Source organism: Solanum dulcamara, chromosome 7, assembly GCF_947179165.1.
Source record: "Solanum dulcamara chromosome 7, daSolDulc1.2, whole genome shotgun sequence".
Lineage (NCBI taxonomy): Eukaryota > Viridiplantae > Streptophyta > Magnoliopsida > Solanales > Solanaceae > Solanum > Solanum dulcamara.
In genome coordinates, this window is record NC_077243.1 from 6577954 (window position 1) to 6861311 (window position 283358).

General features: G+C 33.5%; 25 protein-coding genes and 5 non-coding genes across 40 annotated transcripts; 17 read left to right on the top strand and 13 right to left on the bottom strand.

The window, feature by feature from the left end:
• Window positions 1–7287: 7287 nt before the first annotated feature.
• On the top strand, window positions 7288–7349 carry LOC129898085 (small nucleolar RNA Z267). Its single transcript, XR_008769002.1, has one exon. It is a non-coding gene; the product is annotated as a small nucleolar RNA Z267 (small nucleolar RNA).
• Window positions 7350–7409: 60 nt separating this feature from the next.
• LOC129898088 (small nucleolar RNA R44/J54/Z268 family) lies at window positions 7410–7499 on the top strand. Its single transcript, XR_008769005.1, has one exon. It is a non-coding gene; the product is annotated as a small nucleolar RNA R44/J54/Z268 family (small nucleolar RNA).
• A 175-nt stretch (window positions 7500–7674) lies between these two features.
• Window positions 7675–7759, top strand: LOC129898089 (small nucleolar RNA R44/J54/Z268 family). The gene has a single exon (XR_008769006.1). It is a non-coding gene; the product is annotated as a small nucleolar RNA R44/J54/Z268 family (small nucleolar RNA).
• Window positions 7760–8021: 262 nt separating this feature from the next.
• Window positions 8022–8115, top strand: LOC129898093 (small nucleolar RNA SNORD70). The gene has a single exon (XR_008769010.1). It is a non-coding gene; the product is annotated as a small nucleolar RNA SNORD70 (small nucleolar RNA).
• Window positions 8116–17873: 9758 nt separating this feature from the next.
• LOC129896835 (thioredoxin-like 1-2, chloroplastic) lies at window positions 17874–19529 on the bottom strand. The gene is made up of 4 exons (XM_055972815.1): window positions 18953–19529; window positions 18640–18822; window positions 18391–18555; window positions 17874–18299 (listed from the first exon to the last, which is right to left on the bottom strand). The coding sequence occupies exons 1-4, from the start codon at window positions 19115–19117 to the stop codon at window positions 18069–18071; spliced, it is 744 nt and encodes a 247-aa protein (XP_055828790.1). The 5' UTR covers window positions 19118–19529; the 3' UTR covers window positions 17874–18068.
• Window positions 19530–34204: 14675 nt separating this feature from the next.
• On the top strand, window positions 34205–34278 carry TRNAI-AAU (transfer RNA isoleucine (anticodon AAU)). Its single transcript has one exon. It is a non-coding gene; the product is annotated as a tRNA-Ile (tRNA).
• Window positions 34279–35990: 1712 nt separating this feature from the next.
• Window positions 35991–39390, top strand: LOC129895663 (2-hydroxy-palmitic acid dioxygenase mpo1). The gene is made up of 4 exons (XM_055971396.1): window positions 35991–36519; window positions 38825–38887; window positions 38970–39041; window positions 39136–39390. The coding sequence occupies exons 1-4, from the start codon at window positions 36181–36183 to the stop codon at window positions 39250–39252; spliced, it is 591 nt and encodes a 196-aa protein (XP_055827371.1). The 5' UTR covers window positions 35991–36180; the 3' UTR covers window positions 39253–39390.
• Window positions 39391–47432: 8042 nt separating this feature from the next.
• On the top strand, window positions 47433–49475 carry LOC129896731 (NAC domain-containing protein 100). Its single transcript, XM_055972691.1, has 3 exons — window positions 47433–48038; window positions 48208–48485; window positions 48573–49475. Exons 1-3 carry the CDS (start codon window positions 47837–47839, stop codon window positions 49095–49097), a joined length of 1005 nt encoding a protein of 334 aa, XP_055828666.1. The 5' UTR covers window positions 47433–47836; the 3' UTR covers window positions 49098–49475.
• An 11292-nt stretch (window positions 49476–60767) lies between these two features.
• Window positions 60768–79152, top strand: LOC129893956 (uncharacterized). Its single transcript, XM_055969410.1, has 20 exons — window positions 60768–61065; window positions 61161–61230; window positions 63726–63768; window positions 65866–65943; window positions 66110–66194; window positions 66385–66467; window positions 66816–66873; window positions 67009–67118; window positions 68058–68116; window positions 68272–68368; window positions 69343–69378; window positions 71248–71384; window positions 73401–73471; window positions 73574–73627; window positions 74813–74955; window positions 75752–75892; window positions 76764–76988; window positions 77741–77800; window positions 78293–78613; window positions 78706–79152. The coding sequence occupies exons 1-20, from the start codon at window positions 60903–60905 to the stop codon at window positions 78820–78822; spliced, it is 2151 nt and encodes a 716-aa protein (XP_055825385.1). The 5' UTR covers window positions 60768–60902; the 3' UTR covers window positions 78823–79152.
• A 640-nt stretch (window positions 79153–79792) lies between these two features.
• On the bottom strand, window positions 79793–82613 carry LOC129895666 (galactoside 2-alpha-L-fucosyltransferase-like). Its single transcript, XM_055971399.1, has 2 exons — window positions 81969–82613; window positions 79793–81409 (listed from the first exon to the last, which is right to left on the bottom strand). Exons 1-2 carry the CDS (start codon window positions 82210–82212, stop codon window positions 79962–79964), a joined length of 1692 nt encoding a protein of 563 aa, XP_055827374.1. The 5' UTR covers window positions 82213–82613; the 3' UTR covers window positions 79793–79961.
• Window positions 82614–85420: 2807 nt separating this feature from the next.
• On the top strand, window positions 85421–92200 carry LOC129893953 (ribulose-phosphate 3-epimerase, chloroplastic). Of its 2 annotated transcripts, XR_008767599.1 has the most exons (10): window positions 85421–85861; window positions 87148–87262; window positions 87530–87670; window positions 87762–87875; window positions 89357–89435; window positions 90767–90876; window positions 90947–91003; window positions 91430–91499; window positions 91594–91699; window positions 92011–92200. XR_008767599.1 is itself a non-coding variant. In XM_055969408.1 (9 exons), exons 1-9 carry the CDS (start codon window positions 85740–85742, stop codon window positions 91641–91643), a joined length of 858 nt encoding a protein of 285 aa, XP_055825383.1. In that variant the 5' UTR covers window positions 85421–85739; the 3' UTR covers window positions 91644–91970. The 2 variants fall into 2 exon arrangements, 1 of the variants encoding a protein (XP_055825383.1); XM_055969408.1 differs by lacking the exon at window positions 92011–92200 and having other exon boundaries at window positions 91594–91970.
• Window positions 92201–92397: 197 nt separating this feature from the next.
• Window positions 92398–102546, bottom strand: LOC129893952 (vacuolar fusion protein MON1 homolog). Of its 2 annotated transcripts, none has more exons than XM_055969407.1 (15): window positions 102391–102546; window positions 101723–102241; window positions 101046–101125; window positions 100834–100905; window positions 100657–100696; window positions 100169–100270; window positions 99860–99981; window positions 97342–97474; window positions 97130–97221; window positions 95707–95788; window positions 95277–95341; window positions 94776–95078; window positions 94598–94689; window positions 93576–93640; window positions 92398–92758 (listed from the first exon to the last, which is right to left on the bottom strand). In XM_055969407.1, the coding sequence occupies exons 2-15, from the start codon at window positions 102230–102232 to the stop codon at window positions 92663–92665; spliced, it is 1854 nt and encodes a 617-aa protein (XP_055825382.1). In that variant the 5' UTR covers window positions 102233–102241; window positions 102391–102546; the 3' UTR covers window positions 92398–92662. The 2 variants fall into 2 exon arrangements, with proteins under 2 accessions (XP_055825382.1, XP_055825381.1); XM_055969406.1 differs by having other exon boundaries at window positions 102346–102546.
• Window positions 102547–103985: 1439 nt separating this feature from the next.
• On the bottom strand, window positions 103986–105626 carry LOC129896188 (putative pentatricopeptide repeat-containing protein At1g74400). The gene has a single exon (XM_055972030.1). It carries the CDS (start codon window positions 105447–105449, stop codon window positions 104169–104171), a length of 1281 nt encoding a protein of 426 aa, XP_055828005.1. The 5' UTR covers window positions 105450–105626; the 3' UTR covers window positions 103986–104168.
• Window positions 105627–106184: 558 nt separating this feature from the next.
• LOC129893966 (pentatricopeptide repeat-containing protein At1g05750, chloroplastic-like) lies at window positions 106185–107525 on the top strand. The gene has a single exon (XM_055969428.1). The coding sequence runs from the start codon at window positions 106185–106187 to the stop codon at window positions 107523–107525; it is 1341 nt and encodes a 446-aa protein (XP_055825403.1).
• Window positions 107526–108260: 735 nt separating this feature from the next.
• LOC129896187 (protein NEN1) lies at window positions 108261–113854 on the top strand. Its single transcript, XM_055972028.1, has 7 exons — window positions 108261–108345; window positions 109089–109441; window positions 109580–109737; window positions 110629–110675; window positions 111191–111254; window positions 112283–112914; window positions 113347–113854. The coding sequence occupies exons 2-7, from the start codon at window positions 109162–109164 to the stop codon at window positions 113579–113581; spliced, it is 1416 nt and encodes a 471-aa protein (XP_055828003.1). The 5' UTR covers window positions 108261–108345; window positions 109089–109161; the 3' UTR covers window positions 113582–113854.
• Window positions 113855–116284: 2430 nt separating this feature from the next.
• LOC129893772 (two-component response regulator-like APRR1) lies at window positions 116285–123083 on the top strand. The gene is made up of 6 exons (XM_055969158.1): window positions 116285–117371; window positions 118176–118337; window positions 118427–118560; window positions 118868–119038; window positions 120393–120489; window positions 121562–123083. The coding sequence occupies exons 1-6, from the start codon at window positions 117236–117238 to the stop codon at window positions 122521–122523; spliced, it is 1662 nt and encodes a 553-aa protein (XP_055825133.1). The 5' UTR covers window positions 116285–117235; the 3' UTR covers window positions 122524–123083.
• A 729-nt stretch (window positions 123084–123812) lies between these two features.
• Window positions 123813–127713, bottom strand: LOC129893773 (vesicle transport v-SNARE 13-like). Its single transcript, XM_055969159.1, has 6 exons — window positions 127569–127713; window positions 127219–127340; window positions 125824–125882; window positions 125550–125738; window positions 124457–124627; window positions 123813–124211 (listed from the first exon to the last, which is right to left on the bottom strand). The coding sequence occupies exons 2-6, from the start codon at window positions 127310–127312 to the stop codon at window positions 124059–124061; spliced, it is 666 nt and encodes a 221-aa protein (XP_055825134.1). The 5' UTR covers window positions 127313–127340; window positions 127569–127713; the 3' UTR covers window positions 123813–124058.
• A 4059-nt stretch (window positions 127714–131772) lies between these two features.
• On the bottom strand, window positions 131773–133536 carry LOC129896778 (probable xyloglucan galactosyltransferase GT11). Its single transcript, XM_055972744.1, has one exon. It carries the CDS (start codon window positions 133534–133536, stop codon window positions 131773–131775), a length of 1764 nt encoding a protein of 587 aa, XP_055828719.1.
• A 2334-nt stretch (window positions 133537–135870) lies between these two features.
• LOC129894041 (probable xyloglucan 6-xylosyltransferase 5) lies at window positions 135871–140139 on the top strand. Its single transcript, XM_055969535.1, has 2 exons — window positions 135871–137553; window positions 139678–140139. Exon 1 carries the CDS (start codon window positions 136163–136165, stop codon window positions 137516–137518), a length of 1356 nt encoding a protein of 451 aa, XP_055825510.1. The 5' UTR covers window positions 135871–136162; the 3' UTR covers window positions 137519–137553; window positions 139678–140139.
• A 981-nt stretch (window positions 140140–141120) lies between these two features.
• On the bottom strand, window positions 141121–142350 carry LOC129894042 (uncharacterized). Its single transcript, XM_055969536.1, has 2 exons — window positions 141497–142350; window positions 141121–141402 (listed from the first exon to the last, which is right to left on the bottom strand). Exons 1-2 carry the CDS (start codon window positions 142136–142138, stop codon window positions 141319–141321), a joined length of 726 nt encoding a protein of 241 aa, XP_055825511.1. The 5' UTR covers window positions 142139–142350; the 3' UTR covers window positions 141121–141318.
• Window positions 142351–152052: 9702 nt separating this feature from the next.
• On the top strand, window positions 152053–161223 carry LOC129894067 (uncharacterized). 2 transcript variants are annotated; one of them, XM_055969576.1, is made up of 18 exons: window positions 152053–152304; window positions 152408–152515; window positions 154142–154224; window positions 154382–154466; window positions 154556–154642; window positions 155046–155107; window positions 155260–155441; window positions 155547–155607; window positions 155966–156143; window positions 157336–157374; window positions 157469–157530; window positions 157646–157682; window positions 158214–158263; window positions 158841–158910; window positions 159476–159548; window positions 159983–160059; window positions 160146–160214; window positions 160757–161223. In XM_055969576.1, exons 1-18 carry the CDS (start codon window positions 152236–152238, stop codon window positions 160814–160816), a joined length of 1452 nt encoding a protein of 483 aa, XP_055825551.1. In that variant the 5' UTR covers window positions 152053–152235; the 3' UTR covers window positions 160817–161223. The 2 variants fall into 2 exon arrangements, 1 of the variants encoding a protein (XP_055825551.1); XR_008767612.1 differs by lacking the exon at window positions 159476–159548 and having other exon boundaries at window positions 160757–160819.
• Window positions 161224–162038: 815 nt separating this feature from the next.
• On the top strand, window positions 162039–164804 carry LOC129894066 (probable receptor-like protein kinase At5g61350). The gene has a single exon (XM_055969575.1). It carries the CDS (start codon window positions 162128–162130, stop codon window positions 164684–164686), a length of 2559 nt encoding a protein of 852 aa, XP_055825550.1. The 5' UTR covers window positions 162039–162127; the 3' UTR covers window positions 164687–164804.
• A 489-nt stretch (window positions 164805–165293) lies between these two features.
• On the bottom strand, window positions 165294–169816 carry LOC129895611 (serine/threonine protein kinase OSK1-like). 3 transcript variants are annotated; one of them, XM_055971342.1, is made up of 11 exons: window positions 169668–169816; window positions 169050–169248; window positions 168683–168867; window positions 168365–168547; window positions 168143–168274; window positions 167857–168042; window positions 167309–167398; window positions 166898–166981; window positions 166056–166178; window positions 165752–165982; window positions 165294–165524 (listed from the first exon to the last, which is right to left on the bottom strand). In XM_055971342.1, the coding sequence occupies exons 2-11, from the start codon at window positions 169231–169233 to the stop codon at window positions 165408–165410; spliced, it is 1515 nt and encodes a 504-aa protein (XP_055827317.1). In that variant the 5' UTR covers window positions 169234–169248; window positions 169668–169816; the 3' UTR covers window positions 165294–165407. The 3 variants fall into 3 exon arrangements, with proteins under 3 accessions (XP_055827317.1, XP_055827319.1, XP_055827318.1); XM_055971344.1 differs by having other exon boundaries at window positions 169050–169237; window positions 169668–169805; XM_055971343.1 differs by having other exon boundaries at window positions 169050–169259; window positions 169668–169805.
• Window positions 169817–181426: 11610 nt separating this feature from the next.
• Window positions 181427–182787, top strand: LOC129895461 (uncharacterized). The gene has a single exon (XM_055971184.1). It carries the CDS (start codon window positions 181463–181465, stop codon window positions 182468–182470), a length of 1008 nt encoding a protein of 335 aa, XP_055827159.1. The 5' UTR covers window positions 181427–181462; the 3' UTR covers window positions 182471–182787.
• Window positions 182788–196641: 13854 nt separating this feature from the next.
• On the bottom strand, window positions 196642–211579 carry LOC129894937 (formin-like protein 20). Of its 6 annotated transcripts, none has more exons than XR_008767704.1 (18): window positions 211083–211579; window positions 209877–210583; window positions 209572–209793; window positions 207022–209480; window positions 206820–206946; window positions 206504–206575; window positions 205331–205429; window positions 205161–205202; window positions 203577–203657; window positions 203459–203509; window positions 203302–203386; window positions 202027–202121; window positions 199717–199788; window positions 199523–199639; window positions 198753–198821; window positions 198588–198654; window positions 197281–197542; window positions 196642–197104 (listed from the first exon to the last, which is right to left on the bottom strand). XR_008767704.1 is itself a non-coding variant. In XM_055970531.1 (17 exons), the coding sequence occupies exons 1-17, from the start codon at window positions 211153–211155 to the stop codon at window positions 197391–197393; spliced, it is 4587 nt and encodes a 1528-aa protein (XP_055826506.1). In that variant the 5' UTR covers window positions 211156–211579; the 3' UTR covers window positions 196642–197390. The 6 variants fall into 6 exon arrangements, 3 of the variants coding, with proteins under 3 accessions (XP_055826506.1, XP_055826505.1, XP_055826508.1); XR_008767702.1 differs by having other exon boundaries at window positions 196642–197203; XR_008767703.1 differs by having other exon boundaries at window positions 196642–197217.
• A 12668-nt stretch (window positions 211580–224247) lies between these two features.
• Window positions 224248–230934, bottom strand: LOC129894306 (protein IMPAIRED IN BABA-INDUCED STERILITY 1). The gene is made up of 9 exons (XM_055969931.1): window positions 230208–230934; window positions 228409–228693; window positions 227834–228151; window positions 227245–227472; window positions 226697–226794; window positions 226238–226328; window positions 225608–226135; window positions 225118–225247; window positions 224248–224715 (listed from the first exon to the last, which is right to left on the bottom strand). Exons 1-9 carry the CDS (start codon window positions 230592–230594, stop codon window positions 224696–224698), a joined length of 2085 nt encoding a protein of 694 aa, XP_055825906.1. The 5' UTR covers window positions 230595–230934; the 3' UTR covers window positions 224248–224695.
• A 13440-nt stretch (window positions 230935–244374) lies between these two features.
• Window positions 244375–246593, bottom strand: LOC129894468 (eukaryotic translation initiation factor 5A-5). Its single transcript, XM_055970176.1, has 5 exons — window positions 246275–246593; window positions 245340–245462; window positions 245187–245243; window positions 245017–245091; window positions 244375–244688 (listed from the first exon to the last, which is right to left on the bottom strand). Exons 1-5 carry the CDS (start codon window positions 246395–246397, stop codon window positions 244587–244589), a joined length of 480 nt encoding a protein of 159 aa, XP_055826151.1. The 5' UTR covers window positions 246398–246593; the 3' UTR covers window positions 244375–244586.
• A 1651-nt stretch (window positions 246594–248244) lies between these two features.
• On the bottom strand, window positions 248245–251269 carry LOC129893802 (uncharacterized protein At5g01610-like). Its single transcript, XM_055969201.1, has 3 exons — window positions 250641–251269; window positions 249705–249759; window positions 248245–248946 (listed from the first exon to the last, which is right to left on the bottom strand). The coding sequence occupies exons 1-3, from the start codon at window positions 250740–250742 to the stop codon at window positions 248570–248572; spliced, it is 534 nt and encodes a 177-aa protein (XP_055825176.1). The 5' UTR covers window positions 250743–251269; the 3' UTR covers window positions 248245–248569.
• Window positions 251270–251964: 695 nt separating this feature from the next.
• LOC129893801 (carbamoyl-phosphate synthase small chain, chloroplastic-like) lies at window positions 251965–261489 on the bottom strand. The gene is made up of 11 exons (XM_055969200.1): window positions 261426–261489; window positions 260685–260932; window positions 256677–256809; window positions 255664–255752; window positions 255516–255576; window positions 255076–255143; window positions 254847–254975; window positions 254404–254513; window positions 253970–254317; window positions 253105–253270; window positions 251965–252314 (listed from the first exon to the last, which is right to left on the bottom strand). Exons 2-11 carry the CDS (start codon window positions 260824–260826, stop codon window positions 252271–252273), a joined length of 1290 nt encoding a protein of 429 aa, XP_055825175.1. The 5' UTR covers window positions 260827–260932; window positions 261426–261489; the 3' UTR covers window positions 251965–252270.
• A 3510-nt stretch (window positions 261490–264999) lies between these two features.
• Window positions 265000–266740, top strand: LOC129896107 (uncharacterized). The gene has a single exon (XM_055971932.1). The coding sequence runs from the start codon at window positions 265000–265002 to the stop codon at window positions 266473–266475; it is 1476 nt and encodes a 491-aa protein (XP_055827907.1). The 3' UTR covers window positions 266476–266740.
• Window positions 266741–283358: the final 16618 nt, after the last annotated feature.

Genomic DNA, 283358 nt, shown 5'->3' on the forward strand with positions numbered 1-283358 from the left:
TCCGGGTGTGATGGCACTCATCTCAATCCACCGAGACAAGTCATCCTAAAACTCAACGAAAAGTAAATGCGAAAGTAATTGAGATTAAAAAAAAAGTTTAACTTAGTCAAAAATAAATAAATAATCTCAAAAATCCCCCAAGACTGGTTGTCACGTATACAAGCCACTAATAAATTACCGAAGTACGAAAAAAAATACAGTCATAATGTCTTTGTCTTTAGAGTAGAACTAAAACATAATAAAAGAGTAAGAGGTGTCTGCTAGATAGATGTAACAGCTACCTCAACACTCGAAATGATAGCCTCGGATGTAATAGCAAAACAGTAGGAGATCAAGTAGGTCCGGGCTCACCACCTACACAAGTGTGGAAGCAAGGGGTGAGTACCAAACAACACGGTACTCAGCAAGTGGATAACTAAAACTAAGAAAAGCTCAATAAATATAAGTACTCATATCCTCCCAATCGAACTTCCTTAACTACAATCAGCATAAAATCAGCTCAACTCTCCACTTGTACAATAATAACAGTAATACAGTCCACGAATACTCATCAATAGTCTCATCAATGAATCATATCAAGTCAAGTTTAGCATATACCGAGCAATAAAGGGGTAAACACGACTTCACAAATATCAACAAAATGCGATGTAATGCAATGAGATGATGCATGTCTATCCTATCGGTACACATCCGCTGAATCACAATTCGGAACCCATGGGGGACATTTCTGTCAATGTAACCTGTCACGGAACGTGTGGCCCGTCCCCTCAACATATATGTCTTGCCACGGAGCGTGTGGCCCGACCCCTTTTATTTTATAATACTTGCCACAGAGCGTGTGGCCCGACCCCTTTGTTTCATAATACCTGCCACTGAGCGTGTGGCCTGACCCCTTTGTTTCATATCATTTTCAGTCTCAACACAATATGTCAGAACCAATGCAATCAATTCATGTTCATATAATTCACGATAATAACATGACAACAACAATAATTTTTTCTATCTCACATCAACATAGTCATTTCATATGTCCAAAATAAACCCATAATCACAACATATCAATTCCACCAAAACATGTCATTAGATCACCATTGTATACCCATCATCTCCATTTTTAATGCCAATCATACAGTTAATAACCTAGTTCAATTCTCATCACTCCCATTACACATAACACGGAAAATTGAGGCTTAAAAAATTCACTTGCCTTAATTAATCAAGCAGTCACTCCAGGACTTAAGCCTTCCCTTTTCGTTGGGCCTCCAAATCAACGTAATCTAGTCAAATAAATAATCACAATAAGATTTTTAAAACTAACAACACCCTTATTACCATATGTCTAGCCTAGATCCAAAAACTCACACAAATCTATAATTACGTTCCTAATCTTGATGCTACTTAACATGTCAATTCCCATATTTTCTGAATTTCAAGCCTAGGGTTAGGTTTTAATTTGCCCAATATCATAAATTTAATGAAATTCATAAAATATAATATACCTAATATTTAATTATCTATCTCAATATATCAAAATTCGGGAACTAACTCATTCTATGTCATTGAAGTCAAATCTGAAATTTTCTTTCCGATTATGTTCACTCGTGATAAAATAAATTTACATGTCAAATTTCAGCTAAAACGGATCGTTATTCGATCCCCAAATCGAGATTTTATATGAAGAAACCTAGGGTCATATTTTCTTATTTCAACATTATTTCTCCACCAATATACCCTAAAAATATGTTCATAATCACATGAAAATTTAATGGAAAGGATGAGAATAATTACCTTGACGCTTTGGAATGAAAATTCCTATTTTCTCTTCTCCTTTATTTTTTCTTTTCCCCTTTCTTTTCTTTCTTCCTCCGTATTTTTTTTCTTCCCATTTCTATTCCTCGTCTTCTCGTCACGTTACATATGATGGCATTAAGCCATCAGATTATGTATCTATATATAATTATTTTTGTTTTTTTCTTTTATTATTTCTTTTCTTTTTTCAAATTGATTATGTATTAAAATTTACAAATTCTACTAACTTATTTTAATAAATATAAGAAAAATGGTATAGGGTATTAAATAAATTAACATTTTAGCCCATCAGTTAAATTAAATCTCTAAAATTATTTCTCAATTAATTAACCAAAGTTATCGAATAGTCCAAATAACCCATTAAAATTTTACGGGAAGGATCTCATATGAAAGGAGGATGACTCATTCTCAAAATGACCTAATGGGTCATTAGAGATAAAGACGAAACAAGTTGAGAGGGAACCCGATGAGCAGTACTTTTGCCGTTTTCCGTCCTGCCCTGTCTACCTATATACTAACCTCCTCTTTAGGCAACGCAACTTGTGAGAGGTGTTAACTTTCTTTTTTTTCTTTCAGTTAACAACTTCTAAAGTAGTACTTACTAGTGTGTGTATATATAATTAAAAAAATTAGTTTTTGACAGAAAATTTTCGACTTAGTTTGATACCAAAGGTTTTGTCCTTTAAAATAATGTCTAAACATAACTTATGGGTATTTTGGAAAAACTCTAAATATTAATAATTAAACTCCTTTCCCTCTCTCTCGGTGTTCGATTTCATAAATAGACAAATCACCGCCCAAATGGCCACTGTTATGGTGACATTTTATGCATGCAACTCCATACTTCTAGAAGATATATTAAATTTTTTAGACCTTAAAATTAATACATTGTGGAACCACCTGAAATTGTTCAAGTTTACATTAATCTCTAATATATCATTAACCAAGAATCAATTTGTCAAAGTATCATAAAAAATGTACTTCATATGATACTTAGACATAATGGGAGATTCTTTGATTAAAAAATAGATTACTATACCTGCCTTTCGTAATACTTATATAAAATTCACTGACTTTTCTCAGTAAAAAAAAAAATTTAATGAATTTTATGCAATAAAACAAAAGTTGAGTAACAATTAGGAAGTTAATCATATCCCTAATTAGTAGGGTTATTGGAGCGAATTCCAAAAGAGTTCATTGGAGCTAACAGGGGTGGAACTAGGTAGGATCAGGGTTCATTGAATCTCTTTCGATGAAAAATTATATTATTCATATATGATTACAATTATTTTTATTTTATTTTACTTTTTTGATGTCTTGCTTTTTCTTATTTTTGAACCATTTAATTAAAAAAAATTTGATTTCACCACACAGCCTAGCTCTCATCTAATTTATTTTGTTCATTTTATAATTCTAGATAATTTCTTTTGTTGTGGATCTATTGCGATTTTGGAATAGGTTGTGATATGGTGGTGCATATATTATGAGATATATATAGTTTGAATATCAAATCTGAGAAAGAGGCTGCAGAAATATAAGAAAAATTGCAAAATCGCCGCCCTTTCAAACATCACACCCTTGAGCATTTTACTTTATAAAAATAAAATATTAGAGTAAAGATTTGCATAAATCCTATTTTTCTAGACCAATTCATGGGATTATGTGTTCTCTCTCATTCATAATTGGCACTTCTTCTTGCTTAAGTGTATAGTATTTTGTTTTATAATAATGATGCCAATTCTCTGTCTATGCCTTTACAAACGTCCGCAGAATTATAATTTGAAGTTTACAAATTCTAACAATACATTAGCTTATTTTAGGTATTATTGAGTTTTATAACTAAATATCCAATAAATTTTCTAATACAATATATCACAGCTGCACAGAGATAAAATTTAAACTTTTTTAAGAAGTCATATAAATAAAGAGCATACAAGCAGAGTGAAAAGTCATTTAAAGTTCCCTCCTCATAGTCATATATAGGGTGTATCATGCCTATTAGAGGCATCGATATATATATGCAGAGATAACGTTTTCTTTTGGTAAAAAGTAGTGAGCTTTAGCCTTTAAGGACAACTAACAAACCTTCAACAATAGCTTAATCTTTTTTTACCAAGTGGTTGACGGTTTCATGTATACTTTACACCTATTTGATTATTCCGTGGGCGCTTCTCTACTTTAATTTGGACGGCCATGTTGTGTTCCTTTTCTTTTACTTTAATTTAAACCAGTATTGAAAAAGGTGCAAAGTAATATTAACCGAAATAAATAGGGAAGCAAAATGCATGGAAGCAAGGAAAAAAAAATAGAAAAAAGAGAAACAAGAGTAGATAATAAGAGAGGTAAAAGGAAAATTAAATGGCAGAAACTTGTTTTATACTTGAGCTAAAGAGATTATTTAATGGTGAAAGTAGGAGTTTATTTTCTGCTCACATTATTTATTATGTGTATTACTTTCTTTAATGTCCCAATTTATGTGTTTAAACTTTTTAAGTTCTGACCATGTTTTTGAACATAATATTTTTAAGCTTGTCAAAATAAAATTTAAATATGTAAAAATTACTTCTAAAAAATAGTTGAAAACTACATTATTCACAGAAATTAAAACTACATTATTGCGAAGGAATTTGGTTATTATGAAATCGCCAATGTATTACTCAATTTCTACTCTTGTATTAGGTTCTCCCGGGTCAATTTTATTATTTTTTATTTTTCATTCGATGTTCGATGTCCACATTAAAACTCTTTTTAAATTTGAATCGCGCGGTAAATACATAGAAAGAGGACCCCAGCAAAAAGAGCAGGAAAATAATACTGTCTCACTAGTCGACAACATAACATACTCATGCAGTGACAAATCTCAAATTATCTCTTGTTCGAATTTCCATTTTGGGTCAGCACCCGTTTCCATGTACAACCCCAAGGATGGAACGCCTGCACTTCACAGCAAACAAATATTGAAAAATTGGCTAAGAAACGGGACTTAACCCAATCAACTTGTCCTACAACAACCATTTTGTCAAAAAAGGATGGAGCAAGAACACCGACTACTCTATTCAGCGTTTCACTGAACACTAGATCAATGAAAAGTCCATACAAAATTTGCTCGATCAATTTTTATCGAGTTTTAATTTGTTTATTTGATATTTTATCATTTTCTGTAAGTACTTGATGAAAACTTTTTTCACTTTATTATTATTATTATTATATAACATATTATGTGAAAAAAATATTTTTTAAATAAATATTTTTAAAAAGTTTCTCATGAGGTTATTTGAACTAAATACTAGCCCAATTTTAATATGAGTTGAATTGAGCACATCAAAATACACGAATTAAAAGGGATCAATACCTATATACCGGTTAGGCGGATCATGTTTAAATGGGCTGATTTTATTGCCCCTACCCACGAGTTTTTAAACTCTATCATAAATCTAACATCTCGATCTTTGGTCCATCATTATAATAATTTTAAGTTAATATTATACAATAATAATTAACTTCAAAATCAAATATTTACGTAATTAATTTCATCTTGAATTAGTAAATGATCAAGTAATATAAATAAATTTTTTTAGTAATATGTCCATTCAATATAGAACGAAGGTAGTAAGAAACTTAGGTGAACTCATAACCAACAATATGAATCTTCACCCAAATAGATTACTTTAGAAGAGTGGAAACAATATCCAAGGCACAAAACACTTGGGCTCATGGGTTTTGTAAGGGTAATTTTCGCATATAGCCACTCAAAAATATCTTAATTATGTTTCATAGTTATAGTTTGCTAATTACAATTCGTACCTATAGTTATAGCAACGTTTGTATAATTCGCGCAACTTTTGTATATATTTGTATAATTCGCTATACAATTCGCAGTTTTTTTTATAACATTTGTATATTTCGCTATACAATTCAATTCGCGTACAACGTTTGTATAAATCACGCGAATTATACAAAACTCAAAATATATTCCCGCACAACGTTTGTATAATCGCATACAACATTTGTATAATCGCGCGACTTATACAAAATTCAAACTGTGATTATAGCTACATGTTTGCCGCGAGCTGTAATTAATTCAAATTATAGCTATGTTAGCTAATTAACTAATAGATTTGTTTATCCGCGCAATTTTCCCTTTTCTAAGCCCACTGACTGGTAGCCTGAACAATGAACGTCGTGGGCCTAACCAACAAAAACATGATCTGGCCCATTTATATGGGCCTTGAGTAGCGATTTGGGTCAAAACTCTGAAGAGTTCTCCCACGTTATACTACATGAATTATATGGCACCACCATCCATTACCGTTGTTACTATCTGCTATTTCTTTTTGTGGATACAAGTAAATAAATAATTTTATATATTAATAAATTTTGATAAAGATAAACCATGAAATATTCAAATATTGAGAAAAAATAACAGTTACAATTATTTCATATTCAAATTTAAGCACAACAATTCATATGAGTTTTTAAATTCACACATTTTAATCTTTAAAACAAAAAACAATTGTCAAGTTTCTTATTCAATTTTTAAATATATAATACACACTCACATATTTTTCGAAGTTAATAAATTGAATGTAAAAATTATCTAATGTATTGCTAGTAGTAACGAACTTGATTATGTATCTAAAAAAGATTGGCAAGTCCTTTAACTTGACTGAGAAGAATTGAAGTCGTTTCTTTAATGCTCAAAGACCTCGAATTGAATTTTAAATGAATTAAGAAATCTGCTTACTAAAACAAATGTATAATTAGATAAAAATAAATTCATGTCTTTTAACATAGAGAAAACTTCACAAGGTTAGAGTAGATTCAAAATCCTTGATACAATTTAAGTTTTATTTACTCTAATGAGATTATAAGATAATTACATTTAAGAAAAGCAAAATAACTTTACAAGAAAATAAAAAAGAAAGTAATGAGAAACAAATAACAGACAGAAGAAGAAAAAGAATAAAGATGAGGAACTAAATAGAAAAGAAAACTAAACTTGTAGGGGTACCTGTGCAAATTCAAATGCATTCTTTCTCGCTTAAACCCTAGTTTCGAGCCGTCTAGAGTATTTCATCCATGTATATATAAACACACTACATATCTTTCTTCCTCACACAGCTTAAACCCTAGCAGTCACACTTGTTCTTTACAGCTAGAAGATCTTAATTGATTAAGGCTTTTAGGTATTCTATATCCCCAGTGAAGTTCCCTTTGTTTGATTTTTTTATTTTTCTTGTTGTTGCTATTGAGATATTTTGTTTTTGGGTTATCAATTCATCCACTTGTTAGTAGAGTTAAGCGCAAGTGACGATCTTCAATTCACCATACTCCCTAGTGGAGGAAGATGAAATTTTGTTTACAATGGAAATCAGAATCTCTGATGCGTTTTATTCTCTTTTCGTTTTGTTTATTCAGTTGATTTATATTTTTTTGACCTCATACGTTAGATCTGGAGATTATCACTTCTTTGCCTCTGCCTATGATGGCGTTAAATATACTTTGATTATTTAGTGTGAAAAAAACTTAAAAGCTGAGGCTAGAGGTTTTATTCTTTTTTATTCCCTTCCCAAAATGGGGTAAATCTTGTATTATGTTGATTTGCAAGTGATGATAAAACAGACAGGGACATCAGAACTTCATTATAGGGGAAAAGATGACTAGTCTAATGGGAATCTCTCTGATGCAATTCAATTAACATTAAATATCTTTCTTCATTGTTGGGAGGTAAATCTGGAGTGAAAACTCTTATAGTTTTATGCTTATGATTTTGTAATGAGGATTGAGCATTCTTCAAGTACAACCTTCCCATAAATTCCTTATTTTCCAACTTTTAATTTATCAAGACTTTATTCACTATTGGTATGTGCAAGTGATGATAAAACAGACAGGGACATCAGAACTCAATAGGGTTATGATGATTTGTCGATGGGAATCTCTCTGATGCACCACTCCATTTTATTTTTACAAATCTATCTTTGCAGATATACTTTTTAGTTTAAGTAATATAAACTTGGAATTAATGTTTTTATAAGTCCAATTTGTATCATATTTGCCAGTGATGTTACTAAAAGACTTGTGATTCTTCATGATCATGTCAACGAATCATCGCAGCTGAGGCCAATATACATAGTTTTTTGGTTTCTTGTTGAGATTTATAATGTGCTCCTTTTTCTATGTTTCATTTTGAACTGCTGTTTTGATTTGCATTTGGATTGTTTGCCAATGATGTATTCATATTTGCACGTATTATCAGAAATAAGGATGATGATCTGCAATTGTCACTACCTCTGAGGCAAACAATCAATCCCAACTTATTATTCTCTCTCAGAATTGCAATTTTGGGTTCTGTGTTTCAAATTATATATACTACTCATTTTGGAAGACAACTCATTCCTACTCCTGCTTAATGAGTTCCATTTTATAAGTATTTTTTTTCATCTAAACATAATTAGTCCTAATATCAAAAGACACTCTAGTATTATGCAAGTATTTGAAAAATGTAACGGTAGCGAACTTATTGTCATGATTCGCCAATTGATTGAAAAGAGGAAGAATCTAAAATTCCAATTGATCGAAAAGAGGAAGAATCTAAAATTTTGGGGAGGTTAATAAAAATTTCTAGAATGTCCAAGTATATCAAGATACTTCTAGGACCCAAGGATTAGGAATTGCTGATGGACTGTTGAATCATTAAATTACTGTAATCAAAATTTAAGGCTGTACGAAATATAGTAGTACCAACTTTACTCTTTTAAAACCACAAATATAGTACAATCTATAATTTTTGTCATGTAGTATTGATTAAAATTAATATGGGATGGTTATGCAAGCAATTGAAAAATGTAACGGGAGCGAACTTATTGTCATAACCCGTCACTTAATCGAAAGTATCCAAAATTAGATCAATAGAATGTCTAAGTATATCAAGACACTTCTAGGACCTAAGGAGTAGGAATTTCTGATGGACTGTTCAATCATTAAATAGTTGTAATCAAAATTTAAGGCTATATGTAATAAAGTAGTACCGACGTTACTCCTACAAAACTACTAATATAGTACAATCTATATATTTTGTCATGTTGTATGACACATTTAGAAAATGTTGATCAAAATTAATATGGGATGGAGAAAATGTTTAATATTTGGGTAATATTAAAAAAATGTATATATCTTACTTTCTTTTTACTAAATAAAAAATATTTTCTTTACTAACTTTTATCATCTCAATATTTTCTAGAATGTAAAATCACCACAATATAAGTGAAGAATTTTTTCTTACAATGAATAGGAAGAATATGAGGAAGTAAATTGAGTAATTAAAAGAAAGAATTATTTTCTAGAGATCACAAAAGTTACAAAGCATGAAGAGGTAAAATAGTGAATGAAATAATGTGATAGATGTTAGAATGGTTTCGAGTAAAATAAAGGCAGAACACATAGGCCATTTAATTTGGTTGAATTTTTCTCTCAGGCATCTTAACTATTCTTCTTAACTATTAAACCTCTGAACTATATATAATTTGTACATTTTAAATATTTATGACTGAAATGCCACAATTTTTTTTTCTAAATAACGTGTGTAATCCAGCTTTTCCACATGGAACTTGCAACTAATCAAAAAACACCTCCTTTACACATCAACTTATTTTAGATAAAAATTCAAAATATATGTCATATTCATCAAACACACTTTTGGACTTGATTTAATTAGTGATAGTGTAAGGAGAAATCCTAAAAATGGATCCTATTTTCAGTGATTCTACTGATGTTTAAGCTCTTTAGAACTAAAATACTCAAAATTCAAAGTGATTTTGGATGTTTGTCGAACGTATCACGAAGTTTGCATAAGATTTTAGAGTTCAATCACTATTTTAGAGTTTGATCTACTGAGGTAAGTTTATATCCTAAATTTCTATGTCATTTTTATTGTTTTAACATGATATATAATGCATTTTAGTATTTTATTAATGTGATTGTATATTATTAAAATCTGGAAAAAAAATTAGAGTTTTTTTATTCATAAAGTAACTCTTGATTGTCAGGAAATCTTATGGATTGCATTATTATAACTCGTTTTCATTACGGTGGTGATTTTAAACAAGTTTGTTGCTGAAAAGTTTAAGCATGAGATTATATGTCAACCATTCATAAGATTGTGAAAAATTCAACAATTGGTGAGAAAATAATTTAAGTTGTATGTTGGAAGACTTGTCTGTCATAGGGCAAAAATGAAAGTTATTAAGAACTACTTAGGTGATTGGAAGATGAAATTTTCAAGATTGTGTGATTATGCAGACATGATTAAACATACTAATCCTGACAGTTCATATTGAGTAAAGATAGATAAAGAGTCTCAGCCAAGAAAAAATTTGTTTGTTTACTTTTATGTTTGTTTTGATACATTGAAGAGAGGTTAGTTGGAAGGGTGCATAAAAATTATTGATTTTGATGGATGCTTTCTGAAAGGCGCTTGCAAAATTGAATTGTTAGATATTGTTGGTAGGAATGGAAATCAACATATGTTTTCAATCAGTGGCGGAACCAGGAATTTTATGAAGGAGGTTCAATATTTTATTACCTAAAATCAGAAAAAAAATGTGCTTATTCGGATTCAAACCCGCGAGTTGAGACAATCTAAGACAAAATATTGAACTCTCTTTGCCACTAAGCTAGTCCCTTGGCTTATGTTTAGGGGGTTCAATGTTAAATATATAGTCATAAATTAAAAAAATTATTTTATATATACAGTATAATTTTTTAACGAAGGAAGTCCTGGATACCACGTGGGTCCGCCCCTGTTTTCAATTGCATGGGTTATTGTTGATATAGAGACAAAACACATTTGTAGTTTTTTCCTCAGCAAATTGATACAAGATTTGAACTTAGGATTTGGGCATGGACTGACTGTAATGTCAGATATGCAGAAGGTTAGACAACTTCTATATTGTAATTTGATCTTCTATTTTTCATATTTTTTTTGCTGTTAATATCTTTTAAGTTTTATTGTTTTATAACTTTGTTTAAATAGGGCCTTGAAGAAGTTTTGGGTGAGTTGCTATCAGATTGTGAGCAAAGAAGGTGTGCTAGTCATATCTAGTCCAATTGGTATCAAAACTGGAGAGGTGAAGAAAGAAGAAACCAATTCTGAAGGTGTGCAAAGTCAAGTTTTGAAGTGAAATTTCAAAATGAGATGGATAAATTCAACAAACTAGGTAAGAATATTTGTGAGGACTTGTTACATTATGAAAAAATAACTTGGTGCAGGGCATATTTTAAGGAGCATTATAAGTGTGATATTGTTGAAAACAATATGTGTGAGACATTTAATTCTTTGATACTAGTTGCTAGACATACGACTATCATAACTATATTAGAGGAGATTAGGCATAAGATAATAGATAGAAATATTGCAAGGAGGCAATTTGCTGATACTTGAATCTCAGATATGTCTCTTATGGCTAGATTAGTACTTGAAGAGAACAAAGATATTGCTAGATTTTTTGAGGTTAGATTCAATTGTGATATTGGATATGAAATCAAAGATAGTAAATATAGTCATATTGTTGATATAAGGAGGAAGACATGTACATGTAGAACATGGCAATTGAGAGGCATACCATGTCAACATACAGTGCTTGCATATCAACACAAAAGCATAGAACCTCAACATGAAGTGGTATATTGGAATAGGAAAGAGACATTCTTGAAGAGTTATGACTACTTTCTTCAATCAATACCTATCTTGAAAATGTGGACTAGCACTGGTGGTATAGTGATTGAGCCTCTTGAACCAAAAGTCATTCTGATAAGCTACAAAAGTATGAAAAACTATCCAAGAAAGGAGTAAAAATAACTTGCTCAAAGTGTCATCAAGTAGGCCAAAAAAAAATTGTCAACTCATGATAAGTTACTTGAATTCACTATAATTAGCTTCACTTATTTACAGTAAATGATTAATATTACTCTATTGATATGCTGGGATGGGATAATCAAGCTCAAGCCAACCATCAGTATTCAGTAGCCAACCATCAAGCTTAAGCCAGCCACCAGTGTTCAGTAGTCAACCAGTAATGTTTAGACAACCATCAAGCTCAAGCCAACAAGACAGTTCTATATGTTTTGATACTTCAAGTGTTAGAAGAGAGCAACAGTCTAGTAGAGGCATTGGTAGAGGCATTAGTATAGGCACTGGTAGAGGCACTATCAGTGGCATTGCTAGAGGTACTAGTAGAAGAAGAGGATGTGTATCAACACGAAGATAAAAGAGGGCAAAGACCGTAGAATTTGGCATCTACACTAATGCAAATAAGAATCAGACCTTTAATGTAAGTGTCTACATATTTTTATTTATTTCTTACTCTACTATATAAAGCTCATTTTAGTACATTTATATGCAGCCTGATACTTCAAGTGAAAGAGTTATCACATTAGGAGCAAATAAGAATGCATCTCCAATAAATATTGATATTAGTTATAAGCCTCGAAAACTGAAGTGGAATGGTGGAGATGCTGTCACAACTTCACAATTGCAACGTATAAGTCAATCAAGGAAAAATCAATGTGCAACATCTACTAAACCTACGGATGCTTATTTTCAGCACTAACTTTATTTTTTGAATGTGTAATCGACAGCAAAAACATGTATTGACTGCTTTGAATGTCTTTTTATGTATTTTAAGTACATTAAGTGGTTTGCCTTGATGATTAATTGTCATGAATTGGTATGTTTCTTTGGAGCTCATTAGAGCAAATTAATGGTATAATTGATTAGTTATGTTTGTGTTGTCATTATACTAATTGCAAATGAAAGTTAGTGAGCATTTATAATCGTGCTTTACTTCATTTTGTGTAGAAGTGAATTGTGTTTAAGAAAATAAAAGAGATACAAATAAATTGTCTTTATTCCTTCAATCCCTTCAACCAAAATCAGTACAACAAAAAATAAATGAAGGCAGTTACAATATAAAAGACAAAAGCATCAATATTTCCCTCAGAGAGTAGACTACAATCCAACATACATACCGTAACATAAACACATTCGATCACTTCTGAACATAGATGCAAATAGCTAAGATCACCTCTACAACAATAAACATCATTCGATATTTTCTTGATCAATTCTTCTCTACTTCATATGTTTTGACTCGATTCAACAAACATCATATCACCCTTTTAACTTGACCCGACATTTCATCATCATATCATCGAAAATATCCACATCCACCCCGTGACTACAAAAAAATTAAATCAAATTACAGAAAAATAAAATTTTAATATATTGGACAAAAAAAATTAATTACCTTCGAAATTTTACAACAAAGGAACCTACGTCCAGTGTTGGATTGCGTCCATTATGTCTTCATTTCCACAATCACCCCACAGTGACACTTACATTTGCATATGAAGAATAAGGAATCGATGAACAAGACATCTTTGACATTGACTTGATGAGCACCACCATGGAATGGAAGAAGAGGAAAAAAATGATTGAAAGTACGTGAGTAGTTGTAAGGAAGAAGAGAAAGAAAAGAGAAGGAAAAGAAAGGAGAAGAGAAATAAGAAAAAGAGAGGAAAAATTAGGGTTAAAAAGAGGAAGTAGACTGTTGCAATATCTAAATGATTCCACATCAGAATTTCTTCATCCCCTCACACGCTCTTAAAACGTGTTAAACATTTTATGCCATGTCAGTCATAAATGTTAAAAATGTACAAATTATGTATGGCTCATGGGTTTAATAGAAAGGAAGAATAGTTGACGTACCTGAGAGGAAATTCAACCAAGTTAAATGGCCTATTTATGTGTTCTGCCTAAAATAAATGCTATATCATGCCATGAAATCGGAATAAGATTTAGAGCCTGTTTGGATGGATTTATTTTAAGAAACTTATAACTTAAAAATTAAGTTAAAAATAATAAGTAGATGTAGTTCAACTTATTTTTTGTGACTTATAAGTTGTTTTCAATTTATAAGTTGTTTAAAATAAGTCTATTCAAACAAACTCAATTATTTATTGAAGCTTATTTTAAGCACAAAATAACTTTAAATTGATCAACCAAAGATTTAAAAAAGCAGAAAACAACTTATAAATAACTTATAAACCAATTCAAACAGGCTCTTATGCTATCCAACACAAAAACCTATCAGAGGGCTATCGACTTGACATTGTTCCATTAGTCCATTTAGTAGTTCTTCCCCCAATTAACAATAGGGAAATTTTTATATATGACAAAACTTTTAAGCATAATTACTCCATATAGGTATAGTTTCTCTAATTACTTATAATGACAAACATAAATTTGTCATTATACAAATGTTGTAGCGAATTGTGCAAAAGTTTAGCGAATTATACAATCGCTATACCTACGAATTATTTGCTTACTGAAATATACAAATACTGGTATACATATGTATTTGTATATCTGGCAAGTGGGATTGAGAGAGAGGAGGAGAGAGGCGAGCGAGATCGATAGAGGCGAGCAAGATCGAGAGAGGGGAGAGAGACAAATTGTATATGTATATTTTGTCAAAAAATTGTATATATGTAACTGATATACTTATGTATTTGCATATCTGGCAAGAGAGATTGAGAGAGAGGAGGAGAGAGACAAGCGAGATCGAGAGAGGGAGGAGAGAGGCGAGCGAGATGGGAATTGTATATGTATATCTGTCGAATTTTATATGTATATTTTTCAAAAAAATTATATAATGATAACTGATATACATATATATTTATATATCTGGCAATGAGATTTGTGATACTGCGTAAATAAATAGCCATATTTACTGCAAATCGTAATTATTTTTAAACTATATCTTAAATGCATAATATAATAGTAAGATTTGTCATATCATATAATTTTCCCTTAACACTATCATTGAGTGTCAACTTTGAAAAAGTAATTAGGACATGCTATTACGTGTCAACTTTGAAGAAGAAGTAATTAGGACATGCTATTACGTGTCAAACACAATGATCAAAGTAAGTTTAGCTGGCCTTAGCTCATACACCTACTAAGATAAGACATTAATAATTTTGTTTATGGCTATGATTTTTTCAAGTTATTTAAAGTTTTTGAATTATTATTATGCTAATTTATATGTATGTTGCGTAATATTCGAATACTTTCAAGTTTTACTTTTAAAATATTGAAAAATATATCCTCAGATTTACAAATAAAATCGTACCATCTTTTTAACATTTTGTATTTTACATTTTTTCGCAAAAAATAGTTTAGAGGCAGTCTGGCAGTGACAAATATAGCAAAGTTTTAATAAGTTTAATGGAACTCAATATTACTTATATTTTAAAATATATTTTTTTAAAATTTGAAATTAACAATAAATTCCATAGTTAAAATATCTTAAAACTTGAATGCTTTAAATATAGATGTTGAGTTGGAGAATATTTTTTTTAAAAAAACAAATATGAGGGAATAATGAAACGTAAAGAGTTGAAATTGAATTGTACACATCTCAATCCACAGTGGAAAAACTAGAAGATTCCCCAGGGGGCCCATCCTCGTCAGATCTACGTGTACCCACGTAATGGGAACTCTTTTCTGTCGGGCCCATTTGTTTCCATAAATAACTGCACCATCCATGGGGTCTCCTCACACGCTCCGATTTATGGCTAGTATAGTTTATTTTTTTAATTATATTTTACACGATAATTAAGAAATCATTAATAGATTGATTAATTTTATTATTTTGTTCTTTTGTAATATATACATAAAATATAGAAATAGCTAGTATTAAAAATTATTCACAATTAAAATGTCATATTAATTATAGGGGTAAAATGAAAAAAAATTTAATTAATTTTATCTTGCTTTAATAAATGATCAAACGATTCCAATTATGTATTCGTACTGAAAAATTCACTACAAACCAAAAATATATGAGCTCCTTGTTTTATGAATCATTGAAAATATATATTTCAATTTTTAGTTTAATTCGTCCCTAAGTAGAATTACGGAGAAGATGCACAAGGAATTATTTATTATTATTGCAAAAGAATTCAATATTTGTAATTGTGCACGCTCTAGGATTATGTTATGTCACGGGTTACGCACTTATATCCCAAATGTATAGGACTACAGTGATATTTTGCAATTCTTCAAGAAAAATATTAAAAGTGATATTTAAGGAGGAACCAATGCCATCAGAAGTTATGGAGAACTACATGTTTGAAAATGAAACACAAGGGCGAAAAGATTGCCATCGTTTAACAAATAATAAAAATTTGAAAAGGACATTATTAAGATTTAATAAAAAGGTATGGAGAACTCCATTTTGTTTTTTTATTAAAGTCTCTAACAATCATATTAATTCTAAATCCATACATAGCAATTAGGAACAAATCCAAAAGGGCATAGGCATTACTCATTCCATTTTCTTTTATTAAGTGATTTTTTTTTTAAAAAAAACAATCTAAAAAGAACACCATATATTAATAACGATGGAAGGGATCTTTTAAGAAACCAAAAATGTATTGATTTTTTTTTTCAAAATTATCCATATCTAATACGTAAGTATTGAACAAGTTTTTTAAAACTTTTTTACATTTTTGTATGGATATAATGATATTTTGCTTTTTAGTAAAAGTAATTAACTTTTTTGTGGGCGGACGCACATGGTATTTAGACTAAGAGGCGTTTGGATTGACTTATAAACTGTTTTCAGTTTTTTTTGAGTGTTTGGCTGATCAACTTAAAGTTATTTTGTGCTTAAAATAAGCCCCAATAAATAGTTAAATTTATTTGAATAAACTTATTTTAGACAATTTATAAGTTGAAAACAACTTATAAATAAAAAAAAAATTAATCTGCACCTACCAGCAACATATTTTTCTCAATGCTTTCAAACACCGACGTTTTGTTTCAGGCTAATAATGACATTTGTGACAATTAGAACCCTCTGTCCTCCTAGTACATTTTTTTTAAAAAAAAACTTTTTACGGTATTAAAAATAAATAATTTTTATTTATTATATTAACAACAATCCAGTAGGTTAGGAGTTATTTATTATATTTGAAGGATAATATAATAAATTTATTATTTTTTTAAAAGTATGCTAAGTCAAACATGTATAAGTAAAAATAAATGAAGAGAGTACTACTGATTTACATTTAACACTATCCTGTATCAGCGTTGATGATTTTCTGAATTCAAACTTATTATTTAAGTCTAATCTGATGGCCTTTCTATTTTTTCTTTCGAGATGCTTTAGAATTTGGTTTTAATTTTTTTTTTTAAATAATGTCAAGGTAAATGTTCTCCTTTAATTTTATTTGTTAGCCAAGCTACTACACCTACGAGTTTTGAAATTGGTTCAACATTAAATAAATTTTCTCTAAACAGCTATTAATGAAAAGATAGCCTCTCAAGGGTCCTGTTATTTTCGTTGTTGTATGGATTTTCAAAGATTTATTGAAAATAATCTCAAATTATACAATTTCTAGAGCAATCATGAATATCAGGACATGACTAGTTTGTAGTGTTTTCTCGGAAATTTGCTTGTCAACGAAATTTCGTATGAATTTTTAAAGGTTTATTAAAAATAATCTCAAATTATATATACAATTTCTAGAGCATCTATGAATATCAGGACATGAGCATGGCCTCTCAATGTAAAATTGCGATAACAACAAAGATTATGCCAATATTATGTGATAGAATAAGACGTTGGACTTACAAGAGGGAGGATTCTTGATTCATAAAAATTCTATACTTCAACAACGATTCTGTAAGTTTTATTTTATAGATTCGGTGTGTTTTACTCATCAAAACTTCTTATTTCATTCTATCTTTTCAAACCTTATTTATAATATTACATTAATTTTGATGTTACTGTTGTTATAGACTTACAAGACGAGACTAAGTTTACATGGATGAACTTGTGTAATTCCTGAATTTGTTGTACTGTGGTTATAGTCTCTCAAGGTCTTTTATTTTTGTTCTTACAAATAATTTGTTTGCCAACAATTTTAAAGCATTATAAAGGGATATTGAATGGAACGGTATTCGAAAAGATAGGCACAATGCATTGAATCCTGCATCATAACAACATAATCACTATTTTAAATCAAATTAACAGATTGACCAAATATACAGGGCTTATCCAAAAAAAAAAACCAGCCCTGCTTTAAGGAAAACCCCATTAAACAATAAATATTTACAAATTACAATCTCAAAGCAAATTTGCTCCACCAAAAAAAAGAATTACTCCAATTAATCTTCTATCCAGATCTCCATTTTAAGCCATCATAAACTCAGCACTTTCTTTTAGCCCCAAATTCTTACTATCAGATAGCACAAATTCTTCAAATCCTTTCTTCACTGGATAATCCATTGCAAATTCATCATTTCTTGATAATTGACCTATTGAAGCTAAAGCTAACAACTCAGATTCATCAAGCCCTTTTGCTGGACCAAGACTACACCTTTCAGTTCCATACCTTCCTAATGCATCTTTGAATTTCTTGATCTGCATAATAGTAACAAAATTCACCATAAGAAAAACTAAACTTTTTACTAGTGTATAATATTTGGGGAAAACTAAAATCTTTAAAACTTACAGTTGCATTAGTACAGCTGAAGCTACAAAGTTTGCCTTCTGCACCTCTGTAAAACCTGAAGAAAGGTAAAACATGTATCCGAAGAGTATGACACATGGATTTGAGTTCTTCATAGTTTACTTTGAGAAAAATGGCATCTGGGTTTGAATCAGCCAGTTGACATATCTGCAAAAATTTAGAAAAAAGGTGAGATTTTTTAAGCAAATGGAGAAAAGAAAGCCATTTTTGGTAAACAAAAACATAACATACCTTAGGATGTAAAGTCCTGCAACCTCCACAACCAGGGGAATAAAAGTCAATTATAACTAGTCTGTCACCAGCATTTAACAACGAATCAGCCAGTTCTTTTGCTGACTGGATTTCTAACATGTTGGGTTTAAGGGTCTTGTCCCACCATCTTAACGCTTTGCTTACACAAATTGATGCTTGTGCCTAAAATCAAGAACACCAAAAAGAATAATTAATCTTTGGACTCAAGAAAGGCTAAGAAAAACACAAAAAAAATTCAGTCTTTGAACTCAAAAAAGCTCAAGAAAAACAAAAAAAAGAGAGTTTTACATACATTGATTGAGATGGGTTTTGGAGATTTAACATTCCAATTGTTAAAACCAATCTGATTCGATACATCCAAAGATTTGCCCAGAAATTTTTTAGGTGTCAAATCTGTAACTTGCAGAGACCCAATGGAAGAATGAACAGAAAAACAAGTTTTCAATGAACAAGCCATTTTTTGTTCTCCTAAAAATCTGAGGACTAATCAAGAATATAGCATCCAACAAACAAATTCCCACCAAACCCACCTACCCTTTTGGACCAAGAACCAGTTTCTTCTAATAGAACAAGAATGCAAGAACAAAGAGTTCAACTTTTTCAAAAAAAAAAGTGTTCTTTTTGTGGTTGGGAAGGATGAAGGGCAAAAATTGTTTGAGGGTTTTGTGTATTCCGTGAAACTTAAAGAAGAAAAGAATGGTGGGGAAAAAGAATTATTAAAGGTCAAAAAAAAGTGAAAAGAGAAAAAGATGGATTAGGTGGGGTCAGTAAACTGTGAGGTTTATCCATAAAAAAAAATTCCCTTTTTTCTTTTTTTCCCTAATTTTTTCCTAAATTTCTGGTTTTTGATATATTAATTGATAATGCAGGCTGCTATGTGTCTCGATCTAATTTGGATTATCGAGAGGATTAAGGATTATTTTATAATCTTGCTTGCGTGGATTGCGTTGGCATTTCTTTTTGCCTTTTGTCATATTTTGAATAATTGTTTTTTTATGAGAAACAAAATCCAAAAAATGGGCATCTGTATGATCTGGTTAAATTGCTATATTATCGATTTTAGCAAATTTGGCATTTTATCTTTATCCATTGCGTTTTCACCGCGTAGCCTGACTATGTCCTCTGCATATTTTTGGATAAAACCCCACCAATTCAGTATCTACAACTGAATCATACGTATTATGTGGATGCTCATAATTCCATTAAAAATACTATTCAGATACCGATACCTAGTAGACGTTTGGTTAACGTTTCATTGTAAAATTATTATTTTTAAAATGAAAAGCAATATTTAAAAGTAAAATTCAATTCCAAAAAAATAAAATAAATTAAAATATACACATATAATAAAATAAATTAAAATATACACATGCCTATTGTATACTAATGTGTTCTTAATCCTCTGCTTCTTTTAATTTGATCGTTTTAAATTTTAAAGTTAGCGAATTTACTCACGCTTTCTACTGTCAAAAGTAACAAAGTTGAATACTAAGAATCAAATGCATACATATACTCATTTATCACTTAATCAATGATTGTATGAAATGTGTTTACCACTTTAACTGTTAGCTCCAATATCTTAATAGTATCGCTTTTTCTCTAAATTCACAAATTAATTATTCGTTTCATATGACAAACTGCTTAAAAGTAAATGTTGAAGAAGGATGCATTACATTAGTGAATAGTATAAAATCAAAAGAATGCATAAATCCTCTATTCCTTTTATACAAAATTCAATAAATAGAAAGATAGAATATGAATCATTTTCAACTTATAAAAAAAAAGAAGAAAAAAACACATAAAGGAATGAAAATTAATCCGGAGACAAACTTGGATCGTCTTCTTTATTTGTAATATGATGATATATTTCGATAGATGATGATCTATAACAATGACAAACTCCTCTCCTGCCACAAAAAGGTATGCAATTATGATGTCGCACGTATTCACAATCTTAATCTCTTTCCGCTTTAGCTTTAAAATAAAAAAGATATGTATATAAATATGTTAGTCATTTTAGCCATGACCTATGAGAAAAATAGAAAGATAGTGCAAGAGAGAATTACAAACCTATTGCAATAATAAAAAGTGTCATGGTATAAATCAACTTCATGGTTGCTTTTTTCATAGCTAAAATGCTTATGTTCACTATTGTACAAATTTTTACACACTTTTATGTATTGTCTAGATAATAATCTCATTTATGAGAAACTACCGTTATATTATGAGAAATTTGCTTTTTTTACGATTCCAAATTAATGTAACTCCCTTTTGAATTTGAGGCTTTACATAGTGGAGTAAAGTTTTATCTCAAATTCTTTCACAAAAATTTAACATATCATGAATTGTTTTTTATGAATATTTATTTATTTCTCATATTAATATCCTTTAGCAAGGAACAACTGTTGGAGTACTTGTGAAATTCAATAATAGATTAGAATATGATTAAATCTCTAATCGAAAGTAAAGGTCAAAAACATGGCCTTTTAGTTTTGGCCTAAAATACTAAAGAAATCCCCATTTTATTATGTTGGGAAAGAAAAACAAGCTAAAGTTACGAAATTAATTTCATCAGCTTGAAGTTCAAATTGGAATTCGTCTGCTTTGTGGAGCAAAAGGGGAATTTCCCCCCCCCCCCCCTTTTTCACAAGAAGTAATATTACCATTAATAAAAAAAGAAAATAAATAAAAAAGGAGAAAACTTATAAAGAAAGAAAGAAAAAAAGAGAGAAAAGATAAAGATGAAAATGGAGGATAAAGAAAAGAATAATAAAGAAAAAGGAAAAAGGGAATAGAAATAAAAACACCATATATTATTATTAATACATCTTTTTTTTTTGTTGAGATCATGAAAAATGAAATGGAAATTAGAAAACACACCATTCACAAATAAAATTCTTATTACCTCTCATTATTCATTACCCTTGAACACGAGGTATTAGAAAATAATAAACATGAGTGTAGATATATATAAACCCCACAGGTGAGTTTAGTCACAAAATATATAAATAGTATTTCAAAATTCATTAAGCGTTAAATAATGTTTGTTCCTCTTGACGTACATTATTTTAGCATATTATATTTTACAGTCGATTTTTTGTTTGTTCGATTTAAATAATGTGAAGAAAAGAAAAGAAAAGAGGTAGCTTCAATATATATATGTGGTATGTATTAAAATGTCACCAACGTGCTAAATTTGTGTTCCACTAGAATTGAGTGTGGACATAATTTTAGGCAGAGGAAATTATGTCTGTTTTGAGCTTAGAATCGTCCTTATTGTAATTTAATGAAAAATTAACTAGACCAAAATGTAATCAAATTATTTCATTAACAGTTGACAAATTCTTGTATGAGTCTAAATTAGACCAAATTTCACTTTTAAGTATTCAGATTTTGACTGGTTCAACAATGAATAGGTCGTAAGGGGTTAGTCCTAATTAAAATGACTTGACAAAGTATTTTGAGCTATAAGATGCAAGCTCATAGGTTGATTCTAAACCATCCATAGCTTCTTGAAATAATCTCACTCAATTCTTTAACTAGAAATAAAATTAGTGAATAGTTCGGCCAAATAGTTGAGTACATTTTTAAGAGTCATTTAGTATGCGGACTAAATTATCTTGAGTTAATAGTCTTGAAATTTATCTCACTTGAAAATGGAATGAAATAACCCCAAATTGGATGAAATAAGATGGAATATAATATCTCATAATTAAGATTTATACTAGTTTGGTAGATGGTATAAATTTACTCGGTATCATTTGTCTAATTTGATTGAACTATGACCAGCTGCTACTTAATTAACCCATATTTTTTAATCCAAATATAAGTTGAATGGGATATTTGGCGAGTAAACAAATCAAGTTAGCGGCATATGTCAAACAATGTCCATTACAGAAAATTAAAAATTAGTTAGGAACTTCGTTGTTAATTCATAACTAATAAATACTTTTAACAAAGTTGAATATTAAGAATCAATTACATACATACACTCATTTATGACTTAATTATAATATGATTATATTACATGTACTTGCCACTTATATGATATCCAATACCTTGTATACGTAATTCAATAAAATAGTAGAATAGAATATGATTATTTTTCTATCTTTAAAAATAAAAATTAAACAAGAGATAGATTTGGATGAGCTTCTACATTTGTGATATGATACTCTTTATCAGTATCTGGCGGTCCATAACAATCACAAACTTCTCCCCAATCACAAAAAGGAGTGCAACCATCACGCCGCATGTGTTCACAATCTTCATCCTTAGAACATTCATTTGGATAAGCTTCTGCTTTAAAACAAAGAAGATCTGTATATAAATATATTAGTCATTTTAGCCATGATCTATAAGAAAATTAAAGAGATAATTAATGCAAGAGAATTACAAACCTATTGCAATAATAAATAGTGTCATGATATAAATCAACTTCATACTTGCCTTTTCCATACCTAGAATGCTTATTTTTTCCTCTTTTCACTATATAAAATTTTACACACTTTTATATATTGTCTAGAAAATAACCTCATTTATGAGAAATTACCGTTATATTTTGAGGAAAAAACTTGCTAGTCAATGCTCCTTTTACTATTCCAAATTAATGTATTAACTCCCTTTTGAATTTATGAGGCTTTACATAGTGAAGTAACGTTTTATCTTAAATCTTTCACGAAAAATTAGAATATAATTAGTTCTCTAATTATGAGAAAATAGAAGCGGTTGTTACTATCTAGTTCTAGTCTTAAATACTAATCCCCATTTTATTATAGTTTACAATAATTGTTTTATTTTTGTCCGAATTAAGTAGATATGTGGTGTGCATTAAAATAGCATGAACGTGGTAAGTTTGTATTCCACTAGAACTGAGTGTGGCCATAATTTTAGGATGAGAAAATCAATTCATTCAACAAATAGATGAAGAATTTATGTGATAAGGAACTTCACTTTACAGCCTTTAATTAAAATGTTGTTGGTTAATTAAAAAAATAAAAAATAAATAGAGTTTTTGTGGTTTGTGCTTATGAACTTTCCAATGTCATATTTAAAATAAAAAAATAGATATTTTTATCACATATAGTTGAAAAACAACTATTAATTATCTTGAAATATTAATTTTTAAAAGTAAAAATTCAAGATACTATCATCAAATTTCACTTGTAAAAAATAATTTATCCCAAATAAAGATTGTTTTTTCAATTATATAACTGAAAAGTGGTTAGTTCACGCTATCACTATTAAAATGCATGTGTGAAAACGCCCTTCATTTCTGGGTTCCCAGTAAATTTGTTACTGCTAATGTGTGCTTTGAGCTTAGTGTCGTTCTTAATTCAGGTAAAAATATTACATTAATAGTTGATCCAAAATAGATCTTCAATTTGACACAAAGCCACAAAGACAATCAAGTTAGGAGTAAATGTCAAACCATCACTAAAATTAATTACGAAATTTGTTGTTAATTCATCGCAACATAGTTTATAAATAATAAAAATAATAATAAATTTTGCTATTTGATTACAGAATTTTATCCCTCGTTAAATTTTTTTAAAATAGTGGTCACAATTCATGTAGCACATCCAATATCCATATGTGTAGCACGGGTGTTGTGATTTGTCTCTTTCAGAGATATGATACACAGGTAAGAATAAGAAGATGAAGTGAAGAAGATGAAAGGGTAGCTGAAGACTGAAGAGGTTCAGATCACTTCGTACATATCGAAGTGTCTAGAACCTCTCAGATATTTCTCTATGTTGGGGCAAGTTTGGGCTTGGCAAGAGTTGGGCCTATATTTTGGGTTTTCATATTTGGATTTCAGTTTGAGTTGGGCTGACAGAAAAGGTTGTGTGGATAGTAGATGAAGGCCCAATGGTTATATGACTTGTACATAATGTTTATTTTATTTGTGTATTTGTAAATTCAGTATTTATTTTAATTTTTAGGTTGTTAGGAGGTTACAACAGAAATTGGGACACTTGTCCATTCTGTTATAAAATTAGATTCCATACAATGTATATAAATGCTAGAGTAGTTTGTAAAAGAGGTCAGCAGAAAATAGAAGAAAATTTCACAAATTCTTCATTATTTCATCATGGTATCAGAGCAGGTCTGATTTTAATATTCTGCTGTCAATCATTTTTTGTAATTTCATAAACTAATTTACAATGCCTAGAGATAGTTCTTCTTCTGATGAAAGGAATGAAGGATCCACTACAACTAATGTTGTGGATTCATCTCATCCTTACTACATACACCCATCAGATTATCCAGGGATGAATTTGGTGGGTGCTCTCTTTGATGGTAGAAGCTATGGAGGATGGAGAAGGGCTGTCATCATAGCCCTTTCAGCTAAGAACAAGTTAGGATTCATTGATGGATCCCTAACTGTTCCAGCTGTTGATCTTATGCTCCAGAAAGCTTGGGAAAGATGCAACAATATGGTACTCTCTTGGTTGCTGAACTCTTTATCAAAAGAGATTGCTGAAAGTGTGTTGTACTCCCACAGTGCACAGTTACTCTGGTCTGACCTGGAAGATAGATTTGGTCAGGCAAATGGGGCAAAATTATTTCAACTTCAAAAGGAATTAAATGCACTGACACAAGGAAACCTTAGCATTTCTACTTATTTCACAAAAATGAAAAGTCTATGGGATGAACTAGATGCAATGAATACTTTTTCAGCATGTGTATGTGAGTGTAAGTGTGGTGCAAAAGAGAAGACTGTGAAGGCACATCAGGATGAGAGACTCTTGCAATTTTTGATGGGGCTGAATGAGACTTTCATAGGAGTAAGGAGTAATATTTTGTTGTCTTCACCACTTCCTACTATTGGGCAAGCTTACTCTTTGGTAATTCAAGATGAAAAACAAAGAGAAATTCATGCAACCCCTAATTACCCAGGGGAATCATCCTCTTTTATGGCAGCTAACCAACATCCCAGGAGGTTTAATGATCATAAGAATCAAAAACTTGCATATGACACTAAGAAAACCACAGTTTACTGCAACTACTGCAAGAAACCAGGACACACTATTGACAAATGTTACAAGATTCATGGTTTTCCAGCTGATTTCAAATTTACAAAGCAAAGAAGGTTTCAAAATAATATTCAATCTAACAATGCAATCAGTTCAGCAGATGATTCACAACAATCAGGAGGAAACAGTGAGGCAAAGTTTTTGAATCAAGACAATATTTCTCAGCTTTTGCAACTTTTGGAACAAGTGAAAATGAACCAGCAAGCTGCAGGTTCCACTGAAAATGCTGCAAATCTAACTTGTGCTGGTATGACTAAGTTTTTTAACTCCAATGCCTGCATATTCAATGTTGATAATAGATCTTGGATAATAGATAGTGGAGCAACTGAGCATATGACTTTTAACAGAAGTTTGTTCACTAATTTGAAAGCAATTTCTGAGCCTATTGTGGTAAATCTTCCAAATTCTCAAAGGGTCAAAGTAACCTATTCAGGATCTGTCTGCCTTTCCTCTAAATTTATTCTACATGATGTACTCTATATACCCTCTTTCAGGTTTAATCTGCTGTCTGCACATAAATTGTGCAAACAACTCAGAAAATTTCTTCTTTTCACACCTAGTGCCTGTTTTCTTTTGCAGGACCTTTCACTGAGGAACCCTCAGGTGTTTGGTAGAGAACAAGGAGGACTCTACATCTTAAAGCCCAATCAGCCAGCAATTTCTAGTAGCTTTCCTAAGGCTGTTTCTAGTTGCTTGTCTAGTTCTAGTTTTAACTTACCTAAGGATCAGTCCATTTGTATTTCCAATTCAGTGTCTGTGTTTTCTGTTTTTTCTAGTGTTTTTGATCCAAGTGTAAAAGAGAAACTGTGGCATTACAGGCTGGGTCACCTTCCTTTGAGTAATATGAAAAATATTGTTCCAATTTCTCCTTGTTCTAAATTTACTTCGCCTTGTATTATCTGTCCTATGGCTAGACAAACCAGGCAACCTTTTCCTTTAAGCACAATCACATCCAAATCTGCTTTTGACTTGATACACATAGACACTTGGGGACCATACAAAACTCCTACTCATGATGGTTTTAAATATTTTATCACTATTGTAGATGACTTTACAAGAGCTACTTGGACTCATTTGTTAAGCACAAAGTCAAATGCATTTTCAATATTGCAATCCTTTTTAAGCATGGTGGAAAGGCAGTTCCATTCTCATGTAAAGATAATAAGATCAGACAATGCTTTTGAATTAGGAAGTGGCAAAATCCAATCAGATTTTCTATCCTCTAAAGGTATTATACACCAAACCACATGTGTTTCTTCCCCACAACAAAATGGAGTAGTGGAGAGGAAACACAAGCATCTTCTTGAAACCTCCAGGGCTTTACTGTTTCAATCTCACTTACCTATCACCTACTGGGGAGAATGTGTTTTAACAGCCACTTATCTTATCAACAGATTTCCCTCTAAAGTTTTACACTATAAAACACCTTATGAACTTTTATTTAACACAAAGCCATTGTATTCTCATCTAAAGTGTTTTGGTTGCTTGTGTTTTGTGTCTACTCTACCAAATCATAGATCGAAATTTGATCCAAGGGCTCTGCCATGTGTATTTATAGGATACCCCTTCAATAAAAAAGGATACAAGGTGATGAATCTTAAGACTATGCAAATTTCAGTGTCTAGAAATGTTGTTTTTCATGAGGAATTTTATCCTTTCTCCTCTCCTACTCCCCACCATCCTCCAAATCTATTTTATCATGAGAATCCAGAACCTACTTCATCTGATATCTTTATGTCTCCAGATCCTGCTACTACTGCTGATGATTGCAATGTCACTACAGATCTTATATCCCCTCTTACTAATCCTATCACTAGTCCTACCTCTTCTGTTATCTCTCACTCTCCTATTCCTAATTCTACTGAACCTCTCGTTGAAACCATAGTTAGACAGTCCTCTAGGATTCCAAAAACTCCTTCCTATCTCAAGGATTACATATGCAATGCTATCACACACACAGACATGACTTCCAGTAATTTCTTTTGTCCAGTTAATGTTGCATGTTTTTCTTTTAGTCACTTATCTTCTGTTAATCAAGACATGCTTAAATCTATATCTACTATCCAAGAACCTATTAGCTATGCACAGGATTCTTATCATCCTGGTTGGCAAGAAGCTATGAACAAGGAAATTGAAGCTTTACAGTTAAATCATACCTGGGATGTTGTTGTTCTGCCTACCGGAAAGAAAGCCTTACCCTGCAAATGGGTTTACAAGGTCAAACAGCATTCAGATGGGAGCATTGAAAGACTTAAAGCTAGATTGGTGATTAGAGGAGATATTCAACGAGAAGGTGTGGATTATAATGAGACCTTTTCACCTGTGGTAAAATGACGACAATAAGGTGTATTTTGGCTTTGGCAATTAAGAAAAGATGGGGTCTTTTTCAACTAGATGTCAACAATGCCTTCTTACATGGGGATTTGGATGAGGAAGTGTCACGACCCAGCCCTGTAGGCCATGACGGGTGCCCGTACTGGACACACACGTGTACCCCTACCAACTATACATAACCCGTCTCCTGTTTATACTCAAAATACATCAATATGTAAGAAACATACAAGCCGACGAGGCTATAGTAATGTATAGGGTTGTTCCATAACATACATATACGCGAGCCGACAAGGCCGCCACAACACAGGGAACGCTCCAAACCATACGTCATATCGGTACAGCTGCACATACACACATATACGACTCATATACAACCCATATACAACTCATATACAACTCACGTACACCCACAACCCACATACGTACAACCCACATCCGTATCCACAGACCTCTAAGAGTAAGAAATAGTAACATAGGGCGGGATAGGGCCCCCGCCGTACCCGTGAGCAAAATAAGTATATATAATAAGGTTTAGTACCCAAAATCAGGCTCCAGCACGATGGAGCACTTCTGGACCGCTGAGTGGGACTCCTATGCTGGTGGATCCTCAAACTGTGTACCTGTACCTGCGGGCATGAACGCAGCCCCCCGAATAAAGGGGGTCAGTACGATATATGTACTGAGTATGTAAAACATAACATATGTGGAACATATCTGAAACAGAGAAGCAGGGAGTAAAATATCATACAAGGAACCTGTACTTGAATCCTAGGAATCGTAATCATGCATGCTGAAATTATACAATATAGCCGGCCCTTTCAGGGAACCGGTGAAGCATACCTGTAGGACCATCATAGGTCCGGCGCCATCACCACCCTATTCAATCCCATCATCATATATATACATACGTACCCGGCCCTCTAGTGAGGGACTCGGTGAACAATGCAGTGAGATTAAGCACGAATCTGTACCCGGCCCGGGACTCGGAGAAAGATGTGTTACAGTACACACGAGTTGAGTAGTGAGCAACTATATGCAGTTTAAATCATTATCGGGGACTCGACCGTATAAGAAAATTAAGCTATCGCCTGAGAACCCGAGTAGTAGTGTAGTTATCTCGAGTGTCCTTTAAATGCCATTATGGGAAGTATCAGTTGTACTATCGGGGACCCTAGACACGTACTAAAGTAAGACCGAATCGCTTATGGGATCCGAAACACTTGTTATCATATAATCTTTAAGACTTGAGGCATGTACATTTGTTACCTTTTTAACATACAAAGGTTTCCAGGGAAACAGTTCACTACCATAGGAGTTCGATATTCACAAGTACATAAGAAATGCTTAAGAATGGAATCACCCTGGAGCTTGTATCATATTTAACTTACGACTAAGACATGCCAAAAAGGAAAGAAAGAATAAGCTTTACATACCTTTTACGAGTGTTCATAAAACTCCTTTTCTCGTTCGCCTTCTAGACTAGTTCCTTAATTAGTTAGGGAGTTAACGAAAATCGGACAGCACCTCCCCTATAATGTGCCCTATCCGAATTTCCAACCATGTCCCTAATACCTACAGCCAACCAACAACATAACCAGCAGTTCATACACATATAAAACCTAGCAACATTATACAACACACTTCGAAACGACTCGCTCGAAACTACGGTACCAAAATAGGGTCTCTAGTTTCTATTTCGCAAAACCTTTAATTGTATGAAGCGGGGTTCATGTGGCTGCAACCAGCAGCTCCCCCACCCTTTTTAGAACACATTTAGGCCCTGTAATACACACCACACAACCAGCAGCCGCCTCCAAACGCACAACACCTCACTTCGACTATAATTTAACTACGATGACTTTAATTTAGCTTGTTTCTTTCGTTGAGCATTCCTACGATTTTTCTTATACTTTCAGCAGTATACAAGGTACATAATACACTCTACAACAACCCCGTAAAGTCCAAATTTAAAGGAGAAATCTTACCTTATCCAAAATTGGCCAAAACTAGCCAAAATTGTGCCTCGGAACTTCTCTAGCGCGATTTAAACGCCGTGGTTGCTTGCTATCTGTTGAACCTTGATCCCCTTGATTAACTACACGGAGCTACCCTTATACCCCTGCTCTATCTCGCCGAAATTACTCCTCACGCCACCTTGAACTCTTATTAACGCAACTCTTAGATAGCCGCTATCTGAGAAGCTATTTATGCTTAACGTAACTTAGATTGGACAAGTATATATCTTAGGGTCTTATTGAAAAAACATGAAAATTTCTTGGAGAGAACTACTGATTCATCAATAATATATGTGATGAAAATGATTTCCAATACTAAGGCTCACATATATATGTATAAAGGCTACTGGCGGTGGGTTTTACTATAATTAAAGTAGATAAAGAGACAAACTATCTACTAAGCCTACATTTATTCAACAACTCTATTATGCTAGCTTGTTAATTATATATTACAACATAATCACATGGGTGCACGTGGAAAGTGAGAATATATCATCATATGCATGACAGAAGGATAACTTCTACACATACTACAAATGGACATTCTTTTTGGATAACTATTAATTAATATAATTAGAATCTCTCCACATAGATAGAATTCACATGTCTCTATTAAAATATCTAAAATTTATATATATAAAAATAACTTATAAGTGCGGGGTGTAACAGGAAGTCTACATGAAGTTTCCACCAGGTATCTCACCTCCTTCTCCTAACCATGTCTGTTTGCTGAAAAAATCCATTTATGGACTTAAACAGGCTTCCAGACAGTGGTATTCAAAGCTAACCTCTGCTCTCAGTTTCAAAGGATTCAAACATTCTTTAAATGACTATTCTCTGTTTGTAAAGAAGGAAGGTGATTTCATTTCTATTGTTGCGGTTTATGTGGATGACATTATCATGACTGGGAACAATCCAGCCGAATTACATTCCCTTAAGATGTTTCTGGATACGGAGTTCCGGATCAAAGATTTGGGAAATTTGCATTTTTTTCTTGGTATGGAAGTTGTTCGAGAATCTCATGGTCTTGTTCTATCTCAAAGGAAGTTTACTTTTGATCTACTCCACGAGTTTGATTCATTAAATCTTCAACCTGTCTCTGCTCCTTTGGACTCTACCGTCAAGTTACAAGCTCACACAGGCACACCTATCACAGATCCCACACTCTATAGGCATTTATTGGGTAAGTTGAATTACCTTACTCACACCAGGCCTGATTTGTCTTTCACTGTACAGCATTTGAGCCAGTTTATGCAAGATCCTCGTGAACCACATCTTACTGCTGCCTTTCGGGTGTTACGCTATCTTTTGAAGGACCCAGGACTTGGTTTGTACATGACTTCTTCCTCCTGCTACAAACTCCTCGCCTTTTGTGACTCTGATTGGGGTACCTGTCCAGATTCACGCCGATCTGTTAGTGGTTTTTATATTTCGCTTGGTTCTTCACCTATTTCATGGAAATCTAAAAAGCAAGCTTCGATTTCTCTTAGCTCAGCTGAAGCTGAGTATCGTTCCATGCGACGAGTTGTAGCTGAACTTACCTGGTTAGTCCGCCTATTTGACGATCTGTCTGTTCCGCTTTCCTTGCCTATTCCTTTACATTCCGATAGCCTCGCTGCCATCCACATAGCAAAGAACCCTGTTTTTCATGAACGGACGAAGCATGTTGAACTTGACTGTCACTTCGTCCGTCAACAGTATCTTGCTGGTTTGATTTCCCTCTCTTTTGTCAACTCGAACGCACAGCTTGCCGATCTGTTTACCAAATCGCTCACTGGACCGCTTCATCTTCGATTGTTAGACAAGTTGGGTGTCTCCTCCTCCCCTCCAACTTGAGGGGGGGTGTTGTGATTTGTCTCTTTCAGAGATATGATACACAGGTAAGAATAAGAAGATGAAGTGAAGAAGATGAAAGGGTAGCTGAAGACTGAAGAGGTTCAGATCACTTCGTACATATCGAAGTGTCTAGAACCTCTCAGATATTTCTCTATGTTGGGGCAAGTTTGGGCTTGGCAAGAGTTGGGCCTATATTTTGGGTTTTCATATTTGGATTTCAGTTTGAGTTGGGCTGACAGAAAAGGTTGTGTGGATAGTAGATGAAGGCCCAATGGTTATATGACTTGTACATAATGTTTATTTTATTTGTGTATTTGTAAATTCAGTATTTATTTTAATTTTTAGGTTGTTAGGAGGTTACAACAGAAATTGGGACACTTGTCCATTCTGTTATAAAATTAGATTCCATACAATGTATATAAATGCTAGAGTAGTTTGTAAAAGAGGTCAGCAGAAAATAGAAGAAAATTTCACAAATTCTTCATTATTTCATCAGGCGCCATAAAACTTAGTGTACGTAGTAGCTTTGGTTCCCTACTGCTAATAGGGCATGGATAAAGAAGATATATTCTGTGAAGAACAAAGTATGGTGGAGCGCTCAAGGCATAATGTATTGAAAAATATATATACCGTATAAAATTAATTGAGAAGTGGGTAAATTAATTAAAACATTAGATTATTAAAATAACCAAAACAATTATGGTTTAAACGTTATGGGGAGCTAGGTCCATTACATAAATTATGTTAATATTTATTTGTCTTACATAATTATTGGGTCCGCAGAATATCGTTAGGTCTTCGAATCGCCCATGGTTTTGGAACTGCTGGTTTCCCCACGCCTTCTTGTCTCATTGATTCTTCTGCATATCTCGGGATTCGGATTCTTTTACGAGTATTTCCTCCTTCTCATTTTAATTGTCATGATAATATTTTATATAATTTTTTTAAAAAATATTAATTAAGAGTGTTATTTGATTAATATATCTCTTATTAATTTTTAATTTATATATCTATTTATGTGTCTCTTAATTCTAAAATAATTAATACTAAGGGCAAAGTTGGAAAAAAATAATTATTTATCTCTTGATTTTTTAAATTAACAACTATTTTGAGACAACTATTTTTAATAAACATGACAACTAATATGAGACGGAGAGAGTAATATATATATATATATATATATTGCCTACTATAAATTAATACTCTATTTACTGTATTGGGTTTGAAAATGTTGCTGCAGTTTGCACGATAATACAAAAATCTCTGCTACATCTTACCTAGCATTAATTCAGATCAACCAGCGGTGTCCCTTTTTTATTCAATTTATCTACTTGTAATTGAAGCTTCCTATTTTAAAATTCATAGCATATTTTGTTTATATTGTATATCAGGAAAAAGAATCAAAAATATCATTAGTGTATAAAAAAAGGTTCATAAATATTCTCCTATTTAATTATTGATTTAAAAATATCCCCCACCTATTATTATTATTTTTTTTTTTTGGGGGGGGGGGGGGCTCAAGAATAATTTTCAAACTAACACCCTAAACTTGATGACTTTTCTCAATTTTTATAAAGTTACATGGTGTTATGATTGGTCACATACAATTTAAAATCAATTTCACCCACTTTAAAAATTCAAATCCGTTGACCCGTTTTAAACCCACCCACTGTCTAATTTTAACTTCTTAATTCATCTATTTTTTCATCCCATAATTTAATTAAATCTATCATTTGGAAGTTGTATTTACCAGATTATCAAGATGCATAATTAAAATGATTTTAATATATTAATTAGGTTTGTGATGCGTCAATTTGAATGGATTGAACATGTAAATCTATTATTAGGCTATTTTATTCTTCGGCCTCTTTGTAGTTGAGACCCTGGCCCAATATCTTGGCCAGCCTCTATCCAGATAACTGGCTCATAAGTTATGGATATTCAATTGAATTCATTGTTTTTAATTATCTATACGAGCAAAAATGTAATAACATAATATAAGATCAATACCATATTTATTTTGAACTCGTTAGACTCTTGATTCATTACCTTTTCGTCGACACAACAATGTTCAGTTCCATCTCTTCTGTACTGTTCTGAATTATAGTAGGGATCCTATAAGGTCATGTAGAAACATATTAATGTTTCAATTTGTTCTGCCATTTTCACTTCATTAATTACACGTACCATCGATACATAAATATATGTACGAGTAGTCAATATTTTTGAATATCGCAATAAAGAAACCGTCAAAACTCAGATGGGTAGGAAATAAGATGTTGGATTAAATAAATATTTTGTATAACCTATAGGCAAATCGGCCCATTAGCTCAGTTGGTTAGAGCGTCGTGCTAATAACGCGAAGGTCGCAGGTTCGAGACCTGCATGGGCCATTTTTTTAAAGCTTATTCCTGATTTTTTAAGACCCCAAAAGAGAAAAATACGGTGACCAGCGTTTTTCTAACCAAAAAAATATACAGTACCCAGTAACAACCAAATGTTAGAAGTCGATAGATTTATAATACTTTTATCACCAATGAAAGCAAATTGAAATATTTGAAGTAGACATTAACCTAATGATTATACTCCTAATGAAACTTTTTATTTCCTACGAGGTGCTTGGTTCATAGAAATTATGTGGTTATTCTGGTTTGATTTTTGAGATTAAGTTTATTTAATGTTTAGTTGAGTTATCAGTTAAAATCAATATTATTTTTTTACCTTTTCTCATTTAGAAGGTGACATAATATATGCAAATTATAGTCATGATTTTAATTCTTGGATATTTCAATTTTAAGCCAAACAACCTCTTAATTGTGTTGTTCTAGAGGGTCGATCAATGACCGAACATTTTTGTTAGCTGAATTTTGGTGCAACAAGTTTCCATAAATCGAAGCTTTAAGGTTAACTTTAAAGTGAAAAACAATTAAAGAAGGACCTAACTACAAGTCATTGATTGTGACTCATAACTAAACCTTCATAATAGGCTCGTGTATTCAATTTGAAATAGGATCATTTTAGAAAAAAGATGTTTAGGCTCTTTGAGGGGCTTATTTTATCTTTTTAGCAATAATAAGTTGTAATTTTTTTAAAGAAAATAAATAAAAGAAGTTTTATTTGTGAAAAAAGTGAACTTTTCATACAGAAGAAAGAATTATTAAAAGAAGTTTGACATGTCTCAAGTAATATGTGTCATGAAAAATTTAAACAAATTGGTTATGTTATCAATTGAATAAGTATTATTAGAAGAAATCGATTATAATAGAGTTATTAGCAACTCTGTATCTCATATATATATATATATATATATTATCAATAATCTAAGGTCTTCGTTCAATTTTGACTTGCCAATAAAAATTTCCTTCAACTAAAATAAAATAAAAATACTGAGAATGCGTAGTATAAAATGCCTAAACAATGAAGAATTAAATCCCTCATAATCAATGTGAATCATAGGGAGACAGTGACAAAAAATAACAATATTGAGCTCTCTGTGTTTGATAATTAGAATGAGTACAATCTAAATCTCTTAACGAAGATCCATTGGAGGACAAGTTTAGTGCAGTAATCACTGTAATTCCAGCTCTAATAGCATATATTTAAATTGTTACAAGTTAAAAAGCTCGCAGTAGGGCTATGGGATGGACCTTTTGGAGTGTCTTGTGCGGGAATCAACGCGATGATGTCTGATGTGCCCTCAGCCTAATAGCTTCGGACGTAACTTGCATTAAAAAACTCGATAGTTAATAGAATTCTACAATTCAATTAAGTATCACATTTCACTACGTTCTTCATTGATGCGAGAGGCAAGATATTCATTACTGAGAGTCATTGTTGTTTCAAAAGAAGCACATGTCCCCACGCACTCCACGAATGAGGTGCGAGAGGTAGACAGTTGTATTCCTTGATGCTTTATGCGATGGGGGTCATTAGTCGTCTGACGAGCGAGCGCTCAAGATCCAAAAATTTCACCGAATTTATTCATGATCTAATATATATATATATATATTATCATTTATATACCTACAATATAATTTTTCAAAAAAAAAAAAAAGTTCAACTAATTACCAACTTATGTCCATATAGCCACGCGACACCAGTGGAGTCGAGAAAATAAGCCGAACGCGGAGTTGGACCAGCATAGACAATGTCGTAAGGGATTCGCAAATCAACCCCTTCGTATTTGTCAGTTCCCTTTACTTTCCTTTTTATAATCCCCAAAAAATAAGGTCAAATTATTTTAAGCCCAAATTCATCGTAATCCATCAATTACCAAAAGGAGCAAAGAAGGAGAGATGGGAATTTTTGACTTAGAGAAACAGTTCGCATTTTATGGCGCTTACCATAGCAACCCAGTGAATATCTTGATTCACATGGTGTTTGTGTGGCCCATCTTTTTCACCGCTCTTATTCTTTTCGATTTTACGCCCTCACTTTTCAATTTACCTCCGATTAAGCTTTGTGAGCACAGCTCTTTGGTCCTTAATTATGGCTTCTTGTTTGCTTTGGTTTATGCACTGTTTTACGTGTGTTTGGACAAGAAAGCTGGCTCTTTGGCTGCTTTGCTATGTTTAATTTGTTGGGTTTCCAGCGGTATAGTTGCTCGTCAATTGGGGTTCTCTCTCGCCTGGAAGGTAAAGGGTCTTCTCTCCTTTTATCTCTTGCTTTTCTATTTCCTTAAAAGTTGAGTCTTTTTGTTTGTCTCTCCCTTACATCTGGCTGCTCTCTTTACTTTCTACGTCAATTACTGTTGTATTTATGTCATGCTGCCGTAGTTTTGGGATATTGCAAACTATGTTGGAGAACAGTCAGATTTAGAAACAGGCAAAATTTATTAGTTTGACTAACTTCACAGCTAAATTGAATTAGATCAACTAAATGTTTTACAAATAAAATTTACATATTCAAACACTCTAAGGAAAATACTATAAGTTGCAATTTTTATCAGGTCAATTTGATGAAAAAATATATTTTAGAATGTTGGCCAACTTGACGTAGTTTCGACTCTTGAGAAGCGAAAATGATAACTGATTTCATCACACAGATTGAGGACTTGTGAGTTTGTGTGTTTAGATGAGATGGTGAATTGATGAAATGCTTTCAATTGCACTCTTACCTCTTTGTTAGTTCTCCTTGATTGTTCATTCTGCTTATTATCAGCAATTAGAGTCTCAGGACTTCATCTTTTTCTAGCCAACTTTTCAGCCTATTGTCACATCAAGCCATGTTTTGATCTTACCTGCTTCCTTTCTTTGCCGACCATCATACTTAGAATCACAATTCCCCCTTTTGCTTGATCTGTTACTATATTCTTGCACTCCTTTAATCATTCAATCAAGTAAACCTCGATCCGGAATTAATTGGAGGCATCTATGTGAATCGTTTGAATCTACTTTTCTCTAATCAGGTTCATTTCACTCAAAGGTTAAACATGTCGCGTTTCAAGTAAAGTTAGGGGTTTTCTTGTATGTCACACCTGCTCTGCACTGACATGCAATCAGGAACAACTCCTGATTACACCAATTGGACAGGCTAGTTAATGTATGCTGGTACAGGTTATAGGAATTTTGCTGAAGAATTATTACAGGCAATGTCATTTGAGCTGAAGAAAACTTGGGATGCTTGCATGCACTTCTTACCTGCATTTCTAGTACTGACCTATAGCAGTCATTTAGTTGCCTATACCTATATTCTCAACTGGCAAAATAAAGCTAAAGAGGGGAGCTTAAGGTTTTTCTTGTAACGTAGCTAATTTGGACAAAAACTGATGGTCCATTTAAAGATCTAGTCATTTAGCTGTTCACTCACAACTTTCTGGCAAGAGCATTATCATGTAACTACCATGTTGTGCACTGCCCGCATTCCACTCTACACGACACAACATCTCATACACGACACATGACCAACCTATGCCATCAGTCTTTTAACTTTATATTTTTGCTGGTACACTGGGTGTGGATGTTTTTCTCCTCTCTTACCTTGAGTTTAACTATAGACAACTTAACTTTTGGTAATTAATCTTCATAACTAGTTTAGTTTAGATGTCTGGGTCCTCTATATGCGGCGAGGATCTAACTCCTGACTTTCATCAATAGCAGTTCATTGGGTTTGGTCAAACTTGGCTGTCATCTATTTGTTGTTTGAGGCAAAGAACCAATACAGAGTTACCCTGTACCTATGCTTGTGGGAGTTAACAAGTACCTTGGGATTGCAATTGGGGCATTTCAATTACAGAGTTAGCAAGTTCATTTTAATTTTTTTTCCATATGGGTAGTCATTGTTCACTGTTTGTGCCTGTAAACGATTTTTTTTTAACCTTTTCTGTACTATCCCTGTAGATGTTAAAACTTTATTTCATTCTTTGATTGTTAAATCTTTGGTGTAAACCACTGTATTCTCTGTCCTTTGCTATTCATTTCATTCTTTGATTATTAAATCTTTTGTCTAGACCACTATATCTCCCAATGTCTTAATTTATCTTGAAGAAGTTTGATGATAATCCCAAGTTTGAAGTTTCTGTTGGATTTCTGAAGACGACAAAGCATCCGAAGATTTAAGATAACCCTTTTACTTACTGTTATTCCTAATTCTATTTAGGTCATTTTTCCCATGAAAGTATTGAATGTGTAAAGTTTTTTAATCTGCTTATTTTTGTGGACCTGGGCCTGTTTTTCTACAAAACCCACCACTGCCTTGCCCCAATTGCCATTCCAACAGGTACCCAGTGGAATTAGTTGAGGTGCGTGCAAGCTGACCCACACACCATAGTTAATTAAAGAAGAAGAACCAATAACTAATTACTACTTGGACAGTCTCATATGGACTGGACAAAGATGTATAATGCATGATCTGTTTGGTCAGAAATACATTTGAATCTATCTAGTTTTTCTTGAATCAAGTATGTGATGTTGGTACTAACTATGACAAACACTTGACCAGGTTGTTTTAGCAGCTCAATTGTTCTGCTGGACTGGACAGTTCATAGGTCATGGAGTGTTTGAGGTGATTATTTGTAGTAATTTTATGCATGATTCTCAAAGCTTCCATTAATTTGGTCGCATGACATTGTTATCCACTTTTGTAGAAGCGAGCACCTGCCCTACTGGACAATCTTGCACAAGCTTTCCTTATGGCACCATTCTTTGTACTCCTTGAGGTAATTATACCAATTCTATCATCTATGTTAGGATACAAGTATTTTCAGTGGTTTCATTATCTTAATGTTTTCATGACTTATTGGTTCTGCACAGGCCCTCCAATCTCTTTTTGGCTATGAACCATACCCTGGGTTTCATTCAAAAGTGAAAGCAACAGTAGATGCTGAAATCAAAGAATGGCAGGAGAAGAAACAGAAAAAGATATCTTAAATTTGATATGTGAGGCTATTACCTATTCTAATCATTATCTGTAAATGAACGAAGTTTGTTCGAATGTGAACTGCTCATGTAAACGTTAATTTAGTTTTTGTATGCATACTTGATTAAGTCAAAAACTTAGGTTTTATACATCCTTTATGAACTCAACTATTTATCAAAAGGCTCCTTAGCTTGTGGTTTGATGCACCAAGTGGCAAAGAATTCTGGGTTTTGATGTATGATGTGTCTTACCAGTTAAGGACTTTGCTAGATGTGAAGTGGATTGTTTACTAACAACCACATTACATATTTCGTGTAAATCCATGGTAAGCATCACAGACTCAATTACCTTAGAGGTGGTACTTGAATTGTTTCTAATTGCTTCTGTGAGTTAAAATCCTTTTCTTTTCTCTCTTCTAGCGGACTGTTTATTGGTATAGCATCTCATAAGAAATTTGTAAATTAGTTGCAGAATATAATTCTTCTGTATAAATCGTATTTTCTAGTCTCTTAGTGGCAGGTAAACATCAACCTTGGATGAAAAAGAATCTTAAGGTCTTTTCTAACATGAAAAGTATAGTAGGCGTTTGGGCATAGATTTCAAATATATTTTTCACTTTGTATGGAATTTATAAAGATGAAGTTGCGTTTGGTTATATTTTTTGCAAAGGAGAGAAGTGAACACTCAATTCGAAATTCATGGAGGAGTTAAAAAACAGGTATGGAGCATTTCTTCAAATTTGGAATTCAATTCCTAATTGAATCTAAAACTTTTATAAGCAAACATTTGTTAACAAACTTTTGTAATTTTAGGAAGAAAAAAAGAAATAGTTACACAAGAAGAACAAACTTGAAATGACCTTAAAGAGTAAAAATTACATACCATGACGCAAAGTCGATGAAAAAATTGGAGGAAAATAAAAAGAATAAATGACAATGACTAGAAACTTTATTTTTATTTTTCGGCACAAAGAAAATGGTTATACATTACACGCATGAAGCAAGAAAAGGCAAAAAATGGGATCAATCATATGATAACTACCACAAAAAAAATCCTAAAAATGTTTACAAGAATAGAAGTAACAAGTGTAATTAGGGGGCGACATTCTTGTATTTTTGTTTTGTTTCCGACATTAAAGGTTTCGTGTGAAATTTGCATAACCATGATTAATGGGACCTTAATTCAAAATTTATAAACTTAATTGATTTAAATTCATGTTGGGTAAGTTGAAATCTTTAATTAATAATAAAAATATTTCATCCATCTCCATCATATTTCTCTATGCTTTTGTCTAGCCTTTCTAGCTAGTTGTTACTCTTAGCTAATTTAAGATACTTCATTTTCCACCAGTAGATCGCAAGGAAGGTTTTAGCAAATGTAAATTGAAGCAAAATCATCCGAGTTTTGCGGGGATTTGACAGGCTTTGGGAATTTTCAAATAAACTTGTGACATCATTGTTTAATTGATTATTTTGAACCAAATAATTAAATGATGTGGTGCTTACTTTCCGGTTTGGGTTGTCGATGAGGCTTATTACTGCAAAGATTAAAATTTATCTTTTACGTAACACTGACTTTTTCTCATTTTTTTCTTTGTTTATTACTTTATTAATCTTATTTTATATTTTACTATACCTTCTTTCAATAATTCTAATTCGTGTGTATTCTACTTTTCGATCTTTTAGAATTGATGATGAGAAACGATTGTATTTATATAAATAATATAATACACTATAATACGATACATTAGGTGACGATCCTCTAAATGATATTAACTTACACAGTATTATATATTGAAGATTCAAACCCTTTTCTCAGAAAAAGAGCAATATATAATAATCTGTTTAATTAAAAATTGAAAGAACGACTAGCTACTATTCAAAATTAAAGGGCAACGATAGTTCAAATTTTAAACAATAAAATTATTATCCTTAATTTTTTAATAATTCCCGTTTTTTAATATATTAATTACTCCTAGAGCTTTATGATTATCCTCCAGCGCATATTAGTATATTAAGAGACATTTAGTATGATTTAATAAGTAGTAATTAGTATATTAAGAGACTTCTAGATTTTTCATATTAGGACTACAGGAGATTATGAGATCAGAAAGAGCTACTATTTCTGGAAAATTGGGTACATTCCTAATTCCTTATGAGATTATATAATGATTATGATTATAGTATTTATTTATTTTCATCACCACCATCACCACCATCACCACCATCACCACCATCGTCATCATTATTAGTTTCGTTTTATTATATTTTGCTAATTAAGAAGATCTTGATTAATATTTGCACACATCATGTACTAAGGGATAATGTTATTTTTCACAAAATTGGGTATGTTATATCTTCTCCATCAATTAAAAAAATGGAACTATAACGCATCATGTCATGCTGCTACTGATCATTGATACATGTATTATGGCGAATTCAGGATTTGAAGTTTATTGATTTCGACAGTAATTTCAATTTAATATACAATGATAATTGAATTTACAATAACATATTTACAAAAATTTAATAAATTTCTTAATAAAAATATAGATCTACGGAAAAGCCAGTGGATTCCCTTGAACCCATACACTTTGTTCTAGACCCTAATAGTGCCTCGTATATATATCAAAAACCGCAAAAATCCAGTAGCTGCAATCATATGTATTGTTTCCATTAAACACAAAAGAACTTAAGAATCAAAACCTGTGACTAATGAGTAGTAACATGTTAACTAATCCACTATCGAATCCAAAATAAATCACTTAACTCATCGACTATTAGCCTGTTTGGCCAGGCTTCTAAGGGGTAATGAAAAGTGCATACTTATGTTATAGAGTTGAGGTGTTTGGCTAAACTGAATGGTAACAATAATTGATTATCAGAACTCTATAAATATTTTTTTGAAAAACAACTTTTCAAAATAAGCAGATTTCGAAAGCTTTAATCAAATAGACAAATATATGTTGTGTATCAACCAAGGGTGGAGCCACCTTACAGTCAGAAAGGTTCATCCAAACCTCCTTTGGCGAAAAATTATACTGTTTATACATGATTAAAATAAATTTTTATGCATATATAGTAGATGTCGAACCCTTTCGATTAGTTCATATCTCTATTTTTTCAGATTTTGAACCTCCTTACTAAAAATTCTAGCTTCGCCACTGATATCAACATATAATGATAAGCTTCAAATAAAGAAAGAAACCAAATTGTATTTGTAATTAACAGCAAGAAGCAAGTCAGAAAATGTGAGATCATTAATTTCATTTCTCGAGTAAATGATTATTAATTTTTGGGTCAAACCTTTAAAAACTTATGAGCATGAGAAACATGGCAATTTTGCATCCACAGATAGAAAGAAGAAATGGCACATAAGTCCATAAAGATAATAAAAGCTAATTTAAATAATGCATAAGCTAATTGCTGTATGCTTTGGTCCTAAAAATATGATCCTAATGAGCTGACCAAAATCTTTTCATAAATTGATAGTTAGGCAAAGCATGATGAATCAGTCAATCATTATACCATATCTTACAAAATTACTTTAAAGATTTGGAAAGTCTAAACAGTAAATAGTAATAAAGAATTCAAAAGTGACCTATGTATATTACCTAATTTTATTCCTAATTAGTTTTCAATAAGAACCAATATTCTTGTCAGCCAAGCTAGCGGTCTCATTTCTTGGTATGTGTTGGAACAAAAGAAACAGGACTGGCCTAATCTAGAGTTTGGTCAACACTAGAGTTAATTAACTAAATCAGTCTAACCAGAGTTTACTTAATTATCCCCCCCCCCCCTAAATTTTTTACTTGTCATGTTTTACTTTAGATAAGTGTCAAATTTCATGAACTTTTATCAATATTTTAAGATGTATTTTTTCATCATATTAGAAAGGCTGTAACTTAATTATACTCTCTGCATCTCAATTTATGTGACATAGTTTAACTGAACATGTAGTTTAAAAAATATGAGAAGATTTTGTAATGTTTCAAAACTATCCTTAAAAAGAGTAGACATTTGTGAATTTTTTGACAAATAAGAGGGACCGATAAAATTAATATTATTGATATTAACATTAAATATTTGTCATGTAAGAAAATGTATTATTAAAAAAAAAATCATATAAATTAGACTAGAGGGAATAGCTTTTTTTTTGGGTTTAGTTTTCAAATACTATTTAAATTTAAATTTGAAAACATTTTGTTGCTTGGATCAATTGGGAGTAACCAAGTGTGTGTATTTTTGATGATGGTTTTTATTGGCTATATATGACGGCACTAACTATTTTTTCTTCATTGGGCAAAATTTGGTGGCTGATATGAATGTTTGACTATTTAAGCCAATCTGAACGGTTCAATGTTGTTAAAATAAGATTATAGTAGTAATTTAATTCATTAAGAAAAGAAATCTTGGACAGGTGGCCCTCCTATAGTTGGGTTTCTTTCCTTAATAAGAAAGTTCTACTGTTGCTATTTTTTAAGAAAAAGGAAAGGCACTTGTCCTTTTTTCATTTTTTTATTATATAAAAATATGTTTTGGTTCACAATAATTAATTAGGCTTTACTGCAAGAAGTAAGAGATAAGGTGGGAGTCCAATTCTATAAAAGATTTGTAATTTTAGGACTTCTTTTGTCATGAATATATTGTTTAAGGGGTGTATGGAGTGTATATGTTGGAGCTAAATTTAGACGAATGTCAATAAATAAGTTGAATTATCATTTGTTTAAGATTTTACTTGAATCAAAATGGACAGTTAATTTGAGCTAAACAATGTATCGAATAACTTAATCCACCCAACTATAAGAATCACTCTTCATTTATTCTTTTATAGTTTGTTTAATTATTAAACCAAACTAACAATGACTTTTTCTTATTTATGATGACTATATCCAACCAATTACCCCAAACTTAAAAAAAAATATTCATTTTTTTGACTCTTTGTTCAGTTAATTTATTATACGTCAATTTAGGTTACATATGTCGTTCAAATTAGCTCTTAACTTTTAAATGAGCTAACTTGGGGTGCTGTTCAAATTGATCTACCAATGAATATAAGTAATATACATGTCTCGTCTAACTCACTCATATTTGAGTAAATTATATTTACATCGGCTAAATTTAATATTCATATCTCAAATCTGGAGTTACGACAGACATTTCTAGTATCTATTTCCTTCTTGAACAACAGGTTCATAGTAATTAAACACTCTAAGGTTAGATTTTGTGACATTTACAAATATTTCGAAAAGTTTAGAGATACCCTAGTACTATAAACTTAATTCTACAATATTTTAAAGGTGTTTTTCCTTCTCTCCTTTGTTATATGTTTCTTGAATTATATGAGAAATTTCCTTTAAAAATGTAAATTTTTAGTATATGGTTATCATTATTGCTTGTGTATACTATCATATAGTAAATGCACCTCTATTTTCACATTGACAAATTCACACTAAACTTCTTTGTTTAGGTGCAAAAAATCCTACCATTTTTAGGACAACAAAGATGAATAAATTATAAAGTGTTCACCCTATATCATTTTCAATTACCAAACAAAATAAAATGTATTAATTAGTTTGATGTAACAAAATATTTCATGCATTGTCTAAATTAAATTAAATTCATGCGTGTAAAGAATGGCAAACGACAAGTTTACAAGATGAATACAATATTGAAACATTTTTTTCCCTCTAAAGCAAACATTTGATTTATTTTTTTTGAAAAAAAATATTGATTTAGATTTAACTAGTGATTGAATATACTCATATTAATTAAAAATTAGTAACAACAAAGGTCGTTTTGTTATATGCTTTTAACTTTAATGTTTCCAATTTGGGTTCAGAGTGCAAGTTTTAAATTCTTTCCGTTCTCATCAATGATGGTCCAACCAAATCCTAGCTAGAAGAATTAAAAGGAGGTTAACTTTCACCTAAAATATAATTACAAGTAACCGTTTCTAAAAAAAAGTAAGATAAAGTTAATTGCTACAACAAATTAAAGTTCACTAATTATTTTTTATATTGTTAGTATACATATTTACTTTGCAACTAATAAGCATGGCCATTCTCTTGACCATCTATATTTGCAGTTACTAATAAGCATGGATAAAAGTATTGTGCGAAGAGTAGAGCACATTCAAGAAGACTATAATTGATCAACTATATTAAAAAGACATGATGGTCTGTAATAATAAGCTTTTTGTAAGTACACAAAAGACGGTTACAAATCAATGATTGTGGTGGGGATGGCTATGGTCCCTTCCTATCATTAACCACTCGTCTCGTTTTTTAGTTTTGAATATGATTTTTTTTTTTGTTATTAAATGAAATTCTACGCGGCATCAATCCAAATTAATTAGTCGAAATTTTAATACAGATACTAAACAATAAATGAGAAACCACCAATGATTGTTGTGTAATGGATATATAGGGTTCCTCCATTCTTAATCAGATCTCGAATTTGAATTTGGAGTATGAATTTTTTTTTTGTTATAGAACGCTCTCTCCTTTATGACCTCACACGACATAAATTTAAATTAATCAAAATCATAATATGAATATCGGATCGAAAAAAAAAGTGAATAAAGACAGTTGAAGATGAGTCCAAAAGAGCAATCTTTTTAAGTGAACTTCCTACATCCATATTCCAACAGAGGGTCTTCATAATTATAATACCTTTCGGTTTTATGTTTGTATCTTCTCATGGGCCCTAGCCTAGCTCTTTATAAGTTCTTCATTCAATATAAAGTACAACTAATATCTAATCACCTTCTAGGCTTCTACATTTTAGTTGCACAACAGAAATTGCTTTTCATGAGATAACTCCCTCTTAAAGTTCCTTTTTGTAGTGTCAAATTGGGGTACATAACAGAATCTTGTTAAAAGAAACTGTTAATTGAGAAGGAAATTAAGTAACTCACCCGGTATTTACACTTAACTACATTAATTAATTGTTGTTAAGTGATAACTATATATATAACAACACATGTTGTTTATTTATTGAATTAGCGTAAACAATTTGTCAAAAAACCCGATGTACAAAGCATCTTTGCATCTGCGCAAGGTTCAGGAAAAGGTCGCAATCTAAAGAATGTGGCGTAGACAGACTACCCTAAAACAAATATTCCACAACTTGAACTCATGACATATAAGTCCCACGAAGACAATTTTACTGTTGTTTCAAGGTTCCTTTTTAACTTTGTTGAACTAAAAACAGTCTTTTTTTTAACTGAAGTCTCTTATCATTGTGAATTGAAAGTATGAAAGGCCTTTAAGAAGCTTAAGACTTTTTGGACTAATTTTCTGTTTTATAATGTGAGGTTAACGTGTCTAATCAGAAAACTAACAGCATGGAGATTATGCGGAAAACTGGTATGAACTCAAATATTTTTATTCCAAATGAAAACAAATATGGGGTTATAAAGGTAAATTTCACTTGGTTAAATGGGATTTAAGCTAATTTCAGGTAGATGATGTAAACCTTCTCTGTAATCCCTCTTTTTTAGTATTTATTTCATTTAAGGTAGCCCAGTTTCACACGCTCAAAAGTCAAAAAATTTGAATAGAGAAGGTTAATTTAGGAAAATCACTCAAGAATTGTATGAGAAGAATGTAGGAGATGGATAAAATATTGAAAATAATTACCTAATAAAAAAAACTTAAAAAATTACTCTTTTCATTTCAATTTGTTCGTGTGATTTTGATTTAACACGAGTTTAACAATATAAAAAAAAAATAATTAAATTTTGTGATTTTAAACTAAAAATACGTATAATATATTTAAAAAAAGGCAGTCAAATGCACTAAAGCTTCCGCTATGCATAGGGTACGGGAAAGGGTCCGACCACAAGAATCTATTATGGTTTTTAAATATTTTTTAATCTTATATTCTTAAATATGCTATATAATTTTTTTTTTTATAAAAAAAACGAACTAAAAAAGAAAATAAAACAAACAAATGAGATATACCGTTCTGGTATGGAGTTGAAACAACCTATGAAAGCAACAAATTGAAAGGTTCTTCAACTAACACTATTACACAACAGAAATTCCAAATATAAATAAATTATATGTTCCAAAGAAAAACACGACTTTAGTTAAAAATAAGCACTATATGACAAAAGAAATTTTGACAGAATTTACATGCTTTATTTAAGGAGATGAAGTGTATTTAGTCAAATATAAAAAGGGGTGTATAGAGAGGTTTATATGAGAAGGCATAGAAGAAGAAAAAATTAGAGTTTTTATAATAAGAGAAGAAGGACCAAAAACAAAAGTTCCTTAGAGCTCACGTATCTATCCATCTCCCCCAAAGACCAGTATTTATGGCCTTCTTCTGTTTATTTCTCTGCTCTTTTTTCAATCTTTAACATCATTTCCATGGCTTTTCTTTCTAACTTTCTCATTTTTTTCATTAACTTTTCTTCCTGATTCTGAAAGACCAAAGATACCCTTTTTAAGACTTTATTAGTTCTTGAATCTTGATATATTATTCTTTCTTGTTGTTTTTTTAACTGTTTGGCAAGGACCTTTTTAGTCTGATTATTAAAAAGAAATTATAAATTTTACAAAAGGGTGTTTAGGGGTTTAGTTTTTTGATGATGGAGAATTTTTCTGGAACTGTTAAGATTGATGATCAACAGCAGCAGCAGATGGAACTTCCTCCTGGATTTCGCTTTCATCCTACTGATGAAGAGCTAATTACCCATTATTTGTCTAAGAAAGTTGTCGATACGAATTTCTCTGCTATTGCTATTGGAGATGTTGACATGAACAAGGTTGAACCTTGGGAGCTTCCATGTAAGTTTATTTCTCCCTTTTACTCGTCCACTCAATTGGTTAAACTAAAAATAGTTGGTGTATATAACTTATATCTATACTGGGTGAAAAAAAGTAAGTAGTAAATCTGATCGACAATTTGTGTTTTGTTACATGATAGCTATTACTGATTTTCTTATTATGTTTGTAGGGAAGGCAAAAATTGGGGAAAAAGAATGGTACTTTTTTTGTGTGAGAGACAAGAAGTATCCAACTGGTCTAAGGACAAACAGGGCAACTGCTGCAGGTTATTGGAAAGCTACAGGAAAAGACAAGGAGATTTTCAGAGGAAGATCTCTTGTTGGCATGAAGAAAACTTTGGTTTTTTACAAAGGGAGAGCTCCAAGAGGTGAAAAAACAAATTGGGTAACTCATGAATACAGATTAGAAGGTAGATTATCACTTCACAATCTTCCTAAAACAGTAAAGGTACAAACTTTATATATTTGATATCCTCTGTTTTGGTCCCCTATTTGATTTCAAGATTCCTAATTTCTTTTTTCTTGACTATTGCAGAATGATTGGGTGATTTGCAGAGTATTTCAAAAGACAACTGGTGGGAAGAAAATTCACATTTCAGGGCTTGTGAGAGGGAATTCTGATGAAGATGAAATAGGCAATTCTCATTCCCTTTTGCCAACATTGACAGATTCATCGCCGAGTCACGTGCACTGCTTCTCCAATTTTGTTACTGCTCAAAAGAATCAAGACAACATGATCAATTCGTTCAACACTTCTCCTAATTTCCCTGTTCTCTCGAATTCCATCGACATTTTCCAAAGAAATTCTCTTCCAAATACATTCACCTGGAACCAAACTGTCCCTCTTCAACACAATTTTCCTCAGCCAAGTTCATTTCCTACACAAGATCCTGCAACTCTTAGGAATTTGCTTGAGAATTATGGACAGAACATTCAGCATCAGAGTTTCAAAAAGGAGACAGACATAATCAGTGTATCCCAAGAAACAGGTATAAGCACTGATATGAACACTGAAATTACATCAGCTCAACAGGATCTTGATTGCTTCTGGACTTACTGAAATTCTTGGCAGAAAAATAAGCACAAAACACAGAGCTTCAGTAGTAGTAGCTATTATGTTGTGGAATTAATTATATGTATATATTTACTAATCCCCTAAGTTGCATTCAACAGAGTAACCATATTATGTCCCAAAAACTATACTCCTACCACAATTTTATTTTTTGTTTGTTTGTCATTTTACACTTCCCAGTTGTCTCACCGCCGCGATTAGTTATTGTGATATTGAATTTGTAAAAAAAAAAAATTACTAGTACTTTTAACACTGTTAGCCTTTGATTGTGTAAGATCAGGTTGGTTGGCTTACTAATCTTTTATTGTGTTTTTTTTCCCTTAGAAATTACTTTCTGTGTTTATGGATTTTAGGCTTTTCATTGAATTTAATAAACAATGAAAGAACATTTTGTGGGACTCAATTTAAACAATATGCCACGGACCTGTTTCTTCCTCCATAATATGTGTATAATTGTGTCATGATTAGGGGATAATCTCAAAGTGCTTTGGGAATTAGGACCACTTTCAGATGTCAAAACAAATGTATTAACCAAACCACGTGGTGTCTTGTCTGATGTTAATAGTTGCGGGCCTAGTCGTTTTCTTCTCTTTTTTATCTTTTTGACAGAGTATAATAATCATTGTTTATTGTAGGATTTAAACGAACCAAATGTCAAGGGGATTAGTTGTAACGACAACAATGTATATATCAAGTTGAGTTAGAGATACGAAATGAGTAAAACATGCTTCTCGCCACGCATTAAATTAGAAGAAAAAAAAAGGAATAGTTCAATGCGCTAAGCATGACGAAAGTTTTGCCGTTTCTATGTTTCCTTCATGCTTAAGTTATTACGCACAAAGGTGAAATCAAAACTTTAATCTTATGAAATATGAATTATATAACGATGATTTCAAGTGTTACTAAATAGAACTTAATATTTGTACATATTTAATAAACTTCTTAATACAAATATATTATTTGAGCAAAAGTTATTGGGTTCGGCTGAACCTTGAATTTCCCCATGTAAAACAAGGAATTTTAGATTCATGATAGAATCAGATTCAAGAATTGAATTTTATGAGTTATGGATTTTATAATTACAACTTCAAGTACTAACAACTACGTTTTATTAAATGTTTGTACATTTTAGTGAATTTTATAACACAAATATAAAATTTAGGATAAAACATATTGAGTTCGGCTAAATGGTTGAACCCATAAGTTGCCTTTTACCTCCGCCCTTGCTTTCATTGAAGCTAAATTGTAAAAGGAATGGCCAAATTGAAAAGAATAAATAATTTAGTTTATGACAATATGAATAGACTTATTAAAATTTGTCACAAGGATGAGTGAAAACATGTAACTATAAGTTGGTGATTTCATATTCAATTCACAGATAATACCATGGCATATGATCATCAAATGCTGGCAGAAATTTCCTTATCATGTAATTTTAGTGACGTGACATTGTGACTTGCAACATGTCTAATTGGTTAATTATTGTATGTTTCCAATCAAAACTAATAATAATTGTTCAGAGAACAGTTCAAAAATTGAACTTATAGCATATGGTAAGTTCAGTATAGTGTGAAGAACACCATAAATATGAGTAGAAAAATATCTGGTAGTGTTCCTCTATATGTTCTATACTTTGTGCCTATCACAAAAAAAAAATTGCTAGTCACTATCTTTATTCTATTCAGCTAAGATTTGTCAGAATGATATTACTCCATAATTATATCGTGACTTTTATTAATGTTAAGATGTGCATTGATCTTCAGTTTAAACCAAAAAATCTATTCAATTAAAATAAGAAACTTTCCTTAAAATTGTGCCCTATGATATACTTATATATTGCCACACATTTTTAATTATCAAAATATGATATCATACGGAAGGACGCAAATTCGAAAACAGAATAAATAAATAACACCAAATTTAATGTGGGAAAACTCTTCAAATCGAAGGTAACAACCATGGAATCGTCGAGATCCGAATTGCTCCACTATAAAAATAAGATGGTTTCAAATATTCTCCTAAATGGCTACACAACAATTTCCAAGCAAGGAGAAGCAATAGCTACACCAACAAAAGTAATAGGAAGAAAACCACCCAAAACAGAGCTACTGTTCGGAATCTAAACTGGGGTATTGCTAACCTCTAAATCCGATCTCCACCGTTCAAGTCAAACACTGAGATGTTAGGAACACTCAATAAAAATTTTAGCCCAATCCAACGATTAGTGAATCGGCAAACGCAATTTGAAGATTGCTGGTCGAAAAGACAAAATTGTTGCGGGAAACACCATTTTCTTCTCCTTCTCTCTTATGTGCCTAATGTCTCTCAAAGACACTACCAATGAGCAATTGCACAATTCTCTCAAATCATTCTATTTATAGAGTGGTATTTTTTCCTAAAGTCAAAACCAATTCCAAATAAGATTATAATACCAATCTTTTTTCAAATAAAATTGAGAATCAAATTAGGAGAATTATTCCAATTCTTTTACAAATAAGATTAGGCCATGAGCCTTTGGTTAGAACATGGGTAATAGCCCAGCACATCATTCGAGATAATTTAATTAAATTGAAGATTTGACAAATAAAACAATCATTTAAAAGTCAGCAGAAGCACAAACGTAACACAAAAATCAAAGTGCTGAACTTATTTCGTTCAGTGTTTGACTTGCTTATTTATGCATTAAAAAACTATGGTATTCATATATATACAGTGGTATTACCAAAAAAAAAAAACAATGGTAAACATATATATGTATAGGTGTCAAATGAACGAATTAATTTATTTGGGCTAAAATAAATTGAAATGAAATGCATTAAATAGATATAATTTCTTCAATAGTGTGTAAATAAAAAATTCGACAAGTAAAATGGTGAAAGAGTACATTGGACGAGACACTACACCGATACCCTTGTTCATACTCTGATCGAACCCCTTCTTGAAATTACGTATGTTTGATTTGAAATTAAATCACATGCATTCAAAATGTACATTAAAGAAATACTGTTTAATAACCATACGCTATCAAAATTCTGAAACCTAATCTACATTTTGTCTGGCAGCCATTCTATTGGAGAATTCATGTGTAGCCAATTATAACGCTTCTCTATAACATTAATTAATACTTTTATTGTTTTTAATATTAAACGTTATATAACATATTCTCACGTGATCCAACTACAGTACTTTCTAATTTGATACACCTATTAAAAAAAATTAATATGATTATTTTACCAAATAATATTTAGTATTAGATTTAAAAAATGGATTTAGAAAATAATTAATTAATATTAAAAATAAAACATGAAAAAAAGTTAATTATTTTTTTAATATATTAAAACTGACAAATAAAAATAATAATAATATTTTTAAATAATGAACAAATAAAATTGAATTGGATTATTTGGACATTGATGTTCTCATCGACCTTATTAAATGCTAATCATGCATGACCTTCTTACTAGACAAATTAAATTTGTTAGATCCAGGACCCCTTTTTCCGATTTTCACACAACTAAGATTATGAGCATAAAGTTTAAGAACTCTTATTAATTACTGTCTGAAAATTATTTTGCGTGTCCTTAACATTTCTTTTGCAAAACAAAACAAAGAAAACAAAAGAGGAAGTTTTATTATCAGTATATATTAATAATTAATACATAAATATCTTTGAAAAAAATTGTTTTTAAAGATAAAGAGACACACAACTTAAGGTTTAAAATGAAAGTGTGAATCTGGCTCGAAAGAAGAAAATTGACTCTCAAGTATTTACAGACTAAAATTTTATTTTATGTTTTCAATTCAGTAGTCCTAATATAAGCTTTAAGAGTTGTGTCACGGAATGATAAGTATCTTGACCATCAAAGGTTGGGTAAGCAATGACAAATTCAGAATTTTTATTAAGGGCATTTTTAAAATAAAAATATAGTGCATGTCTAAATTTAAATTTAAAATTTCAAGGTGAATTTTAAATCGTTAAATTATTGAGTCAGCCTTTAATCTTGTATTCAGAAGATAGTATAATTTTTTTGACGAGGAGTTTGGGTGAACACTTTAGATCCACCCTTGGTGGTAAGGCTTTAAATATTAGTACTTCATTCTTAATTATTTTATAGCTGATATTCGGGTCATGCGAATTAGATTCGGATTCAGAATTTGAATTTTATGAATTTTTGTAATCATTTCAAATTAATACTTTCTCCGCCCCATTTTAGTTGTCATGGTTTCCTTTTTGAGATTCAAACTATATAAACTTTGACTAATATTTTAAGATATTTTTTTTATCATATTGATATGAAAAAAATTATAACTTATAGTACTTTTCGTATTGTTTTTGAATATCTAACTTTTTAGTTGATAATATTGAGTTAAAGTAATATAATTTAACTTTAAAAAATAGTCAAATTGACTTTCGAAAAGCGCAATATGACAACTAAAATGGAACGGATGAGTATTCCCTCCGTCCCATTTTAGTTGTTAGGTATACTAAAAATAGATGTCTCAAATTAGTTGTCAATTTAAATAATCAAGAAATATTAGTCACTTTTTTTCCAACTCGACCCTTAATAATTAAGTCATTTGGTGAAAAAAATTATTACTACAACTCTACTCTATTACTACAATTTTCAAAAAGGTCATTTTAAAGTTACAAGACTACTTTTTGTTAAATTTTTTGTATTTCTTGTCTATCATTCAACATAGAACACATCAATCTATGATAATTAATGTATAAATTTAACAATCCATTAATAGAGACTAATTTCCATAATGATTGAAGAATATTTATAGTAGGGCGTATTAGTCAAATTGCATTTCTTATTAATTTTTCTTAAGGATGGCACAAACCTTATCCTGACAACTAAAATGGGACAGAGAAAATATATAATAATAATTGAATTCATAACATTTATAGAAATATAAGATAGGTACAAAAGTTATTGAGTTTCTATAAAGCCATAAAATGTGCTTTAGATTCGGGGGTTGGTTTTTCGAAATAGTTACTTATGAGTGATGGCTTAACTATTAATCATTATTATAGAAAGTATCCGATTGTTATACAATAAAGAAAGTATTTTCGTGAGATAATAACTAGCTATTAATTATATGACCATTTAAGAAATGAAGTTCTCGAGTCGCCACTAATACAATAAAATTACCTTTAAATTAATAGAAAATTTACTTTGAAAGCGAGATTTAATTTCTTGTTGAACATCAAAATAGATACCTAAGCAAAAAGAATATGTTTGGACACGAAAGAAGAATGGTTAAGAATTGTCATGATTGAACTTTACAAAAATCTTAAAAGGGAGAAAAGAACAAAAACGAGGGAGGAAAAAAAGGTAAGTGGACAAGTGGAAGACAGTTAAGTGATTCAGGCAAATGGCCAACCTCCCATAATCACTCTTTACCAAACCTTTGACGTGCTATCAACAACGATTGTGGTGGAGTTATTAATTAAAAATTTTGAATTTGAATTTCTTTAAATATAGGGTTGTTTTTGTCGAATTTCCCTTAATACAAAATTGCTTTTATTAAAAAGCATTTTACTTTTTAATGTGATTTTTTTTATGCGAATCAAAATTTATTAATGGAGCACTAGTTAAAGTACCAAAACACCGTGACGTGCTTATTTTGCGTTTTTCTTGCATGCAAATCCTCAATGAGTGAATGAGGTTTTTCCCTAACGGTTTGACACGTCAACACGCGGTCATTTGTCCGTCATTTCCAAATAGGACACGAGGTTCAGGTTTTCCTCTTTGCGTCATCCTTTTTTTTTAAAAAAATAAAATAATAGCAAATAGAAATTCATTGTTTAAAAAAATTGCATATTTTAATTACCTAGAAAATTATAATTTCTTATTTAGTAATGCCCAAAAAATATTGACGAAATACATAGGCATTCCTTAAACTTTTTCAATAATTTCATTTCAACACTCAAACTTTGACATGTTTCAATTGAGCACAACATAAATGTTCCTAATTGACATTTTCAACTCAAATTTTGGAAGAGTTTTTGTGTGTGTTGTCAAGCGCTTATTATGTAGACATCAATCTTTTAAAAATATATCTACCACCTTTAATTATAGACATCAACCTCAGTTAGAATTAATCAGAGGTTTTACGATTTATTGAGACTAATGGGTGACTTATTGAGGCTAATGTGTATCTGAGAACACGCATAAAAACTTTTTCAAAAATTGATTTGAAAGTATCTAATATGAAGACTTTATTTTGTGTTCAAATGCTCAATTTAAGTCTAAATGAAATTTATTAAAAAGTTTTAGAAGTTATCAATGCTGCTATAACTCTTGTCTTTTCGTATAATATTAGGTTTTGGTAAGTGGATTGAGAAATTTTACTTAACTTTGATGTATTATAATTACTCGTGGGAAATCGAATACTAAAACTTAGCACGCCAACAACCACTGGCTTATACTCATATTTAATAAAATTAGCAACGGATTATATTGTTTAGCTACAATAAAATTATTCTTGAAGCTTATCATATAACCCTTTTAAACATAAAGTCGTTTTGCTTGGCTAGAAATATGCATGCAGCATGTATTGTGTGAAACGGGGAAATGGAAAACATTAAAGTCATTTATTGCTCTTGAAAAAAATGTTTTATTTTTCCTCCTTCCCCCTATTCGTTTACTAAATAACTCTTTTCGTCTCTAAATAAGTATTATTTTTGTAAAAAAAATATTATTTTAAAATAAATGTCATCTAAAAATTTAAGATAAAAATCTATATTTTTCATTTATATTATTATAATCCGTCTTCTTATAATAGTGTTCAGTTCTCAAAAAATATTTATTGAATAAAGATAGTTTAATAAATTATATATTTTATTTATTAATTTTTTAATGAACATGATATCTTTTACTAAAATGACAATTATTTTGAGACGAAAGGATTAAATTAGTAGTTCAATCCTATTTTTCCTCTGTCACAGCAAGTATTGATATCATCCCGCGTGCCCTTTACAATTGTTTTTGTTATATAGTCTTTTTATAAATAAAGACAAAAAAGTAGTAACTGATAGTAGGGCATGCAGTTGTCAAATGCAACACTTAGTTATATTTCTTCTAGTGGTAAAATTCTGTCCATGCTGAATTGTGAAAAGCATTTTGGGTCTTTGCATGTTTATTCAACATATTTGTGATTGTTTGCAATATTTTTTTCTCAAAAAATATAATATAATCACAAAAATAAATCTATCTATCATTCTTTCTCTTTTAAGATTTCTCAGTAATTTGAAAGTCGCCAGTGACACATTTCTTAACTTACGATGATGTGGACCTCCTTGAGATATCTATTTGGATATTGTGGATCTTGTTGAATTATTTGATTGTCAAAACGAGTTTGGCCACATCTTGATCTCTTTGTGAATGTTCCATAAATTTTGTGGATTTTTCGAGATTGCTCTTCAAGGAAATATATATATTACCTTTTATATAGACATGCGCAAGGGTTTAGGAGTAGAGTAGCCTCCAAAATCTTAGCTGGAATTGAACTCATCTTGTAGAGTTCCACGAAATTTCAATATCTAGCATGACCATGATAATATTTTATTTGATTTTGGCATGCATACATTTATATCAAAGTTCATAAATGTCGAGCAAAATCTGGGAAGAAATTAAAAGAATTAGGCACTCATTGTAAACAACAAATTTCCGAGCCGAGAAAAATAAATAATCAAGACCGGAAAATTGGAGTAACAAAGTGTAATATTTGATTTCAAAATGTAGTACGTGTTACAATCTCTATGATAATTCTCTGATTCTTCAAATAATAAGGAATATGTTGAACTTGAATTTGATTTAGAGTCAAGGGCTTGAATAGCTTGATCTTGAATCTTCGTCTTCAAATTTGTATTTGAATTATTCGTCATGAACACTTGTATGGTTATGACGAATAACAAATATGAACAAGTAATTGGATCTTGAAATTCTTGATATTTGCCTTGGTTCTTGATCTGGAACTTGAACTTGAATTTGATTACTTGAACTTTGTAACTTTGTAGAGAATTTGGAGCCTTTGATCCACGAGCTCTCTTCTTGATTCTTGTTCTTCAAAAGTCCTCATTTCAGAATAATGAGGACCCATATTTATAGTTGTAGGAAGTGATATGAGAGTGTGATTTGATTGGTTGGGTCATCTTTATAGCCCAAATCAATGAATTTAGATTTTTAATTAAATTCACATTTATTGGACTTAAATAATTGACCCAATTTTATTAATCCAAAATATTTATTTGGACTAATATATCTTGAATTTAATACAAATTGAACCATTTTACAAATTTATATTTAATAAATTGTAAATGATTACACTCATCACGGGTGCTTGCTTCATTAGGAATTTTTTGAACCTCTCCAATTACAGAAATTAAATTCAATGTCATAATGTTGGCAATATGCATGTGAGTAAAGTCAGTTTTATGGTTCAAGTCAATGAAAATGATGAACAAGTTCATTGAATGTTGGCAAAATCTGTTGATATATAGGAGTACTATTTAATTTGGCTCTGGAGCACGTTGGTATAATCCAATTGTACTTGTCGAATAACACCGCAAACATAACTAGGGTTAATATAAAATGACATACTGCTCTTTGATGACCTTTATCATATTAGCACGTGCTCAATGCCGACGGCGGAGCCGCATGAATTAAAAAGAAATTCAAGTATCCAACTAAAAAAAATTCGTAGAAAAATTATACTGCACAAATAATATATTTTTTTTAAAAAAAATATATACAAAATTTTAAATTTCCTTAACATAAGAGAAATACATGTTCAAATCCTAGGTATGATATCTTTGAATAATTTTTGAATTCCTTATTAGAATTTCTGATTTCATCACTTATCGATGATCATAATTAATCTCTAATTGGCAGCTATCTTAATGAACCATTGACGATAACAGCATGGAGGAGCCGGAATCGATCCATGGGGTTTGTCTTATTGCTAAATGGATAATCAATTTTGATAAAATGTGCAATAAATTTTCTAATTTCTTCATTCTTCGTCAAATAAGATACACTATTCTGAGGAGAGAGAGCAAGTGGAGGACTAACACAATCCAAAGTTTAGTTAATATTGGTTGATTGTGGTATTTGATAGATCTAACAACTTTACCATATTTGATTATAACGTAGTTAGTAGAATTATATCTTTTTTTTTATCACTGGTTGTTTGATATTCATATTGAAGTTCGACTAAATTTAAATTCGTATAAAAAAGTTCCACATAATTGGGATATCCATATGAATTACTGGAAGTGTATTAGAACTCGACATCAATGGTGAAAACTCAAGTGAACTGTAGGAAGAAAGCCATGGCTAAGAACTGAAGAAGGAGATAACTCATCAGAATGATGATTTGATTAAAATGAGAATTCATACTGGCCTTTGATCATTAGTGATATATATATATATATATATATATATATATAAGATGACGATATGACAGCTATACTACAATTAACAATCTAATAAACTACTCTGACAAGTAATAAACTAGCTGAATTTGTAACTAACTAACTAATGCTGACGTGGCTAACTAACGGTTAACTAACTATACAAGATAATTAAGCACTATATTAAGTGTGTATTTCAATAAAGTGAACATAGAGACAGATTCAAAATTTAAATATTATGAATTTAAAGAGAATTATTTTTTAGAATGTTTATTCATGTCTTTTTAACTAGCTTGGGATTCACACTTTAGTTGGTATATTAATTTGTTACACCATTTATGTACTTTATTTTAATCGTTCGTTCATGTCAATTTAACATAAACTTTGTTTCATGGTATAAGAGACTTTGGTTCTCTCCCATGGTAGTACTTATCTCCTGCGTGTGCTCCTAAATTAATTTTATACTCTTACTATAAATCCTTGTAGACTATATATGTCAGCTTGACTTTTAATTTACTAGTTTCATAGCTAACGATAACCAATATAATTATTTTTTTATTGGTTATACTTGTTGTTTCAAGTCAATTGCAAAAGCCTTTAGTTACTTCCCCAGACAATATTCAAAAATGAGTTTCGATTCAATAGCTTTGCACAACATAGACAAGTGAAAAAAGTAACAAAGTGACAAAGAGAATAATTAGGATCCCATGAACAAGAAATTTTTTATGTGAAATAAAAAAATAGCGTTACATAGTTTTATGTGAAATAAATCTAAATTAGTCAAACATTAAATATTAACTATCAATAGTAAATTCTATCCGCACCCAATATTTTCACTTAATATATCTAAATACATTATAGTTAAGTAATCTGATAAGGTAAATATGCATGTTAATTAATCAATTCTAAAGGTGTATATGCAAATATATAAAAGTAGACATGCGTAAGAAAAAAAAACGAAACTCAATATAGTATATATATAATTAAAATTTTAATTTAGCCAACAACAGAGAAGTATCAACTAAAATCTTTTAGCGTAAAATAGTTTCGCCCATGCATCTATTAACCTCTTACAAAGATCGGTTACAAGTAAATTTTTACCTTTACCAAATGGTATAAGAAACTACTTATGATAGAGAGTCATATACGTTTTCAGCCCAACTGCTAGGGTGCTTGTTCCCACTTCCAACCAATTGCAATGTAAACATACAAAACCCAAAGCTTCTTTCCTTGGCCTTGTAAAACTTATTAACTAACCAAATATAAATATAAGAATTCTACAATTTTCTAGCTTATATTCTTCCGGTGTTTAATAAAACATCATTATTTATTACTAAGAGCTGTTTGGATTAGCTTATAAGCTAGTTATAAGCTGTTTTCAGCTTTTTGGAGTGTTTAGCTGGCAAACTTAAAGTCATTTTGTGCTTCAAATAAGCCCCCAAAAAATTGAGTTTGTTTGACTTAGCTTATCTAAAACAGCTTATAAGCTGAAAACATCTTATAAACCCAAAAAAATAAGTTGGATTACCCCAACTTATTTTTAGCTTATAATAAACAATTTTCAGCTTATAAGTAGCTTAAAAAAAGCTTATCCAAACAAGCTCTAACACTATGGTGTGTTTGGTAGAGATGGAATTGGTTGGTTAAAATGTTTGAAAAATTATTCTCTAGGAAAACAAGTTCCTCAAAAATGAGAAAAATGATTTTCCTAACAACAATAGAGAAAACAAATTGCATAAGCTAGTGACATTACAAATTTATTGTCTACTCACCATCTATCCAATCCACCCCAGCCTTTCAACCCCAATCCCTTGACCATCTCACCCCCACCATCCCCGAACTAGGAAATCATTATGATGGAAAACATTTTTCTTCAGACCAAACACACATGTATCACTTCAAAGTTTTACTTTTGGATAATAAAAATATACATTAATAAAACAACAGATTAAATAATGTTTTCTTTGTTTCAATGTGTGGCACAATTAGAACTTTGAGATTCAAATTTTTATTGTAAATTCAGACATAAAAGCTTAAAATTTATATATTTAAAAAATATATAAAAAATGCTATAAATTATTAATAATTGATAACTTAAAATATAATAAAAAAGTTTTATAAGTTTTTTTTTTTATTTGACTCATGTAATTGTAAGCGTATAACATGAATTGTAACGGAGGGAGTACTGAGAGTAGTAATTTTTAATGATTTATTCGATAAAACCAGAACTCCAACCACAAAAACGTATATGGAAATAATATACTTGGCCCGGCCCGATAGAATAAAAACGAATCAAACGGATTCCGGCCACTGGCCTAAATCAAACTCCCAAGAAGATTCTCACATTGTCCCCGAAAAAGCAGGGTTCGATCATGGCGACATCCTCCGTTTCTAGGGTTCCGGCGAAACCAGAGGCCACTTTTTCTGTAGTGTCGACGCTCAAGGCCTACTTTATCCCTTTTATACTTTTCTCCGCTTCGCTCTTCTATCAGCTAATCGTAATTCCTCGTGCCTTCCCTCGTTCGCATTATGATGGTGAGTCCACACTCTGATTAATTCATTATAATTCTGTTTCCCAGATGTATTCCACGTTTTTCTCATTTCTTGAATTATTGGCTTGATTTTTGTAGCATTGGGTATCAGAGCGCATAGTTCAATTGAGGAAGTCAATCAGGCATACGAAAAGCTCTCTTCAAAGTGGTACCCCCTTTTCACTGGCATTCTATTGTTAATAATACGAAAAGTTCTTGATTATCTTTTTCTTGTGTGTTCTTGGACATTTTTATAAAACTTGTTAGCGTAGAGTAATATGAAAATTCACTATTATCCTTTGAAACATACAAAATTGTTCTCGTGTGTACAACAACAACAATAACATACTCCCTATAATACCATAAGTGGGGATTGTGGAGGCCAGTATGTACACAAACCTTTTCCTACCTTCTAAGTGTTCTCGTGTGTAATTTTCTTTTATAAACTGTTATTTGGATTCACTTCTCAACAATTATATTGGGACATAATTTTTCGTTAGCCTGTAAATGATTTTCTTAAACTCCGTGCCAAGTCAAACTAGGTCATTCTTTTTTGAAACAGATAGGAGTATGATGTTTCAACACTAGATTATTTTACTACTACAAGATTTCATACTTATCACAACTTTTGGTTAAGTAGCTAGTATATTAAAAATTTTCATTGACACGTAAGTTGTATTTGTATTTTCAGAACCATTTTTGAAATTATACAGATAATGTTGAATAACTTATTGACATACACAACAACAACAACAACAACATACCTAGTGAAATGCCACAAGTGGGTCTGGGGAGGGTAGAGTGTATGTAGACCTAACCATTACCTCGTCGAGGTATAGAGGCTGTTTCCGAAAGACCCTCGGCAACTTATTGATATATAACAAATAAAATTGAGAAAGATATATCTTACTCTAAGGATTTTTCGATATTCATACCCTGAAAGTAGAACATGAACATTTCCTGGTCTAGTTTTTCTGGTAATTGAGTGGTTAGTCCACCTCGTTAAGGGGTGTTCATGTCCCACTTAAGCTTTTAAGGGTGCCACTGGGCTCCAAAACCATACCGTTAGGGTGTGTGGAATTAACCTCATACTTTGTACAATATATTTATCTTGTAGGTGTACTAATTTTTCTGTCATGAAGTTTGTAGATGCTCAGATCTTGTCTGTCTAGAGGTCTCATCACTCCCCTAAGAATACTTTGAAATTCATTAATGGGCCTTGTTAAAGTAGCTGTTCTGTTTGCGTTTGCCTTTGTGTTATAGTTAAACTAGTTCAGGCGGAAATGGTAGTTCAATAACGAGTGTGAATCTTCGCCTTTGCTAATATCTTGTGGATGACACATCACTAATTTTGCTTAGGTCTGCGTACACTCTACCCTCCCCAGACCCCACATGGTGGGATCACACTGGGTTCGTTGTTGTTGTTGTTGTACTCCGTACTATTGCATTTCAGACAATCAGCAACCTTAGCCTCTTTTGCTGATGGGTTCACCATAATCTTTCAAATATTTAACCCCCGCACCCTCTTATGCAGATAGTTCTTGTTTCCAATAATCCTTCTCAAACTCATTCTACTCATCCCCTGATAGATGTCCTTATGTATCCTGAATGTATTCTGCTCAATTAGAAAGTCAGTAATAACACAAAGCTCCACTATGCCACCTCTTTGAAAATTTGAACTAATGGAAAGAGAAATAAGGGTGTGTTTGGTATGGAGGAAAATATTTTCTAGAAAATGTTTTCTAAAATCATATGTGGTTGGTCAAAATATTTGGAAAACATTTTCTTTAGGAAAATAAGTTCCTTAAAAATAAGGAACATGACTTCCCTAATAGAAGCAGGGAAAACAAGCATAAGTGGCATTCCAAGTTTATTGTCTCCTCCCCACCCATCAACCCCACCCCTTCATCATCCCACCTCCGCCACCCCCAACCCCCACTCCTCATTTCATCCCGCCTCCATAGTATTTTGCTAAATAACATATAAATGCACTTGGATTAATATTATAAGCTTCCTTAATAAACACTAGAAAATAAGTAAGAAACCTACTTGGTTTCCAAGAAAATATTTTCTAGAAAATCAGTTTCCGTGGAAAACATTTTCCTTCATACCAAGCACACCCTAAGAGTCACTCTACTGTGCTTATAAATTATCCCTTAAACTAAGCGAAGCATTAAATTTCATAATTCTTGGTTTATATATTGTAACTTGAGAATCCCGTTTCATACTTATAAAAAAATTGTAACTTGACGTGCTTTAGGTTTCTCGCCGGTGGTGGATGGAATAATTGGTCTCCTTATGTGGTTTTGGAAAATTCTCACCTCGTGAACTAGCTTAGTTAGGCTCAAATCTCAATGTCCATTTTCTTATCAATGTGTATTTCACAGAATTTATTTCCATTGTTTGGCCAATAAACTGAAAAGGTCCATCAATGACACAGTATGTTTTTAATATCCCTTTGTTGGATGAGGTTTAGTGGATATGACTCATGGACATTATCTGGATGCTATCGTATGTACAAAATGTGCTTAGAATTTATTTCACTTTCACTTTTCCACTTGCACATCTTTGCTGTCAAATCCAGTATTTAGCATGAAAAAAAATTGATTTGGATTTGTTTGTTTGATTATATATTTGCTGGATATAAAATTGTATTAAATACAGGAATGCAGGTGTTGAAGTTCCTTCTACCATTGATTTTATCAAGGTTAGTTGTCAGCACTTATTTGACATTATTTTGCTATACAGTGAATGGTGCTTTTCAACTTCCTTATCTGAAAACTGAAGCATGATAAAACTAGCATGTGGTTTTAAAAGGAAAAAGGTATCATCTGTATCCCAAAATATTTCCTGGTGACTAATGTCCCTTATTTTTTCTTCTTGATCTTTTGATAGCGGCATAGATGCAAAGGTATTGTGGAAGTTCATCTTATTTTTCAAATCTGCAATTTCTGTTGTCCTTGATCTTATCTAAGATTTTAAAGCAAGGCCCTGATCTTGTTATAGCAATGGCGTCGATGAACATCCAATATTTTCCTTAACCTAAACAAGTACAGGTTAACAGACTGTTTTGTCCTTAGACAATGGTTTTCAAAGCTCAAATTTTGGTTCAATGTCGAATTTCCTTGGCCCCACTAATTGACCAACTTTCTGCTTGTTGTCCTACATAAAATGAAGTTAGAGTGCATGTGGGGATATTTTCATATGTTTACTTTGCAGCTCCAGAATCTCCAAAAGTTGTCATTAAATGGAGCGAACAATAATCAAGGTGGAAAACTTCTGAATGGCAAGAAAATGAATTTTACGAGTCGATTTCCAGTAATCAAGAGGATAACTAATGCAGATATACATTTTTCAAGTAGAAGAAAAATGTTATTAATTAATAGACATTTTTAAGTGCCCTTAACTAACATGTAGCTTTTGCTCCTTCAATCATGGAAACTGTGTGCAATGATTTGATCTAAATACTTTTACAATGGATCAAGGTGTGCACTTCATGCATATCTTTATTCGGCTGTCCCACTAACCATTCATCACTCTAAATTTGTGGTGGAAGTACATTCCTATTTTATTTGATTCCAAGTTTTAATAGAAATATTTTATTGATGAGCTACATCAATTGCACCTATTAAAGAAACTAAAAGGATTATTGAAATAAGTTCAAACGGGAGAAAAAATCTGTTGATAAATGAATTCCAATTTGTTGACTATTCCTAAGAAAATCTTGCTCTATAATCTGGTTTGACCCTGTAGTCCAAATAATCCTGTACCATGACGTATCTGAAATAATAGTGATTAGTGAATAAAAAGACTTATACAAACCATTGATGTAATTCCATCTCTTACAGTCCAAAGATGAAAATCCTTGTAATATTCTGAACCATTCATGAACATCACAGCAAAATTAATTAAAACGTGTGGATTGATTTAAAAACAGGACAGTTAATCATGAAGCATAGTGATGTTGTTTAATGGTTATCAGATAGTTGACCAACATTTAGCTAGCATGAATTCTTAATTTTAAGTCTCTATAGTAGATTCTACAATAAAGATTCTAAATTATATGATGGGTGGCTTAACATGACTAGAAAAAGTGGATGTAGGATAAATGAGGGTACGCTTAACCATTTTGGTGGCAAAGCAATCCTAGTTTAAGGCTTTCTCAAAACAATTCTATGGCTTGAATGAAGGAAAAACTTAGAAAACCTAGTTTATTGGTTTAATTTGAAAAATAAACTTTTTTCTTGATAAGTTAGTTTTTAACAAACCTTGGTATTCTGCTAAATAATATTTGGTACTTCTCAATTTGTCTCATCACTTGCTAATTTAGTCTGCTCTATAACTGTATCTTCATACTGACGTCCTCTCCTTAGTCTTTCACATTTTCTTTTGATTCTAACGCTGTGGTTAGTTTGCTTTTTGAAAAATTATTTTCTTTTACTTGAAAGATTTTCTTTTATCAACCATCCAAATATTGGCAGATTCTTCATCCGCTAGCCTCTTTATCATTATGTTTGTTTTTTTATTGCTGGCTTGTGCACACTCAATGCCCTTAACCATGGGCATTCAATTAGATCCGCAAGACACGCCTTAGCATTTTTCCTAGTGACATGGTATGTTTGCAGTTGCCGCCTTTTCTGTGATTAGAGGTCTTGATATTTCTATTTTGGACAGCTATGAAGTGGTTGATTTTACTTTCCTGTTGGCTGGCTTCCTGCACCACCTATAATGACCAATCTGCCTCATTTTTTCTCCATTCGAAGAATTTTCCCCATATCATAATCATTGCATAATTGTTTCACAGGCTCGATATGCTTTTGAGTTGCTGACAGATCAAATTTTGAAAAGAGACTATGACCTATTCAGCATTGATGAGCAATTTGTAAGTTTTCTGTTCTAGTTTGTACAGATGATTTAATGTTACCAGTTTCAAAAAAAGTTTGACAGATTATTTTAGTACCAAAAATGGGAATCTGTACATTAATTTCAGATTTCCTATTAATGTGTTCTATTTTATGTTTTAATATATTTTTTCTTTCCCTATCCAGCATGTTATTGAAAAGGCTAAAGAGCAGTATGTTGGAAGAAGTATTTCAGAAATCACCTTTCCTCTCCTGGAGACAATTTCTTTTGGTTCGTAAACACCTCTTTAGATAGACTTTGCTAGGCAAGCACTTTCCCCGGCGCCATCCCCAAACCCCACAGAAATATAAACCAGGGATAATATGATACTTCAAGTGATTTTAGTGTAGTTTCGATTTGTTCTTTCTAGAGTCATCATCTATGTTTATCTGATGCAGATTTCTTTGTCTTTGTACCTTAGATCCTGAAGACCATGCTGTTGATGTCATCAACTCTGAGAATTTTCTATCCAAGCTTGAAACTGATAAGGCATTGCTAATTCAGGTTAAATATGTGTACCAAACTGGTTTTCTTACTCATGTGAATTTTAGTGTATCTACTAGTTTGTTCTTTCATTATTCACTCCCTGTACATGGAGAGTTCCATGCATACTGTTGTATCTACAAGAATGTACTCCTTGGAAGGAATATGGGTGTTATGAAGTGCATTGCTAGATATATCATTCAATAACATGCCAATAAACTGTTTTTGCATGATGAGCCTGTGTTATCAACTTAGCTTAATATCTGTAGTATAGTTTCTGAGAGCTGTATAATCTCTTTTCGTTGTGTAGTTTATACTTTTTCATTTAATTACTCCTATGATGAAACGCTGACCAAAGTTCTTGTCTAGATTTTTTCTCCGGCGAGTGCACGATGTGCTAAATTTTCAAACAAATGGAAGAGAATTGGTAAGAGTTTGAATATTCTTGCAGACATTTATTCCATCTGTAATCTTGCTAATGTTATTTGGTGTATTTTTCTTTTACACTGTAAATGTTATTTGGTGTATATTTCCCTTTATTTCTTCTACCTTGTGTCTTCAGTTACTTTGCTAGATGGGGTCGCAGATACTGGAGTTATTGATCTTGCTGATGTTCAACTTGCCACATATCTAGCTGAGAAGAGACCTGGTGGACTACCATATTTTAGACATGGAAAGTATTTTAATAAACAAACTAAATTTTACTTTGTCATTCCTCCAAAATGCTTCAACAGAAATAGTGTCGCTGTTAGATAGTATTCTGCTGAAATACAACTTGAAACACACTTCATGGAGTTCATATTTATGACTGATATTTTGTTCTTCTAGCTAATCATCTATAGATGTGTGTGATTCGATTGTTAACATAATAAGTATATAAATATATATTTTGGACTGAATGAGATAAGAATTTGATTGCCTTTATGTGGTGTTCTGAGCTTGACTGCAACACTTGACCAGTAATGCCTGCTGTTAGGTTCTGAATCATGTATGCTATAAATTCATCAGAGGGAATATGTGTTGGACTTGAAATACTATTGCTCATCGAAGTTAGAAAAGATTACATATGAGATGACAATACAAAAAAGCGTTTGCACTAGTAAGAAGATCTGGAGACAGTGAAACTGAATTGTCGGGGCAATGGTCTTGTCATGAATCTCTTCCTTAGATGATGTATTGTGTAAATTATACATTTGCGTCCAGTGGGGCATGCATTAAGTGAAATTAGTAGGAATAGAATTTCTGATACACCAATCTTCTGCACTACTCAGCTCACTAGGTCTAATTTTCGGTCACTCAGATGAAGGAATCAAGATTGACTTTAAAGGGCAGCGTGGTGCACAAAGCATCCCGCATTAGCGGTGTCCAGGGAAGGGCCACACCCCGAAGAGATTGACTTAAATCAGATAATTTTTTACTACCGTACATGTTCAACTAGGACTTATCCTTTGTTTTTTGCTAGCTTACAATTTTTGTTGGGGCATCTCGTCCACCAAAATTCAATTGGAGTTGCAGGAAGTTCATTATGTTTTTATGGATTAATTGACACGGATGCATGTATTTCCCCCATTTCTTCAACCCTTTTTAACTTGACTTATTGCCTCGCTTACAGGAATTCCAGCACTTGTGGCTTTCCCCCCAGGTTGTAGAGGTTTAGGGTGCATGTCTAGGTGAGTTTCCTTTTCTCACCATTCTTCGCGTTATTCTCTAGTCATCCAGACATGTTTCTTGATTAAAGTTCAAAACTAGAGTGTAAACTTATTTTGCCTTCAATACAATTTCCTGCTTATTGTATTTTGCTAATGATACTTCATAATCTGGTTAGGTATGACGGAGAACTTTCCGTTGATTCAGTTACCGATTGGGTTGCAATGTCCATTTTAAGTTTGCCTCGTATTCGGTACTACACGAAGGAGTCAATGGTAACATATGTGATTTAGCTTTCATCTTATGTTTTATTCTGCTCTCATTGCACAATTAGACTGATGGTGGGTTAGTGTGTGTGAGAGAACTGAAAATAGCAGTTTCATCAGATTTTATGAACAAAAACTTTAGCACGCTTGTTTTCTTGGATTTGAGAAGTGTCTTTCTTAGTACTAGAGAAACAATTTGCGTTTGACCAAATTCTCAAGGAGGTGTTTTTAGCGTCATAATATGATGAGAAAAAGACAGGTAAAGATTGACTTTACAATCCATATTGTTTTAACCTATAAATGATTTTACATATATATTATGGAAGACTATAAATTAGAATTCTCATTTTTATTTAACAATGTACAAAATAAATAAATAACATACATCAAAATTTTATCTATAAATATAGTTAAATCAAGGTAATAATTGGGATATTTTACTTAATATTCATATGATTGGTAAGTCTATACATCTTACATAATTGTTATTATAACAGAGATACAGATTGAGAAATTAAGAGGGATAGTTTGGCGAGTATTAATATTTGGTAAGCGTACTTTTGTCCTGGAAAAAAACTTCCATTTCTGCTTGCGCTTCTGAGGAGAAGTAATAAATTTTTGTTTCTAGTCCGAAGCAGGAAAAGTGGTTTGTGCTACTACTTAGAATACCTGTTTTCTTTAAAAGAAAAAAAGGTTTGGCCAAACTCCTTATTTCTTCAAAATAATTTTTTTTTTCTTAAAATAATAAGCATTCATCGTCTCCCAAAAAGCTTGGTCTAACAGGCTAACAGACAGATGTATTTCTCTAGTTGTAAATCATGAGTTTTTCCACTTTCACATCTTTCACAGACAGATGATCAATGTTCATGCAAAAATTTGTGCTTAACTTGTTGAAGGATGGACAAGCTTTGCATTCAATGAAGTATGCTTTAATATTTGACTAGCTTTTAATATTCTAAGTCACAGCTTCCTTTTAATTTCAGGCTCAAGATTTTCTGCTGAAAACCAAACCTCACAAGGTACTACTTCTAACACCCTTCCCAACTACTTAGTTGTAAAAAAGAAAGAAAACAATTGATGAGAGATAGCCAGTTGCTGCAGTTATAATTGGCTAGCTTGTTTAATATGCACATTAAAGTATCCTTTATGAGTTACCCTTATATTTACCAGTTCATCCGCATCTATGCTAATAATATTTTAAGAGGTCATCACAATGAATTATCAAACGTCACATTTACGTAGTTCTCTATCTGTATAAACCATCTTGAAGAGCATCCTGCTGTTAACTTTTTCTTCTAATTATGATATGCTAATGGACTTTGTTTGATTAATATATTGGGATGATGCTCAAACATCTCCTTTGAAAGGTTACCAGTAAGTTCTGTAAAGTATTGCCATAATGCAATCACCTTTGCTAAGCTGTTTCTTCTTTTAGAAATGACCATTGTCCAAAAATCTAGATCCCAGAGCAGCACTTTTCAACGTGTGCTCTTAAGTTATTCATGTATTAAATCCTGCATAAGTAATGCCATGTTTGGCAGTATTCTTTTGCTATGTATAGAATTCATCACACCTAATATGGTGTTTGGTTTGCAATATAGAAACTCGCATAACTAATATCCTCATAAGTTATGGGGGAATTCATGTATTATTTTATGCAGTAATAACTAATACATGAAACTAAAAAAAGGGGCAGCCCGGTGCACTTAAGCTCCCGCTATGCGCAGGGTCCGGGGAAGGGCCCGACCACAAGGGTCTGTTGTACGCAGCCTTAACTAATACATGAAACTAAACGCGCATAAAATAATACATAGTTTTCCTGGTAATTAATCCTTGTATTGCTAATCCCTACATAAGTCTAGCCAACTACCAAGTGACCCCTTAGTATTTAAAATTAAAGCTAAAATAAATACCGGCATTCTGTTTTAAAAAACACCAGCCTTCTGAATGGAAGAATATGCTTTACCACTAGGTCCACTAAGTTGATATAAATCCTCGAAAACTATTGGTACAAGTAGAAGTATTTTCTAAGATTTCGACAAAATGGGACTTGAAGCGAAAAACGAGAAGTGAAGCTCACTGCTTCTTTGAAGAGAAGTGCACTATTCACAACATTAAAAATGTGCCAAACATATATGAACTTAGTACTATATCGATCAAATAGCACTTAGAATAACTAATTTCAATATTCAATATACAATAATACCGATATTAACCCAACTCCCTAAATTTGAGATTCAAGGAACCGTCCTCTTCTTATTAGGATCACGTCGTGTCAATTTTTGGAGGAAACACTTCTATGAAATGATTGGCTTCATCCATGAAACAAAAGCTGAATCCTAGCCCCTGAAAGGAAGAATATGCTTTAACACTAGGTCCACCTACATCCTCAGACAACTATTGACTCGCGTCAAAATACTTGCTAAGATTTTAACAATATTGAACATCGTAGATTTTAGGGTTTAAATTCCGGACTGTAAGACAAACTTGATCATCTCCTAAAATAGAAGAAAATTTATATCATTCTAAGAGATTTGGCCAAACTTGGTTTAACATTGGAGATGATTGTGGGAAGAAACTTCCTTTTCCGAGAAACTGAGGGCATGTTATAGTGTGCAGCTTCATTTTAACTGAGTAGTCTTATTCTTTGATTTGTTCAAAGTCACTGTCACGGGTTTTAGTATCTTGTATTGGATTGGCTGCATACACACATTACGTTCCGTCTAGCTTGACTAATTTTATTCTAGGCAAGAATACACCCAGCTTGAACATGTGCAGATATTTTTCAATTGTCATTGTCATGTTTAGTACCCTGGTGCTGCCATGTATACTTGTTTTACGTTGCTTGCGTAGAATTTGATAGGTTTCTTGTTTTGCTCAATGATAAGGTCAAGGTCATTTTCTTCTCTCAAACTGGAGAGCGGGCAACTCCATTTATACGTCAAGCTGCTAAGAATTACTCAGCCTATGCTACATTCGCATTCGTGCTATGGCAGGAAGGAGAATCTTCATTGTGGTGGAATATGTAATGTACACTAGTTTTGCTGTTTTTTTTCCCCTCTATGTTGTGTATTTTTTCTTTCCCTCTCATGTTAATTTGCCTCTCTTTTTTCTTTTGGTGGGAGAATGGTGTTGAATAGGCTCTTGAGTTCCTTTTCTTTTGTCCTCAAATATTCTCCCTCTCCCTTCTTTATCATCTCTCATAGCTTCACTGGTTTCCATTATCTTTTGGTTTTTCCTCATTGAGTGAATGTTGAACAGCTTGGAAGTTGATTTTGTGTGGTGAACATTTTAAGGTTACACAGATCTAAAGAATACCAGTAAAACAAAATATTATTGGAAGAGGAGACTTTTATTACTAACTAAAAGGAATCAACTGTCATATCATTCCAAATCTTAGTGTAGTTTTGGGTACAAAACTACGTTACGCGCATGTGTTTGATGGTAATAACATGGAGTAAAAATAATTACTTTCTAATATATTTCCTAAAGTATGAATATATCTGGTTCAAAAAAAGTATGAATATATTTTTTCCTGGGTATAATAAGTTGGTGTTCAAACTTGTTAAAAGTTACTCCCTCATCTTAAATGAATGATATTATTTGGAGTATGAGTTTCTAACTATACAAGTAGCTGATTTTGAACACCAACACATTGAGTATTTTTTTTTCCAAAAAGGGGCAAAAGAGGCATATTACCAAGTTTTTTCCTTAAAAAAATTGGACTACCTAATTTTTGTTTAAAGAAAAGTGTTGTCAAGGACAAAAGTTGCTTGAGTACCCCAATTTTGATCATGTCATGAAAATGACATGAAGATAGCACTTCTTTTTATTTTCTTATATTATTGAATTTGTTTGATTTTTTTAATATCCTTAGTTCAGTTTTTTTTTTTTTGAAAAAACTAGTTTAGTATTTGTTGTTGATTCCAATTTCTAGTAATTTTTCTTTGTCCTTAAATTGTAAAGCTATGTTGCTCGGTTTCTTAAAAAATGTCCACGGGTGCGTGTCGGATCCTTCAAAAATAGTGTATTTTTGAAGGATCCGACACGAGTGTGGCGACGTTTTTGGAGAGTCCGAGCTACTATAGTTGTAAAACATGCATAGGTCAATAATTCTCTTTACATTCCACATTGTTTCAAAATTTGTCTCATTTTGGACTTAAATTAGAGTAGGTAACTTTGTCCTATTATCTTTAAAGGATGTCTGTATCTACTTCTTTGTTCTTTCAATTCACTTGCATATTAATTTCTTTTTAATTCCTTACAATCAATCAGCTGGGCCTCAAATCCAATTTAGTTGGGCTGGACATGAATCCTCTGTCTTTTCTCTATATAGCCGATCATTTTATTAATTTCTTCTTCTTATCAAATTTCACAAATAGTATTCCGAATATATCCGGAATCTTATTTTCAGTTAGCAACCTGGTTGGCTTTTTATTACAGTTCAACCAATATGTGAGTGGGGCTGTGTACGAGTAATGTTATAAATAACAATTTTTGTTGTGGAGAACCAAGCATCTCCACAGATTTGAAACCTGAAAATATTGTCGTTTGTAATTTTATACTTTGCTATTTGTCTATAAATAACATATAAAAGTGCGGCAACAGACTTTGAGCACTGATTGTTATGGACAAGTGTCGCTTAGTAGTACCTTGAGGTACTCCTTTTTGATAAGTTACCTTGAAGTTCTTCATAATTGATGTATTTAGCTAATAACAGAGAAAGACATTATGTTGATTGGATAGTCAGCCTATTGCAGCATCCTAGAAAAGACTATTGGCCACTGCTAGATGGATCTTTCATGATGTGATTTGAGTCAGCTAATACATGTTGTCCAGGCATATTCTCTTCTTGTATGATTGGTTCCTCTTTCACGTCATAAAATAAAAGATAGGAGGCTATACTTTTATGTGAATACAGATCTCTTTGATGTGAAATGCATAACTTTTGTCTAGTCATGACTATACTTTATTGCTCTGTTCCCATGATGAATTTTCACTTAAAGATTTTGTGATATGACCTATTGTCCTATCTATACAGGTTAGGGGTCGAATCTGCTCCTGCCATTGTATTTCTAAAAGAAACAGGTGTCAAACCTGTTGTTCATCATGGCAAGTTTATTTCCCTCATTTATTTCATACTGTCGTAACTTCTGGTGGCTGTGATAATTGATGTCTCTAAGATAGCAAGCTAAAAGATGTACATGGTTGTAGGATATGTGAACAGTTCATTGTTTGGGGATATTATGGAGAAGAATAAACATCATGGTACTTATCTTCTCTCCCTTTTTACCAATGTTTTTAGCAATTTCTTCAGTTTCATAAATTGCTTTATCTGATATGATTTGTACTGGCTGGTTAATTTGAGATTTTAGTGTATACATTCCAGTCAGCCAGGTTTATTTTATTCATGTACTGTAGTGGTTGCAATCATTGTGTAAATTTGGCGCTCATTATAGATTGATTTAGCAAATTTTCCCCTGGAGTTATCTTGTTTATTCTTGTTGAATGTTGTTGGCTTTTCCTGTATAAATAGAGGAGAATACCTCCTTCAAACTTCTCATCACCACTTTTTCCATGATGCTAGAAGTGTTTTTTGCTCATTAATTTCAAGTATAGTTCCTCCAAATGATACCACTTCAGCTAGATTTATTTTTGTTCATTAATGCCTAATTCAACAAATTATCACTGTGGCTAGAGCTGGCAGTAGCGAGTGAACATAAAAGACAATATAGAATTGAAGTCTTAAGCAATTGTTACATCCTGCTTTGCGCCTTTGCCTATGCTCATTTAGAGTGTCATGAAATGGCTCTTGAGGAATAGTTATACTATGTGCGCAGATGCGAACAAGGAATTATATTTCATTACTAGTTAATTGAGGTATATTTTTTCATGTGACCACTGTAGGTACTGTGGTTACTCTTTATATATTGCACACATAGATGTGGCAATTCTTTTCTTTTTTTGATGATTAGGTATGGGCATAGTTGTGGTAATTTAGCTTCTTCAAATTTGTTCCCATGTTCTGCATAAACTGGTCTAGGCATTTTCACGACAGTCATGTTTTGGTACATTGATCATTTAACTACTTCTACATCTATGCCTGAGTTGAAGACTACCAACATGCAAATTGGTATAGGCATTCATAGCACTATGAATGCATATCTGAGTATCTTCAGATTGGCTTATTTTAAGTTGACAACATGCGGAAATATGAGTTCCAAATTTGTGTTGTGATCATAATTCAAGGATGGTTATATTTGTGTCTATATGTCTTGAGTTCTCCAATTTTGATGGAGAAAAACTAAGATGCTGATTATTGTGCTGTAGATCGTGGTATAGAAATATGGAAAAAGACTTCAAATATTGTGCCTCTGCTAATATATGTCTTACAATCTTTCCTTAAATAGTATTAACATAGATCTTGCTGGTTTTTGTTTCATACTTATTCAGTGCTTCCACAATTGAGGAGTGTAACTTCGAAGGAATTGGGTTGTGATCCCCGGGGCTTTTCACGTGCTGGAAAGGATACCAAGATATGGTATTGTGTTGTTTTGGTCGGGAGGTATAGCCAGGAGCTCAATGAAATGCGTGAGGTAAGCTTTTTTTTTTTTCTAGTCCATTTTTCTTAATGAAAGCTTCTAGACTGTAATTTGGCTTTTCCATCTCAGATGTTTAGTTGATTTATCTTCCCATCTAATTTTAGAAAATCTGAATGGAGATTGGAGGCAGATGTAGTGTGATAATTGTGTGTGTGTGTGTATGAGAGAGAGAGAGAGAGATGTTGGCACTAGTAATACCATGAATCTGCCCAAATAAGGGCCCAAAAAAACGATCCAAGTCCATAAATGACATGAACCAATAAAGTGCTATTCAGCATATGTACTTTTATGATGTTAATATGGCCATGCTGGACTACCTGGATCATACGAAATCTGCATTGTGGGTTGCTACGGATCACCTGATAATACATAGAAGATGTGCATCTCCAACAATTAGAACTGTTTTAACAATTCTATTTAAGAACTTCGAGATGAAAGATTAATTAGAATTTGGAACGCTTAAATAAGATACCAACACCTACAATAATCTGTCCATAATGATGTCTACTTGTCTGCATCTTCATATTATATATGCCTTCTCCGTTTTGTTATGTCCTATATTAAAGCTAAAGATTTCTTCTTTTGAATGCATTTTTCTGTTTAACTCCTTTAACCCTAAAATGCCAGTAGAGACTTCCCCTGGGTCCTGAAGGACTTCTCATTATGACCACCACTTATGTAGATTCATATAGCTTCAACTCTTGTTTTACATTAAGCGACATGCAAAAACTGTTAGATGCTTTGGATGTCTGTTACATTGGCTGATGGTGTAAATTATCTATCACATAAGACCATGCGCAGGATTCAAGAAACCCTTTCAAATGATGGAGATTTGACTGGAGTGGATCAAGATCTGCCATCTGCACCTGCTCTGCTTGCACGAAAACAGAAACGACTGACATTTACCTGGCTTGATGGGGAAGCACAGAAAGTGAGCACCTCTCTTCAAATATTGGCATTTCTTTGGTTAAATAGTGGTCTGATTACCATTTTCTGTAGCACCAGTTGTTCGTGACTTTAGCACAATAAGTATCATTGCTTTTTTATTTTATAAGATCAATCTGTTAATAGATTCATACCCATCTTGTCTTTTGACAGACTGACGGAGTGGAGTCCATAGAGAATTACAGAAAAGCATGAATATAGATTCTTTGGCATTCATTTTCTAGAGTGACGTTCAAACTCCTACCACCTCTTATCTTAGATACTTAACTAGGCATCTTTCAATTACTTGTTTGTGCGTGTTTAACCTCCCATCTTAGATTCTTATTGCTTTTCCTGAAAATTTCGGTTCTAGGGAACTTTGTAGATTTACTTAATTCTTCTTTTGCACAATTTTGGAGAAGGTGCATTAACTGATTACCTTGATGGTTTCATTTTATTTGCCGGGCGTGTGATCGATTGGAAAGCTCCTTCCCCTTTTCGCCTGGAAGAGTTAGCTATTAGAGAATAATGGATATAGAGGATTCATATTGCACAGCTCCAACTAATTTGGGATTGAGGCTTACTTGATTGATTACTTGGTAGGCTCTAATGTCCAGTTGGTTTTGGATCCAAATGTTGTTAATCTTGAATACTCATTATGTTTTGGAAAACTTTTTGTTTCCTTTCTATAGTTGAGAGATGCTCCCTGAACTTGAATGTGAATCGTATAACTAACTTCCTTTCCCTATGCTATTATTCCTCTAAATCTAGGCTTTTATTTATATAATCTGAGCATGTAAGTTCTGATTGGTTCTTATGTTACTGTGGTACCCATGCTGTCCATTATGTTGAAGGCTAACAGCTTCTCCTTTTTACAGAGTTACTGTTTCTTCTACATTAATTCAGAAAATAGTTATGAGACCTGTGGGCCGATGAGGGATATAACAGACACAGCACAATTGTTTATTGTACGCTATGATAGGAATGTTACAGAGGATGTTGGAAAACAGCCAACCAGCAAATTCTCAGAATTATACAATGTTGAAACTGATCCTGCATCTCAGCTTGTGGCAAAATACAATGGTTCTAATAAAATTGAACAGGTCAGTAGACTGACAGATCCCTGAAATTCAAGAGCAAGTCACATGATGAATCTAGTTTTCACATTCTCTTGTGATTTGAGCTTAAACTCACTAGCTAATCTATAAAGTGTTCCTTGACAGCAGCACTGAAATATGTATAAACATCTTCTCCCTTGCTCTTAGAGCAATTTATTTTTCTGTTGAATACAGCATCTATATTGGACAATATCAAAGTTGCTCCTTCCACGGTTCTCCTTGCTTCACACAGTGACGCGCAGTCTTTCCAAAATTGCTTCTAGTTGAGCATTTATATCTCTGTTTTTCCTTCTTAAACTCTATTTACTTTTCCAGTGGTTTTCTTTCTTCCAAAATTCACATGTTCGCATGATACCACTTTTAGATAGTTAGGCAAGGTCCCTCATTAAGATTATAAAAAAGCACATATGTTGTGAAGTTGGAAAAACTGTGAATTTCTGTTTTTGAGCAAGTTCACTCTTTTCCATTTACTAGACTGCCTCATTTATAGTCAAATACCTCTTGCTTTTAGAACGTGCAAGTAATATGCTTTACCAAATAACATTTGGCTCTCTAAACGTTTTCCCTGTCTGGTATTTGACTGAACTATCCGCTTTCATTTGAAACAATCTAGAAAGGAAAATATATAGTCTAGCCTGAGATTTATTTGATTCTTCATTATCAAGCCAGCTGCTTGGATGAGAACGTTCATGATGATTATATCTAGATATCTAATGTATGGTATATTGGAATGACAGATCGTACAATGGATTTCTGAGATAATCAAAGATGGCGACTCAAAGAATCTTCCTTCATTTGTAAGTTAATTTCCCAAATCTCTCTGTTCACGCCAAAAGGATCTTGTTCTTATTTTTGGTTCAATGGTGTTTTGGGTTTGAAAAACGGATCTTATAAATGACTCTCTCCTTCAAGATTGTAAGCTCTATCCATGACAGCAGTTGCCAGTTGGTGACTTGGTGTAGTTGGTATACCAGAACTTTGCATGTGCAGAATTATTTACCCTTTGCTACTAAATCTATATGGAGATTGATCTATCATCTCTCACTTGGGTGGAAGTATGGATACTAGTCTGGAAGGTACTTTATGAATGTACGTGGGAGAGTGATAGGAGCAATCTTCTTTTAATCAGCATGGGAGGAATAATAGATCTCAATATCATGAGATAATGATTTCTCATGTTATTCATATGTTGATTATTGCAAGGATGTAAAACAGTGGAAACTTGTCTTTAGGCCCTTTCCTAGGGTCCTTTTCTATTTCTGCATCTTTATATATACATTTCGTTGCAGAAAACAAGAACTCCTGAATTGGTCCCAGAGGATGCAGATTCCAGTTGGTCATCTTGGTCTGAAGGAACTGTTAGTCCTGGTAGAGGATTGATTCATACGGTCAAAAGTTCCCTAAATAAAGTGCATGATTACAGTGGCGATCCAAGAGTTGGACCTTTCTTGCTCCTGGCAGCACTGATCTCATTTGGTAGTGTTTGGTTTAAGAGAAGTCAGGTATCTCAGTCAGGCGAGCCTGATCATTCAAGCCAGAAATCCAATGAGCCAGAACGTTCGAACCAGCAGACCAGAGAGCCTGATCAGTCAAATCAGCCAAATGCAAAGGTATGATAGGCATTATCAGTTTGTTCCTGAAACCATCTTTATTTTGACCTCTTTGGAAATTGACTTGATTCCTTTTCACCTTCGCATTGCAGGACGCAACCATGCGAAAGCGAAGAACTCGCCCAAGAAATGATCTTGTTCCACCTTCTATGACCGATGACCCAAAAGATGCTTACCAAGTGGAGTTTTCAGATTCTGATACTGGCTAGATGGATTCAAAAGATTTGCAGGCTGTTTTATTAACACAGGGTAGAAGCTGAAATTGGTGGTGAGCAGGCGGATAACTAACAACCACCTCCTTACATAACTGTTGCACTGCAGGCTTCGATACCATGTACATTGAGCTCGATAAAGTTTCTTGACGTGTAAACACATTTCTCAGTAGTTTAGTTTTTTATGAAGGAAAGAGAAAATAGGGACCAAGACAATATGTCATGATTCTGATTTGAAAAATCACCATAGTAATATATATCACAATTTTGATTGGAAGAAAATCTCATAAAATGTTAAGGAGCTTCCACAATTGCATTTGCCAGGAATGAAGAATTGTTATTATAATTGTTGCAGGAGTAATTATAATTGTTGAAATATGTGACCATCTCATTTGAATGGTGACACACTTTAACATGGTATTAGAGCAGGTAGAGGTCCTAAGATCGAATCTCTCCGCCACACATTTCAAAAAAAATGAATTCCACGTGTTTGGCCCATTAAAAAGAATAAGCCCACATGTGGGGGGTGTGTGGGTGTGTGTGTGTGTTGAGAATACAATTAAATAATGAAAAGTGTGCTCTTTCCAACCGTTTAAGCTTTTAGATGAGATGGTTACACACTTCAACATGGTATTAGAGTAGGCGGTGTTTCATTTGCTCAACTACTTTTGTCTTCCCCCAGGTAACAGGAAAGCGTAGTTTCAAGTATAGACATGGTTTAAGTTGGTGTATTGAGTTCCACAGGCCTAGATGTCATGTCATTTGAGTCAAAATGAGAAAGATACTGTAAAAGATACCAAAACTCGGCTTCCTGCTGGTTGTATTAAGCATCTAAAGAACAAATTGGTTGTTTCTGCTGATCAAGAACTGGGCTTTATCTTAAATAAAGACATCACCTGCTCAGATCAAGGCTTGGAAACGTAACATACTTGTCTGATGATTCAGGTAGTCCAGCAAAAAACACGAGTACTTTCCATAAGACAAATAAGAGTCCCAACAGAAACAGAAATTTATGGTTCAGCTTGCATTAAAAACTGTAACAATAAGGATTTGTGTCTTAAGAATCATAACAATGAAAGAATCTTGCAATAAGTTATAATAACTACTCCTGCAACAATTGTTTTTCCCTTATCCGGTCAAAATAACTTCAAACCCCAGCTATTATCCTCACAATGTCTCACATGAGGAACAATGTTGACTGTGTTATTACTTCTTGTTTTCTTATTGCAATCGTAGTAAGGGGGAGAGTGATAACACGGCTCCAAAGACTTTGCTCGGAAACAAGGTGGATTGTGAACTGTTCCATTTTGAAACTTGTATAAAATCCATGGCTTCAAACCTCCAAGACTATAAGCCACATAACCAAAAGTGGACCATCCACTTGTAACCAATTTATCAGTTAAACTCAGCAAATACATTTCTGCCCAGGCCTTTCTGTCATGCATCAGCTTCTCACTTTGTTGATGCTCTTCATGACTTGGCTGAAAAACACTAACAATCTCTCCTGTCGCAGTAGGATTCTGCCAATACATGTTCCTAATCTGCTCGAAGTATCGTGGACTCAAAGATGTCATCAAGATGCTTATAGTCTTCATCTTGCCAGACGAATTGACTATGGGTTCATTCAGGTTAACCTGTGGCAATAGATTCTCCTTTGTTGTACAAGCTAAGATTTGATTCAACACATACTTAAAATTGGCTACACCTAAACTGAAAACTCTAATTTGAATGCCTATTTTTTCATCTACTTGAGCTAAATAAGCTTGATAATACCTAGTAATAAGTCCCCATACAGAATTTGTTGGATGGAAAAGGTACCTCCCCAAAAAGTGGAAGACAGTTTCTTTCTCTGGAAAAAGATTGTTCAACTCTTGCTCAAACGACGGGATCAAGAAAAGAGCAGGAACGTAATAGTTATTTGACTTCACAAATAACCAAGGGACTTTGTGGAGAAAAGTTTGGTCAGTGTCACAGAAAAATAATTTATCTTGCACATCAAAGTCATGAGCTAAATGAAGGTATAGGAACGAAGGTATTCGTGAATTGCCTGTGACATTATTTCTCACCATATAACCATAAGAATGTGGAGATTTCTTATTAAAGCTACTAAACTGATCAATTATAGGAAAATCTGGAGGAAGCAACCAAGAAACTTCAGGAAAAGGTTCACAGAAGAGGTCAGGCAAATTAACTCGGGGATCAACAAGAAGGATTCTGTTTGTGAGTAGAGCATAAAGGAAAGCAGAAGATAAGGTTAGTATTTTGTTCCCTAAACCACTATAGGATATCCAAACGACGTAATTACAAGCTGAAGAATCACTACTGTATTCACCAGACTTAATGAGGTTGACTGTTCTGTTATATAATTCTGTGTAAGGTCCGCATTGCTTGTGAAGAGCTTCGTATCTTCTTAACCCCGAGATAAGATAAGAGGACGGCTTATGCTGCAGAGGTTTGCTATATAAGAGTGATTCATACCTACTCAAACAAGATGTTTCATCAAATCCAGTAGGAAGAAGACCTCCAAGTAGTTTATCTTTTGGCACTGTCAGTGGCTGCAGAATGTCCTCTTCAGAAACCGTGGCTGGAAGAAAGGAAATGGAATGAGTAAGATTACTGGCCATATCGTATGATTACTGCAAGCATTTTTCCTAAAGCTAGATCACAATTAAGACACATTGCAAGCACACATAAGTTATCTTTGACTTAAAACAATATTTGAGCTACCTTTGACACTTACGCTAGAATGTTCCCTCATGTCAAGGGACAATTTATATATTGGAAAAAAGTTGTTTTTGCCCCCTATTTGCACAGTAAACTTTTCCGACAAAGGGAATCTAATTGAAACCCCTTACATCCACCTAACTCCGCCCCTTAGGTACTACACAACAAGTAATTGATGAAATCTCAGTAGATCAAACAGGTTTTTGCCCTGCACGAGGAAATTTAAATGCCATGAAATGGAAACTTGTGCTGCTAAACTTGCTCCTTTGTTTTAGCTTTATTCATTATGAACATGTGAGTTCATAATGAATGGCATGTATTATTCTTTTTTGAACAAACTTGCATTGCAGAAGAGAAGAAATACTATACAAGTGAAAAGAAAAGCAAAAAAGAGGGAAAATAAAGAGGAAATGTAGCACCTTTTGAATGTTTAATATGAAAAATTCTAGCTTCAGCCAAAGTCCACAAGCAATCAGAAGGTAAGTCCCCAAAAAAGAAGACAACTGAGAAAACAACCGTAAGAACCATCAAGAGAACAACTATAAAACCCAAGAGTGTCATTGGATTCGGACCCCATTTCAACTCTGAATTCTTCAAAACAGCACCTATTTCGTGATCGGAAGAAACTTGCTGATCATTGAAGGTTTTCTTGGATCGCTTCATAGTTACTCGAATTCTTGAGGGGGTAGCAAGTAGAACTGAAAAGCCAGTTGCAAATGCAGAATAACAGATTTGGCAAAGAGTTAACAACAAATTCAATGGTTGGTGGATATATTATGTACCAATTAACATTAATTTCAATGTACTAGTGATGATTGCTTTCCTTTGTCCACAAAGTGCAGATCATCTAGCCTCTATTGTTGTTTCCTTTTTGGTTATACATGACTTTCTATGTTGTTCATTTTGGCTATCAAAATCTTTTGATCATTCATAGAATGTGGGTCGAATTTGGACAAACATGATACTTTGAGCTTGAGCTAATTTTATACTCGACACCAACTCGCCTGGAACTGATTAAATTCGGGGAAAACATGGAAGCGATTACTATACTAGGAGGCAAGACATGATTTTAGAAAAAAGTACCCCTGAAAATATTCAATGCCATTACTATTCCAAAAGACATTAAAGGATACTTTGTGGTCAATAAGTCGTATACCATCAAAAGTTATTAATGTTCTTACAATGTTAACCAAGTAATATTAGTCCCAAAACGAGAAGAAAATCATTATTGGATGTTGACTTTGAATGAAGGCAAGCTTTGACTTCTAGAGTGTTGGTGTATAAAACTACTGCTTACAAAGAGGTCGGAAACGATAAAATAGAATTATTAAATAATAAATAGAGATAAAATGAAGAGAGAGGAAAAAGGTAACGATGTCACACCAAATTGGTCGTTACACAAAATGAATTTTTTTGACATTACCTAATGATGGATTTAACAATACATTACAATAAAATTTAAGTCACAATCAACCAAACATTATATTTAAACTAACAACATAGAATAATACAACAAGTAACAATCATCCAAACAAGCTGTAATATATGTAAATAGTAGTTTTTGTGTTATTAATACCTTTGTTTGGCATACTTTTTCAACCTATATATAATTAACTGAAAAGGGTCAAAAATGCCCTTAAACTAAGTGAAATGAACAAAAATGTCCTTCGTTTATAGTTTGGCCCAAAAATGCCCTTGCCGTCAATACTTTTGTCCAAAAATACTCTTATTATTACTTTATGGGTCAAAAATGCCCTTTTCCGAATAAATATATTATTTATTTTCTTTTTGAACACATAATCTTCCTAATAATATTTTGGGAAAATTACGCGGATAAGCAAACATATACTAATTAATTAGCTAACATAGCTATAGTTTGAATTAATCATGGCTCGCGGCAAACATCCAGCTATAATTACAATTTGAATTTGTATAATTCACGCGATTATACAGTTGAATTTTGTATAATTCGCACGATTTATACAAACGTTGTGCGCGAATAGAATTATATAGCGAAATATACAAACACTACAAATTGTATAACGAATTATACAAATATTGTGCATGAATTGTATAGTGAAATATACAAAAGTTATACAAAAACTGAGAATTATATAGTGAATTATACAAACGTATACAAATGTTGCGCGAATTATACAAACGTTGCTATAACTATAACTACGAATTGTAATTAGCAAACTATAATTATAGAACATAATTAAGTTATTTTTGAGTGGCTATATGCGAAAATTCCCCTAACATTTTTCTATTAGCAAATATTTATCCTACTTCAATTCCAAAAAAAATTATTATAAAAATCTTAGGTCTATCATACAATGCAGCGGGGAGATTGACGACGATGTCACACATCGTATTAGGGTAGGGTGGACGAAATGGAGGCTCGCTTTCGGAGTGCTATGTTACAAGAGGGTGCCACCACAACTTAAGGGCAAGTTCTACAGAGTGGTGGTTAGACCGGTTATGTTGTATGGGGCGGAGTGCTGGCCAGTTAAGACCTCTCATGTTCAAAATATGAAAGTTGCCGAGATGAGAATGTTGAGATGGATGTGTGGGCACACCAGGAGCGACAGGATTAGAAATGAGGCTATTCGGGACAAGGTGAGAGTGACCTCAGTGGAAGACAAAATGCGGGAAATGCGACTGAGATAGTTTGGGCATGTGAAGAGGAGAGACACAGGTGCCCTAGTGCGGAGGTGTGAGAGGTTGGCCATGGATGGTTACAGAAGAGGTAGGGGTAGGCCGAAGAAGTATTGAGGAGGGGTGATTAGACAGGACATGACGCAGTTACAACTTACAGAGGGCATGACCTTAGATAGGAGGGTGTGGAGGACCCACATCAGGGTAGAAGGCTAGTACATAGTCTCGTTATTCTTCCCTATTCGTAGGTGTAGAAGTGCACTACGATTTTTTATGCTCAGATTTCTGTTATTTCTGTTATTATATAATACTTTATATATTTTGATTACTCTATTTTATCTGTGACGCTTCATTATTTGTTATTCCATAGAGCTTTGAATTTCTTAACCGTATCTGACCAATTTTTATGCTTTTATTGAGCCGAAGGTCTCCTGAAAACAGTTGTCCTACCTTGGTAGGAGTAAGGTCTGCGTACACTCTACCCTCCCCAGACCCCACATTGTGGGATTTCACTGGATTGTTGTTGTTGTATTAAAATTACTTTTTATTATTATCTAAATAAAATTAATGATGGGTTTATGGTCTTATATATATAATATAAATTATCCGTTAAAAGGGTATATAAAATTATTCTATTTTAATTGATAAAATGATATTAAGAAGAAAAAAATTATTTCCTACATTTTTATTAGTTAATGTGGTTTAAAAGAAAAAAAAGGATAGAGTTTCTTAAAAATAATTTTTAATTCGGAACAAGATGTGTTTAAAATGAAAAGAAATAATATATTTATTCAAAAAAGAGCATTTTTGACACATTTAGTAACAATAGGGATATTTTTGGACTAAAGTATTGACGACAAGAACATTTTTGAATCAAATTATAAACGGGATATTTTTGTTCATTTCACATAATTTAAGAATATTTTTACCATTTTTTCATATAATTAATGTAAATATTAATTATACATTCTCTTTGATATTATCGCAAACCAATGATATTAATTATTAGCAATCTCAAAATTGTTAATGCACGTAAAAATACAATTAATTGTCCCTTAAAAATGCACAAACCTAAAGAATATGAAGGGGGTATCGTAAAAAAAAAATTAAAAAAATTGAAATTATAGGATACATAATACACCAAATAATGTATGCATAAAAATAATACCAAGATTATTAATGTTTAAGATTGAAGGTAGGTTTTGGGTTTGGTCTTTGTTTGTGTGCTTGTGGGCATCATGCGAAGGATGGGAGGTCCCCTATTCCCTACAAATTGAGTCAGCAAGAGAGAAGGGCCAACCATTGAAGATAAGCAAACCCGCTATGAGAAACCAAATCGGACACGTGTCCACCTGATATTTCATTCTTGATTTTCCTCAAAAATACTACTAACAGTCTTGGGTTCTTTTCTTCAAAGTCTCAAAAGGGTCGTTGGGATATTAAGCTCCGCTGCTTTCAAATTGACAAAGTACCAACCTTTATCCTCAATTTCCAAGATTAAAGTTTGCTGCAGAAAAAGGAAAGAAAATTCAATGGCGACTGCTTCTTCTTTGGGTTCATCAACTCTGTTACAATCCCAAATTAGTGGATTTGGCGGGAGTCAAAAGCTTCAAAAGACTTCTTCCTCCAACCCCAATTCACTAACTTTCACCAGGTTTTTCTACTTTCTTGATTGCCTTACTTTCTTTCACCAAGTTAACTAGATTGCTAGCTTGCTGTGGGAAGTCTTGAATCAGTCATTTCCACAGGAAAGAAATCGGACCTTGATGTTTTTAGGTGTGTAGAATGGGTGGATGGATCTTTTTCTTGGTGCTGTTGTGATATATATTTCCTCCACACTGATAAGTAGACCTAATTACACTTGGGTAGTTTTCAGAGTAAAATGTTTGTGGAGATTATTAAATTGAATTGATAGTTTTAAAAACAAAAACTGTTAGTGATCACAGAATGAAGGAAATAATTAGTTGGTGAAATATCCAGTTGTCTGAAATGATATTCTGCAGCGCTAAATTATGATTATTTGACTTGGCGTAGGATAAGGGGTTGAAGATTTTGTGATGGTCCAAAAGAGGTAAGAAGTTTAAGATATTGGATAGAAGGAATCGAATGTGTTTATCAGGATACAGGGCCTTTGGTAGTATCATGGTGCAGCATATTGAGTGGATCACCCTTGAAATTTTATTGGTCATATAAGTAGGGGAATGATTGATTAAAGTTGGTAAAGTTCCTTTCAAGGCTAAAATAGAAGGCTTTCTTGCACTGAGAGGCTTTAGATATGTAATGTAGTGGATGAAAAAGACATTCCAGGAATTTTTGCACTCCCTATGTGAATATGCCTTTATATCCTATTTGAAGTTTGATTTTCCTGTGTATGGTAAGCAAATGGTCTTGAAGAGTCAACGTTATAAGCTGGATAATCTGCAATTCATGATTGCCTTGTTGTAGACAATTTAGAATCTAACAGCATCTAGAACCACACCCTCTTGAATTGGCAATTGGCTGATAATGTAAAGCTCATTCAGGAATGCTTCTTGGCAATGTCAAGGTCTTTTGACATTTTGATTAATTTTTGTTCAAGTCACTGTGACTTCTATGTTTTTCAACAGCATCAACCGTAACTTGAATTTGATTCCAATTGCTATTAGCTAATTATCTCACTGATGAGATTATGCTCACTTGGTGATGCAATTTTGCTTATATAGTTGTAAAAGTGAGACGATTTCGTAAATATATCAGCTGAGTTCATGCATTTTTTGTTCCTTTTGGAGACAAGCCATTCGCTTTCTTTTCTTGCTAACAACTGCATATTCCTTTCTTACGTCCTATCTTGAAATACAAGAAATTTATCTAGTAGGCGTATATCATTTCTGCAACTATGCCCCCTTATACTAGCATCACAATCTGTGCAAATATAGTTCCTAATTTTGTTTGTAAATGCAGGAGGAGAGTTCAAACTGTGGTGAAGGCTTCTTCTCGGGTGGATAAGTTCTCGAAAAGCGACATTATTGTATCTCCATCCATCCTTTCTGCTAACTTTTCGAAATTAGGAGAGCAGGTTTGTGGTTATACCGTCGTAATGGATTCTTGCCCTACCATTTTATATAGATCTTATAAAGGTGTATTTCTATTAGGAAACTAGATATAAGAAATATTGCTATACATCTACAAGTTTAAAATATGGAGTAAATACATTTTGCCTTTCTGATTTTAGGTCAAGTTCTTTTATGAATTTTTTCTTTTCTTTTTGTGTTTTATGGCTCTTCAGCTGGTTAATCATTCATCAAATTTAAGTGTTTTACTCTTGTGCCATTCATGCATTTAGGTGAAAGCAGTTGAACAGGCAGGCTGCGACTGGATTCATGTAGATGTGATGGACGGTCGATTTGTTCCAAATATAACTATTGGACCCCTTGTAGTTGATTCCTTGCGCCCTATCACAGATCTTCCATTGGATGTGCATCTGGTATTTCCGCTTTGTCATGTGGTAAAACTATTTCAGGTCTATAGGCATGAATATGCTTTTGCTAATTTTCAATTTCTACCAACCATTGCAGATGATTGTCGAACCTGACCAGAGAGTACCTGACTTCATAAAAGCAGGTGCTGATATTGTCAGTGTTCACTGTGAGCAATCTTCTACAATCCACTTGCATCGTACAATAAATCAGGTAAGAATCCGTCTCGCTTTCTTTTTTTTCCTTCTTCAATTTGAATTAGCAAAAGCAATATTTCCTTGCATAATATGGATTCTAAACTGTACTTGTGATATCATACAAGGAGTCTTGAAAGTTCTTATCAACAGGGTTTTCAAAAGTGTTGATGTACTGCAACCTGATGAATTCCTCTACCTCAAGTTTTTTTGGATTACATAATAGGTTTTCCCATGAAAAATATATACTTTTGATCAAATACAAACAGTATAAGGGGAATGTAGCTTCTCTATATAGAACTGTTTGTAGTAAGTGCACAGTATGACCTTCAAATTAACCTATCTTAGTAGTATTGATGCATGGCTTCTGTTTGGCTACTGCAGCTAGTCGTGTGAACCGCAATATGACTGCTTAAGTGATCTTTCAAACAAAGACGTTTTTCAGTGTGTTTCTATGAAATTTTCTGCATTTTTCAGTAGGAGCAACCAACAACTTGCTAAACCTTTCCCCTAAGGAAAGGCCTATCAACTGCTTTACACTTGCTAAAATTTTTGGTACATGGAACCTGTTAGTGTCTTTGTCAGTCTTTTGAAATTTTTGGCTTCACATATATGAAAAGATTTACTCTTGGTTTTGTGAACCTTTAGACCTTTTGATGCTCAAAGTATGCTTGTCTGTCAAAATACTAGATACTTCTTTGTCAGTAATGACTATCTACTCATAGGAATTAGATTGCAAACCTAAGTAAAAATATCTACAGCAACGGCTTCACTTAAGTTAAGATTGTTAGGAATGTTGTACACCAGCCATGATTCGTGGTATCCTTATTCAAATAAGAAAAGAGTTCCAAACCTTTGTGCTCCGCACAAGTGCTATCAGAAGTCTAAATACTGGTGTTTATCATTTACATTTATTGCATGCTTTTCTTTTAGGATCTCAGTTATTAATGACTTGTTGGAGTAATTGATTAATTATTCGTGATGAATTTTGTTACTTCTCTTATAGAGATGATGTCTCTCTGAAACACTTTTCACATGATGCAAAGTATCCTCACACTATGATCTACTTTATCTATATAAAATGAATTATCCCTTCTAGAGAAATTATATAGGATCTATTCTTATCTAACATTTTTTATGCATTTATGCTTTTACTGAGCCGAGGGTCTCCAGGAAACAGCCGTCCTACCTTGGTAGGAGTAAGGTCTGCGTACATTCTACCCTCCCCAGACCCCATGGTGTGGGATTTCACTGGGTTGTTGTTGTTGTTGTATGGTTAGGTGTTCCATGACATTGAAATTGAAAATGGTGTGCTGTAATTTGTAATTGTGAGAGCCATAGATGTGATATAGAAATTCAGCTGGTGATAGTTCAGAATATTATGATTTATTACCCAAAGATAGTTCTAACTTCATGGTAACTTGTGTTTTTCAGCTGTCTTATTCATTATTTCACCTATTAAGTGTGTCTTGACCACCTTATTGATTGTTTCTTTTTCAGATTAAAAGTTTAGGAGCTAAAGCTGGGGTTGTCCTCAATCCTGGAACCCCTTTAACCGCAATTGAATATGTCCTTGATGGTAAGATATTGCTTCTTAAAGACAACTTTTTTTTGACGAAGTAAATGGTTTCATTGATGGCATCAAGAAGATGCAAAATTACAAAATATATTGCATCCAAAAATAAAACTGAGCTAGCTCCATGTAGAAAAAAAGTATACTCTAGAATTAGGGAGCAAACAAAGAGCAAAAAGTTGTCATGAGAATCTACAGTGAACAAATTTTGCCAGCTAAACAGAAACATTAAGCACATAGCCTTTATAAAGTGATTGGGAGTTGATACACCATCAAAACATCTTCTAGTTCTTTCTGTCAATAAAACCCAAAAAATGCCAGCAGGTAACATTCTCCAAATCTTCCTGATGGCTCTATCAACTTTCCATGTTCTCCAACTTTCAAATGCTTCCTTAGTATTCGAGGCATGACCCAACTAAGTCTAAAAATAGAGAAGAACGTGCTCCATAAATCTGTAGCCAACTGTGCAGCGTAGAAACAAATGATTGTTGGTCTCTGTACTGTTATGAAACTTGTAGCATCTATTAACAATTTGGAGTTTTCATTTCCTTAAGTTAAAAGACAACTTTCAGAGATGATACACTTAGTATTTTTCTTATAATTTTCTGCTTCAGTTTTCTTCTTTATTATTGGTGATGTGAGAGTCAATAATGAATTTGGAATCGACTGGAGAAGTACCCCTCTAAATAGGTGAGATAGATTATGTTATCTTCTAAACTTGACTTCATATGGTAGAAAAACATGTCAAATCACCTTAGCTCCTACTAGTCTGAGCTATGCTGAGTATACCGTACAATGTCTCAACGGTTCAAGATTGATGAATGAAGCAAAAGCATTGGAAGTGTACCCATGAACTACTTGTATATTAATTTGAGTGCTCCAATGAACTCTTACCTTAGAGATATTGATTTGAGAAGCAGGGTTTTAGAGTCCCCCACAGGAGCTAGTTTTTCATATTGAGTTAGGCTCAAGGTATATTATTCATAATATGCTATTAGAGTCGGAATCGATCCTTATTCTTGGTTTACCTAATAATGGGCAGTTATATGGTTTCAGACAATCCTTACCTCCTAAGTTAGCTGTTAAAGTTGAGTAAGCTCAAGGTTCATTTTTCTTAATATGAGGTCCTGTATTTCAATTTTTTAAAGCTTTTGTCAATCTATAAAGGGTGAGGAAATAGACATGTAGAGATTTAGCAAAGTTCTAATTTGGTTACGAAGGATCTTCCTGGCTATAACCTGTATGCTACCTCTGGAAAGCTAGATCAGAAAAGGCACTAAGCTATCCAAAGTGTGTCAAGTTGATAAATTGCTTATGGTTTCTTTTTCATGCAACAGCTGTTGATCTGGTGCTGATTATGTCTGTAAACCCTGGATTTGGGGGACAGAGCTTCATTGAGAGTCAGGTCAAGAAAATCTCGGACTTGAGAAAAATCTGCGCTGAGAGGGTAATTCTTTTACCATTTTCAGTCTCTGCAAACTATGCAATGTGATGACATTCCTATGTTAACTTTGCAGGGATTAAACCCTTGGATTGAAGTTGATGGTGGTGTTGGTCCCAAAAATGCTTACAAGGTGAATGATGCTCTCCCGTGATTATAAACCCTTCTCCCATTAAGCTTGTTAGTTGACCTTCATTAAGTCCGAAAAGATTTATTTTTCTTTTCGATGTATTGTTGGGATAAGTCATAGGATGTGAAGAAAGGATAAATCTTACCTGCAGCATTGCAAGTGGTGTGCTACTTCTGGATTGTATCTTGTGAATTCAAATCTTTTCCTAAATTGTTCTGATATTCTATCAGGTTTCATGGAGCACAATGTTATCTTTCTCCATATTTTGCCATTTATTGCGGCAAAAGTCATTTATATTGTAATGAAGAGTAACCTACTTTTAAGTTATAGAGAATTGTGTGTGGTGATGACAAAGTGAACATGGTGCGTCAAAGCAACCAACCATTTATCCATGCGAGATTACAGTTTAACAGTCATTTTTTCTTGCAGGTCATTGAAGCTGGAGCCAATGCCTTGGTAGCTGGTTCTGCTGTCTTTGGAGCTCCTGATTATGCTGAAGGCAAGGATATAAATTCTTTATTTTGCCATACTAAGAAGCTAAGAACTTGATGTTTATTGATTAATAACTTACATATCGTGTAAACATGTTGCAGCTATTAAAGGGATCAAGACAAGCAAAAGGCCTGAAGCAGTTGCTGTATGAGGTTTCCATCTACTTGGTTCAAGTCGTCGCAACTGTTAATACGGAGTTGTTTCTGTGTATGTTCATCGTCAATTACTGATTTTTCTTCATCCTTATCAGTCAAATTACATTAAGATAGTTTTTTGCTTTTCATTATCATATCATAATAACCTTCTGTGATCAGTAGAGAGAGCCATGTTTAAGGTTGACCTTCATATCTTTGTATTCATTACACATACAAAAAGTCCATGCCACATGTATTTACAACGGAGAGATGTTATCCATATATGTTTTACAAGAGGATCACTTCAGTGGATTGCAATTTCACCCTTTAGTTGTTTACATTTATATGGAGTCCTTACAGTAGCTTAATTTGCATTTGACACAGATGACAGAGCGATACATAGTAGCAAAGCACGAATAGTTGCGAGACTGCAAGCATGGTTCACTCTACAACCTACACAAATAGGAAAAATAAAATAGCCCCTCTCAGAGTTTGTGTAATACAATATGTTGTATAACTTTTCTTGCATAGGGAACAAGATGATTCTATATAGAATATCCAATTTTCATGATCACATTTATTGATGTTAATCAGTTAATGTCGAGTTCCGAAATAAACACCCTTTTCCTCGAGGAGAAAACAAAGAAGGGAACGAGAAATAAATGGTTACAAGTTGCAACCATATTCTGTGGCGCTTTAGTCTTAATATAGCATCCACATTCCAAATTCACCAAAATCTTTTATTTTTCCAGATGTCGGAAACTGCGGGAATTGAAAAAGATGATATATGTAGAACACAATAAGCATTTGATACAGATAAAGCTACAAAACTTTATAAATTGTTCAAGCAAAATAAAATGACGGCTAGAGTGAGACCAACTCATATCTTGACTGCCAAACTTTAACTACAATTGGCATTATATAATATAACCACAAAAATCGGAAGCCTACAGAAATGAGGCAATAATAACTTATTATCAGGAATTCAAGAAAAGAAAAGAAAGGAAAAAAAATTGAATACATAACATAGAGAGGATCACCACGAAAAAGGACTGGCTCCTAACAAGAAAATCTCATTCTCTATGTTCTTGATCCATTGACATACTCGATTGCAAGTCTTAATAGCTAGAGCCTGCAAGAGGGAATTTACCAAACGTAAAAAATCTGAAAGATCACAGGTAGATAGTGCAATTCTCACATTATCACATACCCAAAAAAATGGCATAAGAAAAGTCATAGGATCACTATTGGTGAATAATACCCTACATGTCAAGCACATTGATGAAGCTTAAACTAACAAACCATATTAGAGTTTGAATAGACAATCAGTTTTGACGTATTTATCAGAATTTCAGTATACAAAAAATGTACTTTTTGCATTAAGTAAACTGACGCCAGTCAAGAAATAACATCTCAAATAATAGCTGTTAGACCATGATGCATAAAAAATAAGTCGACATATATCTAGGGGTGGCAAGATAAGATCATCTTGGAAGATAACAATCATAAGGTACACCTTGGGGTACATTCTTCGGTTGTGCAAATAGTAAGATTTGCACAACCGAACAGAAGCAGTAACCAGCTCACTACAGTACAGAACAGAAGTGAACTAAGGTTCATTAAATCTCATTGGTCTGCATGTTTGAATTGCCAAAGTTTCAATACCTAAACTGCCCCATGAATAGTCCAAACATTCCTCAACCAAAGACAAAATCAAGTCACATCTAGCACATATAAGACCATTAAATTGATAGGTGGAAAAGCTCTCTAAAATAAAAGTGACACTCAAGATATCACCTAGACAAACAACAGGCTTTAAGAAAACAAATAAATAATAAATCTGTCTGCCCATTAAAATGATAGGTGGAAAGGCTCTCTAAAGTAAAAGTGACACTCATGATATCACTAAGACGCATAACAGGCTTAAAAGAACAAATAAATAATAAAACCTTGTCTGCCAGGGGATCAAATGCTGCATAAAGTTCGAAATCCGGAGTAGCCCAGCACAGTAAAACTGCAAGATAAAGGTAAGAAAGTTATTCCAAGAGGAACTAAAACATGATCATGGCACAAAATCATGAGTTGTTTTTTCTACATTTCTAAATTCCCAACCCAGAATTCAGTAACCACTGAAAGAGATAAAAATAGAATAAGGGTCAATACTGGAACCAAAAAAGTTTACATTAAACTTGATTGCAGTGAGCACCTTCCTGAAAGAACTCCAGCTTGAAGGAATATGAATAATGATGTCAATTAATTACTACATATACCCTCAACAAGAAAAATCATTTGTTTATGTCTATGCACTTAGTTTTAGAATTAGCTCAGCACGCAAACATGAAAAGTGCTTTTAAATCATTACCTGCAAACTTGCAAGGGATCACACTTTTCTTGCAATTACGACTCACTAGATTTATATTCTTTTCTTCTTCATGAATAACTACTAACAGCAACATGAAGTACAACAAAAATGAATAGGAGAATGCATTTCTTTTTACATCTCTTCCCAGCAACTGTCAGTGTCTACCCAAAGACTTCTCATCCCAACCCCAAAGCTTTGACAAGACAATTAACCTGCTCTCCGGTACTATGCAAGCAGAAAGATAGATAGATCTAGTTTCTAGACTTACTTTAAATTTGAAAAGAAGAAAAGATTTAGGATATGTAGATCAGATTATCTATGCAACTTGGACCTCAATTGACTAAATTTGTAAGATATGTCATGATGGAAAAAGCTTCGCTGACAATTATCAAAAAAGGCAGCAGTGACATGTCAGCTATAGTTCTCTGACAGTAAGAGTTGTCTAGGAAGGAAATGACCATGAACACTGATTCATGTTCACTGTTTAATTAATGGCTTTCCTCTGTCATAAATGTTTTATACAAACATTCAATTAGGTGAAGAAAATAGGAAGGTCTTCATGCGTCAAGAGCTTTACAGAAGGGGAAAAAAAGCAGCCAAATTACATACCATAATTTTCATCCCTTCTGAACTGAGTTTTGTGCGGTCCAATTTCTTTATCATGCATGGATGCATAAAGCTTCTGGTAAGCTCTATACAACCTGCAGATAGAATATCTTGTCTTTAAGGGGAAAACAGAGACAGCAATATTGTTTGTTATGACAGCAACTTGATCTTAGAGTAATACCTTTTCTGTTGTTGTCTATTATTTACTGGTGAGGAAAACTCCGAAGACACATACTGGTCAAGATAAATACTTCGATACATAAAATGCCAAAGTCCAGCAGGACCACCAACACCTATGAATGCTTCAGCAAATCTCTCTGATGATTCTCTAGTATGCCCAGGCTGACCCAGATGAAGGGAGACTGCTCCAGAATGAGAACCATGATCAGCAGGTAAATCCTCAACACGCATGCCACCATCTACCATGGATCTTTGAACTTCATTAAGTACATTGGACTCCAGAAGTACCTTTTCAATACGAATCCTACAAGATAGATAAGAGCTTTGCCTTAACATTGCTACTATGGGAAAGATAAAATGCCTCTTGACAGAATTTAAGAACAGATATACATGGCTCATTTTCCCATGGTTCAGATCTAATGGAAACAAAAGAAAAAACTTCAGCTTTGAGAACTAGAACCAAATGTACTTGAAAACAAAAGAAGTGAAAAAACATCATTACCTGCAATCTTTAAGATGATGAAAGGCATCTGAACTTGTAGTAAGCAATATTAAGTATGTGTCAACCTGTAATATACAGCAGCAAAGTTGGGTACTTTGGAAACATCAAAATCCTAGAATTCTTGTAAGGCAACCTACTATCAAGAATCAAAAAGAGATTCAACTTAAAATCTTGCATCAATAGATACTTCCTCTGTATTAAGCTGGCGGTCTTACTTTGAATTAACCGGAATAAGAGAGTTATCATTTATAGTTGTTTAATAAACAAAGCAGCCAAAATATCAAAGATAAATAATAGATTTGACATATTTGAAACTTTATAAGAATGTATCTGTAGTACAAATTAATAAATATTACCCTTTGAAGGGAAGTTGACAACATCTTGGGAGAACGGGACTATTAAAGAGTAATTTGACACTGTCCCAACTTACATCGAGGTAATGCACATAAGCATGTAGAAATGCCATGGGATTATATCTTGGTAAGCAAATTGGTGAGAAGGATTCGGATGTCCTGCATGACATCAATGAGGTGTTATAACATAGCCTCCGGGAAATTAATTAGTATAAATGGAATACAGACTTGAGTGGGCTGTAACATGTGATCTATCATTTATTTTGTTATCATTTTCTTAATATGGAAGAAATCTCACCACCAAATCCTCTCCTGCCCAAAAGTCGTCAATGATCCTTTCACAGTTTCCTCTCTTGGTGACAGGAACCCCAAAATCAAGGTTGGGTCCTTTTCACTAGGCTATCACTCAGTTAAAACATATAATCTCTCAGCCATCAATTATACTCCCTCCATTTCAATTTGTTTGTCCTACTTTTGCTTTTAGTCTATTTCAAAAAGAATGTCTCCTTCTTTGTTTGACAACTCTTTAATTCTGTGTAAGTCCACATGATTAAAGGAAATTTTGGTACATTTGGCATATCTTTAATTTAAGACCACAAGATTCAAAAGTTTTTTTTACTTTCTTAAACTTGGTGTCAAGTCAAACCCAGAGAAACAAATTGAAACGCAAAGAGTATTATTATTGTGTAAGGTATGATCCAACCGTTCACAGTCACAAGGGCACAGAAAAGAATAGAAGGAGAAGCATTAGGAACACCAACCACACAGAATAGAAGAAAAGAATTTGGATGCTGCAATGTCATGATGATAAACAAATCCTAGCTATGCCAAAAGTTACATTAGCTACATGCTGCCGCAGGACACAAGACAAATGTCCAGGAGAGAACTTGTAGGTGAGTTATTACACCAAATCAATGGAGACCATAAGCATAAAAAGTGAACTTCCACAGCAGCCCCAGATCATTTGACGGCCAGATAAATGTTTTGGAGCCTCAAGATAAATTTGGTCCTTCATTGCGGAAATGACTTGATCAAAGCACATGAGACCTAAGTGAATGGAATCTAGGAAACTTTGAAATGTAACAACTAGTAGAAGTGATCTAATTATGTGAAACCAGACTCATATAAAGTAATGGAAAATTTCATAATAGTAAAACACTACTACACGATCCTACCAAGAATGCAAGGACAAATATACTAAAATTAGCGCGTTCATTTACAGTAACATCTGTATCCTCAAATGCCACATCTGCCTTGAGAACTGACTGCATTTAGCCACCTTGCCCAATCATTTATTCAAAAAGGTCAGCAAATTCAGGTACAATATGAGCCATACGACTACAAGGTTTTAGGACGAGTGATCAGCCTAATAAGGCTAAAACAGAACAAAAAGAATATGCATATACACGTGTGAAATGAGCTTATCAATTATCTCCAATCATTTGCACCAGATACACAAGAAAATGGCCCAAACAAGAATCAAAAGATAGGTGAACTTGCCTAAATGATTCAGAAGACATAATAAAGTTGGAGAGCAATAGCATATCATCAGGGTGAAGAGATGCTTTTTGTGCACCAACAAGACTGATAACCTGCAAATCAACTTTAAACAGGATGCTTTAGACAATACAGTATACTGAAACCTATGCACCTTTGAATGTGAACAATTTGAAAGAAGAGTTCATAAGAAGAATGGGAAATAGAAACTGGACCTTGTGTTTACACATTAATATGGAAAACAGGACCCCTGAGTCAGTTACATCATGCAAGATGGCACTAGCAGCTTGCCTTGTCGCATAAGCAAGTGGAAGACATGTGTAAGCATGGAGAAAGTTAGCCGGGTTCCTGGAATCAAAACAAGCATAGTTAATATATTAGTATAGGTAATGACATCATTAGCATAGGTACAAACAGTTTCTATTAGAACCAAGTAAAAAAGTCCGCATTCAATCACTAGCAAGGTTTACTGAACAACATATTCTGGAAATTCAACCAACAAGCTTCCCAAGATTTGTTTCCCTTGGAAGAATGTCCAGACTATATCTTAAAATTGAACAGAACCTTATGGAAGGAATTGAAAATAGTAAAATGTCTACATCATCAAAAATCTAGATAGGAAAGAGTAGAGATCGCGTATTAAGGTAGAAGGTTAGTTGAGGTGGAGTGTTGTCTTGCTTTGCGAAGGTTTAGGATTGTTAGTACCTGTTATATCTCTTGTCATATGTTGGTTTTTTTGGGGTTTCGATTATCATACTACTTTGTTGTTGTTATTGTTTTGTTCTTGTAGACTTTACAATATTTTTCTTATTAATTGATATGTTTCCTTCTTCTATCACTTGGGTTTGATGCACTTGAGCCGAGGGTCTTTCGGAAACAGCCACTTTACCTCTCCGAGGTAGTGGTAAAGTTTGCATACACTCTGTCATCCCCAGAACCCACCTAGTGGGATTTCACTGGATATGTTGTTGTTGTTGTTGTCGTCTACATCATCAAAAATATGGTAAAGAAAAGCTTCCTTTTATAGTTAGTGTTGGGATAAAAAAAATGGAGACAACAAAGATGAGGAAGAAAAGGATTAAATCAACTGCAGGGTAAACACAAGTCTAATATACAGTATATTCATAGGAAAGAAAATTTTATCAGACAGCAGTCCAGTTTTTTTCATGATAAGGTAAATTTTATAGGGAAACACATTAACATCTACTATATTCAACAAGTAGTAGCTAGACAGGAGAGAACATATATTCTTTCCATCAGCTTAAGAAAACAGCGGTCCTAGTTATGCCAGAAAGCTAGAACTGATAATGCAGAGCCTCAGCAGAGATGGAATGAAACTTTTGCTACATATAGAATTTTTATGCGTTTTCTTTTTGACAATGCTAAATATTTTCTTGTGACCATCTAGTCCATAACTTATAAGCAGTGTTATCAAAAGCAAAAAGCGCAAAAAAAAACACTCTAAAGTCTGAGCCTTTAAGTGCAAATAAAGTGTGGGATTTGATGAAAAAAGGCGCAAAGGGAGAAAAAATACAAATATATATATGTTTAGTCCAAGACTAATAATTATAAGCATGAATGAAAAATATATGAGCAAAGAAATTGAAAAGAAATTACGATTAAGTGAAATATCAATTGTTTAGTGCCGAAGAGGCTCATTGTCCAAGACTAATAATTATAAGCATGAACGACACAAAAGTGCATATTAAGCGATGCAAAGCGCTCAACATATTTTGAGCCTCGCTTCAGGGCTTAAGCGTACCTCTGACAACACTGATTATAAGCATAAAGTTTCTGCATTGTCAAATCCCCTGGATTACAGAAAATCTTCTAAACAGTAGACAGATAATAAATCACTTTTTCATCGTTCCTAAGTAGAAAAATAACTTCCAACTTTTATTTCAGTTCCTCTTTCCTCCCACCCCAGCTTTATGGCAGAAGGATCATGTGTCTGTTACTACATCCCTCAAGTATCAATAAATAAATTCCCTTCCCATAGTTAATTAAACACAAGTTAACAGATAAGTTCCTGGAGTTCTTCTAAGTTTCAATGACACAAAATGTCCATTACTCTTGAGATTTAAAAATTGCGCTCTCACACCACAGTAGACAAAGTATATGTTATTAGAATTAAGGAATATATCTTTAATAGTTCTTCTTTCAGGTTTCTGAAGTGTGTGACCATCTCATCTAAAAGCTTAAGATGTTAGAGAGAGCACATTTTTATTTATTTAATTATATTTTCAACACACCCTCACGTGCGGTCCTAATTCTTTTTTCGTGAGCCAAGCACATGGTAATTCTTTTTAATAATGGGTGGCGATGAGATTTGACTCAGGGCCTCTGCTTGCTCTGATATCATGTTGAAGTGTTTGACATATGAAAGCTTAAGTTGTTAGAAAGAGCATATTTTTATTTATTTAATTATATTCACAGTAACATGACATGCTGTCACACTGCCCTTTTGATAAAACATCCGACTCATACCATAGTAGATAAATTATATGATTAGGATTAATGGATAAAGCATCCTAGTTATTTCTTAAGTTCCAAGGATACAGATTGTCTCAGTACTCTTTAAGATTTAACAATTGTCCTCACTCACCAAAGTAGATTAAGTATATGATATTTCACTTAGCAAAACTAATATGTCACAAGAAGTAAAAGGTACCACGATGAAGATAAGCATACAGGCACAGAGAGAGAGAGAGAAGGGAGAGCATAGACACAAACCAACTGAATGAGTGGATTAGAGAAGAGAAGACAACATCTGTTCCACCAAGCAAAGGAGTCATGTCAAATTTAGGGTTCTTCTCGAAACATTTATTCAGAGATTTTGTAAGAATAAGTATCATCTGCATAGATAACAACTAATACATGAGAAATTGTATCCATCTGTCAGAACAATAGGCAGTCAATTAACATGCTAAGGAAACTGTCTGCCAGCACCTCAATTAGTATAAAACCAGCACCTCAATTAGTATAAAATTAAACAATCAAAAGAAACGAAAGGAGAAACAAAAAAGAAAAAGAGTGACTTACCTGACCATAGAGGAGCTCTAGTTGTCCCTTCAGTGACTGATATGACTCTTCTGTGCAGCTTATGCAAGCCAAGTAAATAGGTCCTTTTACAAGAAACACAACCTGAAACACAAGCCTAATGTCTGTTAAACAAGAAACGCAAACCAGGCAGCACATATTAAAAGAATGCTTAAGCAGAAAGGTTTTCAGTTAAGTTGCCTCATGTTGCAACTCAATTCCAAACATTACAAAATATTCCTACGTGACCACTCACTTGCAGAGCCACAGAGAGTATGGATTTCTTCTCTTTCCTTCTTTCCTTCAATGCTGATTTTTAAACAATAACATTCAAGCATATAAAAAGGAAAAAAAAGACTAGCATGAAAGTGAAGTAAGCAGGAACATATACATCTCCCAGTTATACACTCCCTTCGATCTACATACACACTAACCCATGCAGTTCCATCATCATTGCATTATAGAGAATTTCTCATTGCAAAGAGACTGACCTGGTGTTTCCCGGCTCTGACCAAGTTGACTCGATCACCCCTGAAAAAGAGACCAATCAGCAAACTTCAATATCCAGCTATGACTTTGCTGAAAAGGAAGGGGTTACCAGGTAACAAGGTAGCCAAAAGATAAGCTTATAAGAAAAAGAGCAACTCCATAATTCATTGGCAAAGTACCCATTCTCAACAAATGAAATGATGGCTTGCAAAGTGGCAGAAAATCCAGCAAGCTTGTGTTCATCTCCATATCTTCAAACAAATGATAAAATAAAAATAACAAATCTCAGAGGACACTGAATATGATTAAGAAGAAATATACAACAGTATATAGTATTCTAATTAATAAATGTCATTCAGCACTCTGGAGGGGGGGCTGCTTTAACGCTGACCTCGAGTATATTGGTTTTCCTGAGTGACTCAAGATAAAGAAGTGCTTCTTTCTTTTTCTCCAGGAAATAGAAGCATCATCCTGCACTTCATCAATCAAAAGAGTCAAAAGATAAACTTGAACCATATCAACAGTGGATCTCCTTTACTTCCCTTTGATGTTACTGAAGACTCAGTTTTAGTTGTTTGCATATAGATTAGTCTCATGATCTCATCAGTATATTTTCTGCAAAATAGCAGTATAAAACATTGTTTGATTGTCATTGCCATCGAGGCGAGCTCTTAAACATATCTTGACTTGTTTTTCAACAATTCTAATTTGCACAGCTAAGCGAGAGTTCAAATTGATGAAAATGCAGTTGGAAGTCTTGATAAATAGAATGTGTGCAATAGGAGGAAATATAACAAGTTGTAAGCTTATAAACCGTAATTGCTACCACATCCACTGCTTATCTCAGTTCATGCCCTCTAAAACCTAAATGTGAACCTTATTGCAGCCTACAGGTAGTCATTACTTTGAACCTTATTGCAGCCTACAGGTCGTCCTCAGTTTGGCTTTACCGTGTTAAAGATTATCTAGAATCAAAATTCCCTGATTGCAAAGCCCTGTTTAAAGATTTGCTAAACTAGCCACAATTACTACTTAGAGTTCTCATTCACTAGCTTCTGTTGGACTCACCTCATTGCCGTGGCGTTTCCCAGGAAGCCATTGCACCTGAGAGTTCGAAACTCCGTCAAAAGAATCACCATTTCCAATTTCAAGAATCTCACCGTCAACCTCCTCAATGCCAGTGTCCCTACTACTAGCGTTGCTACTCCCTCTTTCACCCGCATAGCCACTGCTACTAGGACTTGCCGGAGCCTCCATTTCTTCGTAATTGTTCCTCCACACGGCTGTCGAAGAGCTAACGTCTTCCACCACATTGGTACGAGGAAGCTCTTCAGAGTTATCAGCTCCGGAATCCCGATTCAACAGTCCATTCGCGAGCTCCTTCAGCTTATCCTGATTCGATGGCAAAGCTTCCTTTGAATCGAGGTCGGAGTCGAATTCGGATTCGTACTCGGATTGACCAACTGAAATTGAGGATAATTGATTCTCGATGGCGTCCAAAGACTGATCGATGGAGTTAGAGCTAGGGCCAACCTTAGGTTTTCGATCATCGTCCGATAAATCAGCGTTGGAAGGCATAGGTAAGAACTGTCAACGACCGGAGACCGAAAACAGTAACAGAATCGTCAGGATTTCAGTAGGATATGGAAAATTTAGGACAATTAACCTAGCAAAGGCAATGATTAAGCTACCGGGGAAGTTGGAGTTAATGGAATTCAGTATCCATTTCCACCTACCAATCCTCAGGCACAGAGCGAGTCACTTCTCTGACCGGTAGGTGACTTCGCCGAAGTAGAGCGCCTGCAACGGTTGGACCCGGTTCCGTATCTCGAAACTTTGGGCTTCGAGTGGTAAAGCTTTTTGCTTAGGCCTTAGATTAGGGAAAGTGGGCACATTGCCGATATAGGGACCCTTATTTTAACACATCTCAAATTTATAAAGAGCAAACAACACAAATTTCATTACTTTATGACAAGTTATGGATCTTCACTTGTGTTTTTAAAATTATTGTCCATATCATATTTAGTTCATCGGATCATGCAAAGTAGATATATATAATTATTTGTATTTAAAAATAGAATGTAATTGAAGGCTAAATTTTAAATAGAATGTAACTGAAAAAGCTAAGTTTTAAGAGTAAATCATGCGTCTAACGACTTATCATTTTTTAGTTATATATTTTACTAAAAGATAATGATTTTTTTATTGTATGTGAACTAGATTATATATATATATATATATGTATTATTGTATATATATATTATACTTTTTTAGCATGTATCTGAATGTTATTGAGTGTTTGCCCATTATTAAGAAAATATATCTTGATTAGATTTTATATATAAAAAAAAAGATAAATTAATCTATAGATACATACATATACAAAGTTGACTTTGGATCCGATTCATATAAACTATGACATGGGCTTGCTGCATGGTTTGATATTATTATATTAAATGTATCTGAACAACTTCATGAAGTATGTATCATAGTCACTGTATCACATATGAGTAGAAGAACAGATAAATTACTTTGTTGTATAACGGTCCTGACTTGCCATCTACCTTGCTCTATTTAAATATTCAAAAAAAGCAAAATTTGCCCCACCCCATCCTACCGCAAGTCCTCGACCTTCCCGTTTCAGTGTTTTTCTACCCTGCCCCATTTGACATCTCTACATTTAGGTATCAATTTCAAACATATGTGACTAAGGTTGCAAAATTTTATTACAATTTTTTTTATCAAGTTTGACATAGCATCCCAAACTTTAGATTCTTATTATGTCTCAAGTTTGGCGAAAAGATTAATATTCAGAGTTTGGTGCAGTTTATCACCAAGAGAAATGTTAAGATTATCCGAGACTTCTTTCATATTGGTCATGTTAATCAAGCTAGCACAATGTTGAGTAGAAAGAATGCAAGCCCTAACAATGCCTCAGTCTATTGAATTTTATGGTATACCACTCGAACATTATGTCTTTTCTTTTTCTTCATTCTAACCTAAGGTTTCCTCTTTAAAGATTTAAATCATGAAGTTGCTTGCCTATATGCTCAATGACACTGGACGGTATGGCAACTTATTCAAATAATTTTAGTTGTCCAATCAGAGATTTCTCAAAAATGATTGAACTATAAGAGAATGAGGAGGGTGTGAAGAGGGAGAAGGAGACTAGGAGGAAGAAGCGGATGAGGAGCAGCAATCCTTTTGACTTTTGACTGAAGTTTGTCAATACTAACTACACGTTTAATAACTAAGAAAACAATTTATTGTAGAAGAAGGAGGAGACGAGGAGGAAGAAGAGGATTAGGAGCAACAACAAGAGAACAACAAGAGAAAATAAGTAAGAAATCCACTTATTTTCCTAGAAAATATTTTTCAAGAGAACATTTTCCTTCATACTGAACACACCCTTAACGTCTTTGACAAAAAGCTGGCAAATTGACAAACGTTTTTATGTACCTATGAAGTGAGCAAGAAACTAATCCAAAGGATACACACTTTTCTGCACTAACATTCAAGAATGCAACTTCCCCACCTCAACTGAACTGCAGCCAGGAGTTCTCCTTTGTGTCGTATCATGTCTGAGCACTATTTTCTCCTCCCACATGCCCTTGGCAGCATAGATATTAGACAACGCAACATCATCACCAACTAGACTAGCGTCTAACTCACGTAATTTAGAATGAGCCACTGCAGCAAGTTCTTCGTTGCCATGAACACCAGAGGCACCTAGTAATGTCCTCCATATAACTGCATTTGGCTGAATTGGCATTGCCAACATAAAGCTATATGCCTCGTTTAGCAGCCCACGGCGACATAACAGGTCCACCATGCAGCCAAAGTGAGAAAGCCTGGGCTTTATGCCATACTCTTCAATCATACTTCTAAAATATATTTTCCCCTCTTCCACCATCCCTGAATGAGAACAAGCCATTAGAACCCCTATAAACATTACATCATTCGGAACAAGTAACTGATCTTTAGTTCCTCGGCTTTGACTTGATCTTAACTTGTTTTCTTCTTCCAATGCTGAAAACAGTCTGAGCGCTTCCTCAGCTTGTCCGAGTAATGCATGCCCAACAATCATGGATGTCCAAGTCCTTTCATCCTTAACTCTAATATTATCAAACACTAACATAGCTTTTCTGATATCCCCACATTTTACATACATGTTCACCAGAGCATTCATTAATGATAAATCCTCAGTAAACTCTGGCTTTCGACTTATCAAATCATGAATCCACAGCCCTTTATCCAATGCCCCCATATCAGCACAGGCCGACAGGGCAACAGTGAACATTACCTGATCAGGCTCTACACCATCCATTTGCATTTTCCTGAATATCTTTATGGCTCTATATGGTTGCTGATTTCGCACATACGCAGAAATCAGAGAAGTCCAGCACACAACATTCTTGTTGGGTATTTCGTCAAACATCTTGTGCACATCACAAACATTTGTGGTTACCGCATACATATCCATGAGCGATGTTTGAAGGAAAATGATGGGTTTGTAGCCAAGTTTGATGACAAGGTTATGGGTTTGTTTCCCTTCAGTGGCCAGGGATTTCTTAGCACAAGCTTTGATGACATACAAGAGAGAGTAGCTATCTACTGCAGAAATCTTTTTCCTCAGCAAGTCAGAGAACAACAATATGGTCTTGGTTGGATTGGACTTGAGGTAGCTTTTCAGAGTCAGGTTAACTCTTGATGGTTTAATATGTTTAGGTAAATTAATCTGGGGTTGCGCTGCGCTTGTAAAAGGCTTGGCCACCTTATGCAAGAATCTTATCATTTGGTCACAATGTGCAGAGCTTAAATTTTATGGCAAGGAAGTAGCTCTGTTATAACTTATAAGTCTGGTCTGTTGTATTCCACTACGTTCATTTACAGCAGCGTCTGAACTAAACGAAATGAGCTTATTTTTTAGCCTTTCATTTGTTTTAAAGTACGTACTTATGGTTTCTTGTACTTTTGTCACTTTTTTTCTTGTGGACTACTTGAACTTTGAACTGCTTTTATTTGAGTGTTCTAGTCTGTGTACACCCTATCGTCTGTGCACTTTTCATACTGCACTTTGGACTATACCGGATATGTTGTTGCTGCATTTCACTGCACAGGAAGGCAATAGACCGAAGTACAAATAATGAGTTGCTAGTGTAAAAGGCTACCCTACTACAATTATATTTTGGTGGTTTAAAGAAGAAGTTGAATGCCAGTTGAAAAATCAGTTCCCGCCAAGCAGAGAGGATCAAGAGCGCTCCAACAACGTCTCTTCTCTCTATTGCAGAGCTGCAAATCCATCAAACAGCTAACACAAATCCACGCCCACGTTATCACCAATGGCTTTACCCATAAAAATTTCATTCTTGTAAGATTACTTTCTCCTTTCGTAACATCTTACAGTCTCAAATATGCTGACCAAATCTTCAGTCAAGTTCGAAGTCCAAGCACTACCCTTTGGAACCAAATCATCAGGGGACATGCCCGTAGTGAAACCCCACATAAATCTGTTGAGCTTTTTAATCAAATGGAAAAATTAACTGCTATGCCTGATGGGTACACATATTCCTATGTACTTAATGGTTGCTCAAAAGGGGGTTTGTTCAGGGAAGGTCAGCAGCTTCATGGGAAGATTTTAAAAAATTGGTCTTTGCTAAATGTATTTGTTCAGACTAATTTGGTTAATTTATATTCAACTACCAGAGGGGAAAACTGCATTGATGATGCACGGAAGGTGTTTGATGAAATGATCGGCAAAAATGTTGTGACTTGGAATTCATTGCTTTTTGGGTATTTTAGAACTGGAGATGTTGATGAGGCTCTTAGAATTTTCAATGAGATGCCAGATAAGAATGTTGTTTCCTGGACGACGGTGATAGCAGGATGTACGCAGAATGGAAGATGTCAACATGCGCTAGCTCTGTTTCGCCTGATGCAAAGGCACCATGTGGAATTTGATCAGGTGACTTTAGTGGCTGTTTTATCAGCTTGTGCTGAATCGGGAGCTCTGGATCTGGGGAAGTGGATTCATTCACGTGTTGTTGAGTCCTCACAGTTTAGGAATGAGCCGGTGCTGGTGTCATTTTACAATGCACTTATACATATGTATGCTAGTTGTGGTGAAATAGATGAAGCTTATAGGGTATTTGAAGGGATGCCAAGAAGAAACTCAGTTTCTTGGACCAGTATGATCACAAGTTTTGCAAAACAAGGGCATGCACAGGAGGCTCTTACTGTTTTCCAGCAGATGGAAAGTTGGGGAGGAAATGATGTTAGGCCGGATGAGATAACATTCTTAGGTATTATGTTTGCTTGCAGTCATGCTGGTTATGTCAATGAGGGATACAGATACTTTAGATGTATGAAAGAGACTTGGGATGTTGAACCGAGGATTGAGCACTATGGATGCATGGTTGATATGCTAAGTCGTGCTGGACTTTTCGATGAAGCCGTGGCGCTTGTTGAGACAATGCCTATGAAGCCAAACGAGGCTGTTTGGGGTGCTCTTCTTGGTGGATGCAAGATACACAAAAATGTGAGACTGGCTTCTAGCATAGCTGAAAAGTTGGTTGTGGAGCTTGAACCTGATAGAGCTGCTGGCTACTTTGTGCTCTTGTCAAATCTATATGCAGCTGATAAGAGGTGGCAAGATGTTGTCATCACAAGACAGAAGATGTTTTGGATGGGAGTAAAGAAGCCTCCTGGTCAAAGCAAAATTGAAGCTGATGGTATCATTCATAATTTTCTGGCCAGTGACCTAAGTCACAAGCATACTTGTTCAGTCTATGAGATGCTTGGTCTGCTCACTAGTCAAGCCAAATTGCAAGGTTACCAGCCAAGTATTTCTGAGGAGGAACTAATAGTTTGATGTAGATTTGTGACAATTTGAACTTTCAAGGAGTGGAGCAAGTGTTTGGAATATATCCACCTCACCCAGTTGAACCTCATCCCCTAGTAATTTGCTGGTAAGTAATTTGCATGGTCCGTCTTCTCTTTTAGCAACTGATGGCAATGAGAAGTTCTCTTTTGGAGATGGGGAATGTGGCGGTATCTCCAAATAACAATAGGATCGTAAAATCTGGATTTTTTGCATCAACAATAGCAATGCCAGATACAGTTCTTAAATATCTCGAGTGGATGATGATTTTTCATGATCACCCTTTTGCCAAAGAGCTGGTCTGCTACTGCTTTTATGCTGGTTTTCCTGAACTTGCGTGAGGATTCAGCAAACAGTGAGCATCTTTTAAGTAATGTAAATTTTGTAGCATGTCCTTGCAGTTGGGAAGAGGAAAGTTCTTGCTGAAAAAGCACAGCAGGAAAATGATTGAACACTGCAAGTAACGTTCCAGCTCACAGTGATGATGCTTAACATAGTTACACAACATGTACAGTAATTCTTATAAACTCCTCCCCTTCTATCTGAATCGTAATCTATTTTCACTTCAGGTAAATTGTATGTCTCACAAAAACAAGGATACTCATTTGGCACTTAAATAGATAGGGGAAGTTCAATAATGGTGACAACATCAGATATGAGTTTCATGTTGATTGCATATGTAAATTGATTCTGGCAGAACACCTGACCATTATCTACAAAAATATCAAATTTTTTGGGGTGGAATCCAGAAGTGAAGTGGCAACACAATGCTATTGTGGAACCTCTGCAACAGCATAGCGACATTTTACAGGTAGCTAGCAAGTATTGGTTATTTGAGGAACTCCAAGTTGTCCCTGAAGGCGTCTTGTCTAGATTTATTACTGTAATTCGATGTAAAACTAAACATTATTTTTTCTGGTTAGTAATAAGTAGTAGCATTTGAGACATTAAAGTCTTTATTGATAATAGTTTTATGCAATACATACACCCTTGCCTCGAACGAATTCCTTCTTTATCTTTTTTGGTTTATGACAACAAAATAATAAAAGTTTCTTTGTTCGAATTAGCCAGTTTTTATGTGATCAGATCCGAATTTGTTCACAAAGATAGACATTAACCGAAATTTTGATTACATCTAAAGCTTCTTCATATAGATTTCTAGACAACTAAGGAAGAGAGACGTGAGGTTGAGGTATAGTACTAACGTTCAGGTAATAGTGGTATACACGTTAAGAACTACTAAACAATATAGTAATTCATTTGACATCAACTTTAGGTTTTAGAATCATATTCCCTTTAGGATATCCCTGCGCTAAACAAAGAATATGGCCAGCAGTTATGTTCTCCCAAGTCTTAGCCAAAAAATTAAGCCAATTTTTAATTTATCAAATTACTTTTGGAAATAATATGTGATAATGGACTAGTTAAAAATTGTTCCTTTCCTGATTATTATTTTTTTCAAAAAAAATGTTGGCGGGATAGAGCATGAATAGAAATTTTGAACCTGCAAATAAAGGAAGCTTCTTCGTTTCGTGTGAAACATTTCTCATGCAGGGCTATACATATCCATAAAATCTGCTGGAAGAAAGCAACATTTTCCCTGGCTAGTGTTTGATTTTCAGAGCTGATGATGATGGGCGATGAGAGGATGGAGGTAGCCTTCTTCGACGTTGAAACTACTGTACCGACCCGACCCGGACAAGGATTTGCTATCTTGGAGTTTGGGGCTATCCTTGTTTGTCCAAGGAAGCTCGTCGAGCAAGAGACTTATTCCACTCTCGTACGGCCCACTGATCTCTCCCTCATTTCCACCCTCTCCGTTCGCTGTAACGGCATTAACCCTGAAGCAATCACATCTGCTCCCACCTTCGCTGAAATCGCTGAAAAAGTCTATGACATTCTCCATGGTTAGCTAGCTTCACACCACCCAGCTCCCCTGTTTATCTCTTTCTAAGTGCCTTTTGAAAGTTTATTCATTTCAGTGTTTTTGAGCTGTATTTTCGATTAGGTGATTTTTGGATGTGCTTGTTATGTGGTTCGTGCAGGAAGAATATGGGCAGGCCACAATATACTGAAATTTGATTGTCACCGGATACGGGAAGCATTTGCTGGAATTAATAAGCCAGCACCAGAGCCTAGAGGAATTATTGATACATTGGCCTTATTGACTCAGAGATTTGGAAGGAGAGCTGGTGACATGAAGGTAAAAAAAAAATATCCCAAATGTATGGAAAAACAGGCAATATTAGTTACTGGATTAGAACTAATCAATTAATTCATAAATCAATGTGGTTGATGCATTTTGGCAAGAGTTTGCGTCAATGGTTATCAACATCTTTTTCTCTATTGAAGTCACTGAACAATGAAGGAAACGGAAATAAAAAAAACTGTTTTACAAATATCCAATATATGAAGGGGAGCCTTGGAGTAACTGGTAAAGTTGCTGTCATGTGACCAGGAGGTCACGGGTTCAAGCCTTGGAAACAGCCTCTGGCAGAAATGCAAGGTAAGGCTGCGTACAATAGACTCTTGTGGTCAGGCCCTTCCCCGGACCCTGCGCATAGCGGGAGCCTTAGTGCACCGGGCTGCCCTTTTTTACAAATATCCAATATGTGCTACTATTAGCCTAATAAATTGCCCTATTTTTGTGAAGCATGTCATCTAGGAGCATATACTTTCTTTTGTTACCTTTGGGATTTTCTTTTCTCAAACTTAAAATATGATAATCTCCATCCTCCCAGATCTCGCTTTTTTATTTGGTTATTAAAATGGATATGTAATGCTGTTCTATTTCTGTAATCTCTGTTTTAGTCTTATTAAGAAGTTAAAAAAAATGAGAAAATTGGAAAAAAGTATGCATCACTAGATACCAGACACTGTTTCAAGACAAGCAGGAGTATTCAATGCAAGCATACTTTACACTGCATATTGGACATTTTACACTTGCAGTTTAGGCCACTTCTGCTAAATAGGAGACGTTGCTTAAGTTTTGGGTACGGTAATGGACGTAATCTCAAGGGTACAAGTGATGAATTCTTACTTTCAAGGGTTGGCTGCTGATTGGGTTTTTTTCTTTTTTTAATTCATTTATCAGCTGGCCTCTCTTGCTACTTATTTTGGCCTTGGACAGCAAACACATAGGTAAAATAGTTTTTCCTTTTTTGTGTGCACTTTTGCCCTTGGTTGAAAAATATTATTTGTAACGTGAGCTTAATGTTCTTTGATCCCATTGTGTACCTTTATTGACTAGTAGGTTGGACAGCGTGGACTAGGCTTATTTCCTTCTCTTTAACTTCTCAATGTGCTTATTCTTGCTCAATATACGACAATAAGCATCACAGAATATGTTAATACAGTTTGCTTCATGTCTTCTTTTTCTTGTTTTTCGCAACTTCGTTCTGTAAGTTACCACCTTGTTTTTAGCATCCTTTTTTCTGGCCTCTGTTTGAAGCAGAGGATTGCGACGGTCACTCTTGTTATTCTAACAGATTCAGTTACTCTAATTTAACTGTCACAAAAACTGAGAAATTTACTGTTGTAGAAAATGTAATGTGCTCTTCATTTGATACTTAGAATGCTTCTTTTATGTTGAATTGCAAGTTCTTACTCTTTCAATTGATATTGAGTTTGCAAATATTCCCTGTGATTATTTTCAGGAGTTTGGATGATGTCCGAATGAATCTTGAAGTGCTGAAGTACTGTGCAACTGTCTTGTTTATGGTAAGCTAGTCATCCATCACAGCTGCTATTTTTTGTTTGTCTGTTTGGTGATGATGCATAAAGTTGGAGAACGTTGAAAGTTAATTTCTTGTTGTTCCTTGTTGGGTCCTTTGCCAGCCATCAATATTGAGTGGGATATATCTAAACTAGGTGCATCGTGCTACAAATTTATTCTTCCATGGTTCTGTTCCACGTTATACCAACATAGGAAATCCATAGCATGACAGCCTGTTCCTTGTTTTTGTATGTTACTAAACACCTGAAAGACTGCAGTGATGAGAATAATTCATCAATGCAATGGACTTTTGTACCTTTCCCTTTTCATAATCTCATCCTCAGGCGATCCTGCATCTGCTCTTCCTCCTCCTGTTCCACACATGCCTAGCCAGAAAAAGAGGAAGAAGGACAACGGAGTTAAATGTGATACTTGAAGCTCTAGTTTTTGCAGCTATCAAAATACAGATCCATTCTACTTTTAACTTCTTCTTCTTTCAACAATAAAAATATCAGTGACACTAACCGATGGCAAGATAAAGGAGATCTTTCCTTTTGCCTTAACGGAGGCATGAGTTGTCTTTTGGCTGACTACTGGCAAAGGCTAGAGTTTGACGTCATACTAGGATAACATATGATGTAGAACTCGTCACAACTTTTGACTGGTTTAACACTTTGACCTTTGATAAATAGTCAAACGGTGCCACTGCTGAGCCTCTGATCATGACCCTTAGGATGGCTTTGGATGGACTGACCAAAATTTGATTCATCAAATGTTTATATTATACTGAAGCTCTGCAAGTAATAAGTTAAGCCTTGTTTGAATTTTAATCCAGTGTCCCAGACTGGATCCTATTGTAATTTCAACCTTTTGGTTCTAGCACTTCCATTAGCCCGCTGATGCTTAGCTCGCCCTTAAATGGATGCATTCATGTAGATGTTATAGGTCACTCTATGAGCTCAGGATTGATATTATTTGCTTTCTTAACTTCTGTTTGGGCTGAACAGAGTAATGAATTATGGCTTTGCTGCAGGAATCCAGCCTGCCAGACATATTTACAGAGAATAGTTGGGTGTCTCCTAATGCTATTACAAGAAGCCGAACAATTGGGAGAGCTTCTCCAGAGAAGACTGGCTTCAGTGCAGATACACCCTCACCAAGCATCAAGATAGAAAGTCATGTCAAATCTACAGTAGAAATCAATCCCTTTAACATGGACGAATTAGAGGAATCCGTTCTGTCAGATGTCATGGGAGATGAATCTGGTTCATATTCTCCAGGATCTTCCACAACTGCAACTGAGAGTTTCATTGGCTGGAATGACTTCTTAGAACCAAATGAAATCTCCATACCTTCTGTCTCTGTAAGTCTTGCCCCTTTTTATCGTGGGTCTCAGAAGATACAAGTATTGCACGACTATGGTGAACTGCAAGTTTGTTGTAGACGAATGAAGGTGCGATTTGATATTAGTAAAAAGTATGTTAATAAAGCTGGTTGGCCACGACTGAGCTTTGTGGTTGATGCATCATCGGATCTATGCAAAATCTTGGATGTAGTTGATGATCATGCTCAAAAGCTGTCTGTGGACTCAGGTAGCAGCTCAGAGTGGAGGCCTGTGGTAACTAGAAAGCCTGGATTTATGAACTATCCTACTGTCCGTTTAAAGTAAGTTTAGATCTTTCTTCTTTTTTTTTCCACCTCCTACAAGTAAATATGCTTAGTTTCCCTGTTTTACCAAGACTAGGTAACCTTATGCTTGCCATTTTCTTGCATGTATAGTTCATGTTAAAATTTTCTTCATCCCTTCTCACCTCAGGCTCTCTAATGTTAGAGGGTGGATACATGTCACTAACAAATTATGTGCCCTTATCCCAAGTCACTACATGAGTTATTTTCGAGTTCTTTAGTTCATGGTTATCCCAAGTTTCTTATTAAAAGTTAGGACATAAGAGTTGTGAAATACACCAGATAAAGTGGCAGTGTGATATTTTACGTTCTCTGTTAATCCTGCTCCATTTATCGGAACAAGCAGCCTCTTTCTACTGACGATGGTCCTTCTGTGCTATAAGCTAACTTCTAACATTTGTAAACATGCAGTTTACCAACTGTTATAGATGGTAATATTTTCCGTTGGATCACGGAGATATACCAGAAAGAATCTTCCACAACACAGAAGCTCGTGATCTTTAGTAGATTTGATATGGAAGAACTGGAATCCTTGATAAAACCGGGAACATTCGTGGATGCTTACTTCTCATTGGATTCATATGACGTCCAACAGAATGCTGGCATCCGCTTAGTTGCAAACAAGTTGATTGTGAATTCCACCTGATAGATCAGATCCCAGATTTGACTTGTATGAACGTGGACTGCTTGTGAGATTTCACAAGAAAGTTGCTGTGAAATCTTTTCAGAGTGAGATTTAATTAGCTCTCTTGTAGGATTTGAATTGAAAATATGAAGGGTTTGTCATACTTTGACTTTGCAAATGATTTTTAGTTCAATTGCTTCCAAATATAGGAGCAATCAATGTTTACTCCTCAACTCACTTTTTATGATTATACATATTTCCCAACTGAGTAACTTTTGTGGCTCTCCACCTCCACTAGGCACGAGTAATAATCTACCCTCTTTAGGTTCTACTAATTGAATTATACTAAATATGTTGTTGTTGTTAAGTAACTTTTGTCTCTTAATGCCCACTTGCCTTTGGAAAGTGGATGATGTCTCAATTATAATACTACTAGTACACCATAATTGACTTTTGTCGCCTTGATTATAATTGTTCATCAATTTCTACTAGGAAAAATATCTAAATTAATTCATTCTGGCAAAATTAACTAAAGTATTAGTTGAGTTCAAATTAAATGGGTGTTCAAATTAAATGGATCGTTAATCCTGCTTTTAATTTTTCATTTAGTCGAATTATGGCACTTATATGTGGTGATCTGATTGTTTTGTAACTTTTGTCTCCCAAACGGTCACGTGACCGCACGCCACCATGTGGTCCTTTGCACTATGATTATTTATACAATTTTGCTAGTTGACATAAAACTTTAAATTGCTTTTATTTTAGCTTTGAAAATGTCTTTCTCAATCAGAACAGATGCGGTGGATGGAGCTGCTCCTCCCTTAACTAGAGGTCTAGAGTTTTCGAGCTTTGGTTATGAAAAAATTCTTGATAAGGAGTGTTTTCCCTCAAATGGACCCTAGCGAACTTAGATTTATCGAACTCTAATGCGGATATCGAACACCAAATGAAATTTAAAAAAATAAAAAAAATACTTTTCTCAAGAATAAAGGCAAAGGCATATTGGCACAAAATAATTGCTATGAAAATGAAGGATGAGAAAAGAACATGATTACTTGTAAGCTCTCTTGGAAAAAAAGTACTTATTAAGAAGAAACTTATTAGCTTAGTTAAAAGACAAAATGATGTATGCAGAAAACTTCATTATTTTGTATAGAAATTACTTTCTCCGTTTAATTTTACTTATTCACTATATCAAAACAATATTTTTTAATACTTGTCTACTTTAGCATATCAAGAAAAATATTTTTTTTTTTTACTATTACCATTAATTATATCACTCATTTCAAAAAAAAATAAACAAGTCCATTAAAACTATAACACCCGTAAATATGAATATTATGGTAAAAACATGTATTTCATTTATTATTTCTAAAGCATGGAAATGAAATAAAAGAGAGTATATTTTGATCTTCATTTGATGTACGCAAGCGAAAGCAAAATTTACATTGAGGATTACAATGGTATGACTGAGACTCCTTAATTTAATCGGACTAATTCTGTACACTAAAAGAAAAGCAAACTTTTCTTTACTCACGTGCTCCAAAAAATAATGACATATTCAATATAATCTCATAAATAAAATTTAGGTATCGTAATATATATAACGATTTTATTTCTATTTTTTATGAGATAAAAAATTGATTTTGATAGATCCTCAACTCGACAAACAAAACAGGAAATTGAAGCATGACATAAAGTAGCAAGATACATATAGCAAGTAAAGAAACATGTAGTGATAAACACAGAAGAAAAGGAAAAACACGATTACAAAATAAAAAGACGATTACACTCAACTATCTACTAACAACTTAATTCTTGATTCCACCTATCCTATCTAGAATCATATTTTCAGTAAATTGAAATTATTTCCCGTCATATATAATCACCTCCTCGACAAAGAAATACCTCATTGAAGAATATATTTTGTTTGGTTTCATAGGGGTCAAGATAGAACACATCAATTTATGTGGAGGATGGAAGTGGGCGTAGCTGGCACGCGGCGTAAGATAGTGGGATATAAATACGTGGAAAGTGCGAAGAAAAAAGTGAAAAGGGAAAAAGAACAAAAAGGGTAAAAAAAAAAAAGAAGAAGTTCTAGAAATAGAGGAGATGCCATGTATAAAAAGTGTGTTTGGATTGAATTTGTGAAGGAGAGACTTTTAGGTCCTCAATATGTACAACGTTTTTTATTGGTTGCTGGATTGGATTCTGCAAAAATAAATTTAAAGGCCCAATTTTCCCCACCACTTGTGTATATATTCTTTACGTGTGAAGCCAACTTGCATTCAATTGAATCCACAATTTACATCAATGGTCAATAATACAGTTTGTTTCGCAATTTTTGATTTCTTTAAACTACTGAGATTAAGTGTTTCTATGTTGAAACAATCGAAGAAAGCTATTAAAACGGTAGGGCTTATTAAGGCCTCCGTTGAATTGACAAAGGTGAAGTAAATTGGGTTGTAAAAAATTGCAAAGGAAGAAATAAGACTGTAAGAAGTACTAAATTCTTTAAAGTATATGAATTTTGAAATTCTTAAATATAAAATTAGAGATTAACTTAATGATTGAGGGATCAAAACTCTCCTTTAAGTTTTAAAATTCAAATCCCACGTAATATATTTTTATTTTTCGAACCCCAAAATCTCACACTGATGGTGAAAAAAGGTAGGAAACAAAAAATGATAGGAACAGATAAGATCAGAACAAAGAATAACATGCTTGAAGATTGAAGGCAAGTTGGTCTCACACGTGAGGAATATATACGTGTGGAGAAAATTGGGCCTTCCAATTTATATTTGGGGACCCGAATCCAATCCAATTAACCAATAAGAAACCTTATACATATTGCGGGCCTCTTTCTCCTTCCAAAATTCACAATCCAAACACGCCTTTACTAGATCTTCACGTGACGTGGCATCTCCTCTATCTCTAACAAAATATCCTCCCACTCACTTTTTGCTCTTTTTGATCTTTTGCCTTTCACTTTTTTTCTCCACGTAATTACATTCCACTATCTTACGCCGCGTGCCAGCTACGCCTACTTCATCCAATCACCACCGTTGGTTTTTTCCTTATTCTAGGGCTCAGATACTTTCACCCCCAAAACACAGCGCACTTTAGCTCTCACCATCTACCTAAAAGGTGCTATATTAAAATATTTTATTTTTCGTCGGCCTGAAAAAAGCTGAAACTTTTGGACGACCACTCAGAACCTTACGAGCCAGAAGAAACTCCTCCTTTTCTTTTCTTTTTTTGGCTTCATTTTTGCTAACTTGACTCTTACTCAAGGTTAGGTAGAACCGATTTAGGAAGTTTGTACAGATTTACCGGTAGTAGTTCTTGCTAACATGCGTCGGCGGATCGGTCGGACGAACGGTGTTTCCGGTTGTTGATTCCGTCCGGTGTGCCGTAGACTTTGTTGTTTGTTTGTTTATCAAAGCATAAGAGCAGAAGCACTGTTGAAAACGGGATGTATATCCTTGCGTTGGATAAGATTGACTAGGTGATCTGTTAATGAAACCGGCTGAAATAGAAACTGTAAGTTCTAATTTTACTCATAGTGAAGAGAGGAAAGTGATTTTAATGGAGGTTTTGTAGTAGTGATATTGGGGGAGTGGGGGGTTTTGATCTGGAATTTTGAAGTTTGTTGATTTGAGTATTTTCCTGGAGATGATGGAGAAGAATGGGATTGTTAAGAGTGGGGATGGGTTCATTGATAGGAGTAAAGTGCGGATATTACTGTGTGATAAAGATGTTAAGAGCTCGCAGGAAGTTCTTACACTCTTGTGCAAATGTTCTTATCAAGGTAATATTCAACTCTTGTGTTTATTGTTTTTCTTTTATTTCATTATTGATAGTCTTATATATGTGTTATGTGCGATTTGATATGGGATGATTTATGTTTTTCTCCTAAAGAGGGTAATAGAATTAATGTGAACTAAGGTCTTATAGGTACTCTTGTTCTGAGTGGAATGTTTTTGTTAATCTTAATTTAACTCCCGTTGTTTATAGATGATAGATCACTTGCTTTATCTAACATGAGCTCTGATTTCCCAACTTAAGCATGTTACTTCTCCTTGATCTTTTTGAAGATTAATGTTCATTCAGTTCATCTCTCAGCTCACACTTTAAATTAAATTGCTGATGTCTTGTAATAATAGTGATAGAGGCTTTCTTCGCCTCATCTAATTATTGAAGGTCTGGGAGAGGAGTGGGGCAGAATTCAGTTTTGCAACCTTGCCAAAAGGTTCAAGTTCAACTATCCCAAGTTCTTCCCCCTTCCCAAACCGAGAAATGCAACAAAATGAGAAGAAAATGGAAATGGAGAGTAGAACTGGATCTTTAAAAAGGAATAATTCGCACAGAGTAGCTTAGTTGGTATTAATTATTTCCCATCTCAGAATAGATAGATGAAATAATGAAAACAAACTAAAGGATAGAGGACACTTGGGGGCTAGTGGTGGCTGGGGTAAGATGCTTGTGTTAGTAAGTTACCCTTTTTTTACTCCTAGGTCAGTCTGCAGTTGGCTACTTGGCTTTAATACACATGGTACTTTTTAAGGCAGCATTGCATGTTCTTGTGTTGATGGTGGTAATTGTTTCTTTGCAGTGACTTCAGTGAGGTCACCCAGACAGGTGATTGATGCGCTGAATGCTGAAGGACCTGATATCGATATCATTCTTTCTGAAGTAGACCTTCCTATGACCAAAGGATACAAGATGTTGAAATACATAATGAAGGATAAAGAACTGCGGCGTATTCCTGTGATCAGTAAGCATAACTTTGTATAAATTGTAACTTGATTTCGACTGTACTGAAAGAGCAGTAAAATATTTCATTGTTTTTTTTTCCTTTCCTAGTGATGTCGTCACAAGATGAAGTCTCTATTGTCGTCAAGTGCCTCAAATTTGGAGCAGCTGACTACCTTGTGAAGCCTCTCCGCACTAATGAGCTGTTGAACTTGTGGACTCACATGTGGAGAAGAAGGCAAATGGCATGTATTTTATTTGGTCGCTTAACAATTCTTCTTAGCAATTGCATTTCTCTTACTTGAAAGACTTTGGTAGATTTAGTGTAAAGGTAAATAGAAGGCTAGGCGCATGTTCTTAATAAAGAAGCAAAAAATGTTTGGACCCTGCATGTTCTTAATAAAGAAGCAAAAAATGTTTGGACCCTTTTTATTTTTGACATCATTTTCCTTTGGGGTGCATGCATGGAACTTCCTATAATTTTGGATTCTTATATGTTCTATGACAAACATCCATGTAATATTCCTTGCTTTTCTCTTGTTTCATGTACAGCTTGGACTAGCAGAGAAGAACATCTTGAGTTATTATGACTTTGATTTGATTGTATCAGACCCCAGTGATCCTAATACAAATAGCACTACTCTTTTCTCTGATGATACTGATGATAAGTCCCGGAAGAGTGTCAATCTGGAAGTATGTCCATCTATTCAGTTCGAAGATGAGGTAATTTTGCATGGAAGCACAAATTTTCATAACATTACTATTAAAATTCATCATTGTGCTTTCATATTTTCTCTGTATTCAAGGCGACTGTTAGGTGTGCATCAGTGACTTGTTCTTTTGTAAGTCTGTAATTTGGAGATAAACCTTGAAAGTGTGGAGGCCAGAATTGAAAGTTGACATAAGTAAGTGGTATCTGAAATTTTACGGTTGACTTCTTGGTTTGGGGGGGGGGGGGGCTTTACTTTAAAAACTTAATGCCTTTGGTGCTGGCACACTCTGTTTCCTCCTACAGGGAAACTGGAAGCTGAACTATCATCAGACCTTTGACTAATTGAGTTGATGTGGCTGTTACTTTTAGGTCGACATACTTATGGTTTCTTTAGCAAGATAGGTTTTTATTCGAATATGGTCTACCGTGGTCGCGGACCAAACTCAATCTCTTGGAATAATTCATGGTAGCTAGCAGCTCTAATATCCCAATACCTGGATGATGAACCTAAATTCATGGAAGCACCAGAAGCTCTTTTTGTTTTGAAAATTACATGCAAATTATGTTTTCTAGGTGCAGAACATATTCACTCAACAACCACATAGTCATTTTCTGGGGTCTACCTCCATTTGTCAATGTGCTGTTTATTAAATTTTTGGATAGAGTTAAAACCTGTTTTCTTCCTTTCTTAATGATAGTGAGCTGATTTAAGCTATTATTTATATGTCGTCATTAGCAGATATAGGCATACCCCTTTACTAAAATGTTATTTTCTTGTTTCCTAGCTGTAACTGCCAAATTGTTGAGCTTATCTAACTGCCAATGGTTATGAAATCGCTTTGATTGAAAAGCAAGTTGATGATGCCATAAGCCAAACGGGCGGTGCAGACCATTGTAAAGGGTGGTGGTAATATGCTAAATTTATTAACAACCAAATAAATTGCTAAAGCAATTTAATTGCTGCTAGCAAATCTTAAACATCTAAGCACACTATATAACAGCTGTAATGCACATTGGTTTTGCATCAATTCCAAGTGACAAACAACTAGCTGAGAGAAAGCATTAGTAATTTAGAGTGAAGGGGCTTTTTGCATCTTTACACCCAACCTTCAGACTTTTAAAGAGACTTAACCATTACTTTTACAAGACAATTATTATCTGATTCAAAGTTTAAAAGAATGATATACATTGCAAATTTTTAGGAGTGCAGCTTTCTGACCATTCTATTTGTTATATAAAAACCTTTTTTCATGCCTTTCTATGAACCTGTTACTGTTTTTGAACATTCAGCAATAGTTTCCTTCCTGATTAGAGAGGAATAAACTTACATATGATGGTATTGTCTCTTGGTTACTATATTTTCAGATCAATGCTGCTACCACTGCTGCTGCTGTAGAGACTGTGATTGTGGTTCCATTTGAGTGTCAGTATAATGTGCCAGGAACTAATAATCGACAGACAGGTCAGTGATTCATATGGCTTTAAGTCACTCATTCTCTTTGTTGAAATGATATTTACTTGCCATTATTTTCAACCTGAGGAACATAATGATTCACTGATCTCTCTAGAAAGCGAATACTACCTTTCATTAGTTTAATTTTTATTCTGCTGACAAGTTTGTTGAATACTATTTGATAAAGGAAGCAACATTGGGTTGACAGAGTAGGTTACCTATTACATATTTCACACCCATATGCAGAACTCAGCCTCCCGCCCACACACACAAATATCGATGGGTGTGTGTCAAATCCTCCAAAAGTGGTGCATTTTTTGAGGATCCGATAGGGTGCAACAATGTTCTTGGAGAGCCTGAGCAACATATTTAATCTTTTAGCTCTCAAAATTTGGTGCATAAACTATTTACTAGAAATGCGAGGCATGTCTAAGGTAGTGTCAGTGTAAACAAGTAACAGAAGCAGGCCTTAACTCTGTTTGTAGATTTGGCCTATGCTGAGGAAAAGTTTATGTCCGTATTCCTTTGCCTAAAGTCAGAGAAAGATATTAAGAGTTCGATGTATTTTATCACTGGAATGGTTTAGGGGGCTAGCGTCGTCCTCTCCTTATTAGTAGTACTATTTAGTAGTCACAGTAGTGTGTATTACTATCTGTTGCATTTTCTCTGTGCATTGCTATTTTGCTTGTCATATTTTTCTTGCAATCCTGCCTCTCTACCTCACCAAGGGTAGGGATAAGGTCCACCTACACTGGGTATGTTGGAATGGTTTAGGGCAATCATTGAGTACTTGTTAACGGATGTACATATGCCTTTAAATTTGTGTTCAAATAGCCCTTTTAAATTACATATGCCTTTAAATTTTTATGTTTAAATAACCCTTTTAAATGAGTTGCTTAATAAGCAACTTCAATGGTAATCTCTGTGCTCTAGTTGTATAGTAATATGTAACAGACCCGGAGATAGATTACTATGGGTAATATGCTTTGCCTTGTATTATTCTGAGAATCATAACAATCTGAGATGAACCTCTCCTATTTTTACAGATGGGTTTAAGTTTAATGTAATGCTTATTGAACAGGACAAATTTCTTCATTTCCTAAGAAGAGTAAACTGAAGATAGGTGAATCCTCAGCATTCTTTACCTACGTCAAATCAGGCATGCCTAAAAGCAATGACCAAGGAACGATCTCTACCCATGAAATTGTGGCTCCCCAATCAAGGATGGAAGAGAATACCAATGCAGCCGTAGGGCATTTAGAGATTGAAACTCAAATGCAAGTTAATGGAGATGCAGTTGAAAATCATTCACATGCTGATGACTATCCAAGTAGTAACAGTTTACCAGACTCATATTCCATGGAAAGGTCCTCTACCCCCCCTTTATCACTAGAATTACCGCAACAGAGGAACTCAAAGATGGAGGAGTTCTCGCAGGTGTACATGCATCCTCGCAATGAAGCCCAGCGTGATGCTGTGAATTTTCATGCTCAAACTGCTTATTCCTATTTTATGCCTGGAGCAATCAATCAAGTCATGATGCCACCATCAACACAGATGTATCAGAAGAACCTGCAAGATCTCCACAACCATGCTAATTCAGCTGTGTCACCTCAATATAATCATATGCCACCATGTCCCCCTCATATGAATGGGATGTCATCATTTCCTTACTACCCTATGGGCCTATGCTTAGGACCTGGCCAAATGCCAACACCACATCAATGGCCCCCGATTGGAAATTCGCCTTCGGCTGAAGGTAAGTGGAGCAAAGTTGATCGTAGAAAGGCTGCACTGATGAAGTTTAGACAGAAGAGGAAGGAAAGATGTTTTGACAAGAAGATCAGGTATGTTAACCGAAAAAAGCTGGCAGAACGGAGACCTCGTGTGAGAGGACAGTTTGTGAGGAAGGTAAATGGTGTGAATGTGGATCTTAATGGGCATCCTGCTTCAGCAGGTTATGATGACGATGATGAAGAGGATGAGGAGGAACAAACTAGAAATTTTGATTCACCTGAGGATGATCCATCCATGTGTCTATGATGATTGCAATCTTTTGGTAGTTTTCCTTGTCAATGAACAGCTTGTCTTCTCAGAATACCTGTGCCAAAGAGCTATTATACCTTGAGGATGAATGCAGAAAGATGATTTAGTTTTGATCAGTATGCCCACAAATGGAACAGGCCTGCTTTTCGACTTGCCTTCAGAGACTTGGTCTATCAGTTGTGCAATGAAAAATTAAGAAATCTTCCTGCTCCCACTGCTTTTCAGCATCATGTAACTATGTGTTAACAAGGTGAAAATATATCAAGCTAAATTCAGGAATCTAAGAGAAACCAATCTGAACAGGAGAACTTAATTGTGTTATGGTGGCTCTGGCTTTTCCTGTCTAATGTCACTGGAATTTAAAATCTATCTTGAAGTGGGGCGGCCAGAGCCTGTGATTTCACAGTCAAACAAGGTAATAAGATCACAGTGACATTCTTTCTGGGAACTGTTTTGAATTTTACAATATAAAAAAATAGATGGAGAAGGTATGTAACAGATAGATTGCGTTGTCAACTTTGAGATTTTGCCAAAGCTTAGTATAATCATTGTTTGCTGCTTCTATCCCATAACGGTGGCATATTAGTAAGCATTAGGTGATAGCCGAAAGTTATGCATGTTTTACTTGTTCAAAAGTAGTTAGAGGCTAGAGCCTCTTCCCTTGAAGATAATGTAAGTTTCGGGGAGTTTTTTGTGGATTTTTTTATCTGACATAAGCAAGCTTAACCAGAAGAGCAGCTTTCCGTTGGCAAAGTAGTCAAAAGCCACAAGGTGTGATATTTACAGACTGTTACTGACCCATGTTCGTAGATGAGTTCCACAGGTGAAAAATGGATCTCTACGCTAAAAAAAAACACTTACCTATACCCACACACATACTTTACACCCAAGTGTTTTCTGAACATATGTACATAAAGGAATATATTTTACGTAAATTTAGACAATTCTTTCTAAGCAATATCAGACGGATCCTTATCAGAGATGCTAAATCTCATTTAATAGCGTAGGTTTTCAAAGGGGGAGAAAAAAGTACGGTAAACAAGGGCAATCAACTCTTACACTATACAGGGGATCTGAAATGCTTTATCTTTTTTAAGATAATAATTCGTCTTACCTCAACTCTTAGGGATGAAAAAGTTTTCTAGATGACCTTAGTTGTTATCTGATCCAATCCTTTGGAAAGATAACAATAACAAGTCAAGAAGTTTATGGAAAAGAAGAAGAGGGGTATATGAGTGGGCTAAAGCAAAGGGCGAGGGTGATGAAAAGAAGGGAAAGAGACTAAATTGGTGCACAACATTGAATACATTTTACTCATTTCAGATAAGGATCACCAAATTCAAACATAATAATAGACAAACACGGGAATTAATATTATGAAAATTGCCAGTATAAGAAGCACACTACCAAACCACACGACACAGACCGCAAATTGATGCAACTAACTGTGAAATCAGAAGCAGTGTGTCCATAGAAAAATGTTTTTCTGTAACAAATGAGAAGCACGGAATTCCTGAAAGCCATCCATTGAACTAATGGGCGAGCTTGAAGTAGAGAACTAATAGGATAGCCAGGACCAAGACAGCAATGATAGTGCCGATGATCCATTTGTTCCTGCTCATCCTTCTTGACATTGTAGTCAGTATCTTCTTGCTCCTACTAATATTATCATCCACTCCATGAAGCTGTGAAGGAAGAAACTTACTGATCATTGCATTTACATAATTACACATGTTAATCTCAAGCTTATTCCACAGATACCTTTTTTTTATTAAAAGCAAATTTTAATTAGATCTATCAACCACATGATCTAAAACATTCACGATAATGGCATATCAGAATTGGAGGTTTTCCCTCTGTTTGTCCTCCTAGTTTCATAACATGTTTAGGCTGATTGGATATGATAGACAAAAATGAATAGATCGTGTACCGTGTCATGTGCATGCAGAAGAGACTGACGTTGTTGATGCAAATCTTGAAGAATTGAGACCCCCAGATCCTCGGTTTCTAGCATTGTCTTTCGACTATCCCTGATCCTGTCGCTTGAACGGTTCAATCTCTCTGTTGACATCATCAACCTTTGCCTTTGATCAGCAGACACCTGTATGGCATTAGATCAAAAAATATTGATCAAGCGAAAGCATAATTTCTAATGAAGCGTCAATCAAAAAGTGAGAAAGTTTTCACTCTCGCATATCAACTTGTCCAGCATAATATATCCTGACAGTACATTGATAAAGGAAATGATTGCTCGAAAAGAAGACTCAAGCAATGACCTTGCAATCAGGGACTTCTATAACTTAATGTTTCTCCTTCCAAATTCTATGAATATTCTTTCCCTCATGCGACATTCCAAACGTATTTGACACCATTCCACTAGTAATCATATCCTATACCACTTTCACAACTTTCAAGAATATAATTATAAGCTCATTTAAATGTAAGATTTTAAGTCGATGTGAAGTTGCTCTATCAGATTTAATTATCAACTATTAGTTTAATGTTTTTTTCCAATATCACCAATATAGTACAAATCAAATTAACATCTTAAACCTTGTGCCCAATCGAATGCCTCTATCATAAAATGGAATGGACAGAGTAATACAGGTTCCAACCTGCTTACAAGCTTACATTACTTGTTCTCCCTTGACATAAATGACACCACACTGGTTAAACTTCCCTTGTAAAGGAAAACCATTCAAACAATACAAAAGAAGGGGCAAAAATAGAACCTAAAATTGATATAGACCACAAAGAGAAAGTTGAAATTGTAAACCAATAAAGTAATACAATGTGAGAGAAGCACTATAGGTTCAGATGCCTGGAAAACTATGATAGTCAGTCTGTGCAGTACAATTATATGCATGCCACTAGGATTGAAATAGCAATTAGCAGCCTACATTTAACAAGAAGGGAATGAGAATCTACTTATGCAAAAGCTATAAAGGACTAAGATCAGCTTATTGTTCTTTCATGAACTGACTAGCTTGATTGTTGAAAGCACGATAGGTAAAGGGGATTACCATGTTAGCATCCGCCATTCCCGATTCCAACAATTCATCCCTTGCAGCTTGGTTTGCATTTGCTGATGTGATTCTTTTCACTTCAGTTTTTAAGTTGTTCAGATCACTCTTATATTCTCTCAACTTGGCAAGAAGTGTGGCTTTAACATTTGGAGGTAAACTCCGAGCTTCTAGGTCCATTTTGCGAATCTGGAAATGAGGACAAAAGAGCATTCAAACCAAAATACTTCAGAAACAAGCAAAATCAGGTTGTGGCCAAAACTTTATGAATTACCAATGCTTCAGCATCATCTAGGCCAACTTTTATTTCAGACACTTTCTGTTTCTTTTGTTCTGCAAGTTGAACAAAAGACACAAAAACAGTTTTAAAAAGCAACAACTGAGCTAATGGTCAAAGTGCAAAAAGCATACAGTAAAACTATAGCAGAGGTCTGAAACAGGCAGAAATAGGGTAATCTCAGGTTAATGAGCCCTGTGATTGAGAAGTAACAGAAGCAACTAAAAGGCAACCAACAGACCTCATGGTAAAAATGCACAAGAACACAAAAACAAGTAGCTACAGAGGTTTGAAATGGAACTCAACATCAGTTTTTGGAGTAGAATTCAGGAATTCGACATCAAGAGAATGTTATATCCTCTTTTTACAAGATCAAGAGAATGTTAGCCAGCATTATCCACCCCAATTTTGGGTTTTGTATTCATGTAACTTTCTTGTTATGAGATACTTCTATAAACAACAGTACAACAGTACTGAAATAGTGGTATGTATGATGCCAGACAAAGATTATTACAATATATCAGTAGTGATATCATCTGGAACACATAAAAAGTAATGCCAAAATCACTTTCAGACACTCCAATTGCCTAATGTGTATCTAAAAGAAACTTGTTATCTTGGCCTCGCACATGTATTATCTGCTCCCACTGCTAACTCTATATTTCTCATTTTGGATGTCTTATTCTACACCATCCCACTAGTGGGATTTCACTGAGTATGTTGTTGTTATTCTACACCTGCTAAAATAGCTTATGCTTTTTCACAAAAATCAATTGAAATGCTAACACAGAGAGACTACACATTTTGGAATATTAAAGGAAGTTCCACAATTAAAAAGAACATTTTCATGATCTTCCCAATTGCTCAGTTGTTTACAAATCTCATCCATTTGCCAAAGTTAAAATATACAGAACTGACCAGCAGGAAAACACTGAGCTATGACAAATTTAATGAATTAGCCAAATAACCAAAACAATCTAACCAACTTTAGTAAAAGCTATAGCCACCACAGATTGATATTTTATTTCCATCATTAAAAACAAATTGGTTTTACAAGACATGTTGTGTAATCCAGCATGAAGAGCAGTGCTATTTATTCTTGTAATTATTCTTTGTGATTTCAAAGATCAAACAAATCTTTCAGAAACTTTTTTTCTAATTACTCTGGTGTTTGGGCCAGCTTGTGTCCTCGACTAATTCACGGGGTACCTGCTACCTCCCACCAGCACACGACCCACCAGCACACGATCTGTAACTTTATCCACCAAGGCTGATGGAAAGAAATCGTGCAGAAACTCTTCAGAAGAAACAACAATGCATTTTTCTTTCTGTTTAGGGCAAGTAAAAGAAGCATCTTTCAAAGAAAAGGAGACAAATGACTGTTTTTCTCACCTCCATCGAGGATAGTAGCTGAGTTGCATTTCTTCGTTAAATTAGCTGAAAGCTCACAGTACTGCCTTTCATATCCTTCGAACACCTGACTCATTCTGCCCCTTCTCAAAGTTCACAAATACCTTCAGATCGAAGAAACGACCATAATTTCAGCCAAATTAACAGTATCTTTTTCCTCTAAATTAGGCTATCCGATAATATAATAATACACTAAATTTTTATCCTTTGAATCCACCGTAATCATGATTCTTAGATTACCGAAAAAATCAAACCCGAAAGATGCGATAATTTCGCGAATAAAAGTAGATTATTCTATTAAAATCAAATTCACATAGCAGATCGGAACGCACCTTGATTTGATCGGAGAAAGGAAACAAATACGCCGGCCGGTAGGCAATCGGAGACTTGGTGGGAAGTGCGTTGGCACGGTCTGTTGGAACAATCGCGAATAATAGAATGATTATCCTATTGGAGATCATTCAAGCACTATGTTACATGTTCAAAAGACTTTATTACCCTTAAAAAGTTTTCCCCTTTTTTCTGAAAATTCTGAAAACAAATAATAATTGATCGCACGTTTCAAATTGAAATATTGGATGCACATTATATAAATGTTTTATCCCGTAAAACCTCACTAAATTAATATAGATAGAAGTTAGGACCGAAATATTATTATTTTATAAAGGTATTATTGAGTGTTTTGAGATTTAAAAAAGGTTAATTTTGATACACAAGTCATGGAGTTGAAATTAAAATCCAAAAGAAAAAAACGTCATTTTTTAATGAAACCATCTGTTTAAACATCATTCATGAACTTGAGGTTATGATTAATGATCTCGATTACTGCAATAAAATGGACTTCAATAATTTATTGAATTATCGGAGTGAAAATGATACATGTTCAGAGGTTTAGAGCTTAAAAGAAATTGTGGATACCATTGAAAAAAAAAAATATTGTTGATGATGATACAATACCTTTGTAAACCAATTATGCGTAAGGAAGCACTTATCGCATCTAAAACTCTTTGCAATTTTATGATTCAGTTCGAACAAAAAACAGTGGAACTTTTAGATGCAATAAAAGTTAGAGATGAGCTTTAACTAGATTTAAATTTTAACAAAATACAATAGAATCATATTTCACTAAATTGTCTTAGATATATTTGTAGTTTTATAAAATTATTGATTTATAATATTAATGGACCATATATTTATAAAGGGGTCTTCTGAAAATATGTTATTTTATTATCTTATTGAAATGAGTAATTTTTTTCATTAGCCTAAGTCGGGACCGGATGAAAATATTATCTAAGAGAGATTAGATATGCATTTTGTTTACCAAGACTTTTTTAATGACAAAGAAATTTTCAATTTGCTATTTTTTTGAGTGAGTGTAAAATAAACGTTACTCCAATGTAGTTACTCACAAATTATACAGGAAAGATAAATCATGCTAAGTGAGTTCGTGCGATGAATGAAATATCAAATTACAATAATAATTAAGTAATAAGTTAGTCTAACACTATCACTTCAAACATGAATTAAATTAATTAAATTTCTTCTGTCTAATGTTCTAGAGCACAACTAACACATATGTTGCTCATACTAATGCATTCATTTCTTGTGGATCATACTGTTCAATTGAAATCATTTTTTCTTTTTTTACAAAAAGTATAAATATAAAGTGAAAATTCTTTAAAATTTTAACAAATTTTGAATTTGAACTCATAATTGTAAATATACAGTGATTTTAATGCTAAGAATCTAAAGATTCAGTCCATCAAATTCAAATTTTGAGTCTGCCTCTTCAGTATGTTCTGATGATCCTAATTAGAGCCAACAAGCAGGTCGAGCTGACATAGGCACATATATGATAGTCGACACAATTTATCGAGTTATCCAACACCTATTATACAAAGGCTCTTATTAGAGCTAAACCAATGGCATGAATTGTCCTAGATATAACTATCATAATAAAATTGCGCGAATTGTCCTTAAAATGAATTATAGCAGCGCAATTTTAATCAAGTGGTTAGTATACAAGGTTGATCCTGAAAGAAAAGTTAACAAATGCTGCTACGTAAAGTCAAATTCAAAGAAGAAAAAAGTAGATAGAAAAAGTAGGTAGAAAAAGGAAAAGGAAAGGAAAAGAATTTCCTAGTATAATTGAATTTTCCTTTTCCTAAAAGGAAAACACAAAATTTTCATATATTTGGCTAGTCATTTTTTTATAGGAAAAAGTTTGTGACTCTATAAATATAAGCTCATTCCTTCTAACATGACAGCATCCACAATTCAGAGAGAGAGAGAGAGAGAATAAAAACACAAAGAGAGTTATACAGCAAAATAAATATTGTAGTCTTGAGTGTACTCTTTAGTGAGTTGTTTCTTTTACAAGAGAGAAGTGTTAATTGTTGTTTTCTCCTTGTATTTGAGAGCGGTGTACTCCATATCATAATAGTAAAAATCCTTCTACCCGTGATTTTCCCCCTCTATTTGTTTGAGGGTTTCCACATAAAATTCTCGTGTCTAATTTATTTTCATTATTTATTATCATATCAATTTTAGTTGTGGTGCTTCCTCCGCCAACAGATCCTGTAATATGGCCATAGTTTGTGAGGTAGCTCATGTCCCTCTCAATTGAATGTGTTGGGCTTGCTCGACAGGCAACGCTTGTTGGGCCCATGTAGTTGTTTGTAACATTTGTTTTGTTATTGTGTTAGCTGGCTTCTTATTTAGCTCCTTCTCCCATCTTATATTATTGTTAGAAGACATAATATATAGGGATACTCTTGGTTTATAAACTTGTAACTAAAGAATGATCATCTTCATGTGTTTGAACTATGAAAGTCGGAATAGGATAGTACTCATTTTAGGATGGGCTTATTATAGACACGTAAATTTTATTAGATTTAATTCATACAAAATTTGAATTAAATTCATGTTCTTTTGGGTTGAATAATTAATTTGGGCTTCACAAATGCATAAGTCCATCTTATTAAAGGAAAAATTACTAGGAAAAATATTTTTTAATAAATAATTACTGATTTTAGCGATATTTTTTATTTATTATCATTTATAACAATATTATGATATATATATCATGTATTAAAAGTGAATTGTGCATGCAATATAAATGTATTATAAGTGTTTTAAAATATATTATACTTGTTTGGTAAGAAATTGACATAATGTATTATGAGTGTATTAAAGTATGTGATAAATATATTATTCATGAATAAAACTTGTATTATATGAATTTTATAAATTATTCTCGCTAATATGTATTGAAATTGTATTATAAGTGTTCAGTGAAAAAAAATATTATTGCTATAAATGGTAAATATTTTTTTTAATGTAGTACATTTATGTAAATTTTTCTATATTAAATTCAATTGCAAGGTCCATTTTATCTTGGGGTCCAAGCTCATGCCACATGTCAAGATGACTTGACATCCTAGTCAAGTTAAAGACCAACAAGAGGATGTCACGAGTTGAAATGATGTGACGATCCTGGTCAAGGTTCAACAACTAATCAAAAAGCAACCTTATCATATAGTATTTGTGATAAACTTCAAGACCTACATGAATCAATTAGAAGAAGGCAAAAGAGTTCATTCACATTTGGACTGCCTCCCCCTACGACTATAAATAGGAGGGTTACATAATTTTCTAAGGACATTCTGCAAGCATTGGAGAAAAGCTACAACACTAACTACATAGTTCTTCGAAGGAGTGGTCAATAGAGTTCTTCCTGGAGATCGACTTGAAACGACGAAGCGCTTTCTGACGTTCCTAGAGATCAAACATATCTCAAGGAAGTCTACATCCTCTTGCATTCGAGAAATACGGTACTGCCGGTCCTCAAATTACGGAAACATATTAAGAGAGAAGAATCAAGAAATCAACGGAACTTTACTCACAAAGATTCATCAATAAAATTACTTTTTCTTTCATTTATTTTGATTGCAGTTAATTTTCAGCACTACGAAAATTTGTTGCAAACACTTACTACTTAGATGTTTTTTCAATTGATTACTCAACATTTATGATGGACATGTTAACTGATGTTAGAGGTGCGTCCTTTCCGATCCTTTTGTGTTAGGATTTGTCTTTCAATGCTCTAAAGACCACACTTGATATGGATTGAACTGCCTCACATGACCTAAATCAAGCTCATGTACTGCTTTGATGAGCAAAAAACACAATCCTTAAAACATACTGCAATCTCCACCGGCCAAAAATCGAGATTGAAGTGCCAAATATTTTCGTCAATGTGAGCTTTTGGAAAAGATCAACATGATATCTCTAGAGTATTCTCTGAGAACTCAATTTTGACAAATGAGAAATATGACTTGAATATTTGAGAATCATCGTTTTTCTTTAAAGAAACGAGGAGAACTTCCATGTCAATCTAAACCGTATGAAAAATCTTTAAAAGAAGGAATAAAAAACTCTATAGGGTATACAAGATATGAGATAAAATACATACTTTACATAAAACTAGCAAGCTAGAGACTACAACTAACTTGCAAGAATTTTGACAAATGATTTTTAGTACTTCTCTTTGGTGGTTCTCAAAAAGAAATGATCCCACTCATGCTTTTCTAAAGTCCCAATAGTATGATACTTCCAGCTATATTCTTCATCAAACACCATACTAGAATTCTTTCCTTGTCTCATTTCTTTTCTCATTACATCCACTCTTTCAAGAACCCCTTTGACTGCCAAATCAAATGCATCTTTAACTGTCTCCAATCTTGATCTTGGATCTGCATAAACCACATTTGGTATAAGCTTTATCACTTCCTCTCTCATTGCTGCTACTTGTGATTTTGGTATTTTAGATAGTACATTTTCAATGGTCACTTTCTTTTTCCTAACATCATCTTCCGGAATAAGCACCGAATACTTGGTGTAGTCTTTTGGTAAGTGCCATATATATTGGACATACGCGGATCCAGGAGTGAAAAACACCGGGATACAACCAGCCAAAATTGAATCGAAAGTAGACCTCCTAGTGAACGAATCCCCTGAGGGTTGTAAGCAAAAAATTGAACTTTGGAACAGCCTCATTACATGTACCGGCTTATTGCATTTGTTGTGTAAGTCCTTGCACTCCAAGAGCTTGCATTTTCGCCTCGTGGCTGAGCATTGTTCCATGATCTCGCTTCTGATTGATTCCTCAAGTTGGGGACGTGGAGCCCCCGCGAACGAAAACAACACCTTCCTCCTTAACCTCCTCATCCTGTTTTGCCACTGGACTACATCACTGTCGCTTGAAGGATGAAAATAAGTTGGGTATGGGATCGCGAAATCATTTCTGTTCCAAGGACTCGATTCGATTGTTAAGATTGTCATGTTCTGTGCCTCAGGCAACAACATTAACTTGTTCCCCCAAGCTGCATCCTCCTCAATACCTCTCCTAAAATCCCAAGTAATTCTCCCAGCAATCATGAAATGATCTCTCCCCCACATTGTCTCCCATTCGGGTTTTTCTTTAAGAAATTTCGCAACTTCAATTGAACCTGCATCTCTCATTGATGTACTGAAATCGTCCCATAAATACCTCGCTACGTCGAATCCAGCATAGTATGGCACGAAAACTGCTGATGCTTCCGAGGAATCATTCGTTAGACAATCGTACTGTTTCATTCTGTTATGAAACAGGACTTCTAACGAAAATTGATTCGTCGTAAACCAACCTTTATTCGAAAAAACTCGTTGGGGGTTTCCAAGATCAGGGCCAAGACCCATGTTCACCAAGTATTGACACATATCTTCCCATTTGTTCAACAATTTACATTCCTTCAACATATTGTCATTGAACTTACTAGGTATTTCTGCAACATAAATATATCGTCCTGCACACGATTTTTCTTTTACTCCCTTGTTATCGTCCTCCTTTTCGATTTTCTCAACCTTTTTTTCTTCTTTAGGGGGTTCATTTTTTCTCAATAATGGCTCCAATTCTTTTTCGAGTTCCTCCAAATCAGGTAACACCACATTGTCGCTTTCATTAGATGGCGATTCTTCCTCCTTGGATCGCGTATCGTTCTTTATAGCATCAATCGTGGTGGCATTATCGATACTTGTAGAATTGAAATTGGAGCTCACATTAACATTTTCGTGATGAAGAGGAGGAATAGAAGTTGGACGAAAGGATTCAATTGAATTCGCTTCGTATCGTGACGTTGTTACAATACCAGGTAGAGAAGACCAATCAATTCCATAAAGCAATAAGTACCAAGAAACAAACAAAAAGAAGAAAACAAACCAAAATTTATTGCGAGACCTAGTTGTAAGGGAGTTATCCATCTTGTTTACAAATGTTCTTGTTCTAATTATCTGTTTTGTATGGAGCATAAAAGGTGCCTTTTGGCTTTGATCATGACGAAAATATAATAAAATTGATGATTTGGTAGATAACTAAGGGAGGTAAGATGCTATAAAAATGCTTCTTCTGTTTGGACTATTCATATGATTAGTTTAATCACTCTTTCTGACTCAATTATTTTCATTAATCTGGGTTATGCCACGTGTAAATATCAATTCTTTAACTACTCGCTAACATTTGGAGGACCATAATATAGATCAATGTTGTTCAAATGCTAATAGTAGTAACAAACATGAGTCTTGAAGCCAAAATGGTCACTTTTTTCCTCCAAAATGTATAAAAGGACACTTATTTTTGGAGTTAATCAAAATAGACACATCGCTCAGTGTTGAGAGATATATATTTTACTTTAACTGTCGTTTAACAGCATCTATTCTTTTACATCTTACTTACTATTGAGCGATTTAAGTGAAATTTTTTACGTAATATTTTTGTAATATTAATTTTAAATCTAAAAGTTAGCGTTTTATAAATTAATTTTCCTATATATGAATTTTTAAAAATAAAATTTATGTTAATTCTACTATAAATTATAATTAGATATAATACAATTAATCTTCACAAAAATAAAAAATGCAAACATAATAAATTATTAAACAAATAATATAACATACTTTAAAATAACCGAAAACAATAAACATTCAACGAAGTAGTAATTGACATACATCAAAATTGAAATATACAATACATAATATTTTTATATCAAACGACTATAAAAGAAAAGAATATGAATTATATATGGTGAATGTTTTAGAAATAATTTGTTTTATGAAATAAGAAAATATAGATGAAATAAAAATAATAATATAATATTGAAAAAAGATAGGAATATAAAGAGAATATTCTTTTTTACCGTAAAATTCAATGTAGTGGATCGAAGATTTACACTAAAATAATGCTTGACACCATTTTAATATAAAATTTAGTGTTATGGATTGGAAATGCCCTAAAATCTTTATCTTGTTAGTTTATGAGTTAATATAAATTTATCTTTAAAAGTGATTTGATGATTTTTTTAATTTTTTTTTGCGGACAAATTTAACCAACTGAATTAACGAGAATATAATTTAAATATCAGCCTTAAAAAGTCATTTATGCAATCCCCATTTTGAAAAGGTAATGTACCAAATATCGAATTAGATGAAACTTTTCTTGAGATAATCCTTGGCCAAACAGGCTATTAGCCTGTTATGACGCCAATCATCATATTAGTCTAATCTGAAATCAGGCCATTTATTGTCAATTTTATTTTAAGGATCAGGACACACTTTTAATGTGCATAGAAATAATACCGTACTATTTTCTTAGTTTACTTTTATTTGCATTTCTTTTAAAAGATAATGATTAATATGAATATTTTATTATAAGGCTCATATTAATTAATGTATAATTTTAAATTTGAAAAAATAATTTAGAGAATAAGTAATTAATTTTAAGGATAAAATTAAAAATAATAATTTTGATATGCTAAAAATAACAAATAAAAAAAAATATTTTTAAAATAGTGAACAAGTAAAAAATTAACGAACGATGTATTGATTTTATTGTTTGTTGTACTTAGATGAGATCTAAATGGTAGTTTGGACACATTGCACATGGTAAAGTGAGACAGGCAGGCAAGTTCTAAAGCTAATTTTCTCCCAAGAGTTTCTGAAACTCCCCATCAATGCGTCAACCCAAATATGGTGAAAACATGGTTACCCAAAGATTCAATAAAATTAAAAAATAAATAAAAAATTCCAGTGGATTGTATGTCTGGCGTGAAATTAGTCAAATTAAGATGAATTATGTATCCAAATACAAATGATTCATTAGCCTACCCTTAAATAATGGTTCTTTACTGATGATTTAATTGCCGAAAAGTAATTAATCAGATGTTTAATTTTGACTGAATCACATTATTAATAAGATCCTATGTGTATAATTTTGACATGTTCTTTTAAGTTTTTCTCTTTAATAAATAATATTAGAGCTTCCCGTGATTGTGAAAGAATTTTCATTCACTCTATTATACCTGGAATAAATTTCTATCTTAATCTAATTTTCACGTATATTATTAAAAAAATTGAAGCCCGTTAAAGAATCTACGTATATCTTAATATTCCTTGATCTTTTCCACATAGGCGTAGATATGAAATAGAATGAATATCATCAATCCAAACAAAACATACAAGGGTAGAATCGGTATTTGAGGAAACTTGGTAGGAGGCTGGTATGACTTGTTTAAATGTTAGTTGAAGAAACGGAAGAAGAAGAACATGGGCTTCATATAATAAAGCGTCCTAAAACAGGGGGATTTTATTACTGTAAACCAAAACTCAAAACAAAGCTAAATTAAGAAAACAAATCATTGATTTACTGTACTTCCCTCAGAAAAATTACACACGTCCATCGTCGGTGCTTTGTCTCTTCCTTTCTTCTTCCATCTTCCTATCTGTTCTCCATTTCTCACGCCTTTGACTTCCATGTCACGCTGTTTTCCTCTCCTCTAAAACCCCCTTATTACCTAATTTCTTCTCTTTACACAAAAAAGAGAGGCTGAGATTAATGGGTCCAGACAACAGCTTCACAGCTCAGAAAAGAGCTGCTGGAGCACTTCCCACCACCGCCACACCCAACGGCGGCGGCCGCGGCAGCTCCATCTTACCTCGGGGACGACAGATCCAACGTACTTTCAACAACATTAAGATTACTATTCTTTGCGGCTTCGTTACTATCCTTGTCCTCCGTGGCACAATTGGTTTCGGAAACCTTGCGTCATCAGGACCTGACGCTGAGAACGCGAATCTTATCGAAGAGACTAACCGGATCCTCGACGAGATCAGATCCGACAAGAACCCGGATGACTCGTCTGGTAATTTCTTCAGCCTTAATGCAACGTACAGTTTAGGCCCGAAGATTACTAATTGGGATGAAGGCCGGAAACTCTGGCTTCAGAAAAACCCTGAATTCCCTAATTTTGTTCAAGGTAACCCTCGTGTTTTGCTTGTAACTGGTTCTCCACCAAACCCTTGTGATAATCCAATTGGGGATCATTACTTGTTGAAGGCTATAAAGAACAAAATTGATTATTGTAGGATCCATGGGATTGAAATTGTTTATAATTTAGCTCAATTGGAAAAGGAAATGGCTGGGTACTGGGCTAAACTACCCTTGATTCGTAGGCTAATGTTGTCACACCCTGAAGTAGAGTGGATATGGTGGATGGACAGCGATGCCCTATTCACTGATATGGTCTTTGAGATCCCTTTTTCCAAGTACAAAGATCACAATCTTGTTATTCATGGTTACCCAGATCTATTGTTTGATCAGAAATCATGGATTGCGATAAACACGGGTAGTTTCCTCTTTAGGAATTGCCAGTGGTCTCTTGATTTGTTGGATGCATGGGCACCAATGGGGCCAAAAGGTCCTGTTCGTGAAGAAGCTGGGAAGGTGTTGACTGCTAACTTAAAGGGTAGACCAGCATTTGAAGCAGATGATCAGTCTGCACTAATATACTTGCTGACGTCTCAGAAGGATCAGTGGATGGACAAGGTGTTCATTGAGAATTCTTACCATCTACATGGATATTGGGCAGGGTTAGTTGATAGGTATGAGGAGATGATTGAGAAGCACCATCCAGGTTTGGGAGATGAGAGATGGCCATTTGTGACACATTTCGTGGGATGCAAGCCATGTGGGAGCTATGGAGATTACCCTGTTGAGAAGTGCTTGAAAAATATGGAGAGGGCTTTCAATTTTGCAGATAATCAAGTGCTTAAGTTGTATGGGTTTAGACATAAGGGATTGTTGAGCCCTAACATCAAAAGGATTAGGAATGAAACAGATAATCCACTGCTGTATGTAGATCAGTTAGATGTTCGACATGCAAAGCATGAGAGCACAGAAACTCAGAGCTAGTGGCCACACCAGCTTTTGCACAGAAGAATCTGCAGGTATATGAGACACATTTCGGTTTGTTGAATTTGTAGGTTTGATCTGTAACACACTCTGTAATGTAAACATGTCACATAGATCCCTTCCACATCATGTTACATCTTGAAACCAGAGTAACTGCTGCACATATCCTAATTGTATTTCGGTCATTCTTGAATAACTTGTACTCCGACTGTGTTGACAAGATTTTAGTTTCTCATTAATATTGTGTTTACCATAACTGTTGAATTGCTGGTGCACAGTCACTATTCATTTCTTTTCTCCTCCCACCTGAGTTATCAGCATTGTTTTGGTCAGACCCTGTTTTGTAAATGACTTTCCCCTATCTTCTTTTAGATTGTCAAACTTAATACATGGAAACTCCGAATTGGCTTGTTAATCAAATGCCTGACAGTAGATTTGGTGTTCTGTTTTGCTGTTAGGTATTTCTACGTAGTCAAATGTGTGTTAATTGGCACAACTTTAGCTCTACATTCTAGCAGGGCCTTTTGCAAAAAGACCTCTTAGCTTCACCCCAGCCTCCATTTTTACGCCCCTCGCCACCAAAAAAAGAAAAGAGGGTAAGAGTAAAAATGGAATTTCTGGTAGAAAATGTTTGTTTAATTGCTAGATTGATGTCAAAATATCAGGGTTGAGTGTTTTTTTCTATCTGTAAAACTCTGCTATGTTTATGACTTGGGAGATTGAGAATCTTGGCAGTTCTCCCTTCTCCTCTTTAATCTGAGGTGGTACCATCTTCTAGTTGGTAGTATTGATGACTTGCCCTTATCTTTCTAAGAAGAAATCATGCCTTACCTTAGATTGGGACCCAGGGGTGTGTTTATTTAGAGCACTGCTGTATTGTTTTTATTTGAGAGCTTGGATTAGAACGTCTCCTTCGAATTAAAATGTCTATATCGGTTATGGTCTTTTTTGAATCTCTTTTATTATCATAAGGATGCGCTACTCCATATCACCGAGGACATGATCTTAGATAGAAAGGAGTGGAGGTCACGGATTAGGGTAGAAGGCTAGTAGGGACAGAATGGTGTCTTGCCGTGTGTTGTTTTAGGGTGGTCGTACGTCTAGTCATGCTTGTATAGTTGTGTTGTTATTGCCTTTGATTATCACATTATTTTGCTATCGTTATTGTTCTTGTCTTGTAAAATTTGCATCGCTTTTCGTTTTTTGTCATTATACTATATATATTGTTTTTCTCTCTTACTTGAGACTGTGACTTTTGAGCCGATGGTCTTTCTAAAACAACCTCTTTATCTCCATGAGGTAGTGGTAAGGTCTGTGTATATCCTACCCTCCCCAGACCCCACTTGTGGGATGTCACTGGGTATGTTGTTGTTGTTTGTTATTATCATAAGGATGAGGATTATGGTAGATCGACAACCAGCGTGTAAAACTGATTAATATGTGATGAATCCTTACAATACACGACATAGATAACCTACCCTAACTAGATTGAGATTGAGGCATAGTAGTCGTTGTTTGGTTTCTTCTTATGAAGTATCTGCTTATAGATAGTACATCAAGACATCCACCAGAAATTCTTTGCTTATCGAGTTCATCTCTAGATTTTGATTTGTCTTTTACCTTTCTACTTCAACCTTAGATTAGTCCCTATAATAATGCGCTGATTGATTTTCCTGTGATATATATAATTGGAGATGTAGCCCATGTGTTTTGGAGATCAATTGGTTCTTCTAGCAGATTAGTCTAGTCAAGCATGGCAAATCTATTCAATGATTATCTCAGTCACCTATTAAATAATAATGTATTCATATGCTATGGCCTGTACTTTGTTGAGTTCCTCTGTTTTATGTCTAAACTATATGATGAAATAACTTACAACAATAACAACTACTATGCCTCAGTCCCATACAAATTGGGCTGGATGATGCTGCATATTAACTGCCATGCAAATCCCATGGAAACTGAAAATACTGCTAGTCTAGACTTCCTATTTCTGAAGCGTTGTTCTCTCTACTGCACCTTTTAAAATACATTGTGTCAGAACTAACTGACAGAATTTGTTATATTTATACACTATTTGTTATTTGTTGTCTTAACACTTTCCCAAGTTTCTTGACCTTTTACCATCCATAATAACAGTATTTCTGGATTTTCCACAGGGTGCGAGTAACGTTTGGACCTGTCTTGGATGAGAATGGCACTCTTGGGAATCAAGTGCTTGTGCTGATTCTGGTTGTTATACTTTGGTGGTCAAGCCCTGCATCTTTTTGTTTTCCTCCCACGATTGAAGTTTTTGTTAGGTTTACTTATTTCTAGCAAAATTTTAGTTTCTCAGCGAGATGCCTTTTGAACTGTATGAATGATGTGCTTGGAAAAGAACAGCTGGAATCAAATAGAATGAATAGAATTTGTCTAGATAGCTTCAACATAAGTTACTCACTCTCAACCTCCAGCTTTGGGAGGTATAAGATGTGATCACACTTGTATAATTGCAATTCTTGGTCGCTTTTTTTGTTTGGTTAATGATTTTTTTGGATATGATAGTGGACCATAAAGTTGTTATATGAACTTGGAAATGTACCGGTATTAATATATCTTCATTCTTTAGTCTTTTCGCCAAAGTTTGACTAGTTCCATTATATTGATAACTTGTTCAGCAGATTGTGGTTGGACGGCAACAATTTTTTCTTATTCAGGGGCCAGGACTATGAAAATAGTGCAGTATATCCACAAGCTCTGCACAAAATTATCATTGACAATGCCATTACATAAAAATGTTGAAACAAGCATTCACATAAATATAATCCTGTATTCCTGTCAAATGTAGTTTTATAACTTGCAGTGGATTGATGTCGATTGATCAGCTAATCTCTTTCAAATTTTCCTCCGTACATTGTTTGGGAGTTCAGAATGTTTATTTACCGATATGATGATCTGTTAAAATAGTTAGAAATGAGACAATTCATGTACAGTGCTATTTATGTTTGTCTGAGTTGTGATTGGGGATAAACGGAAACTAGAGGAGAGGAAAAGAACTTAATATGCAATCACCCCTAGCATTTGAAAGCTACTGAAGTTGACGTCAAAGAACCAGATTTGCCCAGGATGGATAGAGTACTGACAAGAAGCCAAGGACTAGCAAGTAGGAGTACTGTATTTTTCTTCCCTGGTGATGGTGTAGGTATCTTTTTAACAATCTACATAATTCGCCTATTTTGTTCTTCCTCATTGTTGCACAACTCTCCTAGTTAATTCTTAGAGCGTTTCCAGGATGTACGTTAACCGGAAAGACAATAGGTTTTAGTCAACTACAATAAGTTCCCGCCTTGCTGCCCCTTAGTAGAGTGATTCAGCAGTCGACCTAGGAAACTAATAAGACATAAAAATAACGAGTTCATTTGCATAAGATAATGAGCCTAAAGGTAGGATCAAGCTTGAAAGCAATAAGTGAAGGGTCAAGCTGAAAGAAATGGGCTGACGTACACTATAACACAGAGCCAACAGGACACATGATCCTTAGTTAGCAATCACGTCGTTGGCCATTTGCATATTTTGTAAACTTGGAGATTCAGAGATGTTAAACCAAAGCGAACAGGAGTATCTAGACAAACAATGAAGCTGCTATTCTAACATTTTATAGATATTTGCAAGAATTGAGTTCCAAAATACATAACATAGAGTATGTTAATGGACTTGGAGCCATAAACTATCACAACATGATGCGTGTGCGACTATCATCACTAGAGTAGCTATTGACCATTATCCCTCCACTGCATAATACTACTACATACTAATTTCAGCTAATTCTTGGACAGATTATGTTTGTGCATAGCCACAAATACCTGATTCATCTCTGCTATTTGACTTAGAAGTTGGTTTATTCTCTGCAAAAACGAACAACCATGGATTATAAATCAAGAATGTAGTTAAAATCATGGGAACTTTTGCAAACACTTGGAAAGCAAAATATTAACAGACCTCATCTTTCGCTCTAATGGTGCGTCTCAGCTCTTCCCTATTCTGTCCTCCAATCAACCTCCGTCGCCAACGGAAATACGCAAACATCACAAGCATTGAAGCTACTCCAAACGGCGAGAGAATAATCATTACAGCCTTTCGAGCTGAATTGAAACCCCCGCGTAACATAGCAATGCCAGCAACTCTAGAAAACAACACTTGCAGGCCCAAATTCCACCATCTTTCTCGGTAACAAGCTGCTCTGGCTAGGGGGAGAGGACTATCTGGTACAGATTTTGGTGGATCCACTACATTGGAATCTGAGGCTGCGAATGAATAGGACGAATCATCGTTATCTCTATGAGAAGGTGAAAATGAGGATGATGATAACGACGACAGCGACGGGGATGAGGGAAACGGCGGTGACGATGTATGGCTATGAGGTTTCTGAACGGAATTTACGGATATGTAAAGGTTCTCGTGGTTTACCGGAGGAAAGACGGCGAACTCGCCGGTAGATTTGTGGAGTGGATAATCTCGGATCGCGAACTGAGAACAAACGGCTGGTGGTGGATCGGAAAGAGATCGAAAATCCTTTCTACGTTCCCATCTCTTAAGCTTTTCTACCTGAGCTTCAGTTACATCGGGATCCGCCATCGCCATTACAAGCTGCGCCACTAATCAGTGACGGCCAGTTTCCAAAGACCGAGTAGAGTGAACTACTTCCAAATTGAGGCCCGTGACAAATTTGGACATTCTATGGCCCAATTATATATGTTTGCCTTGAATTCGGGGCAAGTGCAACGATAGCCAATTTTGGTACCCCGTTTATTTTTATTTTTTACGCTAATTTGGAAACCCAATATTGTGGTTACAAATCCTTCTCCATGTTATTTCTCACTAATATTCCTATTCAAATCCATCATCTCAATAATCATTTTACTATGAAAAATGAGATATCACGAAATCAGATTACCGGTTTATAAAAATATACACAACAACAACAGGTCCAGTATAATCCCGCCATGTGGGGTCTGGGGAGGGTAGAGTATACGCAGACCTAACTCCCATCTTGAAAGGTAGGACGATTATTTCTGAAAGACCCTCGGCTTAAGAGAGAAGAACAAGAGAGGAAAAACAAGGAAAACAAGAGAGTACACATAATCAAGTAATTTTGCACCTCTGTATTTTATGTTTACAGAGAGTAGACAAATACAATACTGTGATACATTCTACTAACTCTTCACAATAATAGTAATAGTGTATAACAGGTTCTGCCCAAACCTGACATGGTAGTTTGAATACCTGACATGGTAGTTTGAATTCCTATTTGCAAAAATGTAGTAACTTCTTCTTTTCTTGCCCCTTTAGAGAAATTAGTCCGAACATCACCCCATCCCGACACACATTCCTTCGGCTATTCAACCACTAGAGTCATATTCCTTTCTCCTTTTAGCTTTAATTAGTCGAATAGTTGAAGTCAAGAAATTTCGAAATCTCTTTTTTCTTGTACTATCGAGAATAACGAGTAGCACGAAGTCTGAATTATACGATAGAAAACACTTTAATAACAATTGGACCAAAACGTGCAGTTGATTAGCAACTAAATTCTGCTTCTTGTATACATGGATTGCTAGTGGATTGTTCGTCTTGTTCAAGAGGTGCCTAAACTAATATAAATTACATCTTTTTTAAAAAGTAAAAAATTAAAAAACGCTATCAATTTTTTGTACAAAAGTAACACAATTTTGTTTTATCGCTTAAAAGTCCCGGCACTTACCTCGACGACGAAATAATCACGATAGCCGAAAAATATGACTTTCACATGGAATCCCTCACCACAACCTCCAACAACCTTTTTCATTTTTTGCAAAACAAATTACGTTACCTTATAATTTTGTATACATTATTTATTATTTATTCTGTTTCGAGTATTATATGTTACTAGTAAATCTATCCGTATTTCGCGCGAGTCATAAAAAATTAATCAAAATATGTCTTTGATTGCTTGAGTAAAATTTGTAGATGGATGAGAGTATACAGACATTTTTGTTTTGTCAAACCATTTCGCCTTGCTTCTTTTGCCAGTAATTTTATTAAAATTTAATATTTTTTAATCAAGCATCTATTTGTGACTTTACCATAAATTATTAAAGTTGACATTAACTTTCACTTACACACTTCAACTAAGCTTTGTTTATTTTAAACAGTCATTTTAATATTTTTTGCTTACATGGCATAATGAGTGTCGTACACTTGCGACCGCGCATAAAAAGCTTATTTAGCCAATTTTTTGTTTTGTTTCTTCTTCTTCCGCGTTTTTCAGCCACCATTTTTCCAAAAGCTTAAACTTCAACCATGGTGAATGATGATAGTTACGACAAAATTATGAAAAACGATGAAAACGTTTTAGAAATTTAGGAATAGACCTATTTCAAGATTTAAATATTGAAAAGATTTGAGAATTTTAATTTTAGATAAAATATGATTTGATAGAATAGAGGGAGGGAGAGAGAAAGAGAGTGGCGGTGGTGGTGGATCTCCATTTTTTCCGGTGAACATGGTGATAATGATATTTTTAAGATCTCAAAAAATAAAGAAAATGGTGATTGAAAAATATATTTAACTCACAAATAATTTTTAAGTGAAGAATTTAAAAAATAAAAGAATAAAAGAATAAACCAAAAAAAAAAAGAGGCAGCCGTCGAAATTGTTTGGGTTTACTTTGAGATTTTTCTGCAAAATAAGTTATTTTGGAGAAGACAATAAGCAGGAGAGGGTGCGGGGTGCTTCTGCAATTTGTGTTTTTTTAGTTTGGTCAAATCTATTTTTTGAAAATTATTTGGGCAATAATTCTAAGTGTCATGAATTCATTAGTCATTTTTTAATTTTTAGTTAAGATTTATTATTTAATAATTATTTTGGGTACAAATGACAAATATCGTCATTTAATTTGTTGCTTTACACATTATTCACGAGTGTAACACACACATATTATATATTTTGGCTGATTATACAAAAAATGTTGAAATGACACAGTGGGACCTGACATGATATAAATACGAAAAAAAATCAGAATGAAAAGCGTCCATTGTCTAATGGATAGGACAGAGGTCTTCTAAACCTTTGGTATAGGTTCAAATTCTATTGGGTCTAAAATGAACAAAGTCTAGTTGATGTGTCTAAATAAAAATTAATGTCAACTTTAAGGAGTTACTGATGGATTCAGCCATTAAAAAACTCCTAACAACTTGTTTAATTACCCTAACGATGAGCATACATGTTTAATTAATACCTATTAACTTAAGAAGTAATAATCAAGATACACAAGTTAAAATCTCATCTTTAAGCATTTGAAATAAAACTATTACATATAACAATTCTTGCTTCATCTAACAAAAATAACTCCTCCATCATACTATCAGAAAAGTTAGGTCACACTGCATATTGACTTTAAAAACATAAAATTAATAGAAGTGTCTTCCAAGCAAATAACATCAATAAACTCTTTAAAATTATTATTATTTTTGATAAAAATCTCTTTAATTATACACTCTATACTAAAGAGAAAAAGTGTTCAAAATTATAGTACTATTGATATTATATTACTCCTATTTAAGAAACAAAAATATGATACGTAACAACTTATCAAAATAACTTTCTAAAATTAGGCACCATAGCAAATTCTTTCTCAACCACTATTTCTTTTCTTTATCATTTCAGTTGCGCTACTTGTTTGGATTGAAAATAATTATTTCTTATCTTTTACCATTCAGTTGCGCAATTTGTTTAGCTTCAATTTAGCGACAACCAAACTCTCAAATCTTCTTAACAAAACCTAAGATTTCACTCTGCATAACCTACATATCCACAGTATCATACAATGTTCACTGGGTTTGTTGTTGTAAACTGCTCTGCAGCTTGAGATTGCAATTGTGACCTCAAGTCCTCCATATTTGCTTCACCAAATATGATGTGTCTGAATTTGTGCCCTAGAAAACATCTGAGTTTGGAATGACAAATAGTATATTCTAACTTTTCTTGACAGTTGCCCAACTTATCCCTGGGATTGACTTCATTCCTAACTTTTGCATACCGTTTAGGCTCTTCTTCTCCCTCCTGCTCTACTTCGAGCAATCACTATCATATCCCAGTTCTTTAGCGTCATCATTGATGTTTGGTTCCTCGGATTCAAGCTTTTGTTGTTAGATGGGTGGCGATGAACTCTTCTTGCAATTGAGTAGTCATGGCTGAAAGAGTTTTGTGAGAAACGTAGGAATTCGATTTTGCTGAAAGAGACCGCGAGAGACTTCTGCAGGAGTCATATTTGACGGTGGCGAAACAGGATAGAAGGAAACTATCTCCTACAGACATGAAAATTCACATTTAGAAACACCTAGCTAGTAGCTTCCACAGTAAAAGTTTAAGAAATAAGAAAGGAGAGACAAATTCCTCACTTAAACTATTACACTGACCTATTATACATTTAAACTATAAATTATTACACCTTGAATGGTGTACAACACTTGTTGCCCTGTTACGTCACATCATTATCATGTCATCACCATTTTAGAAATTGGATTTTTTTTATTAATTAATTTTTTTTATTAATTATATTTTTATACTAATTAACTCTTAATTAATTATTAACTATCAATCTAATTTTTTATTAACTATATTTTATACTAATTAGATCCTAATTAATTATTAACCACTCATTCAATTTTTTCTATTTTTTTCTTTTCTTTTCTTTATTAATTAACTTTTCTTTTATTAACTATATTTTATACAAATTAAATCCTAATTAATTATTAACTACTCATCAATTATTAACCACCCATCCGATTTTTTATATTCTTTTCTTTTCTTTTCTTTATTAATTAATTTTTCTTTTATTAACTATATTTTATACTAATTAAATCCTAATTAATTATTAACTACTCATCAATTATTAACCATCCATTTGAATTTTTATATTTCTTTTCTTTTTTCTTTATTAATTAACTTTTCTTTTATTAATTATATTTTATACTAATTAACTCCTAATTAATTATTAACTATCCATCCGATTCTTTATCTAAATTATATATACATATTTTTAAAATAATATTTTTTATTTAGATAATAACTATAATAAAAAATTCACTTATTTTGCTTAAAATAACTTTTCAATAAAAGATTTTTCTTTGCACCGAACACACCCCAAATATTCATTTTTATTAGTTAAGAGAGGCATATCCATCCATACAATGATGGGGTGGATGAAATTGAATTTGGGCCATCGCTGGCCCAGCCCTATCTCGGAATTGTCACTTGTGCTCTTGCTAAATGCTTTGATTTGACATTCTGATTCTCAATAAATAAACATTGACACGAGCCGGTCCCACTTTAAGAAAGAAAAATAATACTCTTTTCGTTTCAATCTATTTCTTCTGCTTAGAGGCCGTTTGAATTGATTTATAAGTTTATTATAAGCTATTTTTAATTTTTTTTGAATGTTAAATTGGCCAACTTAAAGTTATTTTGTACTTAAAGTAAGTTCCAATAAATAGTTGGGTTTATTTGGATGAACAGTTTATAAGTTGAAAACAGCTTATAAATAAATAAAAAACAGCTGGCATGCACCTACTTTTTTTTTAATTTATAAATCGTTTTCAACTTATAAATCGCTTAAAAATAAATCAATCCAAACAGGCTATTATATATCTAGTTCGTTTAACAAAAATCATAAAATTTTAAAAAAATTGATATATTTGACATATATTGTGGGTATGAATTATTTACCATTATATGGGTAACACTAAAGAGTGATTTGAATGTCTTGATTGACATGTGATGTCAAATTCTCAATGTTAAAACTTGAGGACGGAGATCTAGCTTTAATATGTAATTTCTCTTAAAGCTAGCACGTAAAGTGTTGGACAAATTATAAACACATCTTGTCAAATTTCCTTTCTTTCAATATGTAATTATTGAATTGCTGTATCAAAATTGATATTATGTATTAGACCAATTTTAAAAGTTTTGTATTTGATATTTATTTATAATCACCAATTATCAAAATCAAATTTTGAGAATACCGAATTAAATATCGAACACCGATGTTCCATAGGAGCAAGTCAGTAAAAGAAGTAAGCTTTGATTTGGAGAGCTACTAAGCCAGAAGACAAGAAGGATCGGAATTGATTGAACATCAGAAAGAAGTTGAAAACAAGACAGGTTTGTAAATAACGCTCGACTTTTTTTGATAACAAAACAAGTTTTCACATACTTAAAAGTCGTAAATTTTGCATTGCTTTATATATGGTTGTCCTCCCTATTAGGTGTCACAATTCAATCCGTACAAAATTGTCCAATTTAGTCTATTCAATTTTGATTAGTCAAAATTTAAACGGATTAAACTAAAAATACTTGATTTATTTTCCACCTGCACTTGATGCTTGATTTTAGATTTTGATTAATTCGGATTTGCCACATAAAATTCATTAGAAATGGAAGATTTTTTATCTAAGTTTTTTTACATTCTCAAATTCAAACTTTTTTTTACTAGCGGAGGGATCTATCCATGACTATACATCCCCCGATCATATACAAAAGATTTTGGGTAACTATTTTCATGAAGTTAAATTGATCCATAAGACAACTTAGATTTAGTTTGTGTTTGTTTCTTTTCTATTTTTTTACAAAAAAGACACAAACTCCCAATAAGGGAAATGCTTTGGTTGTTGATTAGATACTAAATAAGGAAAAATGTAAGAGAGAATAAATTCGAGTTTAAGCATAGCGTTAAACTATTTCTTTTTGTTGGGTTTAATTGATAGATTGAATGAGAAATGGAGAGAAAAGAAGTGGAGTGAAAAATGAGTTATTCCCTCTTGCTTTATGAAATAAGCATTTGTTCCACATAGGTGGTGGAAAGAAAAAATCTCCGACTTAAAAGTAGAAGCACTCCTTCATGTTGCTAAAGGGTCAAGAAGAGGGTCTCCCTCGCGCCGTCGTCGTCGCTCGATTCGGCTTCGGTCAAATGATCTGATTGATTGATAATCTAACGGAATTTTCTGAAAAGTTGCAAACCTTTTTCCAACATGCAGAATTTTTCTTTTCTAAAAAGCTGTAAACAGACTATATATTACTGTTGATCCTCAAAATTGTTCCATACGAAAATTTCTGAAAAACAATCTTCTTCTTTTTCTTCTTCTCTGCACTTCCTAAAACTCGTGTGTTATACTGTCTTCGAGTGGTTCACAGTCACCATAATTTGATGTACCGCTATTCTGGTGAGTAAATCGTTCTATTCTGGGAGGAAAGATTCCTAAACCTCGAGTACATTGAGGGGAATAATTTCCTTAAGAAACACTGTGCATTCAGTGGGCTCGATTTCTTTTCTTACATAATTTTTTTTTCTTGACACTGTTTTTATTTTCAGTTTCTGTCTTTTATTTTCAGAAACTATTATTACTGTTTTAATATTTTACAATACAATATACTAACACTTTTTAGCTCAAAGTGACAAGTCACAACAATCGTAAACATTTGGGAGTCATTTGATAGCTGGTTAGAAAAAAATAATATATATGTATTAGATCCTACATAAGTAATACCATATTTGGTACTCCCTCCGTCCCTTTTTAGTTGATATATTGCGTTTCTTAAAAGTCAATTTGATTAATTTTCAAAGCTAAAATTAGATTACATTAATCTTCTTGCCTCTCTAGCCTTTAGCACTAGGAGTTGTCTAATCTAATAATCTAAAGCCACTTTGAATCTCTTGGAGTAATAACGATAATACATCTATTCGCTATTTTAAAATTAAAAAAAATAGATATTCAAGAACTATACGAAAAATACTATAAGTTGTAATTTTTCATATCAATATATTAAAAAAAATACATCTTAAAATTTTAGTCAAAGTTCATATTATTTGACTCTAAAAAAGAAACCTATGATAAATAAAAAAAAGCGAAGGGAGTTGCTGATTGGGACTATATATATAAAATTAATACAGTGTTTGATTTGCAATTTAGAAACTTGCATAACTAATACATGTATAAGTTATGAGTGTTGGGAAAGGCAAGTTCAAACAAAGGTACACGACATGACAATAGCGGAAGAAAATCCAAATCTAGACTTTCCCTTCTATTTGAACCAAGAGGAGGCAAACTAATTTCAAGCATAAAGAATATTTGAGGCAGCAAGCATATCACCAAAATAAATATAGTAAGGCAAAATCAAATCAACAATATGAGATACTAAGATTTACGTGGAAAACCTCTTCGATGTGAAGAGTAAAAACTACGACATCAAAAGCTCCACTATAATCAACAAGAGTTACAAAAGTGTTCTTTAGAATGGTCATCAAAGAAGTGTCAAACAATGAACAACAACAACTATAAGATAGCACCTAGGAACTAGAGAAAAAAGAAGTAAAATCACCAAAAATGCAGTCACTGTTCACGACTAGAAATCTGGAGCTACAGGTCTCCGAGTCCACCTCTGCCAGTTCACAATCAAAGATTAAGTTAAGAAGAACAAGCTATCTAAAAATCAGCCCAATCGAACAAGAAACAAAGCGAGAATTACTATTTGAAAATGGCTACTAGGACTGAAATTGAGGTGCGAAAATCCACCTCTTTTCTCACTTTTCTCTTTTGTGTGGTTGCTAGGTTTTTCTCTTTTGAATCATGAAAATAAAACTAGAAGAATCTTACATAAGCATTATAAAGATTAGACTTATGGACAAAAGTAGGCTTGTCCAAATTAGACTTTTATTTATTCACATAGAAAGGGAAAAAGACAAAACCCAACAATGAGAGTATTTATGTAAAATTTTATGTATGATAGAAAATGAAATAACTAATACATGAGTAACTAAATCATACATAATGAATTTCTCCATAAAATAATACATAAATTTTCTCATAACTAATAATTTATATATTATTAATAAATGCATAACTCTTTTCAGTTACAAGCGACACCTTAATGTATCAGGTCATAATCTTTCTATTAATTCAATTCATTTTAATCTAACTCTATTTGACATTGCTTAACTTGGTGTAACAACAATGTTTTTTTCTTTTTGATTATATATATACATGTCTCATGTCTGTGGTACAAAAGATTTTGCATTGAGGTATTTGTTGTTTGTGTTTCCTCGGAGGATCCAACTCATACTTTGAGTTTTTATTTGAGAAATATTATTAAACTTGACATATATAGCTTTATTTCGAAAAATTATTATTTTATTTATTTTAATTTAACTTAGAAACGTGACACGAATAACATGACAATATTCGTATTTTATACAGTTGTATTTATTTCATCATTCAGGTTTGTATTTATTGTATTTGAAAATATTTTATACAGTTGGCATTAGATGCTTCCAAGAGAAAAATCAGAAAGCAAACAAAACAGTAAGAATTAATTCTCAATAATTGAAGAATTAATTCTCAATAATTTTCATCATGCGCTTGTAATTAAACAAAAATACTTTCAAATCTCGTGGATTTAGTGCAATTTTAGGTGAAAAGGGAATGTTACAATAAAAAATTAGAAACTTTCATAAATTATTATAATCTATATAATAAAATATAAAATTAAAATGGAGGGAGTAACTTTCAGGGCTAATTTCAATTTTCAGCTCCTGAAAATGACTTATCATTGCTACATCATTATTTGTCAATGTGCACATACTACATAAGAATTTTGTATATAAACCAAATCACATTATCGTAATCTATATGTTAAATATGAACAAATTAATAAAATATAAAATTATAAACAAGAAAAGAGAACACCTTTTTTGGATTAATTAAGTGAAGAGTACTTATTTGTCTTTTATTACACAAGCAAGTGTGAATTAATATTTAATTGTGTTTTTTCCCCATAATTTAGTGAGTTTTAATATTTTTTGAATCTACTAAATTGCGAGACAAAAAGAACTCACACGACTAATGAAGCTAACATTTGGTCAGAGATTTTCAAATATTTTTGACAAATTATTTTAGGTGAAATTTTATTATGTGAGCTAGATGGACATGATATAGTAGATATCGAGTATCATATAAAAATTAAATTTTTTGATATTACAATTTTAGCATTATGATATTTGATATAATTTTTTTAATATTTACTATTTATAAAACAAATATTTAAATACCAAATATATTCCAAAGTATATAGTTATATGTATAATTTTCTTAAAATTTTTGATATATATATATATATATTAATTTAATACGATAATAATATCATATTTTATCAAAAATCAAAACTATTTAATATAGAATCTTAGCATACCAATAAGCAGGCCCACCCTGAGCCGCAAATAATATTTTTTTTTACATGTGACTATCTTCTAATTCATGCTAGATACTATAAATATATATATATATATACTTTTGATAATATCAAAGAAAAAGAAAAAATGCTTCAATAAAAATATTATTCAATTATTTTTTGATATTATTAGAGTGTATATATAACAGACAAAATACTGCTCAATTACTCCTTAATATAATTAAAGTATGTATATATATACTATTATATACTTATTTCTACTTTGTAGAGAGAGAAAATTAGAAGGATCTGGGAAGTAACAGAGAGAAGAACCACGTAAACGAATACAGTCCATGTATGTAATGAAGGATTCTTGGGAGAACACGATATTAACTTCTCTTCTTTTTTGCTTTTAAACAACGTTGTTAATTCTCAATTTTGTTAAAGCCCTCTTCTTCTTCACCTGCTACTACTTTTTTACAATGTCCGGGGAGGCTACTTCTTCTGGGTTTAATTTGGAAGGCATTGATGATGTTCAAGATTTTCCATGGGTCAGTTTTTTTTTTTTCAATCCTAATTACAACTCCACTGTTCTTGGGCTGTCTTCATTAATGGGGTCTGATAATTGTCTGGAATTCTTCTGATGAAATGCAGGCGAATTCGGGAGAGACGACGCCATCTATATCGTGGGACAGGTACAATCATCTCTGTGAGATTGTTCAGATGGGTAACAAAGCATATCGTGAGAACAGATGGGACGAGGTAATAAACCCAATTTGTTTTAGTTAATGTACCTCTGATACTCGGGAAAATTATTCTTTGGGTAGTGGTGATTATTAAAGAATTTTGAGAACTGAAGATTTTAGAACCAAAAAGGAAGCGTCTTGCAATTTAATTGCTTTTGACTTGGTCGGTTTTCAGAAAGATTTTCGTCCGTGTAAAATATACATATAATTGGAAAATGAAAGGGGGAATGGTTTATTGGGTCCGCCTTCTTTCCCTGTTTGTCTGGAGTAAAGTGGAGTGGAGTGAAGAAGAAGTGGATGATTTGATTTTTGTGTCGAAGACTACAGTTCGTGGATCCCGTGAACATGACTTTATTTCTAGGGGTAACCTTAAATGAAATTGATCTCATATAAACATTTCATTTTTCAGTTTCTTTCCTATGTTGATAGTGATATCATGAATCTAGCATCTATCTTCTTCATTGCCAGGAAATACATAGTTCTTTATGCCAAATAACCATTAGCCAGTGATTCTGCAAATTAGTCGGGGAAGTTTTCTGCTTTTTATACCCCAACAAGGGCGGGTTTCGAACATGAAAAAATGTGGGTAATCATCTTATGGATCATTTTCTAGCGGTTGTCTGGGTATAAGTAGGTGGCATGTGGTAATCTTACAAGGCACAGGATAGGGTTTGAGAACAGTAATATTGGTGATAATTATTAAAGATTGGAAAGGAAAATGACCTCCACACCATAATTTACCGCGAAACATCTATTGGTAACTAAATACTGGAAATGATTGATCATGCGAAATATTTTTCTCCATACCATAATAAACCCGTGGTTCTTTCATTGTTTCTCTTTTTTTTTAAGAGGTATGATAACATACTGTATTATATAACATTATAACTTGATATATTTACTTCACGAGGAAGAAAAGGTTATTGCACTATTTTATTGTTGTTTTGCTTCTTTTTGGTAGAGTTTGCACTACTTATGTGTTACTTGCTATATTTTCTTCATTGTCTCCTTCTTTGTACCTGGATTTGCTGCCGAGGGTCTCTCAGAAACAACCTCTCTACCTCCATAAGGTAGTGGTAAAGTCTGCGTACGTTTTACCTTCCTCAGACCCCACTTGTGGGATTTCACTGGGTATGTTGTTGTTGTTGAGCAAGCAAGCAAGCAAGCAAAGGTTTGATCTTTGGAATCAGAAAGATACACAAGATTTAAAATCAAAATGTTTATGAGCTCTCTGTTTCTCATGGATGATGAAGAATTGACTAGGTCTATTGCTTTATACTCTGTTTCGTAAGAGGTGATGTTTATCGGGCAGTTCAATAATGTACAGATTTGGAGAAAGTCTTAAGACTTTGGGATCTAAAATCAAGTGCATGTGGTCCAATAGCCAGCTATAACTACATGACATAGTAATTGAAGATGCTTGAGGGCTCTGGTTTAGAGTGATGTTCTAGATGTTGTTTTGACAGCATACTAGTGCCTAGTCTAGTGATCAACTTTTTCTTTAGTGTTGTCAGTTAACTCGAAAACTAGCTCGTTAGGAAAGGAAGATTTGAACTTCCACTGTATTATTTGATCATCATTAAAGGGTCTTGTATGCTTGCATGTATCTTCTTGTTTTCTCAATGTCTGTTTCCTTGGTCAGGCTATCAATCGTTACACAAGAGCTAGTAACATTAAGCCGGATGATCCTATTATTCTTAGCAATAGATGCTCTTCATACCTCAGGTAAAGTTTATTTTTATGACTGGTATTTCTGATGCATTGTTTTACTGCCATTTTGATTCATCTCTGTTGACCTTTCCATTGTTAATTCATTTTTGCTATTTGACTGCTCCCCATTTTACAAATAGCTGACCTTAGTTTTTTATGACTGAACTTCCAGGTATAGCCAATTTCTGAAATGTAGATCTGCATCAGATTCAGAATACAGGCCATTGAGTGGGTTGGATCCTACAACGTATGCTGGGGTATGTCTGCTTTTTGCTATTGTCTATGATTTCAACCTTCTCAGTAGAGGGTTTTGCAGAAAATTTAAATTGTTTTATTTCAACATCAGCTAGCACTAAAGGATGCTGAGAAGGTGATGCATCTGCAGAACAATTCAGTTACCCCATATATTCTGAAGGCAAACTCACTCATTTTGGTAAGGAAATTAATGTCTCATGCATCATTAGCTTTGGAAACCTCATGGTGAAACATGTGTCATTTTGGAAAATAGACTTATTTTCTATTTCCCTTTTGTTGTTTTCTAAACTCTTTATACTAGAGAGTGGGTTAAATAACTAAATTGGATTTGTCCTTGTGTGTTGGGACCCCCTGGTATACGTTGTTCTATCATGAGAGTACCAGATACTTCAGCTGTCTAATTCACTCAATGGTCTTATGTTATCTCATCAAATGCTTATTTCTTTATTTATTCTGCTTCTTGTTAGTTTGTAACTGTTTGAATATACTGAAGGAGATTGCTATACTTCCAATCTCTTGTTAAACATTTGGTAGGCTGATAGTCTTCTTGGATACTCATCTCATATTTCTTGAATTGGCAGTTAGAAAAATATGATCTCTCCCAAGAGGTAATCCGTTCAGGACTTCAAAAGAATCCTCTAAGGTAAGAGCAAATAATGGTGATAATCGTGATTATGTCACGCTTTGTCATGTCAGTGTCTGTTCAAAAGAAGCATAATGTGTTTTTTCCAGAAGCATTGTGGTAATGTTTGATTATGTGGTTAGTTGTTAATTGTTGTTTCTTCTGCAATGTAGCAATCCCCTTCTAAATTTGGAGAAATCGATCAAAGCTACACTTGGAAGGAGAAGCCATGGGAGACCACAGCGCAGTGATGAGTTTGACTGCACCCTGTGCTTAAAGCTATTATATGAACCTATAACAACTCCCTGTGGACATTCTTTTTGCCGTGCATGCCTCTTCCAGTCAATGGATCGATGTAAGTTTTAGATTTGCGTGTCCTATCTATCCTGACTTCTTTTACATATTGAATTACGATCATCTTCTACTCTTGTTCCTAACCCTTTGGATGAACATTTTGTAGATAACAGATGTCCATTGTGCCGAACAGTTCTTTTCATTAGTCCCAGAACGTGTGCAATCAGGTTAGTTGCTTATGGTTCATCCTCCCATTGTACTTGTTTTACACTTACCTGCTGAGACTGCGGTTTCTCTATTTTTCTTTTCTTTTTAGGATAGTAAATGATCCCTAGTAGCATCCAGTCACATCCTTTACTGCTTCCTCTCTTGTAATGCTGTATAAATAGATTGATTTTCTAGACCACAATTCGTCCAGCAAAAGGAATAGAAAGCATACTGCGTCTGTACCTTTACATACCTTGATGACTCTTCACTAATATTGATGATTTAATTGAGCTCATTTTGTCCCATGTGGCTAAGATTTCATTATCTATATCTGCCTTGTGTGGCTAATACGCCTCATTCTTATTTGCACCTTTTCAGTGTAACGTTGAACAACATAATAGAAAAAACTTTTCCTGAGGAATATGCTGAAAGGAAGGCTGAGAATGACAGTTTGATAAACCTTGGTGTTGACTTGCTGCCTCTTTTCGTCATGGACGTTATTCTACCATGTGAGAAGATCGCACTTAACATTTTTGAACCTCGTTACAGACTGATGGTGAGTGCTACTTAACTATTATTTTCTTGACTATTAATGTAGAATGCAGTTTTGCCTTTTTTCGGTATGGGACCTAGATGAACCATCATTGATCTATTTCTATACCTTGATGATCATGATTTTTTTTTATAGAATTCTATTTACCTATGGTCCCAATCATTGTGTCTTAGTTTACCAGATATAAGAAAAGGTTTGGATAAAACTTTTGTGCTACTTTGACATAAAAAAATTTATGATGTAAATAATGTTTGGATGATTGAAGCTTATCACCCATAGTAGAAGTATTGGGACCATTATTAAAAGAAGTACGATTATCCTATTTTAGTTAATTGTAAAAAATAAAAAATAAAAAGCAACAGCAATAACGACTGCACTTCAGGCCCAAAGTAAAACTGGGACCTACTTTACAAATCCAATATATCCAACCTGCACACATTTAGACCCATATCAGTTCACTAATCAATTAATTTGTTAGAAATCCTCTGAAATTAGGGATTCTCTAAATGTCATACTTATCTCTATACTTCAGATAATCTCTAAGAAAATTTGAAAGGTTTCTGTCAGATCTGGACATTATGTAAGTGTGCCAAGAAAGTGGCAGAATTTGAAATGGGGATTTTTTTTAGATATTGTTCATCTTTGTCTAAGCTTTTCGAAGACATGATACAATAATGTATACCTGATTAAAGAGGACCAGATCTGGCAATTGTGATTCTCTTTTGCTAATTTGTGCAATTCTGAAAAGACATCTAGAGCATCTCTGAAAGATGGCTCCTGCAAGTAATTTATCAGACTAACTAGTGAGCAGGCCTCAACTGTTGTTACTTTAGCTAATGAACTATATATTTAGAAGCAAAAGAGAGGGAATAAAGTATTGAGAATCTTCTTCTTCTTGTTTGATTATATAAATATAAGGAAACAACATAAAATAGAGAGCTTTTTGCAGTTCTTCCCTGGGCATAGAATAGGAATGTGGAAAGTATATATTTCTTTCCTACTGTCCAGCTAGAACAAAATAAATGAAAAGCATTATAATACTTGTCCCTCCTTTCTCTCTCTCGTATTTTAATTTTCTGTTGCTATCTCTAGATTGCAAACAAACCTTTTAATCATGCATAGTTAGAATGGGATTTTAATAGATCTCCTATTCATACTGTCTTGCAAAAGTTTACAAATTTTGTTGTTGAAACAGATCAGGAGGATAATGGAAGGAAATCGCCGAATGGGAATGGTAGTTTTTCCTTTGATTCCCCCCCCCCCCCAAGTTATTATACATGGTTTTTCTGTCTTCACTTTTGGCTGAGGCTTCACTGTTAATCATGCAGGCTGTTCATGATCCTACGACAGGTTCAGTAGCTGATTATGCTTGTGAAGTGGAGATTATAGAGTAGGTGTTCTGTGACCTGTTCGATTTTTGGGATATCTTTTACGTTTATTCTTTTATAGATTCCATTATTTTATTCTTGTTTTTAGAAATTGATAACCTTCATCTCTTTGTGTAGATGTGAGCCACTTCCAGATGGGCGTTTCTTTCTGGAGGTGAATATCAGCTTTTTGTCCCATTAGATGCTTTTGTTTTTGTACCATGAGCCTTCCTGTTAGCATGGTGCTTATTTACTACTTATGAGTTCATTAACAGGAGGGTCCAAACTGCTATAGGAGGACTTTTAAATGTAAATAGTCAATGTTCTTCCTTCTCCAAAAAAAAAAGTCTAGGTTCTGCACCATACACTAGCATGTATAATGTTGCATCCATGTAAAATATCCGTGGTGCACCTGACGTTTTGTTTAAAATGAACACTGCAGCTAAAATGAAAATGTTCTTCTTGAACACTTTGACCATTTCTCGCTTCAGCAAATTTAGAATTCAATATCTTTGCTAGATGAACCTTGGTTTTGGTTGTTTTCTTTTGAGGACGATTTCAAAAGACTATTATTTCCACCAGAGGCGGTGTCATGTCTAGATGTCCCACCATAATAAAGACGAGTTTTTGATGAAGCTTTTCTTTCCTCTTAAAGATTCTTCAAAGTTCTTTTAACTTGTATCTGATTTAGCACAAATTTATGCAGGTCGAAAGTCGACGTAGATGCCGCATCGTACGACATTGGGATCAAGATGGGTTAGTTCAATATCTAACTCCTTATTGGTAGAGATGAAAATTGGTAATTAAGTTTTAGAAGAAGTAAGAAGAAGGGCGCAGAAACACAGGTTCAGGTACCATATGGTTGCCAAATGAAAATGCAGAAAAGTAACTTCTGACCTTTTCTATTCTTTATGCAAGCAGGAGTTTGTAGGAAAGCAGTTCAAAAAGCTCACAAGAAATAAAGTTTCTCTGTAAAAAGTGTAGTTAACTTGAAGGAATTGGTTTCTTCTTGTTTCATACTTTCCTTTTCCTTTAATACAAAAAACAGAATGAAGAAAATGTTATCCTTTTTAATTTCTTTCTCAAAAGTAAATTTTCAAACAACTTTCATATAAAAGAGGCCAATGATTTGAAATTCTACAAAGGGAGGGGGTGTTAGAAATCTCTGGGTTGGTCTGTTGGTTGCTTTGCGTTAAGTCAGGAGATTGGATCCAATATGCTATCCCAAAATATAAAGCACAGTGCCTATGCTATAAATTTTCTATTATTCTACTATTTTATGCTTCTTTAAACTTGCTTATTATTGTTTTTGCCCCTGGCCATTATTATGAAGGTATCGTGTTGCTGAGGTTGAATGGATACATGATATATGCCCAGCCGAAGGAACAAGAGAGAGGCATGAAGTAAGTTGTACAGCAATTCTCTGAGAGATATTTGTCAATCTTTTTTTTTAATCCCTCCCTAGGAGCTCCCACCCTTTTTTCTCCCTTGGTGACTGGAACTCACAACCTTAGTTGTGGAAGTGAGGGGTGCACACCATCCGAGCAACTCCCTCTTGTTGATATTTGTCAATCCATTTTATGTATGATCCTTATTTTTGTGCTATATTAATCTTTTCTTATTTACCTGCTAAAAGAAAGATTCTTGTTTCTTGAATCTTGTGGCTCTGTTCGAGGATTTTTGGGGCAAACTGTTTTTCCTGGTTTTCCTCTGAAATCCTACTATTACTGACTGCCTTATACTTCATATGAGCAATTCATGCCTTTTCAATTTGAATTATGATGGAAAGTTCATTTTCCTTTCTCAAATGCTAACTGATATATACTGTGCACACATTTTTGTGTACTTGTATACTGTGTACGCACTTGTGTGTATGTAGTGCTTGTATAGTAATTCATTGTCAAGTGCTTAATACTTTCAAACTCTAGCTTTATATTTGTTGAACTGTAATTTGTCAATTGCCGATAGTTACTGGAGACGGCAAATAAGGCGGCGGCATTTGCTCAACAATGGTTGAGGAACGCACAACAAGTAGCAGGAGGTAAAGTCATTAATAAGGTTTTTCCTTTCTTGTCTTTTTTAGTGGCAAATGATTATAGTAGCTCCATTTGTAGGATGAGATTTGATGTCTTTTTTATCCTTCAATACATAGCTACAACGCTTCCATAGATAGGTTTTGAAAGTAGATGTACCACTTGCATATTAGGTGTTAGATTTTCGGCATGCTTGATGTACATGCTACAACACTTCATATTGGTGTGTTATCTATGAATCCTTATGAATTTAAAGATTGCTTTATCTATCCAAGTGGTGATCATGACCCGGAAAACTTGTCGTCCCTATCAAACTATACTGGAAGGCTTTAGGCAGAGAGCTGAGCTTAATGTTTCTGCTTTGCGTATTATAGTACAGCCTAATTATTCTTTTTGCTGAATATCCTTTCAGTACACATCATAACCTAGACTTTACATACAGATCGGAGACGTGCAGAACTCTTCAAAGCTGAAGGGTTGATGCCATCATCACAGGATCCTGAGTGCTTAAGTTTTTGGGTACACACTTGAATCCATGTTCAAGTTAAAAGCAAGTAGTAGGCATGAATTAGTTTTTTATATTTTTGGTGCCTAAATAAATGCAGCTTAACACTCTGACCAGTCGTAGACCAACAGAGAAATTAGACCTGCTTCAGATAAGAGATACACATGAGGTATTTGTTCTTTAACACTTCATTTAAACTCTCTTTTTTCTTGAGCTTCTTTCTTGGAGAACAAGGTCTTGCTACACGATGGATGTTGGTGTAGCATGTCATGAGCACTAGGCTAAAGGGCAGTTGAACAACTCAAGCAAATTGCCTTATTCTAACATAGGTCAAGAAGGATTAGAGACGTACATTTAGATGTAGTCAAAAGATGGGGTGGATCTAGTGCTTTGGCTCCTAGTTCATCCGAACCTAGTATTTTCGACTCTGAGTATAAGTTTTTATGTGAAAATCCACAAAAAAATTCAACAAATATTAGATCTAAACCCTTAATTATATAAGTACAATGAGTTGGGTGCTTAAGAACATTATTAGTCGAACCCATCAAATTGAAATCCCAAATCCGTCTGTCAAAAGTCATGTTTCCTAGGCACTAATATCCCTAAAACAAATCAAGGAACTATTACAATCTGAATGTTCTCCTTTTTCTCTGATTCTTTCTTGATTAGTCGCTTTTATTATCTGTTGATTGTGCTTAATTTATTCTGCAGAGGATAAGGCGAGGTCTGCTATACATGAAACAAGAAGAACAAGGTTGCCGGCTGCAATAATATATATTGAACATGTAATTAGTTCCTTTTACATGAAAACAGGAGAAGGCTGCCAGCTGCTATAAATTTTGGTCAACCTATAATTATAGTTCCATTATTTGTATTATCATTGGTTTTTCTGTAAAGCTCATTTTGATTTCAATATTTTTTTAATCCACATTTCCAGTACTGGAGGATCCTCCGCCCAATTTTCCTCTTTCATAGAGATATATTGTTGACTTCAACCTTTTATCTATTGTAAAGGCCCGCAGTGTGCATACAGTAAAACCAGAAGGACGAAGTTTGTAGCCTCGTTATCTCGAGGAGAATGAATCTTTTTGTTTGTATGGCAATACAATCCATATTATGTTTGCTTCATTCACCAAATTCACCGCAATATGAAAGGATTTTGAGTTGTATTCTGGAAATTATCAATTATGTTGACTGTTTTTTCGTGGCATACAACTTTAGGTTTGTAAATTTAGTTCATGGAATATTTGGCTAGTGGACTTATTTTTATGTTTATTACAGCTGCAAATTTTAGCGTGTGAGGAAGAATTTTACATTTTAAGGCTCTTACTTTTTTCACCGTCAAATCAGTTGTAAATGAATTAGAACCAATTAATCACGTGAATGAGAAAGAACACCAATCGAATACGTGTGTCATAAGAAAGACCATAATCCAAACTTAATTGGCATTAGAGTTGAAGTTATACACCCTAATTATGCTTATAAAAAAAACAATCCCAATACCATCGATGTAATTTAACATGTTAATTACTCGATACGTAAAAATATCATACAATGCTTAGTCGGTTAGTCAAAACTTAAAACTCTTGGCACTAATAGAGAGATATTAGCATACCTAAAAAAAACGGTATTTGGTCCGACAAATTGCATAAACAAAGGATGATTAACTGATTCTGCTGTAATGATAGCCATTTCCCTTCAAAGGTCAACTAATAAAAAAAAGGTTTTCCTTAAAGCATTATATTCCCAGCTGGATACGCGCTTTGGACTTTTGTGTTTGTTGGTACTTAATCACATCCTTTCTTAATCTTTTTTTTATTTTAAAAAAAAACAGTTTGAAGAAACAGTTTAGTGGATAATTAACAGAATCACTGAAAAAGTCTACCACTTTGGAACAAGTACAAGAAGGCACGTTCTGTCCTAAGTCCTAACATGTTAACAACAAATGTTCACAATATTCTTCTTTACAACTTACAAACATAGACGTGCTATACTCTCATTCAAGAATTTTGTCTTTCACTTATGTCTATTCAACAATTTTAGTATTCTAACATCTAACATTTTTCTCTCATACAACAAAAGATGAGAGGAAGAAAACACCCTCTTATCATTTTTGCTTTTCTTGTACTGTTTTTTGCAAATGTAGCTACTTCATCTTCAAAAGGAAAATTTACGCCGGCCGATAACTATCTGATCAATTGTGGATCCCCTGATACTACTTTGCTTGATGATGGAAGGACTTTTAAGTCTGACCCTCAATCTGCTTCTTACTTGTCTACTGATGAGACTATTTTAGCTTCTGTTAAGTCTTTACAAGAAAAGGTCACTTCTTTTTCCTCTGCCTCTTTGTTGTATCACACAGCAAGAATATTTGAAAGTGAATCAATGTATAGGTTTCTTGTCTTTAAACCAGGAAGGCATTGGATTCGTTTGTACTTTTATCCTCTTCCACATCCAAATTACAATCTAGCAAGTGCTATGTTCACAGTCACTTCTGATAGTATTGTTTTACTTCATGATTTCTCAGTGAAAGATACTAGTAAAGTTGTGTTCAAAGAATACCTTATCAATATTACTTCATCTCAATTCACCCTCAAATTTACACCTTTGAAGAAATCTTTTGCTTTTATCAATGCCATTGAGTTTGTCTCAGCACCAGATGATCTCATTTCTGATTCAGCTGCTGCAGTTTCCCCTGTTGGTGATTTTAATGGCCTGTCTCAATTCGCTTTTGAAGTAAGTTATCGGCTAAATGTTGGAGGGCCAATTGTCACACCTAAAAATGACACATTGTGGAGGACATGGTTGCCTGATGATCAGTACATGACATTTCCTGAAGGGGCTCAAAATGTGTCGGTTCCTCCTACGACAATCACGTATTCAGATGGAGGGGCGACGCCTTTGATTGCCCCGAGTTGGGTTTATGCCACGGCTGATATGATGGCAGATTCAGGGGTGCCAAACTCGAATTTCAAGCTAACGTGGGAGATGAACGTAGATTCGAGTTTTTCCTACTTGATTAGAATGCATTTCTGTGACATTGTGAGCAAAGGCCTAAATGAGTTGTACTTCAATGTCTATGTTAATGATGTGGTGGGGGTCTCTAGTCTTGACCTTTCAACACTGACTTCAGATTTGGCCACTCCTTATTACAAAGACTTTGTGCTCAATGCCACAGCCATCACCAACGGCTCGATCATCGTGCAGGTGGGACCCGCGTCAAACGTCCAGTCTATCCTCCCAAATGCCATCCTCAATGGATTGGAGGTCATGAAGATGAGCAATATGGAGGGAAGCTTGGATGGTCTGTTCTCATCTGGTGGACATCATGCAGGCGTAATGCCAAGATCACGTGGAATGAGAATTGCTGCAGCTTTTGGATTGGCAATCGGGGTTACAGCATTAGTATTGTTTTTGATGGCCATTGTTCGTCGGAGAACGAAGCCAACAAAGGGTTGGGAGAAGCAGAAGACATTCTCTTCATGGCTTCCTCTCAATGCCAGTTACTGCAGCTTCATGTCAAGCAAGAGCAAGACTAGTTGTTCAACTATCATATCGTCTGGCCGCAACTTTGGCCGTGTCTTTACTTTCAATGAAATCAAGAATGCAACAAAAAACTTTGATGAAAAAGCAGTCATTGGTGTTGGAGGCTTTGGAAAAGTGTACCTAGGTGTATCGGAAGATGGAACAAAACTAGCTATAAAGCGAGGAAATCCATCATCCTCACAGGGAATCAACGAATTCCTAACAGAAATTGAGTTGCTATCCAAGCTTAGGCATCGACATCTTGTTTCACTCATTGGTTATTGTGATGAACAATCAGAAATGATTCTAGTCTATGAGTACATGTCTAATGGTCCTTTGCGTGACCACATTTATGGTTCCACTTTGCCAACTCTAACATGGAAACAAAGGCTCGAAATCTGCATAGGAGCTGCTCGAGGACTGCACTACCTTCACACTGGTTCAACTCAGGGAATAATACACCGCGATATTAAAACTACAAACATCCTCCTTGATGAGGACTTTGTCGCAAAGATGGCTGATTTTGGCTTGTCAAAAACCGGTCCTTCACTGGAGCAAACTCATGTTAGCACAGCAGTGAAGGGTAGTTTTGGTTACCTTGATCCTGAGTACTTCAGAAGACAACAACTAACAGAAAAATCTGATGTGTACTCGTTCGGGGTAGTCCTTTTTGAGGTATTATGTGCAAGGCCTGCACTTGATCCTGCATTGCCAAGAGAACAAGTGAATTTGGCAGAGTGGGCAATGCAGCAGCACAGAAAGGGCACTCTGGAGAAGATCATAGACCCTCATCTTGCAGGAACCATTAGCCCTGAGGCATTAAGGAAATACGTGGAAGCTGCAGAGAAATGCTTGGCAGAATATGGGGTCGATAGGCCTGCAATGGGAGATGTTTTGTGGAACTTAGAGTATGCCTTGCAGCTTGAAGGAGCATCTCCACAGAGTGGTCTGCCAGTGAAGAAAGAGAGTGAGAATGAAAATTCGAATCCAACTTCTTCAGAACAGCCTGAAATGAATTCGAAGGGCAATAAAGAAGCTCAGCTCATTGACATCAATGATGATTCTGGAGTGGTGGTTGGTTCTCCTATGTTTTTAGAAGGTTTTCAAGGAAGATAACTGAAATAAGTAACTAAAACCAAAGATTATCGGCCTTTTTTATTTTCTTTCTGTTTTCATGGTTTTTACTTTAAATTTTCAAGCAATCTTGGGTAATCTGTGATTGATTTCCTGTTTAGTTCATATGACTGGAGACATGTCAGAAGTTTTTGTATCCAAGGATCTAATTGACTTTCCCCTTGTAGTTTTATTTTACCAATTTATCTTCAGTAAGATGTTAATTTTTCAATATGTCATTGCTCTCTGAGAGAATTTAGAAAACCAGCAAACTTGTAAAATGGTGAAATATATGTATTGAAGTTGCTTGTTATTAACATTTGACAGGAATACGAGTTAATCTATTTCTTGTTGGGTGTCACCTTGGCTTTTATGCAGAAAAAGAGAAAATGGAAGTACATAAATAGAACTTTTTGTAGTATCTAAAATACGTTACGTTTAACATGATAAAAACAAACAACTTTTGGAACGGACTAAAAAGAAAAGTAGGACAAGTATCCGCCATAACAAGTGAATGTCAAAATTTCAAAAATTAGTTGGAATGAGAGACCCGCAAGTTTACTGAAAGAGAATATCACATAGCCTGAACTATAGAAACATGAACACAAAATTTAACGTGTAGGTAAGGAACATTAGAAATCTATTAACATTGATATGTACAACAAAGTTTTTCATTTGTCAACATAATACACAATTACTACAGACATCCTCTTCTTCTTTCCAATCATTGTGGTCCCTCTAGCTGCCTAATGAAACCAGCACAGAAATCCAGGAAGAGGAACTGCGGACCGCTAATTCGTTGGAGATCAAGCAGGTATTTTTCATCCTGAGTTTTGTAGAGCTGTAACAGTATTTAAGCAAATCCACATCAGCGAGATTAATATATTTTTTTTTAAAAGGGCTCCTACTAGTAGAAACAATGGTATTTCCGTATTTAACTGGATTTTTTTTGAACACAAGTCAAACGAGCGATGAAGCTGAATACCAGAAGCTTAAATTGTTGTCCAAAATCATGTCACAGTTATCAAACAACCACTATGTTGAGAGTGGGAAAAAAGATAATCATACCTGCATTTCAAACTTCACAGTAGGTTGTGGCTGTAAATGTGTACTTATGGCAGTTGCATTGCTAATAAAATGATCATCATCATTCATATGATTGCTGGCCATGCTATGAAGATGAAGATCATGACACCATAAACACTTCATATTATAGTGCCCAAGTTTTTTCCATCGAACATTTAGTTCTAGCAGAGTCCCAAGAACCTGATTCATGATCTCCTTTGGATTTGCTGGAGACTGAAAAAGTAATCAACGTGAAATGAAGAAATTCACACAATATTTTCATTACATATACTGCAAGAAAACTAACCTGAAGTCCAATGAGCCACATTTTCTCTTTGGAAAATGGGTTTCCCAAACTCGCTTCTTCAGTAATTCCATTCCCAGTAAGCTGTAGATCAAGATTTGGAAACAATCCTGGGGAATAACAATCCTGAAGAAACACAGGAATGTAAATAACAAGGACCACCTATTGAGTGTGGAATACTTTAGACTTTAGTAAAAAGTTATCTGACATTTGAAGAAGCATAGCTCTAAACTAAGGGAAGGGTACGGAAGTTACAAAAGTAATATTGTTTAAAGCCAGAGCCCAACCACCAGTGTTCTGAAACTTGTAGTAAGAGTGACAATGTGAACCATAGTAGTTCATCTTGAAATTAGTCATATACAGAAGACAATGACTCTTGACATGATTTACAGATTTTCACCTTCATATTAAAGAAAGCCAACAGATTCAATCAAGCAAATATCAGGGAAACTGCTACCTCTCCTAATCCCTAAACACAAAAGAGGTTGTAAAATTCCTATTTCTGAGTTAATTAGATTATTTATAGACTCTGATACTATCAGTAAGAAGTTCAGAGGTGATACAGAAATTACGGTGAATTAAAATTAGAATATAGTTGGTGAACTACGGAACATAGTAGCATCTCTTCTTCCTTATTTGCGAAAAAAAGCAGCATGCTTGTACAAGGAGTATTTCATTGTGATGGGATTTCACAAATTATAATTTTCCTATCTACCTTGACAATCCCACAACAGCATGAACAGTTCTACAGATCACATATTCTTTTTGACAGAATGGGTAGTAAATGCAAGCCCAAAAAGTTAACGCTTTGAGAAATAATGAAGTAAAAATAAGAGAGGGCATACCACAGATTCCTGAAACTCAGCTCCTAGATAGCCACTGGTAGTTATGGAACGGTTGTCGTACAGCAGATAGTATGCAACAGTAGCCTGAGACGGACACAAAAAGGTATAAAGCAAACTGAAGTAATTAAAAGGTTTACTACACCTCATCCCTTTGCAATCAATTTGTTTGAATGCGACCCCAAACTTAGCTGAACCACAAAGTATATAGCTTCCCCCAAGGATCAGTAAATACACTGAAAAGCCTCAATTTTAGTGTAGAAATGTAAAACACAAGTACATTTACAATTGATAGATTTTTTTTTCTTTTTTCAGTACCATATTATTAGGCATATGCAATAGAGAAAACTCGCAAGAATAGAAGTAGCTACAACAAGAGACAGAATGCTGGTAGTGATGTAAGAAGCAACGTACATCATCTTGTATTCTCTTTTGCAAAGATTCAAGTAACTGGTCTCTATTGAACCCCATCCTAATAACTTGCTGGAGAACTTCCTCGTCAAGCTGCAGAAAGACAGCTTGTAGTTACAGCAAGAAAGAGTAAATCGAAAGAATTGCATACCACAGTATTTAACAAACAGACGATAATATGCATGAGGAACGAGATATATGGGATAGATGTGACAAGGTTTTGACATCTCCAGTCAAACGCGATCCTCTGCAATGGCAGCAAGAAACATAAGTTTTCCCTGATCTTGTAAGAGAAAGTGAAGATTGATAACAGTATTTTGATGTTCTCTGGAAGCATACTTCGTGATTCTTTTAGGTCACCACTTGAATTAATACAAGAGTAACAAGTGCAGAAACCACAAGAGCCAGTGTCCAATATGAGTTTCCATATATGCAGCAGAATATCTTGTAGGATTTGAAGGTAGCATCGACAAAAAAGGGTAAATCCAATAGGAACCCTTTCAGCATCATACAAGATACCTGTGTTATTAGCATAATAATGTTATAGTTACCTTTTTAAGATGTTGCCTAGCATCAGGTGGAGGAACCGCCAAATATCGAGGAAGATGAATTTTCAACCACTGGTGCTGACGAATATCAGGAATGGTTATGCGCTTCATAGGGTCAACAATTAGCATCCTTGGTATCAAATCCCTAGCTAAAGGTGACAGATGACTTGGAAGGGTGTAGACTCCACTCTGAATGACACATGTTCAACCATGTAAACACCACTACCTCAAACTGTAAAAACATGGAAAATCTAAGGAACCAGACAGAAAAGTAGATCAATGCACGTACCTTTATTTTCTTGAAAAGGTTAGGAATATTCTCATCGTCGAAAGGAAGTGTACCACAAAGAAGAGCATATAAGATAACGCCACAACTCCAAACATCTACCTCTGGACCAGCATATAATTTCCCAGAGACAACCTGCAAATAAATGTTGTCTATTGAACTTAAGCCTTCCAGATCAAAAGAGAAATGGACATCTTAAAGATTACAAACTGCACAGGTTCCCACCTCAGGAGCTGCATAATTTGGACTTCCACAACTTGTCTTCAGAAAATGTCCATCTCGCATAATGTTTCCCAAGCCAAAATCAGCTATCTTTACATTACGTCTTGCATCCAAAAGCAGATTCTCGGGCTTAAGGTCACGATGAACCACCATATTCCTATGGCAGTACTCCACACCAGCAATAATCTGTCCCCATTGAAACAACCAAGCAATAACGATTTGAGCGACACAAAAGAAACTACATTAATCTTGTAAGACCTAAAACCACAGTTAAAACTGTCATTTGCTCTATCAAAAGACCTAGAAAAAAATTATCTCTACCTGCTGAAAAAATTTCCGAGCTTCATCTTCCTGTAATCTGCCCTTTTCTACAATGTAATCAAAGAGCTCCCCAGACTTAGCATACTCCATCACAACATATATATCAGTTGGTGTCTCTATCACTTCATAGAGTCGTATGACATGTGGATGCACAAATAATCTACATATTTTTATTTCTCTTCTAACTGCACAAAGATAAAAGTAAATTTAGATGTTCCATGAATGACCGTCTAAATTCTTAAAGGAATTAACCAAGATGTGCTTCAAATGAACTTGTTTTAAACTTCACAAAAATATATCATAGCGGAAAGAATAAAAAAACGAATTTTGTTGGTAACTTAATGATACCCAGGTAGTACATTCATACGTTTTTCTTCCATGTCTGGAGTCTTCATTTTCCGACGGTTAAGGATTTTGATAGCCACTTTATGCCCAGTCAGCAAATGCTCAGCAATTTTGACTTTACCGAAAGATCCATGTCCAAAAGTTTTTCCAACCCTGTAGTTCCTTAGAAAAGGAGATTCTGCAATTCCACCACCTCTGGTACTCATTTGCCTATAAAACACCTGATTAACACCTCTAGCAATTTAGTCAAAACAGTTGGACACCTAGTTAATTCATCTTGAATCACACATCAAATCCATTCTGTAGTCATACAGATGATTAACTAAAGTTAACAACTTTAATTCCCAAATTATGAAATTAGGTCAATATGAGCATCAAAGGAAGCAGAATTTTAACCCTTTCCCAGAAACTTCGAGAGTTCCGCCCTACCTAGACAAGTTATCAGCTTAAAGATTCCGCAATCAATGATCAAGCAAAACGCTTAACATCGAGATCAAAGCTCAAACTCAGAAAATATAATTGCTAATTCAAAACAGGATTTTGCTCAACTATTGACAAAAAATAATCACAAAAAACAAGAATTTTGCAACTATTATACACAAAAGGCAGCAGAAACTGAAGTAAAAAAATAGAAAAATACCTAGAAAAAGTATGAATTGAATTTGTGAGAGTGCATGAGCGGATTTTTCTGGGGTAAGAGAGGGAGAAAAGAGGGCGGAGAATTTTAGAGAGAGTGAAAGGAAAGTGATTGGGAGCTTTGTCGTTAAAGTTCTCGGGTTTAGAATCTGACTCAGCAATACGTAACGGGATATGAGACAAATCGGTTACATCTCTTCCACTATTTATCGATAACGACAAAAGTTAGCCCAAATTATCGATCAGCCAGGTTCTTCTGGTCCATCTCATTGTTTTGGGCCTAATTCATCTAAACAAGGAAACTTACATAAATATACTATATTAAAAAAAATATTTATCATTAAGCAATAATATTTTTTTATTAAACACTTATAATATAATTTTAATATATTTTAGTGAGAATAATTTATAAAACTAATTAATACAAGTTTTATTCATAAATAATATATTTATCACACATTTTAATACACTAATAATATATTGTGTCAATTTCTTACCAAACAAATATAATATATTTTAAACACTTATAATATATTTATATTGCATACACAATTCACTTTTAATACATGGAAGATATATCATAATATTGTTATGTATTGCTATATAAATAAAAAGTATCGCTAAAATCAGTAATTATTTGTTAAAAAGTGTTCTCCCTGATAATGTTTTTTCTAAACAATGCTAATAAATTGGGAAACTTACCTAAACTTCACTAGTTTATGAGCTAATTACTTAGATACACTTTATTTTGTAATATTACTTATCAGATTTTGGTGCATCCAGATACATCTATATACGTTCAGATACATGTATCTTGAGATATATGAGATCAAGATTGGGTGTATTTTATTCTAGATATATTATATTCAAGTGGATTCACATGTATCTAGGATACATAGACAAATCTCAGTCGCCTCCCTTCTATCTCGCTCGTCAATCTTCTATGTATCTGGCATCCCCCCCCCCCACATATATATATATGTGTGTGTGTATCTTCCTCAATATATAGTAGGAAGCTATTAATAAATGGTAAGATATGTAATTATTTGAAAGTATAGATAGAATTAGTATATATATAAATGGATATATATCTATTAGGGTAGTTTTTCCTAAAAAATTTGCACGAATGCCTTTATTTGGTAGCCGTGTTTAATTTTTTTCCCTTCAACAATTCATTAATTAAAAAACGTGATAAAAAATATCCAATATCAAAAGAAAAAAACGCAAGGCACAAGTTATGTATTACAAGGTAAAAAATAATAATTGTTAGACATAAGTTCAATTTCAAAATTATGTCTTAAAAAGTTCATAACTCACAAGTAATGCATTAAAAAAAAACGCTAGGGACAAGTTATGTTCTACAAGGTGTAAGTTTAGTTTTAACACCCACAAAGCTATGCCTCTTAGTTCTCTAAACTTTTGTCGGATAAGGCAAAAATACTTTAATTTATGTCAAGTGAATTAGCTACTATATAACTTATATCGGATAAGACAAAAGTTCAAAATTAAGTCATAGTTAAGGATTTTGAATCCACAATATTTTATTAAATGAGAAATATGAGTAAAACTTAAAGATTATTCCAAAATAGAGGCAATTCGTGCAAAAACTTGACATTACAAAGATTAATCTGTCATGTTATTTATTGGAAAAATTATGTAACTAAGCAACATTTGCAACTTATTTATTGAAAACAACAACAGTTAAAAAATATTGTAAAAAAGAACAATATTTTGTTTATATAGCAAATTAATGGTATCCTTAGTTAGTTCCTAAATTAACTGATATGAGTATCATGTTTTGCTCACACACATTCTCTCTTCAATTTTTAAAATATTTCAAATTTGAAAATTTTCTCTTTCCTTTAATTACCTCCTTGATTAATCTTCAATAATCCTGATTTTCTCTCATCAAGAATTTCGGATTTCATTTTTTTTCTTCAAAAAATAGAATAATCTCTAAAAGGATTTATACAACAATCTCATTGATTCTGGTATCACATTTTTTGTATGTATCTTTTGCGATTTTATCTCCTTTTTAGGAATTTGATTTGTAGTTTGGGTTTTGTAGTTGTATTCTTCTATTTATATTGAACAGTTTTTGCATCCTTTGTATTTGTTTGAATCTTTCTATTTCTTTTTGTGTTTAGTTGCTTAGTGATTTCTCCATTTTCGGTTTGAGTTTTAGCTATGGAAAACTTCAAAGATTCCACTTCCACTCTAATGTTTGAGTCAAAGAGGACTACAGGAGGTATCTCATATAATCATCAATTTTTTAGCGATTAATTTTTCTCTTTTGATCTATGCATTACTCAAGGAGTCCTAAAAAATGTAGACTCTACGACTAAAATGGGTGCAAAGAGCAAATCTAAGTATCTACATGACCATATTCGCATGCAAAATCTTTCCCAAGTTCGAAATAGCAACATCATCAAGAAAAGAAAAAATTATAGGTACTTCATCTACTAGCAGCGAATTCAAAAAACTTGATGAAGATCAAATTAAGGAAGAACAACTTCTTGAACCTCAAACTTGTATTTTTATTCATTCTAGTTTTCATGTTGTATTTTGTATAATGAAATTTGTATTTCTTTATTAGTTTGTATTCATTCCAATATGTATGCCAAATTGATTTGTAGTTCCTTAAGAATCAAATTTGTATCCATTTATTTCTTTCATAGTTTAATTATATTATTATTTTTTAGAATCTTGTATCCTTTCTTAAATTGTATTCAATCCAATATGTATGATATGTGTATTTGTATTCATTATGCTTTTCATGTTTGAATTTGTATAATGACATATGTATTTCTTTATTAGTTTGTATTCATTCTAATAGGTATGCCAAATAGATTTGTAGTTATTTAAGAAGCATATTTGTATCCATGTACTTATGTAAACTTGTTTTCATTCAGAAAACATTGGTTTGTATATTTTTCAAAAACGTATATCCTTTCTAAAATTATATTCACTAAGTATATATACTAGTTGTATTCATTCCTATTTACTTATTGTATCTTGCATAATATATATATTTTTTTCATGAATCTTATATTCATTTTTAACCAATGTGTATGTGTATTCATATCTTTAAACATATGTAGGGAACTGATTTTATCTGTAAAAAATTAATCTACTTAAGAAAGCTCCATACATGCAGTGTTACGTTAACAATAACATTAAACTTCATCTAACTGATTATTTGTCTGAGCATCAATATAAGTTATTTCGTGAAAAAACATATTTTGGTCATTACATGAGAATTTTGAAAGGTGCATTACTACCTTTGATCTTATACTTCAGAATCATTCAATTGTATCTCAAATCAACACCAATTTATTTTGAAACTTCCTCCACTAAATCTTTAAATGTTGCATACTCTTTCATCATAATAGCTTCTATCGTGTAATCAACGTAGTAGTTATCTTCGCTTCATCTTTTCGAATGCATGATCTGAAAATTGATGCTCTCCATATCTAATTTGCAGTCCAAAAAAATTGTATTCCAATCATTCAATCATACAAATTCACAATTATAGTAATATTCAAAATTTATATTTTGGATACATTGCATTTCATGACAAAAAGTACTTCTTATCTATTTTGTATTTCACAATATTTTATATACAAGGTTCAATTTGTCTGTCACATCGGCAATATTTTTGTACTCTAAATAACTTTGTATTTCAATCATACAAAATACAAAAAAATAAAATCATGAAATCATACACTATTTGTATCCCAAACATAATTCAATCAAAGTACAAATATATTTTGAAGCGTAATTGTATTCTAATCAGATGTGTATTCGAAACTTCATACATACAAATTCAGTTCCATTCAAGTCTACATTATTTGTATCCCAAACCGACCATCATTAAACGTACAAATGAATTTCGACGCGTTAATTGTATTCTAAAGTGTACCATGTTGAATATAAAATTTAAATCACATCATTTAAATTGTATTCCAAACTGTTGTATATTAGAAACTTCCTACATACATATTCATGTCTATCCAAATAAATTTGTAAATTGATTTCGATAAAATTGTAATCATTCTTCCTCATAAGTTATTTAACAAAACTTTTGATACAATACCTTATCAAGTAAAGCTCAAAGATCAAATTTGAATTTCAACGAGTTTTTTCGATCGATTAGTTTCCACTGCTCCAATTTTGTATGCAGTAAAATCTTTACCAATGTCGTTCTTTATTTTTTCAGCAAAAAACTCTGACGAATTCAATTGAACTTGAGGAAAAAGGATGAATGTCAATGATGAATTCAATTAAAAAGGACAATTATCAATTTAGAATTGAGTTTGAGGAAGAAGGAAGATAATCTCCTATTTTGAGACTCCTAAATTATGTAACGTAAATAGTGAGAATATTTAGCATATTACCCAATTTGAAAGATTCTCTTCCATGATTTTCTGTAGTTGGTTATTTCTTATTTGTATTCTGTTAATTGAAACTCTTAAAAAAATACATAAATTAATCCAATAGCAAATCAAAGTATAGCTGTTTATTATAAATAGTGAAAGTATAGCTAAGAGGTCCTATTTAAGGCTTAATGTTTGCTATTTATGAAAATTTCCTTATTTATTCATTCAAGGCTTGAAAATGATACATGACAAAGCCTTATACTTCTAAAAGGGTCTAAGATTATGAAACTCAGAACGGCCCATATAACTACTGAAGTATACGACCCGGTTCCTATACAGATCCAACTCTTTTGACAGGCCTAGTCTTTAGTTGTACACTTGTACTTGTTAACTACTGGGAGGTTTACACAAATAGACACTTTGAATGCAACAATTTAAGTTTTGATCTCATTGAGAAAAGCTTTGCAAAAATAGATTCGTTGCCTCAATTAGGTAGAGAAATCTTGAACAATCCTTCCTTCTGCGATGCTCAGTTCTGTTCTTCCACATACCCGCTTTTGCAAGGCTAGTCAGAGGAGGTGTCATAGAGGAAACTGCTTCCTGCGTCTGCAGTTGTTGCAGCTAAACTAACGGAGGAAGAAAGAAGGAAAGGGTGGCGGACATCAAATAGATTAGATCAGAACTTCTTTCGCTTTGAACGACTTCAATCTTTTTGAATCTGTTAAATGGCTAGTCCAACTATAATAAGCAATGCAATTTTAATATTTTATCATACACGAAAAGAGAGGAGGAAGACAAAGGAGAAGGATGAAATGAAGAAGAATGGAGATGGGAGAAAAAGTAAAAGAAAATCTTTTTTTATTTATTTTATAAAAAATTAAATAAAATAAGAAATTGGGGGTAGGGGAAGGATAAATGTGTGAGAGAATTACGGATAATCGAATCTTCATCAACAAAGTAAAAGTTCAGGTAGCCAACTAATTAAGCTATTAATTCTGACTGAATATTACTTTTGGACAAATTTTCTTCCTAAGATCAAAAATTAAAGTAAATTTTATCTAAATTCCTTAGTGATTCTTTCCAATTACACTCTATCCCTACTTTTTTTAAAATTACCCAAAATTCTTTCTTTTTGGTCACTTCCAAATATATCATATATGTCCTGATACATCACGAAAAGTGATGTATCCAACCGATACGTGGCGTAAAGTGATGTATCCGACATCCTGATACATCATGTAAATGATGTATCCGATTGATACATGACGTAAAGTGATGTATCTTACATCCTGATACATCACATAAAGTGATGTATGTATCCGATCGATACATCACGTACAGTGATGTATCAGAGAATAGGAGAGAGTAAAGATTTTTGTAATTTTTTCAAATGATAAATTTTTTTAGAAAATATGATAAAATAAATTGTGTATTTAGATAATTTTTTCAAAATTGAATATACTCTTTTAAGAAAACTATTGGAAATGACTATCAGTCGAGTACAACGATGTCCATTTCAAGCAATCATAGAGGATGCGACGTCCTTTTTAAGTTGCTGTTTAGATATCACAAAAAAGATTTGTTCATTCATATTAAAATGCACACAGTTCTCACAATCCAAATTACATGTCATAAACATTATTGAAAAGACAAAAAGGAAGATGCTAACCTGTCTTATTCTCTAAATACAGACAATATAAGTTTCTATTAATGCCCATCTAAAAACTAATTTATGTGCTCATAATCCCATTCCTTATTTTTTTATTTCATCAATCAAAATAATTGGTGCCTACATGTTATTTTTAATTTCTATTAGATAAGGTGGAATACTTAATTAAACCTACACAGTCTGCCTTGTTAATAGAAATATGTTAATGTTATATCTCTATTCTTTTTTACTTGTATATTAAGAATATATTTTTTTTACTTATCAATTTTAACAAATTCATTGAGAATCAATGTTTCTTTCAAGTATGCATTTATCATTAAGTAATCATTTCCAAACTATCTGTAATAATACTAATATTCAAATTAGATTTGGATTTTCAATGTATAACTAATTAATAAAAAATACTTAACAAATGCCTTCTTAAGAGGAGTGCAAATTGCAAAATGGAGAAATAAAAGAAAATGAAGGGACTATATTTGAGAATACAATAATTGAAATTCTTAAAAATCATCTTAGCTCAAACAAATAATAATCATAGTTAAAATTAAAAATTACATTAATATATTAAGAAAAGATATATTCGATTGCTTGGGCATGCCAGTTCCTTCTAATTTTAATAATTGTAAAAAGTACAAATTTGTCAAAGTTCTTTTTTTCATCTCATTTTTCTTTTTACATACTCAATACAAACAAGATTGATGAATGGAAATTTTTATTCATGTCCTTTAATTAATTTTTTATATCTCAATTTTCAGAAGCCTGAGGCAAGGCAAGAAATAATTTTTTTTTTCATAAAATAAAATAAACGGAGAAGATTAGGCTGAGGAGAAAAGTCATATTAATTACACTAATAAGATGCTCAATATAATCATTAAATGCATAACCCCCGACAGCCCACCAAACTCATTTAAAGAAACAAGAATATAGAACTATGTACTATTATTGGAATATTTTGACACTTTTGCTACTTTTTTTCATATACAAAAATATCGAGTAAATTCCAAATCCAATTTGATCAAAAATATCTCTAACATAAATAAAAAAAAACCTTATTGATCTAAAAATATTCTTTAACCTAATTTCTTTTGACTTAAGAATATACCTTTCAAATTAATACGCTAAACTTGATGATTTTTCCAACTTTAAAAGGTCATGCAATTTTTTAATTGACCACCGATATTACTCTATTTGCTTTACAAGTAAAATTCATCCACTCCTAAACCCAACTCGTTGATCCGTTTCTTTTAACCTAAAACCATGTAAACTCTGACTATCACGGAATTTCTCAAGTCTTGAATTAGGTTAAAAGAAACATGTAAATTAAATGGATCACCGGGCTTGGAAATAAATTAAAAGTGTTACATTTATTTTTAAATTAAATAATATACATGGTCAATCATATATAATAAGCTATATTGTGTTAGTTTTATGGATATTTCTTGAGCCAAAAAAAATAATAGGTTAGGACTATTGTTAGGTCAATATATAGATGGATGGTTGAATGATATTGTGAATCATTTTTCATACGTTCGAGGCATTTTTTAATCTTTTTATGAATTCAAACATTTCATCCGTCTTTATTTATGTGTCATTTTTCACTAGTGAAGATTGAATGTGAATTTGGAGGAACGTTTTGAAAGGAAGACATGAGAAAAATTACAATATATAGTATTTTTTTTTTGGAGTATCTAATTTTAGTTCTAAAATATGAAGCTGATGTAATCTAATTTAATTTGAAAATTAATCAAATTAATTCTTAAAAAACAAAAAAGGTACAGTTGATAGTTTAGCTTTTCTCTTTCTTCATTTGAGGGTTTGAGTAGCTAAATATTTTCTTGCTAACCTTTTCGTATAAACACAGATTTAATCACTGCATTACATCCATGTGGCTCTCCATCAATGCTAATTAACCTCCATTTATTAGTCTAATCGGGTACTTACCAAAATATAAACACTCTAGCCTAATTTGTTTGATATAATAATAAAGAGAGTATTAAAAGAAAAATAAGGATTGAAATCCTATATATCCCGTACTTTGACTATTTTTACTTTTATTAAAAATGCAATGCACATGAATAAAGTCTACGTATATCTTCAACCGATTCAAAACCTAAATTATGAAATTACATTGCATAATGCAATGCACAAGGCATGAAATAAATAGGCATTTGTCCTATGAGTTGAAATATCACCATCATGGATATAGTTTAAAGGTTAAATTAACTTTGCTAATTTCTCTAAAAAGAATTATTAATTAAGTTTGACTGTACATAATAAGAATACAATATGTATGTTTCTACCAAATCTAAACCTCTCAAAGGTAAGTGGATTAAGAACTACTTATGTTAGAGCATTATTTTATATACTATAAGGATTAGTTAACATGCCATATAAATGGATAAACTATGGACTAATTAATATGGGAGTGAGTGAGATTAATTATTATTGTTAGGAGAAAAATCATAAGCATAGTGACTGAATACCAATAGATGCAAGTATTTGTGCATATATATATTCCTTACAACCTAAACAACAAGGATGGAATATGGACCCTCAACTAATTAATCAATCCACCTTTCAAGTGTTTTATTTAGTTTAGATGACTTTGCACCAACTTCATAATGATGACTCCTTATGTTAAATCATCATTTATACTTCAATATCTTTTCTTTCCTTCGCTTCAGCCTCAATCAACTCCTCTTCTATAGTCTATATACATATTCAATGCCAACATGACAAGATTAATAATTTCTACAGCGAAATCAGAAATTTAAATAAGCAAATTTAACATTTACTAAAATATCGCATTTGATATTTGAACTTGCGCCTAAATCAACTTTTAAACCCCTTTACCACTACATTAAAATCTCCCCTAAAGGGATAAATATTTATATACGGTATAAAAATGAAACTATGTCTTATTTGAATAATATAACTTTTTTCGGAATTTTTGATAGCACAATTGGTTGATTAGCATAACTTTTAGTTGAACCCTTTTGTCTCTTGCTATAACTTCACTCCTAAATCATTTGTTATAATTGGTTAAATTATAGTGATAATATAATTATACAAAATATTGTTATTTGTCAACATATAACTTAAATTCATAGAATAATATGCACGCACGTGCTGAATTTAATCCTTTCTTACAGTGCTGGGTAAATGTTTCCACAAACTTACTATTGAAAGTATTTGGCAAATCAAATGTGACGATGGTGATTAATCCTAGGATTAGGACAATAGAATTGAGGGTTACGGGTGTTTAAGAACCCACCAAGAACAAGTGGAATTATGTGTCATGTAAATATCTTTTATTTGTTGAGGCATTTAGCACTTAACCATGCATTAATCACGTAAACTGATGAGGAATCTTTTTTCTTTCCCTAATTATTAGTTACAATATATATATTGTTGCATGGGTCTTGTACGGAGGCTGCTTTAGCTAATAGGAGGTAAAGATAATAAAACTTCGTTATCTTCGATGCAAGAACGCTCGATCGCTTGCACATTAGGGGTAAAAAATAATTTGATATTATCAATAATTTTACATGTTATAGGAGGTCACATGCCTCAATTTTAGGTAATTAGTTCTACTTATTGTACCAAAAATTTTGATGAAAAGAAATGAATAAAATCTCTCTATCCTTAATCAAAGGTCTTGGATTCAAGTTTTGAGTGTGGAAAAAATATTGTTAAGTAAAGCTTCTCCTTTAAATAAACATAAATCTGAATTAGTTGGGATTCCAATATGTGTACCGAATAAAAAAATGTTTTTCTTATATTTATGAACAATTACTTGTAATTATCTTCTTGCGATATCAAAGAAGGCGAAAGCAAATAAAAATATATGAAGTTAGATCAAGACAAAATTATATATATATATATATAGAGAGACCTTGTAGTTGAGGAAAATGCCAAGACACCATGGTCAGCAAAAACATCATAAGAAGACGAGCATTGAGGAAGAAGCTAGTATTATCAAGGTTATGACTTATGAATGAGCAAATGCTTGACAAAGAAAAGCATACATAATACAAATGTATTGCTAATTGTTCACCGCTTGCTTTGCTTTGGAACTTCTTTTCACTTATTTCTTCTATGTTCGTTCAGTCCAAGAAAAAACCACAAATGTCACGTCCAGCTACCCTGCTTATGTCAGCACTCATTTAGTACGACTATTTTGCTGATCCAATTTGAATTTTACGCGTTTCTTGAGAAATAATAATTAATATGAATATATGATTTTAGGTGTTAGAAAATAATTAGAGGAATACGTAATTATATGGTACGTCTTTTGCTAAGAAGTGTGTAAAAACTTTTTAAATATATATAAATAATATGAACGGGAGATAATATTGACAAAAAGTTGTTCTAATTTTCTTATTTCTCCCAATTTTATTAGTATTCTATAGACAGTGACAAAAATAAATTTAAGTAAGTATGCTACTATTAATAACCTTGTTTACTAATCAAACCAGTTTGCATAAACAAAAGAACTTTTTTTTTTAATTGAAGTTACTTAGTTTAACCATTGATACAAATTTTGGGGGATCCCCTCAATTTTTGGCACAATCCCACTGATATGACAGTGTTTTCCAAATTAGAAAAAGAAACACTAATATTAACCAAACATTAAGAAGGAAGAAAATATTAAATATTCCACTTTACTTATTTCCTATGCTAGGATAGCCTATCTGCCCACAAATGTTGTGTAAGATAAAATAATTCCAAATTAAACAATTGATGTTCCAACACATTTGAAGTAAATTCCAAGAAAACCAAAAAAGAACTCTTTTCCATCACCAAGCAAGACATGAAAAACGCCTAGTTATAGCAAAGGTTCTCAATTGTTAATGATTTAAATGCTTTCACATTATTGAAAAAGGTGCAACCCTTTTAACATCCCACCTCCAACCCAAGAGTGTAATTTCTTTTCTTAATTTCTGTTAAATCAAATAGGCTTAAATATTCATGAAAATCAAATATTTTTGACAAACTTAAAGGATCAAAACTGTTAAATATATATATTTAAGGACTTATTTTGAATCTATCCACAGACATAAGAGATCATTTTTTTCATTTTCTATCACATTTCAGTGGAATTTTTACAAGATCCATTTAGAGTTACTTTTTTTTGATAATCGGAGCAAAATAAGATTTTTTTATGTAACTAAAAAAATATCAACGTTAGGATAATAAATAAAGGTGGATCTAGAATTTGAAAGTTCCATTTCTGCCGCTAGACCAATAATCTACTTGGGTATTGAAATTTCCAACATAAGTTTCTTTTTTATATGCATTTAACATATTATATTTCTCAATATAAATACAGAGTCACCATAAAAGTTACTAGGAGAATCCACCCTTGAAATTTTTGTCTCTAGAAAAAAAAGAGATTTTTTTTCCCTTCTAAAACCAAAGTTAATCCAACTAAGAAGAGGTTTTATTAGGAGAACACAGAGACAGAACTGAGAACCAAATTCCAACAAACTCACTCTTAAAAAACAAAGCCAAAACAACTCCCACTGCAAACTCCTCTTTTGTTATTGTTTGTATTTTTTAAAGTTGTTGGCCTATCCATTCCTTCCAAAAAACCAACTCTTTTTTCCAAACTACCATTGAAGATTTAGATTCCCCCATTAAAATAGAAGAGCAAAACATCAATATATATCTCTATTTTCTTGATTTTGCCAACCATCTTCACATCCCCCCCCCCCCCCCCCCCAAAAAAAAAAAAAAAAAAACCAAAAAATGGAAGATTACTCCTCTGTTCCAATGCAAAAAACAACCAAGATCATCAGAAAATCAATCTTTATTTTTCTTCAGAACTATCAGTTCTTCACTACAACAACAGCTTTTTTTACGTTTCCTTTTGCTGCTTCAGTTCTTTTATTACAATCATTCATCTATTCGTCATCTCTTTACCCAATAATTTATGAGCGTTTGCATTTACTTTTCGATGCTGCAGGGTTCCCTTCTTCTTCAGAATTCTTCACTCTTCTCAATTCCAAAATTTCTCAGACAATTGTGATATCATTTTTTTCATTCCCTTTTACCATTTCCTTTTTTCTATTCGCCAAATCTTTAGTAATCGAATCTCTTAACTACTCAAAACCATCTCAAAAAACTACAGTCCCTTCGTATTTCCACCTTCTTCTCACCCAAGTCTGTAACTCATTACTCATCATTTCCGCAAACTCCACCTGTTTCACTCTCCTCTTCTTCGGTTTCAATCTTTTTGATTATTTATTCGGGCTTTCGAATCCAAGATCAATTCTTTTGTTATCAGCAACAGGGGCTGTACTCTGTTCAATTATTCTCGCAAATACTTTAATTATTTGCAATTTGGCGTTGGTAACATCAGGAAATGAGAAAATTGGAGGGTACAAGGCGATTCTCAAATCTTGTGTTTTAATCAGAGGAAGAACAGCAACAGCATTATCACTAGCAGTGCCTGTAAATTTGGCTCTGGCTGCAGTTGAAGCTCTGTTTCAATACAGAGTCGTGAAGGCGTATTATCAAGAAAAAACAGAGCTTTTTCCTCTAGCTTTAGAAGGAATGTTCATTGCCTATATGTATTCAATTCTTCTGGTTCTTGATACAATAGCAAGCTGTGTTTTCTACAAAAGTTGTAAAACAGATGAAGTACGAATGTTTCCAATTTTGCCAATTTCGCCAATTTCGCCATATCAAGATGAAATTCAAGACAGAGATCAATGTATAGTTGTGAAGATAAAGACATTCGAGGAGTCCCCTTAAGCTCTTTTTTTTTCCAAGTGATTCAGAAGATTATGTTTTCTTGATTTATTTTTCAATTGGATAATAAAAAAAGAGTCTGGTTTCTGCAAGAGTAAATATAGTTGGAATACAGGAAGAGACTAAGCAATTTCTTGGGGTCATTAATCTACTTTTTTTTTTTTTTTTGTAATCTCCAGAATATCCATTGCTGTAATCTCTGGAAAGAAACTCTTGTAAACTGTCTATATTTCAATTTGCAATGCAAAGAGAAAAAACACAAATTTCTGAAATCAAGTTTATAGACTAGTGGGCAAAGTTGGTGCAATATGATTGGGAGATCATGAGTTCGAGTTATGGAAACAGTCTCTTACAGAAATATAATGTAAAATTGCGTATACAATAGACTCATGTGGTCTGACAACGCACAATGGAAAATGAAAACTTAGTGCACTAAACTGTCATTTTTAAGTTTATAGACTAGTGATATCGGTAGAAGTATCATGTATAATTGATGTAGGTTCGGTTCACACAATCCCTTTTCCTATAGTTGTAATTGAGATAGCTGTTGGAATGCATATTTTATGAGTAATAGTATATATCCCATCAGTAATTTCAATCGATCATCAAAGATTGTGGTGTGATAAATACTAACTCTCCACCCTTAACCAAAAGTAGTAGTCTTTGTGTTCGAAGACTTGAGAAACAAAAAAAATCTAGCGCTTTCCTTTAGTGTGGCTTATGCGTCACAAATTCGAATTAATCGAGAATTGAGGCATGTTGAATGTGATTGCTTCTCAAGTACCTAAAGTTGGACGAGGTTTCGCTTTGCTCAACGTAACAGTCAAGTTATGTTTCTGGTCGTATATACAAAATGTAACGTCTATACTGTTTATACATTTTCACTTATTAATTTTAGCCGTGCAAGTTAGTCAAGTTTTTTTAATTGTTGGGTGGGGGGAGGTGGTTAAGGTAGGACAACATATTCTTAACTTTTAAGAGAAAAACTTAGCAAATTTGATCACGGAAAATCATGAACCAGTGCCAAATGAAACAAAAGAAAAGACCAAATGTGAAGGGTTGGGAGATAATAATCCTTGGACTTGTTTATTTATTTGGAAAAAAGGCATAAATTCCTTCTGAAGTTATACCGAAAATTCAGTTATGCACTTAAACTATTATGGCGATCTATTATACACCTAAATTACCTAAAAGTGAAACTATTACCCCATTACAACTGAAGTGACAAAAAAAAACGCGTCAGATTCTGTAAAGTAAAAAAAATTAAAAAAACAAAATCACCCACCTACTCTTTTCTTCTTCACACCCACCTCCAATTACTCTCATTTTGAATCTTGATTTCTTTTCTTTCAAACCCATTAAAGTAAAAAAAATTAAAAATCAAAATCACCCCATCCCCACATCCTTTGTTCTTCACACTCACCTATCCTCTTTTTCTTTACTCCCATCTCTATTTACTCCCCATTTTGAATCTTGAATTTTTTTCCTTTCAAAATCCATTAAGAAGAAGAAGAATTCTTTTCCCCATTTTGGTGGAGAAGACGATTGGGGTTTGGGGGGGGGGGGGGGTCGGATGAATGGTTAATAATTAATTAGTAGTTAATTAGTATAAAATATAGTTAATAAAAGAAAAGTTAATTAATAAAGAAAAGAAAAGAAAATATAAAAAATTGGATGAGTAGTTAATAATTAATTAGTAGTTAATTAGTATAAAATATAGTTAATAAAAGAAAAGTTAATTAATAAAGAAAAAAAGAAAAGAAATATGAAAAATCGGATGGGCAGTTAATAATTAATTAAGTTTTAATTAGTATAAAATATAGTTAATAAAAGAAAAGTTAATTAATAAAGAAAAGAAAAGAAATATAAAAAATCGGATGGGTGGTTAGTAACTGATGGGTAGTTAATAATTAATTAAGATTTAATTAGTATAAAATATAGTTAATAAAAGAAAAATTAATTAATAAAGAAAAGAAAAGAAAATATAAAAAATCAGATGAGTAGTTAATAATTAATTAGGAGTTAATTAGTATAAAATATAGTTAATAAAAGAAAAGTTAATTAATAAAGAAAAGAAAAGAAATATGAAAAATCGGATAGGTAGTTAATAATTAATTAAGATTTAATTAGTATAAAATATAGTTAATAAAAGAAAAGTTAATTAATAAAGAAAAGAAAAGAATTTTTTTTTATAATTTTTGACGTGGCGATAACGCGGCACTGACGTGGCACCACGTGGCAGCGAATGTAATACACCACATACTATGAGAGTAATGTTATGCGTTCAGGTGTGTAATAGTTTCACTTTTAGGTAGTTTAAGTATGTAATAAATCGTCATGATAGTTTAAGTGTATAATTGACTTTTCAATACAATTTCAAGGAGAAATTGTTGCCTTTTCCCATCTTTATTTCGATTTGGGAGTATTAACAACATCATTTATTTATTTATTTTCAAATTGGGGGTTGGGGAGTTCGAAGATCCATACAGGTCTTTGGTAAGCCAGACTCATTTATTTATGTAGGTAAAGTAATTTTTTTTGTTTTTATTAAAAAGCCAAGGCTATCACTAGGAATGGTTGACCAACATGCAAGTGTTATAATCAATTGTTCAAAATTTGAGCCTTGATAATGAAGAATATTTTTATAGGAAGCATTTTATCTCGCTTTAGGAATCGACATAAATTTGAATTATTTGAACTAGTACATTTAAAAAACACCAGATGATCAAATAAAAAAACATATAATGTGCTATAATATATGACCTAAGTTGTTATTTGTTAACCTTAAGTTGAGTAAGCCAGAGCCCATCATTACTTTTAAGTTGGTACTTTTAAGTTAAACTACTTATAGAAGAAAAGAGGTTATGGTTTGGTTAGTAATTTGTGGGTAAACAAATTACTACCTCTTTAGATGACTTGATTTTAGTAATATGTATAGTATAGGGGTCATGTGTGACATTTAGCTTACGATAAAAATCTCACATCGGTGAAAACATATGAGATGAGAGAGGCTGAGTATATAAGTAAGCAAGTCTTACACAATTACACTCTAGTACTAATGCGTTTTAAAGTCGTAAGTTTAATTGGATATAAACTTTCATTTTTTTATGATTGTTTGAATGTAATCGATTAAGCGACGGTTAGAATGATTCTTCCATCTGAGGGTTAATGTGGGTGTCCTTCATACTCATTTGGATCGTGACAGATGATCTAATAGTTGTCTGATATACTTTTCAAACTGAGAGAGAGAATTTTTACAAGGTCAAAAATATCAACTCAATTAATATTTGATTCAATTACCGTTTTTTATTGAAAAGAAATTAGTTCTCATAAACAATACATCCGTGTGGAGAAAATAATTAAGAGAAAAAAGTATCACAACAACCATTGTATTTTATTCTAATTTAATGAGGGCTACAATTTTTACAAATTATATAATTCTTTTTTTTCTAATTACAAATTTAAAGGATATTTGATCTTGACCTTGAATTTCGAGGACTTGATCTAGTTTTGTACTTGAATGCAGGGCTTGCAAATTTTTATTATATTTATTGTATAGAAATTTCTTATTTTTATTTCTCTATTTATTCTTCCACTTCAAAATTATCTCGAAATTATATTAAAACCTTTTTATTTACAACTCTAATTTATCTTCGAATAATTACATTTCAATATCAGATATACCTCATATAGGGTGTAAGTGCAAAATATACATATGAAGAATAGGAGGTGCAAGTGCTTGATTATAAAATATAGGGGATGTATTTGAAATAAAGCTATATTATAAAGGTATTCAGTGTAAGTAACCATAATCAAAATATAGTATTTATAACATAATAGTCTAAAGTCTCATAGAAGAATGGCATCTCAAAAAAATTATTTATTTATTTATTTATTTATAAAAGATACATATATATGTTCTAGCACACGATTACCCCACAACATATCATATAGTTTGAAACTACTTAAAATATTTAAGTAAAATACTTAAGTCTATGCTTTTTGAGAAGCAGAAAATTAGGAGGCAAAAGTTATTTAATGATTAGGATAGTATTGAAAGAAAATAATATATATTTTTTCATTTATTAGAATAAACGAGTAAAACAGAAAATAAAAATTAAAGACATATATGACTAAAGTTGGATTACTTTTTTCAAAATCAAATTTTATTAATGTTTGGTCAACTTTTTAAAATCTATTTATTTCGAAAAGAAGAAAGAAAAACAATGACTTGTAATACCAACTCTCATTCCTTCCTTCTCATTCTTGTTATGTCTTTTTAACTTTTTTGTCAATTCTCATTTTATTATTGTGTTGCTCATCCACCTGGACCAAGTATTCATCTTATTGATGACATGCCTAGTGTTGATCCAGTTGTGGAAGTTAAGTGTGTACTAGGTAAACTCCTTGGAATTCTTATAACTCTAGTGTATAAATACCAAGAAATTATGAATGTTGTGCTTTATGGAATAAATAAACAGCCAATTTCACGGCATATGATCCTAAAAAGGAAGACAAAGGTTGGTCCATTCGAGCTTCTGGATTTTGGAAGAGTTGGAACAAACGTAATTGGAAGTTCGTTACAAATTGGATGTGAAACCACCTTTAATTAGTTATATATATTTATGTCGAGACGAAATTAAAATTTTAATTTTTTTTTTAATGAAACATTAGTTCGTGTTTGAATCAAGGGGATGAGTCGTTTTTTCTTGAAGAATTCTTTGCTTATGTTGTTACTTTTATTTGTTTGAGTTTTTATTTACTTTTTATTATTGTGTCCTAAATTATCATTCCAAAGACATAAAAAAATAAATTTATCATTTTAAAGTCGTAAGGATCTAGACTCGATATCGCTAATGGCTAAGTAGTGTGTTTCGTATTTTGTTTAATATCTCAATTTTACGACAAATCCGGTCCGATGGCTGTTCTCCACTAACCACAAGGATATAGGGACTCTTTAGAATTCTATTATCACACTGAATTCAATCATAAACTGGACTAACCTTGAAGATCAAATTATGAACTAGATGTGAAATTACCATAAAAATGGATTCGAACTTTTTTGTAATAGCTTGATGAGCTAAATCAATAAAAGATATTTACGCACGCTGTAGCACTTCCGTCATGAGGCGTAGAAGAAAAAAAAACAGAAAAGGCCTAGGTTGATCATCCAAATACGGAAATACCCATTGATTCAGATCCTTATTGGCTAGAGATTTAGTTAGTTAAAGAACATTACTTTTAATTTCTCTATACTTATTCATTTGAATTTCTCGAAAATGACAAGGGCAAAACTAGAATTTTATTTGAAAATCAGGTTTTAAACATCAAGAGGAGTTCGTGGTTGAAAATCCCATTAAAATTGAGCAAGAAACGGATTTGAAATCGTGAAATTATCAATTTTGAAATTTGAGAAAAAATCCCAAAATCCACATTGAAATCTTGATTTTGAAATATTTTTGGAAGATGAAATAATTAGGAAATGATTTAGAAATTATTAAGAGACTTACTCCAGCGAATTTCCTCAAAAGATTGCTTCAAAAATCGCCCCTTCTAAGCTCCAATTGAGTAACAATGGTGGAAATGAGAAAAAGAAGAAAGAAACCTGAAATATGGGCTATTTTTCGCCAAAAAGGGTCTGTTGACCGCGGTCAACTTTCACCAATATCATTCAAAACATGTGTTTTAACCCTCGGAACTCATTCAAAACCCTATAAATATGAACCAATAGTGCAAATTTATCATAAAACATGTTTCGGAGCCAATGGAATCATTGGATTTTTAAAAAAAGTTGTTATGTCCAAAATACCCCCACGGGCCTCTTTTATGCCTAAAACTCAACTTTTAGCCTAAATACCCAAAACAAACTCTAAGGTATCGGGACTCTAACCAACCACTCTACCAGATCAAACTCGATATTTCGGACGCGATGGAACTATCATTCCTAAAACACAAACGAAGCATGAAACCGCTAAGGAAAAGGGCAAAATGATCATTTCACACGAAAAAATAATTTCTCAAGAATTGAGACATTACACTAATTTATCTTCAAATAATTATATTTCAATATACTTAATTTCAGATATACCTCTTACAGGGTGTAAACGCAATATATGTGTGAAAATTATTTACACCCCCTAACATTATTTTAAAAATCAAACTCCCTCCTTAACTTTGAGAAATAATCATTCTCCCCCCTTTTTCCTAATTGAGTTTTTAAAATGTCTATTCTACCCTTGCGTTATCAACCTTTTACTTCTTATTTTTATACTTCTTTTAAAATCATAATTATTTTAAATCTATATAAATTTTTTTTATTGAAACAATATTAATTTCATCCTAAAAAAGAAAAAAAATATTGATTGAGTATATAATTTAATGTCGTTCTATAATGAAACAAATAAACCGAGAGAAAAAAATAATGTAATTAATTTTAACAGAATCTTTAATGTGATAACCTTATAAACATATTTGATGCAAATAATAAAAAATAATTAATAAAAATAAATATATATTTTTTAATGATTTCTTAAAAGATTATCTATTTATATTGTAAATAAATTTTAAATTATAATTTTTTAAAATCATTAATAATAATCAAAATTCATTTTTCTATATAGATAATAAAGAATAAGAGATAGGCATAATTACATAAACACACCCTTTTAATTTGGCTTCGGTTATCCTCTACACCCTCCAACTTTGGATGTGCACTAGTAGACACTTAAAGCTTATATAAAGTTGAGCAAATACACACACTCATTCTACCTAACAATTCACGTGAGATACATTCAAACTAATTAGTATTATGTCATGTAGGACACATATTATGTTATGTAAAGGACACATGTGTCTATTTGTTCAACTTTAAACAAATTCAAATATCTACTTGTGCACATCCATAAGTTGGAGAGCATAAATGTCAGTTATGGTCAAGTTAAAGAGCACGTTAATGTAATGCCTAAGAGATAAATGAAACCAAAATATGTATGCACATATTACATTCATACATACTTAAATGTCTGTAATATTAAAATAACAATCATAAAAAATAGCGTTAGATTTTGCATTAAAGTTATAAAAGGATTATTCTACGTATAATGTTAATTAACTTATAATAAAAATCTATAAAAACAAAAATTTAAAAATAAAATATTCAAGTCATGTTTTTTGATAAGCAGAAAATTAGGAGGTAAAATTTATTTAATGATAAGGATAATATTAATAGAAAATAATTTTTTTCATGATTTGCTAAAATAAACAAGTAAAACGGATTTTTTTTAATATAAGATTCAAGTAAAATAAAATGAAGAAAGTAAATATATATATATAATTCATTCATTGTGAGGATTTCATTTGATCTAGTTTTTAATAAGATATAATCTTCTTGTTATAAATTTAAGACATATTTGACTAAAGTTGGATTTATTCTTTAAAATCAAATTACATGAATCTAATTATAATGTTTGGTCAAACTTTTTAAAATCTATTTATTTCGAAATATGAGAAGTACTTTTTATAACAAAAAAAAACAATGAGTTGTAATTCCAAGTCTCCCATGATTCTCATTCTTGTTGTGTCTTTAACTTTGTCTCAATTTTCATTTGCTGATTCAGCTACACCAAGTGTTCATCTTATTGATGACTTGCCTAATGTTGATCCAGTTGTGATAATTAATTGTAGCCCTGGAATTGGTGTAACTTTTGTACATAAATATCAAGAAATTTCATTTGATGCTGGTATTACTTATGAATTTTATAATTGTTATGCTATATGGAATGATTCAACAACGAGATTCAATGCATATGATCCAATTAAGGAAGACAAAGGCCGTCCCATTGTTCATTGGTCCATTCGAGATACTGGAATCTGGAAGAGTTGGGACAACCGTTATTGGAACTTCTATTCAAAATGGATCCACAACTAGTGAAACCAACTTTGTCGAGACAGAATTAAAATTTATTTTCTTTTAATGAAAAACTAGTTCCTTTTTGAAGAATTCTTTGCTTTTTTGCTAAGTTCGTTATGTTGTTAACTTTTCGTTATTGTCCTAAATTATCGTTTTAAACTTTAAAGTCGTAAGTATGTAGTCTCGGGAGTGAACAATATTACTAGCTGCTAAGCGGTTATCTCATGGAATTCAACCATAAAGATGAAGTTAGTTAAAGAACATTAAAGGGTTTTTTTTTTCCCTTTGGATAAGAGAGTTGCTAATCATTCTTTGCTTCGTTTGGAACCATACATGGAAAAGTGACTTTCTTCCAAAATTTTAGAGTGGCAATTTAAGTATTACTCCCTCTATTTTGAATTTTTGGGCCTATTTTTGTTCAAAATTGTTCAAAGTTAGAGATAAACCCTTCATGCTGGTATGGCCAACTTTCCACATAATTATCATTAAGGGGTCATTTGGTACGAAGACAAGTTATATAGGAATTAATAATATAGGGATTAATAATGCATAATTATCATAATTAGGACTTGTACCTATTGAACACCTAAATTATTCAAAACATATGCCTATTAAACATAAAACGTTGATATGATAAAATAAGTGTACCTCACTGCAATTGAGCGCGTGAATGGATTCTTTTTCTTTTTAGATAAATTTGTACCTATTTTTTGGACACTTGGCATGCATCAGCTAAATAACTAAAAAAATAATTTAATTCAACATTAATCTCTTAATTCAAAAAGAGAACAACCCCACCCACCCCACACCCATTGTACCCGACTTCTTATTGCTCAACCCACCATTATAAAGATTTTAAATTCTCAACTTTAATTTTGTTTTGGTTCATCTTTTTTTTCTTCATTTTTTGTAAAAAAAATAAATTAAACTTGCTAAATGAATTTGCAAGAAGAAAAAATAAATTTGGGCATTGGAGTGAAAAAAGTTGACTAACATTCGTCCATCTCTATTTTCAGTCATTCTGATCGAGCAAACATCACCATTCAATAAACTTATTAAAAAGGATATAAAAGAATTCAATATACTTTTGATTTCTCTTCGCCGTTGATTTCAAAATAATTGTCGACGTTGATTTATTTTCACAAAAATCTCAATAATCATTGGTGTAATAGAGTATAGTTGGTTATCGGAGAAGAAAAAGAAAGGGCAAAGGGTTAGGTGGGTGAATTTGGGCTGGGGATATTTTTTCTTTTTTGTTCTTTTTGTTATCGCCGGAGGAATTGATGGCGAAGAAGAAAGAGCAAAGTAGGGGGGGGGGGAGGGGGGAGGAGATTTCTTTTTTTATTTTTTTCTGTCAATTAATTATCTGGATTATTAAAGGCTGAAAATATTTTTCATTTATTAAAATTGAAAATTTATAGTTTATTGTTAGATGGGTCCATATGCCACATGTCGTAATTTTATTTGTGATTTTTTCAATATAATGTGTGTAAATTACACGCACAACCTTTTTTAAGGCTAGCCGTTAGTTTAAGTTCAATAGACACACATTTGTTAATAATTGAGTGTCTAATAGGAAGTAATCTTAGTTGAAGGGTCTAAGTAAATTATGCGAACAACTTTAAAGATCCGTAGATGACTTAAGCCAAAAAAAAGGTGCTATAATGTATGACCTTGTTATTTGTTAACTTAAGTTGAGTTAGCCAGAGCCCATCTTACTTTTAAGTTAAACTACTTAAAAAAAGATAAAGTGGTTATGGTTTGGTTAGTAATTCGTGGGTACAAATTACTACCTCTTCAGATAACTTGGTTTTGGTAATCATGTGTGACACCTTAACCAACCACTCTAAGCTCTCGAGACTCTAATCAACTACTCTACTGTAATGATTTGTCTCCGTCGTTACGAATAAGTCAAACGAGAAGGAATTGGGGCCAGAAAAATTTGGATAGTGATTTGAAAAGAATTGAGTCTAGGCCAGACTTGGACAAATTCTGAGTCAGGTGAGGTCTAGGGTGATCCAGAAATGGATGGAGGATTAAACTTATAGTTTGATTGATTCATTGGATAGCCAAGACGATACAGAGCCTGCACGACTTTATGAAATCGTATTCGGACGAGGAAAACTCCTAGAATTGAACTTGGAGTGAAAGGTATGTGTTAAGACATCCTGGGATGAGGGTATGTTGTTATATGGGAGACTTGGAGACTCTTTACAAGATCTCTATCTCCGTATATCCGCCAGAGTGAGAATAACCCAGTCAGGGTGCGACCGCCAGAGCAGGATGGTCCCTTTGTGGCGGAACAGTCGCGACTTAATACGGGGTAAAACTCCAGAAAGGTATTCTGCATAAAAACAAATCTTAAGAAGTTAGGAAGCGACCTAGGGCGAATTCTTACTGATTTCCACCATATTTTGTGCAAAAGATAAGTAAATCACTCCCTTAATTCGCATTTCGATTTCTAGAACCTAGAATTATGGTTGGTGATCATTGGGGGAGGGGGGTTGCTAAAAACTAATGGTGGAAATTAGCCCTAGATAGGGGTTATGATCATGGGTTTGATCTAAGAGGAGAATTATGTTATAATTCATATGAATCAGGTCATTGTATTGATCATTTGTATGTATGTTACTGTTTTTAGACCAAGAACAAGCTGAATGAAATTGGAAAGGAAAAGCTCCAGCACTTTATAGTTTTCAAAGCTTGATTTCGAGGTAGGTGATGGTTTTTCTTCCTGTATGTGATACGTGTACTTGTTAAATTACTCTATTGTATACATATGTGTATGTGAATAGGAAAGAACTGTTGTTAAATTATTGTCCATGACTTGAAATGAACATTGCTGGATCATTCACTGAGATTGTGGTTGATTTCGTTTGTTTGGATCGGATTTCATGTTCTAACACATAATTGGTTCGGGTATCACATTTCAACATATAAATTGAATCAGGTGTCACATTCCGCCACAACTCTGGATCAGGTGTCACGTTCTCACACACAGTTTGGTGTCTGTAGGTTACATGAGAAGACCCTTATATGAAACTGTATGGTATATTGAGATTGTTGAATTGTGATCATGTTAAGCATTGTTAACGATATGATATATATATTGAGATTGTTGAATTGTGATCATGTTAAGCATTGTTAACGATATGATAATATATAAGTCTATTCTATATATATATGTGTGTGTTTACTGTGCTGTAATTACTTATTTCATATCTCACTTATTGGCTAGTCATATGATCCTACCAGTACACCATCGTTTTTGTGTACTAATACTGCACTTGCTCCGTTTTTGTTGAGTATAGAGCATCTTCCAGCGGCCATTGAGAGACCTCGCTTAGAAGATTGTTGATCTATCAGAGTCCAAAGGGTGAGCCAGATTTTTTTGGGCTATCATGAGCTTTTCCATGACTTGGTCCTTCATTTAGGACCTTAACTTTCAGACATTGATTTAATTTATGACTTCTGGGGTTGTATTCCCTTCTTTTAGACTTGTTGTTTCTTAGAGTTTTGGTACATCAACTTTCAGTTTTTAGGTGTTAAATTCTACATGCTTGGATCGTTGACTAGATTATTCTGAGTTTATAGGAACTCAGCCTAATTTCATTATTAAACCTGCTTTCGCATCTTTAATTTATCTATCTCTTGTGAGTAATGTTAGTTTAGGCTGAAATAGTGGTTCTCCCACCTGTAGGTTAGTGTCTGTGCCAATCACGATAGGTTGGGGTCGTGATATATACTAAATCAAACTCGACGTTTTGGATGCAATGGAATTTGACGAAATCACCATCCGACTCTCGGATCTTAGAATGTTGATGAAAGTCAACTATCTAATTAAAAGTTTTACCTAAGATCTCAAAATCACCAAAATCTCTCCCAATCGCATCGCGGACCACACAGATTATTTCTGAAACACAAACAAAGCATGAAATCGCTAAGGGGAAGGGGAAAATGATCATGTCATGTGAAAAAGTAATTTCTCAAGAATAGAAACATTACACTAATTTATCTTCAAATAATTCTATTTCAATATACTTAATTTCAAATATACCTCATACAGGATGTAAGCGCAATATATGTGTGAAAATTATTTACACCCTCGAAGTTTACTTTAAAAATCAAACTCCCCCACCCCCCACCCACCCCCAAAAAAAACTTCGTGAAATAATCATTCTCCCCCTTTTTCCTAATTGATTTTTTAAAATGTCTATTCTACCCTTACATTATCAATCTTTTACTTCTTATTTTTATACTTCTTTTTAAATCATATTTTTTTAATCTATATAAAAAAAAATTATCAAAACAATAATATTTTTTTCCAAAAAAGAAAGGGAAAAATATTGATTCAGTGTATAATTTAATGTCGTTCTATAATGAAACAAACAAACTGAAAGAAAAAAATAATGTAACTAATTTTAACGAAATCTTTAATGTGGTAACCTTATAAACATATTTTGATGCAAGCAATAAAAAATAATTAATAAAAATAAATATATATATTTCATAACAATTTCTTAAAAGATTATCTCTTTATATTGTAAATAAATTTTAAATTATAATTTTTTTTAAATCATTACTGACAATCAAAATTCATTTTTCTATATAGATAATAGAGAATAAGAGATAGGCATAATTAAATAAACATGCCCTCTTAATTTGGCTTCGGTTGTCCTCTACACCTTTCAACTTTGGGTGTGCACTAGTAGTTATTTAAAACTTATATAAAGTTGAACAAATAGACACACACATTCTACCTGACAATTTGTGTGAGATACACTCAAACTTATTAGTATTATGCCATATAGGACACATATTATGTTATGTGTGGGACACGTGTGTCTATTTTTTCAACTTTAAACAAGTTTTAAATATCTACTTGTGCACACCCATAAGTTGGAGAGCATAAATATCAGTTGGGGTCAAGTTAAAAAGCAAGTTAATGTAATGCCCAAGAGATAAATGAAACCAAAATATGTATACCTAAAGGGGATTCAAAAGATTATATATATACTTAAATTTTCCACTCTTTTTTATCTATATAAACATGGTAAATTTTCCATTCAATCACTAAACTAATATATTCTTTGTTAATTTCCCTTTCATTAATCACTCAACTTGTGTGTTAATTTTTCAAAAAATACAAACTTCTGGCACGAAAAATTACTCAAGTTCTGGCTTTTGTTGCTCATGACCTTTTTTAAGAAGGCAGCACCAACATTTTTGTATTTCTTGAGAAATTTATACGTAGTTGAGTAATTTTAGTGATACAAGAAAATAAATTTATGACTTTAATAATACAATTGACAAATTCAATGACCTCGTGTCAAATTAATTCAATCAATGGGTATTGAGATCCAAATTCAATGGATCTAATTTTTTCTATTTATTGTGTCAATTTTATCGGATGTCCTGAGAGAAACTCACTCCAGATTGAAAGAACCAACTACAAAAGGCATAAATTAATCATGAATATCTTTTGTCTTAAATTCTGTCTTTTTAATATATACAAACATGTAACCGTCCCATCAAATGAAAAAAAGTGCATTTGCTGAAAATAAAGTTGTTAGTTCTTGCTTCCAGGAGCTTACATTCGATCTCGTACAACACAATAGTTGTCTTTGGTAAGTAAAAACACTCTTGATCTCTCTCGACATATGAATGCCCACCGGATAATGTGAATAAAGAATGCAAAACTATGGTTATAAGGCAAAATTGTTTTTCTGGATGTAATATGTTTTAACTGAATAAAGATTTTACGAAATCTGAAGAGACTCTTCACTAATCATAGATTCATAGGATAGAAAGGGATGTTGCGCTTTGCGTCACTACAATATCTGTGATTTTGAATTTTTGATGTGTTATCCAGATACAAATAAGTTGTTTCCGGACTCGAGTCCGTGACCTCCTGATCACGCGGTTTGTCCAAAAAACATTGAGTAAACCTGGGAAAAGCAAAATTACAAAAGTGAACAAACCCACCAAAATTCCACAAGTAAAATCGGATGGGAAAAGCAAAATTACAAAAGTGAACAAACCCACCAAAATCCCAAAAGTAAAATTGTGAGGGATATAGTGTCTGTACGAGACCTTACCCTACCTCATGAAAACAGAGAGGCTGAATGCATACATAACAAACCGGTTTAAACTCGATAATCCGAGAACCTTAAACCAAGCAGCTGAAGCTGAGAAATCTGGATTAGACAAGCCTGCTTAAGCAGGAAAAAAAAAGCAGCGAAGACCTCAAGAAGAAACAAGAATATGCAGATAACTAGTGTGACTAAAAAAAATGAAGATATCAGAATATTTTCCAAAATTTGTATCTAGGAAAGGGGAGCTAATCCTAAAGCCTACATATTGATACAACACTATCTGCTAATAGAACCTATCCCTATCCTCTCCTATGCTTCCTGTACAATCAATTTCGTGGCAGGTTCCCATAAAAACTGACACAATAGGAAACCCCTTTTTCTATGTTACAATGAAAAGAATAACTTTGAATCTAGATATACTGGCTAGGCTTTATACAAACTGATGTTACACTTATAATTTACAGTTGGCATGGCGTACGGGCGGTTATTGGTAAGTGTTGGACATTGTGGAAACTACGTTTGTGCCAACACCGAGTCCAGCATGTTGGCTCTATCCAAATTCGCACTCTTGATTGCAGTATCTGTTTAATCATGTAGCAAATTTCTCCAAGTTTGGATAGCATTCATGATCACCTGCCAATCACAAAAATCAAGGCGATCAATTTATGGAGCGACAGGTTGCTTGCATCATCCAAGAGCCACGACAATGATGTGTCCGGTTCAGCTTCCTATCTGCAAAGCATTAACTGCACTCTGGTTTACAAGCCTGAACATTCTTTCTTGAACCCAAAGAATGCCAAAACACTTACATTAGGAGGCTTCTGGTCTGTCTTTGGAGGATATCCTCAGTTAACATGGTTAACCAACAGACAGATCATTCGACACCCAATATTCCCTGAAACAACGAAATCATTCCCATTCACTTGAAACCCTTCTTTGTTAGAGTAACTCCTTTGGCATTCTCCATTTCAGCCTCCTTCTGAACTTTCTTCCTTTCTAATTCAGCCTGCTTCAAGTTCTCTTCGTGAGCTTTGCGGAACAGCCTCACAAAATTTAAGAGGGTCGCCGTGACTGTACAGATTGTCAAACAGATGCACAAAAAAGGAGGAGGAAAAAAGATCAGCACCCAAAAACCTCAAATCATCAAGAGCATAAGTATACAAATGAAAATAGGGAAAGCATGAATGAAGCAAACAAAGGTAACACAGATCCATCAGATGCAACTCCAATTGAATTAAAATGCAGTAATATCTGTAATCATCCACACATAACAAAAAAGAGGTAGTTCCTGCTCATTCATATACAGAAAATATTTCTTCTCAAGAAACTTGTTTCTCTCTGGACAGTAAAAAAAACTCTAAATTGGTTTTTCTATTTATAACATTTACATTCTAGAGGTAGTTCCTGCTCATTCATATACAGAAAATATTTCTTCTCAAGAAACTTGTTTCTCTCTGGACAGTAAAAAAAACTCTAAATTGGTTTTTCTATTTATAACATTTACATTCTACCTCGGTACTTAAGCACACAATGGTTTCAAGGAGACCAACGTATGAATGTGATACCTTAGTAGAGGATCTGGACAAGGTTTAAATGTGCTCAGTTACACTTTAGATATGGAAGAGCATGTTGGTGGTGCCACTTACTTCATAATTTCATCAATTACTTATTCCAATTGGCAAGACATAAGGAAAATATAAAATTGTCATAAAGGTCAAAATAAACACTTCGCACAAAAATGAAAGCTTAAGCTCTATCTCATATTGCTAAAGCCCTAGACACTGGAAACCTCGATGAGGAAGACTCTCAGACGTATCCCAAATCGATCAAATCTCGTAAAATTAACATACTGATTAAGAATTCCAGCTCTTACAAAAAGCTAAAAAATGCGGTCATATCTTTCCATAAAATTGCGGAGCAGTTACTATGTCTAAGAGGATTAACACTAGACTAACTTTAACAAGCCTATTCATCTATTGTAGTTAGAATTGAAAATGACTAGGACATTGAAGGCAACAAAGTATAGTTCAAAACTCTTGAAGGAGACAACTTTCATCCGCTCAATTTCACTAACAGTCTTATGGAGGAGATTAAAAGTATATTGTACATAAGCTACCTTGCTCAAACGGACAGCGGGCAGGATCCTCACCGAAATACAGTGCAAGTGCATCTGCATTTCTGCCCTGTGCAAGTTATGACAATGAAACATTATATTGACATATAGGAAGATGACTTTGCAACATAATATAACAAAGAGATAATAAATCATGAAGGAAATTACCGCAACCGAATATAAATCCTTAACAGAGCCAACCTGTGCTTCAGCCACACCAACGAATTCCTTTAACGTCTGATTTGCAGGACAAAAGAACAAACCTATAAGGACCAATTTTTTTGTTCTTTTCCACCTTTTCATTGAGGGAGGGGGTACACTTATGTCTTCTAGAGAATGATAATGATAATAGTGTGCACAGAAACTTAGTACACTTTAAGAAACAATAGAAACAGAACCGTGTTGTGGTTATTGCATGATTCCATCAACCCTTTTGTAAAATGAATAAAAAAATAAAGGAAAGAGAGGAGACAAAAGGTAAATAAAGTCACCCAATTTCCAGAGATAGAAGAGGGCACAGGAGTTCAGACTCTTTTCATCAAAAGATACATGGGATTTTACTGCAGCAGCTTTATGCCATAATGAAGTTAAAATATATCTTGATTCACAATCTTTCCATCAGATCAAGAAATAGTAACATAGAGATACCAAGAATCGGAGGAAAACATAAGATACAAAACTGAGACAATTGCTTCAGAAGCAGATCTTTAAATTAATTTTTTAAATCTCACAAGACATTAGGAGGATATTTGCAGTCCTAAAAATTATGTCCAAGCTAAAAGTAACATCTTAACCTAATGACCAAAGGAGTGCTCTCAGACATCCTAACAACCATGTAGAATAGTTGCAAATATAAACACATAAAGCTAAGACAGTTGAAAAGAAATATAACCACCATCATTATCAAAAAAAAATAAAAAATACAACCACCATAATACCTTACGAAAAATTTCAGACACAGGGCCATCAGTCTCGGAAGCCTCCAGTTCTTTTTTAACTTTTTCCAAACCCTTGATGATTGCTTGCATTTCTTCAGCCAAAGACTTCAATTGTATCTGCAAGGAGAGACGAATTTCTAACCAATCCTGATAAATGCAAAGATATATAATCATATAGAGATAAGACAAGTAACCTTTGACGCAGCTTCCAGGCTTACAAGATCTACATGAAAATCTAAAAGTGATGGTGACTTGGAAGCAAGAACCTGAGAAAAGAAAAACAATTAGATATTAAGAGGCCTTTTGCTTTTATTAATTAGATAACACATTCAGGTAGACAAACAAATAAGTATAGAAAAAAGAAAATACTTCTCAGCTACAGAAATGTTCAGACAACTGAGAAAAGAGGCATCTCACGCCAAGAGAATAAAACTAGGAATAGTAGGAACGGCTACGTCAAAATCCTTTACAAAAGAGTATCTCACTGATGTGCAAGGAGAAGTAACCTTTTAAAAATGTGCCTTAGTTCAAGAACTATTGCAATAGTGTGACACATAATCAATCTTGCACCAAATAATGCCCAAGACTATAGCGCTTTGGCAAGATTCAGCGAACTATCAGATGATAGCTAAGGTCAAGGTCCTTGAAGAAATAATTTGTGTTTCATATTTCCAAAATATACTTCCCGAGCGGACCATCTATAGAAAGTTAGATCACACTTGAACACTTGTATACTGAAATAGAGTTATCACAGAATCGTTTTTAAGTTTACCTGATAATTTCATCAAGTAGAAAAGAGGTTAATTCACACGCTTAAAATGGCGAAAAGTGAATGGATGGACCTGTGCCTACTTGATAAAGACACAGATACTTCCTAAAGCAGCCATCATAATTTATTTTAACATAAGAAGGCCAGAGCAAAAGGGCTACAAGTGAAGAGAAGATGGAACAGCTTCATCACTACTAATACACATTTGTTTCATTGGTTTCACACAAGATCTACTTAAAGAGCATGTCTTTTCAGCATGGTAAGTTACTTCGGAGAATGGTGCAATGCTGCTGTCATAGATTATTTTGAACCAATAAGGCGTACAGGCAAACAACATTCAGAATCCCTGATACAGCATCCCTATATCACATCATAGGTTTGACTACATCCAGGCAGATGGACTTGGCATCTCTAGACAGAAGATACCAGATCTGATGCAGACCATATGACAGAAAAATGGCGAAATGCAGCTTGAACCAAAAAGAGGTTGTAGTTTGACTAACTAGATTCATTTAACCGCTTGATACTCCCTGCACTATGTTCTTCAGTTTGTTCCCACGAAATTCCACTCTGTAAGCTTATTACTCCATCCTTCCCAATTCCAGTGATGTAGTACTGGGCACAGAGTTTTATAGAGCAAGACCTTTAATACTTGTGGTCTAAAACTAGATATTTCTGTGTCTATACGTCATCTAATTAAGCATAAAATGGGTTTAAAAGTGTGTAACCATCTCATCTAAAAGCTTAAGATGTTAGAGAGAGCACACATTTATTTACTTAATTATATCATATCTCAACACACCCCTCAGTGCAGGCTTGATTCTTTTTCGTGACCCAAGCATGTGAAAATTCTTTTTCATAGTGGGTGGTAATGAGACTTGAACCAGGACCTCTGACTGCAGTAATACCATGTTAAAGTGGGAAAGCATCTCATCTAAAAGCTTAAGTTGTTTAAGAGATAACACATTTATTTACTTAATTATATTATATCTCAACAAAGAGAAGTTCAAAGTTAAATTGTTTTTAAATATAGAAAGATATCATTCTTTTTCGGACAGACTATAAATAAAAAAAAGTACCACGTTAATTGGGACAAGGCCGTACAAACTATGAATAGGTATATAGCTAGATGTAACATTTATCATTTTTGGTCTTTAATCTGGTACAAAGTAAAACTGAAGACAATCCACATAATTGGGACTAGGCTGTACTTCATTTTTCTTTCAGTGCCACGTATACCATGTAAAATGCTTGTAAAACATGACGTCATTTCGACCTCTATAGCAAGCCCAATGAAATGTACACACTTGCATATATATATATAACTAACAAAATAGAAAAAACCACACGTGCATCAAATTGAACAATCTTCTTGCCCCGGGCTTTCTTCACAGCATTTCTAACAAAGCGCTAGTGTTAAAATGATGAAACATTTTCATTTCATAGTCCATACTAAGAGCTGCTTGCAAATCATCACGTCTTTTCAGAATCACATCTTTTTTATCCTCTGAACATAATCTTTTCACATTGCTTTTCAAACAGTCAACTGGTGAAAAGGAAAATTAAAGGACGCATTGAGGAAATTCAGCAACAACAGTGTTTTCATGAGGTAACATTGCTGAAAAGCATAATCTAAGGGTACCATTTCTCAAAGTACAGAAATTGGAAAGAAGGCTGAAATAGTAAACATAATCAATTTGAAACATAAAGAGTGAAACTGAAAGAACATCCACACCTTACAAAGATAATGCATGAGTGTCATCTTGTTGTTAGTAGCACGAGTATCAGTGAGCTTCAAAAGACTGTCCAACTTAAATCCAATGGCAGAACCTGAATAAAAGAAACTTTCCGAACTTAGCGTTGGAATTCTGTACCAAAATTTCAAACTGCTTGAGCACGTACATTACAGCATCCACAGTATGAGATGAGGTCCTTAAGAACTATTTTATATGAAAAAGAACAAGCTCCATTGGAATAAACATAATAAATCCAAGCAAGATTTTATATACAAACAAATACCAAGAAACTGAACTATCCATGTCAAGGCACAAAACCTTTACTATCACTTATACGTAAGAACATATGCTTAAGTTTTCCAGATCTCCAAAATGCGAAAATCATCTAGCTCAGGAGCAAAACTATTGAGCAAAATTTGTTAGCCCTCTAGTTCCAACAGATAGAACAATGTGTTGGTCCTCTAATTGATTTGGAACAACTAAAAAGTGAGGTCACATATTTCATTTATGAATCAACAGAAAAGTATTATTTTATCTGACGATTAAGAGCCTGTTTGGATGGGATTATAGCTTATGGGTTATAAGCCAAAAGCCACAAGTTAAAATTTCCAACTTATGGCATTTGGTTTATATTTGTTCTTTTGGCTTTAAAACAAGTGCTTAAAAGCACTTTTTCATTTTATCCAAACACTACAAAAGATGCTTAAAAGCTATTTTGATTTAAAAGTACCTTAAATAAGCCAATCCAAACAGGATCTAAGTCCATGAAGGAATAAAGTAAGCCAGGCACAACTCGTAACTGATGGCAATGGTCCATTTGGTACCCATTTTAGCAATTTTATTCATCATCTAAATAAATAGTCTAAGCAAAACTTTTTCAGCATATATTATGTACTAGTAGTCTGCACATTGATGAATCTCTCAATTTATCTGAACTTCTCATTTGCAAAATTAACAAACTTTAACAACAATGAATCAATCTTGTGACTACTTTATTAACTTGCCTGAGCAAAGCACCACTTTTAGGGTAAAAGCTCTTGTCCCACTCACTTCAAAAGGAAACTTACAATGGACAATTGAAATCTCTAGTTGCGGTATTTTTCCTACTTTATCGGGTCGGTCAATCATTGTATTTAATTTATAAATTTGAAAAGCCACAAGTTCCACATGGAGGCAATTGAATTCGTCATATATATTTATCAAAATTTCCTAAATTAGTCTATATTAAGAAAGATGAGAATTTGAAGAATTACAAGAGGGATGGAGATTCTTACCTCTGGCAGTTCCCTGGTTCAATGTATTCCCTAGATACAGTATTTTCTTCAATATTTCCTTCAATTTAAGAGAATGTCGGACCTGCTACAAGCAAACTGTGTTATGCTAAGAAAATAGGGAAAATAAGGAAGAGAAATATAGAACCTAGAGAAGTACCTCTTCACAAGCAGAGTTCACTGTGTTCAAGCTTTTTTTGAAGTCCGTGACCTGAGATAAAGCTCATTTCAGATGATAGAAGATACTTATTTCAGAAGATCACTAGATGCAAACAAACCTGAGAGTTGAACTGGATCTTGAAGAGAAAAACTCTTAGTTTTGACTCTACTCGAGGCACCTTCATGAGCTCCAGAAAAAACTGGAAGACAAACAATATCAGAAATACCACCAATGCATTAGGAATGAGCAATAAGGTAAGTATCATATCACCCCGAAAATCAGTTATTCTTCAAATCGTTAAAACATAAAAGAACCATCAAGGCAGGGAAAAGACCCCATGGTTACAAGTATTTTCTGAAAAAGGGTAATGGAACAAGCAAATCTAACATCAACCAAACAAAAAGCATTCAAAATATTCTACAGAAAGACAACAATACAACAGGGTACAATTCATTATCATGAATATCTGATTTGTGCCAGACTCTCAAATTAGTTTTCTCTGAGACACTGAATATTTTTTTTGAAACTGGGAAAAAAAATTGGGAAAAATATTCAGTGTCTCGGAGAAATAATTTGACACTAGATATAAAAATCCCATCATTTCTCATCTGGAATAGCACAGGATATCGTGATGGATAGAAGCCAAATTTAGTTTGCTTCTCGTTTTGTGTTGTATCACAATTTTTGGTTCTTGTGGTGGTTCTTTGATATATCAGACACAAAAACACCTGTAAACAGGTGATTTTAAAAAAAAAAAATTGGAATTGGAGTTGAAGATGGATGCACACCTGCAGCTTAGCAAGGACATGACCTTAGAGAGGAGGGTATGGAGGTCAAGGATTAGGGTAGAGGTTCGTAGGTAGTCGAGCATTGTCTCGTTTCCCTTATCAGTATTGTTACTATTATTACTCTCCTATATCTTATTCTTCTTAGTTCTTACTTGTGGGATTAAATTGGACTGAAGTTGCCAAACTATATGGGTGTGAAGTAACCATATGTACACAATATATTCAACCTTGCATCCCGGTTCACCAAACTTTTTCCTAAAACCTGGAATAGCCAGACTTTCCTCACTCAAGCACTAATCCATTCCTCATGTTGAACATTGCGCCATTAAAGGTTAATGGTACAAACAAGCAACAAATTTCCATGCTTTCTCATCTTGTCCATCTCAGTAATTATTATTAGAGGAGTAAGAAGAATTACCAAGGAACTATCCCTAATTAGTAATGACCACATCATATACCAATATCAATTTGCCCATACCTACCATTGAGAAGGAAATATATTAGTCCTCTTAAAAATATTTATCGGCCAAAAAAGAAGCGGAAGGGTAATTTGCATTTATTGATGCTGGCTAATGGTAAAACAACCCTTTTGTTTGTGAGATTGCACTACTTTTAAATTGTAACTCAACGGCACCTACCATGGCTAAACCTAAAGAAAGACCTATGTATAGCTTCACCATTAAAGGTCCACACATCAGATAAAAACTCACAAGCACTATTGGGCATCAATTTTAATTGCCAAATGTAGCTGCTGCAAAATATTCAGATGTTCTCCCTGTTTTTTACTATACAAAAGTACAGATGGCAACATCTCACAGTAAAGAATGGAACTTGCAAATGAGGAATATCAATCAAGGAATAAAACTGAGACATCCTGGGACTCGGGAGATAACTATAGAACATGATCAGCTAACCTGTTCACACTTTCCCAGGAGCTCCTTATCACCAGTGTAATTCTGAGCAGTTATAATAGCAAACATTTAGCAGAAATAACAGTGAAAAAGTTAATTGGTAGAGGAACCAGAGTAAAAGGAGCAAGAAACAGTTACAGTCAATAGAAAAGCAGCAGAGTGCGGAGGTTCACCTTAAGAAGTTCCATCTCATCTTTTGTAGGACAAAACTTGATCAGATTCTCCACCTGGTCAGCATCTAAAATTGACTCATCCATTGCGAGGGCAGCGGCCTACAGACAAAACCACCAACCATACTGAAGTTTTTTGATAAGGTCAGGTAAACAAACCACCGTACTTTATTGGGTGACCGATAGAAAGCAAGCAAGCAAGCAAAATATTGAGAGCCTAGAGAACATCAAATAAACTAGAAAGAATGTTCAAGAATAAAGATATCACCTAGGTCTACCAAATACTTCACAGTAAGAGCTAGCTGCTAGATCCACCAATATGGCCCCGTAACTATCCACAAGGAACACCACAGGTGAATAATTCATTACTACAGCTGCTGCTATCCTTTACACCCAAATTTGAGGTTCTAAAACCTTCCGCTTACAAAGGACAGGCTCTAACAGTCTAACCTGAATTTTTCCACATTGTTCATCATATGCTAAAATAGAGCGAAAAGAAATAGTAGGAAAATGCAGGCTTTCTAACAGCTGAAAGGAAAGTATTACAAGGTCTAAGCATCATTCCCTGTGTCCTGGACCATTAGAACCACAATACAGCATCTCAGTTAACATTGGGCAGCTACAGCCACTTACCACATTTTTCAAGCGGAGGAATCCAACAGCATGAGAAATTCTACTACTCTTCATGTGTATTGTTAATATTATCCAGAAAAAAGCCGTACTGTTTGTTTTTAGTCTTAAACTTCCTTTGCGACAGAACTTGACATAGAATGGTGGTTCAAATGGGCCCTTGACATATTATAGAACATCTTTACGCAATTTAAGTGTAAGGCTGTGTACTCACCACCCTCGCTAGACCCCACATGTGGGATTTCACTGTTGTTGTTGTTGTTTACACAATTTAAATTTTAATAAGAACTAAGGGCTTTCTCATGTGTATTCCAAGTTAACATAGAAGCGGATTTTACAACTTTTAGGATATCAAGATCCTCCTATCTCAGAACACAGTATATAATTCTTGGCTATAGTCTGAACATGCTGACAATCAGGAACTTTTCATTCTGCAGTGATCAGGACAGGATGTTTCAATTTGGAAAAAAAACAAAAAAAAAAAAAACTCTTTGAAAAGGAAAACAAAGGAGAAAGAAATATTGAAGAGAGTAACATCAAACTTACCATCATGTCAGGCAGTGGCATTTTCACCTTTGTGAGCATAATTTCAGTATTATTTGCCCTCCTCAAGTCAACCTACCAAAAAAGAAATTACTTAAAGGAGAGACGTTGAACTTAAAGAAATCAAGAAAATAGAATTTCTTCAACCACCAAAATCCAATACGCATGTAAAGTAACTAAAAGCATTCATCTAGCAGGTATCAAGCAAGATAAAAAGAAACATGAAATGAATGGAAAAAGTAGAAGCAGGAAAGATTACAAGAACAAAGAATTGTGTCAGTAACACTCAGCACTCAGATTGTTATATCATATTGATTACCAGGTGAACCCTATCAGGTTTAGACCCAACAGACTTCCTTCTGCCTCCAGATTTACCCGCATTATCTGACTTGGGGACTGTAGCAGAGAAAAGAGTCTCAAGCTCTGAAAAATCGAATTCTGGTGACCTAGATTTGAAGCAACAATATTAGTAATTCAACTCGAGTATAAGCAATGTCAAGTTTCAAAAGCATGAAACGTACAATTGAGTCTCTCCATTTCTTTGTAGTTCATCCCATAAGCTTCCTTGCAGTGCCCTAGTTACCTTGCTCCAATGCAACGGCTTTAAGTTAGATCTTCTAGGGGCTACACCACCAGCTGCGCGTGAAAATCCCTGCCCTCTCCCTGCAGGAAGGCCTCTGGCAACTGCAGGTCCTTTAGCACCAAATGGTGGTGGTGGGGGAGGTCCACCACCTGGAGGTCTTGGAGCTCCCGGTGGAGGAGGTGGACCAGGTGCGCGTCCTCCCGGAGGGGGTGGGGGAGGTGGACCAGGTGCACGCCCTCCCGGAGGGGGTGGGGGGGGTGGACCAGGTGCATGTCCTCCCGGAGGAGGTGGGGGAGGTGGACCAGGTGCACGACCTCCCGGAGGAGGAGGAGGCGGTGGAGCTCCACGTATTGGTGGAGGTGGAGGAGGAGGGCGACCTCCAGGAGGAGGTGGAGGAGGTGGAGGGCCACCTCCCGGAGGAGGGGTAGGCCCCCGCATAGAAGGAGGTGGAGGAGGTGGAGTTGGCGCTCTAGAAAAAGGAGGGGGAGGAGGAGGTGGTGGAGTTGGCGTTCTAGAAAAAGGAGGGGGAGGAGGAGGTGGTGGAGTTGGCGTTCTAGAAAAAGGAGGGGGAGGAGGAGGTGGTGGACTTGGCGCTCTAGAAAAAAGAGGGGGAGGGGGAGGTGGTGCAGATGAAGTATTGTATAAAGGAGGGGGAGGGGGAGGGGGTGCAGATGAAGTATTGTATAAAGGAGGGGGAGAGGGAGGGGGAGCGTATGTTGAAGGAGGTGGGGGTGGTGGAGGAGGAGCATTTCGCAAAGGTGGTGGGGGTGGTGGAGGTGGAGCAACTTGCGAGCTATGTAGGATTCGTGGGGGAGGAGGAGGTGGTGGTGGTGGTGGTGGTGGTGGTGGAGGAAGAGAATAGCCGGTACGCATAGGAGGAGGTGGTGGAGATGTGGAACCCCCAAAGCTAGCCAATCTTGGTACAATGGATGCATATATAGGAGGAGGTGGAGGAGGTGGAGGTGGCAATGAACTAGATACTACTTCTGAGGAAGTTCCATGCCCCATCCAAAGGGGTGGTGGAGGGGGTGGTGGCAAGACCTTTCCAACATTTATTACACTGGATGATGAGGGCAAAGGTGGAGGAGGTGGTGGTGAGGGGGGAGGAGAAAAGGCACCCAGCGGAGTCATCCTCGAGCTAGTTGATGGTGGAGGCGGAGGGGGTGGGGGAGGTGGAGGAGGTGAAAATGACTGGATGTTACTTGAAAGTGACAAGGATGGCCTGCACAAAGGTGGCGGGGGAGCTGCAGCCAAAGCAGGTGGAGAATTAGGGTCTGGCTGAATCAAAGAAGCTGTCGTAATATTGCTCCCCTGTAAAGACAAATCTGAAGTAGCTGATGGTGAATTAGTTCCTGCTACCTCAGTATCAGAAGTTTCATGAGATGGAGCACTCGGCGATGGAGAAAGAAGCGGACTTGGAGGAGATGGATGAAGCTGCAGGGCCTGGCTTTCAACTGATTCTGGGGCAGACATTGTAGCAACAGATGCCTCAAACATTGACATACCCGATGCAGAACATGAAGAGTCTTTCCCTGAAACACGACCTGCTTCAGAAGAAGCTACAGCTTCTGAAGAAGCTTGAGGAGATGGTGACTGTAATTTAACCCCAGATTGAAAATCCTTGGTGAGAGCAAGCACAGGGGGAGCACTGTTATACCTTGATGGTGGATATGATACATGCATTGAACTAGTGTAAGAACCTTTGTTGGGAGGGATCCACCGGGACACTGCATTAGGCTTTGCTGGCCGTAAAACAGTGCCTTGGCTTTCCTGCTGTTTAGATTTATTTTTCGGACCTACCCCATCAGCGGCAGGTTTTGCACTGGAGAATGATTGTTTCTTCAGAGATGAGGCTGTCTTGTCACTTTTTTGTTTATTAGTATCAACACTCACCTTCTGTTGCAAACCTTCCCTCTCTAACTTCTTCTGTCTCAGAGTGCCTTCTTTATCTTGCTTTAGCTCCCCATTTTCTGATGCAGCACAATCCCCAGATATAACCAGTTCTGATTCCATGTTGCTAGTACCATTGGAAACTACAACCCTGGAGGGTATAGAGTTGTCTCTATCTCCTAAAATATTTTTTCCTGATGCAGAACGATTAGAATCCATCTTTCCTTCTTGCTTGTGATTTACTTCGTCTGATGCACAATCTTGAAATGCATGATGTTCCACCTCCTCTTTCCAGATTATTTCAATACTATCATCATCCTCCAAACTTTCATTGACAATGTGGGCTCCAGATTCCCCCCTTCCATCCTGCCCATCAACAGCATTGCTGAATATCTCTTCGACTTCAAAAAACTCCTCAGGTGAAGCACCTTCAGTCCCATTCTCATCCTCACTAGGCACTTCTTCAGTGACAACAGATGGAACAGCATCAGGATCCGAAAAGAGTACCTGGTACAGATATGAGTATTCTTCAACTTCACAATTTCATGGTAGATATTAAAGGGGGAACTAAATCCAAAGTGAGAAATAAATACCAGACCTCAGCTTTGAACCCTCTCGGAAATTGGTCTTTTGCATCCCACAGGACATCAACATCATCACGCAATAACATCAAAACATTTGAACGAATAAATGTGGTGTGGAACATGACCCTGAACATCATTTCTTCTCTTACTAGGTCATCTTCCAAATGGACACACTCGAGAACAACATCTCCTTGGACACGACAATGGATGTCAATTTTCACCCGTGAACACTCTTCCTGCAATGAGGAATGAGCAGACTACTTGAGATTTCAGCTAACTTATCTTCATACAAAGTCTCAACTTTAAAGCTGAAAATTACCTGTTGGTAGAAGCGAGCATGTTTTTTTGTCTTTGGAGTTGAAAAGAGGAGCTTAGAGCTCCTATTAGAGGTTGTTGAAGCAGGGTCCTGTCCATAGATGCGAAGTACAGGTCGACAGCCTCTCCCGCCATCAAATAGAGGAGGAGAACTAAGTATGATGCAATCTAAGGCAAAAGGTGTATCTGATGGAAGCCATTCTGAACCAAAATTTTTTCTGGAGATGTACTGGAGATATCTAAGCTGAGATGGTTGTGGATTCAGAGGTGACAAAAGATGGAGAAGCTCCCTAGGGGCCTGCTTGTAGACCATTTCAAGAGTTTTATGCTCACCGGTGTACTGTTTTCGGTACAAAAGAAGCCCAGCAAGCATAAAAGCAAGTACAGGCCAGCCTCCCCTCTCACAGTGCATTAACAGGACGTTTTGCTGACCCTCAAGTGAAAGCCAACTCTCACTCGAGCGCAAGAAGTGGTGGATCATCTCCAGAGGCAGAAGTGGACACCCTTCATACTGCCGAGGATAATCCATCACAGTCATATCATACTGGGACAATATGTCAGATATTTGGCTCCTCCTATCACCTTCCCTAAAGTTAAAAACCATGAAAGAAGCATCTGCACAGTGGTCCTGCAGCTGAGCTACAATCCCTCCCATATATGTCTTGTACTCATCTTCATCCAACACGTCAGTGGAGAAGCAGCAATCAAACACTGCAAGTATGACGTACAAAGGAAAAGAAGAGAACATGTCAATGATTACATTATCAACCCAAAGAAGCTACCGCTCTGAAGAACTGCCTACTTAGAGATAATGAAGACAGTAATATGGTTCTTCAAGAAGAATAGCCAGCAAAAAATGTCTTAGCTTCAACTTCTAAGCTAAAAGAAGCTACGTCACTAAAATGTAGGTACTAACTTTGCACATTTTTTCCGCAAGGAGTTGCATTTCCTCTTCTCTAGGACTTGCACTTATATTGAAAAGCAACCGCTGTAATTCCAAATGTAGCTAATAGGGATAGTGATCACAATAAGGAACTCAGTGATTGCAGAATAAATATCAAATTGGTGAACATGATAAAAGCAAAGTAAGTCCCAAGTAAAATGCAGAAACAAGTAGATACTGGAAACTTTTCTCAACACAGTTCATTAGCTCAAAAACAGAAGGAAACCCAAAATTAGATACTTTTAGGCGAGAAAAGCAGCAGCTTACCATATACTCGCTCAGAGATCTCTAGAAGCCGATCCGGCGGCTTCCTATAGAAGAACCGTCTGAACAGCGCCATCTAATGGCGCTGTTTCTCCCCTGATCGGATCCAAAACTCCCTAATTTGACCCTTTACTTGAAAGTACACCAAATTGACCCCTAAAGCAGATCTCTCTAGAAAATTCCCAATTCAACAGTCCAATTGATCTCAAATTAACTCCCTTCTAAAAATATAGCAAAAATTTACTTAATGCAGTACAATAATCACCAGCAGAATGCAAATACAGCTGGATTTCTTCAAATTACACTAGCTCAACCAATAGAACTCTCCAGAAAACACCAGAAGAAGTAAAATCGAGGTGAAATGAGTTGAGTCGTACGTTTAGGGTTAGAGAGTTGAAGAAGAAAAAAAAAAAAGGGATTAGATGAGAATGGAAGATATGATCGTTGCCATTGTTTTTAGGAAAGTCACATGGAGAGAGAGGGGGGGCAAATTAGGCAAAAGCGAGAAGAAACGTAGTGGACTGAAAAGTATGAGAATAGTCGTAAAAAGACAGGAAACTGTGTACTTGGATCCGGAAAGTACAACCGAGCCCAACCGACCCGAACCGCTTTCAGACGATGTTGGTTCGTTGTCTGATACGGAGTGCTGAGGGGCTAAATGGTCCATGTAGTACACGTGGCATATATAGACAGACAAAAGGCTGACACAGAGAGAGAGCGATGAGGAATTGGGGTATAGGGGTTGCGACCAAAAAAGCCAATTTTAATCACATGCGTCACCCAAGTCCAATAAAGTCCAAAGCACCCCGACCCGACTGAATCGGGTTCCAGTCCTATCTTTGTTCGAATTTGGATTGGTTTTTTTTTTTTAATAATATATAAATGTGTCATCTAACATATTTTTAGTTCGCACTCTTTAACTTTGAATGTGAACATGTAAATACTTAAATTTATAAAAAATTAAATAAATACACATATTTTATATGTTGACAATTCACATTTTACTCTTAGCATATCACGTAGAATATATATATCTATTTATTCAACTTAAGTGAGTGTGTCTGCATACTCAAAATAGCAAGTCATAAATATAAGTTAAAAAGCAAATTAAAAAGAATATTCATGTATTATGTTGTTTTTTTCCTTTCAAAAATTTTCATTTTTGTCACACTCTTTTGCCACAAATGGGTCGATTGAAACTTTTACTATATTAACAACTAACAATATGTACTTCCTTAGTTTTAATGTATTTGTTCTATTATTATTTTTAGTTAATTTCAATGAGAATGCTTTTTTTCTAGTAATTTTTTAATTCTAATTTTTTATATGGCATATTTCAGATCAAAAAATTAAAAAACATTTTTTAGTTCATTCTACTTATTTTTAGTTTAAGATCATAAAATTCAAAAGACCTTTTTATTTTTTCTAACTTCGTGTTAAGTCAAAATCAAACAAACAAATTTATAAAATAAAGAAGATAAAAATAATACAAAACAAAAACAATTATAAATAACTACAAACCCAATTGACTCCCCATTTTATTAAAATATGATAATTATTTTATACTGTAAAATAATATATTATTGGAGATATCTCTTCAAATAATTTTTCGATAATATTTAACTTTTTTATGATCTTTGTTGGTAATGGACAAGACAAAATATAACCCTGTGGGAAATAGCACGAGTAGGAGTGAACATTTAATTGGTTCGATTCAATTCTTAGATTAATGATTTGATAAAAGTGAAAATAGAACTCAAATTAATTTAGTTTGATTCTTTTTCAAGTTCTTTGAAATTAGATTTACATTATTTCGATTCTTTTTCTGGATTTTTTTTAATACATGATCATTGCATTTATGTAGTTAAGGACAAAACTACCATTTGATTTCCAGAATTGTAAATAATCTCATCAACTGCCATTTGATTTCCACCAATATTAAATATATTTAATATCACAGACAAAAAAAATAATTAGTACTCATCTTTGGTATACTCAACCAAATCAAGCAGCTCCTGCAGAATTTCCAGGCCAAGGTTACAAAAACATAAAATAGAAAATAATCTCTGATCTAATTTTTTGTCACGTGATAGCTCTTTTTTATTCTTCTTCTTTTTGGGGGGTGTCAGTGAGAAGCATGTTTGTTAATGCTTAGCGATATCTTAAGGTTTTATTTATTTATTAATAATAAATAAATAATAATAATAATAATATATATATTTAAAAAGAACAGTTCAGAAGATAAAATTAGAAAATAAAACAAAAAAGGAAGTGCTGAGCAAATATTTGGATGACAATATGCAATTGTTCCTCGGTTTCAATTTATTAACAAAACTATGGAACGTAGTGGTTACGTTTAAGATATATGTGATAGAATTAATTTTCTTTTCAATTAATTATATATTTTACTATATTATATTATTCGATCTTATTATTATTTCTTGATTTAATTGCAGGAAGGAGGGTCAAAAATACTCCTCAACTAATATGTAATAGCCAGTTTTACCTTCCATTATACTATGCAGTCATTCATATCCCCGCCATATATAAATTTGTCACTACTCACTCGTATTCCTCAATTGGAAGGAAAACTCCAAATCAAGTGAAATTATCCATTTTTCTTTAAAAATTACAACTCATCACCTAATTTTAACCCATGTCCGATCCTCTAACTATCTTAACCCAAACAAATTAAACTCATGTCCGACCTTTCTAAATATAACTTGTTGTGAATAGTAATGATAGTCATGACTGCACTTGAACATAATGCAAGTTCATTGTGTTTTACGATTTGAATTAAAAAAATATGGTGAATGATGCAGGAATACGAAGGGATTTTTTTATCTTCCATTAAAACGAAATAAGGGTGTGTCATTTCATTGATGTATAATTTGAAAAGGTTAGCCAAAAAATTGGCAAATTCATAACAACATATTAGGCTAATTTATTGGACTATAAATAATATCAAAATAAATTACGACTATTTCTTAAAATTGAAAATTAATTATAGAAAAGATAAAATGAAGTTTTTCATATTGTGAGTTGTGACTACTGATTAATAAATTTACGTTATCTTTGTTAAGTAAGTGGAATGTCCACTTAGGTTTTTAAATGAAGTGGGGCCCACTGAAAGTGGGCATCCCACTAAATTAACTCCTATATAAACATGCCATATTGGCATGAACGGATGTAGAAAAACAAATATTTTTTGCTTCGTTATATTTCTTCCTTGTTTTCCCTTTTCTCTGTTTCCCTTCCGTTTCCTTATTCTCTTCGTTAAAATTTGTTCAGATATAGAATATTTTATAACACGTTATCAGCACGAGGCTCCGGCTAATTTTCAAGGTAACAAAAGTGGTAAGAGTTTTATTTAATTTTATTTTTATAAAATGGCAAATATTTCCAAAATTGAATTTGTTGCTTTGGATATCTCTGGAAAAGATTACTCCTCATGGGCACTAGATGCCGAAATTCATCTTGAATCAATGGGTCTGGCAGACACCATCAAAGATGATAACACGGCATCTAGTCAAGACCGTGCAAAAGCTATGATTTTCCTCCGCCACCATCTTGACGAGGGTCTTAAATTACAATATCTTACATTAAAAGATCCCTTGAAATTGTGGAAAAATTTAAAAGAAAGGTATGACCACCTGAAGTTGGTCATGCTTCCACAAGCACGTTATGACTGGTTAAATCTGAGACTGATGGACTTTAAAAATATAACTGAATATAATTCTGCTTTATTTAGAATTATAGCTCAGTTAACTTTATGCGGAGATGAAATCACGGAACAAGATAAACTTGAAAAAACGTACTCCACATTTCCACCCGCGAATATGCTCCTACAGCAGCAATATCGCGAAAAAGGCTTTAAAAAATATTCTGAATTACTTTCTCACCTTCTTATTGCTGAAAGACATAATGAACTATTAATGAAAAATCATGATAGTCGGCCAGTTGGTTCTTTGCCACTCCCTGAAGTGAATCAGGCAAATTCTAACCAACGAGAAAGAGGCCATGGCCCCAGTCGTGGTCGTGGTCGTGGTCGTAGTCAAAGAAGAAATTTTAATCATGATGCTCGGCTGGCACCGAGAAATAACCAGCAATATAAAAGGCAGGGTAAAAAGCCAGAAGCTTTACCGAAGAATAATTCAGAAACAATATGTCATAGATGTGGAGGTGTGGGGCACTGGTCGCGGATTTGCCGGTCATCAAAACGCTTGGTTCAGCTATATCAGGCATCGTTAAAGAGGGCAGAAAATAATCCAGAGACAAATTTTATCTCTGAGGACAATATTGAGCCCATGCATCTGGATGTAGCTGATTTTTTTAATTTTCCAGAAGTAAATATGAATGTTGATAAGCCCGATAATATTTAAACAATTCTCTTTGTTATTGTATGTATTAAATATAATGTTTGTATTTTTCTTGATCCATGTAATAAAATAAAAATTTGTATAATAAATTATGTATTAATTATAATATTTACTTTCTTTCTTTGTGAAGAAAATATGGAAATGCCTCAAATCTTGTTTGGATCAATGATAAATCACGAGGATATTTGTGTAATTGATAGTGGAACAACCCATGCTATATTTAAAGACGAGAAATATTTTTCCAATTTACTTAGAAGAAAAGCTAATGTTACTACGATATCTGGCAATTCCAAAATGATTGAAGGCTCCGGAAGAGCTACTATAATTCTGCCTAAAGGGACAAAAATTGTTATAGAAGATGCACTATTTTCTTCTAAATCCCCAAGAAACTTGTTAAGTTTTAAAGATATTCGCAGAAATGGATATCATGTTGAGACATTAAATGAAATGAATATTGAATATCTTGGTATAACCAAGAGTGTCTCAGGCCAGAAATATATTTTGGAAAAATTACCAACTCTGTCTTCTGGCCTATATTATGCAAAAATTAGTGCAATTGAAGCAAATATGATCGTAAACCAGAAGTTTACTGATCCAAATATATTTGTGCTATGGCATGATCGAATAGGTCATCCTGGATCAATAATGATGAGACGAATTCTTGAAAATTCAATTGGACATCCGTTAAAAAAAGAGAAGATTCTTACAAATGATGAATTTTCATGTGCTGCTTATTATCAAGGCAAATTAATTGCCAGACCATCGACCCTGAAGGTTGGCATCGAATCTCCTGGATTTTTAGAGCGTATACATGGAGATATATGTGGACCTATTCATCCACCAAGTGGATTGTTTAGATATTTTATGGTCCTAATAGATGCATCATCTAGATGGTCTCATGTGTGCCTGTTATCATCTCGCAACCTAGCGTTTGCGAAGTTGTTAGCACAAATAATAAGATTGAGAGCGCAATTCCCAGATTATCCAATTAAGGCCATTCGCCTTGATAATGCTGGAGAATTTACATCCCAAGCATTTAATGATTATTGCTTATCAATTGGGATAAAAATTGAACATCCTGTTGCACATGTTCATACTCAAAATGGCCTTGCAGAGTCATTTATAAAGCGCCTACAATTGATAGCAAGACCTCTACTAATGAAAACAAAATTGCCAATTACTGTTTGGGGTCATGCTATTTTACATGCAGCAGCACTTGTACGTCTCAGACCGACACATTATAATAAATACTCTCCGTCACAATTAGTATTTGGTCATAACCAAATATAGCCCATTTAAGAATTTTTGGTTGTGCAGTATACGTGCCTGTAGCACCACCACAACGTACAAAAATGGGCCCTCAACGAAGGTTGGCCATATATGTTGGGTTTGACTCACCCTCCATAATTCGATACCTTGAACCGTTGACTGGAGATTTATTCACTGCACGATTTGCAGATTGTCGGTTTGATGAAACAATTTTCCCGCCATTAGGGGGAGAGAAAAAGGAACCCGAAAAAGAAAAAGAAATTGCGTGGAAAGTTTCATCACTATCACATTTTGATCCACGCACCCGCACATGTGAGCAGGAGGTCCAGAAGATCATCCACTTACAGAAAATAGCAAATCAAATGCCAGATGCATTTACTGATTTGAAACGGATAACTAAGTCACATATCCCTGCAGTGAATGTACCTATCCGAATTGATGTCCCAAAAGGACCATCTACAAGTATCATAGCTTCTGAATCTCAAACACGCCAGAAGCGTGGTAGACCGTTGGGTTCAAAGGATAAAAATCCTAGAAAAAGAAGCGTAAGAAATAATAAAGATGATACTACACAGGAACTTCCTGAAGAAGGTCAAGGTTTGAGTAATCCTGATATTCCTGAAGAAATCAGTGAACCCGATACTCAAGTGAATGAAGAACTTTCAATAAGTTCTACCGGTGATGAGATAAATTTAGATCGATCAAAAATTACGGTGGATAATGTTTTTGCGTATAATGTTGCAATTAACCTTATGCAAGATAGTGAAAGTCTTGAACCTAAATCCGTCGAAGATTGTCGACGTAGATGTGATTGGCCAGAATGGCAAAAGGCAATTCAATCAGAATTAGACTCACTTGCTAAACGTGAGGTTTTTGGACCAGTAGTCCAAACCCCTGAAGGTGTAAAACCAGTTGGCTATAAATGGGTTTTTGTTAGAAAACGAAATGAGAGAAATGAAATTGTAAGATATAAGGCACGCCTTGTTGCACAAGGATTCTCTCAAAGACCCGGAGTCAACTATGAAGAAACATATTCACCGGTTATGAATGGAATAACATTTCGATATCTCATCAGTTTAGTTGTACATAAAAATCTTGAAATACACCTAATGGATGTGGTTACAGCTTACCTTTATGGTTCACTTGATAATGAAATTTACATGAAAATCCCAGAAGGATTAAAATTACCTGAAGCATGTAAAAAATCTCGGGAAGTATACTCAATAAAATTACAAAGATCATTATATGGTCTGAAACAATCAGGGCGCATGTGGTATAATCGCCTAAGTGAGTACTTAATAAATGAAGGCTATATTAATGATGTTATTTGTCCATGTGTTTTTATTAAGAAAACAAAATCAGAGTTTGTTATACTCGCCGTTTATGTTGATGACATAAATCTCATTGGAACCCCTGAAGAGGTCCAAAAGGCAATTGAATATCTAAAGAAAGAATTTGAAATGAAAGACCTTGGAAAGACAAAACTTTGTCTAGGTCTGCAAATTGAACATTTAGCAGACGGAGTTTTTGTCCATCAATCTGCCTACACTGAGAAAATCTTAAAAAGATTTTACATGGACAAAGCACATTCATTAAGTACTCCTATGGTTGTTCGATCACTTGAAGTAGAAAAAGATCAATTTCGACCTCCAGAAGAGGATGAAGAAATTCTTGGTCCTGAAGTACCATATCTCAGTGCTATTGGTGCACTTATGTATCTTGCTAACGCAACTAGGCCGGATATAACATTTTCTGTTAATTTGCTAGCAAGGTATAGTTCTTCCCCAACGCGAAGGCATTGGAACGGTATCAAACACATTTTGCGATACCTGAAGGGTACGATTGATATGGGTTTGTTTTATACTAACAAAGGTTGCGCAGACCTTATTGGTTATGTAGATGCAGGTTATTTATCGGACCCACATAAAGCCCGATCTCAAACAGGCTATCTATTTACACACGGAGGAACTGCTATATCATGGCGATCTACAAAGCAGTCCATTGTTGCTACTTCTTCAAACCATGCTGAAATAATAGCAATTCACGAAGCAAGTAGAGAATGTGTGTGGTTGAGATCGATGATACAGTTCATCAAAGAAAGATGTGGCCTCGAAAATGATGTCAAAGTACCCACAATTATATTCGAAGACAATGCCGCGTGAATAGCTCAATTGAAAGGTGGCTTCATAAAAGGAGACAGAACGAAACATATTTCACCAAAATTATTCTTCACACATGATCTTCAGAAGAATGGTGATATTGATGTACAACAAGTTCGTTCAAGTGATAATCTTGCAGATTTATTCACAAAGGCATTACCTACATCAACTTTTGAGAAATTAAGATATAAAGTTGGAATGCGCCGTCTCCAAAATATCAAATGAAGCTTTCATCAGGGGGAGTAAAATACGCGCTGCACTCTTTTTTCCTTAACCAAGGTTTTGTCCCACTGGGTTTTCCTGGTAAGGTTTTTAATGAGGCAGCATTCAAGGCGTATTACCATATGTGTGTATTTTTTTCCCACTGGGTTTTTCCTAGGAAGGTTTTTAACGAGACTCAATAACTATGTATTTTATTTCTTGTAATTTTTTTTTATAGAGGCACATTACACGTGGACATCCAAGGGGGAGTGTTAAGTAAGTGGAATGTCCACTTAGATTTTTAAATGAAGTGGGGCCCACTGAAAGTGGGCATCCCACTAAATTAACTCCTATATAAACATGCCATATTGGCATGAACGGATGTAGAAAAACAAACATTTTTTGCTTCGTTATATTTCTTCCTTGTTTTCCATTTTCTCTGTTTCCCTTCCGTTTCCTTATTCTCTCCGTTAAAATTTGTTCAGATATAGAATATTTTATAACAATCTTTAATTAGTTACTTCATAAGTTATAACCTTGAGTGAAATTTTCGCTATCTAACTTCAAAGTCTAGGTTATGTTAGTAGAAAGCATATACCGTTTAATATATATTTTCTCCGTTTTATATTAGTTGATCATTTTTTATTTTATACAGTGCTTAGAAAATAATAAATAAGAAGATAATTGACTAATTCACCCCTTAAAAAACTTCTTGGGAATTTTACAAATAAATGTGAACACTTTGAAAAAGAATTAATTGCAAGGATAATAAAAAAATACTTTAATTAATATTTTCTTGATTTAGTAAGGTGGACAACTAATACGGGACAACTATTTCTAGTAGAATCATCAAATTTAACATAGGACGGAGGGAGTATTTGGAAGAAAGCTTATGCGTTGATGAAATTTACACATTTTCTAAGGTGTTGCTCTCTCCGTCGATCTTTTTTTTTGTCCATTATATATATTAGAAATAGACGCCAAATTTTATTTGTACAGTTTGAAAAATAAGAAATAATTTAACATGTTTTTAGCAATTATTATATTCACAGAATGATGTAGTAATTATTATATTCAAAGTGTGCTATAGTAATTATTATTCTATGTATTACTCTTTAAGGATCAGATATGTCAAGTTAATACTAAATAAATAAAGATGAACAAATGGAGTACTTATTATCATCTCCAACTTTTAAATATTCGATTATTCATAAAACAAATGACAAGATTAAAGTATATGGAGTTTAGACAGTTAAAATATTTAAATTTAAAATTAGGTTCGGACATTTGATTAGTTAATTTATGAATACAGTTTGTACACTTTAAGACCAAACACTTGCATTAAAGAGTTGTAAACAACCATACATTTCCAACGAGGGGAAGGATGGAGACCACGTTAAATAGGGCAGGGCATAAAAATAAAATGTTTGATATTTACTCCCGTGTCAAAGAATGTCAATAATTAATTAATTAAATTATATATTCGTTTCTCGAAAAATAACTTTTCTATTTGCAACTCCTCCTCTTAGAAATCCTATATAAAAAATGTCTTTGGTGGACATAAGACACACAACCTCTAAATTTTCAGTCATTAGTGCACGTGTTTGAAAGTAATTGTGGAATATTGGGAAGCGACTGATTACGATGATTTGCATCGGAGTTGAACCGAAATCGCTTTTAAAGCAGTGGCTTACTACGATACAGTGTTTATAATAAGTTATTTACTACTTTATAATTTTAATCTAATATCAATATTGTAGTACTTTTCCCTAACATATTTTACTTACTTTGTAGTGTTGTGGTAGGTAACCAAAGTGGTGAATAGGTTGGATTTTAACAACTCATGGGGTAGGGGTGGGGGTGGGGGTGGAGGGTAAAAATTAAGTAGATGTTTGATCATAGTCGTCGTGTAAAATTCTAGCCACTATTATTGTATATATCGAATTAGAAGTACAAATTTTGATACTAAAAAATAATTTCTAACTGTCAAAAGTGAGTTGAAAAATTAGTCATAAGTTGTTTTTCAAATTTGAAATACAACTTCAAGTAAAATTTGAAAATTTTATAATCAAACATTGATTTTCAAATAAAATATAAAATATAAAATTATTCCAAAAAAAAAAGATTTATAATTTACATGGTCAAATGGAAATATATGGAACAGGAAACCATTACATGAAAGCATAAATTGAATAGTTAAATGTATAAAATTTAAAAATAGCAAACAATATACTATTTCTTCTATCCATCTTTACTTAACACTATACTAAAAAAAGATGCCCAATAATACTTGTTCAATTTATGAAATCAAAAAATAATTTACACTTAATTCCTAATTTACTCTTATCATTAATTAGTAGTCATTTTCCTATTACATTTTCTAAGACATTGTATTTATTATATTCAAAGGGTGGTATGGTAAAATTACCCTTCTATTTATAGTTTTTTAAGAATTGTGCAAATTCAATAATGAACTAGTATTGTTGGACGGAGGGACTACCTTATAATATCGAAATAATATCAAACGTGGCCACGATTTAAACATTAGATAATTTCATATAATTAAGACAAAGGAGTAGCAAAAAGTCAACAGGTTTGCATTACATATTAATTATAATTATTTTCGAGAGAGAATTGAGGAAGAAAAAATGATTGTACTTTGATATCTCAAGAATGGAGGAGGAGAAAAGAAAAGAAAAGAAAAGACAGGAACATAAAATGTAGTAAGAATTAAACAAAGTCATGTGACCATAATTTGTTGTCATGTTCATGAAAAAGACATTGCCAATCATCATTTATCTTACTATATATACTATTCCAAAGATGCATGTAACAAAAGTTGGCTCTGATGAAACCGATCCTTTCGAACTCGTATTGAATGTTTACATCTAATTTTATGATTTTTTTTTATATAATTAAGTAATTAACTTAATAAGATAAAAATAACTTTCAAATAAGTGCTTAAGTTTTGTTAGGAGCCATTTTTGTTTAAGAAATATTAATTGATCCGACAATCCTTTGCTAGAAACCACATTTCGTAAATAAGTACAAGAACATATGTAAATACATAATATATGTTAGATTTTTTGACTTCGTCACTAATTTTTAGTGTATTACTCCTTTGTTTATTTTTACTTGTCCTCTATATTAAAAATAAACGTTTAATAATACTTGTTCATTTTATGAAATCAAGAGATAATTTATACTTAATTACTAATTTACCCTTATCATTAATTAGTAGTCAAGATATTATATTTATTATATTCAAAAGGTGATATGATAAAATTACCCTTCTATTTATAATTTCTTAAGAATTGTACAAAATCAATAGTGGACAAATATCATTGGACGGAGAGAGTATTTAAAGAAATGGGGACCCACCACGTGTTTGTCATGTGCTAATAATTATTTACAGACACAATTAATGGATTTTTTAAGGAAGGTGATGATGATGGTGGTAAAGATTATAAATTAGAGAAAAGTGAAAATATGGTAGATTATAAATTAGTCTAGATTTGATAAAAGGTGACAAACTTTATAAATTTCCAGAAAATTAGAGAAGTACTATATGATGCTGGGCATCATGTGTTTTTTGCCTCGTGAATTACTTTTGCTGACGGATTTCACCTTTTTAAAAAAAACAATCTTCTCCCTGGGATTTATATTTTTACTAAGAATAAAATTAGACCGATAAAATTTCTATGAAAACATAATTTATTAAATTCATTTAAGTTTGGATGAGTTATCGAGTCGTTCATATATTAGCTTAGTAGTTCAGCCTATTAAAATTTGAGTTGATACATAACTCAAATTGATCTACAAAAAAAAATTAAAAATATTTTTAATTTTTTTTATTTGATATGTGATATACAATCACAATAAAAAAAACAATAATTATGTTAGATACTAAAAAATAAATAAAATAATCAAAACATAATAAGATTTGGATCGAATTGATTATAACCCGTATTTTAGCCGAACGCCCCCAACTTATTAGTAACAATCTATGTGGAATATAATTTATTTATTTTTTAAAAAAGGAAAAAGTACAAGCTTTTATCTACGTTATCTTTAATAAAGCTTTAGAAGGGTGAAAAAGGAGGCGACGACTTTGTAGATGTGGGTAAATCATTCTTTATTTACTTTACTTTTAATTTCATTTTCTCCAACGGTTGGAAATGTGACGGAATATTTGGAGGAGAAAAAAAATACTTAGCCCGGAAATGTTTACCTATAATTTTCTTAGAAGGTTTTCGGAGGTTCAAGATGAGAGATTAGAGTAACAACTTATTTGAACATTTTCATCAAAACAATAAATGCATGATATGTATCAGAATATTCATATATAGTTATATGAAATTAATATTAATTCTTCTATGGAAGATATAAAATGTTTTTTCTTAGAATTTTATTTAAATATCGTTTCCATTTATTTGTAATCCACTGTTTTTTTTCTTCTTTTAAATTTCACAATAATTCGACCACTCAAGGTGGAATGGCACCATTGGCAATCGGCGTGAGCTCCAGACCATAATTTTACCCATTGGTGCATAATTAGTGTCGCCCAAAGTGAAAACCAAGCAATTGTGGCAAAGGCCCTTCAAATAATAGCCCATTGGTGGAGCCCAATTATATTAACTCAAGAGAGCAAACTCCCATGTCAATGATTTGATAGCATATCATATCAAATCATTATCCAACCAATGGTCATGCGGTCCTATTGAGATTGCTTACCTAACTTACATTACCACCTTTCATCTAATCACATTCTATATCTCATAGGACAACTTAAGGGAATTTACGAGAAAGTGAAGAGTTTTAGAAGAGCTAACCCAAATTCACATCACATGCATGCTGTTGGACTCCATGAAGGTGTAGCAACAACAACCACCACCCTAGTGAAATACCACTAACTGGAATCTGAGAAAGGTATAATGCACGCTAAGCTTACCACTTGAGAGACAAATCCGCGAGGTCTGTTGAGCCAAAGTGGACAATACACACCATGAGTCTGGGTCATGACAAAACTACTCATATTAACCGGTGATTCATATCCTCCCAATATGTAATTTTTGAGGAAATGCTATGCATCTTTTTCCTATGTATACTTGGATTTTCTTGGGCAATGACAACGGCCTTTCTCTAATATAACAAGCGATAAAGCAGCTGGAAAATGCGTCGGCTTCTTTACTCGGTCTCCTTGGAACAACTATATGTATCTATCAGCAAGGTACAGAATACACTCACTACTCTATGATGAAGGGCAAAAATGAGTGAGTTTTAACAGCTAAGAACTATATACATTGACGCCGAGGATGAGAGTGGAGAGGCAATACTCAGAGAATTTATTTTCAGGACCTTCAGAAATTTAACGAATGAAGGACGTTCAACCATTGCTTATTATCTTGAAGCACTTCCAGCTCTTGAATAAAGTCGGTTCTTAACTTTGTTAAGTCTTCTTCCCACTGATATTGATCGAGATCAACAGCTCATCGCATTCAGCTACTTTAGAGTATATGAGACTTTCTTGTTTGTTGTGAATCCACTGTCAAAATTCCTGTACCTCACTTCTTTTCTGTATACCGTGTGAATCGGGAGCACCATACAATCAGTTTCCATTTTTCCTCACTGAAGAAAGAAAGAAAAAACTCAGTAGGGTGGTTGGTGAATATAGCTAAGCAAAGACAAGCTGATTTGCAACTGTATGGAGTAGCAACCCACAAAATTGTTATTTACTCTTGTCAACTTCCAAGCAGTTGCTAAAACATATAAAGACCGTAGCAAAAAAGTTAATTACAGGTCACTTACCTAAATTTATAAATTCAGAGGCCTAAAGTATTATACACATAGTTGTGATTAAAAGGAGTCATCCAAAGTAGTGAAACATTTTACCATTGCTAAAACATATAAAGACCGTAGCAAAAAAGTTAATTACAGGTCACTTACCTAAATTTATAAATTCAGAGGCCTAAAGTATTATACACATAGTTGTGATTAAAAGGAGTCATCCAAAGTAGTGAAACATTTTACCTCTTTGGAACCATGATCGTCGAACAGCTTGGCGGATCTGGCGCTCATGTTTCTCCAGGAGTTCTTCAACTCTGTGTGATTGAGATAGCAAAGGTCCTGAGAATTCAACTTTGTCCATTTGATCCTGAACCTGTTCAGGTACAATTTTAAAAGATCAATATTAGTCCAATGAATAAATATGCAACTTCATTTCACGAGTTTGCAATTGGCTATACTCTCTCTGAATGTTTCAGTCACAAACATGGAGGCTTGATTATTCTGAAACATAGCCATCAATGTCTTTGTTTGGAAAAAAGTAACAGAAGAGGACTGAAATGAATCAAACACAAAATTTGTAACCTGAAAATCTCTAAATTCATTAATTATCATGTTTTTAGTGAAAGCTCCATATTAGAATAATCTTATCCCTTTATAGTAAGCAGGTTTTAACAATGCGAATAGCAAATGTGTATTTATTATATTTGAATCCTGAGAAGAGATTTTGACTAACCACATTGATCCTCTTGAAAGCTGTCTCCTCTTTCAGATAGAGAGCCAGTGAAAGTTCTTGTGAGTGATAGCCATCAGAAGCATCAAACGAATCTGTCTGCTCTATTTGGCTCCAATGTCGTTGCATTGCATGTTTGGTGGATTCATAGGTGTCACAGCCCTTAGAATTGGTGCGACTTCCATTTGTAGTTTCATAGTTTTCTTGTTTTTTTAGCTCCATGTTATTTTTAATATGAAGTGCACCTGAAGGTTCAAACTTTAGGCTTCTTGAACTTGATTTACTCCTTGATCTCATTGACGAATCATCAACCCGTCTTTTCGCCCATGCAAAACCACTTGATCCTGAAACTTGAAGAGGGCCAGAAAAGGGGACATCGCCTTGAGATGCATTCTTAATGTGGGAAGCCTCTCCCCTCAAATCAACGGATGGCTTAGGTCGCTCAAGACCTATAATAATGTCTCCTTCTTTTAGAGTACCCAGACTACTACCATTACTTTTAGGAACACCTTGATTTTGGACGGGTAACTTCTGCAGAGAAAAAAATCATTTAGCTTTCTCTGTCCATAGTATGCAAAATGAAGAAAAACTTCACCATAACGTTTTTTATAGGAAAGAAGGAAAAAAGAGGACCTCTTCAGGTGCCAGTTTATTTGTCGCATTCTGTTTTCTGATTGACTTTCTGGTTGTCTCAGGTCCACGGGCTCTCCCACTAGGCTTCTTCCTGAAAATTCTCATATAATTAAATCATAATATAGCAAGACCTATGCAAAAGGTAGAAAATGTAGCAAAAGCAAGAGCTAGTGTCAGCACTTAGGAGCAAGATAGTGACGAAGTACTATATTTCATTCTATCCAAACCAGTTACGCCATTTTAGTCAAACAAGTCATACTCTTACAGAAAAATGACTGATGGAAAGCACGCTTCCTCCTTGTCCTTTTGTGTAGGGTTGGTTTTGGGGGAGGGGGTGCAGAGGGCCATTGGGCAGGGTATTTTCCTTTTGTCAACCATTCCAATTTTCCCTTAAAAGAAAAAATATAACCAGAAAAATATTCAAAAAATTCTCCTAGCAGAATATTATCAAGTTCTCACCTTTTTGCTTCTTCACAGTGTTTGGCATCAATCTCTTTGCTTGGTGGATACTTTGGCAGGCTTAAAGGATCACAGGCGTGAGGCTTTGTCTTGAAGTACTAAAAATAGAATCCGGAAGTTGTGGAGTTAGAGATTTTGAAATTTATGTACTTATAAGATAAAGAACAAGGAATAGTTGTGCACGAGAGGGAGGATACATGCATTTACTATTAGCTAAAATTAATACACATAAATAACTTATCAGGAAAAAACAAAATAAGGCATATAAATAGTAAGATAACAAAGGAAAGAAAGTATAAACTAACATTTTTAAGTTTTAGAGAAGAGAGAACATGAGAAAGATGTCAAAAAGAGTCTTGGATGAAGAGAACATGACAGATTTCAAAATGCACTTGAACTACTCGAAAAATGAAAAAGCGAAGAACAAACAATAAAACAACACTTCCAGGTTTTAAGAAACTGAAAATCAAGACACAATGATAAGATAGGGAAATTGTCATTACCATATCAAAAAAGGAAGAAAAAAAGAAGAAATATTAAAACAATACCTCAGATGCAAGGGCAGAAGAAGCAGTTCCACGTTTCGGTGGCTCCACAGAAAGAAGAGTCTCTATGAGTGAGACTGCACTCTTGGTTAGATCTTTAAATGTGTCCCACAGACAGCTCTCATAAGGATGTTGCGGTTTAAATAGAGTTGCATGAGGAAGTTTAGATTTCTTCCAGTAATCATCTGCCGGGGATCCACATAGCTTAAAAATTTTATGCAGCTGTTCAACCTGTAGCACAAAAGAGCGCTTGTTCAGCTATTAATCATGCAGCAAAAAACTAAGAAGTATTCAGGTTAATTGGCTAGTGATGAATCAGTTCACCAAGAAACCTAAATGTGAAAAGTTTGAGCTAGATAGGCACATTGCATTACTAAGGAAAGAGGAGGATAGAACAGGATGAGCAGTAAAGTTTTCATGACGTACAGTTTCCACAGAAGTATGTTACTGATCTTCTATTCAATAAAAGTAGCTACGAGAAAAGGAAATTTGAGCAAAGAATTATTTTAATATCAATTGCATGCTTGTTTAACAAGATTGATGATTTTGACCATGTAAGTGTACTAAGAGATCTAATCATTGAAGGAGGTACCTCAGTTCTCCCCTGAAGAATAGGTTTACCAGTAAGAAGTTCACCAAACACGCATCCCACACTCCAAAGATCCACAGAGGCTCCATACTCCGTGGAGCCCAACAGAAGCTCTGGTGGACGATACCATAAAGTGACAACTCGGCTGGTTAGTGGTTGCTTCCGTCCAAGGCTACAGAAGTTTGCCAATCCAAAATCTGCAACCTTCAAAATTCCGTCATTATTTACCAGAAGATTTGCACCTTTGATGTCCCGATGCATTACACCTCGAGAATGACAATGCTCAATTCCAGACAACAACTGCTTCATGTAGCATTTAATCTGTAAAATGAGCCAGCTCATCTTTAGTCCAACAATAAGAAAAAACTGAGTGGGTAGAAGAGAAGGTAAAGTTTACCAAATAGCTTTACAAATCGAAACAGAAACGAGGAGGTCTTGCTTAGATATAAGCAGATGAATCCCCTCCCCCACATTCAAAAAAAACGCAAGGAATTTTTTTCACATGTATTTTGCAAACCATTAATTGAAAAGATTCAATTGACAAAGCTGCAAGGTAATTTTATGAAAAGTTAGCAAACCTGTGATTCGTTGAACTCAACTTCTGGAAAAGACAGGAGTCCTGAAATATCATGATCCATATACTCGAACACAAGATACATGCTACAAGACAATCTGGAGGTAATTAGACCCTCTAATTTGATGATATTGGGGTGATCAAGCCTGCGGAGGATCATAATTTCTCGTGCCATAAATCTAACACTTTCTGGCTCGAAGTTATCAAATCGCACCTTCTTCAGGGCAACTGTCCTTCCACTTTCTAAATCACGTGCTCTGAATACGCTGCTGTATGTACCCTGACCTATCTGTTAGAACAGTGAAATGGTATTGGTAAAAACATTCATCCGTTAGAAAACCTAAAGTTGCATAATGATGTTAAAAATCGTTAGAAAGTCCACCAAGTAGGAAGAAGCATATTGACCCTAGTCAGCTGATGAGCAGCAATCTTGAATTGGTGTATAGCAAATAAAAATGCAGTTTTATTTTTCTCCAAGAGTTTTAAGGTGCTTTCATCATTTAATATTTCTTTATGTTAATATAACAGTTGTAAAAAGTCTCTCATATTTCAGCACAGCAACCTTCTTCTTTTGATTCCAAAACTTCGCCAAATAGGTACTAGTAAAAAAATTCTCAATTTTTAAGAACTGGTAAAATTTTCACTTCTCAGCTACTATGGAACAGTGATCCAAGTTATTTATACAACTTTCAGCAGCTTAAATGTCAATGCAACAGTGTTCATGAACTTTTTTAAGAGAACTAATAACTTAGAGACCTAGTTGCCTGTTGCGGAACCGTGTGATCTGGAATCTGGATTAGTATACCAAATGAGCCAAAAAAAACTGAGTTAAATTGGCCCAAGAAAAGGGTGAAAAAAAGGGAGTTAGCAACTCAACCTTTACTAATTCTCCGGCTTCAAGTTAAATTGAAAGAAATATATGAAAAGGGTAGACTTTTCTCATTAAGCTAGCAGTAAACACTACTACATCCCCATTCCCTTTCCATTTTGGGACAACGCTTTCAACTAACAAGCAAAGAACCCCAAGAAAGAACAAATCTTTGATCTGATCTTATTAATTCAAGTTTTCTGTCTGTCTGCCCCGATTGCCCTATTCCGGGAAAGAAGAAAAAATAAGAGACATGATGCATCAATTGGTAAGAAAAGAGAGATAGATAATTCAATAAATTAACCAAGAGATTTAAGTAGGAAAACAGATTTCACATTAATTTATTTTGCTTTACATACTTAATTTTTGTTATGATTTACTTGAGGGAAACAACCTCTTTAGCTTAGATAAGGGTAAACCTGTGTACACACAACCTCCCCCAACCCCACTTGTGGGATTATGATAAAGAGGGCAAACACACACTACTCAGGTCTTGAATCTAGCATTGCTAAAGAAAGTACCCTGCCATATGAGATTCTCAGTATTACACAGTAGTAGCTATACGTTATCTGATATATCACAATCAAATGAAAAGTACTTATGAGACATTCCGAAACTACAACAGTATTACAAGACAAAATTAAGTAAAAGACAGCTACTAATAAGGACACAATTTCTGCAGTAACAGAGATTTATACACATAGCTGGCCTCTTGAGTTTTGACCATATAATTTTGGGAGAATATTTTGATAATTTATCTTCAAATATCTATTTGGCTATGAAATTTGATTAAATTTTCTTCTAATATTTTCAAGTTCCCCAGAACTGGTCTGTTCACCACACAAAACTTCAAATTTTAAAAACTCAATTTTTCAAGTTTAAACTTCAAAATCTACATCGAAATGGAGCATCAAATTATGGTTTTGGCAACAGACCTTTTCCAATTTCTCGAAAGACTCAGCTCTGAGAGGCACCCATCCTTGAATGGCTTCCCCTGCAACAGCACTGAGCCAAGCAGGCCAACCAGCAGCCACTTGTTCACCTTCCACATATTTCTGCAAATTCCCCAACCTAAAACTCACTGACTCACTACCACACCCAATCGAACTCGCCCTACCTGACTCATCCAACTCGCTCCCCCCACCACTCAATCCCGAATCCCCCCTCTTCTTCACCTTCTTCAAATCAAAATCCAACCCGAACCCACCACTCCCAACCCGGACCCTACCCGACCCGACATCTTCACCGTCTCTAACGAGAACCCCCGAATGATCAAATGCAGGAGTTACCGACACGGTTTGCTTGGACGCCACACAACCCATGGTGGACAAAAATGTCAGCAACGACGACCCAGCAGCACCATGAGAGACGTTTTCACCGGCAACAAAGACTAACCCAGATGAAATTCGACTAAATCTTGACGTGGGTCAAGTTCAGTTCTCAAGCAACGCAATGCAAATTCCAAATATATTTATACGATCAAGAAAACTCTGTTTAAAGTCACTTCTTTTTCTCTCTCAAAACTTTTTTGTTGCGGCAATTGCGGAAGAAGGGGAAATTGAGGTTATTAATGGGGTTAGCACTTAGCAGCAACGTAATGAAGCGCAATCAACGGAGAGAAAAGGAAGCTGCTGCCCTTTTTACACTGACGTTCTGCTACCTTTGTTTATAGGCTGTGTTTCTTGTCATTTGCCATTTTTTTGTGGGAAAAGAATGAATTTATGACAAAATAAAGAATGGGCAGTCTTTGAGAGCAACAAGTCTTTATTGACTTTTATAAGCACAAATTTAAAATTCTCTACTCTTATTTGTTCTGGTAGATTTTTTTATTTGGTAAAAGTTTTTATGTGAAATCAATAAAAAAGAGCTCTATATCAAAAAATAAACATAAAACTCCCACGATTTCATATTAACTGAATTTTTAAGTTAACGCACATATATTAAAAAAAATATTCAAGAACAAAATTTGAATCATATTTTTTTCTATTACCCTTTTGTTTAATCAACCTCATAAAGATAATCATAAATACAAGTAGTCTTTTATTATAATATAACATTGTAAGTTGTGTAGTTACTTCTTAGAAAATTATAAAACTTCATTGATGGAAAGAGTTAACATGAAAAGAGTTTAAAACATTTCTCTTAAACTTTGAATAATTCAATTATTTTGAACAATGATTTTTTTTTAGAAATTCAGTTAATATGGAATAGAGGGAGTACATAAATATATTTTTTAACTTAGCGTTAACTGCGCACAAATATACATTTAAAATTGTATAAAGTTAAAAAAGTAGACATACGTAATATATACAGGAACCACATAAAATATATATGTCTACTTATTTACTTATATACAAATTTAAATACATATAAATGTTAGAGAATATAAATATTAGATAGAAGTCAAATTAAAAATTACGTTTATATATTATGTCTAAAATAAAATAAAATATGACTTATATGTATTGACTTGGTGTGTTTCTGGGATATTCAATATGAAGTGGTTAATTTTGGATAGTATGTGGTATTGGCAAGTGTAGAGAGTGACAAAAAATAAGGCTGACAATCACCAAAAAGAAAGCAAATCCCAAAAGAGAGTGAGTTTGCCAATAATGTAACGCGTGGAATATACTATGTGTGTAGGAAACATGTTCGTTGAGTTGGTGTTGACTAATAACACTGTATTTATGTTTGACTATAAATGTATAGGTTTAGTTCAATATTTATGTAACAGTTGTGGTCTTAATGGAGAGGCTGCCAGAGGGACATCTTCTAGTTAATTATATTTAGAGCAATAATAATATATGTGGTATAATTTCATAAGTAGAATTTAAAGAGAGTAAAAGTAGATGCAAATTTTATTTCTATCACATGTACATTTATATTATATTTAAATAATTGAAATTAGAAATGAATAAGATGAAGTGAGAGAAGGAAGAGGACAATTGGGTGAATAAAGAAAGAAAAAGAAAAGGGAAAGTGAATTGAATGATGTAAAGAGAGGGAACAATGAGAGATGCTTTTTTCTTTTAATGCCTACTAGCTGTTTCACTGTTTTATTTCTATCTTCACTTTTTCCACTTAAATTTTTAGGCCCCCTATTAAGGCTAAAAAGAAAACACGACAAATATTTTTCATTTGTTTTCCATAAAAAAAAAAAAAAGCATAATTTCTGATGTTTGTTAAGTTGGTAAAAATTGTTCTCACAAATATTTATTTATAGATAACCTAACAAACACTAAAGTAGGGGTGTTGGGTAATTGAGGTGGGGTTGGATAGGGTCTATAAGAGTGAAATGTCAACTTAATTTTACTGAATTTGTTTTCGTGCAGAAAATATTTGGCCAATTAGATATTAAAAAAATTGGAAAATATTTTTCTTTCAAATCAAACATACCTTCAGGACGTGTTTAGTATAGAGGAAAATCTTTTCCATAAAAAATCTTTTCCCAGAAAATCTTTTCTTGAAAAATAAGTTGATTTTTTACTTACTTTTCTCATGTTTGGTTGATGAGTGGAAAATATTTTTCGATACTCAATCAGACTCCGACCCCAACCCGAGACCTGACCTCGATCCCGACCTTGATCTGAGATCCGAGACCAGAATCGAGACCCAACCCCGACCCTGACTCGAGATCCGATCCCAACTCAAGACCCAACTCTCGACGCCTGATCCAAGACCCAACCCCCACTCGAGCCCCGAGCCCCACTCGATACCGATCCGAGACCTGACACCCGACCCAAGAACCAACCCGAGACTCGATCCCGACCCCGATCCCCAACACTCGATCTGAGACTCAACCCCGACCTTCAATCGAGACCTGATCCTTACCCAAACCCGAGATTCGACCCTGACCCCGATTCGAGACCCGACCCCGATCCCTGCCTCGACATTCGACTCGAGACCCAATCCTGACCCTGATTGGAGACCCAAGCCATCCCCAACACCTGACTCGAGACCTGAATCAAGATCCGCCATCGAAATTGGGACTCGATTTTGAATTGGGATCCGACCCCGACATCCAATTCGGGACTCAATTTTTGAAATGGAATCTGACTTCGACATTTGACCCAACAATCAATTAGGGACCTAATTTCGACACCTAACATGAGACATGACCTCAAATTTCAACTCAAAAATCCAACTCTGACACCCAACTCAAAATCCAATCTCAACACCTGATTCGAGACCCCACCCCGACACCCAATTCGAAATTCAACCTCTAATCCTAACTTAATATCTGACTCTAACTCAATCTGAAATCGAGATCGAGAGTGGAGTCTCAAATCGACAATCAAGAGTCGGATTCAAGATTAGTATTGAGAATCGATTTTCGGGACTTAAGTTAAGATGGAAAGTTGAAGAGAGAGGTTCAAACTGATTTTGGAAAATACTTTCCTTACTTTTTTTAAGGGAAGTAATTTTCCTTAATTAAGTAAAATAAGTTATTTTAAAAACACATTTTTCCAAACATTTTAAGTCAACTAAACATGAGAAAATTAAAAAACGTTTTTTGAAAAATATTTCCTTCCTACCAAACACACCCTTAGTCTTGTTATTACTCCCTCCATCCCAAAAAATATCTCCTTCGTAAAAATATTGTTGAAATAATAATTTAAAGTTGGAGTAGGAATCTTGTAACACCCCCTAAAAATGTTGTATATGATGTTTCAATTCTTGATGAAAATGATACAACTTCTGTCTTTTGGACATAACTTTTCATAGGATGATCCAAATTAGGTGGTTCAAATTTCTGAATAACCCCAACGTCATTACCTAGGTCAAATAAATTAATTGTTGCAAGACATGGTGTTGTGACGAAATGAAGTGTTTGTAGAAGAAAAATCATATCTCACTGCAAGTATGATCCAAATCGATTGATTCTTGAACGACATGAAAGTAAACTTCTAGAGGAAAAAATCATATGAGACACCAAATCCTAATGAGTAAGTATCTTGTTCAAACGCAGCTCCGAAAAGGGTATTTCGTTAAAAGAAGGTTCATCTTACCAATCATGGAAAAATCTAGATCCATTTGACATTTTCCATGATATCAATAGTCTTCCATTTGACATCACCCATGATATCACAATCTTTCATTAAATTTTTAGATTTTTCTTTATAATTATTTTAATTATTGTTAGGTCCCTCCTTCACATCTATAAATACCCACCTTATTTCATCATTTTGTTCATCAAGCTTTCTCAAGCAACTCTTCTCTCTATACACTTTTTTACTCATTCTCAAAATATAATTTTAGTTCTTAGTAGTGTAGAAATACTATTCCGGTAATTCATATACTCTGGATAGTACACAAAATGCTCCGGCAATGAGAAAAGGCTAGGATTCAAGAGTATTCATTAAGTCCTTCGATTCTAAGTAACACTTCGGATTCCAGGTATGTAAGGCTTCAATGAGAGTATTCCTTCCACTCTCATGCCTAAAGTATTTTGATTATATGATAGATTATGTTTATTTTTTTAAGCTTTACTCTAAGTTATGTGGGTGTTTATCCATGGGTTCTTCCACCTATGTAGTCCAAAACTCTTTCAACTAAATCTCTTGATTTCAAATAATATTTTCTTATGGTTAATTCTCATTTTTACTTAATAGCATGAATCATGGTTAAACTAATGATTATTGGTCTATTTTGATGCAACATGATTTCATATGTATGAATTGATGGTTTGCAAGTAATTTCTCTATTTATCTCTTTAAAGGTTCTTGAAATTCATGGTAGGTTGGTTAAAGCATGATTTTTAATTAATAAATTTTAAAGTATTTATGCATATTCATTTACATACATGTTTGCAAGTTGAAGTGATTTAAACCCACCTAGTTTTACTATATTTTCAATGAAGTTTGACTTGAAAGCTTTGACTCCAAATAAATATTTATGAAAGCAATGTCTATGATCAAAAGGGAGTTTTATTAAATAAAACAATGATGAAATGCCGTGAATGGGGGATTCTTTATGCTATAAGGACAATTCTTGCATATTTGAATCACTAAAGTTTTTAATGAGCTATTCCACCGAATGTGATGTTTTGAATTCTCAAACTATATTCTATGACTATTTTGAATATTAAACTATTTTGTAGGACTGACTTAGCACCGAATAGGGCATTAAGATGAGATTTGGTAAGAAAATTCTAGTAGCAACCCCTTGTCTCATTAACTATGTGTCAACATAGGAGGCCTTGTAGGCTTATGCTAATAGATCCATGAAAGCCCTTAAAGTTAAAGTTAAAGAAATGAATGAAGTTGACGAAGTTCTACCCAGCAAGTAGTCTCCCTGGCCAACATAGGGGGTTATGTTAGATTATATGTAATAGCTCGCATGGTCTTAAATATTGGTTATGGTCATTTTTCCACAAAATGAATGTTTTAAAGGATATTTATATGATTAATTATGCATGTATTGTATTATGTCTCATATTACATAAATGTTTTAATGTTTTCTCAATGTTCATGCATGCTTACATACTTAGTACATTCAAAGTACTAACACATACTCTTTTGTCTACATGATATCACCATGTAGGGACCAGTGCTCCTCCCCGTTCTCCTCCACGTGGCTAGTTGAGATTTCGTTCGAAGACTACTTTTGGTGAGTTCTCATGTTCCAGAAACAATACTCCTTTATCTTTCTAGCTTATGATAAGTTGAGATCTTTAGAATACTATGTCATTTCTTTCTATTATGATTGAGGGTGAGCTAAGGACTTGTCTTAGCCCCGTTAAATCTAAAAGTTAGAGGTATTGTTGGACATATGTAAGTTGAAGATTTACTATTACGATTTTCGCTTGTTTATTTATTGTTATTACCTATGAAAGGCTAAAAGAATGCTTAGAGACTTGTTTGAGGTACTTTCGGGTTCCTCATTCTCCATGTCACGTCTAGGCCCTACGCTTGGGTCGTGACAAATCTTAAGTAGTTTAGATATGTTATTTGTTATCTGCTATTTATTCCTAAGTAGTTTAGATTTGTTATTTGTTATTCGCTATTTATTTAATTCATATCTAGTTAAAATTTATTTATCCTAGTTTATATAGAAATAGATTTTCTAGTCCTAGTTTAATTTGATTTCTTACTATTATAAATAGAAATGTTGTTAGATTATTTTCAATATACAGAAATACATAAAAAATACATAATAGAAAGATCAAGAGAGATCCTGTAGTAAGATTTAAGAAATTTGCATCAGAGCTTCTACGATCCAGATAAAGAATTAAAGAGTTTTTGCTGCCGGTGGACGGCTATGACCCATATATGCCGTCTATCTGGCCAATGATCATGATGACAAATGTCGAACGAATGATATATGCATGAAAATATCATTCTAGGAAGAAAGACTTACAAAAATATTGCAGAGTTAAAGAAGTGCAAGCAAACATGACACAAGATGAAGGAACTTTTCTCTAATTAAAAATTGGAGAAAGCAAAAAAAAATAATTGGTGGGAAGGGCATCAACGAGAGTTGGGGACAACATACTCCAACAACGATTAAAAAAAAGGAGTTGGTGGGAAGGGCATCAACGAGAGTTGAAGACAAAGTGCTCTAACACTAGACTGGACCTACGGGCCAGATAGACCGAGCCTTCGGACCAGGTAGACCGGACCTACGGGCTAGGTAGATTGTGCCTACGGGCCTAGTTGACGGGACCTGCGGGCCGGGTAGATCAAGCCTACGGGCCGGGTAAACCGAACCGACGAATCGAATAGACCGTACCTATGGAACGGTCAGACTATATCTATGGGGCATCATATATGTATATTGCATCATTTGAAAGTTGGAGAGAAAGAGTTCCAATACAACCAAAAGAATAAATTGAAGATTGAAGAGAAGTTCTCTAATATAACAACAACGACAAGAATGAAATTGAAGATTGAAGAAAAGTGCTTTCCAATGCAACAACAATGATAAGAAGAAAAAGGCAAGAGTAGACAATTTTGAATTACGTGAGAATGTTGGAATAATAATTTAAACTTGGAGTAAGAATCCTAAGTAGTTTAAAATTTGTTATTTGGTATTTATTTAATTTATGTCTAGTTAAAATTTGTTTGTCCTAGTTTATATAAGAATAAATTTTCTAGTCCTCGTTTAATTTGATTTCTTACTTTATAAATAGGAATATTGTTAGATTATTTTCAATATATAGAAACATACAGAAAATACATAATAGAAAAATCAAGAGAGAACTTGTAGGAAAATTTAAGAAATTTTGAGTTTATAAATAAAATATTTTTCTTCAAATATTAAAAAATTTATATTCAAATTCACGCTAAATATTAATTAGTTTTCCGAATTAAGACAATCCTCTCGAGATAAAGGGAGTAGCTATTAGACGATGACTCATTCTATATAAAAAAAATACAACTGTTTCAGATTAAAAATCTGTATCATTTTTATGTTATTTTGTTCATTTTTGTGTAAAACAAAAAATCATATTTTTCTAATTGATCATAGAACTTGACCAACATTTTTTAGCATGCTTGAGCCCAATTTCCTAGCTGGATTATGATGTCAAATCATTTTCAGTTACCTTTTTAATTATAATGATTACCATCCATGTGAAAAAAATTATTTATATACAGTGGAGTGCCACAAACTTCTTTGAACTCTTATTCTTCTTTAATTCTTTTTTGGCAAGTGTTTACCCATTCTCAATTAATTTCCATTTGTCTTATAGTAACCACACTTGTTTTATTAATGTGAACTTTAATTATATGTGATGACCTTATATGTGATGTCCAAAATCCAAAAGTAGTGGACATTGACTTCCAAATTCTCATGCTGCTTTGTCACATGCAGAAACTTTCCCCCTCTAATTTATTACTAATCACATAAAAAGTACTTAACTTTCCACATGTCCTTGTACATCATTAGGGAAAATAAGTAATGACCAAAAGAATATTTACTTAAAATCTAATGAACCAAGAAAGGTTACTTTAAAATCTAAATCTCCGCATATATAGAGTAGTATAAATAGTAAATATTGTGGAAGGTGGTTGGTTGAGAAAAGAAGATTATAAGATTATGAAAAGATTAATGAGTTGTATTGTTCAAAGTATGGGACCATTTTCATGTTTGATAAGTGATTAGCCACCAACATTCATCAAAATAAATGGAGAAGTCATACCAATAGGAATTGTGGTGCAGTGTTGAAATTACTCCATCCTTAATTATATGTTTCAGGTTTGAGCTCTGAATATAAAGAAAAATCATGTTGGGAGTGCCACATCCAAATGGACCCTATGATGCACGATCTAAATTTAGTTTCTTAGGGATAGATAAGCTACAGTAATTTATTGATTATATTAAGAAACACTTACTTTTTAACCAATTTCACTTTAATTACTTCCTCATTAAGAATTAAGAGAATCTACTATCTTTTTCACTTTTACTTTCTCTTTCACTCCAACCAAACACACGACTCAACATTTCCAAGTAGCCTAGGCTGAGCTGAGGGCAATCAACCAAACCACATAGTATTATTATAAGAGAAAAGCACAATCGATGCATGAATTATCTCATGTTACACGTGATTTGAGGAAGGATGTGCATATTCAAAGGCGTGTGATATAGACAGTTTACTTTGTGAATATCAGATTATCAGTGACTAATTTCACAACACAAACTCATAATTTATAGTTCACACGAAAATAATTCCACAACATGAACATGTAACTTATAAATTACAAGAAAATAATATACATGATTGAGTGATGATTATTTCTTTAATGTACGTTTGTCATGAAACCTAAAAGTTTTAAGACAACTCAGGTTACATTTGTCACATAAAAGTTCTTAGAAGAATATAATTTGAGACAGAAAATGAGGGAAGAAGCTAGCAACCATAAGAATCAACGTTAAAGAAACCAATGACCAAGTCTTCAATAAAGCTAATAATCATGTTTTCACAACTAATTAAGAACATGTGTATTTGAAGGTCTATGTACGATATGACTGAGTCATATCAAACGATATTCTCTTAGTTTATCATATACATGTGCTACTTGAACCGTTTTAATTTAACCAGAAAAAAAGAGGTCTTTGTTTTTTCATCTTTCCTACGATCAAATTCTTCATATCTGAAGTGCAGGAAGGATCATCTGACTATAAATGGCTCTCGTTTCTTTATCTTATCTAATACTATATTTCTAATTGCACTGCATCCATCTAAATATTCACATTTCTGCAACACTCATCGATCTTACGACATTGATGTCTTACCTTGTTTTTGTAGAACTTATTTTTCACTTTGATCAACGTCAATTCTCTCCTATCCAAGTACCCCCAGGCTGAAGGAAAACAACCAAAGAACATACTATTATAAGAGAAAACTCCAATTTGATGCACAAATTATCTCCATTTACACAAGATATGAGGAAATGTCACATTTAAGGGCGTGTGGTATAAGCAATCTACTCTGACATAAATATCATTAACTTATTCCATGACACGAATCAATAGCCTATAGATCACGTGAATATAGCTTTATCATAATTACTCTAAGATTTCTTTCAATAGTACAACAAGTGTCCATAATTAAATTTTCAAGTGCCATATTAAAACAATTGATTATAATATAATGAGTAGGTGTATAGACCATAAGTCCATAGATCCCTATAATTTTATGTAGCGGGAATTTCTGGTAATTAGTTGTAGCACGAAATCTTGCTGTTTGATTTTTAAAGGGGGGAAATAATTAAAACTGGCCAGTTCCCTATATGTTATAGGAGTTGGTTGGAATTTGTACACTACGATATAATGCAAATGGTCTAGTGAGCTTCAAGAAAAGTGGACCAAGTTTTTTTTTTTTGATTTTTTTTTTTTAGTTTCTCACTAGTTATTCGATATTTGCATTAGAGCTCAATTAAATTTTGACTCGTATCAAAATGTTTCATATTGACCGGAGGGGGGGGGGAGGGGCAAACGCTCCCTAACAATCTTTGATTGAGGAGGAAGAAGTACTTACCAGTCCACCACAACCTTTGTTGCTAAGTGGACCAAGTTAATAATTATGCCAAATGCACTTAAGTTACAATTACAACAATAATAATAAATTCAATTTAATTCCACGAATTGAGTATGGAAAGGATAGTATATATGCAGAGTTTACAGTCTTACTACTAATCTAGTACCATGTGAAGGAAGATAAACTATTTCCGACAAATCTGACTCAAAAATTAAGAAAAAAAATATTTTTCAAAACGGTTTTGGACACATAAAGTTAGGGAGAAATAATTAATATTATGACCTTGAAAGTCAAAATTCTTAAAGGGATTGTTTTATTGAGGTTAATTAGGACAAAAGTTAAATATTGTCCCGATTAATTACATTCTCATTTGACTACCATTTTAATTTACTTGAGTTAAACTTTTGTGGACTAATAGTATACCACTTTTTTACTCCCTCAAGTTAAGAAGACCTACACAATATATAACTATTTAATCATCGTACTTTGATTACTAAAATTGCAGAAAATAATTTGCTATAATGTATTACTAAAAGTACATATTGATGCGTATAAGTTATTTTTTTTAAAATTCTATCCCAAATATATATTAGATTTGTTTGTAAAGTATTCTTGAAAAAAAGAGAAGAAATTTGACCATTATTATATAGAGGACCTCTTGTTAAAAAATAAATGTCATAGATTGAGATCAAATAAGAGTATTAGATGGAATAAAGTGGAAACAAATCACATAAAATTTGGGAGTAATTTGACAATTTACTCTATTGGAACAAGTGGGATTTGACTTGATACCTAATTAGGAATATAGTGTGATTAAAACAACTTTAAACATACTTATGAATGATTGCATCACTTTGTAGTCCTGTGAACAATTATTATCAATCAGTTGTACTAAGAAAGCCTTGCCTCTTTAGATATTCTTTTGGCATATTATTCTGAAATTACCAATTTCCTTCGTTTCAAAATATGTATCATTTTAGTAAAAATTAATAAATACAATGTATAGTATATTAAATTACTCCAATTCAATTAAAATCTCTTAAAAATTGAACCTGAGTATAAGGTTATAGTTAAAACAACATACTAATTTTTGTCTTGAATTTCTAAGATAACACTTATTTTGGGATAGATTTTTTTGCTATGATAACACTTATTTTAAGATAGAGAGAGTATTACCTGCTTATTTTGTTCTTTATTTTTATTTTGCCTTCCAATTATGTATACATATTTAAAAAGTACAATTTTCAGATGAAGCAGTGTTATGTGACACCCACCGCTTAAAAAAATGTTTAGGAAATTTTGGACCATTTCAAACTCTACTAAAACCAGTTTTCCCTCCAAAATAACATTAACAATATATACCATAAATTTCCAAATTAATAGCAAAACCTAACTTTCCATCAATGAAGACCAAATTAATTGGGACACAAGTAGTACGTGTCGTCGTACCTCAACAACAACGTCTGCAAGTTGGTTTCAGAAACCTCTATTAAATTAGACTATACATATATGAGCTCATTTGTACAATTATGTTGACAACTACTCATTGAAATAAAATCATTTTCTCTACATAAAATAATAAATGTGCCTATAGTATATATCCTCAATATAATGGCCTTACCTATAAGGTTGTCCAAAATCGAGCTGTAATCGAAAAGTCAATCGCAAAATTAGTTTATTGGCTAATTGATAATAATAGTTTATCGGATTAATAGTTGGTGAACGAATTAAAAATTTATAGTTATCGGTTTATCGGTGTGCTCAATTTAATTATTGGGTAAACCATTAACTCATTACAAATTATCGTAGTTATATTTTTATCATAAATATATTTTTCAAATAAATATTTATGTGCATGCACCCTCAAAATTTAGACTTTCATATATTTCTCACTATGATTTATAATTACATAATCAGCAACTTAAGTAGAGGAAAAAAATTATTTTGTTTGATCAGAGATAAAAAAAAATTTGTGCAATTTCTCAAAAATAGTTGAAATGCAATTATAGTCATGATAGTTGAAACCACTTTTTGTTTCTTGTTAGCATAATAATGCTAATCATTCTGCTTCCCCATCACAAATCCTGGCTCTTTATTTTATTGATGAATCAATTCTACTACACACTGTGTCTTTTCTCCTTTTGCAAATTTTTCGGTGCAAAGCTAGAAATTATTATTATTATAATTTATATCTATTACCAACTGGTATATTATACTATTACTACCTCAAATACATATTTATATGACTGTTAAAATTTTACTAACCCATAAAAAAAGACATGAATAACGTACCTTACTAATCATAAAAATATTATCTCTCTCTTAAACGTCTTAATTAATTAAAATATTAAGGGTTAATTAGTTCGAAAAAGTAGAATTTGTTTCTTGTTTTTATAGGACATCAAATATTTTGAAATAAATTCAGCTTACGAAAATGAATACTGTTTTGGACCAGAATGAGGAATTATTGTGCAAGAAAGTCGAATAAATATATTTTCAAATGAAGTAGGCCAACCAACTCAGTGCTTGTATTGATACCACAATTTCATTTATCGACAGCAGTAACAATGTTTAGAGAAGTGTTTAATCACTACACAAAAAAACATGGAATTAGTTACGGGATTTGACGAAAATCCCTTAATATTTTGTTGCTAAAACACTTCTAGCTAATTGAATTTTATTTTAATTTATCACTAATTCGTAACTAAATGAGATTAGCATGAGATTTTAGTTATTTAGCTACTAAACTATATTCGTTGCTTATTCTTCGTTTTGTATTAGTGAATGTTGAGAGCAATAATATATTCATTCCTAAGCCAGCTAGACATAGACATATAACAACGTGGACAAATTTGCACCTATATATACATCTTTAATTGTTGTTGCTGCTTCATATATTTCTTATGAAAATTCATTGCTCTTGCTTCACAGACAATTTCTATGATAGATTTAGGTGAAGCAAATAATTCATTTTTTTTAATACAAGACTCCGAACCCTCCTTCAACTTTTGTTAATGCATAATGCTTAACAGCAATTAAATGTTCTCGCATTACATTGTTGAATTCAACCAAACTCACTTTTAATTTTGATACATTATGTCTGCTGGTAAGTGGTTTTAGGTTTAGCGGAGTGATGTGTGTGTAACGAAGCAGATTTTGGACCTAACTCCATCTCATTAATCATATTTTGGCCAATTTAATTTGGGGGCCGAGTTCCGCTATGATATTATGGTAAAAAATGAATTTTGAATCTAATTTAACTACAAAAGTTGGATTTAATGAGAGAAAAATTGTCTAAAGTTATTTTAGAGATCATCCGTCTCATTGACCACCATCAATATGGAACTTTTTCATTCTTTCGACATGTTGTCCCAAAATTTAACACTCGATATAATGTATTCGAGCAAAACAAAATTACTCACAAATAATTGGAAAAAAAAAATGAATTTGCAAAATCTTTAATGTACAATATATCGGCCCAAATTTTGTCTTCACTTTTCTGCTACAAGGAAATCTTCAGCATATGGGAACTTACAATGCTACAACGGCATTGGACCCCAACAGGGTAGTTTAATTTCATATTCCTTATTTCAACTAATAATTATGCATCAATACTAATCTCTACTACTCAATAGTTTGATCAAAACCCTATCCGAGTTGTTAATATTTGTATTTTTTTATTTGTTAATGTTATAATGTTATTGACCTTGAAAATAAGTGGTCTTTAACTTTTCACCCGCTTGCCCCAGGGACAAACCTTCGAGATCAAAAATCAACTTATTGAACTACAAATTTTGCCAGTGAATAAACAGGTTCTAAAGTTCAAAATTACCCACCTCAAATGCATTCTTGTAAAACCATATAATAAAACACACTTTACATCAAGCAACTTTTCTGCCTGGCCCAATATTTCAGCTGTTCAAACACAACACTTCACTACATATTCTATGGCCCAAATCGTACTTATGGCATCATCAGCCTTGGACCAGCGCTCAAACTAGAGTACAATACTACAGTACACAGCAAATGAAAGGCATACTTCAAGAGTTAACTCTGCAATGGAAAATTTGATCTCTCAATGAAGAAGCACTTCCAGAATTTATGATGAAATAGCTTTAAGATGCAGAAATAAGCTTTTACGATATTAGAAAGGTAGCAATATCAGAGTAGAGGAAATACGTAGTGAGTTCAAGAATCCAGTCACAACATATATAGTTGAATAGCAGTTATCTAGAACAACTGCTAGTGCAAGAAAAAGTAAAGAAGTTCTGGTTCTTCTACATAATACATCTTGTTTTGAAACTCTGTAAACATACACCAATACCACCTGCAGCTACTTGGGGCCAATGTCCTTGATACCACAAATCTGCTCCTCTCCCATGGCAGACATCACTGACAGAACCAGGTCCTTCCCCTCGGCAAAACCATCTTTGACCTGTGCTCATCAAATAGAAAAAATGTTAAGCGGGTCCAAGAATTCATGGTAAAAATGTTAATCTTGCATTAAGGAATTAGCTACCCTTGAAATCAAGAAAAATAAAACACGCAGATACTTTATGATCTTGGAGTAAATAAACCAATGCCTTGTGGAATCTAAGTATAGAGTTAAGTTCAAACAAATGGCTCTCGTCAGTAAATGTTACTGCTTCCATTAATATGATTCTGTGTTCAAGTATCACTCACTTAAATTTTTTGTATTCCAAACATAAAATAGGTAGCAAAGTAACATTGATGTCCAAAACAGATACTGTATTGATGCTTACCTGAGCCAGAAGAGTATCATCAGTTGGGAGCCTCAAGTCATCCTTGGTGTTACCATTTTCAGTCAACAGACTCACCTGAAACAATATTATAAGTGAGATAGGATAGCCAACAACAAGGAGATTCAAAATCCAAATGACAAATGGAGAAAAAGTGATAGCAAAATACGTACAAAGCCATCCTCAGATATATCAATAAGCTGGTAGTCAGTTCTATTCACATGAGGAACCTATAAAGAAAACAAAACATATAGGTTGGCAATAATTTAGTAAATGAGCATAGCAAAGCCGCAAGGAAAATGATATATCCAGAATCAGTTGCTTACATCACAATTGTGAGAAGAGGGAACAATATCTTCAAGCTTCTTTCCAGTGAAAATGTCAATTGCCACAAAGTGGCATTTAGCATGACCGTGCTTGCCTGTCTTGGAAGTCGAAACTTCAACCACCTTCAACAACAAATCAGACCTATCAGTACTTGTAATTATGAATCAATCAGGGAACATACAACATAACAAACAATGGGGGAAAAAAGGAGGCCAATCAAACCTTGATCCCAGAGCTAAAAACTAGATTGGACCTCCAAAACTTATATCACTGAAACTTCTGCAGTCACAGTGAACTTTTTATTTTGACAACCGAGAAATCCCCAAGGCCTAGTGGTGCACGGTTTGTAGCACTCCAAACTCAGGGATAATAGGACATATATTATAGTTCCATGTGTGCATAGGGATGAACCTAGAATCTAGACTCAGCAAGTTCAAACTGAGTACTATATTATCTTATTAATATATACAACTTTTAAGATTTTTTTTCATATGTACAATTAGTTTGTATAAAAAACAACGAGTTCAATAGAAACCACAGAGTCGTCCCAAATCAGCTTCATATTGCACTCAGTGGTGTAGATACATGGATTACAGGGTGTGATCACTCAAAACTATATTGTGTATATAGGTCAAAGATAACTTTCCAGAGACATATACTAAAGTTCTAAACATACTTAGCAAAATTTCTAGATTCGGCACTGAAATTTGCACTATATCAACCTTGTCTTTACCACATGAATGAACTCTCCGGTAGTACATGTGTGTGGAAGATGGTATTATTTCAACAGATGCAACCAATAGAAGGAAAACGAAAAAATTCATGAAGATCAAATAATCATACACAAACCCTAAAATACTCAGCAAAATCTAAAATAAGAAATATGAATAATCAAACAGCTGAAGAGCGAGAAAAATAGGGAGAAGAGAGTGACCTTGCAAGGACGATTTTTGATGACGATATGACCATTCTTACGAATAGTACCAGCTTGTTGAGGATATGTCTTTGAAGCTCCGGCATCGGCCTTGGATTCGAAGTGGTGCTCTTCGTCCGACATCGTTTTGATCTTTTTTTTTCTGGTTCACGGTTCGCCGGTGGAGAGGAATAAGGAGGACAAGTTGGGCTCTTCCAGTAGTACTGAGGGATTGCTTGTCTATTTCTTTTTGTATATATGATGATGCGTTCAAGTGACGCAGTCGTATAACGGTGAGATTTTGGAATTTTATTTTTCATCCTTATCCACCTTTTGCACCCTCCTTCGCTCTCCTTTTTTTTTTTCCCGAGGTGGGTGGGTTGTGGTAGGATTTTTGAACTTACAGTATACACTACAACAATAATTATATATCTAGTGGAATTTTATAACTGGGGTTTAAAGAGGGTAGAGTATATGCAGATCTTACAATTACCTCATAGAGATAGAAAGACTGTTTCTGAAAGACGCTAAGCTCAAAAGTATCAGTTTCAAGAAAAAGAAAGCAACAATATATATATATATATATATATATATATATATATATATATATATATATCATATCGGCTAAAACGAGAAGTGATGTAAATTTTACAAGACAAGAAAAATATCAATAGCAAAATAAAATGATAATCAAAAGGCAATAACAACACAACTATACTGGATTAGAGTCTGTTTGGATTGACTTAGAAGTTGGTTTGACTTAAAAACTATTTTTTAAGTCAATTCAAACGGGTTCCTAATTTTTTTAGAATCATGTGTGTTATATTTAATTTTTTATATAACAATATTCTATCTATTTCGAGATATAGTTTCATGTATCTTGATTCGATAATTTAGGAAAGTGGGGTTATCGATAATGATGTCACTCATTGTATTGGAATGACGTGGGTGAAGTGGAGGCTTGTCTCCGGAGTATTGTGTGATAAGAAAGTACCACATAAACTTAAATGTAAGTTCTATAGAGTAGTGGTTAGACCGATATTGTTGTAAGGGGTGGAGTGTCAGCCATTCAAGAACACCCATGTTTAGAAGACACAAGTAGCAAAAATGGGAATGTCGAGATAGATGTGCGAGCACACTAGGAGAAGATTAGGAACGAGGATATCCAGGACAAGGTGAGAGTTGTTTCTGTAGTGGACAAAATGAGGGAAGCAAGACTAAGATGATTTGGATATGTGAAGAGGAGATGCGCAGATTCCCTAGTGAGGAGGTGTGAGAGGCTGGATATAGCGGCTACGAGAAGAGATGTGATTAGATTGGACGTGACACAACTCCAAATTACCGAAGACGACATTAGATAAGACGATGTGGAAGTTGCGTATTGGGGTAAAAGGTAGGTAGCGAGTGTTGTCTTGATTTTCGAAGGGCTTAGCCATTTTCTTATAGTGTTTTACTTTTGATTCCACCATTACTTGTTGTTTATGTTTTGGTTATTGTATTATTTTGTGTTTGTTACTGTTTTCTTATTAGTTGTTTTGTTGCTCCAATGTCGTTTTCCCTTTTTCATTATTTTGATATGTTGTACTCAAGCTAAGGGTCCTTCGAAAACAGTCCCATTACCTCCATGAGGTAGAGATATGATCTGGATACACACAAACCTCCCCACATCTCACTTATGAAATTTCACCGAGTATGTTATTTTGTATAACAATATTTGATATATAACAACAATGTTACTTATTATATTAATACACTTTTTGTAAAATTATTTTTTATAACAAGTATATTCTAATATTGTGTAATATTATTTTGTAATAGATATATTATGTATACCATAAATATTAAAATATTTATAATAATCATCATTAATATTATGCACATAATAAATTTCAAGTATAAATATTTAAAAGGGGAAAAACTTGGAAAACTTTCAACCATAAACTATTAACTCCTGGTCATCAGATGACTACATCATTGGGCAACAATTCACCTTTCTCTATCAAGTAAACCAAGATTTATAAATTTCATTTCCACTTCACTTTTAGGCCAGATCAAATTATGCCAATGCCATAACAATTGTGTTCAATAATAATCTTAGTACCCATCAACTAATGATCTAATATGTTGGATGTAAACAAAAGATCACAATGCACAAACAATTAATGAGAGTGCTAAAAAGTCTAGTAGATATATGAACATGCACATTGCTTTCTCTATAAAATGAATATAGCAGTGAAATAAATTATAAGAACAGCAGCAGGTTAAGGACCATCATCCTCTTTTGAATTTTTTACTTTTTTGCTCTTTGTCGAAACCTCAAAATTCAACTTTAACAGCATCATGAGGCATTTCATATGCATCTTTTGACCTTGATTTCTTCACTCCAGCATTGAACCACACCTTATCAGACTTGTAGCTCTCAACGTTGATACTTGTGACTTTGACCCATACCAAGACCTTGGTCTTCATTCCATCTATTCCAGTGAGCTTTCCCCTTGACAGAGTTCCTTTGACGCGAGTAGCATATCTCATAACAGATGAATCCTTGAAGCAGACCTCACAGGTTGATGGCAGGTAGACAGTGAGCTTTGCATTTGACTCAGCGAATTCATAGCATATTATGTTTTGGGGAAACAGTCCAGGAGGCAGGTTGTATTCTCGCAGGAGATCAGGCAAAGATTTTGTAGGTTTGCCTAGCAAATTACAGAATTATTTGCATCATATTGGAGTATTATAGGTTGCGGAGAAATTGAACTAAAAATGCATATGAACTAACTTTGCATCCTTGAGATACTATCATAAATTCCAAAGGACAACTGTTGGGATTGCCACCATACACATCTTTTAATGCCAATGCTATCATATAGGGATGTGAACTGTACAACAACAACAACATGCCCAGTGTAATCCCATTAGTGTGGTCTGGAGAGAGTAGGATGCGTGCAGACCTTACCGTACCTTTGTGGGGTAAAGAGGTTGTTTCCGGTAGATACTCAGAGGGATGTGAATTATGTCACCCAAAATCTGTACAGGTTTCAGACCCCCTTAGGATTCAACTATAAGTTATAATGTGGCACAAATGTTAGCTGGAGTAAGCTTCCAGGAAACAGCAATGTGCTGCAATTTCATGACAGCTATTTCCATTGTATGAAGGACTCACATTTAGGGACCAGATTGTTCTATGCATTGATGACTAGATGCGACATTGTTTTTTTGAGGAATGGAGTGCAAAGAGTAATAGTAGTGACTATTTATTTCGATATATGCAGAACCATATAGAAGTGGCCACTAGACTTTCCTGCTTACTTCCAGTGGAGAAACAAAGTTATTTTCTTTCAGAATCAATCATTATATGCCATCCATGATAGACGAAGATTTGAATGTGATATTTAAGTCAAGAAAAAACTATAGGCAGACCAAAAATGCAGAGTTGATTGAAGTAACTGCATACCTTTTAGCTTGTTGAAAATCCATTTTGCCTTTTCTTCAACAGTGCTCGACAGATTCTGAAAAATGTGAAGTCAAGCAGAGTGATGAAGTGGTTACTTACAAGTTTATCTACATATATGTAATTAGAATAAACTGAATTGTCAAATTTCAAGTAACAGGACAAGGTTTTTGACTTTTACCATTTGAACAAACTAGACTTTTATGTCAAAGATATAGAAGTGATGCAGTCCAGGCACAAGTAAACAATGATGAAATCCTTGCCAATTTCTGCTACAGAAACACATTTCTTTACGATTTTCTGTTGTGAATCCGGAAGGTATGGTTATAGAATAACAGCATCTTAAGTATGAGCTTTTAAAAGATGTTGCTATGTTCAGCCTCACATTCCAAAAAGAGGATTCACTCCAACAGTTGAACTGATTAGCCAGTCTACTAGGGGTAAGTTCTGCGTACATCCTACCCTCCTCAAGTCCCACTTGGTCTATTATTGTTGTTGTTAAACTCAGAAGCCACTTTTCTCATACCAAAATAGGGGTGGCACTGCCACATATACAAAATGCTGTAATCATAATTTTACTTTGGGTGTTTGATGAAGTTTATATTCAGTTCTTAATAAGAGAAAAAACACTGCTCCAACGTTTACCCCAAAAATTAAAATAAATCAGTAAACCAGAAGTAAGTTCACACACAATGATTAGCACCAATTGTTGGTCCCAACATTCCTTTCAAATCTGCTTCGATATGTGTTACTTGAGCCTAAAGTCTTTGAGAAACAAACTGTCTAAGGTCTGGGTACATTCTGCACTCCCTAGATGGAATTTCACCAGGTATATTATTGGCACCAATCTAGCCCAGATTTCAACAACATATGAAATAATACAATCACAAAGTTGCATTGACCAAAACAAATAGTTGAGAAAAGAAAGAGGGAGCATACGGATAGATCATTAGAGATGTTGGAGATCTCTTGTTTGGCTTTCTTAGAAACCCAGAATGTACTTGATTTCAAGCTCACTACTGTAGTTAGTGCTTTCTCCATTCCAATTATGTAACAAACTACACACACAACACCCTCTTTTGGTTAGAGCTGACAAAGGAAGAAAATGCATCAAATATCCGTTTTTCTCTCTGTGAATGTGAATTTGGGTCCCTTCTTTCTCTATCACTGCTGTCATGTCACACAACTCATCATTTGTCTGCACTCACCATTACAAAAATAACGGCGCTCCAATAAGAAAAAAGAACAATTCTAGTGAGATATAGATTGGAAACATAAAAAATGTGAAATTTGAAATGATTTGAAAATTAGGGTAATATTTGGACATCAACAACTAAACGTTGAGTTACATGGAAAATTACGTTAATGCAACTTTCCTTCCGAGTTAATTTAACTGTACTAGTGTGACCAACTTTGAAAGACTGGTTATACCATATGGAAATTAAATAATTAAAACAACATGGTGTTCTGATTTGGGAGGAAAATTTGGTGTCATAAAGAAATTAGAAGTCTCTCTTATCATCAAAAAGTTTTTAGTAAGTAACAAGTATTCCTCTTTTGATAATTAAAAATATGGAATTCAAGTTGGAGTATAATCCCTCTATTTATCCAGCTGAAAAGTAAATAAATTCAGTAATAGTTGGTTCTTTTTTTTTTTTTTTTTGGTACATGAATTGTGTTCGTCTTTTTTAGGTGGCAAATAGCAATCATGTGATTTTGCCTTAAATCCAATCAGGCAATCATGTGGTATGTTTAGCATCTATTTGGAAATCATGTGATGGTGGATGCCCACTCAAATAATTTAATATCATCTTTATTTCTTTGCTTCTAAGGCTACCTTAGTAGTTAGTACATCATTATTGCTTGGATATTATTTTTAAAATGATTGATTGTGGATAGAAATTTTTGAATATATTTTACGGAAATGATTTTATGTTTAGATTAGAATTTATATTGTGCATTATCAAAGTTACACCTTCATTGTACATTATCAAAGTTTCTCTTTTGAAAAGTTAAGAATTGATTAGGGAAAAATGAACCAAACATGATTGTGGGAACTACTTCATTCTTAACCAGAGAGGTCTCGGATTCGAGCCTTAGATATGGAGAAAATCCTATTGGAAACACTATCTCTGAATGGGCATTGCAGTGCGCTAACCGAATTTAGTCGGGGCTCCACGGACTCCGGACAACAGATGGAGACTGGAAAAAAAAATTAGGGAGAAATGAAGAGAGATTCTTGCCTAGAAGTTCCTCAAACAACTTAGGCAGAAAGCAACATGATATTTGCTAAAGACAGAAACAAGTGTATTCATTATTACAAGTACCAGACCACAGACACAAGAGTACCATTACACAAACCAAGTATGTCTTTAGATAAGATAAAGTCACATCCTTTGAACAAAAAGTATACATATCCATCACTGTGATTGCAAAGAAGAGGGACAGATAGCTCTGACTTGATTTATGGCAAGAAGAGGTGTAACAAGACGGATTGCTCTGGCTTCTTTCGGAATGTGGTTCCTTCAAACATATATCACCTTCAGCCTTTGGGAAATGGGCTTATGCCTTACACTTTTTCTTGCTTCATAAGTTGTATAAATTCTCCAAATACTGCCCAAGAAAACGAAAGGATACAATGAGAATTTATACATAATTATGGCTTGATTCAAGCAGCTGCACTAAGATACAAGCAAATCCTGGTTTACTCGATAAAATTTGGTCTCAAAAGTTTGGATGGAAAGAAATAAGAGAAATTATTCTAGAAATACTTTTGTTCACTCAGGGCGTGTTGGATATGGAGGAAAACATTTTCCAAAAATGTATTTCAATTTTCTCATGTTTGGTTGGTCTTGGTGGAAATGTTTTGGAAAAGATTTTCTTTAGGAAAACGTGTTACTTCAAACTGAGGAAAATGACTTCCCTAATGAAACTTAAGGAAAACAAATTTCATAAGCGAGTTTCTAAGTTCATTGTCTCCTCCTCATCCACCCAACGCCGGCATCACCTCCCACCCTTGAAACCCCCACCCCCATAATATTTTGCTAGCTTACATATAAATGCTCTTGGGATAAAAATAAGTAAGAAATCCACTTGTGTTCCAAGAGAAACATTTTCCTCCCTACCAAACACACACTGTAAGGCAGCAGGATTTTTTTTATGAAGATTGACTTAGACAGCAGAATCCTAGATTAGGATTAATCAAAATAAAGTAGTTTTTCAGAAATTTTCTTCTGTAGAAGTGATTGGCCATTTGACATCATTATTCTCAAGATTGTACTTATCGTCTACACAAATCCTCATAGTAGACAGCAACGGTAGAAGTTTACAGCTAAAGGCAACCACTCAACTAATTGGTCGAGGTTAGTTCTATAAAAGGAGGATCGAGTTCAGATAAGTTTACCAGGATCTGAATCATGAGGCCCTGGAGATGCTTCAGGATGGTATTGAAGTGACATCAGCTTCATTTTAGAGGAGGCAAGACCAGCACAACTTCCATCATTCAAATTTACATGAGTCACCTCTACACCATCTGGGAGAGACTCAGGGTCAACAGCGTAGTTGTGATTCTGCATATGGAAGATTATTAAATGTTCAACAATATCATTAATAAGTGAACACCCAAGCCACACATTTGAAGTACAAACAGCTCTATTTAGTAGGTGTTTGGCCATGCAATTTGGAGTTTTGACTAAAACCAGTGTTCGGTTACGACATTTGAACAAAACTTCAACTTCAATTTGAATTTTGATTTGGGGTATGGGGAAAGGAGGTGTGTACGCAGACCTTACCCCTACTTACCTCGTGAAGGCAGAGAGGTTAAATCCGAAAGACACTCAGGCTCAAGTAAAACAATTCAAAGCAGGTTTGAGAAGGAAATACAATAGTGCGTATAATCACAAGCATTTATCCAAAAAAGGAGCATAGAATATGTGATTTGCTAATGTGGCGGCACCTTAGGATATTTTGATACTTGTTTATGAACTATGGTTTGCTTATTTGATAAGATGGTAAGAATTGGGAAAGTTGTGGATTTTCATGTTTATGAGAAAAAACAAAACTTTTGAGATCCAAATTGCAAGTCCAAACATGATTTCGACTTCAAATCATGGCCAAACCGACCCTTAAACTAAGAAATTAGACTGACATTATTATGCACGGACCGTAGTATTTAAACGGAAGTAACGTTGATGAACGGAGGTGCAATTGTACAGAAAACTTGGAAACCACAGAACAGCAATCAAGCTAAAATTCTCTATTGCACATACCTGAGCACTGATCTCAACACATCCATTTCGAAGATTTCGAACTGGATGGTTTCCTCCATGGTGACCAAATTTCATTTTGAATGTCTTACCCCCCAATGCTTGACCAAGCAACTGGTGACCCATACATATACCAAAAACAGGAATTTTTCCAATAAGTTCTTTTACAGCTTCAACTGCATAAGGAACTGCAGAGGGATCTCCTGGCCCATTGCTGAAAAGAACCCCATCAGGTTTCATCTTTAGGATTTCAGATGCTGGCCATGTTGAAGGAACAACGGTGATTTTACAGCCATAGGATGCTAAGCGCCGAAGTATGTTCTGCTTGATTCCAAAATCATATGCAACAACCTTCATTCAACGGAGGGGCAAAAGTAATTAGTTCTCTCACAAAAACAATGTTCTTTTCCGAATCTAAAAACTCTAACAATACTGACATTGAAAGTTTCTTTATTTCTTCCATTATCATTAAACTCCCAATCTGAGGCTGTTCTATCAACCCATTGGTAAGGAGATTTGCATGATACGCCACTGATTAGATCCACACCTACACAACGTAATACATAAATAATAAAATTCTTAAATTTTCCCAGAAATTCCAAATATATTTCACTTTATTTGGAATTTATGAAGATGAATTTTGTTTGATTATACTTTTTGCAAAGGAGAGAAGATAGCACATTATTTGGAATTTATGAAGATGGAGTTGAAAAACAGGTTTGGAATACTTCTCCAAATTTGGAATCCAACTCCAATTTGGATTTGAAAATTTTATAAACAAACACTGAGTTTGAAATAAAGCAAAAAATTATTCCGGAAAAAGTAAATAATTCCCATGACCAAACGGCTCCTTAAGGATAATACAAGGCCAGTAACTTACCCACAATGTCCCATGTACGGGACATTTCGAGAAGTTCTTCGTCACTTTTTGAATTTTCTGTGCTCAAGACTCCAATGAGGCTTCCATCTTCTCTTAATCTTCGTGTAATTGCTCGTGTGTCAACATCATCTGTTGCATGGTAAAGTGGTTAATATATCAGAGAATTTGAATTCCACAGTTTGACATGGAAATAACAAGTGGCCTTGTATAGGACACACATAGGACTTACATATACCCATGATCTTCCTTTCAGCCAAATAGTCACCGAGTGTCTCTGTGCATCTCCAATTTGAGGTGCTGAGAAATACAACAGGTTAATCTAGGGGTGTAAATGGGCAGGTTAGGCTGAATTTGGGCGGATCAAAAAGGTTGAGTTAATAAATGTGTGGGTTATTGACTTGCCAAAGAGTAATTTGGGCTGAAATGGGCTATAAAAGAAGGCCATGCCCAACTTGCCCAATTCTTACTAAATTTCAATTTCTTTGTTTTCTCTTTTATAAACTTTTAGTACCTAATAAAACTATATTTCTTCTTTATCAGCCCAGTATTTTGATGGGCTAAAAGGGCTAAGCTAATAAATGGGGTCATCGCTAATTTGCCCACCCCTAGGTTAAACTATAAACATACTGTTTGAAGACTGATTTGAAAAGCAGGGCACAGCGACCAAACCTGATACTTAAACTTCTAATGACTAATCCTGCAAGAAAGCACTGCATTGATTCTTCATCGTCTGCCCAGAGAAATTTCCAAAACAGTCAAGAAAAGATTATTCAAACAAACATAACAATTAATCATGAAATAAAAACACAAAACACACCAAAATTGATCCCAGTATTCCCGATATGAGGGTTAGTCATTAAGACAAACTGGCCTGCATAACTGGGGTCTGTTATTATCTCCTGGTACCTGCAATATCAGGAAATAGAAATCTCATATATTAGACGCTCAAAAGAATCTGAAAAAGAAAAAAAAGTGGCAAGTAGAAAGAGATGAAAGTAGAGAGGAAATAAATTCATTTTTTCCTGCATTCTCTGAATAACTCTATGAGGTACATCAAGCATCCAAATTATAGGTAGCGGAGATAATATATGCTTGGGATTTACAATGTCAACTTTCCGTCCTTTCTACATTATTTCCTTTTTCACAGGCATTTAAAGACTTCTTTCATTTTTCAAAACGACTCAACTTGGTGGTGTAAGATTCAAAATTTAGATTCCTCTAAATTCAGCCAATATAACATTAAAAAGAATTTCTCCAAAGAGATAGGAGGTAGATCAGATATTCGATACAAGGTTGAAGTGGCCTCCATGATGGACAAGATGGGGGCGGCGAGATTGAGACAGTTCAAGCATGTGAAGAGGAGGAGCGCAGATGCCCCAGCTCAAAGCTCCACTAGAATTCGGTCTGTACGGAGGCTATGCAGATCGAAGGAAAAGAAATGTTTTTCAACAGCAAGAAAGAAATACAGTATGGACTAATTTATTTATTGAGAGAATTTCGTGTATACGGAGGCTACGCAGATGAAAGGGAAAGAAATGTTCTTCAACAGCAAGCAAGAAATACAGTACGGACTAATTTATTTATTGAGCTGAAGTGATTGTCAATGATCTTATAAAAATAAATTTAATGGAATCACAACTTAAGCAAATTTCAAAAATGTGGGGGGGATGATTCTTCACAAGCCTATAGTAGTTCTATACTAGTTCATTATGAATACTCTGACTACCACCTAAATTGGACAAGACCGAAAGCTAAGATAATTTAGCACTTAACTTATCCTTTAAGAAGATATAGTCATAAAATTAGCAAGCAAAAGAAATTGTGTTGTACCCAGTTAAAGAGGTATTAAAAACAACTTCTCCAACTTGCGTTCCACGAGCACCAAATGATTTTGCCCTCCAAATTGAACCATCCTCAAGAACAAGTCTAGCATCTGCTACCTTCCAAGGTCTTTCAACCAGAACTGCAGCTCATCCAGCAAAATATACAATCATTTAGAGTTCTAATAGATGCTATTAATTTCAAATAAATCTAAAATAACAAGAATAAAAGGTCCTTGAGCTCATAAAATTAATGGACAACAATGCAAAAAGAAAACTTACAGTGCTGAACTAAGAAATGGAAAGACAACATACATGCACGATACTGAAACTGAGACGGGACAAAATATGTCTCAGCTTATGGAGAAACTAAAAAGAAGCAAACGCCAAAACCCAGAAAATTACAACAAACTCATTTCACGCTTTTTGTGCGACTAAGATAATAAAACGGAACGCAGACAAACTAAAGCCCCATAAAACTGATAAGTAAAGTGACCTAGCTTTCTCTACGATATATAAGCTGACTTAAATCCAACTTCTTCCAATGCCAAATTGCCGAGCTTTGGATCATGGGCTCGTAACAAAAGCACAGACTACAAACGACGAATCTTTTCCAAAAATGACGCATTTTCTGGACCAATTTCCATAAATGAAAAAAGAGAAAAATGTTTAATGTGGGCACCTTTGGTGTTTCTATTAACGGATCAGCCTTAACAGTCCGTAAGGGCCTTCAACATTTATTTTATTTATTTCTGGTCCAACAAAATGAAGAAAGCACCCCCACCTCTTTCTCTTTTTCTTTGATAAAAGTAGTGTCCAGACCAACTTGCACGCACCTTGTCTAATTCTACTGGATACCTGCCACCTCCCAGTGGTACAAACATGTATCAGGTAACTCTGTCCACCAAGTCTAGAACAGATGGGAAGAAATCACCTAGTGTTTTGTCTCTACTGGGATATGAGCCTGAGACCTCATGGTGCTCAACCCACTTCATTGACCACTAGCCACACCCTTGGCTGCATCTCCTTCTTTCTCTTTGTTCTCTCTTTTTTCATCTTGTATCCTTCCTAGAGTGGAATAGCATAAGCAGCACCTGCAAATGTTTCTTATATTCCCTGTTTCTTCCCCTCCACTCAAGAGCAGATTATTCTTGGTGCAAGAGTAGCTTGATTAAGTCTCCAGCTTACTTTTTGGAATTTTTGGATTCTCTAAAGATGTAATATAGCAGGAACTTATCAAAAAATACAAAAGGAAGTAATATAGCAGGGAGCTCTCTCCTCATCTGTTGTACTTTTTCTATATATATTTGATCTTAGGTGCATTTCCCTCTGGCGTATGCGATGCTGATAGAAAGCAAGGATGAGGCGGAGAAGTGGACGAATAGGAAACTTTATAAGATAGCGAGGAAGGAGGTGAAGTTAGTGGCTTCGACGGCAAAAACGACAGCTTTTGAACGCCTTTATGCTGAACTAGAAGAGAAAGGCGGGGATAGAAAATTATTCAGGCTAGCCAGGGCGCGGGAGAGAAGGGCACGCGATGTGGATCAAGTGAAGTGCATTAAGCACGAGCAAGAAAAAATATTGGTAGAGGAAACCCTTATTAAACAGAGATGGCAGTCATACTACCATAAACTCTTGAATGAAGAAGAGGACAGAGAGATTGTGTTGGGAGATTTGGAACATACAGGGAGGCGTCACGATTTTGGGTGTTGCAGAAGTATTACGGTCGAAGAGGTTAAGGGTGTTGTGCGTAGGATGCGCTGGGGAAGAGCGATCGGACCTGACGAGATTCCTGGGGAATTTTGGAAGAGCGCGAGCTCGATAGGTTTGGAGTGGCTGACTAGGTTATTTAAAATCATCTTTAAGACAACAACGATGCCCGAAGAATGGAAGTCGAGCATAATGATCCCCCTATACAAAAACAAGGGGGATATCCAGAGCTGCAACAACTATAGAGGTATCAAGCTTCTAAGCCACACTATGAAAGTGTGGAAAAGAGTGGTGGAAATGAGGGTGAGGAGAGGCGTGTCTATTTCAGAGAACCAGCTCAAATTTATGTCGGGACACTCAACTACAAAAGCCATACATCTTATGAGGAAACTTGTGGAGTAATATAGGGAGAGGAAGAGAGACTTGCATATGGTATTCATCGACCTAGAAAAGACTTACGATAAAGTTCCACGAGAAATACTATGGAGATGTTTGGAGGCTAAAGGTGTACATGTGGCGTACATTAGGGTGATCAAAGACATGTATGAAGGTGCCAAAACCAGGGTAAGGACATTAGTAGGGGACTCAGAGCACTTCCCAGTTGTGATGGGGTTGCATCAAGGATCAACTCTTAGTCCATTTTTATTTTCCTTGGTGATGGATGGATTGACGCGACAAATTCAAGGTGAGGTGCCATGGTGTATGCTTTTCGCGGACGACATAGTTCTGATCGATGAGACTCTTAGCGGAGTTAACGCTAAGCTGGAGGATTGGAGACATACCTTGGAGTCTAAAGGGTTTAAGCTGAGTAGGACCAAGACAGAATACTTAGAATGCAAGTTCGGTGAGACACCTCAAGAGGTTGGCACGGAAGTTAGGCTTGGTGACCATCCAAAAGAAAAGTAATTTCAAGTACCTTGGGTCTATCATACAAGGCAGTGGAGAGATTGACGATGATGTCACACATCGTATTGGGGCAGGGTGGATGAAATGGAGGCTCACTTTCGGTGTGCTATGTGACAAAAAGGTGTCACCACAACTTAAGGACAAGTTCTACAAAGTGGTGGTTAGACCGGCTATGCTATATGGGGTGGAGTGTTGGTCAGTTAAGGTCTCTCACGTTCAAAAAATGAAAGTGGCGAGATACGAACGTTGAGATAGATGTGTAGTCATACCAGAAGCAACAATATTAGAAATGACGCTATTTGAGACAAGGTAGGAGTGGCCTCGGTGGAAGACAAGATGCGAGAAATGCGACTGAGATGGATTGGGCATGTGAAGAGGAGAGACACAGATGCCCCAGTGCGGAGGTGTGAGAGGTTGGCTATGGATGGTTTCAAAAGAGGTAAGGGTAGACCGAAGAAATATTGGGGAGAGGTGATTAGACAGGACATGGCGCAATTACAGCTTACCGAGGACATGACCTTAGATAGGAGGGTGTGGAGGATCTATATTAGTGTAGAAGACTAGTACATAGTCTCGTTATTCTTCCACATTAGTAGGCGCATTAGCGCACTATAATTTCTGGTGCTTTGACTTCTGTTATTATCTATTACTTTCAGTATTTTGATTAATCTATTTTATCTGTGTCGCTTTCGTTATTTGCTTTCCCATATCGCTTTAAACTTCTTAGACTAATCTGACCTCTTTTTATGCTTCTATTGAGAAGACAGTCTTTCGTAAACAGTCGTTCTACATTGATAGGAGTAAGATCTACATACACTTTACCCTCCTCAGACCCCACTTTGTGGGATTTCACTGGGTTGTTGTTGTTGTAGGTGCATTTCCCTCTGGAATATGATTGTTGGGGTACGACCTGACAACTACCAGCATCTATTAGCAAAAGAAGTCAAAAAGGAAAAGAAAGTCATCTTTCCAGCCAGCCTCCTTAGATTTATTCTTATACTGATTGGGCTGCACTATTTTCTATTATATATATATATATATATATATATATTTCAGCAAAGTTTTGATCATTTTGGTTGGGGTAATTTTGGACCAATGATGTTGACTTTTTGAAACATTAAGTTTTTTTTTAATGTTAACTACTACTAGGAGTATTATATTATAGGGATGAACTGGTGCAACCAAACACTACACTTGTATAGTTGAGATATCAGCAGAAATAACAAATAATGGACAATAATCCAACAACCTAAAGAGAAAAGGAAAAAAGACCTACACGGAAATGAAAGATAAAAGAGCTCAACAAAGCATATCACTTGAATAGTTGAGAAAACAACAAGAAAATGCAAATGAATTCAGATATAAACATGAAGAGACACAAAGATGGAAAAGAACGACCAACCAGAAGGTGCACCATCCGACGAGAGGTTCTTCGAAGAGCATTTAACAGTGAAAACTCTGGAATTTGTAGAGTTTGTCGAAAAAAGGGCACTGGTTATTGTGGCTGTGGACACAACATTGTGAGCCCTCGCAGCACAATCCATAGCTTAGCTTCTGTGAATAAAAAATTCTTTCTTTTCTCCCTCACTTTTGATGAAGATGTGGATACTGAGCCCTAGTAATAATTTGGGCTTCTTATTTGTGTTGGACCTATTAAAACAATGCATACATTATATATATATATATAAAAATATAACGGAGCCGGAATTTTTAATTTATGAATTCTAAACAGCCAGACCTCACATATGGAATTTTAGTGAATATGTTGCTCATACTACATAGTCCATAGATTATTGGTATATATTAACGAAAATTTTTAAACAAATACAGGGTTCAAATAGATAGAAATACTCATTCATAGCTTACTTACTTCAAAATTCTTTCTTAAAAAGAAAAAAAAAACGCTGCTGTGTTTAAATATCATCTAGTATATGAAATTGAACTCTTTCAGGTGAAACTGAGTACAAATACGTCATATAGAAAGGTTTGTAATTAGCCTTTGCGTTTTCAGATTATTATTATTATTACTTTTTAAACACAAATTAGTATAACTTAACAATTTCAAACCATAAGAAATCAACTGGACCATTAATATCAGGTAATTAAAAAATCATTGATAAACATAAAGGAAAGTATAACTTACAATTTTGCCGAGGAAATACGCCAATTGGAAAGTCTATAGCGGCAGGTTAAAGTTTGTGAAGAAAACTTTTGAAGGCAGAAAGGGCTCTAATTTGGGCTCATTTTGTGAACTAGCCCATTACATAACGATTGGGTTGGGTCGATGTCCTTTTTACAACTGGGTTTCCAATTTTATTAGTAACATATAACACATTATAACATACTTATAATTACACTTTTGTAAAAACTAATCTAATGATATAAATAACCATAAGTGTTATAACTAGTAGAAACTTTTCCTCATCGAGCTGGCACTATTTTTCAATATATATATTTTCTCTTCAACTTGTTTCCTTCCACACTCGAGCCTTTATCGGCCCTCCACCATATCCTGTCCATAACATGCAAAATAAGGTACTTATTATCTACGTAATACATTTTGGTTCAATAAAGCTATTTTATAAGAAAGAAGAAAAAAAAGAAAATAATGCAAAATTAATCTTCAAGACCATTCCCTATTCAATACCAAAATAATTTTATTCCAAATACATCTATTAGGGTTTGAGATTCTTATATGACATACATTTTACGTCATAGGAAGACGATGGACAAAACCAACATGCCAACATCACAAGTCAATGTTACTTGTTAGTACATAGATAATGAGTTTTAGAGCTACACTCAAAATTCTATTTTTTTTAAATATAGAGATAATGACTTATAATATGAAGTTTAACTTATAGATATTAATGCATTTTGGATAGTATTAAAGGTTTGTTCATTAGCGAAATTTCTTTTTACCGGAAATTTAAAAAGGTTTTTTGTACGTCAAATCAAAATAAATAAGTAATAAAATATTAGAATAATTTGAATCAACTTGAAAAAACAATTCAATTACTCTTAAATTATTTAATTATTATCTAATTAAATAATTTAACGATTTGAACATGGCGGATTTACTAAAGCCTAAGGATGACACTGATTTATTGAAAAAATTATTAAATCCATATATACAATTAAAGGCAAAAGGAAATAACATAGAGAATATAAAGTCACACTTCTTGACACAAATAAGTGTGCAGCTCAGTTGGTTAGACGCTACAGTTCTATAGGCAAGATTACACATTTGAATTTACCTGGTGTTATGTTGATACACTTTAGGTTCTCCATTGTCCCTTCTCATAGGCTTATTTTTTGTTTTGTTTTTTCTTTAATTTTCAAAAAAAAAAGATATAATTTTCTTTTAAAAATATTTTTAAAGAAAAAGATATAATAGTGTACATTTATAAGTTATTTTTCTTAATATGATATTACATTATTTTATTTATTATTTCTCATTTGAAAAGTCCACACCACTAATAAAATAATCATGTGTATGCCACTGAATATGAAGTTTAACTTATAAATATTGAAAACATTAAAAACAATTCTATAATATTAGGTCGTGTTTAATTAGTATAACAAATAATTTTCTTTATTTTTCAAAACTACAAATCAAAGTGTTACATATTTTTTAAATTTAATACATATAAATTAAGAACTCTTATATTAATAGCACTTTTAAAGAGACTTAGCTAATCTTAACTGATAATATAATTAAACTTTACACTATTAGTGTAATTTTGAATTGCTACAGGACTTGATTAGGGCCGTTTGGATATAATTTCATATTCGATATTTGAAGTTGAATTTTTATTTAAAAATGCAATTTTGATTTTTTAAGTTTTTTAGTTTTTTTTCATAACACATAAAAGCCCCACGATTTGTGAAAACTATCAGAACTCTTTCAACTTCTATACAATCTTAGTAAATGAATAATTCATAGTTCACAAATAAGGTATCGAAATATTCTAAAACGCCGCATTAATAAATCACATATTTTCATATTTTATTAATTTATAAATACATGTTTGTGATTACAAGTTATTACAAATATTAAATACACATAATTTTATAAAGATCTACCAGTAAATATTAGTAGTAACTAGTTATTCTTTAATAAAATACTTTTACATGGTATGTACAATCTCTTCACATTGAGTACGAGTCATTTTAGTTTTTTTTCAAAATATAAACTTATATTAGTAGTAACTAGTTATTCTTTAATAAAATCTTTTTACATGGTATGTACAATCTCTCCACATTGAGTACGAGTCATTTTAGTTTTTTTGCAAAATATAAACTTATGAGTCAATTTTTACATTTTAAAAATAAATAAAAATAACAATTGGGAATTTGAAATTTTACTTTACAGAGAATTTGAAATTTAAATTCTTAATTTGAAATTAATGTTTCAATTTTGTGGAGATTTCATAAAAAGACACTGACTTCACATAAGTTATATATGTTTAATCAGATATTATTAGGACCAAAATAAGAATATGTCGACATTTCAAGCATTAAAGCAAATTCCAGAAGGAAAAAAAAAACGATAAAAGAATAAAGAGGAAATAAAGAGGGAGCGCAGGCAAACAAAGTTCAAAACGGCCGAATAACAAATTTATAGCAAAATATCAACATGGATTGTGATGTAATAGTGAAATGTTTTACCCATAATTAGCGACCTAGGGTTGGTGCTTGAATATAGAGAAAATTATGTTGGGAGTGTCACCTCTGAAAAAAAGTGCGCGATTAGAATTTAGCTGAAGCTGTATTTGGGTTTCGAACACCAATGGGAAAGAAACAATTTATAGCAAAACATAGAACAAAGCTGTTTTGTTTTTGTTTTTCTCCAACAACAATGCTCCTCTGTTGGATTCTTCCTTCCGCAGCTACAGATATTATCGAATTTTCCGTTTCTGTCATTCTTTCGTGTTTATAAATCAAATGAAATTCTCAATCTTATTGCTTCAATCTCACCATCAACAAATCTTTGATTTTCTCCGTCTTTAATTCTCTATCTTCAGGTAATTTCTTCTTCATCTTTCTCAAATTTTAAGTAAGTCCAGAAAAAGGGGTTGTAATGGGAGAGATTGATACAAAATCAATTGAATCAGTCCAAGCTGCCCTTTCTTTGTTCGGAGAGAAATCATGTGATCACAAGAAGAAATATAGATCCTCTTCATGTATCAATGTAAGCCAATTGGCCAAATTCTTCAGAAGTTTACTCTTTTTTACTTACATATGTGCCCACTATAATGATGTTGATGAAATATCATAGTAAGATATATTTTTCAATTAATTGTTCTCCGTCGTTAGAGATTGAAGCGTAGTTGTTGTTATAGTAGGAACTCTCTCTGTTTCAATTTATGTAATATGGAGTTTAAGAAAGAATGATTATTTTTGAAACTTTGTGATCTTAAACATGCCATAACATTTGTGTGTGGTTATATAACTTTTGAAACTTCTATATTTAAACACATCTTCTTCTTTTTCTTATAACCATGGTGTGCAATTCAGCTCGCCTGCGGTTATAAAATTTTCTCAAAATGAGAAGCTTTGAGTTGATTTTTCCAAATCTAGAAGTGTTTTAACTGATATGTGTGAGATACTATGTTCTTTAAACAAATTGATATCTTAACAGCCAATTTACCATGTCTAATTGGATATACTTGAAGATAAATATTCTTACTTGTTTTACGTTGAATTAACAGGCGATGGAGGAAGAAAAAGATAAAGGAAGTGTGTTGAAATACTTGGCAAACCTCAAAATTCAACTCGAGGCGAAGGATTCTGCACACAAACAAGCACTTCTTAAGCTAGACCATCACGAAAATACAGTTGATGAACTATACACTCTGCTAATGAGCTCTGAACTCGAGAAGGAGATTTACATGACCGAATGTAGAGGGTTGATGATTCATGTACATGAGCTTGAGTCAATAATTCAGGAGATGGATGACCGATTTTTGGAGTTTGTAATGATACAAGAACAGTTCTCCGGTGAGTTAAAGGCCACACAAAGAGAACTAGTGGCAGCAAGAGATGCTAAGCTTGAAGCCTTTACACAAGTAGAAGTGATGGAAAATTCTTTGAGAACCGAAAAGTTAAAGACTGATGAGCTATTGAGGAATGTGTCGAAGCTTAATGAGACTGTTTTGCATTTGAGAATGACTGCTACTGAGGCAGAAGAAAGCACTGCACTTTTGCATGAGCGAGAGGCGGAGTTGGAATTAGAAGCAGCAAATGCAAAGGAAGAAGTGGTTTTCATGAGACATCAATTGGGAATGATGCAGGATTTGGAGAATGAGCTATTGGAAAAGTTTGCACTTATTGATTCAATGAAAGCAGAACTCCAAGAATTGAATGAACTTCGCGCTTCTTCTGAGGTAGTCCCTTCAGATGCTGGTGCCAGTGAGGTGAAAAGGTTAAATGAAGCTCTCGAATTACAAGAGAGAAAGAATTGGGATCAGTCCGGTTATATTAGTCTATTGGAGTCGGAACTCAGACAATTAAAAGGGGAACTAAACAAAGCCAACGAAGAGGCTGCACATGCCGATGCAGATTTTGGAACAATTAGCACTGAGCTTGAGCAGATTAAGAAGGAAATGACTGAGACAAGAGAAAAGGAATCAGAAGCACACGTTGAGATAGCATTCCTAAAATCCGAGCTTCACAAAGAGAGGTCAAAAGTTGCAGCAGCAGAGGTTTCTGATTCAGTAGCCAAGAGTGAGAAATCAGCATTACATCTTGCACTTCAGCAGCTGGCCTTAGAGTTGGAAGAGGCTAAAAACGAAAACAGGAGATTAAATGAAACCGCGAAGGCATCTGAGGAAAGTCAAAATGAAGCATCAGAAGAGGAGTATGAGCAGCTGATCAAGCATAAGGAGCAGGTACATGAAGAACAAAATGAAATTCAAGTACTGAAGAAAGAACTAAAAACAGCAATGGTGAAAATTAGCGAGTTGAGGACGAGAGCTGAGCAGGCGATAAGCAGAGCTGAGGCAGCTGAAAAGGGTAAATCAGCACTTGAAAATCAGATAAAGAGATGGAAGGAACATAAAGAAAGAAAAAAGGCTGCATTGGCAGCACTTAAAGAGGAGTCCATTTCTAGAGAAATTACTGACTACAAGTCTGATACTTCTCTTAAAACACTACAACCTCTTGGTAAGGTTCTCAGGATGAAGTTCTAGTTACACCAAATCTATTGCAAAGCTTTTCCATAGGAATACAAATGAGATCCACAATACTATCATTGTATTGTCGATGGTACTACATAATTGGATCGCGTAAAGGCAGAAGAAAGAAAGCTCGAGCAAAGAAAAGCTGACCATGAACGAGCCTATGGTCAGTATATCTTTGAAAGCTCAGACAGAGAGAATAAGCGGACTCCTCCAGGGCTACTTAAGCCACTTTAGTGCAAAGGAAAGTTTTCTGTAATATAATTTTGCTAGTATTCAATCCAATTTTAATAATTTTCACAATTTGTGCGGTTTTTCATATTTATGAGGAAAAATACAATCTAAGAAATCCAATTCGTATATCCAAACAAAATTTCAATTTCAAATCAATTTGATTTCAATTTACCGATTTTAAATCATGTCCAAATGATATAGACAGTATGTAATAGATCTTATTGGGCCAATAACTTGAGCCTAGTATATAGTTGACATTTCTCTTTTACATATTCCTTGTGTTGGAATTGAAATGAGGGAGCCCAGCCCAAAAGGATACATCCTTTTTTAAAAAAAAATAATAAAAAATTGGGGGTAGGGGAAGGGGAAATTGGGGGAATTAGAGGTGAGAATCAATCCTCACCAACAAAGTAAAAGTCTAGATAGTCAACCAATTAATCTATTAAAATTTTCCTAAAAGGATTCGTCCTTTGCACATGCATTTAAATATTTTCAAATCTCTATAAATTTCTACAATTTAATTTAAATTGCTAAGAAGAATCTTACGACCCTTCTATGGCGAGGATAGTGATATAGACTGGCCAATCAAAATGGAGTAGTCGCTTTGGAATAGGTTAATTCATCAAATATTTTGTTAGGTTTAATTACTACTCCCTATTGCTCCTGCATGCCCCACTTATCACTACAAAAGAAAAAAAGAGTACCAATATGAGGTTTGTCTAAAGACAAAATTCTACATAGGTTTTCAACGGCGTTGTCTTAGTATATGTTTAATGAATTACACAGAAATAAAGATTAAGACTTGTTATTCTTTGTCCCACCAATCAAACGCTCTGGAAGAGTCTTGGGAGGCAAGTATTGGTGCTAAAGTAGAGAATGGTCAAAGGTCAAAGGTCAATGGGAAAATGGTAGATGTAATCTTGTTGAACACAGACACGTTTTAGTCCTTTGAACCATTTTTTCTCCATTATACACTCTTGTGTGTTTTTGACCTTACGCCATCTTTTTTGACAAAAGACTCATATATGAGTTTGCTTTATAGGTCATGGATCACGATCATTTTTATTTATAAGGTTTTAAATATATATGTTTAATAATATATATTATATAGACATGTATAAGATTTGAGTTAAAGCTATTAAATTATATCGAACTCATCAGTATAACAATAAAGATTTTCTTATATTATTAGTGTATTTTGATATGTAATATATATAAAATTCTCATTTCTTTAAGATAATCTATTAATGTTTGTATATAAAATAACTTACAATCTGGGGATGGATTTACGAGAATCCAATTTTTTGTTTGAATTATGTAAATGTATTAAGAAATTTATTAAGTTTATAATAAATATTTGATTTTGAACTCAATTATAATTGTATATTAACTCGAAATTTTTTATAGAAACTAATAAACTTTCAATTCAAGATTCACCTTTACCTATAATAGCCTTTTAAATGATGCGCTACTGCAATTTTTTTAATGCTATAGTTATATTTCCTTGGGGATTAATTGTTCGATTTGAGGATTAGTTATGATAATCTCAATTATCCTAATATTATTTTTATCAATAATTTTAATTTATTGTATTAAAAATAATATTACATATGAATATATATATATATATATATATATATATATATAGTTGTCCCCCCCCCCTCCAAAATGGGAATACCTTTTCCCCTTATGATAGGTTACTTACGTCAAATTCAAACCCCACCATTTCAAAAATTTCACTAATTCCAACCTTTCAAAAGATCACATCTTCAAAGTCTTATTTGTTAAGGACATACCCCCCCACAACCCACCCAATCTAGGGTCCCTTTTTCCATCTTTTATTATGTTTTGTCTCTACCTCCTTTTTCTTATTTGTATATTTTCTTATTTCTAATTTGATATACGATATTCGTATTGGAGCTTGACTAATTTGGATTCGTATCGTCTCGAGCTCCATTCAGAGGAATCGCTCCCTACCAAGATTTTTTTTTCATACCCCATGGCTCAAACCTGAGCTTTTAATAAAGAGAGGAACAATCTCATTTGTTGTACCATATCCTTTGGTGGTCTTGCGTTTATATTAGATCTTGGCATCTTCTCATATTGCCTAACGGAGAGAAAAGCAAAGTTTACTACAACAAATAAATTTACAATGATAATTAATATAATTATTGTTATATTATATTTAGCTATAGTAATATAATGTGAATATTTATAACTAATACTCTATATAAATATCACTAATCTAAAGACTTTAGCAACTCTAAATGTAATAAGATTAACTCAATTTTTGCTCAAAAATAATAATCTACTATCACTAATATTGTCTCTTTTGTTGTAATGGTTTAGCTTTTAGTTAATATATACTCCGGCTTAGTATGACTCGAAAAATATTTTTCAAAAGATAAAAAACATCTAAAAAGAGTTTTCACTAAAAGAGAAAAACGACTCTTTTTACTTGTGTTTTCTTCTGGTAATCCATTTAAAATAGTATCTAAATATGTAGTGTTTATAATAAGACAGTTTCTTCTGAAAATTATTTTGCGAATAATAAACTTTATGTCATACCAAACACAACCATAAGAAAAGTGGTGTTCCATTTTTTCACTTGTCATAAGTCAATTGTCATGCCATGTAGATTCAGTCATCGAGTTAGAATTTTGAATATGAATTCAGTTAAATTTAATAATTTTTGTTTGGATAGTATATTTGTGTTGACAAATTCATTAAATATATGTATATTTATATTAATTGTCTACTTTTTTTAACACATCTCTTAAGACATTATAATAAAAAAATAATTTTACTAATTTATCCCTTAATTATTTTTTTTGGAACTTTACAAACTTGTTAACATGCACTTTCAAAAAGAATTAATTATAAGGGTAAAATGAAAAAAAAATCTTGATATTTTAAATTAACAAGTAAGTTGAATTTACAACTATTTTTAATAATATAAATAACAAATATGGAACAAAGAGAATATTAAATTTAGAATTTAATTATTAACACTTGAAATTATCGTTCTAATTTCATAAATTAAAATTAAAATTAAAATATTGACTTGATACATAGATTCACGTGATATAGCTTTCTCGTCATTCCAATTTATTTAATACGAGCACAACTCCAAGTCTCCAAAAATAAAAGGCCTTAAAATGAGAATAAAATTCAACTAATTAATTCTAAATTCAGCGGTTCTGATTACTAACTCATTAGCTAATTAACAACACACTTTTATAGTTTACAAATAATATTTTCAAGTAATGGCCCATAATATAACCTAGTAGTAATTAATTAATGATGTTTTTATTTTTATTTTATGGTAATGGAGCATCAAAAAGAAGAAGAAAAAGGCAAACAATATGCTTCTGCTTTTTCACCTTTTTCTTTTGATTTTATTAAATCAGCTTCTAGATTGTTCCTTCATGTCCACTCAAAGACTTTTTGGATTTTTTGAGCATCAACAGTTGGATGTTGGAACTTTGACATCATGAATTACATTTTAGGAAAAAGAACAAAAGGGAATCCAACTTCCATTTTCGTATTATATGTATATATTACATGCATCTTCTCTCTCTTTAATTTCCCCCTTTTTCTCAAAGTGGCATAGGCCTTAATATAAGGTGAAGAGAAGGATATGGTGAAAATTACTTCTTCTTTTTTTGTTTTAATCCGATATATATCTGATATTCATTTTTGGGGAAATTCCAACTTTGGGGGCCGAAATTGGGGATGGATGGGGAGAGATGGGTACAACGCTCTCTACTAATAAAGCGACTTCATATTCATGCTTCAATCTGAAATTTTTAATTAAAAATAAAAGTATTTAACACTATATTATATCATTTGATAGCGATGAGAATTACTTATTGCATACAAGGTTGCAATTCTATGCGTGTTCTGCCGCTCTTTATCTTATACTAGTATTAGTATTTGTGAATTGCGTGAATAATATCATTAAAAAAATATTAATTATATTTAATTTTGTTCTTGCCTTTTTTTAGTACATTAAATTATATAAATTTAACAAAATGTTACCTACCGTTATATTTCTCAAATGATTGATGCTCCCGATCGATACAAAATCTTTATTGAAAGTAAATGATACGAATTGTATACTAGTCATAAAATAACTTTTATGTTAGTTGTTTTCATTTATTACATTATTTTCTAGCTAACAACGGTAAAATTTAAAATTCTACTCTAACCTATTTAGATTTCTTGATACTCTTTTCTTTTCTTTTTTTCTTTTTTTTTTGAAGCGTAAAAATTTTGATGAATCATGTAAAAAAAAATTGATCGATAAGAATCAAAATTTACACTTATTAGTTATTATATAGTACAAGATAGTAATCTAATGAGATAGCATCCACCGATCTTAATGCTCAAGCCTTTAATGAATTCCAACCTAAAAAAAAAAGATTTTTCCTTCCCTCCACAAAAGAAATCTATATATCTTCAATTTTCAAACTTTAAAAGTGAAATAAAGGCAAGCCAACTACTGGAGAGTGGATTTTGAACAACCACAATTCAATTTTGATTTTGCTAAGAATTACTATTACTCTCTTCGTACTCCATTTCAATTTACGCAACCTGATTCAAGAATCAGACTAACTTATTTTTATATGAATTTGAATATAAATTTTTTATTCATTTTACTTTTATATTTAAAATATTTTTAAAAGAATAATAATCAAACAAAGCATTGTGTGATTTCTAAATACTAACTAGGACACACAAAACGAAACAAAGAGAGTACTAAAACATTCAAAATATTAAGTATTTGTTTGAATTTCATTTTTGGTACAACGCACATGTATATCATTATTCATATACATATTTCTCTTTATAGCACCAATACCCTGAGACAAATTTTCACCAAAAAGTTCAACGTCGATTTTCAAGAGAGAGAGAGATTAAGACCTTCCTTTTCTCTTCTCTCTCCCCCCCTCCCCCCCCCCCCCAAATAATTTTCTATGTTTTAAATGCATAATAATGATGGATGGATGTTCTACTCGTTCACACGTGATTTTGAATCTAACTTTTGTGTGTAACAAGTTGTCCACATTGATAAAGTCTGGATTTCCGGCAAATTAACCAAAAAAATAAGTTAATTAACTTGATTAAGGTCGTAATCATGGTTCGTCCTTGTGATATTTGTCATTAACTCCTTTGGAATTAGGTGAAACTGTGGGAGATTTAGTTTACATAATCGTTTAATTAGAGCCAAATCATGGTAAAAGTATAAGTCAGCAAAACGGCAAGCCAATCATAATTCCTATACTATTTCATATTTTTAATTTTTAATTAATAACTAATTAAGTTGCGTGTCATTTTATTGTATTAATGAGAAGATCATCAGAATCTAACGTAATTTCAGATCTAACCAGTAAGTATGATAGATATGTTGCAAAATCCCTAAACATACAACAAATCTTGAATAATTAAATATTATTTAATTTATTTAAGCATGCCAAGAGGATAATATAATATAAGATGATCATCTCACCATGGGTTATATGGAACCCACTGAGTGAAGTACATTTTAGTATTGCTAATTAATTACAAAAGAAAATGAAGAATCTATTCAAACACTTTTCATAGCATCATTGAATATTGTTTTACTAGTTAAAAAATATAGTTACATATAAAGACGTACTACACCATATAAACCCACAATTTAAAATCATATCCGTTACATAAAATAGTTCCAAATGCTTTGATGGAAACAACTTTGATCTTAATGTGATCTTTTCAGAATTTGGAGAAGGAAGAAGGACAAAAACAATCTCAATAATTTTCTTTTCGGAGTCATTTTTATAATTCTGAAGGTATATAACTTTTCAAAAACAATCTCAATAATTTTTTTCCTTATTAAATATATAACAAATATATAATTATTTATTATTTAAATAAATTTGAATTGACCCATATGAATGACCCGAATCTAATTCCTCCGTAAAAAACAACAAAGATAACCACTTAAATATACTTAGGGCCGGTATGCTTTGAAAAACTTTGCCTTATCATTTGATAACTTTTTTTTATATATTAATTAATTCAAGTTCATTCATCACATTCAATGTAAGGTTATTAACTATGGAAACTATTTTATATCAATTCACGCATGGATTTTCTCTATAATTAATTAAAAGATTTTTTATATAGAAACAATTCAATATTATTATTTAATTAGTTTAATAGTCATGTTTTGAAACTTAATTTGGAGGATGCTTAAGACAATAAGGATAAACATGAAATTAGATACACTCGTGCGGACATGTCAGTGTCTACTAATTGTCTCTAATTTCCAAAAACTAAGTTAGCTAGTGAAAATGATGTAGTATCATCTTAAGCTAATTTTTTATTTACTTAAACAAATAATTTTGTGAAGAAATTTTTTAACAAACCTAACCACTATTCAAAGAAACATATCTTTCCTTTGACCAATTTTAATTTGTCCACGTATCCATCAAGGAAAAAACAACTAACACTACTAAAAAGAGTTCAAAAAGCGACAAAACAAAAAACGACGGAACGCCTAGTTCGTCGCTTATTTTGACGGTTTTTTGTGCTAAAAATAAATATTATTTTTATATAAATATTTTATATATTTTATTAAAAAATAATTATTTATAAATTAAATATTACGACGCCGTCCATCGCAAGTATTTATTTTTTATTTATTAATATTTTTTTAACATAGTGACGGATAGGGTCGCTAAGTCCGTCGCTATTGGTCAAAAGATTTGGTCAACATATTTAAAATAGCGACGGACTGGGTCGCTTTGTCCGTCGCTTTTTGGTCAAAATAGCGGTCAAATATTTTTTTAAAAGCGACGGATTTAGAGACGTCGTCCGTCGCTTTTATTAAAATATGTGGGAGACAGAACATATTTTTTCTGTTTTGTCTCTCTCTAAACTCTCTCTTCTCTCTACAAATCCACCACCTCCGTCACCGCTCCGCCTCCCACCTCCATCCCCCACCCCGTCGCTGTCCCCCGCCTCCGCCGCTGCGCCGTCCTATGGTGCTTTAGGAGTATTATTCATCTTTAAGAGGTTAGAGCTTAAACTTTATAAAAAAAAGTTCAATTTTTTTTATTTGTAATTTGTTAGTTAGTTAATTAGTTGATTACATTTAGTTTGTTGTAGTTCATTTGTATATTGGATTGTGAAATTAGTGAATGTAGTTATAGTTTTGATTTTAGGGCTTAAGTTAGATTTGGGTTGTTGAATTAGATTGTAAATTTTTTAGTAATTTGTGGTGTTAGTTAGTTAATTAGTTTATGTCATTTAGTTTGTTGTAATTTATTTGTATATTGGATTGTAAAATTAGTGAATCTAGTTATAGTTTTGATTTTAAGCTTTAAGTTAGATTTGAAATTTTTGAATTAGATTGTAAATTGGATAGTAATTTGTGATTTAGTAGTTACTTAATTAGTTTATTCTATTTAGTTTGTTGTAGTTTGTTTGTATATTGAATTGTAACTTAGGAAGTTTTGAAGTTTGAAACTTAATTAGAGGCTTGAGTTTTAGAACTTTGGAGCTTATAATTAGAATAATTTAGATACTTGAATTTTAGGATACTTAAATTTAGAAATTGAACTTAATTAGAACTTTGAAGTTGAATTTTTTTGTTAACTTCAGAAATCTTGTTGAAGTTAAGCTTCCTTTTGAACTAATTAAGCTAATGTTGAACTTTAGAATAACTAAGATACTCGAACATAGGAAATTTTGAAGTTTGAAACTTAGAAAAATAACTGAAATTGGATATTTGAATTATAGGACTTTAATTTAGAACTTATAATTAGAATAACTTAGATACTAATTTTGAACTTTAGGTTTGTATAATTTTTGAAATCTTTAGACATTGGAACTAATTAAGCTAAGTAGAGTTGGATATTTAAAGTCATGAATTTGAACTTTAGGATTTTTGAAGTTAAACTTAGAAATTTTTTAGGTTTGCATAAATTTTAAACTCTTTAAACTTTATAACTAATTTGAATAATTTAGATACTTGAATTTTAGGATATTTTAATTTAGAACTTCAACTTGAATGTCATGAGCTTTGAACTTAATTTTACTTGAATTAATTAGAATATGAACTTAATTATAAGTTGAATTAATTAGAAATTGAAATTAATTATAACTTGAATTAATTAGAATATGAACTTAATTATAACTTGAATTAATTAGATACTGAACTTAATTATAACTTGAATTAATTAGATATTGAACTTAATTATAACTTGAATTAATTAGATATTAAACTTAATTATAACTTGAATTAATTAGGACTTGAACTTAATTATAACTTGAATTAATTAGGACTTGAACTTAATTATAACTTGAATTAATTAGAACTTAAACTTAATTATTATATGAATTAATTAATTATAACTTGAATTAATGACAGTTGTAGTCTCGATGAATTGTAATCTTTATGAACTAATTAAGCTTGAATATATATAATTTTGTAGATGGATCATCATTTGTGGATGTATAACATACATTATGAAGTTAGCGGTGGTTTGAAACCTGAATTTATTGACGGTGTAAGAAGTTTTATCGATCATGAAATGACACTTGATATTTTTAAGAGAAATGGATTGGTTAGGTGTCCTTGTTGTGAATGTAGGTGCTTGAAATTTTTTAATCCAGATATAGTTATAGTTCATTTGTATGGTAATGGATTTAAGCCTAAATATTTTGTATGGGTTGATCATGGAGAAATAAATGGATTGAATAATATATTTTATAGTTTGTTGCCCATGAATGAATATAATATGTTTGCACCACATGGTCAAATTAGGGTTCAACATGATAAGGTTTTACATGATAGAGTTCATGAAATGGTCAATGATGCTTTCAGGATTCAAGGTGGGTTGGAACCCGAATAATATTTTAATGAAACTACTAATGAAGAAGCAAGACGCTTTTATCAACAATTAGAAAAGGCTAGTCGTCCACTATGTGAAGGGAGTCCGCATTCTGCTTTGTCAGTTGTAGTTAGGTTAATGAATATTAAATCAGATTGGAGTGTTCCTCATGCAGCTATGGACTCAATGGTTGATCTTTTGAGCAAACTGGTTAATCCTGAGTTTAACATACCTAAGAACTTCTATCAAACAAAGAGATTGGTTTCCAAGTTAGAATTGTCGTATGATAGAATTCATTGTTATGTTAATGGATGCATGTTGTTCTACAAGACTGATAGTGAATTAGAAAATTGTAAGTTTTGTGGATAAGTTCGTTATAAGAGGACTCCTACTGGAAAGATGGTTCCAATTAAGGCTATGCGTTATTTACCTCTTATTCCTACATTAAAAAGGTTTTATGCATCAATGAGGTCTTCCCCACATATGAGATGGCATCGTGAATATAAAAGGCCACCGGATGTCTTGTCTCATCCATCTGACAGAGAAGCATGGAAACATTTTGATAATATGTATCCTGATTTTGCTAGTGAACCAAGAAATGTAAGATTGAGGTTGTGTGCAGATGGCTTCACACCATTCTCTAATACTGCCTCACCTTATTCTTGCTGGTTTGTATTTCTTACCCCGTATAATCTTCCTCCTGAAATATGCATGACAAGTCTGTATATTTTTCTAAGCTGTGTTATTTCAAGTTCTCGTAATCCTAAAAGTTTGATTGATGTCTATTTACAGCCATTGATAAATGAGCTTAAACAATTGTGGTTTGAAGGCGTAGTGACTTATGATATATCAACTAAGCAGAATTTTGTTATGCGTGTTGCCTTAATGTGGACTATTAATGATTTTCCTGTATATGGGATGTTGTCTGGTTGGATGACTGCTATAAAGCTTGCTTGTCCTCATTGCATGGGAAATAGTAAGGCATTCAACTTAAAGCATGACAAAAAAAATCATGGTTTGATTGTCATCGTTAGTTCTTGCCAATGAACCATGAGTTTAGAAAGATGAAACATGTATTAAAAAAATAGGGTTGAAAATGACCCTCCACCTCTATCACTAACAGGACATCAAATTTGGGAGAGAGTTTCTCAATTGCCTAAAGTTACAGAAACTCCACCATCTAGACTTCCTGGATGGTGTTGGACATAATTGGAACAAACAAAGCATCTTCAAGGAGTTGTCGTATTGGAAGGATAATCTCCTACGACATAATCTTGATGTGATGCATATTAAGAAAAATTATTTTGACAATTTATTTAACACAGTGATGAATGTTAAGGGCAAGACAAAAGACAACTCAAGAGCTAGAATGGACTTAAAAGAATACTATAGGAGAAAAGAATTATGATTGGAAGAAATACAAAATGGTACAATTGTCAAGTCTAAAGCCAGTTATTCATTCACATTGGATGAGAAACGTGACATATGTGAGTGCGTTAAAAATGGGAGAATGTCGAAGGATATGCTTTGAATTTGGGTAAGCGGACAGATCTAAATGAAGTAAAATTGATAGGTATGAAAAGCCATGATTGTCATGTATTCATGAAACTTTGATTCCTATCGCTTTTAGCCATCTACCTGATAGGATATGGAAATCAATCACAAAGGTAAGTCTTTTTTTTAGAGATTTGTGCTCTTAAAAGTTGTTGGAAAGTACTTTAGACAGGATGGAGGAAAATATTTCTTTTATTACTACAAAGCTGGAGAAGATTTTTCCATGTGGTTTTTTTTTGATATGATGGAGCATCTTCCGATTCATCTTGTAAAAGAAGCCCGCCTTGGAGGTCTAGTTCAAACAAAGTGGGTGTATCCATTTGAGATGTAATATTTTTCTTATATAAGTAATTAAGTTATATTTCTTATATATACTATAATTATTAGTTAACATATATTGATATATACATTCAGAAAAATTGAAAGTTGTAAACAAACAATTAAAAAGAGGGGAAAGATCAAATGATCAATTGTTCAAGCTCATATTGCGAGAGAAACTAGTGACTTTTATTCCTATTACTTTGGGGATGAAGTTCCATTTAGGAGAAATAGGCCTAATCACAATGATGAAGATGATAGTGATCCGATGTTTCCACCGATTTCAATTTTTAATCAAAGTGATCGAGTATCTAAACGGCGTGAAAGATGAGGCTTTACTACTATGGAAAGACAATCAGTTGTGTCCTATATTCTGCTTAATTGTCCAAAAATTCAGCCATATTTTAAGTAAGTGTTAAATTATATTATCAAATTAAATATTAATAAGTGATTACTAACTATCAAAATTGTATATATCAATATCAGCTCGTTCATAAACACATGGAGCAATGAAGCCATATATACGAGGTTTTCTAAATGGCTAAAGGATTATGTAAGTGTGAAAGCTTATATTGAATCAATAGTTATAATATTTTCATTTTATAGTAAATTGTATTATTTTGAAATCAATTTGTAGGTTTATGATGAATACTCAAATGTCGAATATTCGTCATTAGTGAGAGAGATCGTATTCGGGCCTGAATCTCATATTCATATAATGAATAAATATTGTGTGAATGATTTTAAGTTTCAAACTGAAGAAGTTTCTATGCACAAGAAAATCAATAATAGTGGTGTGTGTGTTCAAGGTGATGTCGACGGTAATGGCCAAACTGTAGAATATTATGGTATCATTCAAGAGATTATTGAAGTAAGATATTCAGGTTGGCCTAAAAAAATAGTATTGTTTCGGTGTAAGTGGTTTGACCAATCACACAGAGGCACAAGGGTGGACCAACAACATAATATAATTGAAATTAAGCACACTTGACAATACGGAAGTTATGATTCTTTTATCATTGCCGAAAATATTAAGCAATTCTATTACGCTCCATATCAATTGCATAGAGATAAGGTTGAGCTAGTCCTACACATATTCATGTTGTGCCTTTTGAGACTATGGATCCTTTAGTTTACCATAGTCAGTTTCGCAGACCACGCGATGCTTATTCTTCTTCACCGGTCTGATATACTTCATATGATCAGACCTACCAACTACCCACAGAGGTTATTTCTCGACCCAAAGAGTAGAAACTTCGTCTATTCCATCTCCCACATCTCAGTCGCCTCACCTATCTACTCTGAGACTTAGAGATTCTAGTGTTGAGACTGACACTCCTACAACATCAGCTTCACCTTCTTCTGCTAATATACCAATGGCAGCACATGATATACCTAATCTAGATCCTGAGTAGAGGGACAGACTTAGGAGAGTCATGATTGAGCCTGATGGATCCTCGTAAGTTTAATATTTTTTTTTCTTGCTACATTAATAAATTATTCATGAACTAATTACATGTTTATTATGTGTCTTGTGGGTGACATCCTTCGAAGGAGGCTGCTAGAGCTCTTTAGGAGAGTGTTAAGAGGCTACATACTGAGCCCTATCACTCTTGGCGGGAGATTTCAAACAATATTCGTCAAATGATGTTTAATGAATTCAAGGTATATATATGTTTAAATCTATTTTTTAAGTCACGTTTAATATTTTTACTATACTTTACTTAACTAATTATTTAACGTTATTCATTTTTTCAAACTTTATGTACTTGGGAGCCAAGGTACAATATGGTCATTGCGACCACTTTTGAAAGAAAAGCGAGCGCTAGACTGTCTAGCTGGCTAAAGAAAGATAGGGATGATTAGACACCTTTGAGTTGGATGTTGCCTCATATATTTGAAGAATTATGTCATTATTGGGATATCAAAGAATTCAAGGCTTTGTCCGATCAAGAAAAAAAGCTAGAGTCAGCCTAAAGGGTGGCTCGTTGTATACCGGAGGTGCAAAGAGTGTTGGTACGATTCAGAGGAAGATGGTAAGATTTCTAAATTTTAAGTTTAAATTTATTTTCTTAAATAAATTATTTGATAAAATATTATTTCATTAATTATATTTTTATTTATAGGAAAAAGAATTGGGACGCACTCCCTATCGTCATGAAGTCTTTAAGAAGATTTATGTAAAAAAAAGACTAATGCGTCGGATCCGGATGAGTGGGTGGAGGAAAGAGCCGAACGAGCCTATGTCAGTTATTTAACATAATGTATAATATATTTTAATTCTAACTTTTATTTTTAATACATATACATATATATATATATATATATATATATATATATATATTAATTATAACTTTTATTTTAATATGCAGCAAGATTATGAGCGGCACATTCATGATATGGGAGATTCGATCCAACTAACGCTTGAACAATCCACTCAAATTTGGACAGAAAAAGTGGTCGGGGGCAACCACAAGAGTCGAATATATGGAATGGGCTCTAGAAATGATGTACGACGACTCCAATCAGGTTAGAAGGTATTGAATTGTCGCGTCAAGCCGAGGCCGTTGATGGGGTTCAGATAACTATTATGTTTCAGCAAATTGCAGAACTTACACGCGCATTGGAAAATCTGAGGCAAGAAAGGTTGAGGAGAAAAAAAAGTATGAATAAACAAGTTGAGCAAATTAAAGAACAAGTGTTCAACTTCGTCCGTTAGCCTCCGCCCCGTTATTCAAGAGGGTCTACTCCAGATGAATTCGACGATAGTGATGAATACATAACAAATAGTCCTTAGGTTCCCTATGTTAGTTTATGAACATTTTGAATTTTTTTGTTAACATTGAAACACTTTAAATCGTTCTAAATAATGACTTTATTTGTTTTAACTGTTTAATTATGTTTATTATTTTTATTTTGCGTATTTTGTTTGTTATTAGATGTGTTTGAATGGGCTGAATTGCTATAAAGTGAATTTAATTTTGATTGCAGATGGGCAACAGAAACTGAATATTCCAGAAAAACGACGGACAAAGTCCTTTAGTCCATCGATTTTCTAGAAATTTTTAAGAACATTAAGTTCAAAAAGCGACGGACGGAGACCAATAATCCGTTGCTTTTCTAAACAAAATTAAAACAAAAACACCACAGTCTGTCGCTTTATATTAAATAATTACTTTTTTTAAAAAAAATATGATGGAGTTAGTCAATTTTTTTATATATATTTTTTTATTAAAAAAATTGGGGGTGACGCATTCCATCACTTTTTTAAAAGCGTCGAGCAAAAAAGTGACGAAAGTGACTGCGTCGCTTTTTCATCGAATTTGATCAAAAAAGCGACGCAGTCCGTCACTTTTTTGGGTCATTTTTTCACATTTTTTTTAATAGTGTAATTTGTCTTAATACACTTAAATAAAAAATAAATTATCAAGTCAGCTCATATATGCATGCTGAGCTTAACAATTATCAATTATTTATTTATAACATATTGTTGAACCATTTTCTTCTTGTTTCTCACTATAAATAATTGAACATTATAAACCTTGAGTTAATTTCCTCTTCTTTTTTTCTTGGTTTAATGTTTATTCAAAGTGAAAAATGATATTTGAAAGAATAATTCGGAGTTCAACTTCAAAAAAGTGATAATATTTCATAGCCAAACGCCTGTGAGACCTTAATTTGATTTAAGGGTGAAAAAATATTGTTTATCAACAGAGAATTCAGAACTTTATCTCGCGCACAGAGATTAATCACGTGTAAAAACATATACGTGACTTTTACTTAATTTTATATCATTTTTAAATATTTAATTATAAACTCAGTTATTCTCCGATACCAATATCAATTTAAGCTCTTAATAGGAAGAGTCAATAAATTTCCGTCCATCTCACCCCCACGCAATGATCATGGATATCATTGATCATAACTTTGTCAATGTGGAGGAGACAGTCAAACATTTGCTTTGAATGAGTTTTATAAAGTTGTCTTTTTTTTTTTCTGTCAAATATAGTTTTTGTTTGAAAAATCAACCAACTAAGAAATGGCTTTCTTATCGAAAAGCATACATATTCTCTTCCCTTTATGCCAAATGCCCCTGTATTTGTGAGTGTTACTAATATATAGCGATACTTTGTCTCAATTTATGTGATGTTATTTAATTTAATTAAGAGTTTTAAAAAAAAGATTTTTAAAATTTATTATCTAAAATAAGTATAACTCAGCTCATTAAGAGTGACATGAAAATTTTAAAATTAAATTATTACCAAATATAAAAATGTATCGTTCTTTTTTTAAATGACTAAAAAAAGCGTATCACATGAATGAATTGGAAAAAAATGAGTACCTTTTTTTTTCCAATTTCAAAATGGTAGGTGTTGGTTTTAGCATTTAAATATTAATATTGGGTGATATTAATTTGCACACCAATACAATTCTCTCTTTAGTGTGCATCTTTGTATTTGCACACCAATGGTAGTTTATGTCTTTTTTTTTATCATCTTTAGTTAGTGCAATGTTACTCAATTCATTATGTTTTTTTTAAAACATAATTATCTCTAGTAAGTGGTGCACTAAATGAGTATTTCTTTTAACATTATTATCAATAGTAAGTGGTGCACTAAATGATAACTTCTTTTAACATAATTAACACTAGTAAGTGGTGCACTAAATGATAACTTCTTTTAACATAATTAACACTAGTAAGTGGTGCACTAAATGTTAATGATGACATTCCATTATTTTTTCATCTTTTGAATGATTTCCTCTCCTATAAATAGAGAGGTCTTCCTTATTTTGAAATGCAAGAAAATATTGAGTGCAATAAGTTTGTCAAAAAAGAGAGTTCTTATTAGTTGAAGGGAGGTGTTCTTTTTTGTGGAGTTTTAAACTCAACTCTTGTCCAGAGTTTGTTGAGTTATATTTTGTGATAAGACTATTGTATCCTGGAGGGGACAAGTCAAGAGGACTACTGCTGGACCGGTGAAAAGATTTGTTGCAGTGGGCTTGAATCTCTTTAAAGAAAGCGAGATATCCGTGCCTCAGCCAAGAAGTTAATTTATTTTCTTTATTTAATTTTTCAATTGTAATTTGTAATCTTGTAAATTCACCAACAATAGGTTTATTCGGAGAAGAGATAGTTGATTTGATTAAACTTATGAATGACAAAAAATAATCGTGAGTATTTTCTACTGGGATGACATATCAGTGCATATTTTAGTTTATTTTTCAAAATGTGAAATTTAAAGATGTGAAACACATTTAGAAGTGAGCTTACTTGTAAATATTTTTCAAGCAGAAAAATCAATATTATGTATAATTCCACATGCACATTGTTCCAAAAGATCGGCTTAACTTGTTATTATGAAATAGTATTAGCACAATCTGACCACATGTAAACCTTGACAATTTAGTGCTAGATTCCATTAAATACAACGTGGATCACAAATTTCATTTTTGTAATTCGATAATCGCTTTGAAACTCAACTAATTTGGGTCTTTTTTTACAGAATTTATTTCTAAGAACGCCAGTGGAGAATCTCATCCTTCCACCACAATCCATATTGGTGGATCACAAATTTCTTCATGTATCATATGTGTGATATAAATTTCTTCGTGTATCACAAAATTATACCCTCATAGCTTATTCTTTTTCCTTTTTTTTTCCATTTAGAAGTATTATTCACAGGATGAAAGAAAACCCTTTTTTGGGGCAAAGAAAGAACAATACGAAAAAAACGAAGAATTCCTCCACCATATAGACACATGTAAATTAATCAGATTAATGAATTTTGTATACTCAGATAATTCAAAAAATGAAGATACGAGTATTAAAAATACAGAATGTGAGGGAACACACGATTAAGACCAGGCAACGTAGTCAAAATAAAATCTTTCTTCATTGTGAAGGTC

Excerpts from the sequence above, each read along its gene's own strand:
- LOC129896835 (XM_055972815.1), bottom strand. The coding sequence starts at position 19,117 with ATGGCTTGTTCATTGAAAACTTGTTTTTCTGTTCATTCTTCCATTGGG. Across the intron at positions 18,823-18,952 it reads CAAAACCCATCTCAATCAAT|GCACAAGCATCAATTTGTGT; the intron begins GTATGTAAAACT and ends TCTTGATTTTAG. Across the intron at positions 18,556-18,639 it reads GCAGGACTTTACATCCTAAG|ATATGTCAACTGGCTGATTC; the intron begins GTATGTTATGTT and ends AAATTTTTGCAG.
- LOC129895663 (XM_055971396.1), top strand. The coding sequence starts at position 36,181 with ATGGGAATTTTTGACTTAGAGAAACAGTTCGCATTTTATGGCGCTTAC. Across the intron at positions 36,520-38,824 it reads GGTTCTCTCTCGCCTGGAAG|GTTGTTTTAGCAGCTCAATT; the intron begins GTAAAGGGTCTT and ends ACACTTGACCAG. Across the intron at positions 39,042-39,135 it reads CATTCTTTGTACTCCTTGAG|GCCCTCCAATCTCTTTTTGG; the intron begins GTAATTATACCA and ends GGTTCTGCACAG.
- LOC129896731 (XM_055972691.1), top strand. The coding sequence starts at position 47,837 with ATGATGGAGAATTTTTCTGGAACTGTTAAGATTGATGATCAACAGCAG. Across the intron at positions 48,039-48,207 it reads TGAACCTTGGGAGCTTCCAT|GGAAGGCAAAAATTGGGGAA; the intron begins GTAAGTTTATTT and ends TTATGTTTGTAG. Across the intron at positions 48,486-48,572 it reads ATCTTCCTAAAACAGTAAAG|AATGATTGGGTGATTTGCAG; the intron begins GTACAAACTTTA and ends TGACTATTGCAG.
- LOC129893956 (XM_055969410.1), top strand. The coding sequence starts at position 60,903 with ATGGCGACATCCTCCGTTTCTAGGGTTCCGGCGAAACCAGAGGCCACT. Across the intron at positions 63,769-65,865 it reads CTACCATTGATTTTATCAAG|GCTCGATATGCTTTTGAGTT; the intron begins GTTAGTTGTCAG and ends ATTGTTTCACAG. Across the intron at positions 75,893-76,763 it reads TTGATGGGGAAGCACAGAAA|AGTTACTGTTTCTTCTACAT; the intron begins GTGAGCACCTCT and ends TCCTTTTTACAG.
- LOC129895666 (XM_055971399.1), bottom strand. The coding sequence starts at position 82,212 with ATGAAGCGATCCAAGAAAACCTTCAATGATCAGCAAGTTTCTTCCGAT. Across the intron at positions 81,410-81,968 it reads TCATATTAAACATTCAAAAG|CCACGGTTTCTGAAGAGGAC; the intron begins GTGCTACATTTC and ends CCTTTCTTCCAG.
- LOC129893953 (XM_055969408.1), top strand. The coding sequence starts at position 85,740 with ATGGCGACTGCTTCTTCTTTGGGTTCATCAACTCTGTTACAATCCCAA. Across the intron at positions 87,263-87,529 it reads TTTCGAAATTAGGAGAGCAG|GTGAAAGCAGTTGAACAGGC; the intron begins GTTTGTGGTTAT and ends TCATGCATTTAG. Across the intron at positions 87,671-87,761 it reads TTCCATTGGATGTGCATCTG|ATGATTGTCGAACCTGACCA; the intron begins GTATTTCCGCTT and ends CAACCATTGCAG.
- LOC129893952 (XM_055969407.1), bottom strand. The coding sequence starts at position 102,232 with ATGCCTTCCAACGCTGATTTATCGGACGATGATCGAAAACCTAAGGTT. Across the intron at positions 95,789-97,129 it reads ATGTCTTCTGAATCATTTAG|GACATCCGAATCCTTCTCAC; the intron begins GCAAGTTCACCT and ends GATGTCATGCAG. Across the intron at positions 92,759-93,575 it reads TTGATCCCCTGGCAGACAAG|GCTCTAGCTATTAAGACTTG; the intron begins GTTTTATTATTT and ends TCCCTCTTGCAG.
- LOC129896188 (XM_055972030.1), bottom strand. The coding sequence starts at position 105,449 with ATGATAAGATTCTTGCATAAGGTGGCCAAGCCTTTTACAAGCGCAGCG.
- LOC129893966 (XM_055969428.1), top strand. The coding sequence starts at position 106,185 with ATGGAAAAATTAACTGCTATGCCTGATGGGTACACATATTCCTATGTA.
- LOC129896187 (XM_055972028.1), top strand. The coding sequence starts at position 109,162 with ATGATGATGGGCGATGAGAGGATGGAGGTAGCCTTCTTCGACGTTGAA. Across the intron at positions 110,676-111,190 it reads CTTGGACAGCAAACACATAG|GAGTTTGGATGATGTCCGAA; the intron begins GTAAAATAGTTT and ends GATTATTTTCAG. Across the intron at positions 111,255-112,282 it reads GTGCAACTGTCTTGTTTATG|GAATCCAGCCTGCCAGACAT; the intron begins GTAAGCTAGTCA and ends GCTTTGCTGCAG.
- LOC129893772 (XM_055969158.1), top strand. The coding sequence starts at position 117,236 with ATGATGGAGAAGAATGGGATTGTTAAGAGTGGGGATGGGTTCATTGAT. Across the intron at positions 118,338-118,426 it reads GCGGCGTATTCCTGTGATCA|TGATGTCGTCACAAGATGAA; the intron begins GTAAGCATAACT and ends TTCCTTTCCTAG. Across the intron at positions 118,561-118,867 it reads TGTGGAGAAGAAGGCAAATG|CTTGGACTAGCAGAGAAGAA; the intron begins GCATGTATTTTA and ends TTTCATGTACAG.
- LOC129893773 (XM_055969159.1), bottom strand. The coding sequence starts at position 127,312 with ATGAGTCAGGTGTTCGAAGGATATGAAAGGCAGTACTGTGAGCTTTCA. Across the intron at positions 125,883-127,218 it reads AGCTACTATCCTCGATGGAG|AACAAAAGAAACAGAAAGTG; the intron begins GTGAGAAAAACA and ends TTCAACTTGCAG. Across the intron at positions 124,628-125,549 it reads GAATGGCGGATGCTAACATG|GTGTCTGCTGATCAAAGGCA; the intron begins GTAATCCCCTTT and ends AATGCCATACAG.
- LOC129896778 (XM_055972744.1), bottom strand. The coding sequence starts at position 133,536 with ATGGATAACTCCCTTACAACTAGGTCTCGCAATAAATTTTGGTTTGTT.
- LOC129894041 (XM_055969535.1), top strand. The coding sequence starts at position 136,163 with ATGGGTCCAGACAACAGCTTCACAGCTCAGAAAAGAGCTGCTGGAGCA.
- LOC129894042 (XM_055969536.1), bottom strand. The coding sequence starts at position 142,138 with ATGGCGATGGCGGATCCCGATGTAACTGAAGCTCAGGTAGAAAAGCTT. Across the intron at positions 141,403-141,496 it reads CCATTAGAGCGAAAGATGAG|AGAATAAACCAACTTCTAAG; the intron begins GTCTGTTAATAT and ends TCGTTTTTGCAG.
- LOC129894067 (XM_055969576.1), top strand. The coding sequence starts at position 152,236 with ATGTCCGGGGAGGCTACTTCTTCTGGGTTTAATTTGGAAGGCATTGAT. Across the intron at positions 154,225-154,381 it reads AGATGCTCTTCATACCTCAG|GTATAGCCAATTTCTGAAAT; the intron begins GTAAAGTTTATT and ends CTGAACTTCCAG. Across the intron at positions 155,608-155,965 it reads CCCAGAACGTGTGCAATCAG|TGTAACGTTGAACAACATAA; the intron begins GTTAGTTGCTTA and ends GCACCTTTTCAG.
- LOC129894066 (XM_055969575.1), top strand. The coding sequence starts at position 162,128 with ATGAGAGGAAGAAAACACCCTCTTATCATTTTTGCTTTTCTTGTACTG.
- LOC129895611 (XM_055971342.1), bottom strand. The coding sequence starts at position 169,233 with ATGAGTACCAGAGGTGGTGGAATTGCAGAATCTCCTTTTCTAAGGAAC. Across the intron at positions 168,548-168,682 it reads CTCGGAAATTTTTTCAGCAG|ATTATTGCTGGTGTGGAGTA; the intron begins GTAGAGATAATT and ends CAATGGGGACAG. Across the intron at positions 168,275-168,364 it reads CAAATTATGCAGCTCCTGAG|GTTGTCTCTGGGAAATTATA; the intron begins GTGGGAACCTGT and ends ATTTATTTGCAG.
- LOC129895461 (XM_055971184.1), top strand. The coding sequence starts at position 181,463 with ATGGAAGATTACTCCTCTGTTCCAATGCAAAAAACAACCAAGATCATC.
- LOC129894937 (XM_055970530.1), bottom strand. The coding sequence starts at position 211,155 with ATGGCGCTGTTCAGACGGTTCTTCTATAGGAAGCCGCCGGATCGGCTT. Across the intron at positions 209,481-209,571 it reads CGAGAGGGTTCAAAGCTGAG|GTACTCTTTTCGGATCCTGA; the intron begins GTCTGGTATTTA and ends TATCTGTACCAG. Across the intron at positions 206,576-206,819 it reads AACCTGATAGGGTTCACCTG|GTTGACTTGAGGAGGGCAAA; the intron begins GTAATCAATATG and ends CTTTTTTGGTAG.
- LOC129894306 (XM_055969931.1), bottom strand. The coding sequence starts at position 230,594 with ATGGGTTGTGTGGCGTCCAAGCAAACCGTGTCGGTAACTCCTGCATTT. Across the intron at positions 228,152-228,408 it reads TTGAGTTCAACGAATCACAG|ATTAAATGCTACATGAAGCA; the intron begins GTTTGCTAACTT and ends CTCATTTTACAG. Across the intron at positions 227,473-227,833 it reads TTCTTCAGGGGAGAACTGAG|GTTGAACAGCTGCATAAAAT; the intron begins GTACCTCCTTCA and ends TTTGTGCTACAG.
- LOC129894468 (XM_055970176.1), bottom strand. The coding sequence starts at position 246,397 with ATGTCGGACGAAGAGCACCACTTCGAATCCAAGGCCGATGCCGGAGCT. Across the intron at positions 245,092-245,186 it reads ATATATCTGAGGATGGCTTT|GTGAGTCTGTTGACTGAAAA; the intron begins GTACGTATTTTG and ends ATATTGTTTCAG. Across the intron at positions 244,689-245,016 it reads ATGATACTCTTCTGGCTCAG|GTCAAAGATGGTTTTGCCGA; the intron begins GTAAGCATCAAT and ends TGATGAGCACAG.
- LOC129893802 (XM_055969201.1), bottom strand. The coding sequence starts at position 250,742 with ATGGAGAAAGCACTAACTACAGTAGTGAGCTTGAAATCAAGTACATTC. Across the intron at positions 249,760-250,640 it reads ACATCTCTAATGATCTATCC|AATCTGTCGAGCACTGTTGA; the intron begins GTATGCTCCCTC and ends CACATTTTTCAG. Across the intron at positions 248,947-249,704 it reads GATTTTCAACAAGCTAAAAG|GCAAACCTACAAAATCTTTG; the intron begins GTATGCAGTTAC and ends GTAATTTGCTAG.
- LOC129893801 (XM_055969200.1), bottom strand. The coding sequence starts at position 260,826 with ATGGATTGTGCTGCGAGGGCTCACAATGTTGTGTCCACAGCCACAATA. Across the intron at positions 256,810-260,684 it reads GTCGGATGGTGCACCTTCTG|TTCTGGTTGAAAGACCTTGG; the intron begins GTTGGTCGTTCT and ends GATGAGCTGCAG. Across the intron at positions 254,318-254,403 it reads GAAATAAAGAAACTTTCAAT|GTTGTTGCATATGATTTTGG; the intron begins GTCAGTATTGTT and ends CGTTGAATGAAG.
- LOC129896107 (XM_055971932.1), top strand. The coding sequence starts at position 265,000 with ATGGAGGAAGAAAAAGATAAAGGAAGTGTGTTGAAATACTTGGCAAAC.